Source organism: Camelus ferus, chromosome 16, assembly GCF_009834535.1.
Source record: "Camelus ferus isolate YT-003-E chromosome 16, BCGSAC_Cfer_1.0, whole genome shotgun sequence".
In the NCBI taxonomy this organism is placed as follows: domain Eukaryota; kingdom Metazoa; phylum Chordata; class Mammalia; order Artiodactyla; family Camelidae; genus Camelus; species Camelus ferus.
In genome coordinates this window covers 14,171,615-14,399,484 of record NC_045711.1, presented here as the reverse complement: position 1 = coordinate 14,399,484, position 227,870 = coordinate 14,171,615, and the positions used below count along the sequence as shown (strand labels likewise).

At 48.0% G+C, this 227,870-nt stretch overlaps 5 protein-coding genes and 1 long non-coding RNA gene across 13 annotated transcripts; 5 read left to right on the top strand and 1 right to left on the bottom strand.

The window, feature by feature from the left end:
• The first annotated feature begins 49,117 nt into the window (after positions 1-49,117).
• On the top strand, positions 49,118-60,293 carry PIRT (phosphoinositide interacting regulator of transient receptor potential channels). Its single transcript, XM_032498817.1, has 2 exons — positions 49,118-49,299; positions 59,074-60,293. Exon 2 carries the CDS (start codon positions 59,213-59,215, stop codon positions 59,618-59,620), a length of 408 nt encoding a protein of 135 aa, XP_032354708.1. The 5' UTR covers positions 49,118-49,299; positions 59,074-59,212; the 3' UTR covers positions 59,621-60,293.
• Positions 51,594-158,650, bottom strand: ADPRM (ADP-ribose/CDP-alcohol diphosphatase, manganese dependent). Of its 6 annotated transcripts, XM_032498809.1 has the most exons (5): positions 158,545-158,599; positions 157,568-157,728; positions 151,849-152,461; positions 150,885-151,001; positions 139,783-147,941 (listed from the first exon to the last, which is right to left on the bottom strand). In XM_032498809.1, exons 2-5 carry the CDS (start codon positions 157,568-157,570, stop codon positions 147,631-147,633), a joined length of 1,044 nt encoding a protein of 347 aa, XP_032354700.1. In that variant the 5' UTR covers positions 157,571-157,728; positions 158,545-158,599; the 3' UTR covers positions 139,783-147,630. The 6 variants fall into 6 exon arrangements, with proteins under 6 accessions (XP_032354703.1, XP_032354705.1, XP_032354700.1 ...); XM_032498812.1 differs by lacking the exons at positions 139,783-147,941; positions 157,568-157,728; positions 158,545-158,599 and adding exons at positions 51,594-52,403; positions 157,296-157,317 and having other exon boundaries at positions 150,889-151,001; XM_032498814.1 differs by lacking the exons at positions 139,783-147,941; positions 157,568-157,728; positions 158,545-158,599 and adding exons at positions 52,267-52,403; positions 157,296-157,316.
• TMEM220 (transmembrane protein 220) lies at positions 132,105-143,847 on the top strand. Of its 3 annotated transcripts, XM_032498815.1 has the most exons (7): positions 132,105-132,270; positions 132,903-132,932; positions 135,344-135,404; positions 137,423-137,546; positions 138,850-138,909; positions 140,509-140,558; positions 143,649-143,847. In XM_032498815.1, exons 1-7 carry the CDS (start codon positions 132,178-132,180, stop codon positions 143,708-143,710), a joined length of 480 nt encoding a protein of 159 aa, XP_032354706.1. In that variant the 5' UTR covers positions 132,105-132,177; the 3' UTR covers positions 143,711-143,847. The 3 variants fall into 3 exon arrangements, with proteins under 3 accessions (XP_032354706.1, XP_032354707.1, XP_014411933.2); XM_014556447.2 differs by lacking the exon at positions 140,509-140,558 and having other exon boundaries at positions 132,114-132,270; XM_032498816.1 differs by lacking the exons at positions 138,850-138,909; positions 140,509-140,558 and having other exon boundaries at positions 132,106-132,270.
• Positions 158,651-158,660: 10 nt separating the features above from the next.
• On the top strand, positions 158,661-173,370 carry LOC102511874 (protein SCO1 homolog, mitochondrial). The gene is made up of 6 exons (XM_014556439.2): positions 158,661-158,989; positions 160,620-160,710; positions 162,637-162,834; positions 163,706-163,798; positions 167,465-167,580; positions 172,460-173,370. Exons 1-6 carry the CDS (start codon positions 158,705-158,707, stop codon positions 172,592-172,594), a joined length of 918 nt encoding a protein of 305 aa, XP_014411925.2. The 5' UTR covers positions 158,661-158,704; the 3' UTR covers positions 172,595-173,370.
• Positions 173,371-179,109: 5,739 nt separating this feature from the next.
• LOC116669322 lies at positions 179,110-186,791 on the top strand. Its single transcript, XR_004326689.1, has 3 exons — positions 179,110-179,579; positions 184,430-185,463; positions 186,073-186,791. It is a non-coding gene; the product is annotated as an uncharacterized LOC116669322 (long non-coding RNA).
• Positions 186,792-197,844: 11,053 nt separating this feature from the next.
• Positions 197,845-218,842, top strand: LOC102510919 (myosin-3). Its single transcript, XM_032498790.1, is given in 44 exon segments — positions 197,845-197,966; positions 198,821-198,876; positions 199,457-199,668; positions 201,357-201,386; positions 201,388-201,501; positions 201,911-202,067; positions 202,526-202,553; positions 202,879-202,987; positions 203,541-203,633; positions 204,133-204,196; positions 204,279-204,377; positions 205,130-205,233; positions 205,311-205,449; positions 205,879-205,997; positions 206,083-206,232; positions 206,892-207,062; positions 207,189-207,495; positions 207,613-207,683; positions 208,298-208,385; positions 208,470-208,587; positions 208,936-209,059; positions 209,148-209,284; positions 209,368-209,536; positions 209,538-209,588; positions 209,590-209,625; positions 209,829-210,071; positions 210,157-210,333; positions 210,435-210,580; positions 210,658-210,748; positions 211,139-211,528; positions 211,615-211,741; positions 212,782-212,900; positions 213,060-213,256; positions 213,637-213,820; positions 214,499-214,664; positions 214,948-215,072; positions 215,680-215,988; positions 216,105-216,308; positions 216,390-216,515; positions 217,324-217,494; positions 217,589-217,693; positions 217,854-217,949; positions 218,053-218,190; positions 218,698-218,842. Coding segments are annotated over 42 exon segments (5,823 nt in total). The 5' UTR covers positions 197,845-197,966; positions 198,821-198,876; positions 199,457-199,464; the 3' UTR covers positions 218,725-218,842.
• Positions 218,843-227,870: the final 9,028 nt, after the last annotated feature.

Here is a 227,870-nt window from a genome sequence, read left to right as displayed (position 1 = left end):
GATGGTTCTCCTTCCTCCCAATCATGACTGCATCAAGAAAAAATGTGCTATTTATTGACGTAAGAGTAATGTTTAGTGAGGACAATGCACAGATAAGTGGGGCCTGTGCTCAATGCCTACTTTTTCTAGGTATGCATTTGGAAAGCCTAACAGCTGGCCTCCATCCACAGGCTACTGTTCTCCAAATGGAAGCTAATCAAAGTGCCTGGGAGGAATTAATCAGTCTCTGTAGGACGGGTTAGGAACCCACACTTTCTAAGTGACATAAATCCCAACTGGTGGCTTTCTAAATCTTGTTGATTGATTGGGAAGCCAGTGAGGGGCCAGAGCCTGGCTGATGGCTCTGTATTGATCGTGGCTCTTAGCCAAGTTATTAAGTGTTTGGAGATAGGGGTTGTGTGGCAGAATCCCACATTCCCCCTCCCCCCTCTCCTTCCCCGGCATTTCAGCTGAAATCACAGCATTTCCCAAAAGGGTATTCGCTCTTGCAGACAAAGGGGCCGACTGCATTAAGCAAGACAGTCTTTAGTGCCAGATCAAATTTTCATGTGCTGCATGGGGTGCCTGGTCTCGTACTCAGAGCAGCTCCCCCCTCACTTAGAAATTCGAGAGCCGTGCAGGAGCCTGTGTGTCTTGGGCATTTTGAGGAAGAGCAAAGAAGTCACCTTCAGAAAGGACTCAGTGACTCTCTAGCCTCCGGGAGTGGAGAAATTAGGATGTACAAAATGCTGCACCCAAAAGTCCCTCTTTCTGGGTCAGGAGGAAATAAATGTATCTATGGGATTTCCCCCTGAACAGAGCCAGCTTCTGTCTACTTAGCATTGATAAAAATCAGTATGTCTATCGGGAAATAAACGAAGGGACCAATATGCTTGAGTGGGAACAACGGCTCTGGATTGGCTTGGACATTTTCACACACAGTCTATCGGGTCTGGCCTCTGCACCCGTCTGTACAGCTAGCAGAGTCTCACATTTCTCCTCCTGATAAACCCCGCGAGCTTGTCATCTCGTCTCGTCAGATCTTTCTGGTTTATCTGGACAGAGGAGGCCAGACCCAGAGCCTCTTCCATAATTGCAGTGGGCCTGATGCCGAGACTAGCAGCGCTGTAGATGTGTCTTGCCCACGGGGTCTCCTCTTGGAGAGTGAGAACTACCCTGCAAGAAGACTCCTCTTTTCCTGAGTGTCAGTATGTGGGGGAAAGGTGAATGTGGGGCACACAGAGGGCTATGGATGGGACGCTGCCTCTTTGTTCCAGCTGGAAGACTCTTGACCTTCACATGAAGAGTGGTCACTTCTAGGTAAATCCCAACTCCTCTCTTCTCATGCTATGAGTCCAGCCCTTGGAGACACTTCACAGGCCCAGAGGACAGAGTGAGAGGGAGGCGAAATATACTCAGGAAAATTCAGACTGAATAAGATGCAGGAGTTGAGACTTACAGAGGGTGGGATGTGGTGATAAAGCCTTAGCTATTTCAACTGTGCAGTCTGCCCTCTTGCTTCCTTTCTGCAGAATTCCCAGGTATTTATAGCCTCACAAGGCACAGGAATTAAGGGTCCTGGGGACAAAAATTCAGAAGGATTAAGTAACTGAGCCCAGAAGGGAAGAGAAGGCAACAAAAGCTTTCAGGACAGACAGCATTGAGCAGTGGATGCTCACTGTTGAGCGAATGCCCACCCAACTTTCTCTCATGGTGGGTGGCCTAATTTCTGTTCTTATAAGAGAGTAAGGATTAAAAGAACAAAGATCTCCAGAGTGTCCACCTGCTGACAGGAGAGAGCCTTTCAGCAGGCAGAGGAGGGATACAGGAAGGTGTGGCAGAGCTGTGCCCTGTCAGGAGGGGTTGTCGGAGGGCGTGGCACAGCTGTGCCCTATCAGGAGGGGTTGTCGGAGGGCGTGGCAGAGCTATGCCCTATCAGGAAGGGTTGATACCAAAGCCCTGAACAGCCTGAGTCTCCATGGGCCTGGTGCCTGCCAAGCCAGAACAACACCAAGGCAACCAGCCTGAGCACCTTGTCACCCAGGAAGGCATGGATGATGGTGCAGCTTAGAGGTTGCAGAGTGCTCCCTGCACCTGCCGGCCCAGCCCAAGCAGAGAGGAAAATGAGTAGAGCCCAGGCAAGAAGGCTCAGTGGAGGATGCAAAGGGAAAGAACCATGTCCTTCATTTGTATTTTCTATATCCTCAGTGCTTATTAGCACACAACAGGCCTAATCCAATAGATGTAGTTAATCCCTAGCTCTGATGCTCTTTCTCTGTGTGTGTGTGAATGTGGGTAAGTCTTTAAACATCTGAGACCCAGTTTTTCCACCTATGCAATGGGGTTGGTATTTTCCGTATGTGGTTAAAGGCACATGACATAATATTCGCCATTTTAACCATTTCAGTGTACAATTCAATGGCATGTAGCACATTTACAGTACTGTACAATTGCCACCACCGTTTAGTTCCAGAACATTTCGTGGAAACCCCACACTTATTAAAAAGTCCTTCCCCATCCCTGCCCCCGCCAAGTCCCTGCAACGTCTAATGTGCCTTCTCTCTGGGGACTTGCCTATTCCTGATATTTCATGCAGATTAAGTCATACGATATGTGGCCATTGGAGTCTGGCTTCTTTTCACTTGGAGATGGTCTCTGTTCATCAGTACCCTTTGTCACACCCTCACAATAAACTGGTAAACGGAAGTAGGTGTCTCGCTGAGTTCTGTGACCCATTCCAGCAAATTATCGAACCTGACGAGAAGGTCTTGGGAAGCCCTGATTTATAGCAGGTTGAGCAGAAGTATGAGAGATGAGCTGGGACTTGCAGTTGGTGTCCGACGCAGGGACAGTCTTGAGGGACTGAGCCCTGTGGAGTCTGCACTAACTCTGGGTGGTCGGTGTCAAGATTGTTTAACGTGAGGGAAGAACCAACCTAGTTGGTGTCAGAAATCTTTTGTGGGAAGGCACAGGGTTTTCCTTTTAAGCAGTATCTCACAATAAAAAAAAAATAGTGTGGGCTAGGACCCAGCAATATAGAGAACAAACTACTAATGTGCATGATGACATGGGTGCGCCAAAGAAGCCGGGCACAAAGGGATGGGCGGGGTCTGCTTACACGGACGGTTGCATTTATGTGACATTCTAGTGCCAATGATGTGGATCTCTGGTGACAGAAATCAGAGCGGCGATAGCTTGTGAGGCAAGGATTGACCGGATGGGGCACCAAGAATGCTCTGGCATGAAGGAAATGTTCTCTGTCTTGCTGGGGTGTTGGTTAAATGAGTAGATACTGTCATCCAAACTCATCAAAGTAGGAGGCTAAGATCTACCTGTGCATTCACTCTGCAGATTTCATCTGAGGAAAAGATAAAATGCAAAGAAAAAGAAAGAATTGGGGAGAAGCACATGATGGGGAGACATTTGACGTTTCCTTGAAGAAATGTCAGATTGCTAGTTGGTTACAAAGGATGAAGCCGCAGAGACACCGTCAAAAGTTTTCCTGCCTGTCTGCATAGTTTGTTTCCTTCCATTCTGTGTACGTGTCTAAGGCCATTCGACCTCTGTCGGTTTAATAACTGCTCCCAGCCATCGCAGGCCCTGGTGACCCGCTTCCACTCATTAGCAGAGGCCACAGAGGCTTATGCAAATCTGGTTCACAGCACATCAACCAGTTCCTGAAACACATCCGCCAGCACCACTCCGCAGTGATGGCAGATGGCATTCTGCTGATAAAAGCGCAAGACGTCAAGAAAGAAGCCGCCGAATTTTACATCACCCATCTAGGGATGTGTTAAATAAATAAGTGAATAACAATAACATCAACGGAAGGGAAACTTAAGTAGACAGGCCTTGATTTCCTATAAATTCCCCAGCAGTGGGAAAGGGAGATCAGGAAGAACGTCGTTTAAAAGCCAGTGCAAATGCACCTCCGACCCCGCACATCACGCCGAGGCCATGTGGGGAATGGCGATGCCTCCCTCCTGTCCTCTGAAGCAGCCCAGGGAAAGGCTGGAACAAACACCAGCTGCTTAGGCTCTGCTCCCCATCCTGTCCTCATCCTTGTGCTTTGCTCAAAAGCTGGAATCAAGATAATACCATGACCCTGTCTGTGAGAAAGGCTCAAATGGAAGTTGTTCTTATTAAAAAAAAAAAAAAAAAGACCATTTAAAATGAAAATGCAAACGTGAACTTTTTCACATGAAACCTACTAAACTGGCAGGCTTGCCTGGCTAAAAGGGCCAGAGCAGAGCGCCTGAGGACAGAAGACAACACGGGTGGAGGCTGGTCCTGAGTGAGAATCCCAGCCTCTTGGAGGTGAATTCCCACCCAGCGCCCTGTCTCCCGAGCCCACCTGCATGTCCTGGAGGCGTCTCCATGACACTCCAAGATGGAGCCATCATTGGCTTATTCCTGAACTAGCTAACCAGTTACATCAGTAGCTGATGCTTATAAAATATGACCTCTACTTCCAGGGATGACTGAAAATATATATATATATATATTAGAGGAATTTCCAAGAATCAAGGCAACTTGAGCCCAGATATGTAACTGTACAGCTCTCTCCCACTCCATCCCATCCCTGGCCTCCCAAATTGCAATGACAGTTCTCAAAGAAATACCAAAGTATGGGGAGGTTACACCAGGAAGCTGAGAGAGAATGTCACCCACAGGCCATTCACTCAGTAAGTCGCAGGCACTGAACGGGGTGCCGTGCTGTATATCGTGAATGTTCAGATATTTCTGCCAAATGTAGAGCGAGCCTGGGCCTCATGGATGTGCCTTTGAATGGAGAGATGCTCTTCCTGAGATCATCTAATGAACAGTGATCCTGACACCCTGTCGTCTGCCATGAGCCTCCTGACAAGGAGCACGCAAACTTACACACGGAGTCTCTAACGGTTTTTGACTGTTTCACTTTAAAAAAATACATGAAAATAATTGAAAGCCCGGACTCAAACATGTATGTGTATACCCATGTTCACAGCAGTGTTATTCCAAAAAAAGTTTGTAAGGAATATCGGTTTGGAGGAGGGCCAATTAGCTCTGGGGTGCCCCCACAGCACCATCTGGTCCTGCTGCCAGACACGTGAACAGGAACACGCAAATATGTGTGTTATATGTTTGTTTTCGCTAATCTTGTCCAAACATGCATTTTACATTTTACATAGGAAGAATCTGAAGCCCAGATGTACTGAGCCATTTATCTACAAATATACAACTCGTTAATGGTGGAACTAGGGTAAGAATCCATTCCTCCTCCATTCCTCCCGCTTGCTGGCTTAGCTCTGTTCACCCCAAAGTGCTTTGTCCCACATGTAAATGACTCCCTGGGCCATTTCCCTCATCACCTGGTCACCGCACATAAGCATAAGCGTAAGTGGCACAGAATTAAAAAGGCACAACCTTGGGCAGCATAGGGATGCTCACAGTGGATGGGAGGCTGCTCGTGCAAACCAAGGACTGCAGAGGGCTGCCCACCTTCCTGAGGAATGCATCCGGAGAGCTCTGAAAATCCTCAAACTTGCCTGTACCATCCCTTTTTTTTTTTTTTTTTAAGTACAGTTGATTTACAATCTTGTGTTAGTTTCAGGTGTACAGCAAAGTGATTCAGTTATAAATATATATTTGTATATATATTCTTTTTCAGATTCTTTTCCATTATAGGTTATTACAAGATATTGAATATAGTTCCCTGTGCTGCACAGTGGGTCCTTGTCGTTTACCTCTCACACATAGTAGTGTATCTGCTAATCCCAAATGCCCAATTTATCCCTCCCCGACTCTTCTTCCTCCTCTGGCAACATAAGTTTGTTTTCTATATCTGTGCATCTGTTTCTGTTTTGTAAATTAGTTCATTTGTATCATTTTTTTTAGATTCCACATATAAGTGATATCTCACTTTCCATCACATCACCCTGTTTTATTTTCTTCAGAGAATATACCACCACATGAAACTGTTTGTTTTCTTTATTTTTCCCCTCCCCTCATCCCCTTCCCAAAAGTACAATCCACGGAAACAGAACTTTTCCACTCACCACTTTATCTCCAACCTAGCATCGGGGCTATCATGTAGTAGATGCTCAAAAAATATTTGCTGAATGAATGAATTAAAAAGCAATCCTGAAATGCAGAGGCTGGGCAGGTGACCAGACTCACTAACTTGCTAACTCATTCCTGCCCTCCCGGCACAGAGCACGTCATACAGTCTCACACTTCAGCAGCCCCATCGATCGCTGCATGCCATGGCTCTTTGGGATAGGATGCATAAAGGAGGAGTCACTAGTGTTAACTCCTCAATGCCAAATATCTACTACATTATATGGTTGAACGTCGCTCTAACGGCAATGTGGGCAAAAAAAATCCAAGACACAGAAATGCCAGCGAGTGAAAAGAAGTGGGGAGAAAGAAGGAAAGAAGCTCTGTGCAGCCTTGTGCCCTGAAGAAAGGACTGCCAACGTCCCTCTCACACAAGCAGAGAATCTCACTTAGCATAATTAACCGGGGAGGCCCATGGGAAACTGGTCCAGCCTGGGAGGCTCTGGCACCATCCTTTGCTCCGGCAGCTCCCAAAGCTGTCATCTGACTGAACAGGTTGAGGCCCACACACCCTCCCCGCTTCCCACTGCTCTTTTCCCCAGGAGGTGAGGGAGAACTTCAGTTTGTGCACGTTGATCCCATTACCACTCACTACACAGCTATTTCCTGGGGCAGGGAGATAATCCAATTCTGCTCCGTCTCAGCACACAAGCATAAAACCGTAATATATAACATATTGTGTCAGACACAGGCTCTCTCCAGCTCAGCATTCTGTCCCTGACACCAGGAGCAAGGAATATTTTGTGAGCATCTCTAAGACCTGCTTCATGTGACACAGACACCAAGTCCTGCTCTCTCTCTCCAAAGTCCCTTCGCTGTGAGCGACCATAAGATCATGTATATATTTTTCCGTGTGCTATACAGTATAACCTTATTTATCTAGCAAAAAACAAGTGACAATGAATATATATATATGTTCATGTATAAATGAAAAATTGTGTTCTACACTGGAATTTGACACAACATTGTAAGATGACTATAACTCAATAAATAAATAAACAAACAAATAAATAAATAAATAAACTTTAAAAAAAAAAAAAAGTCCCATCGTGTCCTGCTTCCTGCTCGTCCTCTCTCTCTGGACCACCTGTGTATCACCCTTCCTGGTTCCACTCAGCAGATGCCCACTGGCCTCTCACAGTGTTCCAGGATGTATGTTGGGAGCCTGAGATAAAAAGATGAATGAGTCATAGCCCCCGTACGATTCCACTGGACGGCAGAGGCAAGGACCACTTGACGAGAATAAGTGGGAAGTACTTAGGCGGTGGGGAGACAGGGACCCAGGGGACAGACCTTGAAAGAGGAGCAAAGCAGAGAGAAAAGGGAAAAGGATGAGGAAGAGGAGATATGGACACACTTGAGTATCAGGGAGGGAAGCCTGGGGGAGGCGAGGGAGAGAGAGAGAGCATATATGAGAGGGAATTACATTTTTCCTAGAGGAAAAAAACAGGGAGCGAAGGAGTCAGCGGTACTGCTAGAGAGGTTGACTTTGGCAATGAGAAATAACTCCTTCAAATAGAACCATGAAGGAAGCAAATATAGGTAAAAATATAGACAAATTTAGAAGAACAAGGGGCACCCATGAGCTAGATTGTCTCTGCTGGGCTCCACTTTCTCTGCAGAGCTCCAGCCGCCCCACGAGCTGGGAACGGGGAGGGTGACGGCAGGTTGGGCGGAGTGAGTGGAGGTCAGGGGCAGCCACTGAAGGGAAAGTTGGAGAAGGTCAACTAGAGATCATTAGAAGAGGACGGAGCAGTAGTGGCTGGCCAGCAAAGGCTGAGAAGCTCATGAATGTGTAATGGAACCAGTTCAGCATGGTTCTGTGATTCTTCCCTAGGACTGTCCAGCAGCCCTGGGCCAGGGAGAGGGAAAACAAGCAATCGGATTGACACAGCACTGGGGACAGAGAAGCAGCTGTGGAAGGAGGATGAGGAGGTGGGGGTGAGGAAGGCTTGGACGACAGTGCCCTCGAAGGGATGGGTGATTAAATCTAGCCAAAGAGGCAGAGACGGGCAAGGCCACGAGAGGTCTGATACCCTGCAAAGCCAGGTGTCAAATCTATACAGCACATATGTAGGCATAAGGCTTTGCATTAGCCAAGGTTTTCTAGAGAAACAGAACCAATTCCTTATAATAAGTCTCAATAGAAGGGATTGACTCATGCAATTATGGAACCCATGACCTTTCATCTTCAAGCTGGAGACCCAGGAAAACTGGTGCTGTGGTTCCATTCCAGGCCCCAAAGCCTGAGAACCAGGAGAGCCAGTGTGGTAAGTCCCAGCCCATCGCCAGGAGAAGACCAATGTCTCAGTTTAAGCAGCCATGCAGAGAGAAAAAAGGCAACCTTCCTCCACCTCTTTGTTCTTTTCAGGCCCATGACTCAATGGCCACCCACACTGGGGAGGGCCATCTGCTTTCCTGGGCCCACAGAATCAAATGCTAATCCCTTCTGGAAACACCCTCACAGGTAGAAATGATGTTTAACCAGACAGCCGGGCATCCCCATGGCCCGGTCAAGCTGGCACATGAGATTAAGCACCGCAGCTTGACAATACTGGCTCTTCTTGTAATCTCCGGCATGCGCGCACCAGGCATTAGCTACGGGCCTTACGTGCATGGTTTTATCTGCTCCTCTCTCACTTTACAGGGGAGTAACTACAGTTCTAAGAAGTTAGGTCACCCTGGACTTCATTAACCCCAAAGCTCATGCTCTTAACCATCTGGCCCAAGGCGGGTTGCAGTGCTGGATTTCTGAGCATGTGATTTTGCAGGCCGAGCCTTCCCAAGTGATGGACGAGGTCTAAGAGGCAGCAGTGGGTGTGGACTGCTGAAGTGGATGAAGTTGAGTCACTGAGGAAGGAAGAGCAATCTGTGACGGGACAGCTGAGTGGTTCTACAACAAGGATGCTGAAGTCATGCTGGGGACCAGAGTCAGGGACCACAGAGTCACAGGGAGGTTTAACTGCCCAGAAGGGCTCACATGAGGAAGAGCCAGCCTGAAGTCAATTGGAAAAAATTTTGCAAGGGCTGTGGAAACTCAGGAACTTGGCAAGAAGTGGCTCTCTCCCTCTGAAGTGTTCTCAGTGGGATCGGGGCCCCCAAGACCACCCTTAGGTTCAGTGATTCACCAGATGGACTCATGGAATTCAGGAAAGCTCTCATACTTACGGTGATGGTTGATGACAGTGAAAGGAGACAGAATTAAATCTGCAAAGGAAAGAGGTGCATAGGGCAGAGTCCAGGAGAAATCACACGTGACCTTCCAGCTGTCCCCTCTCAGTAGAGAAGCGCAGACAGGATGCAATTCTCCCCCATAATGATGTATGATAGCACATATGAAGTATTGCCAGCCAGGGAAGCTTTCCTGGACCTTCGTGTCCAGGGTTTCCCCTAGGGGTCACACAGGCATAAAATACCTGCGTGACTGACCTTAGCTACTCTGTCTCCAATGCTTCCGGAAGTCAAGCTGATCCAGCATGGCTCAGGACCCCAGGCAAACAAAGGCAGACATTCACTATAAATCACATTGTGGCCATAAACTATTTGGGGTGGCCCAAGGCCCCAGGTATACAAAAACACTTATCAAGCAGAATACTCCAAGAACTAAGATCAGCTCTCTGGTCAAGAGCCAGTCCTTTCTTTGGAATGTTCCAGACTGAAGCCCGCTGAGTTAACCCTTTACAGCACACCAGAACCAGAGATCGACAAATCAGATTTGTACTGCAAGAGACCCATTCAGGCCCAGAACACTTCAGAGACCTCCAGGAATCAAGGATGGCCCAGTCACTGGACAGAGAGCCTTTCATTTAAGCTAGAATGGAACCCTTTGAGTTTGGGGTTCTTGATGAGCTCAGTCTCTGAGGCTGATCCAAGGACTTTCCAACTCTAGATCCTTCTACGCTCTTTCTGAGCAAGGCTCAACTCTCTCAGTTAACATTAAAAGAAGTAAGCAAACAAGTAAACAGATCTCTCTAATTCCCAACCTTGGAAAACAAGTGAAAAAGAAGTCCCTGAGATCCATGAGGCCTCTGCAAACACACTGCAATGAGGACCAGGAGATATCCTCCCTACACTGCGTGCTGGGGTCGTGTTCCTGGGAGCTCTGTGGATGGGACTCTCCCAGATCCAAACGCCAGGCCGAGGAAGCAACCAGGAAGCAGCCGTTGTGCTTTGGGCTAACTTTTCAGTGGGTTCACCAGACACAGCTGGGAAGGCCCTCCCTGTGGTCCTCGAGGGCACAGGAAGCAGCGACTATCACATTCTCCTGAGTGCACAGGCTTGTAAAGACATGAAATAGAGATGGAGACAGAGATACGGACAGAGAAAGAAACAGAGATAGAGATTAGAGTTGCTGTTTTTGTTAGCATAGCATTTCTACCATTTACTCGCATTCTGAAATGCCAGTTTTTTCACTTATGTGAAATTTTATTCTTTTTTTAATTGTAGTTGATTCACAATATTGTGTTAGTTTCAGGTGTACAACATGGTGATTCCGGTTTTTTTGGCAGATTATATTCCAATATAGGTTATTAAAAGATACTGGGTGTGCTTCTCTGTGCTGTCCAGCACATCCTTGTTGCGTACCTGTTTTATGCGTGGTGGTTTGAGTGGGGAAGCAAGCAAACGGATCCTTTATTGCTGGCTTTCTAGACCATGGACAGCACTCAGCTCATCCTCTTCCTGCTGTGGTCCCCCGACCCCCTTCAGATCTTAAATCAGATCAGTGCTCCCTGTTTATTACAATGGGTGGCCCTTTTGTGGAAAGACACCCCGTTATGGAGGAGGTCCATGAGAGTTCTCTGGTTACTCCGTTATTTCTACCTTCTGGGTGACAGACAGGCCAACAGTGAGGCTGTTCTATCCCAAATATCCTTGAGGAAGGTTGTTACAACAGTTAAGGACAAAATAAATAAATCCCCGCTCAGCATTCATGTTTCAAAGTAAACATTTGAACCCAAGGCAGAGGCGAATGCTTGAGAGAGAGGGATAGGGGAGTTCCAAAGCAGAGCCCATGAAGACCCAGGGCAGAAAGCTGATTTCCAAAGAAACAGGCGAAAAGGATTCATGATCAGTTACAGCCAGTTCTTACGATCATTCTTATTATATTAAAATCCCCTAGGGTAGAAAAAGGGGGAAATTATGAGTGGCCCTGAGTGGGGCTCCTGTCCTGCCCCTTTGAGGTCAAGTCTATGGATGGAGAAAAAACTTAAGGAACCACAGCTCACCTGCTGAGTGGGGTTTAGGAAGTGAACAGGGTCTAGGGATCCTCCACCCCCATCCTTCCACAGAGCCACAGTGATAAAGAAATTGACCCCAGGGTCTAGGGAAATGGGCCTGACCTCTCAGGCCCCACATAGTAAGGTAAGAGGCTGAATGCTTGTCATTCAGTCTTTGGGGCTGGTGGGCCCGAGTTGCTCCTGCTCAGCCTGTGGACATACAGAGTGACCTTTATGGACCAACCCCCAGGGAAAAGATGAGGGCTCAGACATCCCAAAGGAGGCCTACAAGGATGGGCAGTGACAAGCAGGGCCAATGAGAGTGAGGCCATATTGGCAGATGCGGAAGAGAAGCTGTGATGGCCCAGAACCAGACGCCACTCCCAATGCCTGGCCAACCCTCAGGTCTCCTGGAAAGGAGGTGCAATCATGGAGGAAAGAGGAAAGCAGGGAACTGTGAACTAACCAAGAAAACCTTGAATTGGTTACGTTTGTCCTGGAATGACTACAGTTGAATTTCTACAGATAGTGGCGTGAAGCTGGAGATAGAAACCAAATTTGATTATAGAAAAACAAAGAGCCTTATGCTTTATTTTGCAAACCTGAGTTGGAAGTCTACAGAATGAACACTTAACAATATTTTAAACTCCTGAGAGCTCAGAGATGTGAGGACAGGTACAGCGGTGGTAACAGCAGGAACAGCGGGCCATGTATAAATTTTTGTATATAAACATACAAATTTTTAATGCTGTGGACATAAATTCTAGTTTTTCCAAACCAAAACTGGGGGGGGGGGGTGCATTGTTCTGACCATGGAACATGTGTGAAAGGGGCTTCCCCCGAAAGTGTGTGAAATGTGTGTGTGTCTAGATCATCCTCTGTCTGTATCAGGAGTGCAGCCACTCCTGGCAGGTGACAGACAGAGCAACTGTACGTTTCACAAGAGGAGCTATGTGTGCCACTTCTGGGTATGTGAAGTAGACTGGGCCCCAAAATGTTGTGATGGCTGGAACAATTCAAGGATCAAGTTCAAAGTGCTTAGTACGACAAAGATTTTTGCACGGGGCCGTGCCTCCCTGACCAGCCCCTTGGGACTTCCGAGCTGCACTAGGGTCATGAGGACCACCAGCAGGCCTCGAAACCTGCCATGTTGTCTTGCCCCTGGGCCTTTGTACAAGCTACTCCCTTTGACTGAATGGACCTGGGTATCCCTATGCATCCTTCATGTCTCAGCTTGAACTTACCTCTTCCAGAAAGGCTTTCTGAATTTCCCCAAATCAGTTTCATTGCCCATGCCATGAAGTCCCAACGGCATCAGGAGCTTAGCCCAGGGGTAACACTTCACACGCTGTATTTAATTGCCTATTTACTTATCCATCTCCTCCACTAGACTGTCAGCTATTTAAGGACAAAGGCATGTCTTGGTCATTACCGTATCCCCAGAACCTAAAGCAGTGCCCAGCAATTACAAGGTGCTCTGTAAATACTCGCTGTTTGGACAGGGTTGATGACTAACGGGAAAGGGGTGATCTGGGCTATTTCAGACAATCTAAGCTGATTGGCCCACCTCCATTGGGGAAATGGCCCTAAGCAAATAAACATCAGAGTCGGAGAGTCGTGGCCAAAGAATTTTTCTTCACTTGTTCCCCAGGAGAAATGACTGCTTTGAGCAGCAGTGTTATAAACCTGGTTCTTAAAGGAAGAGAAACCTCTTGAGGCTGATAACTCAAATCAGCAGCTGAACAGCCACCCTCTCTCCAGTCTGTCTGTGCTTCTCCGATGAGGCAGAACCTCGGCCTCCCATCCCCAAGACAACTGTCCTCTCTGAGACTGGGTTTTTCGGGGTTCACTGTGTCAACACCCTCTGGGGTTCCCACTCTGCTCAGGGTCTTTTCTAGCGAGTGCCCTGAACAGAAAGGCTCATTTAGAATCTTCTCAGTGGGAGGCTCCATGCCAGGCCCTTCCACATAGGATTTAATCCTCACAAAACCGTTGTGAAATAAAACCGTTACCCTCAGATTTATGGAGGTGAAAACTCAGGTTCAGGGAGGCTGAATAACTTGCTCAAGACTTGCTTCCAGCTAGTCAGGGGCTGAGTTGTTCTTGGAGGGGGAAAAATAGCCTCTGCTACAAGACTTCAATTTTTACACTGCTGTCGCAAAAAATGCAAAACTCCACCCCCTGTTTCCGAAAGCTCTGGGTGACAATACACACACACACACACACACACACACACACACACACACACACAGCATGCAGAGTCCAGCAGGTGATAATTGGTGTTGTTACAGCACAGAAGAATGACAGGAGCTGTGAAATTCTCCACTATCCTGGGAAAGAACCAGGCATCTTTCTACTTTGATAACCACGGTATTCTCAAGCCAGTACCTCAAATAAGGTAAGAATTTAAGCAATAGTTTCCCATGCTTCTGATTTGAGTTTAAATTTTCCAGGAAGAGCAGAATATGTCAATTAGTTAGTTCTTTGGGTTTTTTTTTTTTTCAGAGATTATGTAAGTTGTTTACTCTCACAAATAGCCAGAAAGAGTCCAAGTGCTGCTCACTGGCCCGCACATCAATATTCCATGCACTCATTAATCATTCACAGATTACTTTATACTCTGCACATGCCCTCAAATGTCCCTTTACCCAGGTTGGGTAGATCAAGTTATAAACGCCAGAGCCCGAGTGAGAAGCAGACCCACACACATGGCCGAGCCCCAAGGAGCACGCCTGGAGGGGTGTCTGGTGACTCGGAGAGCATGTGCTCTGTCTGCAGGGGGCGCCATGACTCAACTCCAGCCAACGGCTGCCATGTGGGATCCTGGAGTCCTTGTGGCTGGGTCTTCTGATTTTCCAAAACAAACAAACCCATAAGTCTGGAATTCTACATGAAATTTCCTGATCTGTAAAACACTATGAGAGCCAAACAGCATATGCCTGTGGGTAATTTTCCATCCAGTCTGTGACCCCTGGATTCAGTCTACCCAGGACTGGACGAGCTCATCACAGTGGGACAGCACAGCCCATACACTCAAAGCAGACGCCGCGGCAGGTAAGGACAGGCAGCGTCGGGGACGACCCCAGGCGGGCTTTGTGTCTGATAAAGTCTTGAGCCTTGAGCCAAGGAGAAAAGGAACTATCTGTCCCTGAAGAAAATGACAACGCTTAACAAGTCCTCATGGTCTCAATTTTAACGTCTTTGGTAATTCTGCCGCAGTAGCATCCTTCCTGCTCGGGCAGTAAGAGACCTGGCTTTGGGAGCACTGGATGACACCTTTGTCCCCACTTGGGTGAGCTGAGCTACAAGCACAACTATTTACAAGCAGACAGTCACAGGGACAGAGCTGTGCCATGATGCCTGGTGCGATTCCGAGGAAATCTGACCGAGGGATTAAACAGGCTTCCAAAACGGAGTGTGAGGTGTTAGAAGAGGCTGGGCTGATGGGAAACTCACGTGTTGATCTCCGGAAGCACCTCTCGCTTCCTCAACAAGGATGCAGTGGGGCTGTCCGTGCACCAAGCACTACGCCAGACAGCAAGGGCACAGCCGTGCGCCACGCCAAGTGTCCACTGGCAGAAGCGAAGAGAGAGCCCCTGAGCTCGGTGCTGTTAAGGCAACACTGCCCTTAGCCCAGCCTCGCCCTTCCAGCAGCAGACCTGCAGGGAACCCCAGGGCTCCCTGCCCCTGACAACACCGCCCCTCCCGCCCTTCCGACCTGAGACACCAACAAGACGGATTCCATCCTCCTTTTTGTCTCTGCTGACATCTGCATAGGAAGTCCTAAGGCTTCGTAAACTCATCCCTCATCACCCTGCCGCTCATCCCTTAGACCTCTGTCCACCCCTAACCTGACTACCCCTGGCTCCCAAGTCCTCTCACTGGGTCCTCTGGAACTTGGGGTCCTTTATCAACAAAATCTTCAGTTGCATCTCTAAACATTTTCTCCACCTTTGTGTCCTAACAGAACCAGGAGCCTGTTCCTGAACAAGAAACGGAGTAGAGAATTAGTTTTCAAGATCGTAATATTGTTAGCAAAAACCAGCATGCACATTTACCATGTTCTAGGCACTGTTCCAAGCACCGTACGTGTATCGATTCCATTAATCTTCACCACAACCCCATAATTAAGCCCATTAGTGCCCCCATTTTCTGATGAGGAAACGTAGGCACAGAAAGGTTACTCAATTAGCCTGAGTTCACAGAGTTAACAAGCAGTGGAGCAGGAACACAGGATTTGAATCAAGGCAGTGGGACTCCAAAGCCCGCGCGTGGATCTGCTGCGACACACTGCATCACAGAATGGTCTTTGGTCAAAGAGGAGACAACTCCTAAAAGGGGTGGACAGGCCGCATGGGAGGCAGCGCTAGGAGGGGTCCAGGTCAGCTTGGGTCTAGAACTTGCCCCTGAGAAAATCTCAAAACTCCTGCTAAGGACACAGCTTCCTCTGCTGTCCTCTCAAGACGTGGCTTTTTTTTTTTTTTTTTTCATTCCCATACGCCTTGTTCCCCTGGGCCCGAAGGCAGGGCAGGGACCCTCCTCGCTCTTCACTGGCCAGTCTTCTGTACCACTGCCCCCAGCAGTCCTGGTTCATGAAGGTCATGCTGCCGGACCCAGCGGTCCACTGCCCCTCCTGGCTGCAGTCGCCCACAGACCCCGGGGTGTTCCCTTCACTCGACGAGATCTGAGCGCCTGGCCCATCGTCGCTGACCTCTCCAACTACTTCAGCTCAGTAATGTCACTTTCCGTAGAGAGAACCCTTGCAACGCCCTGGACTTTCCGTTCCACGACCTCCTTCCTCTCTTTCCTTCTAACTCGTCCTAACTCAGTCACCCCCTCCGTTGGCCAGACCCGAGACCCTTCCATGCAGGTAACTCACTCCCCCACTGTCTTGATTCTAAGGAGCCTACTTTCCAACCACTATCACTTATCTTTAGTTCGCCAGTTCCAGGCATGACTGACCCCTCTACGCTGATCATTACCTAAACATCACAACCGAAATACGTTGACCATTACCACCTTTTTACTACCTCGCAGTTCCTTCATAGCCTCACATTTTTTCTTATGCTGCTCATGTTCAAATATGCATCATTGTCACTGCCCTCTAGCACATACACGAAATCCTTTCTTCCTCTCTCCCTAATACTTACCTGAAAAAAAAAACAACCCTTATAAAATTTCATTGTAACTAATCTTCATCTAAGCAACTGAACGTGCTCTGAAGAGACTTTCCCAGCCTCCCAGCCGCGGGGCATCTGGCCCATACACCCTGCCCTCCCTTGAGTTCCCATGAATGAATGGGAAAGCTCCTCTCTCTAAGGCCAGCCTCTCTGAATCCTGTAGCTTCACTCTCTTTTCAACACCAAAGTCACTCATCAGTCATTCGCTTCCCTGGGTGGCTGGATTTTCCCTCTCCCCTTGCTCATTCCCACCAGCTGTATTTATACATGTGTAAACCCTTCTTCCAGCCCCAACCCCATTTCTCTGATCTCCTTAGTAAGGCTGTTTCCGCTCTGAGATCCTCCCCTTTTCTCTCGAACCTGACCTTGCCCGACTTACTTCCCCATCACTCCACCAAAACAGTTCCGACCCAGGTCATCAATAACTTCTAGGTTACCAGATCTGACGATCAATTCTCAGTCCTCACCTAAGGTAACCTCAGAAACACTTGACAAAGGTCGCCCCTCCCTCCTCTCTGAAACCCTTTCATGACTTGCTTCCAGGATGCTCCTCTCTCTGGGTTTTCCTTTGGCATCACTGACTACGCCCTCTTGCTCTTCTCTCCTGTTGTCTGCTCATACCAGACCTCTGAACTTCCGAGGCCCTGGCCCGGCCCTCAGCTTTCTTTTATCCATCTACCTTCCTGTCTAGGGACCTCATCCAGGCTCATGGCATTTACACTGATGGCTTCCAGGTTTCTATCTCCTGCTGGACCTCTCCCCTGAATTCCAGATAGCTCAACTCAACTGTGTCTCAGTTGGATTTCTAACAGGCTCCTCAAGCTTTACATGAACAGAACCCAACTCCTGAGTCACCCTCAACACACACACACACACACACACGCACCCACCCGCACCCGCACACACACAAGCGTCCTGCACAATCTCCAGTAACCAGTACCTCAAGCCTTCCATCCGAAACCTTGAAGTCATTCTTTCTATTTCTCTTTTCCTTACTCCCAACAGTCAAACAGCAAATCCCATAGACTGTGTTGGAAAAGGAAGTCTCATACACATAGTCTTTTAACCTCCATGTGGTCACGTAAGAATGAGCCTTGAGCCTGGAATACTTCCTTACCGAGAGATGGAGCCACACAGCCTGTGGCAGGCTTATCACCTTGAGTGGGAACATCTCTTCCTGTTTATGAACAATGACTGTTCTTTTGTTCCACTTAAGCGTATAAGTCAGTGGCCCTCAGGCACACCCTCTGCTGTCAGTATTTCCAACCACATGGGGGAGAGGTTAGGGTCCTTCCACTGTGGCACTCGATGGGTGTGTGACACAACTGCCCTGTGTCAGCTGCTTGGGAGGGAACCTGATCGCCGTGAGGGACTGACATACACAACTGGAGCTGATCTTGCTCTGTCTCTTCTCTATGTAAGTGAAGCTTTATTCCATCCAGTGCTTGACTGTGCTGTGTTTTCCTTGGTGACTCCAATACCAAGGTACACTGGGAAGAAGTGTTTGGAGTCCTCCCCTGGGAATGATAACTGGTGCCTGGGACTCTGCCCAACACTCTTACCTTCACCATATGCAGAGCATCTGCTTCTTATCACCTTAGTCTAAGCCACTCTTACCTGCATTGTGCCATAGCAGGTCCCTGCCTCCACCTCTGCCCCCATGCCCCTCTGTTCACAAGGCAACCCGGAGAACCCTTGAGATGATCAGATCATCCCACCATTCTGCTCAAGAGTAGCTTCCTGCTGCACTCAGAATAATAGCCCGGGCCACCTGCTACCTCTCTGATTTCATTTTCCATCACTTTAGAGCTGGATCATTCTGAATCAGCAACAGTGGTCTCCTTACTGTTTCTTGGATCTACCAAGCATGTTCCAGCCTCACGTCCTTTCCATCCCCTCTTCCCAAAATGCTCTTCCTCCAGATCTTCATGAAGGATTCCTCATTTTTTTTTTTCAGGCCTCTGCTTGAATGCCAGCCAACCACCCTATTAAATAGTAGTAGTACCCTTTATCCCCATCCCTGGAACAAGAATGGAAGTTCTAGGAGACAGACCGTGTGTGCAGGACTCAGAATAGTGCCCGCAATGCGTACAGGCGAGTTATAACTGCATGTGGTACGAATGATTCCTGTCCTCAAGGAGCTTACACCCTAGTAACGCAGACAAATTTTGAACAATGGATGACATATAATTAATCACACTGCTGATAAGTGTTGCAAAGGGTAAGTACAGAATGAATTAAGGGTATATAACTAGCATGTTCAAAGTCCTGAGGTAAAAAGGAGACCCAAGTTATGTTAACTCCTTAAGGACCAGATTTGTGCCTTACTTACTTCTGTTTAAAAAAAAAAACAGTATGGCATAGACATGCCCACAATAATTCGTCCTAGGAGTTTCCGTATTCTCAATCATTCACTTAACCAGATGGCTCAGCCTCGGGGAAGGTGGTAAAGGAAAGAGGAGACCCATGTGTCCAGCCCTGTGGTAGCACCGCATTTTCAGTGCTCCCAGATGTAACCATGTCCCCGTGGTATGCTCAGGCCCAGGAAATGTTAGACAAGAAGGCCTCCAGCCTCCTGCGTCTGGAATAAGCCTCCTCTATGTCAGCTCGAACATACAAGCAGACACAAGGGAGAAGAGGAATGGTCCCATTCCATCTGCAATATCAAAACCTCAAAGAGTAGGAAGTATGGACCTTGTACAATAAAGCACCTAGTGAGAGCTTGATCAAGGATGGATGGATGGAAAAATGGACAGGTAGATGGGAGGAAGGATAGCAAATGGGAAAGTGTCGGATGGTCTGCTTTTTCCCCCACTCTGGTTCCCTGCCATGCCCTGTGGAACAAGAAGGAGGATTCAAGAAGAATGTACGTCAGCCTAGTGATCAGAGTCTCAGTTCCCACGTCTTGGAGTAGGAAAACTAAGGAAAAGGACCTTATCTGCTCGCTCCAACCAGCATCATTTCTGCCTCTCCTTGAACCTCAGCTGGGGCATCATCTTGGGTTGACCTCCCAGAGGTTCCGGAGCTCAAAACTAGCTCATTATGCCACTGGTTGTCACATCCCTTGGACGAAATAAGGGAGCATGTGGGGAGCACTTACTCTGTGCCCCACAGGCTGGTGTGTGTGATGCAGATCATCTCCTTTCATCTCACCCTCCTCACACCGTATAAAATAAAAATGTATCATGTCTAATTACAGATTAGGAAACAGAGAGTCACCAAAGATAAGCAACTTGCCCAAGGTCACAGCTACAATTTGACAAGACCAAGATTCAAACCCAGACCTGACCCTGGCTCGTTCCAGGTCAACACACCATGGCCCCAACAAGCAGCATCTCTGTGCCTGACAGTGTGTTACACACTGAATACATTATCCCAGGTGACCTAGTCCTCACGTCAACTCTCAGCCACTTTTCCAGATTAAAAAAAGCGGAGTCTCAGAGAAGTACCTCGGAGTCACCTGCTCAAGGTCATGCTGTAAGTGAGTGGCACAGGTGGGTCTCACCGAGGGCTGTCTGCCATGTCAGACTTCCTCATTTTATAAAAGAAGAAGAAAAGAAAACCCCCTTCAAAGGTAAAGTGAATTGCTGATGGTCCACATCATTCATGAGTGAGAAACGTGGGGCCTGAATCCATGTTGCCACCCTCACAAGCGCATCGCGATGCCCTCCGAGAAGTGTGTCCCATGTCCCGCTCCCAACCCCCGCACCCTGAGGGCAGAGCAGTTCAGGGACGCTTCCCTTGTTGATGCTGCCTGAGGCTGAGCCAGGCTCCCCCTGGGCAACCACCCTGGGCCAGTCCTCCCCCAGGACTGGGCCCAAGTCAGGCAGACATGGAGCCAGGAGAAGGTGGGGATTCCACTCTGCTTCTGGGTCACGCTCGTTTCCGATGAGACTGTGCAAAGGCACCACCCAAGGCAGCACCATCGGCCGAGCACTCGACCCGGCAGGCGTGCTGGCCGGGGAGGGCCGAGTGTAAAATATCTGCTGGACGTGCCCCGCATTTATCTTGTTCTCTGCGCCCCAGAGGGTGCTATTTACTTTCTCACTGGAAGTGCAATTATTTAACGAGGTGCCGAAGCCTGGGGAAGATTGCACATTTTAATCAAAGCACCAAAGGAGCGAGTCTAGATGACTTTACAAAATGTTTCTGAGGCGAGTTTTGCACAGCAATGTCTGGGTATCAGGTAATTAAGTGAAAAGGGAAATAACTTCCCAAGGGGTGTAAACAAACACACCAAGTCAGTCTCATTTCAGTGTTATGCTGAGTGGGGAAAATGGATTTCTGAGTGGACTGCAACCCATGGCTCCTTTCTTCAATGTCAAGTCCGGCTTTGGGGTGCGGTGAGGTGGGAGGAGAGCCCGCGGGCTGGGCTGTGGGGCCACAGCACCTCCTGCAGGTTGAGGGAGGAAAAACAACCCTTGGAGAGAACTTTGTCACACGCCCTCCAGTTAAAGGAGACTGGGAAGCTTGCAGCCCTGAGAGGCAAAGTAACTTTCTCAAGGTCACATGGCACCCAGGGGCAGAGGGCTTTCTGATCCCCAGTCCTGTGTTACTTCTGGTCCACTGGGCCAGGGCTACCGAGATGTCAGCTATCAATAACAAAAAGAGTAATAATAACCATAGCTAACAGTGATAGCTGATGTGTATGCATGTGTGTGCCCCGTGCTATGCTTCGTGACTTGACTGTTAACTCACTAAACTCTCCCAAGGGCCTCATGGAGACACCACTGGTATCCCCAGCTTAGAGGTGAGAAAGCAGAGGCAGAAAGAATTTAAGAAACCAGGCCAAAGTTACACGAGTAGAGAGTGTCGTAGGCACAGATCCCTCGACACACCATCTAGCTGAGCCTGGGCCAGGCCTGGGGTCCACCTCTCTGGGCGTCCAAATCCTTCCCCAGGTTCCTAAGCTGAGCCTAGGCCCCTCTGCGTCCAGGGCCCTGCTTCCAAATCTGCTGTCTCTGTTTGGGACCACACAGATCCTGGTGAGAAATTCGTCTTTTTCTCAGTCCCCACAAAGACAAACAACAAAATCAGAACAAACAAGATGCAGGAGGCATCTGCGTGCACGCTGCAGACACCAGGGTCACAGCGTGGAACGCCTCCCTGCAACCCACCGAAACCACTCATCAGACAGTCTCTGCAAAGGCCCAGGGGTTTTGGTTTTTTTTACACCGGTTTCTGACAGGGATTTCTTGCTCTTTTCTCCAACGTGTGTCTCAGCTGTGGTTTGCTGCCCCAGGTCTTACATCCTCCTCTTATTCCCCTCTCTTCTCTCCTTTTTCTCTCTCCTTCCACATGGAACAAAAACAAACAATTCCTTTCCTGGGACATCCACACCCTCGGGGTCTCACCTTCTGCCCTGAGTAGCTTATCAAGATATTTTCTTGGACAGAAGCAATTTCCTTCTCCGAGAGGGATTCTGGAACTAGCTGCTAAGAAAATTCATTATTCACTTTGTGACACCAATAAACATGAGGTTCTCCACTTGCATTTTTTAAGCTCACATATATATTTATTTGCACAGCATATGATTTCTATGTGATAACCCACCCTGGGAACCAGAGGAGTCAAGCTTACTCATCTATTGTGTCTTCCCTGAAGCTTATCCTTCGTTGACTTTCACCCCCAAGATCTCATCATGATGGAAATTTTATTTTGGCTGAGGCTGAAGGCTGTCCCCTCACCTACTGACCCCAACCTCTGAGGGTCACCTCTCTCGGACAGCACACACAGCAGCAGCCCCTCGAGGGTAGACACCTCTTCTGTTCAATTCTGCATCCTCAGAATCTAGAAGAGACTGCATCCAGAAGGCACTCATTCATTCATTCACTCATTCATCAAACATTTGTTCAGTATCTGCTATGCACCAAGGTCCTAATCTAGACTTTATAAATAGAGAATAAAGAATATGTAGTCCCTGAACTCAAGGGTGAGTATATATTGGAGGTTCTTAAAATTGGGGGTTAATGGGTTGCAGTGAGAAATTGGCCTGAGATCACCTTTCTAGAAAGTATGTGCATTTTTGCATACAGTCTTTGGTAGGTAGCTGCACTGGCCCCGACTCTTCACTTTTTTCTATATTATGCCTTTGGCCGTGTAACTTGGCAGGACCTTCCACCATGGATGGGGTGGGGTGACTTGCCCCACTACTTGGCTTTGAGCTCATCCTGAGACCCTGCTTTGACCCATGGGATGTTAGTGAGACTGACACAGCAGAAGCTTGAGGTGGGCTTACACTCTGGGGCGTGTTACTCTGCACACCCACCACCACCACAAGAAGGACAAGCCTGGACCAGCTTTCTGGTCCAGAAGGGAGATGAGAAACACGTGAGCAGAGCCCAGCTGCCCCAGCAAAGGCAACAGCTAGGTATCCCCCAGAGATTTAAACAAGCTCACTCAAGATGTGCTTTTCCCCCTGGGAGGTTTGCTAAACCCCTGGGAGAACCCTAGTTGACTCCAGACACTTCAGTAAGAGTCACTTATTGGAGGAAACCACTGAGATGTTGTGGTTGTTTGTATCCTGTATTGTTGTGGCAGTTGATGGATAATTCAAGATTCTAAGGATTTTATGAACAGCCTAAAGGTTGGTAGATCCAAACAACCCAAGTTGAGAACCCTGGGTCTTCTAAGGGACAAGGTGAAGGACATGGGAATTACAGCACAGCGCATGAAACACCACAAAAGGGTACATCTAGGTGCTTGACGAGCCCCTGCCAAGGACCTGCTTTCACTAAGAGCTGATGTCCAATCTCAGATCTGAAGAGCAGGCAGCAGTTAGTCACTGAAGGGGACAGAAAGGGTCCCAGGGTCCCAGGAGTGGGAATTAGCACAAAAACCATGAGATGAGACAAAGCACGACCAGTTACTCATCTTGGTGGGACTGCAAACATTTAGTTGAGGTTCTTCAAAAATTGAGAGAGAAACCCTGAACACTTTCAATTTTTGAGGATGCTGATATATTAAAAGACAAAGATATGCTAAAGAAGAGTACAAAAATAGTGATATAATTTAAGTATTCTTCATGGAGCAAAGGAACAGTTTTAACATTGGGAGGAGCAAAGCACCGCTGTGTGAGCCTTATCTGGATGTACCACTAAATGCCTAAACACGCCTTCCATGAATGTGAGAGCTGGGCCTCACGGCCTTCCTGCCGCACCCCCACCCGACCCCAACCTCATCTAAAATAGAGGGTGTGAAGACAAAGGGGGAGTTAGTGAGAGTTGAGATTCAATATTTAAAGTGAATTAAAATGAAGTGAATAGTTTTCAGATGTCAACAAGAAGAAAATTCATCCTGGCTTAGTGAGGGTCCTCTCAAAAGGCCCCCTCATGGCTATAAACTGGAAAGCCCTCAACCCCAACTACAGGGCGTGGTGCATGGGCCCCATCTTGGCCATCTTGGTCACCAAGAGGCCCCAACCATCCTGCCGAGCCCTTCAGAATTGGTCCAAGCTGCTCACTTACCCCACCGCAAAGTAGAGTGACGGCGGTGTCGCACTGCCACCTAGTGGCCATGCCTGACAAGCCATGTTCTCCACCCCTGGGATGGATTGATAAGACCAGCCCAGAGGAGTCTTCTCCTTGGGCTTCGACTGACAGCGCTTAGAGTTTATATATATAAGAGTCAGTATAAGTACCTGGCCCAGAGCCAGCTTATCACATAGTAACAGCAATTATTAATATCCTCATTATTATTGCCATGATGAGGCAGAAATATCTGAGTCTCTTTGAAATTAACTGGGCTGTGGGACCATGAAATTTCTGAAGACAGTTAAGAATCTAACTAGTGGTTACCAGTGGGCAGAGGGAGGGGTAGGGGATTATGAGGCAAAAGCTACTATGTATAAAATAAATAAGCTACAAGGCCATCTTGTACAACACAGGGAATATAGCCAATATTTTATAACTATACATGGAGTATGACCTCTAAAATTGTGAGTCACTATGTTGTACACTTGAAACTTATATAATATTGTACATCAACCATAACTCAAAAAAAAAAGATCCATTCCCCCTTTAATCATTCTGTAAACATGTACTAGACTTTTAATATATGCCAGTTCTGTGCCGTGTAACTGGGACAGCATGAAGAAGATATGAAATGATGACAATATGGTCCCTACTGCAACACGTTTGCAGTCCTGGAGGAGAGGTAGGCGCGTAAACAGCCAGCTCTGCCATGCTGAGTAGAGATGCAGCCGAGAGCTGGCTATGGCAGCCAGAAGGGGCTGTGATTCATTGAGACGCCTGTGGTTTCCCCTGACTCTCACAATAAAATAGCGGTCCTTATCACAATCCTGGCCGCGGCTGCCTGTCGGTGCTGCGTCTGAGCCTCTCTCCAGCACCTTGGAGAGCTCCCAGCCTCGCATGGTTAATGGGAAACCTCTTGTCCTTGTGCAGCAGATGGAAGGCAGAGAGGTCTGAGGGCATCGTTTCTGGAGTCAAGGTTCAAGCCGGATGTCCTGGGCCAAGTTACTTAACCCCTCATCAGTGAAAAAGAGGCTGTTAATAGTAGCACCTGCCTCTCGGGATCGTTGTGAGAGCTGAATGAGTTGATAAAAGGCACTTAGTTTTTACATGCTTTTATTACCAACTGAGGTCTGCACAAATCCTCTTGACTCTTCATGAGATCTGGGTCCAATTTTGTAGTCTTTTGGGCATCTTCCATATTAAAGCTGGGTCCGACCCCATTTAACACTTAACTCTCATAGATGATCCAGCTCCCCACATCCAACCATTTAGGGCCGTAGGAATGAGGGGTGTAAAGAGAGGCGCCTGGTCCCCTCCCTTCTTTCTCCTCTCCTTGAATTTTCTCCTCCATCATTCTGTGTGACCTGAATCCTAAATGGGCCTCTCACCAGCCTGTGCCCTGGAAGAAAGGAGAGGAGGAAGGAAGATTCCACTCACGTTACTCACACTTGACCCCAGGTGTGATGAGACAGGAGGAGAGGAACTGTGTCTGATTCATTTGATGCTGGTGGCCTCTGTGAGGGGAGGATCTTGGCAGAGCTGGTGTCTGTGGCTACTGTGGAAAGCTGTTCGGCCTCAGGCTGCCCATCGCAACTCCTTCTCAGAGGAAGTCTCTGAAGGCAAACCACGCAGCCCTCCGGCCCCAGTTCCTGCCTCCCCTCCCCCCACCTGCTCTACTGGGCATAAGCTCCCTTCAGGCAGGGGTCGTCCTGGTCACCGCCGTTCTGGCTATATGAGCCTCAGAGTCCTTGTCCTATTTTACGCTTCTCAGGAACAGGAAACAGGTGGCGTTAATGTCTCTGGGACAAAGTAACAAAAGGGACCTGCACATCTTCCGAAAGGAGCACGTGTGGCTTCTGGGAGGAGCGCACACCACCTGCAAGATCTTGCTTAAGGCTTCGGTGCTCAGAGAGGCTGCTTGCCTGCTCTTCCAATAAATATGCCTCTAAAAATGTGTTGGGGAGAAATTGATTTCTTTGTACCCCAATGAAGCAAAGTGAAGGGGAACAATTTATTAAAATGAGACTTTCTCTGTCTCAGGGTTGTGGCCAAGGCCCCCAAAGCTGAGAGCACTGGGTGCAGGGTAGGCCCACAGGTGCTGGGTCATCTCTTCAGGCCTGGCAAAGGGCATCACTGCCAAAAGCTACTTCTTCTGTCATCAGGCCACCATCCATCTTCAGGCCACGTGAGAGGAAGCCAGAAAAGGAGAGGAAGGCGATGAGGGCTTTGCAGAGAGTGCTGGTGAGCTGTGTGGGCTGCTCTCCACACACGGGTGAGGCAAAGGAGAAAGGTGCTTCGTGGCTTCCTCGAGACAGACAAAGGTTTTGGAAGAACTACTCGGGGTGCTGGATACATGCTTCCTTAAGCAGGGACACGAGGCAGTCTCAGGCTGTAAGTGTCTATAGTTAAGAGGTTAAGACTGACCAAAGGGGGCTGCCATGGGAACAAAGTGCACTTCCATGGAGGGTGGGACAAAAAGCCCATGCTTAATGGTCCAGATGGAGGCCTGAAGGAAGGAGCCAGCCATGAATCTTCTAGAAAGAGACCTTGTCTGAAGATGGCAAGAATTTTTTAACAGGCAAAGTCTTTCTACGTCTAGTCTCATCACCAAATGTTCTATGGAAGCTCGAGACTGTTCAAGCCATGGAGAAAGGATGCAGATCAAGCCTAAACCAGGACAAAACGGTGGACGAAGAGCCTGGAGTTTTTATTTTAGACTGGGTTGGATTTTGCACGTGACAGGCTCTCAATATATGATGGAACAAAAGGTCCACACTTTATCACTGTTCCCGATCTGATGGTCCCTCTCAATGCACATGCCGATCACAGCTACTTTCCTCCTGGCAAGTCCTATGAAGTCTTCCATTTTACAGATGGAGAAACTGTTGTTCAGGAAGGTTCAATTACATGCCCAAGTTCATACAGATAAAAAGTAGCAGAGATGGAATCAAACCCAAGTCTGTTTGACTCCAAATCCCAGAATCTTTCCACCATGTAAACATTGCCACTGTGGGCTGCTACGGAGATGGGGAGTATAGTCAGTGTCTGAAATTTGAAATGCTCTCTCTTCTGAAATGCCAGATGGCTGCACCAAGAAGAAAGGCCAGCAGACTGTCTACTAAGATGTCTCATAAACTGCTATTCCTTACCTTTGGGAATTTTCCATGATCCTAGGTCTGATACAGACACCTGGACACTACAAATCTAAAGAGGGATCCATCTCTCAATAGAGACACCTTAACCAAGCACAGAGCACTCATGTATAAAACCCAAATGCTTATTTCTTCACTCACCGTGAGAAATTACTGAACCTAAGACCTAAAAACTAAAATTCTGTAGGATTAGCCCATTCTTTCCCCAAAACCTGATGCCAAGAGAAGCCAAATCACAATCTGAGACTTGCTGGAATACCTGGAGCAGAATGAGGGGAATCTGATCGTCCAGCAGTGATCACTAGCTTTCTCCATCTCGCAAGAGGGATGGTCTTGCCAATGGGACCTGAGACACTGCAAGTGTGTGCGCTCCACTCCACCCCCACTGCATGAGGACTTCCAGTCGCTGGTGAAGGCTCCCTCTTCCCTGGAGTGTGCTGGGATGAAAACTGGATATTTGCCTCCTGTACTCCCACATCTTTTTGCTTTCAGAGTTGGCCAGCGCTTCCTTTGATGGACACAACCTTTCTGATGGTAATGCATTCAGTCTGGTGACTGTGGAGCCTGCCTATCTGGGAGCTGTGCCTTCTTCAGCTGACTTTGCATATCTTTACTGTGCTCCATTGTGTTATCCAAAGCTTAACTCCCAAAGGGCAGTCTTACTCCCTTCATTTCCAAATCCGGAAAGACAGACGTCTACTGCACCCCAGAATGACTGAGGGAAAGGTGGGTACAGTCTTTGTCTGAGGACCTTCTGTACCTGAATATTAGATTTTTTAAAGAAGGAAATAGCTTTAATTAAGGGACATACAAGCACTGGGTGCAGAGGACCCAAAAGGAAAGGATGAGTATTAACTCCCAAAAGCTTCATAAGGGCCTGCCTGGTTCTATGCTCAGGGCTTTGAATCAGCACAACAAGCTCAGGAAATAACTAGCAGTGCACCCATTTTACGGCTGAGAAAACAGAAAGTGAAGTGACTGCTAGTTTCGGGAGAGCTGGGATTTCTCCCCTGGCCTGTCTGACTCTGAGATTCCACTGGAAACACAAGAGTCAAAAAAAATAAACAAACTGCTAATGTATGTGAAGATGTTTTGGGAGCTGCCGATGAGGTTACACAGGGAAAGGAAAAGAAAACGAACCACACTTCCCTATCAGCAGGCTGCTTTTCCAGCGGAAACAGGAGTAATTTTCTAGAACGTTTTGCGAAGAGTCTCTGATATCTGAACTGGCTGCATGTCCACAGGGGCGTCACTGAAACCTAGCCAGATGGGGTCTTCCTGCTACAAACAAGCTTAGCAGCTCCTTCACTTAATCCCACCCTGAATCACTAGCGAGATGAGGTGAAGGGTTCCAAGCTCTTCAAACAGAAAAGAAAAAATGAATGTTTCCATCAGAGGCCCTGGGCTGTGGTCACCACCAGGCAGAGAGCTCAGCCACCCCTGTAGACAGAGAGTCTTTTAAAGGAGTCACGAGCCACTCAGGGGGCAGAGACAAAGCCTGTGGCAGGTCATGGCCAAGACGAAACCCACTGGGCATTCTCCCATTGCTCCCATCACTCAGGCCCTGGAAGCCGCTGTCCCGGCAGCTCCTCTTGGCAGCCCCCAACACATCCTGTATTTGGCTCCCTGACCCTGACCATTGTGAGAAAAGACAAACAAAAAGAAACCCTGGGGCGGCTCCCGCTTTAAGAGACAAAAAGACCCAAAACATGGGGGAAAAGAAGCAAGGAGAGATTATACACTGTCATCATGACATAATGCTCATTTCTGATTCCTGGCAGGAAGTCACTTCTGCCATCAAGACAGAGTAAACCCTCCCTCACTTGGAAGCGTTTCTGGTGTATTCGCTTTGTGGTTCCAGCCTATCAAGATCTAGAAGGAGTGGGGAGGGTAAAAGCTCAGTGGTAGAGCACATGCTTAGCATGCACAAGGTCCTGGGTTCCATCCCCAGTACCTCCATTAAAAAAGAAATGAATTTAAAAAAAAAAAAGAAAGATCTGGAAGGAAAGGAAAAGAAAAAGAGGAGAAGTAAGGAGGCAAAGTAGGCATTTATCAAGTTTAAAAAAAATCTACATATTTGATTTCACTTAATCCTCTAAAGAATACTATGATTATCTGTATTTATGGAGAAGGAAACTGAAGCACAGAGAAATTAAACATGCACCCCCGGTCACAGACCTGGTAGGACTGGAACACAAGCCTGGAGGGGTGGGAAGTCCATACTCTTTTCACTGAAGCATAGATTTGGAAGATCTTTCTATGTCCATCAGAGGAAGAAAAATTTACAAGGTTCTCATTTAGCACCAAAGTTTTCTAAGCCAAAATGAGCATTTTTAAAGAATGTCAGTATTTTGTTTCTATTTCATCAAGTTACATCTGGAAGGTGGAACGATGGCCACTCTGATATGTCCATGCCCTGCTCCCTGGAACCTGTGAGTCTTTAGGTTCCGTGGAAAAGAGGAATCAAGGTTGCAGAAGGAATTAAGGTTGCTAGTCGGTTGGCCTTGGGATGGGGAGAGTAGCCTGACTTATCCAGGTGGGCCCAATGTAATCACAAGAGACCTTAAAAGTGGCAGAGGGAGCAGACGAGAGAGTCGGGGGCAGAGAGGTGAGAACAGAAGCCTTGCTGCCTTTGAAAAGGGGGAAAGAAGCCGGGAGACAAGGAATGTGGGCAGCGGCCTCTGGAAGTTAGACAAGGAGGTGGATTCTTTCCTGGGGCCACCAGGAGGAACGCAGCCCAGCCCATCCCTTGATTCTAGCTCAGCGACGCCAATGTCGACTTGAATTTCTAACCTTTAGAACCACAGGTAACAAAATCATACTGTTTTATGCCCCCACTTGCGGTGATTTGCTTCAGCAGCAATAGACAACTAACACAGCACGAGGAAACCAAATCATCATGCAAGAGGGTGCCGGCCCTCGTGGTGCAGGCCGGGAATCTTAGAAGCCGCCCTGGGCTCGAATCCCCGCCTGACCGCGGCTGCCCGGGACAGCCTGATACCTCCCTCTCACTCATAGCAGGATGTTCTTGCCAAGGAAAACTGAAATAGTCAAGTCTGTTGGCTAAAATTCCATCTTAGTTAGGGATGGTTTGGTTGCATGGAACATATCCCTACTCACTGAAGCTTAAGTTAAAAAGGAATGTTATTTAGAAGCAGAGTGAGACTTACAGAACCAGAAAAATCAGTGGGTCTCACTCTCCCCTCCCTCATTCCCCCCCCCCCCCACCCAGCCTTTCTATGCATATCTTATTTATTCTTCTTCTCTTCTCGCGGACACATTTGCTTACTTCCCTGTTGGTACCAGGCTTCGGCGTGGCCATTCCAAGTCAGTGGTCTCTGTCCCAGGGAACCTTCCAACTTTCCAGCTTGGTCCCCCCCACAGCCAACTGATTCAGTCTCCCCCAGCCCTTGCCCGAATGCTCAGAACACAGAGAAAGTGATAAGCCCAGCTCTAATCTGATATTGGACTGTATTCAGTCCAGTTGGTATTCAATTGGAAGATCAATCTGGTATTTACTCCTGACTCAGCCGTGGTCAGCAGGGACGGGCTGGGAGCAAAGGCACTTGCTACAAAGGCCTGTCACCTAAGAAGGCATCGGGGAGTAGGGAGGAAATGATTGGCATCTTCCGTATGTGTGTCTGCTAATTCTGGGGACAGCCTTATCTCTGGAAACAGAAATGCATCATTTCTGCAGCCTGAGCTGCCCTCCTCCCTGCCCAGGCCAAGCTGGGCCCCCATTTGAAATCGTGACAACTTTTCCTGTCCCTCTGTTCTCTGATTGACATACTGTCTTTTAATATATTAATCTATTCGACAGAGTTACATTCAAATGTTGCTGGTCTGGGAACAATTCTGTATCTTTCCAGTGACTTTGCATATTTCATAATTTAACTCTCAAAGGAAAAGAATGATTGCCCGGTTCTTGAAAGAAGGGGGACCTCACGGTGGGCCCTAAGTTCTGATGATTATAATCATTAATAATAATGATATGAATAATAACAAATACGTTTGAGGTTTCAGAGTTCAGAAAATGCAGCCCTTACAATAATACAGTACAGTAGAGAAGACACGCGGTAAGACAGATTGTGAAAATGAGGCTCAGAGTGCTGAGACGTTCCAGCAGGGCCCCAGAGCTTTGTGGGATGATTTGAGCTCAAGAAAATAAGAATGAAGTAGCACCAGTTGCTCTACATTTGCTATTTCTCATCCTCACACGGGCCCTTCCAGGTAAGACTTTACTAAAAGTCCCACAATTATGGGAGCCTCTGACTTGAAAGCCCAGCGTGGTAGTCAAGGACCCCATCTGTGTCCATACATGACAGCCGAGCATACAACTTGGAATAAACCATACACGATTCCTGCCCTCAGGAAGCTGCGGTGTGGTAGGAGAGAGAAACGTAGGGAGTTTAAGTACAGGGCGCCAAGGGGGTGATCCTAGGAGCAGAAGCCCGGCCTGGGCCGCCAAGACAGCTGGCCTCCCCAGGAACTGGCGTTCACGTTGAGACCTGGAGGGAGGGCACAGCACGTGTAGGCGGAGAGAGGGTTAAGGGGCATCCCAGCCAGGGGCAGGGCCCAAAGACAGGATGGCATGTCCGGGAACTGGAAGTTTCCCAGGGTGACTGGAACACAGAAAGCAAAGGCGTGAGAAGCCAAAAGTAGGCTAGAAAATTAGTCAGGGCCTTCGGGCTGGCTTAGGAATTTGGGGTTGTATCCTAAAGTCAAGGGGAACCAGGGGGTGGGGGTTAACATGATACAAGACTGGAAGATTTGTGGGACATGAGGTCTAAGGGAGAAGAATGTCAGGTGACCATCAGGTTTATGGTTTGACCAACTGGGTGGACAGTAAAGCCACTAATAAAACATGGAGGGCACTGGAAGAGAAGCAGTTTGGGGAGGGTGCAGTGCGGGGAACAATGAATTCTGTCTGGGACACGTGGAGTCCGAGGTGGCCTGTGAGATGTCCAAGTGGAGGTGGCTAGTGGGCTGTTGGATACCTGGGTCTGGAAGAGAGGGTGGTAATTAAAGCAACGGAAGTGAAAGAAATGGCCTGGGGAAACCATGGGGCGTGAGGAGGGAAACGGGCTCAGGACAGCGGAGGGTTCCCTGAAGGGGATTCCAACGTCTCATGGTCGGGGGAGAGAGAAAGAAGCCCCCGTGAGACTGAGAAGGACCAGCCTGAGAGACGGGAGGGAAGCCAGGAGAGTCACGGCAAGGGGGTGGCTCAGAAAGAACAGAAATACTGTCTTTGACAAGCACCACCAAGGGGCCAGGGGAAATGGCTGACCAGAGTCCATTCAGACAATTTTTTTTATTGTGTTATATTTTTCATTAGTGTGTCTATTTCTCTATGACTGGAAGCTCCTTTGGTAAAGGTGTTTTCAAGCCTTTATTCCCAGCAATTAGCCCAGGAGCCTGGCATAAATTCTCAGCGACTGTTCGTTGAGTGAATCAATCAATATGTCAGGGGCATTCAAAAATACTAAAAACTGCATCTGGATGAGAGAGACAACGAATCATGAGTCTTTAGTGATTTACAATAAATGGACAGGGAAGCAGACAGGACCTTTGGAAAGAAGAGCCATCTCACCGTTGTCCTTCCTGTGAGTGACTCAAGGATGGCTGACAGGGACTGCCCCACTTTAATTGCCATCACTTCTGTGACCACCATCTAAAGAGCAACTTGGTTGCTTGAAAACAATTTTATTTATGTGCTCTTAGTATTCAAATTGTATTTGCATAATTAAATCAAATTATCTCCAAAGTCAAGGTCATCTTCAGTCTAATCCTTGCCTGAATTATCCGAAGACTCAGCCATTAATGGGATTTTTTCCTGTTTATGAAACCCAAGTGCCACTGTGTGTATCAGTAGACACAGCCGGGGATCAATGCTGGATCCCAGCTGGCTAACCACTAAGATAGAGGTGGAAAACTCTAAATATCATTTTGCTTTTTGTTTGTTGGAAATGTAAACAGACAGCAATTCATAGCAAACGGGATGGGGATGGTCTTCTCTAAGTGCATGGTACCATCAGGGTTAGTACTTATACTGTGTAGCCATGGGCAAGTCAGAGGTACGGATGACTCAAAATGAAGGCCCTGGCAGTGATCCTATGACAGAGGCCCCTGCTGGACCAGACGTCAAGCCTTGGTTGATGAATGATGGGGGGTCCCGGTGAGGGAAACTGCAGCCAGAGCAACAGAGCAGCACTGGGCAAAGGGTGTGGGGGCGGCGGCGCAGGTGTGTTTTGCCAGTCGGTATGGGAGTATTTCAACATCTCAATAGCTGCAGTGGGTGTACCTCCTTGTACTTGCCGGCTACGAGCTGTAGGCAGCAGCCGAGGGTAAACCAGCTCGGGGTTTCACAGTCCTACCTATTTCACCGAAAAAGAAACTGAGGTTTAATGAGACAAAGTTTGGATCAAAGCCCATAAGCCAGCGTCAGGAGAACGGGCACTAAGAACTCAAATCTCTTAATGCAAATTAAAACCACAGTGAGGTATCACCTCACACCAGTCAGAATGGCCATCATTAAAAAGTCCACAGATGATAAATGCTGGAGAGGGTGTGGAGAAAAGGGAACCCTCCTACACTGCTGGTAGAAATGTAATTTGGTGCAACCATTATGGAAAACAGTATGAAGATTCCTCAAAATACTAAAAATAGGCTTACCACATAATCCAGCAATCCCACTCCTGGGCATATCCAGAGGAAACTCTAATTCAAAAAAAAAAAATATGCACCCCAATGTTCATAGCAGCACTATTTACAATAGCCAAGACATGGAAACAACCTAAATATCCATTGACAGATGGCTGGATAAAGAAGTTGTGGTAAATTTATACAATGGAATACTACTTAGCCATAAAAAAGAATAAAATAATGCCATTTGCAGCAACATGGATGACCCTGGAGATCGTCATTCTAAGTGAAGTAAGCCAGAAAGAGAAAGAAAAATACCATATGATATCACTTATATGTGGAATCTAAAAAAAAGAGAAACTTATTTACAAAACAGAAACAGACTCACAGACACAGAAAACAATCTTATGGTTACCAGAGGGGAAGGGGGCGGGAAGGGATAAATTGGGAATTCAAGATTTGCAGATACTAACTACTGTATATAAAATAGATAAACAACAAGTTTATATTGTTCAGCACAGGGAACTATATTCAATACCTTGTAGTAACCTATAATGAAAAAGAATATAAAAACGAATATATGTATGTATCTGCATGACTAAAACATGATGCTGTACACCAGAAACTGACACAACATCATAAACTGATTACACTTCAATTTAAAAAAAAGAACTCAAATCTCTTTTTTCCCAAACCTGATTTCGATTCTATGTTATCACCCCTAAATTTTCCCTAGAATTGTTATGAGACACAAATACTCATTACGAATGAGTATACAAAACCTGGATTTGTTCAGCAACAGTACTGGTACAGCGACAGCCGTAAGGTTAGAAAGAGGTGCCTGCCTCCGTGGAAAAGCCGTAATATTTTATTACGGAATTATGCATTCTCATGAAGGCTGTTTCAAGGTTCTCCCCGCAGACAAACTCTGAAATGTTCTCCCAGACAAACCCCACTGTGAGTGATCTGTTTCAATGCAAGGAGGACAGGAGGACCCATCTCCATGACTTTTTCACACACTTAATATTCTAGGCATGAGACACGATCACTAATCGCATGTTCTCACAAACTGGGTGGCAATTACTGCAGAGGTTGTCAGGCAGTCCTGAGGACGCTCACCTTATAAGATGTAGTTTTCATATTCTGTGGCAGCGGCTAGGAAAAGCAGCACATAATGACACCTTGTGGATGAGGCCCCTGCTAGTTATGTTTTAATTATTAACCCAACTCTACAGGCGAAGCAATAGGTGGTAATTTCGGTTCTTCACCGCCGCTTAATTCTTGTTCCCTCAGCCACCAGGCTGGGGGACGCTTCAGAATATTTAAGGAGTTTGTTCTAGAATACATCCAGCTCCAATAGGCTCCCCTCTCCTGTGTGAGGCCTCCTTTCCCTGACACTCTGAGGCAGGGATGGGTTGGAGGGTGGTCAGGAAAAGGAGCGATGCGTCCTGGGAAAATGTCGTGATTAAGATGCACGTGAGAGACAGCAGTGGGCAGAAGTGGCCCAGGTGGGTCCGGCTCCGCAGGTGAGGCTGGTAGTGTGCCAAGCACCGTCTTCACACGATGTGGTTACCTCATTCTCAGTCTTCTCAATTCCAGAAACTTGGGGGGAGGATGGAAAGGGTGGATCATCTGCTTGGATTGGGGGGATCTTCCTGGACGCCCCACTTAAGAAACAGGGATGTGGGTTCAAGGCTTCTGTGCTGAATATTTCTTCCCCTATTGCCTTTCCAGAGCTTTACTGGCCCTACAGAGCCACCCCATTCCCCTTAGAAAGCAAGTGGGATCTATTTAACTCTGATATGTCTCTGCCTCACCAGCCGTAGACCTAGTGGGGAGGATAAAACACGGTGGCGGAAGGAAAGAAGGGAGAGGTTGGGGAGATAGGGGCCCTACACTCCAAGACTTTTCCCAGAACCGCATGGTTGGGAAGGCAATCAACTTCAAAGGTGATTCAGGAAGCTGTGTAGAAGCCCAGTCTTCAAGGCTAGACGCCCCAGCCAGGATGGGGAGGTAAGGCTTAATTCTAAACCCAAATCAGTGGAGGTGCTGAGCTGCTGACGCTACAGTTAGTATTCAGTCAAAGTTGTTCTAAAAAGTGGGACAGGAGAGACATTTGCATTTGTGACCTTTGTGTATGTAAATATACACAAATGTGTATGTATTTAGCAAATGTGGTTCATTCTATACTTCTTACCATTTTGTAAACTACAGAGATTTTTTTTAATTTAATGATACATCATGAACCTCTCTATATATCTATATTTATTTTGTTATTTTGTCATTTTGCAATTTAGTGTATGCATAGTCTTAAAATGTATTTCAATATATGCCTATTGTGGGACATTTATTTCAACTTTTCACTATAATACACCGGGGGGTTGAACATCCATCTCCTCCAACTGCCCTGATACGCTGTTGCAGTAACAGGACAGTCCCATATATACAGGGGTTTGTTCTAGACTCTTCTGGGCCATTCATCCCTCAGCCTGCTAACACAGCATATTGTTTTCACTATGAGAACTTTGTGACGTATTTCTCCACCCCTCCAAACCCATGACTCTAATTTTAAAATTTCCAGGCTGTTTTTGTAACTTTTCTATTCCAGATGCATCTTTTTTTCTTTAGTTTGAAAAATTCCATGAAAAGTCCTGAGGATTCTTATTGGAATTTCTTTGTATGTATTGATTAAGTTGTTTAGGATCAACTTATAAACAGTATTGGGACGTCCCACCAGGAACACTGCATATTGCTGTTTATTCATGGCTCCCTTTGTGCCCTGAACTATTTTACATATTTTTCTTCATATCCACAGCCTGACATTTTCTAACTGGTTAGCTCTGATATATTAGAATGCTTTTGAATTTTTGAATTTTTGCTATTTTTATCCTCCTGGTTTTTTCTATTGGAGTGTTTATCTCTTTCATATTGGTTCATGTGTGAATTAGGCTTCCCCAGGTTCCAAAGAAGCAATGACTTCGGGTGATGGGGGTGAGACCATAAGAAACATAGAAACAGCCAAAGAGTTGGATCTTGTGGAGGAAAAGGAATGGACAGAGATTTCAAAATTCAAGGTCACTCAAATGACCCGATTAAATGCCCTTCCCGCAACTGTAGGTTCCAGTAATCACAGCCCACACACCACCAGTGTGGTGACTCAGACCCTCCCGACACCACCAGCCTTCCTTCCTCCTGGCTTTTTCCAACTTCCACCCGCCCACTATCAACTACTAAGTCTCTCTGTGTGTTTTACATCCATATTCTCCAAGAGAGAGGGCTAAGTGCTTTGTTTAATCATGAGCGTCCCTGCTGAGGACATGAGACCCAGCTCCAAGTTGGTTCTCAGCCTACGGATGGGCTGCCCCAAAGCCAGCACTGGGACCGCAGCACAGGCTCCTGGTGCAGACCAGGGCTTCTCAGAGAGAAAGCACACACGGGTCATCAGGGTCGCTTCTTTAAATGCACAGTCTGATTCAGTAGGTGTGGGATGGGGCCTGAGACCCTGTAATTCTGACCAGTTCCCAGGCGGTGCTGTGATGCTGGCCCACGGCCCAGGGCTTAGAGCAGTTTCCCAGCCTGAGCAGCACTGACACTTGGGGCCAGACAATTCTTTGTTGTGGGGGCCGCCCTGTGCGTTGTAGGACGTTTAGCAGCACCCTGGGCTCTGCCCACTAGATGCGTGAAGTGCCTCCACCCCAACTGAAATAGCTCCTGAAACTGACAAATATTCACTGGGGAGCAAAACCGCCCACGCTGAGAGCACAGCGGACCAGGAGCAAGACACACCACAGGAAGGGGGCGTGTGCGACAGCGTCCTCAAGGGACGGCACGACATCCAGCTCGCAACTTGCTTGGCCGGTCCAAAGCATTTAACGAGAGCTTTTCACGTGTGAGGTGTTTTAACTCTGCTTGGCATATGCATTTCAAATATTTGCCCCTTTTTAATGGTCTGCCTTCTGCTTAAATGATACATTAGTCAAAAGGTTGGTATTTCCTTCTATTTAATCCTGTGACGTCTTAGCCATGAACTCTCAGCTATTTGGGAATATAGACTAGACCAGTATCCTCTAATAGGAAAAACAAAACAAACCCCTGCCAGTGTCTCCATTCAAGTCGCTTGAAAGTTACACCCCTTGCAGTAGCCCAACTGCAGAACTATTTTAAGGAAGCGTAGGAAGGGCCTTCTGCAGCACGCATCTTAGAGCGCACACTGTGATGACCGCCTGCTCCACCTGCACAGGTGAGCCCGGGGATACCACTTCACTGTCCATTAAATGCTACCTTTTCCCATCCCTCGCTCAGAAGAGCTGCAGAGATCAGATAAGCAGGGACCTTCTTAACCTACGTTGTCCAGTGCGGTGGACATTCGTGTTAGGCCGCTATTTAAAGTTAAATTAACTAAAATCAAACAAAATCAAAATTTTAGTTCTTCAGTCAGATTAGCCACCTTCTGTATACTCATAACCACACATGCTTAGTGGGTATGTGGTGGACAGCACACATAGAGGGCTTTCCCATTATTGTAAGTCCCACGCCATCCCTGTTCTCAGTGATACAGCTTCGTGCAAATAAGCAACAAGTTATATCATGATGGCCGCCATCCACACGTGGGTGGTTGGGCTCGTCACGCCACCATCCACACGTGGCCACACACCAGCGAGCACCAGCGTCCGGGACTGCCTAAGCACTCGCATTTCACCTGTGCACTGGAAGCAGTCACAAAAGCAATGAAAACAGTAATTAAAATCTTGAAAAATAGCAGCAAGGGTCAAATAATTACGGGCTCACTGCTTTCAATAAATGACACCGCCTGGACCACAAACAGACAGCTTCGTGAACCTTTTAATTACAACGGCAGAAAAAGATGCATATTATTTTCCTATAAAACTACTAGTTCAGATTAGCCATTTATAAAAAGTCATATCATCTTCTGGATTCTGACATCCTTTACTCATGTTCTGCAAGACTGGGACACAAGGCTGTGAGCTTCAGGAGAGCTGCCGCAGCTGGAACCCGGCTCAAGGTGCCGGTGCTCTGCGGTGATGTAAGGGAAGGACGGTCATGAATAACATGTCAGTCCCCAGGGAGTTAGGAAAACAGTAACTGATGACAACAACAAGAATAATAATATCCAACATTTATTATGCATCAAGGCTTATGCTAAATGCTTAATATGCATTATTGCATTTACTCTTGCCAAAAAAGCAATAAGGTAGGTATTTGGCATCATTTGTAGATCTTATAGATTCAGAGACTAGGCTCAGAGAGGTTAAGTAACTTGCCTGAGGTCACTCAGCAAATAAATATCAGAGTCGAGGAGCCAACCCAAGTATGACTGAACTCCAGAGCCCAGGCTTCAAACTGGTCATGCCTCTTGTCCCCGATCAGCATGGTCGCAGATGGAGGAAGCCATTCCACCTGCTCCTGTGGGGAAGGACTGTTTGGGCCAGGGGTCTCACCCTCCCATTCTTCCCATCCTTGGCTATGTCCTGAGCTCATGAGGGCCTCACACAGTGTGTCAGTTCCCCAGCCTATACCTCCAACTCCATCCACTCGCTTTTCCATTCCATGTGAAAATATCCCATGCAGGCCCTGGAAGCTGGCTCAAGGCTGCTTCAGCCCAAAATTCTGGGATCTCAAGTACCCAGAGTTTGATCTAGGAACAGAGAGGATGGGCCCTTGGCCCCACAGACATCCTCCCTTTCGGGGAGGGGCACAGCTAGAACAGGGCCATGGAAGGATCCTCATAACAGTTGTTTCTCAGAGCGGGGTCCAGCAGCGACACCGTCCCCGGGGAGCTTTTGAGAAATGCAAATTACCAGAACCCATCCCAGACCAACTGAATCACAACTCTGGGCATGACCTGTGTTTTAACAAGCCCTCCAGTGATTCCAATGCTCCAATCAGAATTCTCGGAGCTTCTCCGAGGCCTGAGGACCCCGACCTAGGACGACTCTCGCTCTTGCGTGGCCCAGGGACCAGAAGCATCAGGACCACCTGGCAGCTTGTTGGCAATGCGAAGTCTGGACCCCACCTGCTGCAGACCTGCTGAACCGGAGTGGACGGCGCCCAGCGATATTTGTTTCAACATCGTCTCCAGGTGACTCTTATCACAGGGAAGTTTGAGAAGCAAGGTTCTAAGGCAGGGCCTCTTCGTTTTCCCCCTCTTCACTGTTGTACTGTTAACATTTGCTTCTAGTCCGAAAGATAGAAACTCATCTCACATGGGCTTAAGGGAGAAAAGGGAATGTATTAGCTTCTGCAGCTGAAAAAACTTGTGAGAATGTAGACCTGGCACCACTGGATCTAGCAGCAAACTACAGCCCGTGGGCCAAGCAGCCCACCGCCGGTTTGGGTAAATAACAGCTTTGTGGGGACACAGGCACACCATCCACGTGCACGTTGTCCAGGTCCGCTTTGCGCTACAACAGCACACCTGAGTAGCTGTGACAAATACTACATATTATTAAATGTACATAGAAAGCATCCCTTTATGTTCAATTAGTGAATTTCCTAGGGCAGATTTTTATAGCAATATTTGAAGCACTTTGCCCACCACCCTGGAGTATAGATTCCTAATTAGGGAGTATGGCATAAGAAGACATATACATTTTGTCTCTGTCCACAGTTCCTGACTCACAGCTCCTAAAAGCCTTGGGACTGGTAAGAGTGTCTTTTGCATGCTAATAAGATGACCAGTGGCTGGGGCCCCCGGGGTCTCCAGAAAGATCGCCATGATTAGAAGGTTGGAAGTCTAGTGCCGCTCCCTGACCTCCACGGAGGGGACAAGGGCTGGAGACTGAGTTTAACCACCAAGGGCCGGTGGCGATCTAAGCAATCATACCTACGAAATGGAACCTCCATAAAAACCCGGAAGTGCAGAGGTTCAGAGAGCTTCTGGGCTGGGGAACACACTGAGGTGCTGGGAAGGTGGGCGCCTGAGAGGGCAGGCAGACTCCGCCTGCCCCCCAGCAAGTCCCTGTTCCTCGCCCACGCGTCTCTGCCCCCGGCTGTGCCTGAATTGTATCCTTTGCAGTGAGCCACTAAACAGACGTACAGGCCTTCTGGGAGCTCTGGGAGCCATTCTAGCCAATTATTGAGCCTAAGGACGGAGTCATGGGTGACTAGTATCAGAATTACCTTGCACTGTCAGGACACCCAGGTGGGTACCCAGGGATCTGGAAAACATCTCAGAGAGCGCCCCAAACATTAATCTACGTTATTCCAGGAGTAATTACTTTGTAACTTATCTACATCTCACTGTTAATTCAGAAGTACTTGTTACAGACACTACAACAGCAGCCAAAGAACTTGTAATAATGATCCAAAGGTGCTGACACTGTTGAAGTCCATGTGAAGTCACGGGCACTGTTCTTATGTTAAACTTCTCCTCTGCATCTCCAAACCTACACTTTGGCAGGGGGTGATTTGTGGACATCGAGGGGAGAGCCAGATTTCACAGCAGAGTTGTGCAGGGAGGATCAGAGAGACCCCCCCCCCCCACCAGACAACCACTAGATTCAGCATTATTTCAGGTACAGAAGTTTCTGGAGCCGGGGGGCCCCACGGGATTACAAGCCATGCCCACAGCAGAAACTCGGCAAGAGCAGAAATCATAGGAAGGACTTCGAATTTCTTCAGGATTCTAGAAAACTCTAACCCAGATTTCAAGAAGCCGGGAGATCCAAGGTCATTTTAGGACTCTCAAAGGCAGTACCTACCTTTACATTTGGAGACTCCCAAGCTTACATCATATTAAACGAATTAAACTATACCCACATTGAACAGAATTTATACTGTAATGATGTAAGTGTTGGATTGTGTTTTAGTAAACTCGGTGACATCATGTCACCTTGGCAAAGATTTAATTCATATTTTCTTTCTGTGTTTTGAAGATTTTTTTTTAAACCTCAGTTCTTTCTGCAGGCAGGCCCCAGCAAATCCCGCAGAGCCCTGCCACAGGGGAAGGCCTGGCATGCGTCCATCCCACAAGGCAGCCCCCATCTGTCTGGACTGGATGGAAAGAGACGGTGTGTGAAAGTCACCAGCTTGGTGAAGGCAGGGGTCAGACTCCAAAGTTATGTCCCCTGTAACATTAGGGGGCACAAAGCGGGACATTGTAGCTACTTAATGTCATCATTATCCTTAGGCCAGGGGTTCAGGAGGCTACAAACACTGGCTGAAATTGTGTAGTTCATTTTGAGAACCTCACCAGGGACACTGGCTTGAGTCAAACAGGTCCACAGAGAAAATCAGTGGAAAGGACAAGAGAATGTCAATTAAAACCAGCCACTGGCTTTGCCGCACTGGATGGGGACTTTATGGGCTAAAGAGAAAATGTCCATCCTTTGGGGTTATAGTCCATTGCACAGTCCTCCTCAAAGTCCTTGGTGACATTACCAGCAAAACAAGTGACCTTGTTAATTAAATGGGTTAATACTCTCTCCACGCTTCCCTTAATGGCTATTCTGAGTTCCGGGAGAGGCATTCTCAAGCCAAACTGGGCACCCAGAGCCCCCAGTAATCCATGCCACCGTGAGCCCTGTATGCACAGGACGTGCTGCCCAGGCTTGCTTCCACCTCCAGAGGCCCCCACGTGAGCCCAGCCCCTAAGGACCCGGTCCCATTGCCTCTGTCCTCCAGCCCAGCCACAAATCCAGGAACGCCTTTACCATCATCTCCCTAGAGAAGATATTTAATTTTAATTTGAGCACATGCTCCACTTCCATTTTATTCACTGAGTACATATTATTTGAATACCTTTGATTCTGTTCCAAGAGCAAGAAACAAGCAGTAAACACGACAGACCAAAATCACGGCTCTGGGGGCCTTACGTTCACCATTTGGTGACTTTCTTCTACAACTTTGTTTGGCTGTGGTTTGTTTGTAAGAGAAAGTGTCCCCTTTTCTGTCATGTGCTACCCAGCATTTACCCCTGTTGAACTTAAAAATAGGGACCTTTCATCATTCAAATCTTTCTCCAGTGCCTAGGACAGTGGCTGACACAGAGAAGTTGCATCAATTAGGGACTGTATTCAGCTGTAACAGGGACCCGTCTCTCCAAAACACCCCGGTTTAAATCAGATGATTCTTTTTTGTTGTTGCTGTTCAGTTATTTAGCACAGCGGTGGGACGTGCAGGGTTGTCTCAGTGCCTCCACCGTCAAGGTCTGAGCCACCCTGCAGAACAGCCCAGCACTCATACGGTCAGTTACACATCTACCAGGGGACTCAGGAGTCCCGCTTCCAGGAAACAGAAACCTCTGGTTAACGCGAAAGCCCAGAAACCACTGCTTCTAGCAGTGCTACTCCTATTTGCCGAACACTGGGAACAGCGCAGACGCTCTTGCGCAGGTGAACGGTAACAACGTGGGGCATCCACACGACGGACGAAGACTCAGCAATGAAAACGACAACATGACTGACACGTGGGACAAGCCTGAGGAGCCCTGGGGACATCACGCTGAGTGGAGGAAGCCAGTTTACACTGTGTGATTCTGTTCGTATGACAGCCTGGAAAAGGCAAAGTTACAGGGATGGAAAACCAGTCAGGGCCTGCCAGAGGAAAGGAAGGGTGGAGGAGGAAATGTTCTCCACCCTGATTATGCTGGTGGTTACACAAATCTACACAAGTGCTCTACGTTCTAAAACTGGGCATCAAGAGGAAAGACAAAAGCCCTTCTATCATGGAATCCCTTTTAAAACGCAGATATCCCTGGGAAGGGTTTCTGTGTCACCCAGATTGCATTCTGTAAGTGTTTTGAATTAGAAGAAAAAAAAAGTTAAGTGGTTCCCGACCTGGAAATCCTGTGTTCCCTCAAACGGGGAGTATTTACCTATAACACACACACGCCCTGTGTTGGTGGAGTTTTGAGGGGTGACCGGCAGCAGACTGGAGGCCTGGGGCGGACCCGGGCTGGACACAGGGAGGTGGAGGCAGCCAGCAGCAAAGGGGGAAGGAACCAGGGACTAGCCAAGCCGGGAGCCCCTCTCTCCAAGTAGGTCAGAGGGAAATGACTCCTGACAGAGGAGAGTAAAGGACTAGATCCTTCTGTTACCTGGGTCCGGGAGGAAGGGGCTGCCTTTTGACAGTTGTTTCTACCCATTTACCTGTCTCTCTCTCTCTCTCCCCCCTATGAGACTGTCAGCCCCAGAGGGCAGGGACAGATCTCATTCATCTTTGAATCACCCACATGCCCAGCCTGGCACATAGCAGGTAGTCACCAGTTTGTTGTATTAAAAAAGAAGAAGGAAGGAAGGAAGGGAGGTAGAGAGGGAGGAAAGGAAGAAGGAAGAAAGGAAGGGAAGGAAGAAATACACCTGATTCTTCCTGTGATGATGAAACCACACATTACAGAAAGAAGCAAGATTTTCAGGGAACAGGGGGAAAGCCTGGGTCAGAGCCAACCCACATTCTGAAAACCGGGAGCCAGGGGAAAGAGGTGCTGGTTTCTGCTGGCAAGCCTGGGGGTGGCTGAAACGCAGTGCCCAACACTGAGAGCTCTCTAGCGCTGACTCCGTTCCTGCGATGGGGAAGGGTCTCTGGAGAACCTGCTCCTGGGGCCTGGCAGGATCTGTGCCGTCCAGAGGAAGGGGCTCTTACCCCCAGATGAGGGAACTGACCAAGGCAGGGAGGCCCTTGGGCAGGCTATTACACAAGTCCACGCTAGACTTCACAAGACCCCATCCTAATTGCTGAATGCACGGGAAGAGCCTGCCATTTTAGCAGGAGAAACCAGGACACAGTCTACATATTAAGAGAAGAGCTGTTAAACACACTAGATATGATTTCTTTGGGATCCTTTCCAGTTCCAAAAATTCTATAATACTAGTATAAGAAATAAAACACTTGGTTAGAACACATTCTACACATTTTAGACTGATTTCCTTATATACGTAACTGAATGCTCGGGGAATTCACAAAAGGAGAAACAGAAAACTTTATGCCTTCCTATGGTCTGTTCCCTCTGTCTCCTGCCCATCACCACCTCCGGCTCCACCCCCTCCATCATTCCTCCTTCTGGCTCCTAAATGCCCTTCAAGGCTCATCTTAGCCAGCACCTCCTTCAAGAAGCCTCTCCCTTCCTTCCAGCTGCCACTCCAGCCCAGTCTGTTTAAGATGGTCCTCCTCCGTATTCTCAAAGCGTAGCCCCGACACGCCTGTACTGAGGAGCTTTTCCTTCTGGATTGGAATTGTTGGTGTAGTTGCCCTTCTTCTGTCACATAAGTTGTACAGTTCATCGAGGCCACCTCTTAATTTCCGGGCCTAGCCTAGAACACACCTGGCATATCATAATATCCAGACCCACAATAAATATTTGATGAAGCAATGGATACATGAATGTTTCAAATGATTCAAAAGCTAGAAAGTCATCACTCTTTCAAATTTTGAAACTGCGGTGGCCATTTTTGAGAGACTGTATTTATCGGCACACGTTGTGATGTTGACTTTTCCAGCATCAAGTCCAGTGTTAATTACCCAACCAGAGACAGAGACTCACTGAACTTCGGGTAGCAACACTACCTAAGTCTCACCGCTAGATGGCAGCCGCACCCAAGGAGCAGGCGGCTCCTGCCCTCTGACCACACCTCGCCCGGGCCCTCCAACCCAGTCCTGCTCCTTCCAGGGACGCAAACCACCTGAGGAGGAGGGCAGGTCCTGGCAGATATTGATGGCCCTGGGAACCACATCCCAGAAAGATGCTCCTTCCTACTCTGCTCCATTCACTTGTTCTTGTAAAGGCCACTGCTCACTTCCTCCTTCATGTCCCCGGCTCGCCAACCCCCCAACCCCCCAAACCACACATCACATAAGTCTCATTGTTTACATGGGATTCCCCACGCAGGAATGGACCCACACCATCGGCTCAATTAATATGTTCTGACAAAGAAAAGGGCAGTTATCTCCTTGAGTTTCCTCCAAGGAAATAGGACGTGTTGAGGACTGTCATGCATGAGAAATAGAAGCAGACAAGGAGGAAGACTGACAGATGGACAAGGAAAAAGAGCATCTCAAGAGTCAAGAAGAGAAAAGCAGAGATGGAGGTGCCGGAGGAAACAGCTTTAAGAACACAGCTCTGGGCCCCATGTGGCTTAGAGAAGAGGGTGTTTGACCAGAGAGACAGGTGAGGGAGATGCTGGACTTCACCGAATTTCTCAAGAGGACCAAGGGGCCAGACTAGAAGAAAGACAGGGCTAGAGTCCTGTTTCCTTGGCCATGGCACCCAGGTGAGAAAGGAAGGGAGGCCAAGATTAACATGGGAGGGGTGGGGGCGGAAGGTGAGGGCCCTGTAAAACTAAAGGGCTTCTCCTGTCTTGGCGACCTGCCCCAAGATTAACATGGGAGGGGTGGGGGCGGAAGGTGAGGGCCCTGTAAAACTAAAGGGCTTCTCCTGTCTTGGCGACCTGCCCCAAGATTAACATGGGAGGGGTGGGGGCGGAAGGTGAGGGCCCTGTAAAACTAAAGGGCTTCTCCTGTCTTGGCGACCTGCCCCAGCAGGACGGCTAAGAGGCGCACACAAAGTGAGGCCCCGCCTGTGTCACGGGGCCACTGCGAGAGCCCGATGGCACACAGGCAAAAGGCTTCTATAAGTTGCAAGGTGCCTTGTAACGTTCACTCGGCCATTTGTTCCACTTTGACCAGCGCCTCTGCCAAGGTCCTGTCCTGGGATTCCAGGCTACAGCAGAAGTCAAGACCCAGCCCTCACAGAAAAGAGGAAAATGTTAAATGACACCATTTACGATCGGCACTTGAGTCTAGGTCCCAATTCCCATTTCTCTAACAGGAAGCAGCCAGCCAGGTGCAGAACGTGGGTTCCCCAGGTCAGACGACCTGCCGTCTTCAGTAACTGAACCGCGTGAGCAGAGTCAGGGCGAGTGGCCGCTACACGGGAGATGAAGCTTGGGACACTTAGTGACTAAGGAAGAGTAGGGCTGGCACCTGTTAGGACCCTGCTTTGTGGAGACCTGACTGTCCAGCGATGTTTCCGAGGGATCAGGGATCTGTGAGTGTGGAGTGGGTGTTAACGTTCAGGACCATTTACATTTCAAGTAAGATTATGATGCCACTGTGGTTATTCTTTTAAAAAAGAGGAAGAGAAGAAGGAATTGCTTATCTGTTACAGAGATACACATCTCCACTTGCAAGGATTCCATAAAGAGACAGGATTTGCTCTAAAATACTTTAAAAATGTAGAAGGGTGACAAATGAAAAAGAATGAGCTTGGTCACCCTGTACACCGCCGGTGCGTGGACCAGCCGGGTACGGGGCGCAGAGCTGAGCCGGCGCAGCTGCGAGCCACAGGACGGGGAATTAGGGCGCTCTGATGGGGCGGGCCGGGAGCCATCCCCCAGCCGGGCCCAGGCCTGCCTTCTGCCCCCTCAATACAGCTGCAGCAGCAGCCCTGCCTCCTGGGACATTTGGAGCCTACTGTCCAGGGACCAAGCGGACTTCTCATGCCTCCTTCTCTGCCCTGCTGAGGAGGAGCCTGCAGACAGCGCAGCTTCTGCCCTGGACACTTTCTCCTGGACCCAGATCACCCCCACCCCCCAATTTGTATATATGTTTATATATGTTCATATATACACATATGTGTACATATATACGTGGATATTATATACATACATACACCATACATTATATATACGTTCTATTTAATGTAATCTATTAATTATATAATTATTATGCATTGTGATTCTGTAACATGTGAATTATATATTCGTATACAATATACGAATACATTATATGAATACGTGCGCATACTCACTAAGCACTTGCTATGTGCATTTTCTTATTCCAGCCTCACAAAAACTCTAAGGTAGCAGTTATCACATCCCCTTAGCAAATGAAGAAACTAAGGCTCAGAGAAGTTAAGTAATTTGTGCAAAGCCAGATGTGAGGATGGCAATACAGCTCACATCCCTGCCCGGTAGGGTTACGTCAGGGAATGAATGAAACTGTTATAAAGTACTTAGACTTGGGCCTGACTTGGAGGAAACGCTAAACACGGCTTTGTCTTACTGATGGCTGCAGCTACACCACGTGCCGCGCCCTGCAGAGGAAGCACGGGAATCTGAATGATGATCTGATAATTCGCGTCGCAAAATAACTCTCCCCAGGGCTTCTTCCCAGGCCAGGCCATTTGGTTTAACAAACCGATTTGATATGAAGGCAGAGGCGTCTACACCAGAGCAAGGAACGTCCTCAGAAGCCTCCAGTCAAGTTCCCTCAGACACTGACCCCTGAGCAGAGGGCAGAGGAAGAGCCCCTCGGCTCCACCTGCTCTCGGCAGCTCCGAGGACGGGCTGGCCCCTGGCTCTCCGTTCCTCTACCTTTTATCACCCGTCAACCTCTGCAGAGGCTTCCCAGCCGGGAAACCTCATGTTCATCTCACAAGATGCCAGAGCTGGACGAGCCCCTCTCCTGCCTTGGCCTTCCGCTGCCTGGGATCACTCCTGGGGGAGCCTCCTCGGTGGGCCACAGAGGAAGCCCCTCATGTACTGTTACCATGGCAAGGACCCTTCCTCACCCCGGGGCCACAGCCAGTGAGAAGGTGTGAGGAGGGCAGGGTCCGCCTGGCTTTCAGGATCTTAGGCAGTCTTGTTGGCTTCAGGGTACACACACCCCCAGCATCCTGAGAATGGGCAACTCACCACCTGACACCGAGTCCACAAGCACAATGCCGTCACTGTTCACAGAGGTGGAAACCCTGCCCCACCACTGCACGGACGTTCCACATTCTCTTCTTATCCCCATAAGTGACGTGAAAATGCACAGGGGCACAGTCAGGAGGCGGGAGAAGCAAGGGTGGACATGCTGCTTTGCCCCCAGTTCAGAGATGTCTGGGCCAGGGCTGGGAGGACCCAATGTGCTCGGCTGACTTTCGGCTGTGGGTTCCTGGCATGCAGTCGCATGGGGTGCCCACCCGGAGGCATTGGAGTTCCCAGAGGTACTCCTGCCATGTTGGAGCCCAGGATGTTAAATAAGTCTACGCCCGCCCTCTCCAATGTCCAGAGCAGACGGGGCTCCCAGACCTCCTCGCCAAGGCCTGCACTGGACACAGCCAGCACGGTCTCTGAGTAATCCAGTTTTTGGCAACCCATCACCACCGCCATCACGAACACACACTCCACCAACCCAGGACCTCCAGGTCTCCTGATTTCTGAGGCTGGATCAGGAAAAGCAGCCCCGCCCGACACCAGCTTCATGCACATCTCACCAAAACTTGAAGACAGACCACAGAGAAGCTTTATTAATTTTTCACAAGATTCATCTAATAGAGGCTGAGCGGAGCTGAGCAAAAGCCACATGACATGAGATGAAGCTGCCTGTGCCAGAGGCCGGCAAAGGGTTAACCCATTAGCCCACATCCTGGTGAGCTCATCCCTCCGGAGCCTGCTCAGTGGCTGGGACTCGTTGCACACCGGCTCCTGGATGGGGCCAGGGAGGCCTCCTCCAGCCGGGATGAGGAACTGGAAAGGAAACTCATTGCCGGCTTCCTCCCGCTGCAAGCTGTGTGCGATTCCCAGGTCCCCCAACTTCCCTGGGGACGTCGAGGACAGTAAGTAAGGAGGGAATCATCCCTTGGTCCTTCCTCCCATTTTCTTGTAGGAACGAGCTGGTTTTAACTTCGCTTTAGAGTGTGTTGAGTCTTTGAACTCGAGTTGGGAGACAAATGTGCACGGCCACAGGCAAAGGGGAGGGGGCTGTGCCTGGGGAGGGGAAGGGGTGAGCCAGCTGCCAGCGGGCCAGAGGGGACAGCCCAGTGAGAGTCGTGGCAGAGAGCGGCGGCGGGGAGGAGGGGGCTGCCCCGGCTCTGCACCTGCACGAGGGAAGCTGTGTGCAGGCGGCTGCCTCGGTAGAGCATCGAGGCTTCATCCTGCCCAGCCACTGATGGAAGGGGCTGGGCAGGGACCACCCTCCCAAACGTTGACAGAGGCAGGAATGAAATGCAAGGCCACCTTCAGATGCCAGAGTGCGTGGGCGGGACCTCAGTCCCAGACTGTCCTCCCGAGCATCCCAGACCAGACCTCAGCGTCTGCAGAGCCATCCCTCCCAGCGGCAGGTGTGGCAGGCGCCCGGGGCAGGTGCCAGGAAAACAAGTCGCAGCAGGCGGGCTGCGGCAGGCTCCATCTCGGAAAGGGGGAACAAGGCAGGCGCGTGTGAACCTGGACAAAACACGGAGGGCACACGTGTGCCACGGGGACCCCACATCCGGTAAAAGCAGACATTATCACCTGAGCTGTGTTTCCACCCTGTGACTGGGCAGGGCCTGGACGCCGGCTGCGCGGCGTGAAGGGGGAGGTGAGGGGCACTGTCTCGGTGGAGTATGACCTTTGGAGAACTTCCTTTCCTAGAAGCACTGTGAGCAGGTGACAGACGGTGGCCGTGCCCCGGTGACAGCGGCAGCAGATTCAGAAACGCTCTGGCCTCTGCTTTATCAGCTCAGGCACCAGGCACTCAGCTTATCAGAGGGACGGGGTCACCAACGGAGTGTCTTGTTGTGGGGAGGGTCACGACAAGCAGTGACACTGAGTGGGGCACTGTGGGGACTCCAGTGGGGTGAGAGCAAGACCCTCCATGTCTCAGGAGTTCCACATACAAACCCACGCTGGGGTCTTTTGCAGGAGTCATCAATCCTATTTCCATCATTTGCATTTTGCACCTGCCCTTTCCTTTTCTCCCACCAGATGACCCTTCACCCGGGTCCACCCCCCCAGCCGTGGGACAATGGGTTTCACTGCTTGCAATTCCCAGAATAGTCCAGCTCCTATCAGGGGGGAAGCCTGAGAAGGGACAGATAACTCCAGGCCCAAGCACAGCAGGCCTCTTATAGTATCAGGGTTGCCAGATAGATTATAAGGATGCTAGTTAGATTGGAATTTCTCATAAACAACAAAGACATTTTTAGTATAAGGATGTCCTGGGCAATATTTGTAACATTCTTGTAAGACAAAAGCATTTGTTGTTTATTTGAAGCAAATTTAACTGGGCATCTTGTCATTTTATTGGCTAAATCTGGTGGTCTATTAATATTGATGGTGTTAAGTGAAGGGGAAAAGGCGGGCTCCATCCTCGAGCAAGCACAGTGCAGTAGAAAGACCAGGATTCGGGTCAGGCCGCTCTGAGCCTCGGGTTCCTCATCTGTAAAATGGGGATGATAAAGAGGGTCCCACCCAGGATTAAGAGATGCTCCACATGAGGAAGGTGGCAGGTGCCTGGCACTTGTGCTCCATTTGGATAACAGTGGTAGTGGCTCTGTGGCCACCCTGTCACAGGCCTCTTGCTGCTCTGCTGGCTGCTCAGGGCCCCCAGCTTCAGCCCCCATGTCCTCAGCAGCCCTGCCCAGCAGTACTAGGCCTCCCCCCTCACTCAAAGCAGCCACCACTGCAATTCTGTTCATGGCCAGTGTCCCCACTTCAAATGCTCTCTCTGCTTACTGTGCCTTCAGTTGAAAAAAACTCAAAACCTCAAAACCATCCCAAAGGGGAGCAGGACTGACTCAAACTCAGGCTCTGGAGCCAGACAGGCCCCAAAACTCCCCCTTGCTACCTTGGTTCTCTACTTGCCTGCTGAATAACTCTGGGCAAGTCACTTAACTCCTCTGATCCTCAGTTTCCTCACCTTCGAAATGGGGTAATAATCGTCTCCTCCTCAGCAACTTGTCGGGAGGATTAAATGAGGTGACGCAGGTAAAGTGCTCAGCACGGTTCCCAGCCCATAACAAGAGTCCGAGAAATGCAGTTATTATTATTGTACAGAAAATGTCACCCCTCCCCAAATGCACTCTCTGCCTCTTCCACTTTGAGTACCTTGGAGACTTCGGAAATGCCAGCCAGCAGGAGGCAACTAGTCTGGGTGAGGTGTCCGTCCATCAGAGACCAAGGAGTGGAGGGGAAGGGGAGAGGGTCAGAGGGTCCCCCGGCCCCTCACAGCTGCCTCCCGTGCCCCTGGGTAGCTACTCTCATCCCACTGCCCTTGCTCTAGGAGCAACGGGCCCGGTTGACAGTTGGATGGGAAGGAACGGCGGTGACGACATTACAACACTGAGCCTTCCTGCCCCAGCTCCCGTTTATTGAATCACTTAACACGTTTGGCGGCTCCTGAGCCCCAGCAAGGGGCTGAGCTACCGGCTGGAAAGCATGGGAAGAAGCCCCAGGCCCAGCCCTGCGAGGACTTGGAGGGAACAAAGAGCTTCCAGCTCTATTAAGACAGATGTGCATCTGGTCACCTCCAGGGCGATGGCTCATTTATTTCACTTTCAACCACCATCCCGTTAAGTGGTGCATTTCAGACATTCAAAAATCTACTGGCGGGAAAAGTCTGGTCCTTATTATCAAGTACACTCGCTGCTCGCCAGCTTGCACGATCCACACACCCCACCCAACCATTGTTGTGGGGTGAATCTGTGAGTGTGTGAGAAAAAGCCAAAATGTTCCTGCCCGTCTGCACATCCTCTCCCTCTCATTCGAGACACCGGTTTACCTCATTTGTCAGAGATGCCACTGAGTGGGGAAATGCAGGCACCTGGAGCTCCTCCTTGGAGAGGGTTGTGGTCTTAGTCACGTCTGTAACTCTGCGTCTGGCAGAGGCTGCACGTAGGGGCCGCTCGGAGACTTCGCCGTGGTGTTGGTGAGCGCTGGCAGCTGAGCTCTGTTTAGCAATCTGGGGAGCACAAAGCCACAGCCAAACACTGAAAAATCTGCAGGCAGGGTCTCCAGTACCAATTACAAATACATGACAGATACGGAGGCCAGCTCCAACATGATTAAGAGACAGTCTCTTCTGGATAGAGTTGTTTGGCCAAGCAAACCCAGTCTTTGCTCTGTCCAGGGCCTCCTGGCTCCCGGAAAGTCTGTTTTCCTTCAAGGGAGGGTATCTTTCCAGAGACAAGACGAAAGTCTTGTTCTCTCTTTCCACTCTCTCTCCCGCCATCCCTCACTCCATCTCTCATCTCCACCTCCATCTCCACCTCTATCTGCACCTCCAACTCCATCTCCACCTCTATCTGCACCTCCAACTCCATCTCCACATCCATCTCCACCTCCACCTCCTGTCCCTAAATCCCAGTTTCTCCAAGAAGCACCTCCTCTTTCTTTCAGGATCTCTTCTTACTCAGGATCAGTACTCAGTGTTTGCAGGCGACTTAGTGAGCCAGGGGACTCATCCCTCAGATTTCCCTTTAACACCTCTGCCCTGCCCTGGGGTCACCGTACCTCTGTCCACACCGCTACTTTCCTTTTCTGGGGTAAAGCGTTTCCTGCTTACAGCCCCACCCTGGACCCCCATGTTCCACCACACGGCTTCAACCGTTATCAACGCTCTCTTATTCTCAGTTTCACTCTACTTCCACCTGCTCCTCAGCCTGACCTACTTGATTATTATTATTATTATTATTATTATTAAGATTTTTATAGTTCTTTTTTTGCAGGGTATAATTCAAGCACATTGCAATGAACAAATCTTAGTTTACCACATTAACAAATCCATCTCCCATATAATCCACACTGATATCAAGAACAGAACATGTCCATCTGCCCCAGAAAATCCCAGTTAGTTCCTTCCCACCCAACAACCACTGTTTTGAGATTTGCACCTCAGATTAGTTCTCAGAAGGTTCTAGAATGTCAAATACATGGAACCATACACTATAGGTACTCACATCTGACTTCTTTTCACCCACCACATCTGTGAGACATCCATGCTGTGTATGTGTCAGAAATTTGCTCCCTTCTATTGCTTAGTGGTATCTCATTGTGTGAATGTACAGAATTTGTCTTTCCTTCTGGTCGGGGACATTTGGGCTGTTTTCTGGCTTGGGCTTCGGCTGCTATGAACAAAGCTGCTACGAATATTCTTAAACAAGTGTTTTGCGGATGGAGGTTGTCGCTTCTCTTGGACAAATAAATGTCTAGGAGCAGAACTGCCTTCAAAGGGTAGGTGTGTGCTTAACTACACAAGAAACTACCCAACCTTCTTCCAAAGCGGCGGTACCATTTCACGTCAGTGCACATCAGTGCACGAGAGCCCCGGTGTTTCCCCCTTCTCACCAACATTTGTGAGATGTTTAAATTTCAGCTGTTCTAGTGAGTGTGTGGCTGTATCTCCATGTGGCTTTAATTTGCATTTCCTATTGAATAAGCCCTTTTTCATGGGTTTCTTGCTCTTCCTTTGTAACAAGTCTGTCTAAATCTTGCTATTTTTTAAAATTGTGCTATTTGTATTGTTATTAATCACATGTAATAGTTCTCCATATATTTCAGATGCAAATCTTTTGATAAATATGTATTTTGTTAAAAATTTTCTCCCAGTCCACAGGTTGCCTATTCATTTTCTTCCGAGTAGCTTTTAATGATCAGGCAGTTTAATTTATGATGAAATCTAATTTATTGATTTTATTTTCTTCCTTGGTTATTGCCTTTCCTGTCCTGTCTAAGAAATTTTGCCAACCTCCAAATCACAAAAATATTCTCCCATGTTTTCTCCTAAAAGCTTTAAGATTTTAGCTTTTATGTTCAGGTTATGTCCATGATCCACCTTGAATTAATTTTCTGTTGTGGTTTTAATTTGCATTTCCTATTAAATACTGATCTCAAGCCCCTTTTCATGGGTTTCTTGTTAATTTATTTGTCTTCCTTTGTAATGGGGATGAGTTTTAATTTTTTCCATATGAATACTCAGTTGTTCCAGCACCATTGATTGAAATGACTCTCTCTCCTTTCCCGGTGGGATTGTTTTGGTGTGTCTGTCAAAAATCAGCTGTCCTTGATTACTGTTTGGCTTGCTGGACTGGTTGCTTGGGACAGTGATCTGACTTCCAAAAAGTCTGACTTACAGACAGCAGAGCAGGCTGGCTTCCTGGGCTGGCTGCTGCCAGTTGTGGGTCGAAGTTCTGTTTTTATACATGTCTGGCCATTGTCTATTTGTGTATTCAGTTTCTCATTTATTACAAACATTTGCAAACATATGCAAAAGTAGAGACCATAATATAATGAACTTCCACACATCCATCACCTGGATTTAGTGATTTTTAACATTTTGCCGTATTTTATCTGGAGTTTGATGTTTTTGTGTGAATCATGGCATCAGGACATTTCATCCCTAAACGTTGTTTCAAGATGTATCTCTGCCTATAAAGACATTTTCTTCTGTGTCCACAATATTATAATCATACCAAACACAAATTTTAAATCCTTAGTGTCATCTAACTTTCAATCCAAATTCAAACTTCCCTGAAAGTATCCCAAAATGCCTTTCTACAATTGGTTCCTCCTAGTCAGAATCCAAAACAGGGACACACTGCGTTTAGTTATATTTTCAAATTAGCTTTATTTAGACTTTGTTTGCTCTTTTACAGTAGGCACAGAAACGTGGTCGTATCATAGTTTTACAGCTCGAATAGTACATACCCACGAGCCGGCTGGAGCCAGACGGAGAGTCAGAACACGACAGCACCCCAAAAGTCTCCACCACGCCCCCTTTCCAGCCACTGCCCCCGCTGAAGGCATCCACTGTCCGAACCCCTAATAGCTTAGGTTGTCTTGCATGTTCTCGAATCTTACGGACGTGGAAGATGTATCTGGTTTCTTGGTCAGTGTGGGTTTGGGGTTCTCTCCTCGTTGCTGCGTGGCCCCAGACCAGGGCTCCCTCACGGTACCAGCCTGCGGCCTGCCCGTCCCGGGTCTGTGCTGCAGACACGTCTCCCCCGGCTACGTCTGCCTCCTGACACTCCAAACATGGCCTCCGGGGGAGAAGGACCCAGTCTCCCCTCTCATGTGGCTGCCCTGGGGCTGGGCCAACACTCAAATCCGTGGTCAGCCCGGGAAGCCAGGCGCCGCAGGCCATCCGCTGTCTCCTCCGGCCCAACCGCCCGGGGCCTCAGCCCTCGTCCTCCTCTGCATGTTGAGGGCAATAAAGGAAGGTGAATGTGTTCACCTTTTAGGGCCACTACCACAAATTTAGTCACGTAAAATAGTAGCAGTTTGTCCTCTCACAAGTTAAACAAATCAGGAGTCCGTCAGAGTCGGCTCCTTACGGGGTCAGTGTTCTGAGAAGAAGCCGTTCGGGGCCTCCCTCTCTCCTTGCTTCCTTGCCTTGTAGAGGTGTCACCCCCACATCTGCCTCCGTCTTCCCGTGGCCTTCCCCTCTGTGTGTCAAGCTTCCTTCTCCTTTCTCTTACAAGGACACTTGTCCCTGGACTCTTCTATCTGAGGATGAGCTTGGCTGGAGAGCCTCACCTTAATTACATCTGCAGAAACCCTTATTCCAAAGAAGGTCACATTCTCAGGTTCTGAGTGGACGATTCAGGGGCCCGCAGGCAGTGGGATCCTCTGAGGCATTCAAACCAAACCCCCGGGAACTGAGGGCCTGGAGGTATGTGCTTCTCTCTGGGCCAGCTCCCCAGGCATCATCCGGTCCCTCTCAGAACTGCAGCATCAGGGCCAAGTCCTTTGAGCACCTGCTGAGTGCTGGGGGTGTGCCGGGTGGAGGGTGAGCAAACCCAGCCTGGGCCAGGAAGGGGGAGAGTCGCAGAGGGCAGAGGTCCTCCACTGGGTCAAGTCTGCCCCCAGGAGACACTAGGCAAGGTCTGGAGACATTTCTGATTATCGTGACTGGAGGGGGTTTGCTGCTGGCACACCGTGGGCAGGGGCAGGGATATCACTAAATGCCTGGCAGTGCTCTGGATGGCTCCCTGTAACGGAGAATTATTGGGCCCAGAATGTCCATAGTGCTGCTGTTGAGAAACCCTGGTATCAGAAGAAGAAAACAGGATCTTTTAGAATTTTAATAAAATGTGATAAAACTCATACTGCCCTCAACTGGTGATTTTCAGGAAACCTGGATTCTCAGAATTCAAGTTTGATTCACCACCTGTGGATTTATCTAAAATAGTTTTAGAAGCCCCTCAGCCCGACTCCCTCATGCTACAAATGAGAAAACAGGGACCGAGAAAAAATAATTATAACAGCATCCGGGGCCATTTCTTAAACGCCCACAACGTGTCACACAACAAGGGAGGGTCTTGCGAAATTCAATAGTCGCCACAGCCCTGGGAGGCGGGCAGTGCTGTCACCCTCATTTCATAGGTGTGACTAGGAGGTCTCAGGGCTTGAACAACCTGTCAAGGGCCCACAGCTTACAGGAGGCCAACTGGGTTCTCCTGGATCTTTCCGTCACACCAGACGCTGCAAGCAAGCTCAGTGACTTGCTGGAGCTGCGAAGCTTCGGTCATGGTGCCCATAGTGCTCCTGCCTCCTGCCGGGTGGGGCGGGGGCGGGGGAAGCACAGTGTTCAGCCTTGTTCAAGGGAGGAGAGGTGCTTCTCCTTCGGTTGCTGCCTAGAAAATGAACCCCCGCCCCAACCATCCACCAGCCCAAGGGCTCACCGCTTCCTAAGTAAGTCAACTAAATGGAAGGCTCCCACTCTTCGGGATTTTGTGAGCTATTACAATTTACATAGATCGACAGATGATAGACAGAGAGTTAGATATAAAGATAGATAAATAGAGAGAAAGAGAAAGGGGGGGAGAATAAATAGACAGGCGTCTACATAGGATCACCAACTCTTTATCTCCACACGTACAGTTACAAACAAAACCAATGATCATCTTCCCTCATGATCATTTCATAAAATGAATATCCCAATGCCCCCCAAAGAGAAGGAAGGATATAATCTTGGAGTAAAAACAGTTTTTTTTAAAAAAATAAATGTAATGTTATGAAAAGCTGAAGTGTTCTTATTTCCCTATTGTAGACCAAATCACTATATAACTCCTTATCTACGCCATTCCAGACTCAGTGAGAGGTTACTGTGCTGCAGGATGAAGCCCCAAAGTGAAAAACTCAGGCATTCTCAGAGTTGAAGGGCCTTCAGGTCATCCTGACAAGCTGTGGTCCAGTGCAATGAGCTTTGAGTCCAAAGACCTCAGCCTGGATCCCAACACAGCCACCTATGACATTGGGGGTGGCTTTGGCCACAATCCTTAACCTCACTGGGTCTCAGTCTCTACCCTTGTAAAGGGGAATGAACGAGTGACCTCCTTGCGGGGCCAAAGAGATTGTGTTAGGTGCGTCCAGCAAGGCGCAGCTGGTCCCATTTCTCTCCCGCAGTCCAGGAAGCCATCACTCCTGCCTCCGTCGTGGCCGCCCCACACCTAGATGGCAGCTCTCCCAGGAGCTGGTCCTTCCCCACACGCCCAGTTCTCCTGGGGCACAGCTGAGAATGTGCCTTCCTACTTCTCCATCACAACATCTCCAACATCTGAAGGCAGCAGGCACTTCTGCCCTCGGCCTCGCTGCCAAGTGGTGGCAACGGCCACTCAGAGAGACCACCCTGCTGAAGATGTCAAACCCCACACACGAGAAACCAGGTTGCAATAACCAATACAAGCTGCCCGGCTAGGATTTCACAGCACATGTTAGGATGCCTTCCCTACCCGCAGCCGGCCAGGGAAAAGGAAACATCACTTTAAAAATGACGACTTATGCAAATGCACCACGGGATCCACAGGCAAGCAGGGAGCACCTGTGAGCCTGTATTTACAAAAGCATGTCCTCATATTTTCCAAAGTCTTTGGAAACAGGAATCCAAATGTCCTCTGTCTGGATGAGTGTAGGTGAATGGAAATACCCACAGCCTGAAGGTGTGGTGATTTTACAATTCCTATTTCCTCCCTGGGAAACAGGGGAGGGGTCTGTAACTGCTGGTTCTGGAAAGTGGCATAGGGAGGGTGCAAGCGCTGGTCCAGTGGTCCAGGCCTGAGCTGCCGTGATACGGTGCTTCACTTCACAGAGCCTCAGCCTTCTCATCTGTGAGATGGGACTAGTGCACTACTGTGAGGTTCAATATGATGGAGGAAGTGTTAAGTGCAGAGCCTGGCACGCTCACTGACACACACATATGCACACAGGCATGCTTGTGGACAACGTATCACCACTCTAACAGGCAAATGATACCACTTAAGGGGAGCTTGCAGTATGCTAGACATGGTTACAGCATTTTATATGTCTTAACTCATTTAACCCTTTTGAAACTCCTATAAGATAAGGAGTATTATTATCCCCATTTTATAGATAATAAAACTGCAGCACAGAGACGTCAAGTAACTCATTCAAGATCACACAGCTAGAAAGTGGTTGAGTCAGAAAATCTGATGCCATTTAATAAACTGTAGCTTTTATTTGTTTTTTTTTAAGGGCATGACTGTTCTTTGTTTTAAATATTAAAAGCAGTTAATTAGAGTGATATAATATTTCTCTCTCACAAGGAAAAAAAATACCAGCTTGAGTGGTTTCTTTTTTGTGTGGATCTCATCTGATTTTCCTTTTGGCTTCAGCACAAAAACCCTGTATTGCCTGCCACTGAGAGCCAGGACGGATGGATGCTGAGAACAGGAAGGGCGTGTGAGGATTCCTCCGGCTTCGCCCTTGCTTCTGTTGCTGGTACCAGGTGCCCAGTCCCAAGGAGCCGTGACGATGGAGGTGCTCCCCAAGGCCCTGGAGGTCGATGAGAAGTCTCCAGAATCCAAGGACCTGCTGCCCAGCCAGACTGCCAGCTCCCTGTGCATCAGCTCCAGGAGTGAGTCTGTCTGGACCGCTGGCCCCCGGAGTAACTGGGAAATCTACCGCAAGCCCATCGTCATCATGTCCGTGGGTGGCGCCATCCTCCTCTTCGGTGTGGTCATCACCTGCCTGGCCTACACCCTGAAACTGGGTGAAAAGAGCCTTAACGTCCTAAAGATGATCGGGCCTGCCTTCCTGTCTCTGGGCCTCATGATGATGGTGTGCGGGCTGGTGTGGGTGCCCATCATCAAAAAGAAACAGAAGCAGAGACAGAAGTCAGTTTTCTTCCAGAACCTCAAGTCCTTCTTCCTGAACCGCTGATGGCAGCCTCACCCTCTGTCCTCCCCATCAACCTGCCACCTTGACCAGGAGGAGACCTGATGACCAACGTCGAACATCCCCAGCTCCTGAGGTGGTGAGGTTTGCCATTAAACTGACGCAGACAAACCCTTTTCTTCACTCCATGGGAAAGAGCGAGGTCAAGGCTGCGTCCGCTGCGAGGCTGGGGGCACTGCTGGATGAGCTCATTCAGTCTCTGTTATCACCGATGCTTCTCTTAGATCCTGACTGCAGTCATCGACTTTCACAGCTCTCATCCTGGCATGCTCGCTGGTGCATCCTGGTGTCACTCATCCAACTCTCTCTGCCAAGCGCTGTGCATGTTGGGAAATTCCTTGGGGTGGGCTATGCCCCAAGGACCTCCTGTTTACATATCTGAGTGCCTGAACTGGATTTGCTTCCTTCTGTAACCCAAACTGACCAATGGAGGTCCTTCAAGGAGGGGAGGGAAGTTCTGACCATTGGGTTTGCCTGCCCCGGCTCTCCCTGTGGGCAAGATACTGACCTGCATTTCAAAAGACCAGATGAGTCACAAGTATCAAACATTCCAAAGAGTGGGCAGTGAAGGGCGGCCGGGGGAAAACACTTTCCAAGAAGGCACATTTTCCCCTGGAAATGGCTCTGGGAGTCAGCCAGTGAGGTACAGTATTTACACCAGAGGCAGTGGGGTGCACTATGGTGCCCAGTCCCCCCTTGACCTTCCAAGTCCTTCTGCATGGCTACTGTCCCGTCTGAACTTGACACTTCGCCAAACACAGGTGCACATTGCCCTGACTTCTTTCCTCCACCCCTTCTTCTACCCCACGATTCTAGAACAGCTTAGATGGAGCAGCTATGGAGGGATACTGTAAGATTTTTCTCTCCTTCACCTCCACCGAGGATCAAAACCAAGATGAAATTCCACATTTGAGTGCAACAAGTCTCTGTAGATTTCCAGAGATGGAATTTACTTTAGAAAACCCCAGCTTCTGCTCTCTCTGCCCCCTCCCACCAACACTCAGACATGTACTGAGGGCCCTGCTCGGGCCAGGCCCTGGGACGAGAGCAGGACAGACACGGCCCCTGCTCACCAGGTCACGGTCTCACCGTCCTTCTGCAGTGAGAGGCACAGCCAGGCCGACACGCAGTGGAACACCCCGTGCTGAGTACTTGCTGGGGAAATGAGGGTGGGGGTGGGAACGCGGAGGGGCATCTGCCCCAGACCTGGGAGAGGACAGAGGGAGTGCTGGAGGCTGGGCTGTCCAAACAGAACCAAAGGGGAAAGGAGAGCCAGCAAAGAGGGAAGGGCACGCCCCGCCTGTGCAGAGCTGGGAGGGAGGGGAGTGTGATAGTCAGGACACTGCGGAGCACCCTCCCTCCCTCCCGTGTTCCCTTGAGCCCCTCCCTAGGCCTGCCTTCCCCCTGCTTCCCCAAGTGCCTTAGTGCAGTTTCTTGGGGCTCGTCAAGGGCCTACTGGGGCCTGTGGCAGAGACTGTTAAGGGGTTTCCCAAGGGCCCACCACGCAGAGAGCACCTGTGAGGTACGTGCTCCCCAAGCCTGGGCTTCCTTCCTGCAGCCGCCAGAAGCCTTTAGGTGACAGACCAGAGGGTCCCCACCTGTCTGATAACAAGGGGAAAGGAAGTGTCCGCATCACGCTGGCTTGAGCTGACCCCCATCACTCCTCAGCCTTCTGCCCCGGCACCCCCTCACCACAGCAAGCCCTCTCTCTCTAACAGGCCTCCAGGCATCTCCATCCTTCATGGTGGTTCCATGTGCAGAGTCAGAGCCCCACCTTGTTCCCTCTGCATCAGGGGAAATTCTCATGGGACACCCCCTTCCCCATCCACCTAAGGAGCCAGCGCTTGGGGACCCTGAGGCTTTTGAGCTTCACCCGGAATGACCATATCTCTCACTCGGACAGCATGGCTGGGTCCTCTAGCCCGCCTGTCCCCTGCACACAGGTGGCCAGGACCAATCATGGGGACGCTGCAAATACTACATCGCTAACGGTGGCTCGAGGGCCTCAAGTCACTGGGCCTGCCGATCGTTTTCTCTCCTCTGACATGAATGCAGATTCCATATCGGCCCTACAGTGTCACTCACATTCCTCGAGGCTTTCTTACCCAGGAGCAAATGGAGAGGACTCCCAGCTGGCTCACTGGGAATCCACAGTTTCCACGTCTCATTTCCTCTGCCCCGAAGCTTGCCGTCTGGGCACAGCTATGGGAGGAGGGCCCAGGTGGACGCTGCTCCTGTGTGTGTCGTGGAGCAGGGAAGTTTGGGGACGACATGACTGCAGGTGTGGAGGTCTGGAGTCACCTTGGAGTCTCCGGCAATCTCGCCCACAATCCCCACTCCTTAAGCTAGTTTCTCAGCAAGAAAAAAAGGAAAGCTCCCCAAGCCTCCTTCAGCCCCACTGGGATCTCCCAAATGAATGTGGACCAAGGAACACGCCAGCGTTACGCTGAGGGGCTTTTGCCAAAGACCATCGCCACAGGGAAGCCTGAGAAATGGATGCAGCCCAGGATCAGATTCCAGGTAAAACCATGTTTCTGGATAAAAGCTTCCCCACCATGCCCCCTCTCATGCCTGTGGATGGGAGGTCAGGACCAGCATTCATGTGTCCAGCCAGCTGCATTGTATTATCCCACCCATCGCTGTTCTGTTTAGGAGAGCTCAATTTAATCTGAATGCTGAAAGAATTGACGGGATGTTGAATTATATTCTATTTAACAGTGTCTGCTGTGTTTTCATTCTGTTCCATCAGGAATTCCAGGCGGTACCACTAACTCATTCCTCTAAGAGGATGCCTCGGCACACCCCGTTCCATCACCACATGCCCTTCCCCTCAACGTGCTGTCTGGGAGGAAGACGACAGTGCGGGTGCCTCACAGGAGCTATGGCTCTAATCTGAGATGCTGACGGGGCAGACCGAGCAGAAGCTCCTGACTCTTTCCCTCCCCACAATTCTAGTATTGAGAGATGGAAAAAGAGCCTTCCTGAATGAATCAGTGGTCCAGGGTGAGGCAGGCAGGTACTCCGGGGTCAGCCAATATCCTTAGGAACTCCGGAGAACAGGCCCAAGATGGGGTGTCAGTCCAGCCCCCAGGACCTCTGTGGTCTCCTCTTTCCTTCTAAACCCTTCTTCTTGTCTCCTGGTCCAGCCTCTCTGCACCTCTAAGTCTTTAATCCTGACCCTCTCCCACCTGGCTCCCACCAGACTCACTGTGTCCTTGACTTTGCTCTAGCTTGCTCTGTTCTCAAAGGAAAAAGGGAGGATGGTTCTGGGTCTGGACAAGTGAGCAGTATTTTACTCAATCCCGGATTTCTGCAGCATTGCAGAGTCATGACACCCCATTCCCTCCTGTCCCCTAGACTCAGCCCGCCTTCATTGCTATCTCCAACCCTTAGAGACCAGAAATCCCTGGAAACTAAAACTCAGAGCCCCAGGTATGTCTGATATTAAGTGGTGCCAGGGAACTGCCTGATCACGCACCTGGCGAAGCTTCTGGGTAGCACCAACCGAGGCCATGGGGGCTTTGGGGTGGGGGGGGGGTGCGGGAGGGCTGTGAGAAGGGGTCGGGAGGAGAGGGGACAAGTGGCAGTTGGCAAGGACATGCTGGAGTGGTGTCTGAAGAGCAGAGGAAGCACCCGGGCTGAAAATAATGACGCTTTCTTGGGTGCTTACCGCACGTCAGGAACTGATCCAGGCACCTGAGGCACTAACTCACTTAATCCTTTGCAGAACCCAGTCTGAGGTACTATTATTACCATTTCACAGATGAGATAAGTGAGACATGGGGACACTGAGCTGGGACATCAGCCACAGTGAAAATCTAGGCGATCTGACCCCGGAGGCCACACCCATGACCCCCGCCCAATTCACTCTCTGAAGTCTCTGAGGGGCAGCGGAAGCCACCAGGGTCACCGTGCTGGGCTCCAGGCTGCAGGGCAGGGAAAGCAGGAGTGGAGCTAGGGTCAGTGGACAGGCAGGGAGAACAAAACAAGCAGGAACCTAGAATGCCAACCGGGAAAGCAGCCAGGAAAGAAGTCAGGTTCTGAGCGCCTCCTCAGTGCCAGGCACCATGCTCGGGGCCATCTGCATAGTCAGTGGTCAGAGGCGGGAACTCCCCCAGCACAAGGTGGCTCTGTCAGAGCAGGGTGGCCTTGGTACCCAGCACTGGGTGGCTCTGTCAGAGTAGGGTGGCCTCAGTAGAGTGAGCCTTCATCCCACATCTCACATCCCAGGCTCCTCTGCTGACCAGTGGGAGGATCTGGAACCAGCTGCCACTGGACTTGGACTGATCTTAAGAATAGAAGCCACAGCCAAGGACAGCAGAGCAGAAAGCTAGACGATTCCAACAGCACCGATGCCACCCAGGGAGCCACTGGGCTACCTAACCCCACCTCTTCCAGGAGACAAAAATAAAATCCTATCTTATTTAAGTCACCATTTGGGGGGTCTCTTGCCTGCAGCCAGATAGATTTCCTGTTTACCCAAGTGACAAGTCTGGGGAGAGAAAGAGTTCTCTTTGTCCTATAAGCCCAAACACTGTTCGATGAGATCCAGAAGTGACAGACTTAGAGCAAGGATGATCATCAGTAAGCTCCAAACCAAAGCAGTGTATTTGTCTTCAACCTCAAAGCATTCTCTACATCTCTAAGAAGAAGGGAGAAGGAGGGTAACATAGTAGCAGAATGACCACGATGGTCCCAGACTTCCTGCCCTCCTGTCCCAGAGGCAGCAGGGACCTTCCTCGGACTGGGCATCCGGTGGTGGGTGGGGGAAAGAGTGGGGTTCACACAGGGCACCTGTCAGGCTCTGTGACCTATCAGGCCATCCCACCTATTCTAAGAGCTGAGGCTGGGATTGGTGGGAGAGGGTGATAAGAAAAGACTGAGTCTGGTGGAGGGCAGGGGGGCGCAGTCTAGCTCAGTCGTAGAGCGCGTGCCTAGCATGCACAAGGCCCTGGGTTCAATCCCAGTACCTTCTAAAACTAAAACCATTAAGGAGAGGAGACACCTGGATACTCGGTTCTCTTTCTCCCAGGTTTCAATCTCTACATTTGTCAAAATTAAAGTAACCTAAATTCACAAACACATAGGATTCTGTATTGGTTGGGGGCACAGACTCTGGAGACGGCCCACCTGGGCTCCCATCCCATCCGGGTCTTGCCAGGACTTTGACCCTGCTCAACTTACTTCACTACTGCATGTCTCCATCTGTGTTTGGGTCGGGGTGGGGGGGGGGAGGCCTAATTTATTTATTAAAATTTTTATTGACATAACACTGATTTATAATATTATATAAGTTCCATGTGTACAATCTTATATTTCTACCTCTGTACACCCTACAGCGTGCTTACCACCAAAAATTTAGTTCCCATTCATCACCCTACAGTTAATCCCCTGTACCCATTTCACCCTCCCCCCTGCCCCTTCCCCTCTGGTAACCATTACTCTGTTCTCTGTATCTACATGTTTGTTTTTGTTTATTCATTTATTTTGTTTTTGTTTGCTTATTTGTGTATGAGTTTTTTATGTTTCACATATGGATGAAATCATATAGTATTTCTCTTTCTCCAGCTGACTAATTTCACTTAGCACAAAACCCTTAAGGTCCATCTGTGTTGTTGCAAATGGCAGGACTTCATTTTTTATGTCTGGGTAGTATTCCATGGCACACATACCACATTTTCTTTACCCATCCATCTGCTGATGGGCACTCAGGGTGCTCCTGTATCTTGGCTGTTGTAAATAGTGCCATGATGAGCATGGGGTGTAGATACCTTTTGGATTAGTGTTTTCATCCATACCCCCGTCCTCACAACTGCCAAAGGGGTTAATGAAAGTGCCTACTTTCCCCTGAGCACGAACTGGGATAATCCACACAAGGCTTTCCTGTACTGTCCTGAGCATTAGTTATTACGAATGTTAATGGACTGCACAAGGCAGTATATTCTCCCAAGCGGTTTGACACAAGGCAAGAAGGCAAGCCTGCACAACTAAGTGCGAGCTGGTTGGAAAAGGAGACTTTGGGGGCTGGGGGACTCGCTATGTATTGTGGCATCTGGCGAATGAGGCCCTGATGCCAGCCAACAGTATCATTCCCACATTTTTGACTCCTCCCTCCCCCTCTGCCTCACGATCAGTCTCAATCAATCATCAAAGCTTATAATTTCTACTTCCTTAATATCTGTCAGGGATGGCCACTCCTTCTGGGCCAGGGCAGCTCACTGTCCGGGAAAATTCATGTTTTCCTCCCATAGTGAGGAGTGAAGTGGCTGTCCCACCAGCTCCACATGTCCCAGGACCCCTGGTGTCCAGGTGTCAGCATGTGACAGGCTCACAGGAGCAGAAGCGGCACGTGACTCTGCTGGGCTGGGCCTGCCCTCCTCCTAGCTCTGTGCGGAGCCACCGTGTGCCAGGAGCCTGGGTCGGAGCCATCCAGGTAAGCGTCAGGGACTGAACGTTTGTGTCTCTCCAAAATTCATGTGTTGAAGCTATAACCCCCACTGTGACGGTCTGAGGGTCTTTGGCAGGTAACTAGGTTCAGATGAGGTCATGAGGGTGGAGCCCTGGTGATTGGATTAGCACGTTATAAAAGGAGGAAGAAACAGGAGACCCCTCCCTCCCCACGCCCACGTACCCAGGCAAGGCCATATGAGCACACGGCGAGAACCGAACCTGCCGGCACCTAGGCCTTGGACCTCTCTGCCTCCAGAACCGTGAGAGACGAATGTCCGTCGCTCAGGCCACCCTGTCTGTGGAGTCTTGCTCCAGCCGCTCTAACTACTGCGACAGCAAGGAAAGCCCCAGGAAGACCACGGGCACCGCATTGGACTGGTCGACAAGCTCGAAATAAACTTCTGTTTGGTTTCACTAATGAAATGGTGGGGTTTGCCTGTCACAGCAGCGAGCACTGCCCCACTCACATGCCCTCTACTGTCACTGTCACTGGCTCCAGCGGTAAGCCGTCGTTCTGAGCACTTGACCAGCGAGCCAGTCTCCCCCTCTTCTCATTCTCCTCTAATCCATTCAGCACCCTTCACCAGGATGACCTTCTCCCCAAATGCAAAATCTCTGCAAGCCTTTTCCTTCCATATCATCATCTTTGCAAAGTCTGAGCTCCCCACCTGCCCTGTGAGGCCTCATCTCCCGCCACCCCCTCCCCAAGCCGAGCTCGAGGCCTGCGGAACGTCTGTCAGACCCTCATCCCCACCTTGCTCCCTGCAGCTCTGCTCTCCACCCAGCATGTTCTCCCCGCTGGGAACATCCTCCCTCTCCGCCCTGGTCTCAGCCTGTCTGACGCCCTGTCACTCCCTCTTCTCTTGTTTCCCATCACACTCTCTCCTTCCTCCAAACCGCTTAGGAGCCTGAATCACAACTGCCCAAGTTATCCAGCTCAAAAACTAACCACCTATTAACACGAAGCACTTACAGTCAGGAAAATCAGAGGCTTTGGCACTAAACAGACCTGAGTTTGAAATCTGACTCCACAAGCTAATTTCTAAACCATGTAACTTACTGCATTTCCATTTCAGACTTCCAGTTATGTGTGAGGATGATAATTACCCTCTTAGGTCCTTGTCTGGATTAAATAAGGAAACTGGAAGTGCTAATGGGGTGCAGTCACGTAGCAGGTGTTCAGTAAGAGGCAGGTAGTTATTATCTTTGTCACAGGAAGAGAGAATTTCAGGCTACAGCACAATGGAGGAATTCCCAAATCCTTGGCTAGACTAGACTTCTGCCTGAGTTTGTAAAACCATATAGAGTCTTCCAGGTGGGGTCGAGGTATCTGACCTCAAACAAACAAACACAGCATTTTTGCAACTGAGGGCAGGGCTCTCCCTGTAGCATTACTGTAGTTCATAGAGAACTTCTTTCCAGAATAACTCACATGTGCACATTTTCACTTTGAATCCAGGTAAGAACCTCATAAAATCCAGGTAAGAACCCCAAGTGAATAACTGAGAAGAGCTGCCAAACACTCCACTGGTGCCCGTTCACTGGGAGAGGGAAGAAAATCTCCACGTCATTGCCCTTCCTGAGGGAGAGAGTGTGTTCCCTTCCAGGGACTGTTCAGAGGAACCAGACTGAGTGGCGCCCTGTGTGCGTGTGACCTGCAGTCAAGGCCAGGGCAACAGCTTTCAGGTCCAGCCCAACAAAAGGATGAAAGGGAGTGAGGCAGGTCCTGGGTAAGAAGAGACAGGCTGTGGTGCGTGTGGCCAGACGGGCTGTGGGAGCCCGAGCTGGGAGGAGGAAGGGGAGGCTGGACCAGGGAAGGGCATGGGATGGCTCACAAAGCCTTTTCCCATTTGGCCCGTGAAAGACAACATTGTCCCAGTCATCCATCCAACAAACAGCTAGTGAGCACCTCGGGAGTGCTGCCTGGGCGCTGGGGAGAAGGAAGGGAAGAAAACAGACACACACTCCTGTTTTCTGGCGCTTTCCCCTAGAGAGGCAGACAGGCCATAACAAGGACATCATCCAATGCAGAAGATGGTGCTGGAGGGTGAGGGCTACAAAAGCAAGACACAGGGGAGGGGACGGTGTGGTCACAGCAGGCCCCTCGCAGTGGGGGTGGGTCAGGGTTGTGTTGAGATCTGAAGGAAGAGGAGGAAGTTCACAGCCCCAGTGCAGGTCTGGGGCTGAACATTCCCGCAGAGGGAGGAGGTGCAGGTGGTGGAGATGCCTTCACTCGTCCTCCCTATCTCCCCCCTCTCCCCACGGTGGTGGGGCTTCCACACCAACCCCGTCCTGAAGAGGACCTGGTGGGGACACCATGCCGCCTGACCCATAGCCTTGTTGGGCAGTGGCTTCCATTCTGCTTGTCCCCTGCTACTCTGGCTGCCCCTTCATCACATGGCCTCTCTGGCATCCTCTGCCTCCACCTGCCCATTCAGGCCCCCAACCCTCTGTGCTAGTCACCCCCTCCCCCAACCACCCCACGGCCCTTTCAAGAGACGGATGGTGTCATCCAATATGATAGCCACATCTGGCTACTTACACCTAAATTAAATAAAATTAAATATAACTAAACATTCAGTTCTTCAGCCACACTAGCCACATTTCAGATGCCCAATAATCACACGGGCCTAATTGCTACCATACCAGACAACACAGATTACACAGCATTTCCATCACTGCGGAAATTTCCACTGGACAGTGCTCCTCCATACTGACACAGCTGAGAATCCACTAAAGAACAGAATTCTTTAGACTGACTTACTCCCATATTATACATACAGGACACTATCTACCATAACACTACGTACTATATACTAGGTATTCTATTATATACATAGTTCCTATACTATATTCTTCTCATTGTCTTCCTGAACTTGGAAAAAAATTCTCCATTCTATTTTTTTTTCACTTTCAGTGTTTATCTTTACTTAGCTTTTCCTTTGTCCTACTTTCTTTGGTTCATATTGATTTTTTTTGTAATTTCTTATGATAGTAGCTTTTAAATAAAGCCTGTAAATTAAAATATTATAAAGTCTCAGTTATGCAAGATGAAAATGTTCCAGAGATCGTCTGTACAACCCTGTGCCTACAGTTAACAAGACTGTGTTGTACACGTAAACATCTGCTAAGAGTGGAGATCTCATGTTGTGTTCTTACCACAATAAAAAATGTCATTAATTTTTAGAATTAATAATTTATCATTTTAATTAATTAAACTATTATTTTGTCCTTCTAAGTCCTTAAATAACTATGCTTTGGCTATCACATCTGAAGTTCTGACATTTCAGTGGGATTTTAAATATCTCACTGTAAGGGCATTTTTTTTTCAAATCCTCCAAGCAAAGGCATTGCCCACCTGTTAGGTTTGCCCCCAGCTCTTCAGGGACCTGCCCTCAAGGCCGGCATCTCAGATCTGTGAGTCAGGCTCATCTCGAGGTCCCTGGAGTTCTGATTCTTGCTCCAGACTCCCTTATCTTTTTCTCCCTGCTCTCATTCATCCTACAGGTAAGAAATTCCCACACCATTTTCCTCTGGCCAGGCTCGGCCCCTCTGGGCCCACCTGCCCACAGCCCCAGCAGCCACAGGCTCAGGAAGACAAACAGCAGGTGCCCTGCAGAAGGTTGTGGGAAGACAAGGACATTCTCTCAGAGACACCCCCTCCACACCACCCAACTACACTTCAACTAAAAAAAAAAAAGAAAAGAAAGAGAAGAAAAAGATAAGTGGTGACAGAAGATTCTAGCATCTAACCCAGCAGATCACGTGGTGGTGATGCCTTAGGATTTACAGCTCTGACGCGTCTTACTATGTGCCCAGCACTTAACTCAGAGCTGAATGCCAGCGGAAATAGATGGTGAAACTAAAAGGTGTGGGAAGCAAAAACTAGAAGCCCAGCAGACCACTTCCCCTGTGAGGTCAGACTTCAAGGTATTATCATGGAGGCATTTTGCTTTGGAGGGAGTCGCGGGAGCACTACTTCCGCAGAAACGGGGGGGAAGTAGGAGATGAAAGCTACGAAGGGACACTGAATGGGTCTGGGCAGAGCTGGAGGAGCTCTGGTGAAACACTCGCAGCTTTCCCAGTAGCTGGGAGTGGCTGGGAGTTGTAAAATGAATCGAGTCAACAAACAGTGGGTGCTGGGCTACAGAAGACGGCAGAGCTGCTGCCCGACTGAAATGGGTGCCCAGCCTAGTGAGAGAGATGCAAAACTCAACAAGTTACCTCCACAAATGTATCAGGTACTTTTAGAAAAGTCACTGTCCACTTCTTACCCACTTCTTACCCATTAGGATGGCTAAAGTTTTACTGGAACACAGCCACACCTCCTATATATATATATATGAAATATATGTATATATTTCCTATGGCCCCTTTGTTACAATGACAGAATGGAATGGTCGGAACAGAGACCTTAAGGCCCACAAAGGCTAAAATGTTTCATATCTGGCCCATTACAGAAAAGGTCTGAGAACCTCTGGGCTAGTTTAATTATACTGTTTCTTTTCAGTGTATATATTCTTAAATACTCGTGGTCTATTATAAAACCGTGGTCAGTTTTCCACTCACAGTGGCAATGATTAATTGAGGTAAAAAGTTCATTTAAAGAAAAAATTAACAGAATAGTATAATATTAACAAACTAGTATAATAACACATTAACAAATTCATATAATATTCTGTAACAAATAATAGAAGTAGACCGCAGTGGTGGCAAAATCCAGGGGGTAGCACAAATGTAAGGTTTGATAAACACTGGATTCTGAGAGTAGGGGAAGTGGAGAGATTTGAGAATGACGAAGATAAAGAGCAGCTTCAGGAGAGATGAGAGACTGAGGACTGGACAAGCATTTCATGAGACTAAGGGTGGCACTGTAGCCATCAGGGTGGGCTCAGTACATCCTAATTGGACCTGGTGGGGTTCGGCAGGGCAGGGAGACAGGGAGCTGCAACCAGGTGAAGGCAAGACTGATAAAGAGGAGAGAATGATGGTGCAGGAGAGTCAGTGATGGGTCTCTTTCAATCTGGGGTTTTCCCTACAGAAGCATCATGGCAGAAAGAATGTAACAGGAGATGTTTGGTGACAACCACTCGGTGACTCCTATGTCACAGTGTTCAAGTTCTAAGCACTTTACACCTATGAACTCACTTAACCCTCACAGTAACCCTGTGAAATAAGGGATTGTTTTACCATGAGGCAATTGAGGCACAGAGAGGGCAAGTGACTTTCCCAAGGTCACACAGCTAATGAGAGGCACAGGCTGGTGTGGTTAGACCCGCTCAACATCTGACCCCTGCCACTCAGGCGGTGACTGAGCCTTGGTCATTCAAATAGTCAGGCCTGGAACTGTGACTCTGGGTCAGCTGAGCACTGGCTGGCCTGTTCCTGTCTCGGTCTTGCCTGGTCTTTAGGATTCAAGTCATGGAGAGGCTGTCATACTTGTGACATCACAGGGAGGTGACAGAGCGTGATGACTCTGCCAAGGGAGTGACAAGGTCTCACTTGCCAAGAGGAGGCTGAGCTGTAAGGGAGCAGCAGAAGCACAGACCTCTGAGCCACAGGGGTGGCGGCAGCCTGAGGAGCCTCAGAAGTGTTGGGGTCACTCAGGGCTCCCCACTTGTGGAGGAGGATGAGCACCTTGGGGGGCAGCCAGAGCCCCGGCAGCAAGAAGGCCCTGCACCTCAGCTTCTCCCCCTGTGACACAGGGAACGACCAAGGGCACTCGGTGTCCCTGGGGCTGAAGCCCCCTTCCAGGTGCCGGGTGGAATGGGGGGAGGTGGCGTTTAATAAGGTGCGGAGTTCATAATTATGTTTCGGAAAGCTTGGTTTGACAGTCTAAATTTTCTTTCTATCCACACTACAGCTAAAGCCAAAGGTGCTCCTGAAGCAAACAACTCCTTTAGCTACAGTTACAGGCTGAGTTGTGTTCCCCAAAACTCATATGTCGAAACCCTAACCCCTGCTTCCTCAGAATGAGACCTCGTTTGGAAATAGGGTCACTACAGATGCAAACAGTTATGATGAGGTCTTACTGGAGTAGCAGGGGCCCTATTCCAATATAATTGGTGCCCTTGGAAAGAGGGGACATGCCCACGGGGAGAATGACACTTGAACATGAAGCGATGCATCTACAAGCCAGGGAATGACACAGACGGCCAGGAAACCGCCAGAAGCAGAAAGACGCACGGAACAGATCCTCCCCCGCGGCCCTCAGAGGGAACCCACCCTGCTGACACCCGGGTCTCCGACCTGTGGCCTCCAGAACTGGGGGGCAATCAATTTCTGTTGCTCAGGGCACCCAGTGTGGGGTTTTTCCTGCATTTTTCTCAGCTGATAGTCACCCTGTACACCCTAGAAGTGGCCTGTTGATATGACCACCCTGTTTCATACATAACGAGTCAGGACTGGATACAGTGTGCTGGAGACAGAAGGCAAACTGGAGCTAGTCAGTCTGGAAAACACACAGCCGGAGAAGCAGGTAAACATTTCCTGACTTTTCCCTGGAGTTGCCTTTTGGTCCACACCCAGCCTACCGCAGACAGAGGCCACAAGTCCCCTCCCTCCCTGCTGTCCCCTCTCTGTCCTCTCAGTTTTTTTCATCGCTGCCCCTTTCCAGAGTCTGCCTTTATCCCGAAGGGCTGTGCTGAGCCTCACTGTAGGAAGCTCGGGTCCTGAGGTCTTCAGAGTGGAGAACCTACAAGACACACAAACCTTTACCTGCTGACACTGACCACAGCACCACTCCACAATCTACGTCAACAAATTCTCTTCCATATCTTTTACATAAAACCCCCCGTCCCCACCCGCAAGAGTCAGGCAGAAGCAGGTAGGGGAGGAAACCCCCACCACACCACACGTCTCAGGAGCCTGGTAGGACTTGCCCAGGACTCGAGAGGCAGAACAAGGGCAGGACAGCCCCTCTGTGGGACCCACAGGCTCCTAGTCCTCTGACACGGCAAGTCCATCCAAGGGCGTCCTGACTCCTCCCCCCCGGGTCATCTGGTTGGCCCTAGCGACGACCTGTCCCGCTAGCAGTGATGTCACTATTTTGGTCAGGATCATTCCTGAGCCATGAAACAGTTAAGAAATATCCTGCCCCACTGGCTGCCGTGCTCATAAAGGGAGATCCACGTGTACTTCCGTGTGGCTCCAAACAGACGGGCAGCTCACTCATTTGTTCACACCCAGCTGGGAGAGAAGGAGGCAGCCAGCAGGACTGCCACCTTCCTGTGCTCATCAGCCCCGGGAGAGCGGCTGGGCCCTCCTGCTCCTGCCTCCTGGGCAATGCTCCTGGGGAGGCCCTGGGGAAGATGCCACCCCGGGCGCTGCGCACTCTTCCTCGGCCTGGCCCTCCTGCTGGACACACTGGGCCTGGCCCTGCTGCTCGTGGGCATCTTCGCCCCCCTCGATTACTGGGACTTCCTGGTCTACACAGGGTCCGTGATCCTGGCTTTCAGCCTGCTGTTGTGGGTCATCTGGTATTCCCTCAACATCGAGGTGTCTCTTGAGAAACTGGACTTGTAGCCTGGTCATGGGCAGAGGAGGAGGGACGCAGGCTTCCTGGGCAGTTGGAGGAGAAGGAGCATGCGGCCGCTCCCACCCAAAATGCCCCACCAGGGACCAGGTGAGTGCACGTGAAACCTGCCTGGAGGCACGGCCCGGGAGGCTGGAACTCAGTGACGGCTAAATGGGCCAGCAGCCCTAAAGACTGCGCCCCAGCTGGGGGTCCTGAGAACCTGGGCTCCAGCTGGCCAGGAGAACGTGGGGCACATGTTTCTCCCCTGGGGACCCTTTTCCTTAAGGCAACTGGAAAGAGGGTCTCCACAGATCCTCTCACTTTTCTAGTCCACTACCAAGGGTCCTGCCGTGCAGAACAGGAAGTTATTCCCTTCAGGTTAAAACCTGGAGAAAAGAGCCCATCTGATTTTCTGCTGGGGAGAATCCTTGCTGAGGAGGAAAGACTTTAGCACTAGGAGAGGATGGAAAGTTCCCCAATGACTGCTTACACCCTTGCCTGCGAGCTGGCTGCTGCAGGAGGAAACAGAGCAGAACCACCCAGGATGGCCTTTCTCATTTGCTTCCTCCCTGCACCTGCCCAGGTGGGACATACTGGGGGGAGGTGGGGGTTGGTTCAGGACCTGCCTCCACCTCCACTCTCGGCGCCCCTGCCCCACCCTCCTCACGCACCCTCCCATGCAGCAGCAGCGCCCCAGGCTGGCCTGGGGGACCCAGAAGTCAAGAGACCACAGCTGACCATTTCATCCCGGCTGGGCCAATATGCAGCTGACTGCATGTAGCCAAGAAGGCAGATAATTGGAAGATATTCACATGGACATGGAACACAAAAGACAGAGTGGGTCTGGCCCTCACAGCCCTGAATGAGAGACGGGCAGCTCTCCCCAGGGGACTGAAACCAGAGTCCTGGTTGGTTTGGTCGTCACCCCCCTACCCGGTGGGCAGGGACCTGCTCTTTGGCACAGCCAGGCACTCCGTTTTGAGGGTGAAAAGCAAAGGTCAATGCTGAGTTGAAAGGAGGAAATAATAATCGTGTATTTTCTCCGGGATTCCACCTGATCCTTGGAAGTGAGAGACAAGAGCAGCAATTTGAAGAGGTTTCAGTAGGGGAGGCAAAACCTGTCCCTGGCAGGTGACTAGGGCACCTGGGTCCGGCTCAAAGCAGCACCACTTGTTTGCCAGTGACACTGCACAGGTTGTATCATGCTCTGGGCCTCGGTTTTCCCATCTGTAAAATGAGGATAGTATTACCTGCTCCTTCTGTTGCAATGGTCAAAAAGAGGTAAGGCAGAAAAAGGCTCTTTGCCCATAACGTGCTTCTTACACATGCCAGGTGTTGTTACAAACATACCAAGGAGGGGGATAAACTGACCCAGAGTCCCAATTAGCTTGGTGTGCCTCAGATTGGTAGTGGTGGGGGTCAGTTTACACGTTGCAACATGAAACTTCAAAGCAAGAAGGGACCCCGTATTTGTTTGCTTATTCACGAAGACATGTCAGGCACTGTGCGAGGCACTGGGGACGCCTCAAAGAATAAGACACATGCAGTCTCTGTGCTCAGGGAGTTCCCATCAGGTGAGGGACAGACGTTGGCCGAATAGTTTGACTAAGAATGTAGGACAGCACTCAGGTAATGACTAGGAAGAAAAGGAACCTCGCTCCATGAGAAATGAATTCAGAAGGTGGAGTCTTAGAGACAGAGAGAGGCAATGGCTTGAGCAAAGGTCCTGGGGTAGCAGGAAATAAAATACAGCAGGGCAACTGAAAGGCAGAGGGCAAGTGCAGGAGAGGGTTAGGGCCCTGCAGCTGGGGGAGGCCAGACCAGGCAGGCCCTAAAAAACCCTCTTAAGGATTTTAGTCATTATTTTCAGAATAGTAAGAATCATTAAAGAGATGTAAGCAGGAGTGGGGACTTGACATAGTTTGATCTCTGTTTCCAAAAGACCACCTTGGCCAAGGCATGGGTGATGATGGGCATGGTCATGAGTTCAAGCCCATTTTGGGAGCTAAGGTACAAGGGGTTCCCAGGTCAGCCTCCCTGTCCTGCGCACCCTCCCTCATCAAACAGAAAGTAGGTCAACAGCCCAGAGCTGAAGAGCATAGGCCAAGACCCCGGCTGTCTGGTTTGAATCCAGTTTTGTCCTCCAGTGGCTATGGCCCCGGGGCAAGCGATGGCCTAGCCATGTCTCATGCCCTGGTTTCGAAATCTATAAAATGGAGAGGGGACCGATTACAGCCTCGGTTTTAAAGCTGAGGCTAAAATAGCCCCTACCTCATAAGGGTGTTGCAGAGACTAAGTTAATATGCTTACAGCACCCTTTGAGTGATGACCAGCAAAACACTGCATCAGCCCCGCCCAGCCGGTGGCTGGTCCACGACAGAGGGATGAGACCTTCCCCACACAGACTCCCTGAAGCATTACAAGCAGTGAGACTTCAAGCAAGTACAGCGTCGGGGCTTCTCAGTGAGTATGAGGGGCGGAGCCGGCCCAGAACACCAGACTTCCGTCTGGCTTGTGAGGACTTCAAAAGCGGTGGGTCCTTTGTAGTCTCCACTGAAAACAGTCATGCAATTATCACCTTCACCTTTTCAGTCCCCAGACTCCAAGTTCTACAGGACCCTACAGCCAGCAGGCCCTTTCATCCAGCTTTCACTCAGTCCCCGCATCCCTCACAATGTCTGGGGCTGGCCCGAGTGACACGTTACGGTGGGCTGGGACCTCCTCTTACAGGGGCTGCCTGTCACCCCCTGGGTGGCCCGAGGCAAGCCGTTTGAATTCTCCTTAGAGGAGGAGGTCTGGTCTCCAGGAGAGGTTTCAAACTGCTCTGAGAAGGCCGCTGGGGGCTGGGGCTGAGGGAGGGAGTGAGCAGGCAGGAGGCCAGCAGCCCCACCCGCCCCACCACACACACACACACACACACACACACACACACACACACACACACACACACACACCCACCCAGAGCCACTGGGTTTTCAGTATTAAAGTTTATACTGAATTTACACGTACGGCTTCATGTGAACACAAATGCTGATGCCAAAAGATATTTCTGAAACGACTAGACTCGACCCCCTTCCTTTCTATGACCTGGATCATATCTGTGATTTATGGGCAGTTTGTAACTGGCTCTGCCAGTTCCCTAAGTCTCGGAGTGGAGGGAAAGGAAGAGCCCCGCTCCCTGACCTCCGAGCCTCATGCTGCCGTTCCCAGCTAGCCCTCCAGAGTTCCGGGGGATGGGTTCGCTAGGAGCCCCCACCCCGCCCACCCCACCCACACCGGGGATCAGCACGTCACATCCCTGGCAAGAGTCAGGACGGGGCAGAGCCACCCGGTCACTAACCCTCCAAGGTCCCCCAGGAGTTTCAGGTCGAGTGGCTTGTTTTTACCGCTCAACCATGTACCAAGCGATTTTATCGCTCAGTCACTGTTTTCTGAAGCTCTGTTTGCTCCAGGTTCTACTTGCCGGGCACGTCTTGCCGATGGAGGTAAGTCCTTGCAAAGGCAGGTGAGGACTCCTGTCCTTTTACAGGAGGGTGTGAGGCTCCCCTCCCCCAGCAGACACACACTTGCACACACATCCCTCCACGTACACACACCAGACTCCCTCGTCTGCACCTCATCAGCACTCCCAAAGCACACACACCCTACCTGCACGCCCACCTCTCCCGCTGCCCCCCCCACAGCCCACACACCCAACACGTCCACAATCCATCACAGATACCCTCTCCCCACACCCCTCACATACCCAGATTCCCCTCACCTACACCCCCACACATGCACATAAAAACCTCACACTCTTGTGGCTCCCCACCCCATCCACACTACTGACACACACACACACCCTCACAACCTGCCATGCACCTACCAGAAACACACACCCCTGGAGGCAAATACACACAAACATTCCCACGCCACCACAGTGAACGCCAAGGGGCACGGAAGGCCCCCAGCCCCCAGCCCTGGAGAGTTAACTTTCTCCAACACACGGGCTCTCCTCTCTGCCTCGGAGGGGCCAATCAGAGCAGAGCCAGGCAGATCGGCCCTGGGTCTGCGTGGACGGCCAAATGTTCTTCTAATCCCAGGAGGAGTTTTTAATCTAGAGGGAGCGATACAGCAAGTACACAATGCCTCCCAAAGTACACAGAACATGCATTCCACGAGGGAGGCACAGCCTCACACGGGGCTCTGAAAGCCCAGATAAGGAAGAGGTCCTCTGGCTTGGTGCCGGGGGCAGGGGGCCGGGGGGAGGGGCGTCAGATGTCTGGCCTGGGTCCTGAGCGACAGGTGAGACAGGCAGAGCTGGCCCCTGGCAAGAGCCGGCGGGAAGGACTGCGGAAAGGGAAGACAGAGAGTGGCCTGGAAAGGGTGGGCAGACAGACACGTGGGACCAGGTTGGCCGTGCTCATTGCTGAACTTGGAGGATGTTGAAAGCCAGATGAGGATTCTGACACTTGGAAAGCAAGGAGGAACTTTCAATGACTTTTTGGACCAGAGAGCAACAGAGCACGGCCCTGCTTGAGGAAGAGGAACCGGGGCTCACATGCAGAATGGGTTGGGAGGAGAGGCCCGGAGACAGGGAGCCCATTTGAAAGTAGATGGCACGTGATAAGAGATCGAGCCAAAAGGAGGGCCACAGGGAGGAGGGAGAGGGACAGAGACAGCGTGAATGGAGGACAGACGGGCCGGCAGACATCCTGGTCCCTGGCGGGGGATGGCAGAGCCAAAGGCTTCAGAAAGCACTGCCTCCCATGGAACAAGGGCGGTCCGGAGAAGGCACGGGTTTGCTTAAAATGAGGTGTTTTCCTTTGCACACACAGAGCTGGAGGTGCAAAAGGTATCTATGAGCAGAACTACCCAGCTGGTGTTGCATGGGCAGACTTTAAACTCAGAAGGGAGATCAGACGTGGAGGTGGAGGTAGAGCCTGGAGACTTGATGGGGGACGAGATTGTAGAGGGTGGGACGGTGAAGGGAAAACAGAAGAAAATGGGGCGTGGGGATGGGGAATGGCAGGAAGGCAAAAATTTACTGAAGGAGGCACTGCCCGTTATCCCACTGTACACCGTCAGCAATGCCGTGAGGAGAGCGTGATTATCACCACTACCATCATCATCATCATCATCATTATTATTATCGTTAGCACAATTCCCTTTCCACAGATAAGGAGATTACGTAACTTGCCCAGCATGGTGGAACTAGTGAGTAATGGAGCCGGGTTGTGAAACTAGGTGTATCCGCCCTGATTGCTCATCCCCCCTCCACCAGACCAGGGGCCGCCATGGCCCTTCCTGTCTTTCTGTAAGTCAGGCCTTGCTGGCTTGCTCCCTGGCGTCTACCTGCGCTGCCCTGAGCTGGGACGACAGGCTTGAGCGACTGCGGTGGAGGCTAGGTGGCTGGCAGGGCCCACAATATCTACTGTCAGGCCTCGTACAGAAGCAGTGCGCTGACCCCTGGCCTCGCCATGCTGGCCCCCCCGCAGGGGCCCAAGCTGGAACCTCGAGCCATGCCAGCTTTGGGGGCACCAGGAGGAGAAAAGCGGGCTGGGAGCCCACAGAGCATTTTGGCAGGAGGCGAAGAGGACAAGGAGGACGCCGTCCCAATAGTGGGGGGGACCAACCTTCAAACGCTTCGGAGTCGTACGGAAGGTTGCAGCCCAGGAAAGGTGATGGGACTTGGCAATGAGCCTGTCAGGGAGCAGGGGGAACAAAAACAGGACTTGGGCGACTTGTGGAGTGGCTGCTGAGATGCGTAAAAGGGCGCGTGCAGGTTAGTTCTCAGAATCAGTAGCCCGATGGCATGGCTGGTCTCAAGTGTGATTTCTCCAGAGGAGCAGATGCAGAAAACTAGGCAGAACGGCAAGTGGAGGGAAGGAAGCTGACAAGAAAAGAGGATGTTGAAATTACAGGTGGAGAAGTATATCTGGATCCACCCAGGGTGCAGGTTGGGGGCGGAGTCCAGAGCCCAGAGAGCAATAAGCTCTGCCTGCAAGGAAGGGTGGGGAACGGGAACGAAGATGTGCCGAGTGCCTCAGTATCTACTGGGCCAACCACTTATTTTCCTGACCTCATTCGATGCTTACAACTCCGTGGGGTAAGGGTTTGGATCCCCATTTACAGGTGAGGAAACTGAGTCTCACAGAGGTTTCATGGCTAGCCGACCGTCCCATGCTGTTGAACGGCAGCAACAGAATTCAAACTTGAGTCCAGCGGACTCCAAGAACCAAGCAGGCCTGGGTTAACGCATTCGAATCCTGGCTGATTCATTCTGTCTTCCTGTATTCAGCACAGGTCCTGACTGATAGAGAAGCATCAGAGCAAGCAGGTGCCCTCTCTTGGCAGCACAGCCTGTAGCAGAACCCAGGAGGAATCAGCGGCTGTGAGGGAGGCTTTCAAAGCACCCACTGGGATGCCCAGGAACGGTCATGAGGGCCAGGCTTCTGGCGGATTCCAAGCTCCATCCAGACACCAGCATCCCTGCCCTGGGCCACGGACACCACTGCTGGCACCCAGCTGTTTGTGAGGGCCTGTTTATGAACAGCCCCTAATGTCCTCGCAGTGGGGCTCTGATGGCCATCACCCTGCTGTGGACTTGGGTGCCCAGCAAGAAGTCCCGTCTATCGCTGCTCCTCTTGTCAATGTCCCTGTAAAAATCTATTAGAACCAAGCACAAGAGTCCAAATGGGACCTCCCGCGAGCACATAGCAGCTGAACGGCTGCTCCTTCCGCTCTTCCGCTCTTTGGAGAGACTGTGTGAGCCCCTAGAGGCTCCGCCTCATCCATGCAGTATCATCCACGCGGCACGTGGTAGCGTTATTTGTACAGGCCGGCTGCAAACGCCAACGCTGAGCCAACGCGGGGCGCCGGAGGGCCCCCTCCCCGGGCCGCATGCACGGACCACCAATGCCGCCCACTGCTTGCTCAGCCGGGCCACGCTGAGGGACGGCTCAAAGGAGCTTTTAGTCAAATGAAACCCTCCAGGCATTTTCCTGACGAGCAAGCGAGGCTCCGCTGCGCAGTCCTCGTGTCTTTCATTCCTTGATCATAAGAGCAGGACTCTATTTTTATCTTAACTGCAAGTGGTCAAGTGCAGCCTGAACCCTCCCGGGCTCATCATATGCGCCGGCGACCGTCACCTGTGCGTGGGCTGCTCTGCTCCTTTCTGTTTCCCCTGGCCTAATTTTGTACTTTTTATTTATATTTCACCCTGTTCGTATGTGTTTCTTATAAGCTGACTCAGATCTTTCACAGTGTGAGGTAGTTGCCTAAATTAAAAAAAAAAAGTTGATTGGCCTTTTGTCTTAAGATGACATAACCGATTTCTGAGTCTGCGTGGTTTCACAACTCCTTAACTCCCTGTTTCAGGGCATCTTCTCATCCGTTTAACCTGCCTCTGTGCAAGCCCTGGAATTCTGAATTCATTACAGCACCTCCTGGGAAGAAAGGCACAGAGCCTGGTGGACTGGAGACAGTACATGGGTTAGCCTGACACTATGGAATCTTCTAGAAGGAAGCTCTGTGCTCAGCCACTGGCCTGGCTTCTCAGAATTAGGCTGGACTCAGAAACCTGATGAGATATCACGAAAGAACATTCTAGAGAAGGCATTAGGAAGATGAACAATTCCTTAGGAAAACACCTGTTGGAGGCCACAGAACTTCTCTTCATGAGATCAACAGAGCTGGTGTTTTCATTCTAGAAATAAAACAGGTTTCTGTTTCCTAGGCTGGAGACTAAACAGAATTATTGGCTTTCCCCCGCAAAGCAGCCATGTAATTCAGAATATGCAAATCTTGAAAAACTAGGATCACGCTCAGCCCAGAGCGGATGCTCACATCTGCGAGAGGCTGGAGGAGCTGAGGCTGGCAGAACAGCAGATTCCGACCTCCAACATCACACTGACTCCAGGCAATCTTCCTCGTCACGTACGTCCCCCTCCTTTACTCTTTCTTCTGGTGGTTCTCGTGCAATGTAAATGCGTGTATGAGATGGTTCTCCATGCAGAGTACTTGCTCCAGTCCTGAAATGTCTTCTGAATTAGAGGGCACGCTCCTGCAGGGTGGGCATCTAACCACTGCTCTGGAGAGTGTGTGCAGGGTAATTCTGTGATAGAGTAGGGGTGAAGTGAATGCAGTTTCAGCTGACTGCCTGCTGGCCTTTGCATTAACCCTCTGGAATAAAAAGGAGGTCCACATGGGAGGGCCTCTCAGAATTTACCTTCCACCATCTGGGGACCCTGGTTAGGAGTCAGAGCTGAGAAGGCATACCCAGGCAATGCATGTGCTAAGTAGGGATGTTCCCTCGGGGCAAGGCTTGGTTTGCAACTGAGTGTCTGCTAGCGCGGTGCTCAGGGAGCCTGGATTGCACAGACTTAGAGGCTACAAGCTCAGACTCAACCTCAGAGATGGTGAGAGCAGCACGCTTCAAACTGTATGCAGACCACCTGGGGATCTTGTTACATGCAGATTATGGTTCAGTCATCCTGGGAGGGGTGAGACTCTGCACTTTCAACAAGCACCCAGGTGCTACCACTGCTGCTTAAAAAAAACCCCAAACTGTCCCTAAGACACTTCGAAGAATGGGATCTCAAACAACCCTGACATTTTAGAGATGAGGACCTGGAGCCTGCTGGGGAAGTGAGCTTCCCAAGTTCAAGCAGCTGAAGCAGATCCAGGACGGGTGCCCGGGCTCCAGGCTGCTGGTCAAGCCCCTGTTCCCCTCCAGCAGCTGCTGACTGGCTTGCCCTGAGCCCTGCTGAGCCTCAGGCAGAGCAAGCAAGCAAGCAGGGCAGCACCCGGGCAGATGAGGCACGCTCACACCGCAGGTGAGTCACGGACCAGCACGCCTCAGGCTTCAACCCGGCTGTGAGTGGTGCCTAGGAATGTGGTCCTGACCTGGCTTCCACGCTGCTCTGTGTTGCTGCAGACGCCAGAGCCATGAGCCCACAAGCACCCATCACGTGAGGCAAGCGGGTTGAGGAGGGAGGAGGAAACAGGAGGGGCTGTGTTTCCACAGGCAGGGCTGCACAGGGCTGGGCTAGGTCTGATCCGGGCTGTCCTCCCAGAAAGTTCTCTCAACCAACCAGAGATGGGGAGCCTCCCACCGCTCTGCAGGACCATCTCCATGGCCCACCCCCGTATCTGTTCCCTTAAGAGACAGCTGGTCTTTTTCAGTGACCTGACTCAGATGACTCTGCTACATACAAGCTAAGTGACCTTGCAGCTGATCCCCGCCTATTAGGGGATAATAATAATGACACCACAATATTGAGGACAAAATGAGACTCAGCACTGGCCTTCTGAGACTCATTCTCTACTGCCTGGCCAGTACCTTCCAGTGTGCTGTTTCTCCTTTGTAGAAGTCAAAACATAGAGCTGTAAAGTTTAGGTCATCTCCTCAGATGTCTAACGATTCCAAACAGGACCTGTCATTTACAAGGCTCTTTACAGTCCAGTCTGTCACTATAATCAAGTCTACACTTCACACAACCTCGTCCCCAAGGTTTACTGCAGAGGGACCCACAGGGACCCACACAGCCCAGGGAGACGGGCATTCCAGTGGGAAGGGTAGGGCCATGTACCTGCAGCCCATCCCCCATCCATAGCCTTAAAGCCCCTCAGATTCAACTCATCTCTCCGTGAAATTACAGTGGAGTGGAGGAGGTAGGTCAGAAGCCAAGCCCACCAAGGTTGAGGCCAGCTCAGAAATGGATTTGCATGAGGGACTAAAGACCAGCCCTAAGGGGAAGAGAGGCAGACAGACAAGTGTGGCCCGGGAACAAACACTTAACACAGCCACACTCGCTTACTCCATCTCACAACTACTCCTATTTGTTCTCAGGGGAGAAGGGCTGTAGGAAGGATGAGGCAAGTTTGGGGGGAACACTGCATGAGACATTGGGTCCATACGTGATCACTTGCAAGCACCCAGCACAGGGTTGGGTTGTGTTAGTTCCCAGGGAGACACAGTGGGATCTGGCAGAAAAGTGACACAGGAGGTGCAAATAGCTGATGGGACTTGTTTACCAGCTGAACTGGCCCTTCCAAGACTCCCAGATATTTCTTGGCAGGGCAGGCACAGAAGGGGGAGAGGGGCCAGCCAGGAAAACTCGGACAACGGTAAATCACTCCTTGTCAGGGACATTTGGGTGAAAGGTTCAGACAGCTAGAAACTGACGACCAGCCTGGGAATGGCAGGGTTTCACTGGGTGAGAGGTGCGTGTACGAGTCCCAGTCTAAACATGGAAGGCCTTCACCGCAGCCACACACCTCATCCCTTCCTTCCTTCCTTTAATCAACCGATACTCACCTCTGGCCCCACTCATCCTGGATCCCAAAGGCTGCCCCTCCTGAGAGATGACTCTTAGGAAAGGGGGCTGGAGGGGAGGTAGAGATCCCACACCCTCCCCACCCCCCATCACTGCACTGACCACACCGTGCTGGGCTGCGTGCCCCAAACTCCCTGAGAGAATCTACATACGGACTCTATGTTACAGGGCAACAACCTGGATGCTGAATTTGGCCAGAATCTGCTTCCATACCGAGGCAAGAAGCTCCTTGTCTTTCCTTCCTGCCTCTCCTTCGTCAAGCCCACCACTTCTGCATTAGCCCAGCCACTAAGCAGCCATTTCCTCCTCCCCGGCTTCACCTCCAAGCCACAGGCCTCGCCCAAGCGAGGAGGGCAAGGCCCTCTGGATTCTGTTCCCGGGAGTGGGTGGCCAGCACACACAGCCTCAGCTGGGATGTCCTCTCACCCTGACCCCATCCTTTTGACCGGCCCTCCTCGCTATCAGTCTGGGACCCTGGGGCCAAAGTTTCCAGAGTCCACATCCACCTCCCAACGGCAGCTCTCCAGCCCCTGCCCAGGGCCTTTCCTCCTGAAGAGTCCCAGCTCTGGCACTCAGCAGCCCCAGGCTTCTGCAGTCGCCAGGGACAATGAAGCAGGAATTCTCAACATGCAGCCCTGGGACCAGCAGGTCAGCCTCATCTGGGACTTCTTAGAAAGACAGATCCCAAGCCCTGGCTGGGTGACCAGCTCCTCCCAGCTTGCCTGCCTCCGTCCCGGGGATTTCTATCCCAGACCTGAAATGAGAGGCTCTGCAGGCGGGGCCCAGCAATCCTGCTCGCCAGGCCCTCGGCGGGGGGTGGGGTGGGGGCGTTCTGATAGACTCTCAAGTCTGAGAACTTCTACGGGAAAGGAGCTTTGAAGCCGAACTTGTGCTTAGAGGCTGCCCTCCGGGTGCCCCATCTCCTCCACTGTCGCCCTGGGCACAGGACTGCAAACCCTGTCCACTGTCACATGGAGTCCTGGCCCGGCTGTGCCAGCCCCGGCGGCTCTGTCAGCTGTGAGGAACTCCTCATCCTGGCCAGCCCACGCTGTCCTGAATCACCTGCCATCCCTGTCCCTGGCTGGCAAGGGACTAGTTTTCCTCCTGTTTCTTCTGCATTTCGAAGAAAGTTAAGAGGGGGAGGCTACTGCAGCTGATGGACGAAAAAGGAGGGAAGAGGCAGGGGAAAAGTCCGGGGGAAAAAGAGTGGGAGGCATTGGGGGAGCGAGATGGTGGAGGAAGATTAAAGGAAGGCTGGGATGGGGCAGGGTGATGGAAAGTCACGGGAGAGAGAAACTCAGATGGGAGCAAATGCGAAAAAAGACTGTGGTTCTTGGACCAGCAGTAGCGGCCTCACCCGGAACCATGTTCTGCATGCAAATTCTTGATCTCACCCTATTCCTTCCCAACCAGAAACTCTGGGAGCTGAACCCATTTGCCTGCATTCTTGAATGTCTTCCCAGTAACTGGTGCGCTCTACAGCTTGAGAACCCCTGGGCTGAATTTCTCTGTAATTTAAGCAGGCACACTGCTCCTTGATCCCAGGTTCCGAGGTTTTCTGAATCTCTGCCTGGGGCATAGTGACTCAGAGGAGAGACTGGGATCCCCCAAGTGTAACTCACATCTACCACCTCTTGCTCTTGGCTTAATGACTCCCTGACTCTGCAGAGATGGGAAAACAGGGCTGTGACATCCCTTTCTCCTCTGTCACTCCCCCCTCTACCATGGGTACCACCAGCCTCTTGCAGCCTTTTCCTGGAAAGAGCCCTAAGGAGCCTCCGAACCTGTGTTACTGCTTCCCAGCCTATTCAATACCAAGACCCTCCTGTATCATTTTTCTCCCATTTCTCCCATACTGTTTTAAAATATGTTGTCTGCCAAAGAGACTAATCATTAAGGAATAATTAATTCATTTCCCCATGATTTATTTATCAAACACGTCCATAACTGGATATGCGGAATGCAGAAAACAGACGTATTATGGTTTCCATTAGAGTTTTTGAAACATTTACAGCACTCCATTACAACCACCATGAACCCCTGGGGATCTTCTGGGGAAGAATAGATGAAACCAGAGATTCCAGATCTCAACTGCCAGGGTGAACAAAGGCAGAACCAGGAAACAGTAAAACAATAAACTGAGTGCTTGCAGGCTCTTAGCCCACTCAGGACTTTGCCCTTCTGTGGACGCCACCCTCCCTCCGTTTCTGGGTTTCCCCAAAGGGGATCTCATAGACTCCCAAACAAGCCTGGGACTAACCCAGTGAGGACTGCGGGCCCGCGGCGGCTGCTGCTGCTCCCTCCTGCCCCCACTTCCCCAGTGTGACCCCATCTCCTGCAAATACCAGAGCCGGTCTTCAGTCTGCACTATTAAATACACCAGAGCCCCGACAAGATGCCAGGCTAACAGGGTCTGTGGCCGAGTAGGAGAGTCAGCCCCAGACCCCTCGGTCAGAGCAGCCTCAAAGCCAAGCTGCTTGGGCCACAGTGCAATTCTAGCTGCTAGAGAATTGATTTCTCCCATTTTGGCCCATGGAGCACCTGCTCAGACAGAGATTCACGGCAGAGTGGAGCTGGGGGCAGGTCAAGTGATGGGTCCCTCTTCCCTTCCAATGACTAAGGCTTGGCTGCTGCTCCAGGCTGATGGGCCTGCCTCTTGTTTTCAGGACACTTGTCAACCAAGGCATCTCAAGGCCGAGGAGAGAAGGGACAGGACCGGGGATGGAGCCGGGATTTTCCTACTGAAATGAGAAATTTCTGGAAAACTTTTTATCTTTCAAATCAGTAGGAACGTTGCCATTTTATTCCACAGTAACTCTGTGCTTGTTCACTACTTTAAAACACGTTCCCAGATCTCCAAATAAAATGGGCAATGTTTGACCCGTGGGTTTGCTTTCCCCAGCACGATGACACAGCCCCTGGGGAGCCACGTAGCACGGGTGGGAAGGATCTCACTGTCCCGGGAGGCTCCTCCTCCAATCCCAGGTGCACGTCTGCCAGACAGCCAGGCCAGGCCAGCCGCGTCCAAAGGTCTCCACTGCAGATCAGGAAGCACCACGCTTGTCCAGGCCCGTGTTTCCATGGGAGAAAGATGAGGCCCCAGGTTGCTAAATGACTCAGCCAAGGCCACACCATCTGTAACTGACAGAGCCTGGACCGGAGCCCACGTCTTCTGACTCCCAACCCACGGCTCTTTCTGCCGTCCCATCTCCCTCCCTGGGTGAGGGCAAAGGACGGGCAGTGAAACAGGACCATCTCAAGGACTGAGCACCTGGTCAGCAAGCCAGGTAGCTCAGACTGTGTTCTGTGCCTCTTCTGGAAAATGGGAACATGACTGCAGCACTCTACACTCCAGAGGACTGTTTGAGATGGACTTTGGGGAACACTCAGAGGGGCTCTGGAAAGGTATGAACAAACTGGGGGGTGGCTCTTCCTGTGCTGGGAAAGCTTGGGTGAGGCTCCACTCACCTGTTTCCACACCCCAGTACACACGTGGGGTGAAGTGTGGGGCACACTGACCTGGCACAGGAACCACGTCCCCTCAGGCCGCGCCTCCAAAGCAAACAGAAGGCATCACGCAAGGCTCATGTGACCGCGCGGCTGGGCACGCCGTGGTCTTCGCCCGGGACTGCAGGAGCCACCACCCACCATGGAAACTGGTTCCTGAGATGATACCCTCTTATCATCCTTATCATCTACAGTCGATCTAAGCCAACTGCCAGGGGTCAGTTATTCAGGTGACCTTAAAGCAGCTGCCACAAGGGGTGGACGCTGACAACTCACCCGCCCGTGCCCTGTGCCACCAGTGATTCAAACAGGAAAGAGCCCTGATGAATGACAAACTTACTAATCAATGTTGTCCTGCATTAAATCTGTAATATTTTTATTTCCACTGTCCCTCGTCCCAAATTCCGCTTGGCCTGCTTGACGCGGTGGAGGTCTTGATGTTTTTTATGTATAACTTTTTTAATGAGTTTGGTAGAGCTGGTAGTGAACAGAAAAACAAAAAACAAAAACCTGTTTCCCCATAAACCGAGGAAGCTGACAGAACTCAGAGAAGGTCCGGAGATGGAATTAAAGTGTGAAAGCAAGAAAGGGTAACTGAAGAGGTGGATTGCTTGGAAGGGGTAGTGAAATGCTTCAGACCTGAGCCAAACAAGCCAGCTGAGTGGCCTGAGGCTGTGTGCTTGTCACTTACCTTATCCACACACAGATCCAACCCTGCCTTATAAATAGCTTTACACTTGAAGAGGTTTTGAATGTGTAGGAGGCGAGCAGATGGGAGGGGGTGGAGCTGAGGGAGGTAGAAAAGGAACCAAGTCATAAATCCAGAGTCCTCCCCCCGCCACTTCCAATTCCCTGGATCTTGGAGGCAGGGTGAGACTCACACAAGAGACATCCACAAACGGAACTTCAGTGATGGGGCTTTAATCTGGAGTGTAGTCCAGGAGTAAGCAAAATATAAAACACCACGGTATGGTGGCAACCCCTCCAAAGTAGAAAGTTAATAACTGATTTCACCCTCATGCAAAGTATAGTGCAGTTTCCCCTCTTCGCTGCAGACACACACACACTCACTTGTGGTCCCTCTCCTCTTGCTGGGGACCCTCCACCTGTCTCTACTTTCAACTGAGGTAGAGAGAGCTTTGTACTAGAAATCAGACCTGGGTTCTAGTTTTAACTCTGCAACTTGCTGGCCAAATGACTTTGTCATTACAGCTCCCCTGGAGATTCCAATTTCATCCGTGAAATGGGCTCTTGTAACCATCAAGTGAGATAATATAGACCGTAATAGCTAACATGGCGTGTTTGCCAGGTGCTAGCACTTTACATGGTTTCTCTCTGTAATAGTTATTATAACCCTGCAAGTTTGTTGTGATAGGTGATCCAGAGTGGTTGAGTCACGTATCCAAGATTATAGTTAGTAACAAGTAGTTGTCAGGCTGGAACCAAGCAATCTGACCTCAGAGCACTTTGAGGTCTACAGAGAACCCTGCAGCTGCAGGCGGGAGGTGGAAGGAGGTCTAAAGTCAGTGCTTCTGAAACTGTGGTCAGGGTCCTGCACTAGAAGGCAGGTTCTGTGATCCCTCCCCAGATCCCAGTATTACTGGCAGGAGCATCTGCATTTTAATAAGGTCCACTAGGTGGTTCTTACATACCCCGAAGTTTGAGACCCTCTGAGTTAAGAGTAAATCATCAAGTTGCACTTCTGGCCAAGATGGAATCGCAGAGACTAGATGTACCCTACTATGTGAGACAACCAAAAACAAACAGAACAAGTGAAGTGACAGTTTTCAAGATGGTAGGCATCAGGCAATGAAAGGCAGTGATATACAAAAGATGGGAAACAGATGAGGTTAATCCAACAACTGTCCCATCTTGCTGTCTTAAGAGAGTTTACAGGCCCTGGTGCAGCAAGGAGAAATTCAAGTGAAGGCTGGCAGACTCCCAAAGTTAAGGAGAGGAAGGTGACAGTCCAAGGAGAACAAGACAACTAGACTTCAAAGAAAAGATCAGAGAGCTGCCCAGAGAGAGATTCGCAGAGGGTTCCAGCTGAGATCTCGGCAGAGTACTGATTGGCGTGTGTGTGTGTGTGTGTGTGTGTGTGTGTAGAAACTACCCAAGGCTGGGGGAGGAATCATCTAAGGAGATGAGAGGATACAATGCAAGGTATTCAACAGGGCTGAAGGGGGCCAGTCCCAACATGCCACTTTGAAAACTCAAAAAATTCATGCGCGAAGTAAAGTACTCAGAAGGGTTTTGCCTCAGTAGTGGAGGACAATAGTTCTAGACTAAGTGCTACTTTGATCTTGCATAATAAATTTACAAGCAAAACCCAGTAGGATCAAGTTATTTCCAAGTAATTAAACTGTGTCCCACAGCTCCAAAATATTTATAGGAATGCAAAAATATTCAGCACCAAACAAGTTAAAATTCATAATGCCTGGCATCCAGTAACAGATTACCAGGTATGCAAAGAAACAGGAAAATATGACCCATGAGGAGGAGAAATACCATCCACAAGGAAAAAAAAAACTATATTAAGGTACATCATAATGAACTTACTTAATACCAAGTGACAAAGAGAAAAACTTAAAACACCAGAGTAAAAAGATATGTAACAGAGAAACAAAGATACAGATGACAACAGATTTCTCATCAAAAACGATACAAATGAGAAGACAGTGTAGCAACATCTTTAAAGGACTGAAGAAAAGAACCTGGAAGCCAAGACTTCTATACCCAGCAAAAATATCTTCTAAAACCAAAGACAAAGTAAAGATGTTTTCAGATACTCAAAAGCTGAAACACTCATCACAGGCAGCCCCATAATACAGGATATGATAAAAGTCCCTCAGGCAGAAGGAAAATTACACCAGATGGAAATACAGAGCCACACAAGGAACAAAGAAAATCAAAAAGGGGTAACTCTGTAGGGTTTTTTGGGTAAGATTTTTAACTTATTATTTAAATCTCCTTAAAAGATAATTAAGTGTTCATACAAAAATAATAATGTAAATAATACACATGAAAAATATGACAAAAATTGCACCAAGGCCAGAAGGAGACAAATCAAAGTACAATTATACTATACATGAAGTGGTATGACACAACTCCAAAGTAGATCTTTATAATGGACTTACAGTTAATAAGCCAGAGAAGAGATCAATGGAGTAATAAAATTATTCAATATTCCAAATATAAAGCAGAACAAAATAAAGCCAAAGAGAACAAAGAACAGATGGATCAAATAGAAAACAAATCATAAGGTGAAAAACTGAACCACATCAATAATTAAATTAATTGTAAATGGTTGAAACATTCCCAAGGCAGAAATTGTCAGATTTGATAAAAAACAAAACAAAACAAGATCCAAACATGCTGCCTACAAGAAATGTATTTTAAACATAAGGACACAAATATGTTAAAAGTAAAAGGAGGGGAAGATATTCCATGCTAATCCTATTCAAAGAGCAAACAATATGACCAGAGATAAAGAAGGTCATTTCATAGTGATAAAAGGATGAATTTATCAAGAAAATATAACAGTCCTAAACATTTATCACCTGATAACAAAGCTTCAAAAACTAATAGAACTGCAATGTTAAACAGACAAATGCACAGTGACAGTTCCAAGTTTCGACACAGTAACTGATAAAACAGGCAGCCAGGAAAATCCGCGAGGATATCCAACACCTGAGCAACATCACCTTTCTATTGGACCTTATCGGCGTTTACAGAACACTCCGCCTAACAACAATACACATTCTTCCCAAGTAAACGTGGAACATTTACTAAGACAAGCCATGTTCTGGGCCATGAAACAAGTGTCAGTAAATTTTAGATGGTTCCAGTTATACAAAGCATATTCTCTCTCCACAGTGGAATTAAATTAGAAACCAATTACACAAAGATGTCTAGAAAAATCTCCCAAAATTTGGAAACTAAATAATATACCTGTAAATAGTCCATGATTCAAAGGAAAAAATTAGAAACTGTTTTGAATTGAATAAAAATGACAGACACCATAGCAAAATTCGTGAGATGCAGCTAACGCAGAGCTTAGAGGGAACTTAGTTCTCAGTTCTTATATTAGAAAAGAAGTTTTCAAATTAATATCCCAAACTCCCATCTTTTAAAAACCCAGCAAAATAAACCCAAATCAAGAAGAAGAGAAAAACTAAAGATCAGAGTAAAAGGATCACTGAAATATCAATTTTTTTAAAACGAAGAGATCAATGAAATCAAAAGCTGGTCCTTTGATAAATAAAATTCATAAACCTCTAACCACAGGGTTCAGGGGAAAATGAAATAGACAAATTATCAATATTGTAAGCTATAAAGGTGACATACTTAAATTTTACAGATGTCAAAAGAATATGAAAGGAGTAATATGAACAATTTTATGCCAATAGATTTGACAAATTAAATGAAATGGACAAATTCCCTGAAAGACACTACAGCTACAAATGCTTCCTCAGGAAACAACAGATACCAGAATAGCCTTCTATCTACTAAAGAAATTGTATTTGTAGTTAAAAACCTTCCAAGAAAGAAAATTCCTTTGCACTGAAAACCACAAAACATTGCTGAGAGAAATTACAGGAAGCCCAAGTAAATGGAAACATATGCCATATTTAAGGATCAGAAGATTTAATATTGTTAACATGTCAGTTTTCCCCAAACTAATCTATAGATTCAAACAATCCTAATCAAAATCCCAACAGGTATGTTTTTAATTGACAAATACACTCTAAAATTCACATGGAAATGGAAAAGACTTAGCATTACCTGATTTCCTGACTTGTTATAAAGCTATAATAATCAAGACCATGTGGTGTGGGCATCAAAAAAGATAATTAGATCAATACAACAGAACAGGGTCCAGAAATAGATCCACAAACATATTAAAACCTATTTTTTGTAAAGATACAAAGGCAATTCAGCCAGGAAAGGGTAGTCATTTCAATAAACGCTATTGGAATAACCAGATACCCACATCCAAAAAAAACGAACTTTGATCCATATCCCACACCTTATATAAAAATTAACTCAAATGGATCACAGATCTAAATATTATACCAAAAATTCTAAAATTTCTAAAAAAATGGAGAAAATCTTTGTGAACTTGGATTAGGCAAAAAGTTATTGAACACAGCAAAAGCACAACCCAAAGAGAAAAAACTTAATGAAAATTGGGTTTCTTCAAAATTTAAAACTTCTGCTCTGCCAAAGACATTGTTAAGAGAATTAAAAGATAAGACAAGGAGAAAATTTTGCAAATTATTTATCACATAAAGGACTTGCATCTAAAATATATAAAATACTCTCAAAACTTAACAAGAAGCAAGTAAACAACCCAAAATAGGCAAAAGACAGATACTTCACCACAGAGGAAGGAAAATAAGTGCATGAAAAATGTTCAACATCATTATCCATTAATAGGTAAATTAAACGAAATATTCCTAAAAAACACTAAGATAACTAAAATTAAAAAGACTGGCTTTGCCAAATGTTACCAAGGATGTGAAGTAACTGTAACTCTCACGCATTGTTGATGGGAATGTAAAATGGTACAACCACTTCGGAAAACAGTTTGGCTGCTTCTTAAGTTAAACACACACCTATAATATGATCCGGCCATTCTAGTCCTAGGTTTTACCCAAGGGAGAAGAATGTATACATCCATACAAAGACTGGTACACAGATATTTATGGCATCTTTATTTGTAATAGCCAAAAACTGGGAACAGCTGAGATACCCATCATCCTTCAACAGGTGAATAGATACTGCTGCATATCCATACAATGGAATAGTACTCTTCAGCAATAACGGATCACTGACACCGCCAGCAAGGATGCATCCCCAAATGATGATGCTGAGTGAAAGAAGCCTGATGTAAAAAAGTGCACATCATATGATTCCCTCCATAGAAAACTCAAGAAAATTGAAACTAAGTTAAAGGGAGCAGAAAACAGATCCCTGGAGGCAGGGCAGGAGGGAAGGGAGTTGGACAGGGAGAGAGAGATTTCAGAATTTAGCACAGGGATAAAGAGGTGAACTGCTAATACTTTACTCCCCAGTCCCGATTCCGTGGCAGCTGCTGCCAACTGATCATGATGCCTTCCTACACATACAGGCGTGGACAGCCCCGACCAACGCTCGTCTTGAGTCTTTCTCCTCGGGTCTTCCATCAGATAACTGAGCACTTGGGGTCGTCTGCGCTTCTGGCCCTCATTTCTTCATCCTCTCTGCCAAAACGTCAGACATGTCTGCCCAAGGGCCCAGCTCATCCCAGGTCTAGCTTGAGGTGGTCTGGGAAATGTCTGGGAAGTAGATCACTTCCCCCATCTTGCCCACCTCCCCTTGCTGTAGTTCCCAGCCTCCTAGAACAAGGGGGTTGCAGGAGGGACATGCTGGTAACAGCTGACTACTGGGATACACAACTGACGGGTGGGCGAAGTGAACTGTGGGGGCTCTCTGGGGAGATGCAATACGACTGCTTCAGTAAGCCCCACGACGGCAGGGATCATTGTCTGCTCGGTTCTTTGATCTATTCCACATACCTAGAACAATATTTGGCACATAGTAGATACTCAATAAATACTCACTGAAGGAATGAATGACAAACACTCTAAATTCTCCTTGTCTTTGTCCCTTCAAAACACCACTTGTTTTTTCCATTATTTTGTAGCTCTGTTTTTCCACTGAGAGCAGAGCTCAATCTAATATTTGTCCACAGCCTACTGTTGCATTCTAAGTGATTTCAAATCAGAGAAAATCTGGGGCCACTAGAGGCATCCTACTTGAAACATGAGGTCATGGCAGTGTGGAGTCTGGGGGAGACTGGGACAGCCTGAACAGCAAGTGCCAGTCATCTGAGTCCCAGGCTGGTCCAGGATGCTGCACATTGGATTTTGGGGAGTAGGACCCACAGATCTTTGAGTTTTGTTAGCGTATCAGTGACGTGTTTTTGTGATTATGGTTAAACTACATTAATGTTGTTTATAGATTTTAGAGAACTAAGGCAGAATGTTTTATGAAAATGCATCTTAGCTGCATAATGCTAATCACCTATTTATATGAGCTTCTTTACCTTTAACGTGGAATTACTATATACACAAAGAAACAGCACATACATTACATCTGTGTCAGGTGGATTCCAGGACTTTATTTGATTAGGAAACACTGTGAAGGATTTGGTCTCCTAAATGGCTTAAGCACTTGTCCATGACTTTAAGAGGCTTTGCCTAGAGCATTTCAAATCCCAGCCGACATTAGAATCACTTGGGGAGGTTTAAAAAATAGCCAGTGAAAAATGACATGATATCTGGGATTTGCTTAAAATGATCCAACACAAAAGAGTGGGGCAGGAAAGATGAAAGAGGGTCAATGAAACGCTGATAATCATTGGACCTGAGTGATGGAGGTTCATTTATACGATCATCTCTACTTATGTATGTTGGAAAATTACCTCCATAGAAAGATGTGTGGGAAGTTTCTTGGCATGGCTGTGAGAGTACTGGCTCCACTCAAGCAGACCTGGGGATGTGGACGTTTCAGTTACTGGACAATTTTATCTCTGCTTGCACACCTGCATTCCCTGCCGCCAAAACAGTTCTCAGTTGTTCTGTCTGTCTGTCTATCTATCTCTCCTTAGACCAACTGAATCAGAACCTCTGATGGAGGGGGGCCAGACAATCTAAGGTATCCAGGTGACTCTAAGGTGTAGCCTCTGTTGAGACCCACCAAGAAGGGAAAGTTTCTGAGGATGAACCTCAGGTCTATTTTTTTTTAGAATAAAACACGCTGCTTTGACATGTCTGTTGGGCACAGACTACATACAGGGAGGCCCGGGTGGCAATACTAATCACCACCACGTATGAGGGTTCTCATACGTGCCGCTGGGTGAGTTCCGTTATATACATAAACTCACGTACTCTTCACAGCTATCTTATGAAGAACTGAGGCTGGAAAAGGAGAAGTAGTTCTCCCAGGGTCAAAGGCTCCCAAGTGGCTGAGCTGGGATTCAATCCCTATGATCCAAAAGTCTCTCCACTCCAGCTTCTCTGAGTGTTGAGACAGAGGAATTCGGAGGTCCGTGGCTCTGAGACCATCGGCCATCTGTCCAGCCATTCTCTGTTTACTCAGCTCCTCAGTCGCCCTGGGATAACTCACGTCCTCACTCTTCTCCACTTTAGCCAGCGTGATTCCTTTCCCTCTGCTTCTCCAGGTTTCCCCATTCCTGCTTACAAATGTCCAAGACCAGTTACAAAAGGGTAGCATTCTGTTGCCCACACCCGCTTCAGGCACAGCTGTAAGAATCTGTCCTAGAAATGTTTTTCCTTTATTTAAACAACTTGTTCACCACATTCCACATGTCATGTTTATAGCCACGTATTTGGTCAGGTCTCAGAGCAATGTGATAACAATCAAACAGAGGTGAGTAACCGAAATTAATTCCGAAATAAGTCCTTGATGTCTAACATCCGCAGGTGTAAGATGTAAGATGACTACGGGGGAGGGTATAGCTCAGTGGCAGAGCACGTGCTCAGCATGCACAAGGTCCTGGGTTCAATCCCCAGCGCCTCCATTAAAAAAAAAAGTAAGATGACTACAACATAAGGGCGAAGGGCAAAGGCATCTGATCGTGAGAAGGTGCCTGCGTTCCAGTGGACGTGGTGCCACACTTATTCCAAGTAAACTGAGAAAAGGTAAGCATGGTATATATATATTATTATCCCTAGAAGCAACCACTAAGAACTATTTTAAAAGATGTAGTCAGAAACACAAAAGAAAAATTAAAATGGAGTATTAAAAAAATACAAAAAGGCAGAAAAATGGAAAATGAGGAACAAAAAATAAAAGAGAACAAATAGACAATAAAATGGTAGACCTAAATCTAGTACACAAATCAAAAGAGATGGTGCCAATGGATTTTTAAAAATTATCCAACTGTATGCCACCTACAAGAAAGTCACTTCAAAGTTGACCCCGGCACATTAAAAGTGAATAAATGGAGAAAGACGTACCATGCAGACATCACCAAATGAAAGCTGGAGAGGTACAGCGATGACAGACAAGGCAGCCTTCAGAGCAAAGACAAGCACCAGAGATGAGGAGGGACGGCACATCCTTGTAAGAGCGTCAGTTCACCAGAAGGCAGAGCAATCATAAGCGTATACACGCCTAATAACAGAGCTTCAGAAATAGGATTTGGGACTTCAGCAAAATTAAATACCCCCTCACTCCCAGTCTTCAGCTGCGCCCGCCTGGAGGCCCGCCACTCCCCTTACTTGTTTCCAGGTGAAAGAATGCCTTCCAGACCCACGGCAACCATAAGGAGGCCCTCCCTCCGGGACAGGGAGCACTGGGGGCAGCTGGGACCAGGTTGGAAAAGGGAGTAGAGGTGAGGTGAGGTGGGGGAAGAGCCAGGAGACCCGGGCATCATGGGGTCCCAGCATTAAGATGTATTAAAAGCTCTCCAGGGTGATCTTCACGTGCAGTCAGGGTTAAGAAGCTTCCCTAGGTCAGAGGTCAGCGAACTTTTCCCACAAAAGGCCAGATATTAAACATACTAGGCTTTGCAGGCCACGTATAGTCTCTTTCATTTCCCCCTTCCCCTCCCCTCTCCTCCTCTTCTCTCCTTCTCCTCTTTCAACCTCTACAGTCCTTTAAAAATGTGAAAACTCTCCTGGCCCGTGGGCAGTACAAAAGCGGGCTGTGGCTGGCTGACCCCATCCTAGGTCAACAATTGTCAAACATCAGTCCTTGGACCAGAGAAAAGCAGGGTCAGTGCCGTGCTGGAAAACTGGCTCTCGTAAACCCAAACCCTCATCTGCAGCGTTTGCCAATGTCCACGGTGTAAATGCTCCCACCGCGCCGTTTCAAGCCACCAATGCGATGTCCCTGAACCAGAGTCGTGAAGAGACGTGGGGAGTCGGTTCTCGCCAGCCGGGACCAGGCAGCTCCAGCACATCACCTAATGGGAGCCATCTCGGAAGCTGCTTAGCCAAGCGCCCCGGGAATTCTGGTGCTGCCAAGTCTGGGAGACACCGCTCTCGTTCTATGAGAAAACAACTTGCTGATTCATCCATTCAACAAACGTTTCTACAAGGCACTGTGCTAAACTCTGGGACCTGCAGGTGAGTAACACAGGTCCCCACCCTCAAGGAGGCCATAGTCTAGAGGGGACTTTCCAAGCGGGCACTTATAATATGCAGACAGACCAGGTGGTAAGTGTGTCCAGGTGCCATGACGGCACAAAGGAGGGGCACCTAACCTGGACTCCCGGGTCAGGGAAATGTCTGTTTGGGAAAATTATCCAAGACTTGGAAATAAGACAAAAAGATGACTGTGTGACCATTTAGAATGTTTTCTAAAAAGCCCACTGGAGGGTCACCATCATCCTCTATGGGAATGTACCTTTGACAAATTCTTGATTAGTGCTCAGGCAGAAAATGAGAAGTTGACTTGCATAAAACTGATGAAAGAGATGATTCTTTTTTTCTGTACAGTAAATTAGAGATAAAAATTGACACTGAGACTTCCTAATTCCAGTATGATTAAGTCCTTTATACACCGCAGCTAGGAAGAACAACAGAGTGAAAGGAGCTGATCACCTTCTCTCCCTCTCACCCCTGACAGCATAAGACCTTGGCCATTTCCCGTGAACCTGCACCCCCAACAACACCCACATACCCTTGACTTTTGTTCTGCTGACATCTGAAGGTATGCGTGACCTTTGGGTTATGATAATGGTCTGAGAAAGCTGATGGTTTTCACCATGGAAAGGCTAACATAAACCTGGTAACCTTGGTGATCTTGCAATTTTTTCTTCAATTGTTCACAGTATTCTATATTTGGCAAGCCAGCCCTTCTGAAGTCTAACTCCCTGACACCTTTGAAGGTAAACTTTTTCTTTCAAGTCCTAAACACTATCCTCTCTGAGTCTTTGACAGAAGATAACTCAAGGGATTACTTTTTAATTGCCCTGTTGGATATTAACCAGTTTTTTGCTGAATGGGCCCTTTGATGTCAGCATTCTTTTTTCCAATTGAGTGCATAAATCCCAATTTCTCATATTGCTAGTGAACCAGCTATTTTTCTTTCTGCTGATTCCTTCATGTATTATGTAGCTTCAGCTGTGTAACAAAACCCCAAACTGAGTGACTTCAAACAAGGGCCATTTATTTCACTCATGATTCTGAGTGTTGGTGGGGCAGTTCTTCTGGTCTGGGATGGCGTGAGTGATCTCTACTAGACATGATTATGCACCTGGGGTTAGCTGGCAGAACACCTGGCACCTGAGGGATTCAGTGGCCTCAATGACATGTCAGGCAGGTCAGGGGATTAGCCAGCTACTGACCAGAGCAAGAGAGACACCTGGAACTGTGTCTCCCGTCACCCAGCAGGCCAGCCCAAGCTTTTTATATAGTAGCTGCTAGATTCCAAGAAAAGCAAGTGAGGGCCAGCATCAATATGCAAGTGCTTTTTGAGTCTCTACTTATATCACATTTGCTATCGTGTCATCGGTCAAAGCACATCACAGAGCGGGAAGGCACAGGTCCAGGGAGGTGTGGGTAAACTAGAGACCTTACTGTAACAGCCTATTGCACCTCACTCGTGAGCTGTATGCAAGTTAGGCGCATGCTAACAAACAACTCTGCTAGAGAATGGCACTTTACAGGGTGGAGAGATGGCCCAGGAGAACCCTGCAAAAAACCGGGGTCAGAGAAGTGAAGAGGCAGTGAAAGGAAGTGTGCTCCAGGCAGATGGAAGGGTACATGCAAAGTTGTAGAGGTGAGACAGCAAAGCCTGCTCCAGCCAGCAAGCTGCTCGCTGTGGCTGGGACAAAAAGCAAAGCTAGTGCATTGTGATCTGAAACATCTGTTTCATTCAGACGTACTTTTATTTAAACACAAAGAGGTAGGCTATCAGTGGCCAGACCACTGTAAGATGAAACTTTAACTTTTTGTTTTTGCTACTCCTCTCTGCCTTCTGAAAAGACCCGCGTGCCCTGGAGGAAGGGAGATCTGGTCTTTGGTGGGTTGAAGATCAGGTCTAAAGGGCCATCGTGGTCTACAATGAAAGAACTAGTACAGAGAAGGTCTTGCTTCTAGGGAAAGGAAGGATTGCTCAGAGACTTAAAAGGAGGGTTGAGGAAGAAGCGAAGAGAGGAAGGTGTTATAAGAGGGGACTGGCAGGAAGCTGGCTGTGATCCTGGAGAATCTGCCCAGGAAGGGGGAGAGCGTGCACCCGGGAAGAGGTAGGGATGGGGGAACCTGGCAAAGGACCACTGTGAAGGGCCTTGTTGTAGAGTCCAGAGCTGCACAGGCTCCCTGCCTCCACCCAGTCTCCACTCAAGCCATTGGGGCCAAGCAATTTCCCAGTGACCCTCGCCTTAGTCCCGGTCTGAGTGCCTCATCTGGAAAATCCACTCTCTACGCCCACCCCACCCCACCCCACCAAGTTCCCATAAGCCTAAGAAAAGGACCACTGGGGACCTGGACTGCTAGAGAGACAGTGGATTAAGGGGCATCCCTTTCCTTCTGTATTTATTGTTTAGGGTCCAATGGAGTGAAGTAAGACTGCACAGAATGAGCCAAAGAATCCCCAGGCCTTTCCTATCATGGAAGATTTTACAGAGCATGGACCAGCTCAAACCCCTAGTCCCCTCCCTAGAGGCAATCATTGTAAACTGTTTCATGTGTGTTGTTCCAAAAGCTTTGTGTGTATTTACACCCACGGAGCCATAACATCCACAACTTTGTATTTCAGACATGTTTTCAAACAGTTAAAGAAACAGCAGAGGGAAAGACCAAACAGCCTAGGTTCTTATAAGAAAACCTATGAAAGCTGATGGCTGGGCTCTCTGAAAGGACTGAGTGGTTTTATGCAAAGTGACTGGTACCCAGGGGTTAGGTTCAAAGACAGCGGGGCTGAGTGATGTAGCTTCATCTCCAAAGTCGCTCTGCCTTAACTGAAGACGTGTCAGCCAGCTCCTACAATTACCGCCTTGACACCTCCATCTCGCTCTCCTGATCACAGAGAGGAAAGGAAGCTAAAGTAACTTGCCAGGAATGGGCCCCTGGGAGAAGAAAATGAGATTCTCCCCCTTACATGCCAGGAATGGGGGGTGGGGGGAGGGTGCTGCAGAGAAGCCCAGATTGACAGAAGAGGCATTCAAGAGCTAATTAAGTCTGCACAGGAGCCAAGCGGGCCTCTTCCTGGTTCACTGCCAGCAAGCAAAGCCTTTTGAATGTTGCTCTGAAATCTGAGAGGGCAGAGCCAATCTGAGGCCCAGGCACGCAGGTTGATGTTACCAATGCCGGGACGGCCGGGAGAGGAGGAAGTTAAGGGACCTCTGGGCAGAATGAAAACCACCGTCCAGTTGTGCAAAGGCAGCTGTGAGGGCATTTAAACTCTTATCTTGATACGGAAATGATAATGTCAGCAAATAATTTCACTGTAATCAAAGGGGGCCAAACGTCCCCAAATGAGACCCTGGAGGTCCACGCCATGGATCAGACACCACCTAGTGTCCGCTCCCGGAATTACAAGCACAGGTGTTACTGGATTTGGCTACTTCAGCAAATCTTAATCACAGAGAAGCAACGGTCCATGCCCGCAGCTTTTTTTCACTACAGCCTTGCTGTAATCATACATTCACCTCTGGCCTCACTCTTTTGGTCTCTACAAATGGAAAATACAAATAATGCTAATAATATTTCCTTGCATTGGATAACCTTTCAGAATCTACAAAGCCCTTTCACATAACTGGCCTCAAGCCACCGGCAGGAGGTGGGCAGGAAGGTGTGTAATGATCCTCATCTTACCAGGGAAGGAAATGAAGGACCAGAAAGATACAGTAACCTGCTCAAGGTCAAAGATGATTTAACGAACCAGTGCGGCCACCCCTAAGTTCGGAGTGGTTTCCTCTGGTCGTCACTGAAGCCTCACGATGCACAGCTCACAGGAGAGTACGGGGGATAACACCTGGGCATCGGTACTCCATAAAGCTCCCCAGGGGAGGTGACGTGCAGCCAGGACTGAAAACCACTGTGTCCGCAGGAGATAAAGCCAATCTGCTTCAGTCTCAAGAGAGCTGTCCGGCCACCAGGACACCGGACACATCAGATCTCAACTATCACAGAGGCAGAACCCAGAACTGCCTTTCTGATGCCTGTCTCCTCAACACGCAGACAGATCTGGACACACACACACAACACACATGGACACACAGGCACACACACACACGTATGACAACCTGACAATATGTAAGGGACACATTACGCTTTTCTGGATTAGGACTCGTCCTCTTTTCTAAATAATTCACACCTAAACCTAAACGGGGATGCCAGGTTTCTACAGCCCCTCCAGGATTGTGGCCCCCTTTTGCATTTACTGGACACTGTTCATCACAGAAATGAGAAATCAGAAAACCTCCCAAGCTCCAGCCCAACCCTGCTTTCTCTGCTCAGAGGACCACAACATCCAGAAAGGTCTCAGGTCAGCCTGTTCACCCCACCAGGAAGAGGCCACCCCCTAGAGCTGCCAACACAGAAAACTGGAACAACGGGATTTCCTGAACTGTGAGTGTCCCTTTGAGTAAGTCACGCAATGTTTTCCTTGCCTGGTGAAGACTGGGTTAAAGTCAAGTCTACAGTCAGATACCTGCCACCCTCCTCACCTGTCGGGCCACCCTGCACACCTGAATAGAAGCCAGTGATGCTGGCGTTGGGGTAGCTGTGTGTTCAAGTCTGGTCTCAACTCCATACCTGGGGCTAGGAGACAGCACCCCCACTGAGGCTTCAGGTCCCCTGGGCATAACTGCAGAGCATTCGTTCACTCATTCATTCAACAAATATTTACCAAGCCCTTGCTCTTTGCCAGGCTCTGGTATATATAACAGTGAACCAAACAGACAAAAATCCCTGTCCTGGTGGAGGCTGCATTCTAGTTGGATGGACAGACCGAAGACAAGATAAGAAAGAATATATGCACATATTAGCTAAGCATTGATGCTAACGGGAAAATAAGGTAAGAAAGGGGCAGGATGAAGTGTTGGAATTTAAGATGGATGGGAGAGACGGTGACATCCCAGGAAGGCATGAAGGCAGTGAGAGGGCAGCATGTGGGTACCTGGGAGAAGACGGGAACGGGCGACGCAAAGGTCCCGACGTGGCAGCAGGCTCGGGGAGCTCAACAAACAGCAAGGAGCTGAGTTCAGAAGGAGGAGAGAAAGTAGATTAGGGCCATGTCTACCTCGCAAGAGCTTTGGCTTTTACTCTGAGTGAGATGGGAGCCCTACCGAGGAGAAAGGGGACATGGAAAGGAAAGAAAAACAAATGGAAGATGAGAAATATAAAAGAGGTCTGTCTCTGAGCGCAAAGCAAAGGCGACAGGACATTAACACCCCCGATGGGCTTGCTCTTCCCTCCACAGCCTCCGTCTCCTCTGCTTGTCCTTCCTGGTTGACCAGGTGCCTCAGAAGGGCTGCGCAGGCGCTGCCTGTCACTCACTGTTGCAATGTTCCTAACTCCCCAGAAGGCAGCTGGTTCCTTCTGAAGCTGGGCGTGTCCCACGGGCTCAACCTTTCTCCTGGGGGCTGATTGCTGCTGGATGTTGGAAAGAAAAAGTCCCAGAAAGTAAGGGGGCTAAAGTATCTTTGCTGACGCAGCTGGAGTTCCAGGGTTTCACTATGCCTTGGAAGTTGGGTGTGGGAGACCAGGGAGGACCTCGCCCACACCAGCCTCTCATCAGGGCCTCGCCCAAGCCCCACAGCTGAGTGCCAATGTACCCGCTGGCCCCATCTCAGGGCCAAGAGAGAATCTGAGATCAGAAGGATAGCTCTGGGGCCTGACCCTCCTGACAGTGTCCCAGGTCCACTGACCCTTAATGTCCAGACCTAAACAGTTCTGAGGTCACCGGGCAGAAGGCAGGCAGGTGGGACCAACCACTGACCGAGGCCAGTACATCCGAATGGACCAGGGGGAGAGATAGATGCTTCCTCTCAAACTGCCCCACAAACTCTGGGTACCCCAGCTTGCCCCCACTCTTCCCATAGCCTGGCTCTGCGGGGGGCCAGAGCCCTGCTAAATTACTCAATACTATGAGACTCTTCTGTCCTATGGGGAGCAGGGCTTCAAGTCTCCAGCAACCCCCTGACACTCACTGTAAGTTCTAACTCGGAAGAATGGACACTTTGCAAGGACTTGTTAATCAATGCACCTTGATACCTCTGCAACTATTCCAAAAGTATGGGCTTTGGAGTTAGTCTCAAATGGGACCAAATTCAGTACTGCTGCTGTGTGTCTTTGGGAAAGCTGCCTAACTACTCTGAGCTCAGTTTCCCTAGCCTGCAAAGTATGGAAGGTACAGAACTATTGAGGATGAAATGATATGTTCTGTATGTACAGTGCCTAGCGACAGAGCCCGGATGTGGCCGAGCCATGCGTGACGCTGAGACTAGTGCAGGCGGTGGGACTCCGCAGACAGGGAGGCTGGGACCACCTGGGCATGCAGCTCTCTCACTGGCCTTCCCTAGATTCAGCCACGACAACTTCTGAGCCACCCAGTCCTGCCATGGCCAGGCCACACCTGCACCATGCCCAAGGTGCAGCTCGCCCAGGTGTGGCATCCCTGGACGAGGAGCCCTCTGTTCCAGAAGGTCACCATTCCATAGCATCCTGCAGCTGAGCTAGGGGAGCGGAGGAGTCTAACGGGATTAGGTTAATGAGGTCGTGGCCAGGGTGGCCGCCTGTCTCTTAGGTGGCTGCATTTTCCAGCTGGTGATTAAGAGGCAGGCTCTGCAGGACTCAGGCTCATTACCATGTAATTGAATCGCCTCCCAGGCGCCAGCTGAGGCATGGAGAGGTTAAGTACATCTCCCCAGATCAGGGAGCCAGTCAGGCTGCCATCAGAGCTCCTTGGGGACAGTTCCGGGATGCTGGGAAGTGTCAGGCCCACTGGGGACAGTGCCTGAGCAAAAACCTCTTTCTGTCAACTGGTGGCAGCCCCAGCAGCTGCTCTGACAAGGACTACAGATGAAACGCCAGCCCCTTCTCTCAGCATCCACCCCACACTCAGCGCTGCCCCTGGGCCTCAGGCTCAAAGTGCAGGGCCCTGGAGGAGCCACGGGAAGAACCCTGGAGGTGGGGCAGCTGGACTGGGGTCCTTCAGCTGAGTTGCCGGGGACCAGGGCTGAGAGGAGTGAGAGGCAGCGTGACTAACTGGTTAGGGGCCAGGCTCTAAAACCCAACTCTAGCATTTACTAGCTGAGTGACCATGGGCAGGGTATTAACCTCTCTGTGCCTCAGTTTCCTCATCTGCAAAATGGCAATAATAGAATTACATATCTTACAGGTTTGCAGCAAACACTTGAAAAGTAACTGGCATAAAACTCTGTGCAGGTGCTTGTGGCTGGTCTCTCCCGGCTTCCGGGCTCCCGGGGGCTATGCCAGAGCAACAGCTCACAAGAATCCAGGTGGCTTTCCATGCCTTTCTCAGAACTGAGCAGGCAGAGATCAGCAGCTTTAGCTGAACACACCCGGGACTCCATGCGGATGTGTAACAGGCACTTACTGTGTTCTAGACCCTGAGCTAGGTGTTTACTCATGAAGTCCAGCACACACTTCACGGCGTCCCAGGGGACGTGTTACATGGGAACAGGCTCAGAGACTCCAGGAGGAAAGGACCTTGCCCGGGTTCTCACACCCACAGCCAGCAAGGGAAGGGCCAGGGTTAGGACCCAGGGCTTCATGACTCCACCGCTCCTGCTCTTGCAGAGCACATCTCGTGACGCTTTAACTGACGAAGGTCTTGAGTTCCAGGAGAGAATCAATAGGCGGGCAGTGGAGGAGGCTCTTGTTCCTCCTGGTCGGGGGAGCACAGAGGTCTCGGGACAGGCACAGGGGCACTAGACACTGCTCATGTGCCATCTGTGGCTGCGCTGCTTTTCTTCCTTTCTTCTCTATTCAATTCTGACCCAGGCGGCTATGTCCTTTATCACACTGTCTGCATCGCTCTGTCTCTGGGTCGAGACTAAATCTGAAAAGGCATTCCAGAGGGATCATGACAGAGACATTAAGGCAAGCTGTCTTTAACGAGTGAAACCCTGGTTTGCAATGTGGTAAGTACGAAAAGCAAAAGGGATTTTTAAATTCCACAATTATTTAACACAAAGTTAAACCTTGCGCACTAACCTCCACACTACTGACATCTTGGGCCAGGAATTCTTTGTTCTGAGAAAGCCCTGTGCACTGCAGAATGTTTAGCAGCATCCCTGGTCTCTAGCTGCCAGGTGCCAGTAGCACACACCTCCCTTCCCACCACAAGCTGTAACAACCAAAAATGTTTTCACACACTGTCTAGTGTCCCCTGGGGGGCAACACCACCCAAGGCTGAGAACCACCATGCTAAACTGTAACTCTGCCATTTACAGTTTATATGAGATAATGCAATTTACATAGTAGAACCCTGTAGGTTGTAAATTGTAACCCACTGCAACAAGATAAGAAAATTAAAGTGAGTTAGTTACATAAGGAAGTTAGTTCACTTCCTTGTGTAATATGACAAATTAGGTTTCAGATGGATTAAAGAACTCAAGTTTAAATAAACCAAAAAATTAAAAGATACGGATATTTATATCTGACCATGTGGTCTAAAAATTAACACCTTTAAATCAAAAACAGCATAAGTAGAAGATAAAATTCAATGTGGCATATTCTTAATGACCCATAATGTATATGAATATATAACAGTCTATATTCTATATGACTCAAGGGATTAATAATCCTACAATAAAAGTAAATGTTACAAATGGGTAATAAAAGATACTGCCTTGGGAGAGGCAAAATAAAACGCAAAGAGCATGATGAACTGGATATGCACAAAAGAAGGAAGGCGAGTAGTTGACAAACTTTAAGATGTCTGCTATTTTTTGTATCCAAAAAATGTAAATTAAAGCAATTGCAATGTACCTTTGTCTATACAATTGACAAAAACTGGTTTTAAATAGCAACATCCGGTTATGAGGAGAGTATGCAGAACCTGGCTCTGCAGATGGGAATACACATGGTTTTATCTTCCCAAAGTGGAGTTTGGTTTTAAACTTGGCACATTTTTGACCCAAACATTTCACTTCCAGAAATTATCCAGAAAAAAAAAATCATGATTGTGCACAAGATGTTTCATCAAGATTGCTTTTCACAGCAGAGGCAGTTGGGTGCATCAGTGACGCTATATCCATAAAGATGAATGCTGTAAGTCTGTTAAGAGGATGTGCAGACAGTGTTTTCCAAACTGGCCTTTGCCAGTTCCAAGGGGTTGCCTGAGCTGCTTCAGCAGCTGCCTCTGGTTTGGGGGCGGGGTGGGGTGGAGTGCAGGGAGGGAGACTATAAGAGGGGAAGGGGGCCAGGGGACTGGGAAAGTCCCACTCTTATTCCAACCACTCCAGCTCCACTTCTGTCTGCTTCACGTATTAGGTTTATAGAAAAAGTCCCTTAAAGAACGCACCCCAGAGCTAAAAGGGTTTGCCTGGCGTTGTTGGAGAAGAGTGTGTGGGTTTGGGGGTCAGATAGATCTTACAGTCCTTGTTCTGCCCCCTAAACCAGCTGTGTGACCCTGGGCAAGATACTTTATCCCTCTGTGCTTCGGTTTCCTTATCTGTAAAGTGAGAATAATAATGGTACCTCTCTCACTGTTGCTGTTGTGAGAACTGAGATAATAAATGTGAAGTGCACAGACCTAGCCCATGATAAACAACGATGAAGCGGAGCTATTGTTTTTGTCTAATGAGATGTGGAAATGTTTACAGACACGCTGAACAAGGATCACACATACAAAGAAGAAATAATCACAGGCATGCCAATGTATAATGGATTGTACGTGAGAAAATACGCACACTAGTGCTAAGGTTTGCTGGGCGTAGAATTACGGGTGGTTTAGAGTTACATGTTTTTGCTTCCTCTCCTAGAAAGTGCTTTTTTGGACTCCCAAGACCCCGCGTCGCTTTACGTGTAGGAGGGTCATCTGACGTGGACTCATATTTCTTCTCACAATGTTCCGACTGTCTAGACAGAGCTCGACTTCATCTTTAGCCTATTTGATAGGTAGGATTTATACCATCATCAGGACTCCTCTCATCTGCTAATTCTGGGCATTTGGGAGCTGATATATTGGTGTCAGGATGTGGGGATCATTAAATCCAGCTGAGAACTGGCTCATGGGAGCTGGTGGAGGATGCTGCGTATCGCAGGCAGCCAGCATCTCATAAGCCCCGAGGACAAATATCTCTGAAGTGGGGCACAGATGAGACAACCATCTCTCCTGCCTCTTTTGATATAAATGCTGCTGCTTATTATGGGATGTCCTGGATAATGCAACAGGAGAGGGCAGAACAGGAAGGAAATTTTAGCATGTGAGAAAGGGCACAGCCTACATAAAACTATCTCAGATTTATCTCTTTTGAGCTGTGCTGAGGCCAGGTTATCTGGCAGTCATCGAGAGGGCAGCGAAATGTCCAAAGACTCTCCAAATGGGTCTGACCCCTGTCATCGCCACCCCAGAAACACCACAGCTACTGATGGGAGTGCCTTTGTGTGTTTTGCAAGGAATTAGGGGGCTGAAAGGGCCTAGGTCACAGTGTCCGGGGGTTTGGCTGAGCTCTCCCGCAGAACTCTGATAGGATGGACACGTTCTGTATCTGTGCTGTCCAGAATGGTAGCAACTGGTGGTACGTGGGTAATGAGCATTTAAAGTGTGGCTCGTGGGACTTTGTGAATTTTTAATGTTATTTAAGTTCGATTAATTTATATTTAAATAGCCGTGTACATCTGTGTGGCTTACTGTACAGGAACCATACCACAATAAAGGTGTTAAAATAAATAAATAAAAAAAATAGCCAGGTGAACCTCGGGGCTACTTCACTGGAAGGCTCAGCATAACGGCGAACAACACAAAGCCTGGACTCAGACCGCCTGGGTCTCAACTGCAGCTGCTCTCGCACCGACTTTGGACAAGCTGTCTAACCTCACTTTACTCATTCGTAAAATGGCATGATGCTAGTGCCTAAGCTGCTTCTGAGAATCCCAGGAGTTGCTGTACGTGCTGAGTGCTCGCAGTAGCTCACAGGAAGTGTTACGGAAGTTCCTGGGCTGCATTTCCTCCACCTGCCCCTCCTGACCCGCTCTCTGCTCTTTACGTCCACCTCGGTCCTCCGGGAGGTTGGCCTTCATGGACCATGTCAGTGGCTCCCTTGCCCTCTGTGTTCCAGCTGGGTTCAGCCAGTGAGAAGGGCTGAGAGGAAGCCAGAGGGCGGGAGGAGAGAGAGGTCATGTTGTTGATCCCCTGCCCCTCCCTGCGCGGTCACCATGCTGCGTCCCTCCGCTGAAGGCTGCGGCCGCTGTAGGGCCTCTCCCACAACGACCCTCTCCCGTTTCCAGTTTCAGCTCCATCTCCTGCCCCTCGGGCTCAGAGGCGGTAGGGATTTGCTCCTGGCTGCTTCACCAACTCTCTTAACTGGTTTTTCTTCATGCTGCCCCTGCCTTGGGAAACAGTCCCTGTAGTAAGCGCCTCTCAGTGCCTTCCACTTCCACCGGCGGTGCCTTCCACTTCCGGCCAGGCCTGCGGGTACCATTCTTGTTCCTACTGCTAGCATCTCGCTACCCCCACCACTACCTCGGGTGGTCTGCAGGTGCCCCTAGGCTGCCCCTGCTGATGGGCTTTCTCTCTCTGATGGACGCCTAAACCTTACTTGCTGGTTCCAGCTGGTTGGATGGTGGTCTCTAGAAGTGGGAAGACGATCGTCAGGGAAGGGGCGATGTGCTTTCTCCACAAGAATCCCCTCCCCCAGAGGACAAACAGATGCACTCTGCTAGCAAGCAAAGCCAGAGAACACTCTAATTGCTGCTGTTCAGTTCTGTGCATGGCAGTCGTGAAAGCCTGAATCCATTACCGTGTTCCAGTGGGAGCAGTATTCTCTCCACCCCACCAGCCTGCCTACTTGTCACACCCTTAACCACAGCCCTCACTGAGGACAGGCTGAGATTAACTCTGTCTCCCTAAGGAAGAAACACAAAATATGTCTCTGACGACCTCAGGACTCATTGGCTGGAAAGATGGCCAAGGTTGAGGGTTGGCCACTGGATGCTCAGGGTGAAGACCAAGGATGGACTTGAAAGAGGTGAGGATGAAGGCTGGAGTTGATCCACCGTATCAGCAAACATTTGATATTTGAGAGGCGCTGGTGTGTCTATGAGGGTTTGTACATGTAAGTCACAAAATAAATCAACTCTGGTTGATTTAAAGAGAAAAGTAATTAACTGAGAGGACATTGAGTGGGTGCCAGGATGGCCACAAACCAAGGAGAGCCAGGTTCTGGAAGTGGGCAGCTAAGAGGGAGGCTGGGCCAAAATCACACCAAAGATCAGGTCATGTGGCTTCTGCACCCGCATCCCGGCTTCCCCAGCTTGCTCTGCTGTGCTGCTGCCCCTGGGAACTGGATCTTGCAGGTGCCACCACCCAAACACATTCTCCCCTGTCCCTGCTTCTTTGGGTCACCAGCTCCTGGGTGAGGCTGCTTGGCTGAGTCTAAGCCACATGCCTGTGTCCCCCATGCCAGGCAGCTGGAAGGGCAGTACCGAGACCTTTTGGCTTCTGTGGGCAAGTAGGTTTTGTCTCCTATCAGGACAAGATGGCTGGGAATCCCCCAAACACAGGAAGGAGGTGGGATGCTGGGCAACCCTTCCCACTGGCAGTCCGTGAATGAATGTCACAGCCTGCAGCTTGGAGGAGCCAACGATGTCCAGACCAGAAAGTGTCAAACATTAACACCAATGTGCATAACACAATGTGCTGGTGTGGATGCTAAGCAGATGCCGGAGACGTGACCAAGGTGCTCTGAGGGCACAGGGAGGCTCTGACCTAACACATCCAACACACGGGATGAGCTGAGTCTTGAAGAATGAGGGGAGGGGAGGCGGAGACGGGGGGGCTGGAGGGGAGGACAATTTGGGCAGAGGGAATGAGGTGAGAAAAAGCCCCAAAGTGGGAAGAAGGGATGCCGGGGAGGCAGGCAGGGCCCGGGTTGAAGGAGCCTTCCGTGCTGTTCCCAGGGAGTTCCGCCTGTTCCTTTCACCTGGTACTTTTCAAACAAATCATGACTCAGTGGAGAACAGTGAAGTCAGTTCCCTGGGTCCTGGCCAGAAGTTTTAAAAGTGATATAGAATAGAAACTCAGGTAAGCATCAACTCTTGAAATTTTTGTTTCGGTTTTATAATAAGCACATTATAAAAGCAGTCACAGTATAAGGTAACTTTCTTCCTGTGAGTCAAGGTCACAGAAGTCTGAAAGCCGTGCTTACAGGCAGAAAGGTGCTGTTTGAAGCTTTTTAAGGAGAGGAATGGTACGATCAGATCTGCAGTATACAGAGATCCCTCTGCTGCTGGTTGGGTGTGGGCAAGACAGAGGACAGAGCCTTCAGGAAAAGGAAAGATGCTAAGGGCCTGAACCTCAGCAGTGCTCCTAGGAACGGGGGGAACAGCTACAGGCAAAGCAGAAGTTGGCACCGATTAGCTGGGGGCGTGGAGAAGGGGAGGGCTCCCCCGTGCCCAGTGTGGGTGACCAGGAGAAAGATCATGACATTACATTACCTGAACTGGGGAAGGGGCGGGGGTGGGCTCTCCCTGTGGGGTTGTTACCACACCGAACTTGGGTCCTCTCCCCCTGAAGCACAGCAAAACCAATCTACTGATACCAGGTTGTAGTGAAGGAAACAAAGCATTTATTGCAAGGTGCCAAGCAAGGAGTATGGGCAGCTACTGCTCAAAAGACCCCACCTCCCTGATGGCTCTCAGGGAAGGATTTTTAAAGGCAAGGTGACCCTTGATCAGCTCGTGGACAGTGTTCTGATTGGTTGGTGGTGAGGTAACTGGGTGGTAATTCGGGAGTCAACATCATTCTGCCGACCTCCCGGGCCCCCACCCTCGCTCCACCTTTTCCACTCTTCTCCCATCAGCCTTCTGGTTCCAGCCAGTCTGGGGTCTGTGTGCTGGTGGTCAGCACGCAGTTAACTTTTTTCACCAGGTGGGGTTTTAGTTTCTGCAAAACAACTCAAGGACATGGCTCGGGATAGTATCAACAGCCCTTGAGGATGAACTAAAAGTCCTTGACTTTGTGTTGTGGCTAAACTACTACTGTTTTGTCTTATTTGACTGCTTTCCTTTGTTTCTGCATTTTCTCACTTCTCTAATTATATTTGCTCTTTGGAACTCAGGGAAGGCCTAGGAGGCTAAAGCTTTTCTACAAACAAGAGGCAGAGCAGACAGTGGGCTTGTAGAGGGCTGGAATTGGTGAGGGGCCATTCAGGACTGCTCTTCCCAAGAGGCACAAAACTGGGCTCTGTACCCGCTCCCTCCCGGAGCCCTGGCATCTCTCTGCAACTGGACCTGGGCTCACTTCTGTCCTCTGGTGAGGCCATTTCAGTTTTGCCATGACAAATGCTGCCCTGGGTGATGAAGCCAAAGGGGTGACCAGAAGCCCTTCCCGGTTTGCAAAGCAATCTCATTCTGCCTCCAGAAGGCCTCCAACACGCCATGTTCTGTGCTCAGACAGGGGTTGTTTGGGGATCCGCCTTCCAGTGTGAGAGATGGGAATGTAAAGAGAGAAAACCACACTGCGAACAAAGGTTGGACCAAGGTGTAATCGAAGGGCACAGATCGTCAGGGAGAGGTGCCATCCAGAGTGCACCCTGTCTCAGGGGGCTGCTGGGAGGGAAAGCAGAGCCTCAGATGGAAGAAGAGGACGAAGGGGAAGAAGGGCATCTTGGACAGTCTTATTTACTCCTCACGGCAACCCTGAAAGGTAGTGTTGACGATCATCTCTGTTTACTAGATGAGGAAACTGAGGCTCAGAGAAGTTTCAGTAACTTACCCAAGGTCACACAGCAAAGACATGGCAAAGCGGAGGCTCAAAGTCCTCAGGAAGGAACCCATGCCCTGGCTGGGAGCATGGAAGTGACTAGACATCAGAGGGGGACTTTCACTACTGGGGTCTGCAGCAGAAGAGCTGACAGCCCTCTATTTACAGCAGCAACCATAATATCTTCACCCCTTCCCCATCTTAATTCCTATAATTTCTCCTTTACAGTAGGATCAGCCAACTGAGACAAACAATCATTCTGAGTTTCAAATAAGCACAACCCTGGTAGGTGAGAATTCTTTCCTAAGGCTTTTCTCAGTGCAAGACTTAGCCAGGGACACAAAGATAACCGCTCCTGTCCTCGTCCCCACCCCATCGCCCCCAAGATGTTCGAAACTACAAAGTGCTTCTTCCTTGGTAAATTTTCCTCTCTGCCATACTTTCTGCTGGATTGCAAGAGTGACCCAGAAATTTTTATCTTTGTGATTTAATTAAAAGGTGTTTGCTTGATGGTTAAGAAAGACAAGCTTCACCACTGTTCACACTTCTTCAGGTGTTCTTTTCCAGCCCTTTGAGGGATCCCCCTGCTGCCCAGGGCTGCCCAGCCCCAATGTGTGGGGACTGTGGGCTCTTCCAGAAAGGCAGCTGCAGAGCCCCCGACTGCCTGAATCAGGTCAGTACAACTTCCCGCTCCTGCGTTAAAAGAGCAAATGAGATGCAAATACCACTTGCTCTCTGGGGGGAAGGAAACTGCCTAAGCAGCAATGGTTTCCTTAATGGGTGGCTTTGAGCTCATGGGAGATGAAATAAGTGGAAAGAGTAAGCAGCAACTGTCTCCAGGGCGGTCCTTCCCCGCTAAGCCTTCAGTAGACAACCACAAACTCCTGGAAGTCGCCAAAGATCAGGGCTGTGGGCAGCTGCCCGAAACAGAGTCAGAAAGGAGGTTACCAGGCAGCGTCCTAAACAGACCGCTCCTGGATTATTCTTTGTCCGGGGTGATTCACACACCCTCACCCAGCTGCACACAGCCCCACCCAGCTGCAAATCAGCAGGTGCTGGAGGTGGGGAGATACAGCACGTCAGCTGGCCTGAACGGTCAAGGTCGAGCAAGTCCCAATTCCCAAGTCCCTGCTTCAGGCCTGGCGCTCAGGAGAGCACGTTGTTTAGAGAAGTGAAGGAGGGGTTTTGAGGACGTGCTGAGGCCAGCCACTTGGACCCGGTCAGAGAGCGCCTGGAGCCAGCCACTTGGGCTGTGACAGAAAGGGAGACAAAGCCTCGCCCCATCCAAGCCCTCTTTGCCTTTAGCAGTGGAAATGTGCTTGGGCATGTTCTTTGATTTCCTGAGCTCCACCTGAGACAGTCGCAGCTCTTCACGGGACTGAACTGTGCTAAGCGTCCCCCACACCTGAGGTCCCCCATGCCCCACCCGCACCATCACAGACCGCCCACTCATTTCTCCTGCGTGTTTATATTGTTCTATAGCTTTCCTGGGAGTGAGTGGTTTTCCCAGCCAAATAAAAAACGTCCTGGAGGTCAAGATCCATGTTTTAAACTCCACCCTCACACAGCATCTTAGACCAATGTCTCAGCAAATTTCATATTTCCAGAGATGTACACATATTAGTGTCCTGTTTAATATACATGGTAGAGGCACAACATATACGTGTTGAATGAATGAATGAATTTAGCCTCCGTGTGGCTCTTCCTGAGAAGGCAGACCCAGAACACCTCCTCCCCAAGGTCTTTTCTCAGGGCCTTTGCAGCTCAGAGCTCTGACAGACCCACTGAAGAGGGCAGAGGCCAGTCTGCTGGCCCCCAGCAAAGACAGCCCACAGGGTGGCCAGGAGCTCCCAGGGCAAACACTCACACAATGTCCCACAATGAGCACGCAAGACCCTTTGTATCCTGTGCGCTTTGTCCACACCCAGTGCTGCCCCGGAGCTGCCGCAGGCCTGTGCCGTTGCCAGGGAAACGTCTCACTGAGCTTCCAGGGGACAGAGGACCTGTGGCCACCAGGGCTGAGAAGCCCGTGCCTGCTCCTCACCTGGACCATCACCTCTACTGAGGGCTTTCACCTGGTCCCACCAAGCTCTGGATCGGGGAAGGTCAGGTGCCCACGTCCTCCCGGAAGGAAATGACGGCTGCCGTTCCCTTCCCCACGAGGAGAGAGCGGCGGGCACTCCGTCCTGTCCAGAGGGGAAAGGTGGCGGTGGAGGTGGTGGAGGTGAGATCACAGCCTCGGAGAGTCTGGGAGATGGTGGGTGGTGTTTGTCCCTTGGTGTGAAATCTCCAAGGGAAGCAGAGAAGTTCTTTTATTTTCCCTCTCTCCTTTCAGAGTCACCGAAGTCAGAGGTTCCCAACCAGGAGTAATCTCTGCCTCTCCGCCCCCTTGCAGACATTTGGTTGTGTCTAGAGACATTTTTGATTGTCATGACTGGGGGCTGCTACTGACGTCCAGTGAGTAAATACCTGGAATGGTGCTTAAATATCCCACAGCGCACAGGACAGCCCCACAACAAAGAATCAACCAATCCAAAATGTCAGCAGTGCCGAGAATGAGAAACTCTGAACTGAATGAATGAATGGACGCATGCAACTAACATCTGATTGCGATACAAGTTGTAGGCATCTGTCCCTGGAGGTATCCTCTGTACTGTCTTGTGTGTCTCTCTCTCTGGGCATACACAGACACACACATATCACCACAGTGAGGTGGGGCAGAGGTGAGGATGAGGTGGAGAAAGGGAGGAGAAGAGAACATTTACTGAGCGCCTACTCTGTGCCGGGAGCCACACCAGAGGGTAGGAATTCCTTAGAAAGCATAAAAATTCAAGAATGTGGGACTGCATTCCTACTCCTCAGGGTGAGAAAAGTTCAACCTCAGCCGTGTGAGAAGACCCTTTTCCCCTAAGTGACTTCATACAAGGATCCAAGGAGGCAGAGGGGTTCCACGGTGCTGCGTCTGCAGTCTGCCGTTTGACACACCGTCTGTCAGCAAACCCCACACCTTCGTCTGGCTGGCAAGCCCCGATTCTCCAGGATGGCTCAGAGGTGGCCTTCCGGGGAAAGGAGCCCCAACCATGGAGGTGCCCCTGCTGCCCCCCAACCTCCATGGGCACAGGTAGACAACACCCCCATCTGGGGGTTGCATGGCAGAGGTTCCTCCGCTTGCCCAAAGAGAAAACCTCAAGCCTCTCCCAGACATGGAGAAGAAAATAGTCTTTCCAACCGTCCTCCCCCTGCCAACGAGTCTCCACCTCTCAGACGAAACCTGGGAAACGTCTGCTTTCCTCCCTGAAGCACAAAACGTATTGCAGCCCGCTGAGGGGAAGCAGCCTCCGCTCAGAGCAGACGACCCACCATCCCTCTCACACGGGCACCAGACACTGCAGCCCTCAGGAAAGGACAGAACACAGAAAAAGATCTTCGCAGATCATCCCACCGCCGGGAATTTGATAACTATTAGTTCCTTCAATCCTCATGACAACCTACGGTGTGGGTATTATTATTCCCATTTACAGATGAGGAAACTGAGGCTGAAAGCATTGAGTGGACTTGCCTCTGGGTACTGTTGCAGGTTGGGTTCCCAGGAAGCAGACTCAGAGACCAGTTCTGTGTGCAGGATGTATACTAGGGACGGGAGCAGGACTGGGCAGCGGGAAAAGCTGAGCTGGCCCTCTGATGATGTTCCAAGGTTCACAGATGGAGCCAGGCCCAGGTGCACGTCGCAGCATCCTCCCCACCCTGGTCACCTGGCTCATGAAGGGGAGAGCTGGAACCGGGTGCCACATCCTTTCCCCTGCCATCACATCTACCTGCACTGCCCTGATTACATGGGGGCTGAGGGGCTCCAGGAAAAGGACTCACATCCCCTCCCTGATTGGATTCTGCATTCTGTCTAATGCATTCTGGTGCAACGGGAACTGAAGGGTGAGAGAGGAGCTCAGCTGCTGGGGGTGGGTGACAGGGCTGCAGGCCTGAGGAGGAGGCACAGCAGGGCCACTCTTCACACCCTCGGCCCCCCTCGGCCCCACTGGCCTCACTGCACTGTCACCCCACCATCCTTGCAGACCCCCGCCAGCCCCATCTCACCCCTGCAGGGCCCAGAACCTAGAACTTACAGAATCACAGGATTTCAGCACTGGGCAGAACCTCAGCAACCTACAGGGTTTTCTGCTGAGGAATTGAGACCCAGCGAGACCCCAGTGCACACAGCGGGTGCCAACGAAGTGTGAGTAACTCATCTGGGGACGCACAGCGAGTAGAAGCAGAGGTGTGACTGGAACCCAGGTCTCCCCACCCCCCGGTCCTCCATCGGGCCCCGCACTACACCCACCACCTGCGGCGCGAGACAGCCCGAGTGGGCACCACGCCTGTGCCGTCCTGTGTTTAGACTCCCATGCTCTCCAGACAGTCCCGATTCTTTCCCCGCCTGCAAGTCTCTTCCTCCTCTTTGCTCTGAGAGTTCCCGTTCGTTTTTCAGACTTCCTCCTCCCCAGGAAGCTTTCCTGGACCCCCCAGGCCAGGGCAGTTCCCACCTCAGCCGCTTTTACTCTCTCCTGGCACTCTGGACTCCTCCGTCACACAAATCACTGCCGTTGTTAAGTCAGTCGATGGGCGATTGCTGATTCAATGTCTGTCTCATTAGAATATAAGCTCTATGACAGCAGGGGCCGGAGCTGTCTTGTTCGCAGTGCACCCCTAGCACCAGAATGAATAAATCAACAAGTATGTTCAGTGCTTCTCTGTGCTCTTCTCCAAGTCCTCCACTTCTTAGCACAGCTTGTCCTAATGCCTTCGACAAATGCCTGATGCCTCAAAGGTACACAGTGAGACTTAATAAGCATCACCCTCCCCACCTGGTACCCACTACCACTCCCACCCCCACCCCGGGCACCTAGTCCAAAGTCAAGCACAGGCGTGGACAAGCAACAGCAGTCTGCTGACTGATGGGGGCCTGCCGACCACCTGGCCTCCAGCACACCCCTGCTAGGAAAAGCCGTGGAGGATTCCCCTGCTTCCACAGAGACAGAGGGCAGGAGCCTGCGGCGGCTCTGGACCAGGGCCCCACACAGCAAGGAGGGGATGAGCTCAAATCACATTAACATGGCTCTCAGGAAACGCAGCTGAATTAAGGGTACAGTCACAGCGGCTGCCTCCCTTTAATAGGACACTAATGCTCATTCTGAGCAATTACTCTGTGTGCAATGGTTTCTTAATGTTCAGCTTCCGGAGCCCTGGGAGGAAAGGGCCCTGTGTTTCCAGTAACCAGTTCTCCACTGGCAAGGCAGCATGAGCTGGGGAAATGCCCTTCCTGGCCGGACCTGGGGACCCGTCCCAGAGAGCCTGGGGAAGGGGCTAGCGGCTGGCTTCCCTGACAAGGGGCCCTGCAAAGGGTGGGCCTATCCAGGCCAAGGGCTGAGGCAGGAAGGTCTCTGTGCCCCAGAGCCCCCTGAGGCCTTCTCTACTGCTCCCTGACGGCTACCCAGCGCCCCAGAGCAGGGCCCTGTAAGTGTTCCTAACAGCATCCCGTGCTTCGCCTGGCATAGCACTCATCGTGCTTATTGTTTTGATTTTAATAGCATTTCCCCTTGTGATTATTAGAGCAATGTCTGTTCATTGCCAAAATAGGGCAAAGCATAAAAGAAGAAAACAGATCACACTGCGCGGCACCCAGAGATCAGAGCGCTCTACCACATGTTGTTCTATGCACAGGCAAATATAAAGATCCATCAACACCATTTTTGAAAAACAGGGCCGATCATACCATCCACCTGCTTTCTAACAATAGGATGAACATATTTCATTGTCATCACTTATGTAGTTGTCTGCCTTTCCCGATGAGTTTTAGCCTCAGTGTGGGCAGGCCTTCCCATTTAGTTATCCTTAATAATAAAGGCGACTCTGCATCAAGCAGGTCAGTCTCCAGGCCTACCCCGCCCTTGGCCTGTCTAAGGACAAGTGCCCCAGCCACAGTCCTGAGGACGGGGTAGCTCTACTCCAGCATGTTGGGTTCAGCTGACCTCCCACCTCCAGGGAAAGGTGCACACCCATCTCAACTTTGCCAAGGCTGATTGGACAAGGGTGGTCAGGTGACCCGTGAGCAGCCAATCCCAGGCTGGCAAGCGACCCGCGGCATGGCCTGGTACAGTAAGGGGAGCTGGACCAATCAAATGTTTTCTCTCAGGACTTTGATCAGATGATGATGCTCCTAGTGATGGGAGAAGAGCGGAATAGGTGGAGAGAGGCGGGGGGCCGGGAGGTAGGCAGAATGATATAGAAGAGAAGAAACAGAGCAGTGGGGCGAGGAAGCCAGACAGGGGTATGGGAGGAGTGGACGGTGAAGTAGCTGAGTCACTGTTAATGATGGACAGTTGCTGCGAAGCCCCAGCAATTCCTGCTTCTGCTGGAATCCCAGACCCACACTCCGCCCCCAAGCTCTGGGAATCACACCACACTGGGTCCTGGGATCAAGGACCCACCCCAGCCCTGTTCTGGGATTCTTGTCTTCTGCTTCTGCCTGTGGCATTCTTACAACAACCACTCCCCTCTCATCTCGTCTTACTCGTTTCTTGAGCTGTCCAGAGTGCTCTTTCTCCCAACCAAGCTCAGCGAACTGAATAAAATGTCTCACGTGGACTGAGCATCAGTACTAAAAACAAAGTTATGGGGCTGACAGAACTGCTTATTGAAGGGAATTCTGATCCTTCACTAGATTAGCTGTTTGCAACAGCTGCTTCATCTAACCTGGGTTTCCCACTCAGAGTTAAGGGCAGACACATGTATTGAGTGCCCACCATGGAATGTTCCTTTTCTACATGTTTTACAGATATCTATTCCTTTAACACTCTCAACCCTATGAGCTAGTACTGTTTTCATATGGCTGCTTGCAGATGAAAAAATAAAAATGGTAGGAGGCATAGCTGGGATTTGAACCCATGCAGTCCAGTTCCAGAATCTGTGTTCTTAGGTGCTACATTTTACAGCATCTCAGTAAGGACTACCCTTTCTAATGTACCCTAAATCTGTAGTCGTTTCAAATCTTTTTCTGGTTAATATACGACACAGATCCATAATATAAAAATGAACCACAGAGGAAAGGTATAGCTTAAGTGGTAGAGCGCATGCTTAGCACGCAGGAGGTCCTGGGTTCAATCCCCAGTACCTCCTCCAAATGTAAATAAATAAATAAACCTAATTACCTCCCCCTCATAAGAAAAAGAGAGAGAGAGAGAGAGAAAATGAACCATGGTGGAGCTGCTTCAGTTGAAAATGGGGTGGTTCCCTCTGTTGTAAGCATCAGATCCCCTTCTGTACCTCCGCAGTGGCCCTTGGAGAATCACCACCTCCCTCCTCCACGACAGGGAGTGTGGTCTGGAAATCTCCAGTGTGTGTGTTCGGGGTAGGGGAGGTGGGGGGAGAGAGGCTGAGCATCTGGACTGAGGGCTTGCAGGGGAGCTCTGCCCCCAACTCATTCTGTGATCCAGCAAGTCACGTCACCTCTCAGAGTTCAAGGTAACCACCACCAAGGGACCAAACTGTCTCTGCCCATCCCAGGATGCTACCAAACCTCTCTGGCAAATCATCTTCTGCTCAGGTAGTTCAGAATCTAATAAAGGAAAATGAAAGGAAGGAAGAAGCAAGCCTCACTCGGCCCTCTAGCTCCCAGCTCACCAACTAAATGCAGAAGCAAAATAAAGTGACACCCACATCAGCTTGAACATCAGTCATCAGCTTGAACCCCTGGGATTATGTTCCTCAGATAGGAAGGGTTTCTTTCTCTCTCTCTCTCTCTCTCCCTCCCTTCCTCTCTCCTTCCCTCCCCCCATCTCTCTTCGTGCAGGTGTGTTTTCCTCAGTCTCCTCTGTCTTGCTGCTCTCTTTCAGGCATTTAAATTTTATCAGTCACAGTGATGACATTATCAACCAAGTCGGCGCTCAATATTTGTTGTATGATTGTACAACTTAAAACCCCCTTCCTAAATGAATCCTGATTCTTTCCAGAGACTATGATGTCTTAAAACACACTTAGAATGTAATTTGATTTTTAAAAGAGCAACAAGGCTGGTCTCCTCGCAGAGATCAAAGGCCTTACTTCCTGCAGGTGGTACAAAAGGCTGAATCTGTCTGCAGAGATAAGAAGGGCCGATATCCAAGCTGAACTAATTTCAGAGCGTGCCCAGTGGACTTCTGGTAAGTCTTTTAGCTGACTGTTGAAATGTATAATTGCCACCACTGGAAAGCTCTGTGCTCTGGGTGATGGTATGTGACGGTCATTTCAAAGAAATGCTCCCCAGACAGAAACAGGGAATCAGGAGCCAGTGAGGAAGGGGCATTAGGCAGGAGGACAGACTACTGACCGGGAAGTGGGGGCAGGCATTTCCGGGTCATGTGACACTCCAGCTTCCAGGTTGGCAAAGCAAGCCTCTGACCCACACCCACAGGGAACCTGCCCAAGGGATTAAGGCTTTTTCCCCACTCTGACTCTCCAGTCTTTGGGACCAGAGTCGGGTCCTCCTTCACTAGTTCTGTCCTTTTTCTCCATCAGGGACCATCATCATGACCATGGAAATCATTCTGTGGGTGCACTTCCCAGGCCAGCCCTTGGCTAGATGTCACTCCACTTGTTCTTTGATCCTTGAAATCTTTATTGGCAAACTCTTGTTCCAGACTCTGTTTTAGGTGTTGGGGATACAGTGATGGGTAAAATATATAAAGTCTGTGTCCTCGTGGGGCTCACATTCAAGTAGGAAGAGAGATAATTTTAAAATGAGGAGATAAATACACAAGATCAAGTAATGAGAAGTGCTTAGAAGAAAAATAAAGCAGAGTAAAGGGACAGAAAGTGAAGATGGACAGAGGAGTGCAGTCTTTAGGAGAGGGTGCGATTTGAGAGACACCCAAAGGAAGTGAGAGATCAAACCACTGGAGGGGGAAGAACAGTCCAAGTAGAGGAAATAGCACGGGGAAAGGTGAGCGCTGCTCGGTTTGTTGGAGGAAGAGCTAGGAAGCCAGCAGGGATAGTGTGAAACAAGCAGGGGGCGAGAGGCAGGACACACAACCAGAGAGGCCATGGGCTGTGTAGGAAGGTCACAGACATGGGGCTTTATTCTGGCACTACTGGAGAGTTCAGAGATGGGGAGAATCTTGATCTGTTTTCTTTTCAAAGAATGGCTCTGGCTACTGTGGGGAGAACAGTTTAGGACAAGAGTGGCAGCTGAGGTACCAGGTGGGAAACGTTAGTGCCAGCCATGAGGGTGCAGAGGAGGGGCCCCACTGTGGATAGATCTCAAGAGTGGAAGCAACAGGATTTGTTGCCAAAGTAAGTATCAAAGAGAAAAATAAGTTGAGGATGATTCCAAGGATTTTAGCTCGAACAATGGAGAGGATCAGCACTATTTACAAACTGAAGACTCAGAGGAGGAGCCAGTGGGGAGGGATCAAGGGTTTGGCTTTGGACGGGTTTTCACACATGGGAGCTGGGTGTAGGGAGAGCAGAGAAGGCTGAAGACGGAGCCCAGGGGGTAGTTAAAAGTGCGACTGGGAAGAGGAGGAGGACTGGGCGAAGGAGGCTGAGGACTGGCCGGGGAGGCTGGGAGTGACTTAAAGGAGACTGGTGTTCCGTGCCTGAGGAAAGTAAGTGTTTCCAGGAGGTTCTGATCAGCTGTGTCAAAAGCCGCTGGTAAATGGGACAACAGAAAACGGGGATCGACCTTGGAATTGACAAGACAGGCCAGGAGAGGCATGCAGGGCTACATAACCAGGGAGTGGTGGGGACAGGACTGGAACGTGTATCTATTCAACCGTCAAAGTCATCACACCCCAGTCTTCCAGCCTCCTCACTCCTGAGGCTCCTGAGAAGGCAGCCTTGAATTTACTGCAGACGGGGTAGTGTCAGCATGCCGTCCTTCTAGAAAGTGGCTTGATCCAGTTCAAAATATGAGCCTGGCATTTCATTTCCAGTGTTCTTACTCCTAAAACTTACTAGGCTTTTTTTCTTGGCTTAGCTTTAAGATGACATCTTGAAAATGTCATCGTTTCTAACTGGACTGTAGGTGAGCAAGTTTTGAAGGCTAAGTCTGCCACCCTTGATGCCTGGTAGGGGAGTGGCTGCTGTCTATTGTTCAGTCTCACATTCTTTTTTTGGGGGGAGGGGAAGTAATTAGGTTTACTTTTAATGGAGGTACTGGGGATTGAACCTAGGACCTTGGACATGCTAAGCATGTGCTCTACCGCTGAGCTATACACTCCCCACTCTATTGTTCAGTCTCAAATTCTATAACCACTCTAGGAGAGGAGCCAGCCATCTCCTCTCCGAGGTTCTGCCAAGATTTAGTTCCAACCTTCCCCGCCCCTTCTCTGTGCCTATCATCCCCTTGAAATTAATGCAAAACAACGAGTAATTTTCTATTCCTGCATCTTTGGATTTTCTTATCTATTACATCAAACATTAGCTACTTTTGAAATAACTTTTTCAGCTTGTAATATTTTATTTAACATCTTGTTATGAACATTTTCAAACATAGAGCAAAGTTGAAAGTACTGTGCAGTCAACACCCATATACCACCACCTAGAGTCTCCATTTACCTTTTTCTGCTTGCTTGATCCCACATCTCTCCACCCCTCTGTCCTTTATCAATTCGTCTTCTTTTTGATGCATTTTGAAGTCAGAGGCAGACGTTAGTACACTTCACCTCCAAACACTTTGATGTGTATATCATTAACTAGAGTTCAACATTGGCTTTTGAGTTTCTTTTTTGAGATAAAGTTTGCAAACAGAGCAATGAACACATCTCAGGCATACATATGCCAAATTTGGACAAATACATACAAACCTGGGTAAGTGAAACCACTATCATAATACGGAACATCGTCCTCACCCCCAGAAAGTTCCCTCCCCAGTTGGTTCCCGCCCCCACCCCAGAGGCAATCGCTGATCTGATGTTTTTCACCATAGACGACTTTGCGTATTCTAGAATTTCACATAAATAGAATCCGGGAGCATGTACTCTCTGGGTCTGGCTTGTTAGGCTCAGCATGAGGGTTCTGCAATTCACCGATGGAACAGCGTGTTATTGGTAGCCTGCTTCCCTTTCTAGCTACTCGTATCCCACTGACTGTATCACAGACTGTTTCTCCATCCTCCTGCTTACTGCAGTGGTTATTTTAATAAAGGAAATTATTCTTCAATGAATTTCTAGTTAGGATGCTTCCCCCTTTCTGTTAAGCATTCACTCGTCATCTGGAGCAAACTGGAGCTGAGTCATGGCTGTTAAGAGCCTCGCCTGTGAAATCAGAACGTTCTGGGTTCCTAGTTCTGTTCCAGCTGTTCTGGAAGCCCTCGGGCCGATTACCTGGCCACACTGCACCTTACTTCTCACACCTGAACACTGGGAATGAAATTAAAGGGTGTGAGATGCTTATTGGTTTTAGAGCCCTGAGTTCATTCCTTTGCTCGCTCATGTCCGGCAGTTAACAGGTGCTTGCTATTCTGACTTTGCAAAGTGCTGGGAAAGCAGCGGGGAACAAAAACAGGTCCAGATCTCATGGGGCTTTCCATCCTGTGGGCTACAGACACCAAGCAATAATGGCACAGTTAACTTTAATTGCCATCACTATCAGTGCTGCAAGCGGAGCTCTGACGGCTGCTAGGGGCACGTAACAGAGTCGCTGGAGGAGCTGAGAGCGGTAGTGTGAGCAGAGTGAGGTCGGCAGAGGGGAGCCTTCCAGGCAGGAGTCCCCCGCGGAAGGGCCAGAAGGTGCTGTGCGCAGCAGGGGTTGGGGAAGGAAGGGGGCAGGGCATAAGTGGAGGTGGACAGGCTTTGCTTCACGGACAGTGTTCAAAATGTGGGGCTTTAACCTCAGAGCTGTTGGCAGCCAGGGTGGCTGCGCTAAGTTTCACGCCAGACTGTCAGGCCTGAGTCGTCTGTTTTGTTCACTGTTCATCCCTAAGTGCTCAGAATCCCCCGTGGCTGGATCAGTTTGAGGATGGCGGGGGAGGGAGTAAGAGGGGGACAGAGAAAGGGGGAGGGGGAGGGCGGAGTGCCTACAGCAGAGGGTTGAGGTGTGTGTCCTGCACAGGTCACAGGCTGTGATGCGGAGGTGGGAGGGAGGAAGCTCAGAGTCTGTTCGTGCCACCGTGACCAAATACCACAGGCCTGGTGTCTGGAGCAGCAGGAACACACTTTCTCACAGCCCTGGCCACGGCGAGTCCAAGAGGGAGGTGCCGCCAGGGTTGGTCTCTGGTGAAACCTCCCTTACTGGATTGTCAACGGCCAGCCTTCCGCCGGGTCCTCACATGGCCTTCCCACTGTGCGTGCACGGAGAGAGACCTGACACCTCTTCCTCTTCTTAAAGAACCCCAGCCCCATCACTCTTATGACTTCATTTGACTGTATTGACCTCCTTAAAGGCCCGTCTCCCAGGATAGTCACACTAGGGGTTAGAGCCACACTACAAGAGTGGGGTGGGGGTTGGGGGGACGTAGGGAAACCAGCGGGAGGTTAGGGCAGAAATGCCGATGGCCCGGACTCAGTGTCGGCAATGACGGTGAAAGGACACTGGGCAGCGGAGTCTACCAGCCTCAGCCGTGGATGTAACGAGGAGTGAGGAGGGAGAAAGGTGTCAGGGTAAGTCCTGGGTTCCTGCAATGAGTGCAGTGAGTTGAATGGTGGCCCCTGAAAAGATGTGTCCATGTCCCAAGCCCTGGAACCTGTGAACGTGGCCTTGTTCAGACAGAGGGTCCTGCAGATATAATTAAGTTGAGGCTCTCGTGGTGAGATGACCCTGCATTTCCCGGGGGGCTCTAAGTCCAATGACAAGTCTCCTTATAAGAGCCAGAGAGGAGAAGACACAGACACCGAGAAGGCCATGTGGTGGGACAGAGACTGCAGTGATGTGGCCACAAGGAGCCCCCAGAGCTGGGCGAGGCAAGAGAGGGTCCTCCCCAGAACCCTCAGCAGGGACACGCTGATTTTGAACTTCTGGTCTCAGAATGGTGCGAGAATAAATTTCTGTTGGTTTAAGTCACCCGTTCGGTGATCCTTTGCTAAGGCAGCCCAAAGCAACTAACACAAAGAGTCAATGAATAGGTGTCACTGCCGCTCTCGGAGGGAGGGGAGCTTGCAGGGGAGGTCCTGTGGGATTTAGAAATGCAGACTCTGAGATGACTTTAAGATGCCAAGGAGTGAAAGGGGCAGCAGCCGGGCTGCTCGGTAACTGAGAGCTATTATCGCCACACTTGTGGAGCGCTCCCACAGAAGTCATTGCTCCTCTTAAGCACGGCTGATTTTCCTGGAATCTCAGGACGGACACAGCAAAGCTCAGCTCTACCTCTGCAGCACCCCTGCTTGGACACAAATATTTCCTGGTACAAAGTTCTGTTTGTGCCACTTCACCTCAGGCTGATGGCAACTTCATACCCACCCAGAAAGTCCACATCACAACCACCCCGGGCGCCCAGGGCCGCAGGGCCCCTCTCGCCCTCCCTCCTCACAGGGCCTTTGGTAGTGAAAGTCCGCCATCTCATGGACACCCTCGGTTCTCAGACTGGTCCTAAATCAGAGTCAGGATTGGAGAGACAGAGACGGCAAAGTCATTTACCTTTTCCTACCTCTGACTACAGCTTCATCTAATCAAAAGTCAAGGTTTGGGTGGAAGAATCTTTCTGGTCTTAAAAATAGTAAGAAATAAGCATGATGGCATCAAAGCAGGCCCTGAAGGACTGCCTCTTCAGCCTCTGGTCTACGGATGACCCCTGAGGTCCTCCCTCTCCAGGCTATGGGGCAGGAGCAGCTGTTGAGTGAAATACTTCACTTTCACGGGTGGGACAGCTTTGGGCCTACCTCGCTCACTGCTGTCATAAACCCACAGGAAGCCTCTCTCCATGGGCTTGGAGAAGTTCAATTCAGACTCACGGGTCAGAGAGCTGGGGGTCTTTCTCAACCAATGTATGTAAAAAGCTAGTCTATGCTTCAGTTTCTTCATCCATTAAATGGGGGTAGCATCTAAAAACTGATCCGTTGTGGCCATGAAATGAGTTAATCTATACAAAGTGCTTAGAATACTGACTGACCCAGCAGGCTCAATACATGTCAACTATTACAGCCCCACCCAACAGCCAACCCAACTTCTAGCAATATGCTTACAACACTTCAGTGCCTCCCCACTCACTGTTGGATACCAGTGGTATTCAGGTGTGCCAGGTACTGTGGGAGAGGAATAAAAATAGGTAAGTCATAGTCCTGTCCCCCTGCAATCTGCACGATAGCCCTGGAGCATGAACAGCAGGGACACACGAAACAATCAGTGCAAGGTGGACACTGAAAAGCACTATTAACACAACAAAAGCCAAGCGTGAGGAGAAGCAGGAGAAGAGGGCTCCCATCCCCACCTGAGGAGATAAGGGAGCCAGGCCACGTGAATGACTAAGCCCTGACCCTCCCTCGAGGGAAACCGCGTAGAGCAAAGGCAGCGTGGAGGAGGGTCCCCACACGGGCAGATTTCCTCGATGAGTTCACCTGCCTCCTGCGGCCAGTTCTCAGCCACAAGGCCCAAACACTTAACTGTGTCATCATGTGGAGGGTACACTCGGTTTTTATTCCCCAAGCACAGCCTTGTTGGTTTTATCCCCTCAACGTGGCTCACTGGTGCTGCATCTTCCTGGTCTCCTGCAAGGACCTCAGAGCCAATCCTCGCTTCTTCTCTGGGCTCTCCCAGCCACGGCCCAAACACACCTTCCATCCTGTGAGCCCCCTGCTCTTCATCACACTCCGGAGAAAACCAGCCTCATCTGTCTCCACTCACTCCGGCCCTGGAGAGCTCAGGGCCTTCGCACACGCTCCTCTCTCCACCGTAAGCACAGTCCAGCCTGCTTCACCGCCCTTAGCCTGCACCCTTCAGGCCACACCTGAAAGTCACCTCCTCAGGAACTTTCTCAAAGCCCCTGGAAGAGGTCCAATTCCTCTCGTTTCATCCCCCTAGCAGTCCTGGCATTTCCTTCACAGCTGGAACCACAGTTACCTGTGGGGACCACGTGCCTGTCTGAGTGACTCCTGCGTGATCTCTGTCATAGGGCAAAGGCTGTGTTTCTGCTGCACACATGTCCTCAGGTACTGGCTCAGTGTCCAACACCCAGTGAGGCCTGGATGAGTGTTCAGTGAACGAATGAAATAAATGCTCGATGAGCATTTCTCCCTGACAAGGAGCACAGTGATGGAGAGACACACATGGAGGGTGCCTTGAACCCGTGAGTATTTCCCTACTGGGGCTGGAAGGGACAGCCAGGATTTTGAGGAACACTGCACCAGGTACCTTTCAGTGTCAGTTGTCAGAATGAGCTTTAGGGCTTTCATGATATGGTCTAAGTTTTGCTAACAGAAGAAACCTGAGTCCTTCATGGAGACCAGATGAGTTTGGCGGAAATCAATCCCGTGGCGGTGAGGTGTGTATCTGATTCCAGAGGCCTCAGCCACAGGCTGTGCAGCCCAGGGAGAGTCCCTCTACTGTCTAGTCCAAACTCCTCCCCACCCCAGTGCTTCCTGGACACAGACCAGCAGACGGAGAGGCGGGAACCTCTGCTGACCCGAGGAGTGGACAGAGGAAGGTGGATGGGGCAACGTCCAGCACAGGGCAGGATTCTGATAAAAGAAAGTTTCATACATTGAGATGTAGGGAAGTCATTACACATATACTAGAGTTAACTTGAATTTTATGCTAACTAAAGTAGCCTATTTGTGGCCTATCAAACGTACATTGTACATCTGCTTTAATTATTAAAGAAAAGGGCACATTGAATGCCCACGTTAAAAATAAAGATTAAAAGCCCCTCTTCCTGGGGCACCAGTGCTGGTCCTCCTTTGATAAGACTCCCTTCCCAGGTGCCAAGGCCGTGCTGACTTACCATGTTTGTGCTGATGTGGGTGTTTTTCAAAACCTTGAAGAAATATAACCTTGACTTGTTTAATGTTCTTTGTTCTGACAAGATATAAAACTGTGCTGAACACCCTGCTTCTCCAGAGCAGTTTCTCCGAGTCGTCTGGGAAGCAGGCTTCCAGGCTAGTCCTCAGTTCAGCTCAAATAAAATTCTTTTCTGTTCTGATTATTGATTGTTTAGTGATTATTTTCATCCACAATTCTTATGCTGTCATCCCTGTCCCCAAACACTTCATCAGGTGGCCATCACCAACACCCAGGCTGGGGACACTGCCCAGAGAAGGTCCACTCACTGGTGACGACCCTCTGCAGACTGTCCACCGCTGCTCCCCGCCCAGGGCAGAGAGCACACCTGGCAGGCCAGCGTGGAGAGGGCTCCAAGCTAAGAGTCCACTGCAGAGAATGGCATTCTATCCATGTGTTCTCAGAAATATGCCCGGCTCCCTGACCAGGCTGCCGGTGCCAGCAGGTCAGCACGTGCTCCGCTCGGTCGGCAAGCCGGGTATGAGTTCCCGGGTCACAGCAAAGAAGGGGACTGAGCTGAAGCGCCTCCCAGCCATATCAGCCCCAGTGAGGATGGCCTGACCAGGGAAAGTGAGGGTCCTCATCCACCGGGGCAGAGCACCCCTGGGGCCTGGGCTGGGCTAGGCGGCCCTGCCCTTGCCTCCTGGGTGGACGTGACTGTGTGGGCTTTCCCGTCCCATCAATCCCCCTCTGCCAATGCTCTTCTTTTTGATAAGTTCACATCTTCATCAGCTCTCTCAGCCCTGTGGCCATGAGAGGCCACCTGAATCTTCATGTGAGCTGTGTTGGTCTCCGTTCCATCTCTCAGCACTGGATGTATGACCCCACTCACAGGGAACAAGCAGGCACCTCTACTTCCAAGCTCTCGGAGGACACACGTCTGCACGCCGCCAGGCACTGTCAGGCTCTGGCAGAGACGTGAGTCCCCCTCGCCTGGCACCGGTGGCTCCAACTGCTTACACAACACTGTCACCGACCTGACCGCCTGGGGGTAGCCCAGCATGAGGAAGGCCCTTCGTGCCGCCCTTTCAGCAGCTGCAGCTTACGTCCCACAATCTCAACACATTCAGCCGAAAGGAAGCTTCTCTTCAATGGTCCGGCTAGTGTTAGCAGATCTAGCAATGATTTGGTACACACGTATCCTAAAATACTAATCCTTGTCGATCTGAAATTCCAGTGTAACTAGCATCCTGTATTTTGTCTGGTAACCTCACTCCAGCACAGGGCCTAGGACTGACTCTGGGAAATGGGGGTCACATACTATCCCAGACCCATTGCTGTGGTCAGGAGGATGGGTGAGGCCAACGGGCAGGCCAGGGTCACCAGCCTGTCTCTGGAAAGGGGGCAACATGTCAGCCCTCCTAGTATGCAGGCCCTGATGGGGAATTAATAAAATGGCCACATTTAGGCTAACAGATTGCTTATTCTTATGCTTGTCCTTAAAACGGTCAACTGACCTGACTGGCCAGTTGCTACTCACAGCTCCAGGCCTGTTGTTAAAATAAAACTATTAATTTTACTGTTTCTGCTTTATTCCAGTAATCAAAAGTAATAATCATACTTGGTTTCTGAGTTGTTCTCCAGGGAGAAGGTCACAGAACTGTAACCTTACAAGATAGGCTAAGTACCAAGAAGACCACGCCTTGGGCGCTTACGAGATAAAGAGACCAAAAAGGGGACAACCGCTAGCCTCTACAGAATTGGTCACCTGAGGCATCATGACGCCACTCTAAGTCTTATGATGAGAAAATGATTCTGTTGAATGTTTATTATTTGAGCTATGGCTATATAATCACCCTGCCCTATCCCCAGGAGGGTTCACAGTTGTGAAGGCACTAGTGTGCTGTGAGTCCCCTCTGCACGGCAAAGTAATAAAGCTGCCTCTTTTCATCTAAGCTCAAAGACCCTGTCTGTGAGTTTCAATTTGGCTCTTCTGGGAGGGAGGCCGATCTTTCAGCAACACTGACAGTGGGAGATGGGATCCTTCCCCAATAGCTAGGATGCTGACTCTACAAGAGAAATGAACTGTGCACCAGCAAAAACAGCACCTGTCCACACAGTGACCAGGAATGTCCCAGACAATGCTGAAAAATCTAATACTCCAGGGCGGTTGGATGGCACACAAGTTTCCAGAGCACTTTCACACCACCCCTTCCCTGCCGGCCATACCAGGGCTGGGTTGGCAGAGCAGGCATTATGAGCACTTCCTGTTCTACTTTGCTAGGGAGGCCATGATGAAGTTCCACAGACCGGGGGCCTTAAGTAACACATGCCCATTTTCTGACTGTAGTTCTGGAGGCTGGAAGGGCAAGATCAGGGTGTCAGCAGGGTTGGTCCCTCCTGAGGCCTCTCTCCTTGGCTAGCAGGTGGCCTTCCTCTCGCTGTCCTCACATGGTCTTTCCTCTGTGTCTAAATCTCCTTTGGGACACCAGTCTAACTGGCCAACAGCCCACCTACAGCACCTCATTTTAACCTAATTGCCTCTTTAAAGAACCTATCTCCAAAGCAAATACAGCTCCATTCTGAGGTCCTGGGTTTAAGGCACCAACATATGAATTTGGGGAGAAACAACTCAGACCAACACACCCTTCCCTCTCCCCCACGTCCCCAGATAAGACACAGGACAGTGAGGGTGGTGACGGCATGTCCCCAGGCTCAGGGTGGATCTGGTGGTGGAACTCAGTGTGGAGCCTTATCCAACTCCACGCAGTGGCAGCCCCGGCTGAGCCTGCTGAACCCCGGTGGCCTTCACCCCCAGTGTGGCCGTGTTCACATGTGTGCCCGCTGGCCCGCTGCCAGCCAGCAAGCCCACCTTCATGGTCCCTGCACTGAGCACTGGGCCAGGCAATCAGGCAGAGGATGTTCTTGAAGTAAGCATTCTTTGAAAGGCATGAAACAGAGACAGAAAAAAAAAATTCCTGAAGAGTTTTAGGAGATTTAGCTAAAAGGAGAGGAGCTCAGGAGGAGCACAGGCTCCTGATCTGAAGTGATAAAGACTCTTTAGAACAGCAAAAGTGATGAGGCCTGTGGATGTGTAAATGAGCCTGGGGAAGAACTAATCAGGAGGGTAAATTACAAAACGGAAAAAGACTGTGAAACAAGTGGGGAGAATGGTGAGTATTTCAACCGCCTTTAGTTCATAAGAAATTCATGAGCAACGCGTGTGATTTTGTTGGTTTTGGTGGTGGGAAAGAATTATAAATATGTATAATATGTAAATACCTTTGATAATAAAAGCCCATGAAAATAAACGAGCCTGTCTACAGAAAAGCTGTGAGCTGTATGAGATGCTAATATAACTGCCGTCACTCTAAGAAATTACCATAATGCTTACAGGGCTTCCAAAGTTCCAGCGCTTTGTAAAGAAATGCATAAACACCAACCAGAAAGCTAGCGAGCGCGCGCACACGCACAGGCACGGCTTTATTTTCCTCTTATTTCCTTCCTCCTTCCCTCCCTCCCTTTAATTTTCTCTAATTTGTTTAAAATGTGAGGTCAGTTGTCTTAGTGAAAACAGGTATTGGAGTTGCGCCTCTGCGGGTTCAAACACGGCTTCCCGCCCCCACGGACGAGCTGTGCGATGCTGGGCGCGCCATCCCCGCGCTCCGGGACTCGCTCTCCCCGTCGTGCAGTGGGGATACGGACGCTTTCACCTCGCCACGTTTGGGGAGGGGGAGGGGGGTCCCACAGTCAGGACCCGTGTTTCCCTCCCGGCGTGAGCTGGCCAGCGGCCGCCGGATGGGCGAGGGCCTTCCGGGGGGCGGGGCGGGGCGGCGGCGGCGGGAGGAGGGACCGCGGCGTGAATCGGAGCCACCGGCGGACCCGCGCCCCGCCCGTCCCTTCCTGTCCCGTCCCGTCCGGTCCGCGCCGACCAAGCCATGGCGCCTGCGGCGGGGAGCTGGGCGCCGGGCCTGTGGCGCGCCTGCAACTGGCTCATGGGTGCCTTCTTCGCGCTGGCGGCCTACGTGCAGGTCAGCGCCCGGGCCGGGCGGCGGGAGTGGGGCCCCAGGCTCCCTCGGGCGTCGGGCTCCGAGCTCTGCCCCCAGGCGGAGGAGCGGTGTAGGCTAACCCGCCGGCGGGGTCGTAGGGCGGGCCACATAGGGCGAGGGCGGGAATTAGAGTTGATGCTTCCGGAACCCCCGCTCCGTCCCCAGCTGGGACACACGTGTGTTCACATGACCCCTTTTGCTCATATGCTGGAAGGAGCTTGTTCAGCGAGAGACGCTTCGCAGGGACCTGGACAGAAAGAGCCCTGGCACCTTCCTAAACAGGCAGCCTGGGGACGAGGCTGAGCATGGCTCTCCTTATTCCTTGAGACAGGAGGGCCCTTATAAAAGCACCCATTCCAGGTTTGGCTCACCCTTTTCGGAGTCCCCGTGCAGTTCTTTACGAATAAATGTGGCTGTGTGTTCGAACCATATGCTGGGCTCAGCCAGACGCCCCTTCTCCCATCACCGTCACTAAACTATGTCTTACTCCTGCTGGTACCCTCTGTGCCTGTTGCAGCGTCTGGCAGTAACAAGTGACCGAAATGAGTAAAGAGCAGACTGGATACTGGAAGGGAACAGAACAGCCTGTCTACTAATTCTGTTTTGCATTCCAGGTGAATGATCCAGATGCAGAACTGTGGATGGTGAGTATGAGCTGCCTGCTGACATCTGAAAGAACTGTGGAACTGCACGAAACAGTTTTATCTATCTGCTTACCTCCCTACTTTGTGTACTTAAAAACTTAGAAATCAAATCCTTTGTAAGCTCTCTTTCCTCCAATATTAGGAGAGGAAGGATCATACTGATAATGTAGTGTGTGTGAGAGAGAGAATTCAGAATTTTCCATAGACATGGGGGCCTTTCAGCAGTATTCCCTCGGAATAAATGAGTCAACCAAGGACACTTTTCTCAAGACAGACTAGACCTTTGAGGTCAAGTGAACCAATCCTCTTGAATTTCTACCCAGAAACTCCAACATTTGACCAGAAAATGGCAGGCTTAATGTCTGTGGTTCTGCTAATTCAGTAAGCTATATTCATAAAAAGTAACTGAAGTCCATAAGACCTACAGCATACATTGAACCAATGATGACTGAACCATTTAGAGGAGGAGGAGATTGTTTCACACATTTTCTAAAATACCTGGATTTTGTTTCTGTCAATACAGATACATGAGACTGTAACAATATCACCAATTAGATGATTTAGGCTTTGGAATAATGTTGACTGTGTACAGAGTAGCAACAAGTGAAAGCATTTGGAATTATATTGTGAAATTCTAGTCATTTTTTTTAGTGCAGTAGAACCACATTCTGATAGTCTTATTGTCCATATTCACAAGCCCCTACATCAAATCAAACTGCCTCTTCCTCAGCACTCTGGTCCATACCCGACGCTCTAAATGTTATTTCCCTGAAGACAGGTCTCAAATATCCACCTTAATGTTGAATTTTCAAATGACTGCTAGATCTCTTGGCCTGTACATCACACTGGCTCCTCAAATACGCACCAGGTCTTATCCAGCATCTTCCCCTCGGAAACCCCCTCCTGCTCTTGACTCACCATTTCCATTATCAGTAGATTCATTCTAACTAGCATCAGGTTATAAAAATACAGAGCACCTCACAAGAAGTCCAGAGGCAGCTGCTTCATGGTCAGCAGTGTCATCAAGGACCTGGGCTTTCTGACTTCCTTCTCTGCCAGTCCTCAATGTGTAGGTGATATAGCTTCTCATGTTTACAGAATAGCTGCTGCAGCTCCGAACATCTCATTCCCAGACAAGAGCACATCAAGTAGGAAGAAATAGTTTAAAGGTTTGCTTTGTTCATGTGTTTAAAATACACTGAAATAAGATTTTAGACTCCTTAATCTATTGTTCACAGATATCTGATATATTTAAATGCACATTTAAAAATCTCTGCCAAACATTTCTGATGGAAAGCACAATTAAATATTGTATGGTGTGTAAGTGTTTAACTTCTCTCTTTCTCTCTTTCTTTCTCTCCGTAAGTAGCTAAGTCATGTAGTTTTTTGCTAGGGGAAAACCACCCCTTACTGTTCTAAGTGTGGTCCTTGGACCAACAGCAGCAGTGTCCCCTGGGTGCTTGTTAAAAAAGCAGAATCTTGGGCCCTACCCCAGACCTCCGGAATCAGATCTGCATTTTAATAAGAACTCCAGGTAATTCACATACACGTTAAAGTACCAGGACAGTCCTTGCAAATGTTGATATGATACTGGCTGATATTCCCATCATCATTAGGGACAGGGTGGGAAAGAGGAACAGAGTCTGTAATCCAGATGCTTTCTCCCCCCAAGGTCAAGACAGCCATGTTTTCATAGTGACAGCAAATCACTTAAAATGTTCAGCTCTGACAACTTCCAAATAAACTAAAGGTTTCTAATTAAGCATCACAGCTGGTGTGGTTAAGCAGCTAAATTTCTGGGGAAGCCCTAAGGCTTCTTAACACCTCCTACTTGCCCCCTGCCCACGACACATAAGCAATCTTCCCAATTCCAAACCAACTTAGCAACAGTTTCCAAGATGAAGAGCCTGATCTTATTGGGCACACCTGAGCCACACATTTTTAGTAAACTTCCTGTGGTCCCACTCGTAGAGACGGAATGTTGGGCTGGATGGTCCATGGGGATGGACCCAGCAGGGCCATCTAGCTAATGAAGGCTGCTCCTGCCCTACTCTTCAAAGAGCATTTTTTGAAAAGTAGGGAAAGGCCATTTAGGCATGGATGTTGCTTGGGAGAGATTAGGAGGTAGTGTCTTGAGATCAAAACTCTGCTCAATGCCAGAGCTGAAGATGAGTTAAGTCTTTCCTGGAAGAGCCTACAGTCTAGGAGGAAGGCAGATAAAATTACAACCAGACACGCTAAGTACCAAAAAAAGCAAAGGTTACCACTTCCTCCACTGTTACTGAAACATAATAGGTAAATCAGGGAGTGTGGCAGCCACTGATGTCATTTCTCTTTACTTCCTAAATACCTCTGAACATCTTCTGCATTGGGCATGCTCATAACCCACGTAATCTCCTTTCTGCTAACAGGTTGTGTATACGATTCCTGCAGTGCTCACCCTGCTTGTTGGACTTAACCCTCTTGTCACAGGTATGAACCTTGGATTCTGAGTGGAGATACAGCAAATCAGATTTCCTTAGAATAATGAGAGTCTATCTGCCCAACTCCCAGGAGAAAAATGGAACACCCCATGCCTTTCTTCTCATTTCTGATAAAAGGCAGTGAATTCTAATCCAGATCATCCTCATCCATCTTCAGGAACACGTGATAAGGACTTGCCATACTGAGACAGTCTTCATAAACTTGGACCCCAGGGTCTCTCATGCTGACGTGGAACAGCAGTTATGCACTTTAGCCCATGAGAGAGAAGGGCTTCAGTCACCGCACTGATTTTTTAACCCACCAAGCTAATGAAGAATCAGCAATCAAACTGTTAACCTTGCGTCTCCATACTCAGTGGTGATCAACGTCTATGTATTTTCTCTATACAAATCCTCTCAATACCACTCCCATCAGTCATTTCCTGATTTTGAATTCATTCAGCACCTATGTATATGAACTGCTGCTTCTGTATAATAACTGTCCATAATGTCTGTAACAAACCTCTAGATTTTTCATTGATACATGTTGCTCTCTTTAATCTCCCTGTGTACTGTCACAGAAACTCCAACAATCTCTTGCATGTTTTTATTTATTTTTTTTAAATTATTTTTTTTCTTGCTTTTTTTGGGGGGGGTAATTAGGTTTCTTTCTTTCTTTTAGGGAGGTACTGGGGATTGAACTCATGACCTTGTGCATGCTAAGCATGCACTCTACCACTTGAGCTATACCTACCACCCCCCTTGCATGCTTTTATATGTTTCCTCCTCCTAGGTTGTAAGCCCCTGAAAAAGCAGGGTCATGTGTAACCCACCTTTGCCCAAGCCTAGCTTAAACATGGCCAGGAATATGGTGGGTACCCAGTGCTTGCTGAGTGACTGAATGGCTGTAAAACAGAGGCTTTATCATATATTTGTTTTGTAACCTGCTCCACAGACTCCTTACATATAAATCCCAGGTGAGTATACATATAAAAAATTCATTTAAAATAGCTTGTTTGTATTGTCCACAAGCCACCTACCTCAATTAGGGGCAAAATGTAGCTGCTTCACCTTTTATGGCCCTAAAAACTCAATAAACCTTGGTTGGACAGTTTTATTCCATGAAATAATGTCTTATAACTGAAAAAAAAACCCCAAACATTTTACATTGTTTACTAATATTCTCTTACTAATGGGGGCTCTTAGTCCTATAGGTTATTTTTCACTTTCTTTAAAACTGCTCCTCCTAGTGGGGCTTGAAAGCTCTCAGGGCTTTAAAACAAAGATAATGATTCCCACTTGGGTGAGGGAAACTCATGCCCTAGATGCATGGGCTCCTTGTACAGGCGCCTAGAACTCTGTTTACATGTTCAAGGTGTATCACTTAGGGCCCTGTTAGTTGCAAGCAAGGAAGAAACTCAATCAAGGGGCCTATAAGCTAAAAGGAGATATACTGGGATCCCTCACTTTTAAGGCTCGGGGTGGTGCTGGCTTCAGGCACTGGTGGCAGCTCAGAACTTAAACCATCTACTGCACTTCAGTCCTGGGCTCCACGCGGAACTCTGCTGCTCAGAGGTCACATCTTCACCACGCTAGTTCCAACAGAATCTAGAATCAGCTTCCCCAATAGCTCCACAAAAGCTCACAATGCAGCTGTTGGCCCTGATTCATCATCTGTTCATCCTGAGACAAATCACTGTCACCGAGGAGATAGAATACATTGATTGACGTCACTAAGGCCCACTTGTCTGGGATACATGGACTGGGAGTGTGGGATTGGTGGATTTCCAGAGAAAATAAGGGTAGTTGTCATAGGGATGGGAGATGCTGACAAATGAAATAACGGATGTCCTCTTAAGTTTAAAAATACTGTTTTAACCTCTATGATGTCCCTCAAAACAAAACCCCCACCCCAGCCTTTTCTGAATGCTTTATCTGAAGGCAGATTACGGCAAAGCAAATGCAAAGAGATCATTTTTCTCTGGGATGTGATTCCACGGTTAACAGCACCAGGATATCTATTTTTAGGTAACTTCATTTGGAAGAGTGTCTCTGCAATACACATATTCTTTTGTATCGTGTGGACTGTCGGCTTGGCATACAACCTCTCACTTCATACAAAACAGAGCATCTTACACGAGGAAGAAGGCAGGTGAGCAGTGACTTCTGCTCTTTGGAAGGGGTGGGGAAGGAGTGAGAAAATTTGTTCCTTTACAATAGCTCATCTGTGCATGATGATGATTTTATTCCCCCAATGACGCCATGAGGAGGAAGATATTATCTTCTTTATAAGCTGAAGAAGCTGAGGAAGCGATGGAGCCAGGATTCAAACCCTGCACTGCCTACCACACTCCATGATCACTACTGCACATCACATATAAACGTCAGGCAGTTGGACCTTGGCCCCCTTGTAATGAGCAAGGATAGCATACAGTAACACTCAGTCCAGTCTAATGAGGTAAAAACTCCATCAGCATTTGGATTCAGTCCCATTCAAGCCAAAATCTTATCTACAAGAGTGATCAGCCACCTCAGAGGTCAACCTCTGCCAGCCTTGCCCTTGTGTGTCTCATGTCCTCTCCTCCCTTTGTCACGACCACTGGCTCTTGTTTTATCACCTCTTCCCTTGCTTCTTCCTACCCATGACTCCCTGGCCTCATGAACAGCCCTGTTCCTTTCCTTTCTGTCCCACTGCTAACATCTGTCAACACTGAGATTCAGAGACCTGTAGGTTAAGCACCACTGGTGAGGTGCTCCTATGTTACAGGCTCTAATCCTTGGAAAACTAGATCAGGTTAGCTCAGATGATGGGAGTGGAGACTAAAGGGTCTGAATCCCCTCCACCAACCTGAAGCCCATCAGGTGTGGTGAAATCAAAGTGGGGTTCCCAGTGGTACTTGGCCAAGTATGATTGTTTTCTACTCTACGGAAAAGATATGTCTTTTTAAGACACATTTCTAGCAGCATATACCTACCCCAAGATCATTAGACTGACTCATATTCCAAGTCACTCCTCTCCATCAAGACCCAGCCTCCTGCAGTATCTACTTAAATTACTGACTTGAGCTCAACCTGCCTAACACTGAGCCCTCTAAAACAATGTAGGGTGCCTGGTCAAATCTGGGGTTCTCTTCTCAGTCATAGTATTCCTCCCCGTGACGTGAAGTAGGTGATTTATCGATGTTTTTGTTGCTTTTCTGTTCACCTGTAAGTTGAGGAGCAGCCATGAAGTTCATATCAGCCTCATAAGATATAATTTATGTTCATATAGGGCTTTATTAAAGTGTCTGAAAAAGTAATTTATGAGGCATGGCCAGATTGAAAATATTCTGTAGATGCCGTGTATCTTGGAGGAAGTCATCTGAAAATCAGCAGAAGCAAGTGTCAGGCAGAGAATGGAATGATGTGCAGTCCCTTGCAGCCAGTTCAAATATGAAATTTACGCTATTTCACAGGGAGCTGTTGGGGCTGGTGATTATCACAGCATGGATGAGCCTCTGCCAGACTGCATCAAAGTAAGTTTCCAACTTATCAGTTAAAATCAGATTGTGTTCAGGGTCGGTCAGATCAAGCAGGTGAGAATACTGACACACAAGTGTAAACAGAACTCTTTTCAAAGAAATCTTTCCTGTTACTAAGGCTTACAATAGGTGATTCAGTGTTTCATGATCACGCATACTTTTATGAATACCATAGTTTTCTGTGTGGCCCAGGGTAATCATAGGGAGTTGCCAGTCTAAAGGGTGTTCTTTAGGGAGCAGGAAAGTGATCTCAAAAGGAAGCTTGACGATTTAGGAAAGAGTGAACAGCCAACAAAATATAAAACTGTGGGGACATGTAAGTGACTGTTAACTTTATAAAACAATAATAGGTTTAAACATATAAAAATAAAAATACATGACAACTGTAGCATATACGTTGGAAGGGGATAAATGAAGCTCAAGTGTTCTAAGGTCCTTGAGTTATCTGGGAAGGGTAAAAGTACCAGTTTATATTAGACTTTGGTAAGTCAAGGATTCATGTGTGATCCTTACAGAGTAACCATTAAAAGGAAAGAAAATGAGTACAAGAAAGGAGAAGGGAAAAGGACATAGAACAGATGGGGAAAATAGGAAGATGTTAAGAAAAAGAATTAAATGCAAATAGATGAGAAATTACATTAAATGTAAATGTTCCAAATATTCCAATAAAGATTCAAAGATTTTTCAAAATGAATAAAAAGATTAAAAACCCAAGTAAATACCTGCTTACAAAAGGGAACCCTTAAATATACAGAAACAAAGACTGAAAGCCAAAAGACGGAGAAACCATACTATACAAACACCAACCAAACAAAAGCTGGTATAGATAAAGTAGACTTCAAGGTCAGCATTAGAGAAAAGGAGGACTTTTTTAGGTAATTAAAAAAATTATTGTTTTAATATTTTATTTTGAAATATTCAAACATATACAAAAGCAGAGAGACTAATATAATGAATCAGATGTACTCATCACCCAGCTTCAAGTTACCATTATATATCCAATCTCCCTTCATCTATCACTGTCCTCTCCACACTTAGATTACTTTGAAATAAACCCCAGAAGTATTGTTTTATATGTAAATATTTCAGTATGTATCTCTAAAAGATAAGCACTTAAAAAATAACCATCCTACCATCATCACACACAAAAAAATAAAACAACAGTAATTCTTCAGTATTAAGAGTTTTTCAGCCAGTGTTTACATTTCCACTGTTGTCTTATAAATGCTTGTTCCTCTGTGCTCTATATTTCATATAAATTGGTGGTAAGATCTAGAGGCTTGGCCAGATTCTGGTATTACCATCATCATCACTAAGCAAGACTACTTCATTGGTGGTGCTATGTACTTCCATCACAATGTACATAACACCTAGTAGCTACTTCTCTGTAATGTTAATATAAAATCTTTGATGATCATTGCCTAAATCCACTAAGTCATTTGAGTTGCAAAGTGGTGATACTCTAATTATATGATTCCTTGATTATTATCTAGAAAACTTCAATAAAGAGAAACTTCTACTTATTTGTTCTTCGACTATTCAGATAAAGATCGTAAGAGGAAAAGGAGTTGATTCTCTCCCTTCATTTGTCAGTTTTCAGAATAATGAGTTCTTCTTGCCGAGGCATCTTCCAAAAGTGACCAGTGAGTTTTGCTTATCTGCTGTTTTAATAGTACCATTATAAAGTCATAGGTTTCAACAAATTTGATGTTTTTCAGTTCATGGCAGCTATTGTCTTTACTGATGCTTAAACTGTCCCATCTTTGACCAGTAGCACTTATTCAGGCTGGCTCCAGAATTCTGTCTGATATGACCCTAGTAAACTTTGATTGATTCCTTGCTTTCTGGGATAACAAAATGTTCCAAGCTAAGGCTGTACATTTTATGGCCCAGACCTTGAATCAACCATTTTTCCTAAAGCCTTCATTACTTTTGGTAGGTAATGGTATTTAGAGGTCACATTCGGGGCACAAATGGTGCTCACTGCTATTGGGTTGGGTTCTTTTTAGTGAACAGAACTAAGAAATTCACATGTATGTGCATATGTATGTATATATGTGTGTATCATAAGTATATATGCACATAGGTATATATATTTGTATATGCCTATGTATTACATATACACTTAAAGATAAATATATATATTTAAAAAACATGTATATATATATTTAAGGATAAAATACCTTATGAGTTCATGTTAATCCTAGCAATTCAAATTTAGAAACACAAGTTTCAACCTTACCAGCAATCTTAAATCTGTATTTCCTTTTAATCATGTCAAAAAACTCTAGTCTCAGTGACCTCAGCATAACAACTCATTTGACCTATTCTACAATACAAACACAGTATCAGAATAACAAAAATATTACTGAAAACAGGTATTTTGTTTGTGTTGTTGTTAAGGAACATCTAAGAGATGTACATTAAAATTATTTGGAATTTGTTTACTCTGCTAATTCCACCAAGTGAATACACAGTTAAGTTCATTTATTTCATTTTACTTTCAATTTCTCAGGATATCTTTATTAATAATATAGTAATTTTGTTTTATAATTATGTAAAATGTCTACACAGTTCTAAAGTCAAATCTACAAAACAAAGTACATTCAAAGAACTCTAGCTTCTCTATCCTCCAGCCCTACGTCCTCCCTTTCTATGTAGGTGAAACTTTTTTTGAATTTCATGGTTTATCCTTCCATGGTTTCTTAACGGAGTGAATATATGCACTTACTATTATTCCTGCTTGTCTTAGATAAGCGGCAGCACATTAGTCACAACTGTATCCCTGATTTTCCCCTTACTACATCCTAGAGATCGTTCTGTGGTATATAAAGACTTTCCTTATTTCCTTATTTCACTGGTAGGTCCACAGCATATTCATCCAGTCCTCTACCATTCAGACTGTATCCAATCTTTTGCTATTAAAAATAGTGCCAACAGAGTGTATTGTCAAAATTTAAAATTTTTACTAATCAGATAGTTGAGAAATGGTAGTTTTCATTTGCATTTCTCTTATTAGGAGTAAAGGTGAGCATATTTTTCTATGATTGAGCCATTTTCATTTCTTTTTCTATAAATGTGGTTCACCTCTGAGAAAGCTTTAACCAATTTCTAAGATTGTTGGTCTTCTGTGTTTTTAGAAGCTCTTTACATGCTATGGCTATTAACCCTTTGTCTGTGATATTAGCTGAAAAATTTTTTTGCAGTTTCTTACTGTCCTTTTACTTTGCTTATGCAAAGTATACTTTGCCATGAAAAAAAAATTTCTTTAATGTAACCGAACTTATCAATCTTTTCCCTAGCTTTTGGATCTGGAGTCATAGTTAGAGGGGAAAAAAGAAATTACACAGCAGTCTCACTCATGACCACAGATGGAAAAACTCTAAACAAAACATTAGCAAACCAATTCCTGCAACATATGACCTAACTACCAAGACGGGTTTATTCTAGGAATAGTTAGTTTAACATTCAAAAACCAACCAATGTTTTATACCACATTAACAGAATAAGAGAAAATAAACTATTTTCTCAAGCTATACAGAAAGAGCACTTGATAAAATTCAACATCCATTCATGATAAAAGCTTGTAGAAAACAGATATACAAAGGAATTTACCCTGATAAACGATATCTACACCAAAGCATACTTAATGGTGAGCAGCTGAAAACCTTCCCTCTGAGATCAGGAATGAGATGAGGTTAGCCACTGTTGCCACTTCTACTCAATGCTGTTCTGGCTCTTGTCAGTATAGTAACGCAAGAAAAAGAAATACAAGGCCCAAGGATTGGAAAGGAATAAGTAAGTTTTCCTTATTCACGATGACATGATTGCATATGTAAAAATCAAAAAGAATCTAAAAAGTTATTCACATAAGCATGATTGTTGGATACCAGGTCAGTATACTAAAATCAACTACATTTTTATTAGCAAGTAACAGAAAACGAAAAAACAAAAAGTTAACCATTTACCATAACATCAAAAAATCAATTCCCTAGGAATAAATCTAGCAGAGATATGCAAAATCTCTACACACAAAACTAGAAGACATTCTGGGAAAAATTGAAGACCTAAATATTAAAGAACACCTAAATAATTATCCTATAGCAGTACAGGATAAACCCATACTGACAAAAGGATTCATAAACTAATGAAACATAAAGTCTAGAAACAGATCCTTACATACGTAGACCCTTGCTTTACGACAATGGTGGCACTTCAGGATAGCAAAGAAAGGCAATCTTTTCAATAAATAGTGCTGGGTCAACTCAGTATCCACAGGGGAAAAAGTGAGACCACCCCTACACCTTACAACTTTCATAAAAATCAATTCTAGGTGGATTATAGCTCTAATGTGAAAGCAAAACAAGAAAACTTTTTAGAGAAAATTTAGTATCTTTAAGACCGTGGGAAGGAAAAGTTTTCTTAAATAGGACACAAAAAGCATTGGGAAAAGATCCATTTTAACATTGCTTAATCAACGACTTCAGTTCCTCCAAAGACATTGTTAATAAGTGAGTGGGAAAAGTGCAACACACATAAAAAACAAGGATTTGCAGTAAGAACATACAAAGACCTACAAGTAAGAGTTAGATTTCAGTTTTTAAAAATTCAGGAAAAAGGGCTATACAAAAATGTAATGATGTGTTTTACCAAATGCAATCTTTATATTTGTTTCCAAAGTAATTAATAATTTTATTGGGTTTTTATGTATAATACTTTTTGTATCTTTGTAGGAACCCAGTTGGTGGAAGGATTCAGTTGGCTATTGCTGTGGCAGTTGCTCTCTTCCCACTGATCTCGTGGGTCTACATATACTTAAACAAGGAGATGCGGTCCTCCTGGCCAACTCACTGCAAGACAGTAATTTAAACACAGTGAAGAATCCTGTTCTTAAAATGAGTTTTCAATTTTTTATAAACATGGTTGTAACAAGCCAGTTTCCCTGGACTTTATTTCAGGTAATCTGAGTTAATACTAGAGATGATTTAAAAAAAAAATCCTAAGAACTTTTTAAGGCTGCCTACAACCCAGGACTGGATGGGACCAGTAAGAGAGACAGGCTATGACATCCTGCTGTGTCACAGTGCAGTGGGAAGGGCAGTAGAGCAAAAGTTAAGAAGTATGAATTGTAACTCAGCTTCATCACGATCCATGTGACTCTGGCAAATATATAAACCTCATGTAGATAATTCTTTATCTATAAAACATGATGGATATGAGACAGCTTACTTACACAGCTGCAAGGATTAAACTAGATGATATGAGACGCCTCTGAAGATATGAAGTGCTTACAAAGGGCTGCATGCAATAACATAGAGGGAAGCAGGGTTTGAGTAACACGACAGAAACAGCAGTGTTAAGAGAGGGCTGTACCCCGAAAGTAGGCTCATCATACTGAACTGGTACCCAGCCGTGAATTAAACGAGGACTCCAGGTGAACCAAATGAACAAGCATGTCTTGGAAAGAAAGAAAAGTTAGCTAGAATATAGGAATTTGGGGACAAAAAGAAGGAAATAGAAAATATTAATTACTTTGTAAATGAAAAAGACCAAAAGCTAGACACATATTTTGTAATGAATGTCAGAAGTAACCCTGGAGAGATTGTTCAGAGCTGTACAATCTGGTAGCCATCAGCCACTGCTGCATTAAGCACGTGAACCGTGCTTACTGAAGAAGTAGTTTTTACTTTCTTCCTTTTAATTTAAAAACATCAATTATTAGAAAACTTATGTGTGTCTGGAACACTTGTTTTAAGTCTGTTTGTAACATCTTGGATATGTGAATCTGCTTCTTCAAATGCAAATTTTATATCTAAATACAGACCAAGTATTTCCAATGAAAATTTAATGTCCAAATGGATGGATTATAAATATAAAATACATACTAGATTTTAAAGACTTAGTATAAAAAGAATGTAAAATATTTTTATATTGATTACACTTTGAAATAACATTTTAGATGTACTGGGGTAAATAAAATGTATTAAAATTAACTTTATCTGTTTCTATTTAGTTTTTAACATGTAACTGCAAAAATATTTCAAATTACTTATGAGGCTAACGTATTTCTGTTGGTCAGTGCTGTTTTAGAGTATCTGGATGGCAACTCTTTTACATATGCCAGCATCAAACTCCATAGTGAAGATAGTTTTGTGAGATTTAGGAAATATTCCACTCAAGAAGTATTAGTACCAACCATACATGAGAAGAGTGAAAATGAGTCTGGTAGTCTGTCTCTTTCTTTCTGTAGCCTTTAACATGATAGAGTATTCTCTCAGTAGTTGTTAAAGGAGGTATGTGTGTTTTTTGTTTTATACAGTGGCCACTGGACAGTCAGAAATTCTCAAGATTTGGATGAGGGTAAAGCGGAAAAAATCTAGTTGATATTTAAGCAATGAAAGTGAGATTTATTTTAAGGGTCAGTGAAATGCATATAAAGGATTTCAGTGTCCTGGTGTACGTTTAGCTTGCGTATTTGTGGTCTTTACACCTCCTTCAGCATAACTGTGAGTCAGACATGAAGACACAGACTCATCTGCAAAGTCAACACGGGAGCTAGACATCTTCCAAGCAATGATTGATTCTGTGCTTAAAAGACTGTACTGCAATTAAAAAAAAAAAAAGTAATGTTCAAGATATTCTCGCAGCCTATCTGCACCTCCCGTATCACACTGAATTCTGTAAATATACACAGTTCCTTTTTTATCGCCATCAGCACATCAAATGCACTAATTTGGTAATGTACCACCTTTCATAAAGAATATTACTGAAATTGCTTTCAAACTCTATTTTCCCATTGAATTTAAGTATTCACAGTAAGTTTAATAGTTCTATTGTGAAAACCTCTATCTTCCCAGGCCAGGAATCTTTTTCCTCCCCATTGTCACTCTTCCTCATCTGCCACTCATTATGCACTACCTGGACTGAAGCTCAAATTTCACCTTATATTTCCCAGCCCAGAAACCTGAGGGTTCCTCACTGTCTGACAAATTAAGTTCTGAGTTTGGACTTGTCATTCAAGGCTCTTCCTTTTTCTGCTTTATTTCTTACTGTTCCACCAGCACCGTTTGGTGAATCCTCATAGTTGTTACTTACAACTTCTAAACTCGCATATCCTATGATAGTGTGCTATTCTGTCTACTTGAAATGCACCTGCACACCTATTTAAACCATTTTCCTTCCTCTTCAAGACATCCCTAGTCCCTTCAAACAAAATTAAAGTCCTCCACCATGTACCTACAATTCTTTCCTCACACATTTTTATCTAGGGTTGATTCTCTCTCACTCATGTAAAGTCAGTGAATGCAGGGAGTGCATTATAGTCGCCTCTGTGGTGGGCTGAATAATGGTCCCCAAAGATATCCAAGTCCTAATCCTCAGAACCTATGAAGATATAGGGTGACCTTCATATATCATGATATGGACCTTCCAGGTGTGATTAAGGATCCTGAGATGGGGAGATTATCCCGTCTTATCTGGGTGGGCCCTCATGTAATCACAAGTTAAGGAAGGCAAAGGGGGATGTGACTACAAAGACAGAAGAGGAGAAAGGGATGTGACAACAAAGAAGAGATTTGAAAATGCTATATCGTTGGCTTTGCGGATGGAGGAAGGGGGCCATGAGCCAAAGAATGGAAGACGCAGCTCCAGAAGCTGGAAAAGGCAAGGAAACAGGTTCTCCCCTCCAGCCCCCTGAGAGAGCATAGCACTGACAGCACCTTGATCTCAGCCCAGTGAGAACGAACTGTGAGAGAACAAATATATGCTGTGTCAAGCTACCAAGTTTGTGGTAATTTGTTACAGCAGCCAGAGGAAGCTAATACACCTCTATACTCCACAGTGCCCTGCTACTCAGCAGGCACGCTCATGTTGACCAGTACTGGTTTTTTATGTCTTCCTGTTTTTTAGGCCCTGAATCAAACTCTTCCTACATTTGAACAGTCTCCACTCACCACTGAGTGTTTCTGCAAATAAGCCTTAGGACATATGACAGCTGAGTTAAACATGTCCCATTTGTCTTTAAAGGAAGTCATAAATTCATTTATCTACTAGTGTCATATAGCACCAACTGGGAGCCCAGAGGGAAAGCTAGCAGGCACCCAACTGTACTGGCACTTGGTCCTGTGTTGGTTGGAATCACAAGAGGTCTGCATGGGAGACCACACGTTCACATTTGTGAAGGGGCGGGGGGGGATTTGTTCACCTGTGAAGTAATTGGCGATATTTTTCATTTACAAAATAGGACTATAAACCTATAAAAGTAAAAATATGATGGGTACTCTGAGCAAAAAACATCCAAAGCTCATTCACACAGCTGGGTAAATGGAAAAGTTTACCTGAGCTTATTTTTTTATTATGTATATTAAGTTACATAACTAATACATTGAATGAATAAACTATTTGTAAAAAGTAAAAAAATCTCAGGTAAAGCTAAATACTGTCTATTTTGAGGACTATATCCCCCCCACCTCAGTCTCCCTGGTTTATTCATGCTACTTTCATTCATTTTCTTTCCAATTTTCAGCACAGGATATCCTATCTAAAAATGACATTTCAGAATATCTTATCAGCTAACACACACTGAAGCCAGTTATGGTTGTTTCTTATGCAAACAGAATACTAAACAATGAGACTGAGGATTCGGGGAGGGGAGTGGAACAAAACCACAAAGCTTAGTCATTCTCTTTCTATAAAAGTCAACAAAATAAAATCTGACTAAAAATGGAAAGCTTTCTCCTTCTTGTAATTCATAATTCTGTCTGGAACTCTGCCCTTCCCTTTCAACACCATTCTATCAGGATAGACATGAACTGTGCCAAAAGCCTGGCTGTCCGGAGCTGTTTCAATAACCCCTTCTATGTTGACGTGGTGCACACCAAAGGGATCCTCAGAGTAGCCACCATCATGCGTGTGACCGGCGAAGAAACACACCACACACTCGTGAGACCAAATGACTGCCAGGACGTCTCTGTAATTCCAGGCCAGGCACACACTGTCAGAGGCCGCGGGGTAAATGGGAAGATGGCCTGTTAGTTAAAGAGAAGAAGAGTTATGAGCCAATTAAGAAATAACTCTTTCACCAAAAAAAAAAAAGAAAGAAAGAAAGAAAAAGGGTAAAAAATAGTACTCAGGAAAAAGAAAATGTGTATTGCTACTCATTATGGACCGAGATCAGAAAGAATCCACACATACATGAAAAACTAGATAATCTACAGCCACGTGTCTGGAGCATAAAGAAGGATGAGACAGTTCACGTCCAAGGGGAGAGAGGACACTGTACAGGAAGAAACCCTGAGATCCACAGCCTACAGAGTCTCACGATGCACAAATGCCACGGGAGACTAAGAGCATCCTGCGCAGGGCGGTCTGCAGAGGCAGCCCGAGACCAGGCAGATGCTGCACTGGAATCTGGTCTTGCTGACTTCCCTCAGGGTAACAGTGTTACACACAAGGAAAGAGCCACTCCTAAGTAAAAGGACAGTTTAGGGATGGGCCAGCGAACTATATATCATTTATGTAGACAGTGTTTTATAAAGAACTGACTTATGCCACTTTAAACACCTCCATGAGATCAAGGCGGCCATAGCAATGTTGCAGACGTGAGAACTACGTTAAGGCCGGGAGCATTCACACTAGGTTCCACAGGGGATACGTGCAAGTGGAGCCGGGAGAATTTCAAATTCCTGATGACAAGACGCAGGTGACAAGACATCAGGCCACAGTTCCACTGTGAAGTACAGGTACGACAGCTCACTGGTCTTTCCTTCTTCCCATTAAATCACTGTCCTTTTTTCTGTCACTGTTTGTTTTTATTCTGAATATTTTTGCTCTGTTTAATATCTATTACTATATAATACAAGTAAAAAAAGGGGGATAACAGAGCACACGTATGCACACTCACACTCACATACACACTGACAACCACTCTTCAAGCTTTAAAAAGGGCTTGAATCATGAATCAAGTCCCTGTAGCATCCGACACAATTAGTCACTCCCTTCTTCTTGGAACACTTGGCTTCCAAGAACGTCACAACCCCCTTGTCTTCCCACAACCTCATTGCTTCTGATCCTCACTCTCCTTTGCGGCTTCCTCACTCCCCCAGTCCTAGCAGGAGGGCCAAATGCCTGGCACCTGGGCTTCAGTACTACTTCAGTATCGACAGCTTATGGCTTGGTGAGCTCTTAGTAATTTCCGTAGTTTTAAGTATCATCTGTATTCTTTTGACTTCCACATTTATATACCCAGCCCAGACTTCCGAATTTCAGACTCATATGTACGTACTGCTAACTCGACGTCTCTGCTGATGCAAATAAGCATCTGATATTTAACAGGCACCTGAAACTTCGTATTTTCAAAACTGAACTCCTGAACTCTTCACCCAAAATGCTAACTACTGCACTGCCCCGCGTCTCAGCGAACAGCAACTCTATGCTTCTAACTGCATGGCCAAAACTGGAGTAGGCCGAATACCTGAATTGCCAGAATGAAGGTGAAGAAGCAAACGGAAACAAAAGAACATATCTACTGGCCATCTTAAACTCTGCTAAGGAAAACCCGAGGCACTCAGTTGTTACAGGTGTATTCACCCGGTGTCTCAGCAAACAGCAAAAGGGAAGAGGTAAGAGGCTGCTAGTGCAGACAGGTGCAGGGACAGAGTGAAGGGAGACGGGAAGAACGCGGGGAAGGTGGAGGGGGGCCTGGGATACAGAACACGGACTCCAGTCCCAGTAGCTGTATGATTTGAGCTATGCAGTTTAATCTCTTTGAATTAAAATTAAAATGTCTGACTCTATGATCTATAGGTCCCTTTTAACTCCAGTATCCTTTAAAGTAACAGGTACATCCTGGCAGTGGGAACTAAAATGCCGAGATGAGAGAAGTATCCCATTTTTGAGACCACTTATTCTAGAGCCAAATAGTGTCACAAGATGCCTGTAACCCCTGAGGGCACCTTAAATTTTCCAACTTTGAATGACAGACATTTGATATTCCAATGGTAGTAGCAACATCCCCATTCCATCTCATGTCCTCACCACATCAGTGAAAGATTAATAAGGAAAAACTACATTTATAGAAATAAAATTTTACATACTCAACTATCTGACTAGCCTGTCATTTTCAAAGGGTTTTCATGTTCATAACTTGGTGCAACATGGAGAAAACTGCAGTCTGTATGTTCAACATTTGTCCAGTCTCGGAGCTCATAGAAACAGGAGCCGGAATGGAATCCAGTCCCTGTGACCCTCAGTCCCAGCCCGTCCATCATGCCACACCCATTTTAAACAAGAGAACTAATCTCAGCCCCTAAACCAAGCACAACAGCCATACTGCAAATCCAAACTCAGTTCTTCATGTGTGCATGTGTGAGTGTGTTTGTCAGCACACGCACACATCTGCACGTAAGTATATTCTGAGCAACTCCAGATTCCTGTAATATCTGAAGGCAGTATGTTTGTGAAAAATGATTCTAAACAAAAATAATAAATTTTATTTCGTTACAATCACATGGTGGACACAGTTGTAGACCTGCTGGATGGCTCACACACACTCACCTCCTGTAACATCAGTTTTTTTCCACCTGGGCAGCAGAGGCCTCTGCTTGGTGGCCACTGCACTCATAGGTAGGTCTCCTGAGGCTAGGATTTGGTCTGGGGCCTGGACGGCATTTTTCACTTAAATATTAGTACATAAATTGATCCCATTTGGGGAAATTCTACTTTGAAACGTAAAAGGCCAACTTACAGGCTCTAATATACGGCAAGATGTTTTTGTTACTTTATAATTCTTTCCTGAATCAAGCTTAAATGTTAATTTTATATTCAGATTGTTTTTCAATAAGAAATTTTAAACTAAGCATTCATTTTATAGAAAGGGGACACCACAGTATTAAATATTGGTAGTATGCTTTAAAACCTAACTAAACCTATTCTCTAAAATGCTAGTGTAACCAAATAATGTAAATACTTACTCACAATCACCACCTTTTCTTGGTTTCTGTCAGAGAATGTAAGAACTTCATTTAACCAGTTCAGCTGTTCTTGGCTGAATCCGCCATTAAACTGGACAAACTGGGGCTCAGAAAGTCCTGAAATGAATTCAGTATTTTAGACCCATCAAATGTCAGTTTTTCCCTCATTTGGGCATTCAAACTTAGCTACTCTGGGGACACATATATTTCTTTAGCAATATTTGGCAGCAATTGACTTAAAATAGGAGACCACAAGAATTTAGAGCAACATCAAGCACACTTTATCTTACTCCTAATCCTGACGCTCCTCTGCTACTTCCCTAGCCTTCCATTACGTTGAAAATAAAACAGACTGTTTACTATGTCCCCTGACTCACTACAAAATCACCTTTTACCCCATGGGCTCTTCTGTGTCCTTCAACAATGTCTCACTCTGCTTTGTGCCTCTGTATTTCCGTCTTGAATACTCTGCCCCACCCGCTCTTCTCAAGGATGACTATCACTTAGGTTTCAGCTTCAATGCTTTTCTCCTTACAGAAGCTCTTTCTGGCCACCTAACTAAAATGGTACCCTTAGTCCTCTTCTATAATATTATTATTATTACTTTATTTTCTTGGTGGCATTAATCACTTATTTGTTTCATTTATCATCTGTCCTGCCCACTTTCTTCTCATTTCCCCGACTCCATCCATAAAAAAAGTGGTAGTCAGTACTGCCTACAGCTCTGAAGAAGCTGCCCTAGAAAAAGCGCCCAGCCCAGAACAGGCACTCAGGTATCTGTTAGATAAAGGAATCTTGAACCAACTGCCACCAATCCATGTGCCATGAGGCTTGTGAGAAATTCTGACCCTGAACAACACGACAATATACTTTTACCTTAATTGTCCATCTTCCTGCTGAATAAAAGGTAGCTGAAGAATTTAAAGACAATGTATTAGATTCTCAGCTCAAAGGAATAATTCACCTTGAGGACTATTCAATTCCGTATTTGGATTGTGCTCCCTCAGTATCTTCAGACACTGCTGGAATTTTGGAGAAGACTGGTCCACACCCAACACACTCATGTCATAAGCATCAAGTAAAATGAACCGGAATTTAGGGAACGGCACAAAATGATAAGCGTAATAACTCTCTGAAGGCATAGTCTCAGGATGACGGGCAATCTGGTCTTCTAGAAACCTTGTGTTAAGTTTGGAGTTTGTTAAGTAGTCTCTGCTGAAGTTATAGAATTCATGATTTCCCCACGTGTGATGAACTGGGACTTTCAGCGTTTGGAATGTGTTCAGAACAAGTTCCAGTGACTTTTCTGATGCTTTATACTGTGCATTATATCCATCGATGATGTCTCCAAGCTGAAGTACACAACAGGGTGGGCTGCTTTCTTTATTCCAGTGTTCGATAGCACACTGTAAGTGAAGAAGACTGTGCCTGTAGTACCTCCGTCTGCTCCCCTGGAAATTATAGCCGTCTTCTAAATCAGCATACTGAATGTCTGCTATAACGCCAAAGGAGAAGAGTTCTGAACTCTCACTTAGCGGTCCAGGATCAGGCTTATCATCCATAACCTCCAAAGTTTTCTAAATAAAGTAAAAAAGATAACTAAGTTATAAACATCTTAATTTTCTAACTGGACTGGAGAAAATGGCTAAATGAATATTAAACTCAACAGTCAATCCACTAGGTAGCTTGGTATAGAGAAAAGTGTATGGACTTTAGAGTCTGATGGTCTTAGGTCCAAATTGCCAAGTCCTAAAAATGCTTCAATTTTCTCATCTGTGAAATAGATGATAACCTCTGTTCTCAGAAGAGCAACAATTTACAAAAGGGTAATTTATTGATGAACAGCCCTTCTAATTTTAGTAAAGTCAAATACAAGTCTGATGTAATTTATAATTTTTAATAAATATACACCAGTTTTAAACACACACACACACATATGCACATCTTCCACAAACACCAAAATAATTCTATCAAAAGTTCAACATTTTGCAGGGGGTGGGCTGGAACTGAATATTACATGCATCTACTCTACTTTATACATCAGTTCCTGCTATGGGTATATTGTGTCGGGCTGGATCTTTTCTCTTTGCTGATGGGTAGGTCACCTGAAATAATTTTCTCATATTTTATATCTGAAATGACAGTGAGAGGCAAAAAATATACCATTTTACAATTTTAAACAAACAAAAAGTCCAACACAAAAACTATGATGTTGAGGTGACTATTTTCATTTCTGTGAGTAGTGGTTCCTGGTTCTTTAACAGGTGGATTCAAATTTGAATCAGCTCTTTAAATACCAAATATACACTCCCCTTCTCTGTAACCCAAACAGGAAATATGTAGTCTTTTTCCCTTATACAGGATCTCTGCCCTGCCTCAGTGGCCGACAAGTAAGTACACACAATTTAGACTTGAAAAAGCTATTATTTTATTAGATTGTTAACAATCTAAATTTATAATCATTTGTAATCTCTTAAAAGAGCCAAGAACATTAAAGACTAAAGTCAAAATCAAAGGCCAAGATCCTAATTTATCAACCATTCATGTTAGAAAGGCTACAGTAATAAACTGTGCAGTGGTGTCTAGGTTTATTAAAACCTAGTTGTTTTTAAAAATTCATTTGGAATTTCTGAAATTACTTTCGACTCCTGTTCTCCAGTCGTGTGCCCAGTATTCCTACTGAGTTCATGTTAACCCTCTACGGACACGTGAAATCCCGCCACGGTGTGCGTATCAGAGGTGGAGGGGACAATTCTACGACTGGCCCTTAGGGCCAGACTTTGACATTTTTTGTGAATTAGGGGCCTCTTTTCACTCTAAAACTGTTGTCATTAATGACACACTTTCTATCTGATCTACCCAGTTATAAACTTAATTTCTCCCTTAATCTGGTTGGGTATAATTAGCCCTAAATAAACAGGTAAAAAAGCACCAGAAAAAGATGGAAATGCTGAAAAATGGCTTAGTATTCTTATACTGTTTTCCCCCCCAATTTGTTCATTTCTTCCTGCAGTCCCCACCTGAAAACCCCACTAAATACCAAGTCAGTTATTATGTATGAGGGTTAGCATAGATGAGATTATCTGATTTGAATGGTGAACTGAGATACAACTACATAAATACAAAACTCATCTAAGCTGAAAATCTCTCGTCTTACTAGGTTTCAATATTTGGAATTTCAAGTTTAAGTAAGGAGAATCAAACCAGAAGATAATTTCGCAAGTGTCTCACTGGAACACTATTACCAATGCTTAAGAGAAAACAGCTTCTGGGAACGGCTTTTATCCCCTGCCAGATAAGCTTGTTTTTCTCTCTAAACTCGGAGACTTTATACTGAAAGTATGTACTGTGGATCCCCTAGAGGGCATTTAGTCCCAATTAATTTGATCTTGTCCAGGAGACAGCTGTCATTCACTTCCTGTTCTGGTAACAGCACTCCAAGTCTCCCAATTCCTCACTCTCAGTTTGTGTGGTTTGACCTCAACCCCCAGCGCTGGCCTATAAAAGCCCAGTTTCCCTCGGGTCAGTTCGAGGTCAATAAGCGTCAGCTCTGGGACTTTTGTGGGAACTACTAGCAAAACTACAGGAACAACTCCTGCTAAACAGATAACTGTGTAGAGGTGCCGGGGGAAAAGTTAACTGAAAGAAACCCAACCCAGAAGAAACGAATATGCATGATGGAAGGAAACCAAGTCCTGGAAACATTAGGTGAAAACCTGGAATCGCCTGTCCCTGCCAGAACTTGTTCACTTAGTTCTGTAAGACAATAAAATCTCCTTTGAGTAAAGCCAAACTGAATCGGCTTTAAGATTTCTGTCACATGATTCCCAAAGCCCTGTCAGATAAACCTTCTGCTGAAACAGTTTAATTTAGGAAAACTCCAGGACATATGAAGATTTGCCAACTTTTTTTTAAAGTTAGGCAATGTGCAGGGGCCACATGCTTCAAAGCAGTAACGTGTTCCAGAGTAGGAAAGAGATCCAAAATGCTCAATACATATAGCTTTTAAAGATAAGGTCAAGAATACAAAGTATGCAATTTTATTAAACAAAGAAATTATTTTGAAAAAACAGGGACATATTTATACTGTGATCTGTTAAAGGAAAGATAAAAGGCATGGGAGGAGAACAAGGCCATGTTCAAGGAAAGATAATTGGGATCAGGAATGAGTGAGTCAGGGCAAAAAGAACCAAGTGGGCAGGGAACCGACTCTCCTGACTAGTTCAGAGTCCTTTATGATACAGGGAAATGCCAGAGAGACTGACTGTGGTGGACAGAGAGATCAAAAACTCAAAGACACCTCCAATGGCAAGATTAGAACAAGCATTCCAATGCCACAGAACTTTTTCAAAATACTCCCCATCCTTCACCAAGTACACACAAGAAAGGAGATGAGTACAGGATAACTGTTGAAGCTCCTAATGGGTACATGAGGTCTATTATCTCTACTTCAAAGCATGTTTTTAAATGTCTATAATATAAAGTTTTTAAAAAGCATTCTGAAGTTTAGGGAAAATAAAGTCTAGAAGAATTAGAAGACCTAACGAAACAATCTGCTTTTGAAAAGAAAGCAAAATAGCAATTTTGAGAGAGTTTCGCCTGCACTACTTACAGATGCTAAGTTAGCCTAAGTCTCAGTGCAGAGGTATTATGATGAACTGCTGAAAGCTGTGAAACTAAAGGCCTGGAACTGATTGGAGTCCCAGTTTTTTCTAGAGCAAAACAACCCCCATCGCTTGTGAGATTTGACTGAGTTATAACACAGTGATCTACTTTGCATATCATAAAGCACTATATGCATGTTAAGAAAATTATTTTTAATTATATATCTGAAAATATATCTGCCTGTTGAACCTCAAGATGAACAAAACTACCATAATTTTTATAGACCAGGAAAATGTGGAAAACTTTACAAGACTTCCTCAAAAAATTCCTACAAAAGGTCATGGTGCAGGATAAACCGACAGCATTCTGTGAAAACCACATTAGGCATTAATGATTTTCAAGAAGGGAAAGAAGTACCCAGAGATGCTTACTTGCAGAAAACTTGCTACAAGATGATACAATAACACTTCTATAATAATTAAGACTGGCAGAAGGCTGAAGGTTCTTGTAGTAAGCCCTTAAGAATCTATGACGAACTTGTGAAGACAGACAGTCCTTCACACTACTGTCAAAGGAAAAAACTGTGACAGTCTAGACATTAGTAAGGAGAGACTTTGTTAAGAGGAACTATTGTAATAAATGCTCAAAACCTGAGACAAAAGTATCTCAGGGAAGGGATTGGTGAGCCAAGTTTTTATACACTGACCCCAAGGGACAGGTGGCTGTGGAAAGAGGAAGGGGCAGCCTTGAAACTCACTTGTACTAAATACTGTAGTAACAGGAAGGGTGAGGCAGGAAATATTTGGGGATAGGCACACTGTTGGGGGAAAGGGCCGGGAAGGTCCCACAAAGTCAGACCGAGCTGTCCTAGTCAAAACAGCCTAAAGTTATGTCAAGAACAAAATCTGATCAGCCTTGTCACTACTGATAGAACATCAGATATTATCTAAATTGGAAAATCAAAACAAAACTCGGGTGACCTTAGCGGTTTAAGAGTAGTAATAAAAGTGTGCCAACCCCAAAACAATGCAGGAGACTACAAATAAAGAGTTTATTTGGGATCTTAAGAACTGCATTCGGGAGAGACAGACTCAGGTAAAACTGAGTGTTCTGGGGAAGAGAAAGAGTCAGGGGCTCTTAAATACAAAAAGCCAGAGTTGCCTAGTGGGAACTGACTCTGATGTGAGTCAGGAAGTATCTCTCCTTAAAGAATCACGAATTATTCTAAGATAGGGGTCCAAGAAGTATCGAGTTTCTGGCACATTTCTGGAGAACTTCATTAGGACAGTAAGTGGTCAAAAGCTCAGATTCCATCCAGGCTGAGACGTGCATCCTGCGTAAGTCACACGTCTTCAAGGGCCTCCCAGCCCCATTTCAGAGCTCTCTTAGCAATGCCAACACCATTCTGATTTTCCTTTCATAAGTGATAGGTTTACACCAGTGTTTTAGGTATCCTTTAACACTAAAGTTTTATGGGTCTATGATGTCAGGCTCAGATGTGCTGTTAGCAATTCATCCAATGTCTAGTTATAAAATACCTACTTTCAGTAAGGAACTGTTTTAGATGATAGTATTTTATTTAATATTATAAATTTAATATGAAAGAGCTGTATAAAAGTGCTCTGGTAAATAAAGGGTCAACCTATTTAAAGAAAAAAATCACTCTGGGAAATAAAACTTAACAGACCTGAAAACAACACTGAATTCAGTTTTAATTTTGTATGATGTGTGTCTGATCGGTTAACCTACAACTGAGCAATGATGAGTGATAATTTTATATGTTCACTGCCTGACTAAGCAACTTACTTTTGTGTCTTTTTTGTCCATTTAAGGAATAACTTCCCCCTGGGGAAACAAATGCACAGAAATAAGAGGGTACAAAAAAATCTTAACCATAGAAACTTCGTTTGATTAAAAACGATTCCAAATGCCGAGCGAGCATTTACTTTGAGCAGATATTCCAGAGAATTCCAACTCAATCAGGGCATCAAGAAACATGGGTAGTGACAGACTACAACCTTACTGCGTTAGAAAGCAGAGCAGCACACTGGCTAATTCTGCCAGTTCACAGAAAATACCATGTTCCAGCGCCACCATCACGGGGCACCAGTTGCTTCTGCCTGTCGGAGCACGCAGGAGTGGGATCCGAAGTTAAGGAAGAGCATCAGAAGGCGATTTTTTTTTCCTTTTTCTGTATTTTGCAACTCCACCAAGGAGGCAGGGAGGGAAAAGGCTAAGACTGCAGATGTTGAGACAGAAACAAGGCAAGACAGTATGAACACGAGTTAAACTTTCACAAGGAATGAAAAATAAACCGACGAATGTTCTCTGCCTCGTTAATAGAGAGGGCTTCTATAAATACAGGCATATATAGCTCATGCAGTTTACCCAAACAAGATAAGCAGCCCCGGACAGAGAACCCATCAGCAAACTTTCAACCACCAAACTGAAGGGGTCAGGGGCGTTGGGGGGCGGGGGGCATTTTAAGGAACTGGGGCCCAGGGACAGCAAGTGAAGGCTTGGGACATGACGGAGCAGAGACACTACTTCGTACAGCGTTGTTTATAATTATGTTCCTTATAACCTGGGAATTAACTGGAAGTTCAGGCAGTTCAGTCATACAAGCCCTTGTCACCCTAACACTCAGATCCTGGTCAGAAATGTTTTTATAAGTCAAACATTTCAAGCGCGAGGGGTCTGCTTCTTCGTTAGGGGTGAAGAGCGGTCAACGACCCAGCAACGCCCCTTGGCCGACCTCCAGCCTGGCCTGGCCGAGGGCGCCTGAGAAGGTGGGAACGCGGGCTGCCGCGTCCCGCCCGTCTCCAGGCGCTCTCTTCTGAGGCGGGGGGAGCCCTGTGGGGAAGGAGCGGCTGCAGTCGCCGAAGCCCTGGGCCCCCCGAGCGGCGCTCAGGCCCGCCGGGCCCAGGCCCCGCCACTCAGCCCGGCCCCGGAGGCTACCTCCTCCTGCGAGCCCTGCTGCCCACTCTGCCGCCCGCCCGCGCAGCTCCCGCCCAGCCCGGGCCGGGCCCGCCTCCCGCCGCGAGGACCCACCTACCGCGCGCCAGCTCCTCGGCGAACGGCTCTTGACTACCGGCTAGGGTACCGCGTCACCAAGGAGCGGAGCGGAAAGAACGGCTCTCCCTCACTTCCGGAGGAAGCGGAAACGGCGCCGGAAGCCGAGGGGCGGGTCAGAGGAGGCGCGGTCTCACAAGCTGATGGCGGGGCTGTTGCAGGCTCCCGGCCGGGTCATGCAGCTTCCGAGTCGACAACTTTGGCGTCTCTTGCCTCGGGGACTCGGGGTTTGGGACCCGGGGGAGGGGACCGCGAGGGTTTTCCTGAGGCGACTCTGCGCGCGGCCACAGGAGCCGTGGCGGGCCTCGGGGCTCGCTGGCCGCTACCTGAGGAGCCGGCCCCTCAGCACGGCGATGCCGCCACCGCCGGGGTCGTCGGGACCTGAGGCGAAGGGCAGCAGAGACCCCACACGCCCCTCGCAGCCCGGGGTGAGTGCACACCTGGAGCCCTGCCTTTGCTTGTCGGGTCTGTCAGTCAGCCCTGTGGCCTTCCCATCTCTTCCGGTAGTAACCTCAGAAACCGCTCGACCTGGCCTGAAGTTGTCCTCAATTCCTGTGTCCTCCTGGGTCACAGAATCTCATCCCACGTCTCCCTGGGTTTTAGTTAGCATTGCGCCGAGAAAATAAGTTTCAGGTGTTCTTAAGGACCTCCACCATGAGTTTTCCGTGACTGAGTCAGAGCTTTTTTTTTTTTTTTTGGTGTCAATTGACTCTCCCTTCAGAGGCTTAGTAAATATGTTGCAACTGAGCACAATGTGGGTTGTAGTTCGTGCTGGGCATGCTTTTCCTCTTTAGTTCTAGTTCTGACCTCAAAAGAACTTAGAGCCACTACCCTCTAGTACTAGGTAAGAGAGTTGGTTTTTGGAGCTGGAGGAAAGTTAATGAGGTAAGCCTAGGTAGCGGGCATTTTACTTACCGTGGGATTTGGAAGAGTACAAAGAAGTTGTTGACTGGGGAGGGGGAAGGCCCAGCCTAAAAGTTGAGAGTTATGCTTTATTTGGCAGACTTTCTGAGGACTTCAAGCCGGGGAGGCAGCCTCAGATAACTCTGAGGGACTGCTCCGAAGAGGTAAGGGAGGAGCCACGACATATAGGGAGTTTTGCAACAAAGACCAGGTAGTCAGAACATCAAAAGATTACTGTTAATTAAAACCACTGGCAGGGAGGGTATAGCTCAGTGGTAGAGTGCATGCTCATGTGTGAGGTCCTGGGTTCAATCCCCAGTACCTCTGTTTGAAGAAGAAAAAAAAAAAAAAAAACAATTACCTCCCCCACCAAAAACACAAAGTAGTTAAAGGAAATCAGAGAGCCCTAGTTAATGAACTTAGCACTTTTCTAAGTATGGGAAGATACAAAAGTATGGGCTCATTGAAAGCATTCCATTGATATGCACTTTAGCTATCTATGGCCAGTATCCTGTTCTTTCCCATTCTGAGTCCCCTCAGGGTGCACCATTGCGGGTGGCAGCAGTGGTTGAGGGCTTGGCAGTGGGCAGCCCACTGTCTCCATCTTGAGGTCCCCTGGGCTCACTGTCTCGGGAGGCTGGAGTGGCTGATGTCTTTGCTGATACGGCAAGCAGCATTTTTCATTCACAAAGTAATGATGCAATTTGCAAAAGGTTCCACTTTTAGATCGCTTCTACTTTGGCTTTGTTACTTCCTGAAGCCTAGTTGGGTTAACCTCTCAAATTTATTTGGTTTATTTCTACGTAGTCTCAATATCAGCACAAGCAAGTAATTAACTGGTTTTAAATCAGCCATTCGGATCAGGGTCACACATACTAACAGTCACCGTACTTGAGCTTTGGGTCATTTTTCACTTGAAAAGAAATTGACTTAGGGAACATTTCCTTGGAAATAAGTGCCTTCATGATTGTGTTAGGAGCCCAGATGCCACTGCAGCCACAGAAACTCTCAGTGTTTTCTCATCTCAAACATGAAACATTCTGCCCATTTAACGAGATCAGGGCCTGTGTATGGCTATATTTTAAACTAATGTAATAAATTTAGTATGACTAAATGTTTGCATCATTTTTATTTTTGAAATCTCTGCCCCAGTAGCCTGTTTCCTGGAAGTCTTTAGCCGTCACATTTGCTATTGGAGGAGCTTTACTGGCTGGAATGAAGTACTTCAAGAAAGAAAAGACAGAGAGTAAGTACATATCATCTGGTCAGCTCTGAATCAAATCCTTCCTGCCTATGGACTAGCATCTTTCTGTTGTTGTTCTTAAGCTTTTTAATCTTGAAATAATTTTAGATTTACAGGAGAGTTGTTAAAATGACAGAATTCTCATATATCTTTCTCTTACGTTCCCCTGATGTTAACATCTTATGTAACCACGGCTCATTTATCAAACTTCGAAATTAAAACTCATACAATACTATTCACTAAACTACTAACTTGACTTGGATGTCACCTGTTTTTCCATTGTCTTTTATTTGTTCAGGACAATACTGTCTAACATGAAAAGACGTAGCGTGGACAGATTTGACTGTGGGTAGTGAGAAGTCCAGGGAGTACAAAGATGACTAAGGTGCAGTCCAGCCATTGACGTGCACATGACAGTGAAACAGACACCGAAGTAAAGGATTTCACTCGATGAAGTTCTGCCAGGCCAGAGGGAAATTCACAGTCCTCAGAGGGCCAAAGGAAGGCTCAACGTACTGCAAACCACTGAGTATTAGCGAGGGACAGGCCAGAGGCTGTCCACGGATGATAGAGAGAGATGGGAGAACCTGGCTGGGATGCCAGGAACTGCTCTGGATTACCACTTGAAGTGTTTAGAAATTGTTTACAAGAACTTTATATTTTAGAGACTATTTCAGGACTTCTAAGATTTGTTTTAGAAGTTTCTAGTAAGTCTTTACAAAGTAGAACTTAATGTTTTGAGTCTTTAGAGAGTCTCTTTTGATGCCATTATACAAAAGACAATGTTTAAGTCTAGGGGTGAGAATTCATAGGCTTTAGAACCTTAGGAATATAAGATCCGTATTGATATATAGACGTATTTCTTTTGCGTAACAAGCAGTTCCACAATGAAACAAAACTGACAAACTAGGAAAGTAGTGGTACGGTTCTAGAAAACGCAAGCTTCTTTTGACTTTAGTTTGGGATTTCATCTTCAATTAATAACATTTTGTTGTGTAAGAAATTGTATTATGAAGTAGTATTTAAAAAGTGTACCCAAAGTGCTTCATCATCTCCAAATACTTTATTGTGTGTTTCAGTCATTTCCCTAAAAAGTCTTAGATCCTTTTAGTGGAGGATGGTATTTAGAAGTTAGGATATGAGCTCATTGCTATTGGAGTGTGTCTGCTCCTGGGTCCTTTCAGTGGACAGAGGTAGGAGTCTTCTCCTCGGTCCTCTCAGTGGACAGAGGTAGGAAAGAGATGTCCATTTACAGCTACACTTATTTCTGTTTCTATATATATTGAAGCTGTAAGTTCATACTGTACCTCCCATTTTCCCCAATACCTCATGGTTCATCCTAGTTTTCTCTCTTTCCATTTTTCTAACTCCTTTTCCACTTGTAACTCTCTTATCTCAGTGTATTTATTTATTTGATCAGTCCCCTGTATGTAACTAAGTTTCCATCGCTGCTGTCCTCCCCGGTGCAGCTGCCCTCAGCACACTCAGGCTCAGGCACCCACTGCCAGGCCGCCCGCCTCGCCCACTTGGGCTCAGACATTCTGCTCTGCCGTTCGTTCCCCCTCCCTCCCTCATCGTGGCCACGCCTAATGGCTAAGGACTGAATTGTTCTGGAAGAGGAAGAAATATTTTTACCACTTTCTTTTCTTATAGTCCTTAATATATACAATAGAATTTTATTTTATTTTATTTTATTTTATTTATTTTATTTATTTTATTTTATTATTTTATTTTATTTTAATTTTATTTTATTTTATTGTTGTATACTTATTTTTTTTAAAGGTTTTTTAAGCTTCTTGAAAACTGAAGCTATTTCTTTCACATTTTGTGCCCTCAGTCATTAGTATAGTATGAACCATAGATCAGTCATTTGCATATTGGTGGTTAGATTCACTTTTTTTTTTTTTTTTTGGTGTTTGTCTGTTTAAGAGCTGGAGAAGGAACGGCGGCGAAGCATTGGAAAGCCTTTACTTGGGGGCCCATTTTCCCTCACAACTCATACTGGAGAGCCCAAAACCAATAAGGACTACCTGGGTCAATGGGTATTGATTTATTTTGGTTTCACTCATTGCCCTGATATCTGTCCAGAAGAACTAGAAAAAATGATTCAAGTCGTGGATGAAATAGGTAAGAAAGCCATCTCTTACTATAAAAAGTACATGTTGACTTGATGTCCTTAATGTTACTATGCTTTTCATATTCTTACACTACTGTTAGTTGGAGGGTTGTAATTATTTTGTTTGTGAAAACGTAAGATCTCAGTATTAGATTTGTTAGCTGCTATGATTCCCTGGACTTTATTCTTCGCCAAAGGAAGCTTGGTTTTTGTGTGTGTGGTTTGTTTTTGTTTTTTGTTTTTAGTTATTTATTTATTTATTTATTGGAGGTACTGGGGATTGAACCCAGGACCTCATGCATGTTAAGCATGTGCTCTACCACTGAGTTATATCCCTCCCCACAAAGGAAGGTTGCTTTGATGCTAAATGTTTAAAAACGTCAGTGTGGTCTGGGTCTCCCTTAACTCTGCTTTGTGTCCCTTCCTTTTTGTAGCCTTCCATCACAGACACTGCCATTGCCTTTTCCCCGGTGACTGATGGTTAGACTAGGAAATCTGTGGTATGGTCTATGATGTACATCCTTCCTAAAATGAATTGCTCCAGGAAATTCAGTCCTTAATAGTTTACCTCTCCTTTGAGAAATGGTGGGAGGGAATCCTGCAAACATTGGATTGGATTAGGAGACAAGATATGCGCCTGATATGATTTGAGTAATGCATGTATGCACCGGTGCAGGGATTTGGTAGAATATTTGTCTAATCGCACCACAGATGTGTATGGATCTGCTTTTCCCAGAGGCTGTCCCCTCCCCTGTCATCTGACATCAGTGTTAGATGTCCCTCTGTGTTGCTGTAGGGCACTCCCTCCCTACATGCTACCATAATTGCTATTTGTCTTTTCCCTTGGAATGTGAATGCTGACTAATGAGAGTTTTCTTTCAGATAGTATTCCAACTTTGCCAAACTTAACTCCTCTTTTCATCACAATCGACCCAGAGAGGGACACAAAAGAAGCCATCGCAAATTATGTGAAAGGTGTGTTCGATTAATAATGCTTCACATCTGTTTAGCTCTTAGAGTTTTTGAAAGATCAGCTCATTTGAACCTTGCAATGCCTTGTGAGATAGAGAGAACATGGTACGGTCACCAGTTTTACAGGTGGAGGGTAAGATAAGGCTCAGAATTGTGACTACGGCTGGTAAGTAAATAAATAAGAGGTCTCTCAATTCCTGGTGCAGGGCTCTTTTTAATTTTGTCACAGAGAAAGGGTTGAACTTGGCCTTCATGTATAACAAAGTAAAAGAGCCTTGACTTGAGAAGATGCATTTCTTCTGCCTCCAGCTTAGTACCTCATTCTCTCCTTTGTAAAATTAGGACAGACAGACATATGCCATGAGGGTATGTTCATTGGGAGATTAAAGAAAAATTATTAAATATAAACATATTTTGAACTCAGCACATATATTGCAAATCAGAAATAATAATGATAAACATAATTATTAATGGAAGAATTTCATTTCCTCTCAATGTGCAGTTTAAAACCTTTTAGAAGTTACTTTTAAAAACTAAGTTATGGTCGAATTAAAGGGTGAATATGTAAGTTCTTATGAGCTTGGGCAAGTTGCTTAAATTTCTGTGGATTCAGGTTTCTTCAGCTGAAAAACGTGACAAGAATACAATCTGATCAGACAGGTTTTATACTAGTGTGGGGAGCATGGGTGCTTAAAATTCGGGAGTTTGAATTTTAGTTGTGGCGAAATTGATTTGAGCTACTGGTCAGAAGGACTAATGAATAGTTTTCTATTTATTTTTATTATATGACACCTTCTGATTGCATATCCTCCAAAATTTTGAGTTATTTTAAAATGTGTTTTGAGTAGGACCTGCTGTATCTTTTAATTATTTAACACATGTTGAGAAAGAGTTGACATACAGTAGAGGACATATTTAAAGCGCAGTTTGTTACCTTTTAACACGTGTGTGCACTTGTGAGATGGTCACCACGGTCAGAGAGTGAACATATCCATCACCCCCAGCCAGCTCCTTGTGCCCTTGCTAATCCCTCCCTCATGTCCCTGTCCCGCACCCACCTCCTGTCTCCAGACAGCCACTGGTCTGCTTTCTTTCTATGTAGATTAGTTTGCATTCTCTAGAAGTTTATGTAAATGGAATTATATGATATGTTCCCTTTTTTTTAACGTCTTCCTTCAGCATAATTATGTTGAGATTCACCCATGTTACAGTGTGTCAATAATTCATTCATTTTTACTGCTGAGTAGTATCCCATTGGTGGACGTTGGAGTTATTCCCAGTCTTTGACTATTACCAATAAAGCTACTAAGAGCATATGTACAAGTCTTTGTGTGGACACAGGCTTTCCTTTCTCTTGAGTAAATACGTAGGGGTGGAGTGGCTGAGTCATGTGATAGGTGAATGTTTAACTTTTTAGGAAGCTGACAGACTTTCCCAAAGTGGTCATACATTTTTACGTTCCCACTGGCAGTGTATGAGAGCTCCCACTCCTCCACATTCTTGCCACATTTGATAGGGTCAGCCTTTAATTTCAGCCACTTCAGCAGGTGTTTGGTGGGATCTCATTGTGGTTTTGATACGCATTTCCCTAACGACTTTTAATGTTAAGCATCCTTTCATGCCATTATTTGCCATCTGTTTGTCTTCTTTGGTAAATTGTCTTTTCACATCTTTTGCCCATTTTTATGGGGCTGTTTATTTCATTTTCACTTAACTTATTTGCTTCTTATTTATATTCTTTTTAACATTTTTTATTGATTTATAATAATTTTACAATGTTGTGTCAAATTCCAGTGTAAAATATTTTTATTTATTATTGTATTATTTAATTATCTTGCTTTGGCAGTGAGGGGGGAGGTAATTAGGTTTATTTAGTTTTAGAGGAGATACTGGGGATCTAACACTCATGCATGCTAAACATGCGCTCTACCACTTGAGCTATAACCCCCCCCCCCCGCTTCTTATTTATATTCTTGATACAGTCTTTTATCAGGTGTCTGATTTGCAATATTTCCTCCCAGTCTTTGGCTGGTCATGTCAACCACGTCTCTTGAAGAGCAGTTTCCCGTTGTGATGAAGTTCAGTTTATGAGCTTGTTCTTTTGCGGAAAATTCTTTTGTTTTGTATGTAAAAAATCTTCAACAGGAAAACAGTACCTCACCTGAGGTTACAACAGTTGGTTTTCTCATTGAAGTTGTAGTTTTTAGTATATATGAGCAGAATTTATATCCATGGTTTGCAGGCTTGTCAGAAATTTGGGCAGTAGCATAGTTACTTTTGAAAGCACTAAAAAACAGGTATAACCCATTGGGTGATAAGTGAATTGCAATTTAAATGCATGTCACTGGCAGTTACTTATTATCACACATTAACCAAACCGTAAACACCCGCAAATCCGTACCTGACAGAAATACCACAGCCTTACTGTAGTAATGTTATTTAACAGTGCATACCTGCATGGCTTGATGATGCGATCATTTCTAGTTGTATTTGGAGGGGAGGGAGATTTTAAAATACTCAGTTTTAGAAGAATCACTGCAGTTTCAACAGTGTTTTTAAAAGGTTTGGATGTGCAACTAATGCAGGCTTCATTCGCCTACCCTTCATTTACTCACAGTGGAAAAGAAAGACAAGCTATCTTGCTTTTCCAGTATCTGAGCAGTTTTTCAATTTAGAATGAATTAGTCCAAGGGAATGAAAATAGTCTTTATCTACCCTTGGAAGAAGGTTCTGCTGTTAAATACTGGACTCTCAGCTCGCTAGTCTGATGAACCCAGGTATTCTAAGAGGCTTTCCCCGGCTTACTTACATAAATTCAAAAACTTAGCAGTAAATGCACACTGTGAGATTATTTGCTGGAAAACGAGATACAGGTATTTTGACCTGGTATGAACTAATTGTGAGCAGACTTTTTTCTCCTATGATACAATGGAAAGCTGTACTGCTTAATTCATAATAATATTTTTAAACTTAAGCATATCTCAGAACTACATCTAAGTATTTAAAAACAACTAAATTAACAAAAAATGTGATTTAAATAATTGGAATATATTCCCTCCAGCTCTTCACTAAATAGTCATGAGAGAATTTGATTTACACGTTACAAAGAACTAGCTTTTGGTTTCATTTCCCTTCTCTATTGATGTCGTTTTCAGTTTCATTGATTTCTGCTGTAATTCTTTCCTTCTGTGTACTTCAGATGTTAATTTGCTCTTTTTCTAGATTCACTGATTTTAGATCTTATCTACTATATGCATTCAGTGCTATAAATTTCCCTCTTAAGCACTGTTTTTGCTGCTGTCCACAAATTTTGATAAGGTGTATTTACACTTTTGTTTTATTCAAAATATTTTTAAATTTCTCCTGAGATTCCTTTGACCTGTGTTTACTTAGAAATGTGTTTGATCTCTGTGTGTTTGGGGATCTTCCAGCTATCTTCCTGCTGTTGGTTTCTAACTTACTTCCAGTGTGATCTGTCTTGGTGGATGTGACATGTATTACATGGGAGAATTTTCATTTGTTGTATGTGAATTTCTTCCTTTGAAATGAAGAAATGTTTAGGAAGAAAGTGGAAATAGGGCTGCTTTATAACTGATACTGTTCTTTGAAGTAGGGATGGTTGTTTTGCTTGCTTCTTCTTTTTCACTGTGTTTCTCGTTTTTTATTTAGAGTTTTCTCCCAAACTGATTGGCTTGACTGGCACAAAAGAAGAGATCGATCAAGTGGCCAGAGCATTCAGGGTGTATTACAGCCCTGGCCCCAAGGACGAAGATGAGGACTACATAGTGAGTAAATGCTCAGCTTTCAGCCCCTGGTCCCAGACATTCATGTCTCTTTAAGTGATGACTGGCTTTAAAAATGAAATGAAAATGAAGGATAACCTGAGATTATGGCAAATTCTGTAGGAATTAGGAATGTTTAAAAGAATAGTAGAAGTATATATTTTTTAAAGGGTGATTGTTTAATTTCTATTCACTCTTCCCATGATTTAATTGCCTGTTTTTCTTTTCTGGTGACATGTAAAATTACAGGGCAATATGAAATCAGTGATACATTAGATTTAATAGAATATAGTAAAATCATTTGGGGGCAAAGCTTATTTTAGTTTATAAACATTGTATTGGTTCTGTCTGTCCCAGTGAAGAGGCATAAAAAATATGCTCCCTTTGAGAAGCAGTGTTAGGCCATGAGGAGCTGCATTTTTGTGTTGAATGAGTAAGAATTCTGAAAAGCAAGGGGAAAGAAAGCTATAGGCACATAGACTTTCTATAAGGTTTGTTTTCACATCAGCTGCATGCATTTGCATGATTTTTGTATTCAGTTGCATTTGTAACTGTTATGCTCCGCATAATTCATCATTTAATACATGCTTTTTAATGATGAGGAACAAATTCTGTGAGGTTGAACTTCTGCAGCTCTCATATTAAAGAACCATCTTTACATTCATCAGCACTGCTCTGGAGCCCTGAGCTCCTGCCCAAGCCATCTTGTTCCTCCTCTGGTCAGCAGTTTCACAGTGAAGCACCAACAAAGTGCGTAAGCACCGCCCCTGCCCGCCCCATTTCCTTCTCAGTATGGACGTTTTCTCCTGTCACATGAAGAGGTGACAGTGTGTTTTAGTGTTATTTCAGGTCTTTTCCTCACTGGTGCTCTAGTTTCTGTATAATATTGGTTGGACACAGTGATTAACCATCAGAGCCTTTTCAGCCCCAGAGCTGGTTTTGCAGAAAGAAAGATAGTCAGGACCCTGAGTCGTTGATCCACCGGCTGCTCCCAACCAAGAGTGATGTGCAGAGGGGCGTCTCACAGTGGTGCTTTGTCTCTATGGCCCAGTGTGGTTTCACCATCACCTTTGAACCTGGAGTACACTGTGTGTCCCTATAGCCTTTGGCCTAAATTAAAAGCTAGTTTCTGGTCCCTTTGCCTTAAGCCCATATGGTAATCTTAGTTTCTAGTTCTGGTGCCTCATAGACCTAGGGAAACTTGAATTCATGGGAGAAAAAGATGAGAAAAGTTGGCATTTTTCCTTATGCCCTAAGTTTAAGTAAGTCACTTAAACCCGACTGTCAAAGCAGCAGCTTGAGGAGGAGGGGGACAGAGCAGGGGGGAGCGGTGGCCGAGGGGACAACGTGGGCAAAAAGAGCTTTGCAGACTTTACTCTCTGTATGAAAGAGCGCTGCATTGACTGGTTTTGAGTTTAACTTAGGATACTAGTTACAGCGGTTGGGTTAGTCAGTCTGACCTCCAGTGTTGAATTGTTTACATCCGTGCAGTGGTAAACTAGTAACAGTCCTTAGTCTTATGCTTGTATAGCTCATAATTCTTAATTCAAATTTTACAGATTAGACCAAACAGCCTACAGAACTCAAAGCATTCAGTTAATGTTACAAGAGATACTTTGCTGAAACCAAAGCACTGCTCACCACAGGAATGTGATTTGGGTCAGACTGCTGTCAGATACCCAGCTCTTCAACTGCCCCTCATGGTTTTTTATTTGAAATACTTGGAAACCTTTGATTGTGTAGCCTGCCTGGACTGGTTGGTCCTGACTTAGTAAGAGTATATCATTTTCTCGTCTGACCATAACCAGTAAAGTATAGATAGGTGCCAGTGAGCTCATTAACATAAATCACAGGTTTGGGTGCTGGGATTTGTACTGAAAGGTAGTCATGCAGATAATCCAGAATATGGATATTAATTTTTTTAATCTTAAAAATTAAAATGCAAATACTTAAGTCTTATGGAGACTTCTTAGACCCTCTAGAACACATCCCAGGCCCCATTTTGAGAAATTACTGGTCTACTGCTATGACAATGTGTTGTTTCGATAAGAATCAGTGAGTTCATTCCTATACATTTCCTAAATCAACCAATAGAGGGAGACACTCTCCAGCTTCTTGGGTTTTTCAGTAGTATGACTTATGTCCCTCTAGGTCACAGATTTTCATCCACAAGATGGTATGGAAACTTAAGATTTAAGGACACGTAGGGAATGAAGGAGTGCCTTAAAGACTGAGATGTAAAGGAATGAGGTTTTCTCAATCTCAAACAAAAGCAACGAAGATGAGCATCTAGCCTTGAATGCTAGTGGAATCCACAGACCAGCGTGTGGGTAACCCGGGCGTGCCAGACTGTTAGGATTCTGCTGAAAGTTAACTGTGCACATCATTGCATTATATGTATAATATTACAGTTTTGTGTTAATAAGGAAATACTTTTGCAAAAGAGTACAAATAGTTCTGAAACCTACAAAAAGATGTTCAGTTTTAGTCATAAAAGAAATGTGAATTGTATAATGTGATGGCCAATTTTTTCACCTGTTAGATCAGAAAGGCCAAAAGTTAGAAATACATTGTCAAAATCAAATTTGGGAAAAGAGAAAACTCTACAGCATTGGAGTGAATTTGGGACAGCTGGCACTTTCACGCACTGTGGTGGGAGTTAAACTGATAGGCCTTCTTCAGAGGGCGGCTTGTCAGCATCATCGATATTTAGAGTGGAATGCTTTTTAGGTTGGAGACCCCGCTTTTTAGAATTTATCCTACAGATATAACCTGCAGCATTGTTTGTAAAAAGACTGAAAACCAAGCAACCATTTTTTTAAAGGCCGCTGTATATGTACTGATAGAGAACAATGCCTAGTGTGTTGCTAAGTGAGAAAACAAGTATGGTGTGTTGTTCCTTCTGTGTAAAAAGAAGTAGGTGCAGGGTGCAGGGTGCAGACATGCTGATATATGTGGGAGCGGGGTTCTTTGGAGGAATACAGAAGGGACTGGTAGCAGTGGTTCCCTTTGAGAACTGGGGGACTCGGAGTCCGGAAGGAGTGGAAGACTCATCGTCTGTGTACCCTGGATGTTCCTCTGTTCTTAGTTATGTGCATACATTACCTTCCCCAAAGGCAAAAATTACATCTGGATGTATGTGTACAAACTTGCACGGTAGAAACAGTGTCTCATGGCTCTCCAGCGTTCCTGACAGAGATGGTGGCAATGCGGTGATGTGAAAAGTTTGTGGACTTTGCAGTGGGGCAGGTCTAGGGTCGGAGCTTGCTCTGGCACTGACTAATTACATAACTTGCCCTTGAGCCTGTTTTGTCATTTGAAGGGGAGTACAGTACCCGTGTCCTGGGTTAAGGTAACACGTGAAAGAGCTTGTCAGCCCACGCTAGTTTCCCTTTCCTGTTCCGGGGATTGCTAGAACTTTGCATTAGAAACAGGTGGTGGTCTGCTCTGCCCACAACCCAAGTGGACACTGAGACATGACCACTGACTAGGCTGACAGATACAGGTAGAACAGTATTATGTATTAGAAAGTAATTTATACGAAGAACACTCATAAGTCCAGCACACACTGAAATTCTGGGTTTTGAAGGGGAGAGAGAACAGATAATAGAAAGAATAGAAAAAGGAAGAAATTGGGAGAGAGGAAGGTGTAAGCTACGAAGTAAGTCTTGATGAGACATCTGGAGACCTGATTCCAACTCTGTGTCAGACGACTGCAGAAATGCAGGTCCCCGTCCTCCTCCCTCAGTGAATTATTCTAAGACATGCGAAATCCCCAGCTGTCTGAGCCCTTTGGGTACACATTCTTTCCTTATGTGAGGAGGCAAGTGGCTCTTTGCATTTGCTGCCTCTTCGTGAATGGGTGTATAAAAGCACGATAACCTCACAGACATATCAAGTGTATTCGAGTATGCTTGGGGATGTCTCCAGTTTGGTATGTGTGATCACATTCCTGTCTCTCTGTCTTGCCAAGTAGCAATCAAGCCTGGAATGAATTCCAAGGATTCCAAGTGCCAAGTCTTCTGCTCATTTAAAATTGGATTTGTAGAAGCTTGTAACTAAAAAAAGTCAATGTCTGATCTAAACTTTAGGTAGAGCTAGCAACATTTTAAGAACTTTGCCAGGAAAATGGTTAATGGATTTAAGGTGACTCCTAGGAGGTGGAGCGTTTATGACTTCTGAGGAACTTCCGTGTGATTTGCTTCAGGTTCGACTTTTCAAAGTAGTTTAAATATTCCCCAGGGAGAACACTCATTTCCGTGTTTCCATTTGATATCAGGACTAAGTACTGTATTAGAAGATATATATATAGTGGTTAGTTTTCTGGCTTCCTTCTCATAAAACATGGTAAGCAGAATTTAGTCAGTAATGATTGATAACCAGTTCTTCTTAAAACATTAAAGAATATACCCAAGAACTTAATTAAAGTAATTTCTCACCAGCACTTTTAGTTCCATGTGATATCGCTATCTCTCTGTAACACGGTTAAGGGGTCAGATGAAATGTTCCACTCCTTCCCAAGCAGGCATTGCTGTTCCACGGGCACTGGCGGTTCTGTGAAGACCAGCCCCAGCCGTTTCTTAGACGTGTGTTCTTTTCTCAGAAATTGTGTGAATGAGTATGTTAAGGGTCGAACCAAAAGAATTCCAGGTTCTAGCTAACGTGTCAAGCAAGAGTTAGGGGCAGATTTTGGTAACACCGAAGGTAACGTGTCACTGTGAATTTACTGTAAAAGGCTTAGGCCCATTCGGTAAATTGATGCTACAGAGGTTACTTCCCCATTCACATGAAGCCTCTTATCCTGCAGCGTTTCTTCAGTAAAATAAGCAACTTGTTCTGGTGATCTTTTTATCATCCCCCCTCCCCCACCTTTTCTCTGCAGGTGGATCATACAATCATCATGTACTTGATTGGACCAGACGGTGAGTTTCTAGATTATTTCGGCCAGAACAAGAAGAATGCAGAGATCGCTGGTTCAATTGCTGCGTGCATGAGGGAACACAGGAGAAAGAGCTAGTGGCCAGGGCGGTGCGGCTGCGCAGGGTTCTCCTGCTAACGAGGAAGGAAGCTCTGTCTCCATCCCGGAGCCGGTATATACACACTTACACATGCAGCCTATTGAGTGGCCTTCGTACCACGAGAACAGCTGAGTTTTGGACAGGGTGTGTTACCCTTGGGTTCAGCCAGGATGGATTCTTAGAACTGTAAAGATTAGAACCAAAAGTCTCCCAAAAAGTCACCTTGAGACCAGAGGACCAAGTTACCATGAAGCCAGTGGAATGGACCTCGGGGAAGGACCCAGCCAGAAAAGGCACAGCCAGCACGTTTCCCCATGAGAACAGAGCCCTCTGATCGGCGTAGCTTCCTCTCCCGTGTCTTGGACCCTTGCTCAGAAAGGCTGTACTGCGTTCCCAGGAAGAGCATCACTTCCACAGCGCCCTTGCTTTCCTTTTTGAGTTCCTGGTGGTTGATAACAATCAGTTTAGGCTTTCTGACATTCGTAACCAATCTTTGCACTTGAAAGCACAAGTATGGTCTTCCCTGTTAATGAATCATTGTGTTCCCCTGTCAGCAGGTGCTGATTTTACTAGTGGAGAGGATGTTGTTGGGCTGAACCATTAAATAAGTTTCCTTAGGGATCTTTCATTTGATTTTTATCTAAATCCTGTGCCAGGCTTTCAGGGACCTGCCAGTGGACATGAGAGGATGTTGATCATGTGATACAGGGTACTTTCCTGCCTATGCAGGATTGCGTTGGGTCTGAAATAAAAATGTGCTCAGTTTTGCAGCTTGGACGAGTGTGACCTTTCTCTTGGGTGCAAAAATGGCAGTACACGGCTTTCAGGGGCTGAGACCCCCAGACTTGAGGGGACAGGTAGGTGGGTGCTTGTTAAAGTGCAGGTTCCCAGGCCCTGAGATGGAGAAGGACACAGAGACCTGACTCACACCTGACGCCCCAGGGGCCTCTGTTGCAGCGGCCTGGGGACCGGGGTCAGGAAGTTGTTTTGTGGGGGACAGGTTTCAGTTAGGGTGAGTGGGGACCCAGCTCATTTTCCAGCACATGGATCCGTAAAGTGCTGGGCACACAGCCATTCAGGAAGACGCTGGCTTTTGTTTCTGAACTTAACTTCCCTGGTGTCTGGGCTTGATGCGGATCACCGTTCTCCTTAAAGCTGCTGCAGAGCCCTCTGGAAGTGTCGGCACATCCTGACAGGTGTGGCCCCCCCCAGCAGACAACAGGCGTGTCAGCTGTGTTCTCCAGACTCATGACACAGGGCTGTCTTTTGGGTTTTAAATTCTCTTTTCAATATTTATGTTAAACCGACTATAGATATTTATGTCGAAGTATGTGAAAAAGAACCATCTTAAACTAGTGTTTATGGGCTGAGTTATATCCCCTGAGTGTCTAAGTCCTAGCTCCCAGCGCCTCAGAAAGTGACTGCGTTTGGGGATAGGGTCTCTAAAAAGGTGAGGAAGTTAAAATGAGGCCTTTAGCGTGGGCCCTGATCTTAGGAGGAAAGATTGGGACACAGGCAGAGGGAAGAGCATGTGAAGACAAGGGCCTGCAGAAGAAACAAGCCCTGCCCACACCTCGATCTCGGACTGGGAGACAATAAACATCTGTCACTGAAGCCCCGGGGCTGTGGTGCTTGGTTCCAGCGCCCCAGCAAGCTCATCCAGTGCTGTTCTCCTTTTGGATTCCTTAATAAAAAACTCCAAGATTTAGTTTATATTAACTTCAACTCAGAAGTAGTTGGCTTGGAATGACTTTTCTAGGAACCTTGTCAAGAAGGTGAGGGACTTAGTGGTAAGACTAGTCTCATATAACAAAGAAGATCCTCAGTATCTAAAATGCCAGACATTTAAAAAGATGGTCTGTTTTAAGCCACAGGACGTTTGTGTGGATCACTGCTGCAGCTTGCTCCAGAGCAGATTCTGTCTTCATTCTCAGCTGTCGCAGGTTGGAGCTTGTGTAATGGTCCAGAAAAGGAACAGAAGCTTTTGAAGGATCCTTTTGTTCTTCATTCCAGTGTCAAGTTTAAAGGCGTAGAAGTATGGAAAATGACCTCAGAGATGATGTCCAAATATGTTTACTCAAGAGGGGACAATCCCAGAGATTAAGATGTTGGCCTTACTTCTGAACCTACATTAGAACTCAGGCCCCCATTCTAGTCATGTCCCTGCTTGTCCCACTGCTGCGGGGGCGTTCATCATGACCTCGTAAGTCCAGACAAAATGGGGGGCACCATGTGGGGCATGGGGCAACCTTTCAGCTGTGAATCTTGGGAAATTAAAATCAAGGCTGCCTCTCCACAATGTATCACTTGCAGACCTTGACCTGGGTGGGTTACAGTGTTTTCACTGGACTCTTCACTGGAACTAATATGTTAAGAAATGGCATTTATTTGAAAATTAGCTGTCTGTGCAATATGCCCAGAAGTACTTCCTGCCTCTGGCTGTCTGTGAGTTGTAGGAGTCGAGAGTCACTGAGCACCAGTAAAGTGCCCGTGTGGACTGGATGGCTACTGTGAACCTATTCAGTGATTTGAAATTGTGAATGCAACCTGCATAAGGTATTTTAAAATATCTTTTACTGTTTTTAAGTACAAAGTTAAAAAATTAAATTTTTCCAATTACCCACTATAAGTAATTGTTTTCTCGATTTTTGCATATAGCCCAGTTTAAGTTTGTGTGTGTGTGAGCTACCCTTTCAAAGAACAGTCACACACAAGCATTTTTTCATTCTTTCAGCTTATACATTCTACTCATAGGTGTGAGTTACATGACTCTGTAAAGATATGAGTAGTTATTCCTATTTATTAACAAGGTGCTATTAATAACCTCCTTGGCTATGTATTCCTTAATAACCCCTTTAGAACTTAGGAGGTAATTTTTTTTGGCTTTTGTGTGTGTGTGTGTATATATGTATATATATATATTTTTTTTTCTATTTTATTGAGTTATAGTTTACAGTGTGTCAGTTTCTGGTGTACAACCTAATGCTTCAGTCATCCATGAACATACATACATTCATTTTCATATTTTTCACCATAAATTACTATAAGATACTGAATATAGTTCCCTGTGCTATACAGTATGAACTTGTTTATTTTATATATGTTAGTATCTGCAAATCTCCAACTCTTAATTTATCCCTTCACCCCCTTTCCCCCCTGCCCCACCTTGGTAACCATAAGTTTGTTTTCTATGTCTGTGAATCTATTTCTGTTTTATAAACAAGTTTGTCTTTTTTTTTTTTTTAGATTCCACGTATAAGTGATATGTGGTATTTTTCTTTCTCTTTCTGGCTTGCTTCACTTAGAATGACAGTCTCCAGGTCCATCCATGTTGCTGCAGATGGCATTATTTTATTCTTTTTTATGGCTGAGTAGTATTCCACTGTATAAATATACCACAACTTCTTTATCCAGTCCTCTGTCAATGGATATTTAGTTTGTTTCCATGTTTTGGCCGTTGTATATAGTGCTGCTATGAACACTGGGGTACATGTGTCTTTTTGAATTCAGATTCCCTCTGGATATATGCCCAGGAGTGGGATTGCTGGATCATATGGTAAGTCTGTTTTTCGTCTTTTGAGGAATCTCCATACTGTTAGATTGTCGAGGTTTATCTCATTGTTCGTTCTTTCAGGGGACTTCTCTTGTTCTTTTAATTGGGAGTGGTTCCTCTGTATCATTTTACTTATATTTCTCTGGCTCTGGATTTAGGAGTATCAGTTATTACTGTGGTCTTGAAGGGCTGTTCTCTTTGTTTTTATTTAAAGTGGGGCTGTTCCTTTGTAGACTGTGTGTCTAATAGTTTTGTTGCGAGGGCTGTTCTTAGTGTGGATGGTTGCCACGGCTGTCTTCGTGAGTGTTGGCTGTCATCTCTTTGACTGGGGATGTGGCTGGTGGTGTGATCAGAGCCCGCCCTGATTGCTGCTGTTGAGTGGGGCCTCCTGTTTTGTTCTGTGCTTGTCACAGCCTTGACAGAGGCTGGGTCTGCCCCCCTGTTGCTGGAATAGAGGGTTCTAGACTCATTTCTGAGCTGTGGAGTGTGGTAGGCGGGGTTAGAGCGCTTCAGCTGGGAGGAAGAGTTGCTGAGTGTACGTCCGCAGGAGATGTCCACTGGGAAGTGCCCTCTGTGGTGTTGTCTGTCACTTGTTATACGGGCTTACAAAGTACTCTGTTGACACTGCATTCGTCCCTGCCTTAACTGCTGGAATGTCAGCCACCCTCTGGTGTCCCCCAGGTTCTGGGCCCCCAGAACCACCAGAACAGATCCGCCAGTGTCAGGTTCTAGGATCTACCGTAGCATGAAGTCACACACCTGAATCTGTGGTGTGCCACAGGGTCAGCACAGACCCCAGGCCTGCCTCCGCGCACAGGATGGTAGGCCGGCCTGCTGTAAATCCCGCCATGCGCCGAAACCCTGCTCACTACCTGTCCCAGAGACATAGGTTCACAAAGGCACCAGCAGAGCAAATCCACCTGCTCTGCCAGAGGTTGTAAACAAATCTCAGTGCCACCTGTGAAGCTGCCTGGCCCCTGCATTTGGATTCAGCTTTCAACCCCGCCTCCAGGCAGCATGGCCCAGCCCCACCTCTCTTCTCGAAAGAACAGAGCAACAGTGGAGCCACATGCAGACAGCAGCTATGGTGAGGAGGTAATTATTTTATATTCATTTTTAGAATGTTATTTTAAAGTTAATTCGTCCTTCCATGATGATAACAAAAAAATTTGGAATATATGGAAAACTTGAATTCTCGAATCACCATTGTTCCACCACCAGGGAACCGTTTGGATACATGTCTTTTGAATCTTCAACTTTAATCTTTTCTTATACCAGAAATCCACCAATGTGTTCCTTTAAAAAATCAGCCATGACAGCTCAAGCTCAAGTCTCTTTAACCACCACTCCCCTCCTTCCTCACAGTCACCTGCTGTTTAGTGTTGGGTGGGCATCATCCCAACGTATAAGGGGTCTGCTTGGGCTGTGTCCAGGCTTAGGGTATGAACACTCAATTAAACGTGTCACCACGTGACTAGCACAGTTACTGCTCAGTCTTTATGTGACTTATTTTTGTTACATTTCTGTATAGTTAATATTCTTGAATTTGGTAAATATTGAAGACAGCCCAAAATAGCTCCCTCTTGCCAATGTTAGGTAGTGGATTAACTTGAGAAAAAATTAGTTTTCAGGGCAAACTTCTGCTGTCCCCTCACTGCTCAGCACAGACACAGCCACACCCATTACTGAGTGGCGTCGTGGACCACAAGGCCAGCAGCCCTCAGAACCGCAGGAGAACCGCAGGCCTCGGGCTTCCCTGCAGTGCTGGCGGGTGTGCGGCGTGTGCACACGGCCTGGCTCCACTGTGGTGCGTTGCTCCTCAGGAGTTCATCGCATAGAAACTAGCCTGGTTTCCATCCTGACCGTGCTGGCTCAGCCAGCCTCTCGAAGCCTCACTTTTCTTACCTGTAACCTAGACATAACAGCACAGGTGTCACAGGGTGGGTGTGAGGGTTAAATAACAGCACATGCTCATTGACGGCTGCCGTTAATTTTGGTCCTGATGAGGGCGGTGATTGGGGCTTGCTTGAGAGGTGTCAACAGGGCGTTTGTTACGAGTGTTCTCCACCCTCCCTGTGTCCCCCCCCCCACTTCAGCCTGCCTCGCGGATCCTGATTCCTGAAACTCCCGCATCTTCCGTTCCCTAGTCCCCCCAGGTCCTCCACCCTGATACACTTATCTCATAAGCCTGCAGCTGTTTCGTCACCTTGTCTTCATGAACTGTTCATACCTGCTTTCTTAAAGGGTATTCAGATTTAGAGAAAAGCTTCTTGGAAAAACCATGAGGTTCAAAGCAGAAAGTTTGGGGCGCTTGGTCCTGACACAGGAACAGCGGGGCGTGAGTGTATCTGTGGTGAGAGCAGGCTGCTCGGCGGGGTCCTTCCTCTGGGGCCTGGTGATCCATCCTCCTGGCACCAGCTGTGACTGTGGCTTTGATTCACTTAGGAGTCTGAGGGGGTCATAAAAGTCACTCACCCTGTGTCCTATTTCAGGAGAACATCTCTGAGGATATTTAACTGAAAGAAACCTTGAGTTTTCTTTTTTCTTTTTATTGTGGGAAAATTTAAAATACTCAAAGAGTGGAATAGTTCAGTGGACCCAATGTGCCCGTCACCAGACTTCGGTAGTTACCACCGTGGCTAGTCCTGCTTCACCTCCGCCTGGTCCCGCACGTGTGCCCATCAAAGAAGACCACCTGTTTTTTGAAGACAATTTCACTGTCACACCAAAAGAGGTTTATTTATTTGGGCTTGATATCAACTGTCCTGTTAGTGAAAAGTTTATAATTGGGTCCTTTGCTTTCAGGGAGCCAGGACACCTCATTGTGGAGAGATGTCCTGTCCACACTGCACGTGTGGCTCTGGGTTTGTACCCAATCAAAGAGGACACGAGGGGCTTCCCACCACTCCCACTCACGGGGGGGCGGCATTCGAGCCGGATGGTTACTGAACCAAACTGGGGTCCCGGCAAGTTCCCGTAGGGTCTTGCTCGGTTACAGGACCAGGTTAGAAAGCCCAAACCAGTAGTCTTGGTTTTTTAATTTGTGGAACAGGGATAACTGATGAGCTGCGATGCTGTGAAAACAGGGAAAGCTAATCTACAGTCGTAGTCAGAACAGTGCTCACCTGTGGCAGGAGGTGGGCGGTTACTAGTTGAAAAGCACAGGGAGACCTTCCGGAGCCATAGAAATGCGCCGTAGCTTGATCTGGGCAATGACTCATGCAGCTAAAAATGTTTTAAGTATAAACTTAAAAAGATGAATGCGTCTGATTGTATGTGATCTGTAACTCAAAAAAAAAAAAAAAAACGGAGGAAGGGGAGAAGAGTTCCTGTGAAGGGTACCCTGCGAGGTGGAGAAGGCATCGGCCGTCACTCAGCAACTCGCTGCAGCTCCGGCGGGGACACAAGCTCAAAGCTCCGCCAGGTTGCAGGTAAGAGGGGACTGAACAGAGACTCTGCGGGCTTTGACAGAGCAGTGGCGGGATGCTGGCCAGAGCGGTCGGGCTGGGTGTGATGTGGGCGCTCTGGAGAGGGTGACCCCTCATCCCCGCTCAGCCGGAGGATGCGGCTAAAGCTGGCACAGCCCTGAGAGGCGGGGTTTGGTCAGAGTTTTGTTGGGGGGTGGGCTTGCGGGGACCACAGCGAGGAGGGGGAGCAGGCATGGTCTCGTGGGCTGTGAGAGATGCATGTACAGGGCTGAGGCCAAGTCCCTTTATATGGAAAGGCCAGAATGCCGCCCCATAACTGAGCCCCGGGAAGCATTCTCGGGCGAGTCCGCGGCTGGTGGCCCCCTGTCCACGCTCCACTCAGGCCGACACAAAGGTACAGGGCAAAGCCCGACTCTAGACGTGTGGAGAGCCTCCCAGTCTCGAGGTTGTGCTAAGTGGCTCGGCCTCTACATCTGCTGGGCACCCAGGTTTCTGCCGTGACCTTGAGGGTGTGGCGGTGTCAGACGTGGCCCTGACCACCTAGGACGTCCTCACCATGTAGGAGAGGGCGGGCCCGAGCAGGACTGCCTGCAAGTTTGGAGCAGAGCTAGTCTCGTCCTAGAACTCCCTCTGCAGCCTTGCTGCCCACGCGTGGTCCCTGCACGGCCAGGATCATGTCACCAGGAGCTTAACAGGGACGCCGAGTCAGGCTCCATCCAGGCCTCCTGAATCAGAATCTGGTCTAACGAGACCTCACGTGATGCTCATGCACATTAAGGTTCGACAGCCACTGCTCTACAGCACATCAACTCCCCACCGCACTTCCGCAGCGCCCACTAATCCTCCCCTCATAGAGAGGAGAAGAGAAAAAGAATACAGTAATTCATCGTCCCCCGACCAGGAAGCTCTTTAATTAATTCTGCTTCCATGAAACATAATTTGAAAGCCTCTCAAGTAAGCAAATTCCATTTTCTGGTAATTATTTGATCACACTCCATTTAAAACTTTTAATCAAAGACACGTTCCCCAGCAGAACTTCTGCTCAGCCTAGGTTACCAAGGGTTTCTCTACTGAGTTACTATAATTCCAGCAGAAAGCAGAGAGAGGCTGTTGGGCTAGCCTGCGAGGCCTTCTCAGGGCTAACTGCAGTCTTTCCATTTGAGCGTTTTCACATTTTGAATTGAAACCAGCTGGAGGGCCATTTGACCCGCAGTCCTCCCTCCAGCAGTCAGGCTGATGAGAATGGCTGACAATGAAAAGAAGCTGGGAGAGGCTCAGCCTGCCCGCCCCCTGGTCAGCTCAGGCTCGGGGAAGACTCTTAGTTACAGAAGAGAGTGGGGCCATGGAGCCCTGCAAGAATCAACTTCCACGCTTAACACGGACAGCACACAGTGCCTAATTTAGTACGCACAACGTATACCTCAATCAACTTTAAAAAATTTGCAGTGGCCTTTTTTGGAGGCTCCACAAAAGGATTCTGAAATTAATCTGGAAAAATGAACGTGAAAAATAGTTCAAGGAAAGATACAGGAAAGGAAAGGCAGGAAAAATCAGAGCAAGGAGAAAAGACTTGCCTCACCAATATTAAAATGTTACTAAGCTATAATGATGTTTTGAAGTGCAGTGCTCACTCAGCATTTAACAGACAGATCAAGTCACAAACAGAAGTGTAGACAGACGGGTGTTTCATAAAATTTTACTGTGTAACCGACATAGTGTGTTTTACTGGTGGAGATGACTAACAATAAGTATTGGACCTTAGTGAACTTCAGAGAATGAAAACAAGGGGTTCTAATGCTCTATTCTCCTTTAAAATGACCATGCCCCCCCCCACGTGGGATGCTGAGGGGCCGCATGGTCGGCCAGCTCACAGCCGGGCTGGCCAGAGCTGTGCTCTAGAACGGGAGCAGAGGAAGGTTTGCTGATCAGCAACGGGAGCTGAAGCAAGAAGGGCATGATGAACAGGGGCCAGAGGTGGCCCCTATGAGCCACGTGCCAACTGCAAGGATGAGTACAGACCAGTCAGCAGAGGAGGCCTGCGGGGAGAGCAGGGAGCAGGTGCACGGAGATTAGTGAGGGCGTCAAAGTCAAAGGTCTCACGTGCAGCATCCAGTATACGTGCATCTGGTTACTGGGAAGTTGTACCCGTGCCCCTGCACAAACATGTTTGGCAGGGGGTGCCAGGGACTGCATATGGGGGGGGAGCCAAAATTTGAAAGGATGAGATAGCAAATAAATGGTATTATTAGCACAGGTGATAGATGCAGGTATTTGTCTTACTGTTCTATAAACTGAATGTATATTTTTTATATCTTACGTATGTTTGTTCTATTTTCCTATAAAGACTTAAAACATATATGAACATAAGTAGAAAGGCAAATACTTTCTGCCCACACTCCAACGCTGTGTGTGCTCCTGGGTCTGGAGGCCAGTGCTTTAGAGTTCCTGGGCATCTGGGTTTAGATCTAGCCTACATCTCCTCTGACAATATCTCCCCACACCACTTCCTTTCCCCGGAGGTTCAGAATGAGCTTTGTTGTTTGTTTTGGGGTTTTTTTTGTGACAGTAAGAGGGCAACTAAAATGGTAGCGAAAGCTTCCGTAACCATGATGTAAGGCAGGAAGCACAGAATAAATAAGTCATTGCTAGGCTTGATCACAATCAGACATAACAGAGTTACCATCACTGACGTGTAAAGAATATTCACGAATCCATAAGGAAACCGAAGAGGAACACACCAAGATAGAGCTAGGCACGGGACATAAAAAGTTCAGAAAAGAATATCAAATAGATCACAGCTGTACATACGTCTCCCCTCCCTGAAGAAAAGCATTACTAGTGATGAAATAATGCAAATTAAAACAGTGGGATCTTTCTCTCTTGGGTTGACAAAATGCTAAAAAGAACGTTGCCCATTAAGGATGAGGGTTTGGAGAAACAGCCTCATGTAGAACTGGTGGAATTTAAAGTGTGGCAGCCTCTCCGGGTGGCAGTTTGTCAACGTACAGCAAGTCCACTGTTCCATCTCTATTCCTGTTTTCCACAAAAAGAACCATAGGTTTGCCCAAAGATCTGTTAACTGCAACATTTTTGTAATAGTAGAAAGTGGGAAGCAGCCTACTTGCCCAGCTATCGGGGAGCTTTCAGATAACCCAGCTACAGGGGATAAATAAACCTTGGTACATTCATCAGTGAAGTGCCACAGAATCATGAAATGGAGCTGTTGTTTCATGTTTAACGGTAAGGAAAGTTATCCACCATATGCTTCAGTAAGTAAGCTGCAAAAGTTTCATCTTTTTTTTTTTTTGTATAAACACAAAAAATAAATACCAAAATGTTTTCAGTAATGATGGTATGTTTATGAATGACTCTTATTTTCTAATTTTTTTATCCACTTTATTTTTAAATGTTTTTCATTTTTCAGTTTTATTAGGTAGAATTGTTATAATTTGACTGCACATGTACAACATATTGCATGTAAATACATATATACAATATACTGCACATTTTTTTAGTTTACATATATGTACTGTTCATTGTTTCTAAGAACAGTTTAGAACTTTAGCTTTTTAAATTTACATAGTTATCAAAGGAATAAAGCCAACCACAAAATAAAAATCAGCAGAATGCAGTAATCCAATCATAAAGGACAGTTAAATGTGCTTACACACATTCAGTAAATCAGTCATCTAAGTTATAAATAGCAAGTAGTTCGTGTCCTTTTTTTTTTAAGAGTCCACATATAAGTGATATCATGTGGCATTTTTCTTTCTCTTTCTGGCTGCCTTCACTTAGAATGACAACGTCTAGGGTGTCATCCATGTTGCTGCAAATGGCATTATTTTATTCTTTTTCATGGCTGAGTAGTATTCCATTTTATATATTTATATATATATACACACAGACATATATACCACATCTTCATTATCCAGTCATCTGTTGATGGACATTTGAGTTGTTTCCTTGTCTCGGCTATTGTAAATAGTGCTGCTGTGAACATTGGGGTGCATGTGTCTTTTTGAAGTATATTTTTCTCTGGATGTGTGAGTGGGATTGCTGGATTACATGTTAAGTCTATTTTTAGTTTTTAAGGAACCTCCATATTGTCCTCTATAGTGGCTGCACCAGTTTACATTCCCAGCAACAGTGTAGGAGGGCTCCCTTTTCTCCCCCTCATCTCCAGCATTTATCGTCTGTGGACTTTTTAATGATGGCCATTCTGGCCGGTCTGAAGTGATACCTCATTTCGTTTTGATCTGCATTTCTCTGACAATTAGTGATGCTGAACATTTTTTCATGTGCCTATTGGCCATTTGTATGTCTTCATTGGAGAATTGCTTGTTTAGGTCTTCTGCCCATTTTTGGATTAGGTTGCTTTTTTTTTTTTTTTTTTTTGATATTAAGTTGTATGAGCTGTTTGTTTGTATATTTTGGAAATTAGTCCCTTGTTGTTTCTCCCAGTCTGTAGGCTTTCTTTTCATTTTGTTGATGGTGTCCTTAGCTGTGCAAAAGCTTTTAAGTTTAATTAGATCCCATTTGTTTATTTTTGCTTTTATTTCCATTACTCCACGAGCTGGTTCAAAAAATATATTGTTGTGATTTATGTCCGAGAGTGTTTTGCCTATGTTTTCCTCTAGGAGTTTTATAGTATCTGGTCTTACATTTAAGTCCTTTATCCATTTTGAATTTATTTTTGTATATGGTGTTTATTTTCTAATTTTTGAGGATCTCTTTTCTAAACCTGCCTAAATGAACATATGTTAACTCTGTAATAAGAAAGAGGCGTTATTAGAAAAAATAACCTCATAGCAGGAAGACAGATACTTCCCCCCATGTCGGTTTTGCTCCCACAGTAGTTGCTCCCTGTGGTCCAGTGTTCAGGAGGAGGTTGAAGCTGTGACCAGTCTCTGACAGTGTGTGCCCTGATCCACTGACGACTTCTGCAGGGATCGTGGGATGAGGCAGTAGCTGCCGTGGTCTAGTGCCCTCCAGCCATGACGTGGAGATGCTGGGGTTCATCACTGTTGCCCTGTGTGTTTAGTGATCTGACAGGGAGAGACACGGCCAGACGCAAGCTACCGGGTCCAGCCTGGGGAAGTCTGGTGAGGAGAGGCTCTTGGTGACGTGCTGTCGTGGACGCTCACCCTGCACTTCTCACGTGGAGAAGGGCAGCCCAGCCACCTCCCCTGGCCCACGTACATGCTTGGAGGATGAAGACAGTGCTTTCATGCAGGTGGACCTCTCTTCGGCCTTAAATCATAGAATCAGAAGACAGTCGAGCTGAAGACGCAAAGGATCATTTGGTTCAACTCTTTTTTTTTTTTTTAACAGAAGAGGAAACTGAGGCCCAAATACTTGAGACATTTTAATTTGTAGAGGGGAAACATTTCCCCATAATCCTGAAGGATGCCATCGGGGCCCTGGTGGAGCAGTAGGACAGCGGGGCGCACCAGACCCGGAGCTGGGAAACCAGTCTTCCACGGCCCTCTCGCCATCGGCCAGAATTCCTCACTGAGTCACAGTTTCCACGTCGATTAAGTGGGGATAATTCCACCTGCTCCGCCAACCCCTGGGGTTGTTAGGAGGCCACACGAGATGGGGAACAAATGGGGAGAACGTTTGCAATAGACAGGAGAGATTTCCAAAATCTCCAGTATATGAAAGCTCTTAAAATAGACTTAACATCTCAAGAGAAAAAGGACAAAGGACACGAAGACCAGTCACAGAACCGCAAGTGACCGGCAGCAACAAGATGAGGTTCAGCCTCACCTCACTCATAATAGAAGCAAAGTAAAGCATCAGTGAGTGACCTTGTTCACCTATAAAACTGGCATAAGTGAGCGATACCCAGAGACGGCAAAGACGTGGGGAAACTAACCCTTACACGGTAGGAGGTGGGGCTGTAAATGGATAATCCTTCAGGAGATTAATGTGATTGTAGCAAAAGCATTAGATTCTGTAATCCTATTTCTGGATATTTATCCTAAGGAAATAATTGGATAAATGTTCAAAGAGACGAGGATGTTCCTCACTAGGATATTTTTAAAGGTGGGATTTATTCAATTATGGCACTGCTGCATAATGGAATCATGTGGCCCTTTTAAAAATAAGGATGTAAATCTAAAGTCCCTGATGTGGACGTCCACAGTCCATCAAGTAAATTGCATTTCTGCATAATAGGATTTTGCTTTTATAGTGAGCATGTGCTGCTTTAATAAAAGTATGTAAAAATCACCCCTTTTATTTTGAAAAGACAAATATGAATAAGCATATAAAAATATTTGGAAGTAATGTATGGTAGTGATTGTTAGCTCTGAGTGGGAGATTATGATCTGCCTTTATCTTAAATTGTTACATGAATGTAATTGTATCATCAGAAGAAAACCTTGGGAACGGGACCATTTCCCCACAAGGTCTGGTGGCTAAATAATTTCTAAATTAACTTGTCACTGATTGTTATTCTGTTTCCTGAAGAACCCTCAATTTGCTTTTCTAGAACTGACTGTCCTGCTAGAGGCATGGATGGGTCCCGTCCTGGACTCGTGCTTTCGGCAGAGCCCCTGGCCCCAGCCCAGCGACGGGAAAGCGATGGTGCCTCGCACTTGGGGAAGAGGAGTGTGGTGGGGGAGAGGGCCATCTTACTCCATGTGGAACGTGCCCAGCACAGACGACCCCTGAAACGGAGCATGTGAAGTCACGTGGTGGGAGACGGGGAGGTTACTGACCAGCTGACAAGTGCTGTGGTGACAGGAGGGTCGTGGCAGGAAGAGCTGGCATCTGAGGCCCCCCGGTGCCATTGGCTCTGGAGGGCAGGGCGGTGGCCCTTACGGTGCTACCTGGAGAATGAAGGGCAGATTGGGCGTGGGGGTTGGAGGGCCATGAGATGGAGAGGGTGCTATCTGGGGAGGCAGCTGGGGTGAGACATCTAAAGAATTGTCTTGTAAGGAAATGTGTACTAACCCTGCCTAGGGGACAGCTAGGCACCCCCAGGTCTGAGATGGTGAGAAAGCTCCTCAGCATGGCCAAGAGGAGAGGAATTTAGGCTCCCTGAGTGGAGGGCAGTCAGTGGACTCTGGAAGGAGGGCGAGTAAAGTGGAGAAAGGGTGTCCCGGCCTTCCCCTCACATCTCTGTAAGGTTCACGCAGCTGTGGAGCGCTCACAGTGGCTGGATTTCTTGTGGCAAGCAGGCAAGGAGGGCGGTTTTGCATTTAAGCTGACGGGGGTAACTAAGGGGACACTGATGTGCCGGGACGAGGAGGCCTCCTGCCTCCCTGCTCCTTCCTGAGCTCCCTGCTTGTCCCCTTTGTAGTACAAGAGTCAAAGATCTGGAATTCATCAGTCAGTTGCACAATCTATGTTTCACATCCGTCTTGTTCGCCACTTGGCTTCGTGGCCTGACACAGGCCTGAGCACATGTGTAGGGGCTTCTGTTTCAGGGTGGAGGGGTGAAGAGGGGTGACCTGGGGTCTGGAGGCCATGGTGACGGGACAGGTGGGGACAGGGCCACCTCTCTGCAGAGACCGCTGCAGGCAGAAGGCAATTTTCCACCAGCGTTTCCTCTCCCAACCCCCAAGATGAAACATAGGGCATCTCCTCCCTGAATCTAGAGCACGTTGTGGAGACAGAAAGGAGAAAGGGCAACAGGCAGCATCCTGAGCTGACTATTTACCAAACTAAGCAAATTCTGTAAGCCACTCAGTTTTAAGAGTATAGACACAACACTGGGAACTCCAGAGGAGGACCGCCTTGCCACCTGCTTGTCCCCAAGGCCTCTGGGCTCCAGCTGGGGGAGGGGGTCTCATCTCCTAGGGAAGGGGCTGCTCAGCTAGCGGCGAGGCTGCCCAGCCCTAGACTGGGGAACAGGCCTGTAAGTGTGGGGTCACGTAGTGCCAGGGTGGGAAGGACCAGAAGAGGTCACCTGGCCGTTGTTCCTAATCTGGGGTCTCCGCCAGCTACCTGGGGGGCCTTGGAAAGCCCCACACTCCTGATCTAGCCCCCGGAGAGTCTGACTGAATGGGGTTTGGGTTAAGAAGCCTCCTCTAGTTCCACTACAGTTTACAAGAGGATGTGAGCATCCCTGGGCCCGTCGCTTTGGTTCCAGTCCCTGCTGTTTGAGACGCTCCTTGACGCTCCCTCCCACCCCCCCACACCTGCTGACTCGGGGTCTTCTTGCCTTTTCCAGTCACTATTTGGGGAAGTATCTGTGCTCTCAAGTCCACCTCCTCACTTCAGAATCCTATTTGTTTTCCGCCTCTGCCCCCCGGAACTCTGAATGGTGAGTTCTCAGCCGCGGGTGTACATCAGAACCTGGGGTGCCCGAGACGGGGGAGCTTCACCCATCACACCCAAGCCTAGAGATTGCGGGGGCGGGGGCGGGGCTAGGGCTTTTTTAAAAGATTTGTTTTTACATTCTCCCCTCAACTTTGAACTGTTTTCAAACCTTTAGGACACAGATTTACCCTTTCCCTAGCGTCACCTACTGTTAATTTTGTCATATTTGCTTTGTGTGTGCACATTTTTCTTTTTTTTTTTTTTTTGGCTGAACCTTTGAAGTTCGTTGTATAAGATGCTATCTCCCTAAATACCACAGTATGAAACTTCTAGAAATAAGGTCATTTTCCTACACAGCTGCGATCCCATTTTCACAGGTAAGAAAAGTAACAGTAATTCCATGAGTATCATCTAACATTCCATTTACATTCGAATGGCCTCAGCTTGTCCCCTTTTCAGATTATTCTTTCTTCTTTTCCTCCTTTCCTTTCTTTTTTCCAATCTAGAATCCAACCGAGGTTCATATGTTACATTTGGTTCTGTCGTCTCTTTTAACCAAAATAGATTTTCTGAAAAAAAAAAATAACATTGATTCACCCTGAACTGTCCCAGCCAGTCTTCTTACATGATGCCCTACCTTTTGGATTTGACTGATAGTCTCTTCATGGCATCACTTACTTGTTTGTCTATGTGCTTCAGGAAGTTGTGAGCCAGAGGCCTGAACAGACACAGGTTGAACATCTGGCAGGACCCCCACAGGGTCCCTGTGATTGCATCCTGTATCACCTTGTTAGGATGGGCAGGTGTTGCTGTTGGGGTGCTGTGTCCTCCCCTGGTTAGTGGATATCCTTCTCCCCAGAACCCTTTCACCCAGTGCTTTTAGCGTCATTGATGATCCTTGCCTAGATCAGTTGCTGTCATCAGGGGTGGCGAAATAATCTTCATTTTCTCATTCTGTCTGCATTTATTAGCAGCATTCTTCCATAAAGAGGAAGAGCTTTCCTTCCCGCTGCCCCCACCCCCTTCCTGTCTCACCACAGAACTCACAGATTTTTTTCCTGCTCATTGTGTTGATATTTAAATACAATCATTCTTTCAGGGGCTCAAGTTGATTCAGATGAACAGGTCCAGTTCATTTTTACGGGGTTGTTCTTACCTTCTTTTATTTTATATTTGTGTATTTTTTTCTCTTAGAATAAAAATCTTGGTCCCTGTAAGATGAATGTATTTATTTAGTTTAGTGCGTTATCTAAAAACATATAAGTTGTTTCCACTTTTAATCTAGGTTTCAACCAATAATAACCTACTGAGAAAAGTTCCCAGTTTCTTTGCAGTTCTTTTTATGCTTTGAATACATCTCACGAAGAATATTCAGAGCACTTTTCAAAACTGACAGAAATTAAGTCTTTTCTGTGTGGTGATGTTATTAATTTGATATACATTGTTTATTTGTGCTTTCTGTATTCAATTTTAGGAATTGATTTTTTCCCTTTTTTAAAATTTATTTTTGAATAAGCCATTTACATGGTTCAGAAGTCAAAACCATGTAAGAAGGCATAGCTCCCATGGTTCCCTCTGCGGGGAACCGTTTTCATCAGTTTCTGGTTTACCTTACATTTCTTTTTGCAAAAATGAGCAAACATGTATAGATATTTTTATACCTTCTTTCTTACACAAGTTATCATTCTGTATACACTGTTCTGGTCCTTTCTTTTTTCACTAACAGTATATCCTGGAAATTCCTCCATCTCTGTTTATAGAGAGCATTCTATCGAATTCTTTTTCACAGCTGCCTGGCCATAGAGCCACATACTCCGTCATGTGGGTACAGCACAGTGTATTCAGTAAGCTACCTATGGATAAATCCCTGGGCTACTTTGAATCTTTTGCTGTTATGATAGTGCAGCGTCTTAGTACTTGTGGACATAAATATCTTAGGGGCTGATTGCTAGAAGTAGCTTTGCTGGGTCAAAGGGAAATTGCATACTTAGTTAATTTTTTCTGAACTCCCCTCCAGAGCAGTTCTGCAATTTTTCACCCAGTAGAAAAGTATGAGTGGTTGTGTTTCATCACAGCTTGCCAGCAGAATGTCTTGCTCAGCGTTTGGATTTGTTCCATTCTAATTAGTGAGAGAGCGTGGTTTTAATATGCATTTCTCTTAACATAAGGATGAGCATTTTTTCACATGTTTGAAGACCAACTGTATATCTTTTGGTGTGAGTTTTCTGCTCGTTTGCCATTTGTCTCCATCTGAGGTTTTTCTTAAATCCTTTTCTTCTCAACTTTTAAGAATTATTTCTATAGTAAAGCTCTTTGTGATGCAAATTGCAAATATTTTCTCCCAATTTGTAATTTGTCTTTTACTCTAATTTTTTTGCCATAAATTTTTTTAATGATTTTTTTTTTTTTTTTTTTTTTTTTTACTGCTTGAATTTTGAGTCATAGTTGGCCTCTCCCACTCCCAAACTGGAAAGGAATTCACTCATGCTTTCTTTTAGTACTTGTTTCATCTCTTTACATTTGGATCTGATACATTTGTTATTTAATCTAGGGTGTGGTATGAAGTACGGATCCAAATTTATCCTTTTCCAAGTGCCCATCCACTTGTCCCTCCACCGCTTATTAAAGAGTCTATCTTCGCTCCAGTGGCTTGAGATGCCCCCTTCATCCTGAATCAAATTTTTCCTGGCCTTTCTAGGATGTTCCTTTGGTCAGTCTGTCTCTTCAGGGTGACATTCTTCCATTATGTAGACTTTATTGTGTATGTTTTAATAGCTGTTAGAATGTCCTGCCTGTGACTTTTCTTTTTTCAGGGTTTTCTGTACTGTGCATGCATGAAATTTAGAATTAACTATTTAGCTCTAGAAAAAAAAGCTGGTATTTTTATTGAGATTGCACTAAATTCGTATATTAATTTGGGTATAATTGGCATCTTTAGGATTTTGAATCATCCTATCGAACAGCAAGGAAAACCTACGTTTTTGTCTTTCAGTACTTCCTTAAGGTTTTGCACGTATCTCTTTAAGTTTCTTCTGTGGTGCTTTATCTTATTTGTTGCTGGTGGTCTTTTCTTCCATAGGAAGTCATAGCTTCTAATTGGTTATGTAAAGTTGTTTTTTTTTTTTAAGCAGTTCTTCAGGTGATTCTAAGATAGAGCCAGATTTGAAAAACACAATTTTTAAAATTTTTTTAAATTGAAGTATAGTTGATTTACAATGTTGTGTTAGTTTCAGGTATACAATAAAGTGATTCAATTTATGTACATATTCTTTTTCAGATTCCTTTCCATTATAGGTTATTATAAGATATTGAATATAGTTCCCTGTGAGTTACAGTAAATCTTTATTTATCTATTTTATATATAGTGGCTTATACCTTTCTAATCCCAAACTCCTAATTTATCCCTCCCCCACCCTTTCCCCTTTGGTAACTGTAAGTTTGTCTTCTAAATAAGTTCATTTGTATCATTTTTTAGATTCCACATATAAGTGATAACCTATGATATTTGTCTTTCTCTGTTTGACTTACTTCACTTAGAATGACAGTCTCTAGTTCCATCCATGTTGCTGCAAATGGCATTATTTCATTCTTTTTTATGGCTGAGTAATATTCCATTGTATAAATACACCACATCTTCTTTTTCCAGTCATCTGTCAGTGGACATTTAGGTTGCTTCCATGTCTTGGCTGTGGTAAATAGTGCTCCTATGAACATTGGGGTGCATGTATCTTTTCTAATTAGAGGTTTCATGTTTTCCAGATATATGCCCAGGAGTGGGATTACTGGATCATATGGCAGCTCTATTTTTAGTTTTTTAAGGAACCTCTGTACTGTTTTCCATAGTGGCTGCACCAGTTTACATTCCCACCAAGAGTATAGCAGGGTTCCCTTTTCTCCACATGCTCTCCAGCATTTATTATCTGTAGACTTTTTGATGATGTCCATTCTGACTGGTGTGAGGTGATACCTCATTGTAGTTCTGATTTAGATTTCTCTAATAATTAACGATGTTGAGTATCTTTTCATGTGCCTATTAGCCATCTGCATGTCTTCTTCAGAGAAATGTCTACTTAGGTCCATTTTTTTATTGAGTTGTTTGTTTTTGATATTGAGTTGTATGAGCTGTTTGTATATTTTGGAAATTAAGCCCTTGTCAGTTGCATCAGTTGCAGATATTTTCTCCCAGTCTGTAGGTTGCTTTTCGTTTTGTTTATGATTTTCTTTGCCATACAAAAGCTTTTAAGTTTTATTAGGTCCCATTTGTTTATTTTTGCCTTTATTTCTATTGTTTTGGGAGACCTAGGAAAACACTGCTATGATTTATGTCAGAGAATGTTTTGCCTATAGTCTCTTTTAGAAGTTTAATGGTGTCATATCTTATATTTAAGTCTATAAACTATTTTGAGTTTATTTGTGTGTGTGGTATGAGAGAGTGTCCTGACTTCACTGATTTATATATGGCTGTCCAGCTTTCCCAACACCACTTGCTGAAGAGTCCGTCTTCTCCATTGTATATTCTTGCTTCCTTTGTCAAAGATTAAGTGGCCATAGGTCTATGGGTTTATTCCTGGACTCTTTATTCTGTTCCATTGATCGATATGTCTGTTTTTGTGCCAATACCATGCTGTTTTGATGACTGTAGCTCTGCAGTATTGTCTGAAGTCTGGGAGAGTTATTCCTCCAGCTTTGTTCTTTTTCTTCAGTATTGCTTTGGCAATTCTGGATCTTTTGTGATTCCATATAAATTTTAGGACTATTTTTTCATGTCTGTGAAAAATGTCCTGGGTAATTTGATAGGAATCACAAAAAAAAAATCTGTAGATTGCTTTGGTTAGTATGGCCATTTTAACAATATTCTTCCAGTCCGAGAACATGGGATATCTTTCCATTTCTTTAAACCATCTTGAGTTCCCTTTATCAGTGTTCTGTAGTTCTCAGCATATAAGCCTTCCACCCCCTTGGTCAGGTTTGACTGTAGGCTTTTTTTGGACACAATTTTAAAAGGGATTTTTTTTTTTTTTTTTTTACTTTCTCTTTCCGATGCTTCAATGTTAAATGTGAAGAAGTGCAACAGCTTTCTGTTTGCTAATCTTGATTCCTGCTACCTTGCCTGAGTTCACTTACCAGCTCTAATAGTTTTTGTGTGGTCTTTACAGTTTTCTATATGGAGTATCATGTCATCTGCATGTAGTAGCAGTTTTGCCTCTTTCTTTCCAGTTTGGGTAACTTTTATTTCTTTTTCTTGCCTGATTGCTGTGGCTAGGACTTCCAATACTGTGTTAAATAGAAGTGGTCAGAATGGCCATCCTTCTCTTTTTCCAGAGTTTAGCAGGAAAAGCTTTCAGCTTTTCACTGTTGAGTATTACGTTGGCTGTGGGTTTGTTGTAAGTAGCTTTTATTACATTGACACACGTTTCCTCTGTACACACTTCGGTGAGTGTTTTTATCATGAATGGATGTTGAACTTTGTCACATGCTTTTTCTGCCTCTGTTGAGATGATCACATGGTTTTTGTCTTTTCTTTTGTTGGTGTGGTGTGCAACATTGATCTGCATATGTTGAACCACCCTTGTGACCCTGGAGTGAATCCAACTTGATCACAGTGTATGATTCTTTTTATGCATTGTTGGATTTGGTTTGCTAATATTTTGTTGAGAATTTTTGCATCTATGGTCATCAAAGATATTTGCCTGTAATTTAATCTTTTGGTAGTGTCTTTGCCTGGTTTTGGTATCAGTGTGATGGTGGCTTCATAGAATGACTTTGGGAGTGTTCCCTCCTCTTCAGTCTTTTGGAAGAGTTTGAGAAGGATTGGTATAAATTTTTCTTTGTGTGTTTGGTAGAATTCCCCAGCGAAGCCATCTGGTCCTGGACTTTTGTTTGAAGGGAGCTTTGGTTTTGTTTTGTTTTATTATGGATTTTCCTTTATTTCGAGTGATGTATTTGTTCTAATTGTCTATTTCTTCTTGATTCAGTTTTGGGCTTATGTTTCTAGAAACTTGTCCGTTTCTTCTGGGCTGTGCAGTTTGTTGGCCTGTAACTTCACAGTGTTCTCTAATGATTCTTTGTATATCTGTGGTATCGGCAGTTATTTCTCCTGTTTCATTTCCTATTTTGTTTATTTGGGTCCTCTCTCTTGAAGAGCACAACCTTAATGAAAATTCAGTGTTATCCTTCAATTTAAAGATTATGCCTTACATCTTAATCGACCATCAGGCCTCAAATTGGTCACCTTTCTTCCAAGTTCTCTACTATCACAGAGCCATTTATTCTCCGTTTCCTCCCAGTGGTGACCTCCCGGTGATCTCTGATCTTTACCTTCCAAGCCACATACACCTAGCGGGCCAGTCTGTGCGACGCCATCTCTGTGCCGTTGTTCAGACACAAGCATTACTCTTCATTCCCATCCCCAAATCCCCTGGCAGGGCCCCGGGCCACGCCTGCTCTTTATAACCTCCTTTCCCTCGGAATGCCTGTCTCCCCCTGTCCCTCTCACAGCATTCTTCCCCGGCTCAGTCATGTCACCCCAGGCTCCCAAGCACAGGGCGTCTTCTCAGTCACGTGCTGACTTGTGACAGCAGAGCACCTGTCCCACCTCAGGTATGGGACTCATCTCCCCACTGCCGGCGACTGTCTCTGAGACCTCCTGTCACCCTCATCCTTGGTCCTCTCCTTCCGTCTTTCAGTGTGTGTGTGGAATCCTCGCTTTACCTGGTCACCTTTCAGCACCAGCTGTCCCTTCCACGTAGAGGCTGAGGTCTGACATTTTTCCAGAACCATCCATTCCCCGAACTCCTCTCGTACAGTCAGTGAGGTGGTTCGTGACATGGCTCTGACATCAAGTCCAACTACACTGTACCCCTGGATGTTCGGTGCCATGCTTTGTGCTTATGTGCACGTTTGACGTTGCTCATAATAGAAAGCTGGGGAAAGTGGATGTTTGTTGAACTGAATTAAAGGAGATTTACAGGCCATCTCTGCTTGAATTTCCACCTGGGGCTCTGGGCACTGGCTTAAGACCCCCATCCGCACCTCAGTGGCAGGGAATGGTCCTGGCTCAGAATAACTGAATTCCCTGCTCCCAGTGACACCTAATCCCCCTCACGTGGCCATGAAGAAGGCACCTGATCCTGGAGGCATCTGCTCCTGAGGTGACTTCATGCTCTGGCAGAAAGCAGTCCTGAGCAGCCCCGTGTCCACATGGGAGCAGACATCAAACAGAAGTGGAGGAAAATAGCTCAGGGGAAGCCGCCGGCTCCAGGAAGGGGGCTCAGCTGCTCTCCAATTAGCGCCTCCCGAGCTGCCCACATTCCCGAGACATAATACATGTTTTTCCAGCGCATCCAGAAATAAATGCAGTTCTGTGTCCTGGCGGTGAGGATTAGCTCTAGCCGAGTGATGGCTGAAGGAACGAGGACTCCTCCTGTTCCCATAAAGCTGGCTAATAATATACAAAGTCATCTGTCCCCCGCTGATGGGGGAGGGGTTCCACAGCAGCCCAGGACCCGGTTGCCCCCAAAAGCTGCCTATTTGAGCACCAAGAGTTCCTCTCCTTTAAGATTTCTCCCTCTCTGGATGGAAACCTCTTTAAAAAACACACGTATGTGTCCCTCTCTCCCTCCTCATCTCAATAAAACAAATCCCTTATGATGTCCTCAGGGTCATCAAGACAACCAGTCCCACCATACTGTAACACGTGGAAACCTCCAGATGCAGAGGAAAACTTAACATCTACAGCGTGCAGCCCACAGCCCCAGGCATGCGCGCCTGGCATTTTAATATCCTACGGACGCGTGTAACTCGTCTGCGAGGCAGCTGCATCACCCCCATGTTGCAGAGGAGAACACGGAGGCCCAGGGAAGTCGGGCGCGGGGCTCGCCATCACACAGGTGAATGGTGAGCGGTGGGATTCAGGCCCAGGCCGTCTGGACGTGCAGTGCTTCCCTTCCCTACGGAGAACTGCCCAAACGGCAGTCCTTGTTCATTCCTGATCTCTGGTTTTAAAATGGCTCTGGAGAGCGGTGTCTCCACCCTCCTCACCAACTCTGACCCTCTTCCTGTAGCCTCGGGCAGGCTTCCCACCCTCCCACCCTCCATTTCCTCATGTGCAGGAGCAGGTTGCCCAGCAAAGGACCCGAAGATTCCCCGCTGGATGCTCCACGACTGCCCAAGGAGGGAGCTGACGGCAGCAGGATGGGGTGGTGATTCGGGGAAAGCCGGCGTGGGAGGCGCCAGCCTTTCAGAGCTCGAACTGGGCTCAGTAGCGGGACCTGTGATGTTTTACGAGGAACTCAAAGGAATCCCGTATGGGAAACGTCCTCGCAGTTTCCTGGAGGTGGGTATGAATATGGTTGTACAGGAGGCGGGTAAACTGGTGATGACAAAAGCTAAAAGCTAACTGGGCCTTATTTTGTGGCCCACAAAACCCCACCCAGCAACAACTCTGGGTGTTTAAGAAGGAACTGCCAGCACCCCTCCCCCTGCCATGGCAGCCCTGCATGTGTCACCACCTGAGATGCAGCCCGGGCCCCTCACACTGCCCCTCGGCCCCACGGGGCCTGCCACAGGCCCTGCTCCCACAGGTGACACGAACCTGTCCTGACGGGCCTCCCAGGGAGATGGCCGGCCGGTGGCACAAAGACTTGGACTGACGGGTCACTGGGCAGGTGGGGCAGGACCTCAAGGAGACCAGTCCCTCTCAGAACACGGTGGACCCTTTCGGAGGAACGGGCTCTCTTCTTGGAGGAGGAGGGGCTGCAGGGAAGGGGCTGTCGGTCCCAGCTGGAGGAGGGGTGGTGAGGTGCAGCAAGCCCACAGCGGGCAGGTTTCGGGCTTTCTGACTCTCCCCCTGGTGGCCACTCGCCTGCCTGGCCTTCACAGAGCAGGCACTTCATAAATGTGTGCTTTGAGCTAAAATCACCTAACTCTCAAAAATGATTCACCCACCCTGTGTCCTAGAACGTGTTAAGGAGAAAGGCTACATTTCCCATTTCTTTATGTTCTCAACGTGCTCTGCATTAGGGCCAGCATACAGCGGGTGTTTAATTAATGTCCCTGCATCTCGGGGACAAAAGCCCTGCTCCGCCTGCCCACCCACGCCTCTTCCAGTGGCCTCTGTGTCCGCGCTTGGTGTGGGTCCGTCGGGAGGGGCAGTTTTCATTCTCAAGTGGGGACTGCTGACATGACTCAGAATGAAGCACGGGATGCCCACCTAAAGATCTGTCAGCAAGAAGGGGAAAAACTAACAAACATAAAGGAGAACTGGGGCCGGCAGAGCCTCAGTCGCACCCTCACTCCTCTCCTGAGGCTTTGTGTCTCCCGCCCTGACTTAGAAACAACCACGCTTGCTAGACACCCCTCGCCCCCCTTTCTCTGCGGGGCACCCCCTCCCCTGCCCCCCCTCAGGCAGCAGCTGGTCCTTCCTAAGCGGTGATGTAGCTTAATAGCAGCAGGTCCTTAAGCAGCTGCTCTTGTGGATTCTGGCTGGTGGGATAGCTCCCTGTCATTAATTTGCTTGTTGGTCCTGCTGGCGCTTAGGGAAGGATCAAGTTAACAATGACACTAATGAGACAGCGTCACACAGTGAGAGGAGGAGATTATTATTGTTGTTGTAGTTATTGTTGTTCTTGTTCCTGGCACAAGTTTTACAGGCACAGTCCTGTCACAACCCTGTGCTGTGACAAGAAGTCTTGCTCAAAACTCCAAGAGGATTTTTAACTTTTGTGTCCTCAGTTTCATCCCTTTTCCCACAGATAAAGATTTTTAAGCCCCCGCTGTCCCCAGGGCGCACACTGATTTCCGAGCGCGGCACGCACAGGATGGAGTCAGGCGGGACCCCCCAGAGCCTGTCCCATCGCACTGCGCGAAGACACACCAGCCCCAAGTCCAGAGAAAGGCATCTCAGACCTCCAGCCTTCTACAGCTGGGCGGCTGCCGACCCTGCCTATTTCTATATATACCTCTCCCTTGGCAGTGACCAAAAGTGAGGAAGGCGCTGCGGCTCAGCTTGTGGCGTCGGTCACCCTCTTTCCAAATATAGAGAAGGGCTGAGCGGCGGGGCTTCGGGGGGGCTATAAAAGCCCCGGGAGCTGCCCCTCTGTAGCTGCGCCGTGGGCAGAGGTAAGTCCCTGCGCCCCTCACGCGACTCCCAGACTCCACCGCGTGCGGCCCTGCCCGGCTTCGGTGAGGATGAGTTAGATGTGGAGCTAGTGCTCCGGCCCAAACGCCCCCTCTAGCCCCTGCTTTCTCCTCCCACCCTCCCCCGACCCCGTCTTCGAGTGCCTGCTGGGCAGGGCCGCTTCGATGCTCCCTGACCACGGCCCGTCCACCACGGCCCAGCGATCCCCTTGGCCTCTCTGGTCTGTGCGAGGCCAGGGGGACTCACCTTCCCGACCTGGGCTGTGTGCCCTGCAGGTGTCTGTCCTCGAGGCCATGCTGGCTGTGTGTCAGTTGGTCAGTTTGAGATTTCTCCCCATTCACGGAGACGGGGCCTGACCATGGCTTGGTCCAAAAGCTTTTTAAACAGTGTTCTGTCCTTGCTGCCCTGAATGGGAGGCATCTGCAGAGTGAGGACAGAGCCGTAGTGGGCTGGGAGGAGCCAGGTGTGGGGCGGATGGGGGCTTTTACTGCCTTAATGGCTCCGCGGTGGGTCGAGTCCCACCTGCTCCTGCAGCCTGCCTCTGAGGTCAGGCTCTTTTCAAGTTATCAGTCCTTACCCTTTTTTAAAAAAACGTCTTTTTTGGGGGGAGGTCATTAGGTCTGTTTATTTATTATTAGTGTTTTGTTTGTTGTTTTAATGGAGGCACTGGGGATTGAACCCAGGACTTCGTGCGTGCTAAGCACACACTCTGCCGCTGAGCTATACCCTCCCCTCCAGTCCTTGTCCTTATTTAGTGAATCCATCAAGACCCAATTCAGAACCGAACCAGACACTCCCACGTGTCCTGAGCTTGCTTTTTGCGTTTTTATTGCAGATCCGATTTCCCACGGCTGCTGTTGTCCGCTGTCCTGCTGTGGCTGTGACTTTCAGGTGAGAAAGCAGGTCAGGTCCCTTGGCTTGGAAGTCTCCTGGGGACCAGTCCCTCCCACGTCCAGTGCCTGGAGCACAAGTCCTGTAGAGCGTTGAGCAGGACAACCTAGGCTGGAGAGGAGGAGAGGAGGGAGCACTTGGGGAGACTTTCCAAACAGACGCTGAGGTCAGATGCTACTGCTGTTCTTAGGACAGAACCGAAGGAAGCAGAGCCACTTTCCTTGTGCAGAGAGGTAGCTGCCTTGAATCAAAATGGTTCCAAAGTTCCTTAGCTGGTTACCATCGAGCACACTGTCTGAAAAATGGCGTTTATTTGTGATGGTGTTTATTTTTAAATCTGCCCTCGGCAGCACCTGGGTTTACAGAAGAGGAAAGTGAAGTCCCAAGAGCTGCGCCCAGCTCTAGGGTCCCCGCGCCGCGCCGAGCCCCAGCGAGTGCGAGAGCTGGGGCTGCGCGTGCTCCGTGCCCCCTGCGCAGGAACTGCGCCTGTTTGATTCCCCGTGGGTGGGGCTCCACTAGGGAGGCTCCTGGGGGGCAGGGCTGGCGCCTCCGGGGCTCACCGGGAGGGCTCACCTTCCAGCTGACGCCATGAGCAGCGACACTGAAATGGAAGTGTTCGGCATAGCCGCTCCCTTCCTCCGCAAGTCGGAAAAGGAGAGGATTGAGGCTCAGAACCAGCCCTTTGATGCCAAAACCTACTGCTTCGTGGTCGACTCAAAGGAAGAATACGCCAAGGGGAAAATTAAGAGTACCCAGGATGGGAAGGTCACGGTGGAAACGGAAGACAACAGGGTAAGCCTCGTCCGCGCCCCCTGCAGGCTGGCCGCCCCTGTCTGTTCCTCCCAGTTGCCCAGTCTGCATGTCGGCCCCACACCCAGCCATTCCCGGATGTGGCTCTGGCTCCGGAATGCCTCACCTGCCGTCACTGCCTTAGCTTCCCAGGTGTCCTTGGAGAGAGCAGAGCGAACACTGGCCTCAGGTTACAGGGTGGGAGAAGAACCTGGCTGTGGCTGCTCAAAGCAATTCACATTCAGGTGCCTTTGTCAATGTTCATGTCACTCTAGGTCAGAGGAGGCCAGCTCTGTGCATCCCAAGGGTGTGGGGTTGGGAGGCCCCAGGAGGAGGACCTCTTTTAGAACACCCTACTTTGGTGGCCTGTGTTTTTCCTAACTGATCTAGCAATAGCTATCTGACTGAGGAGGTTAAGGAAAGCGGGTGAGGGACCCTAGCGCCCACAAGCGCAGTGTGAAATAGCGGCCCTCCCATCTCACAAAGGCGATAAGCAGTGTAGCCCACGACATTCTGGCCCAGGCTACTGTGGGAGTGCTCAGAGGATTTCTGGACTTCACTACTTTCTGGAATCTAGACCAGGAGAATCTGGAAATGCTCTAAGAAAAGTTTTAAAAAAAAAGGGGGGGGGGTGGAATCCACAAGAGAGAAATAAAGGAAGTAGTGTCATTGGGTTGGGCATGAAGGGAAATTGCCCTGCGGCACTGCAGGCACTGAGCTCCGGAGGGTGGCAGGTGGCACATTTCAGATGACGGAGCTGAGAGCAGGCTCACAAAGCCTGGGGGAGACAGAACAGACGTAATGAAGATGATCTAAGATACTCTGGACCCTCACGGGGAGGGCTGGTGGGCATGGTAGCTTAAGTGAACCCCTGCTTGAAGGCACATTTCACGCCACCTTGCCCAGAGGCAGGACCAGGAAACCAACCATCTTCCAAGTGGTCTCAGAGAGGAGGTGGTGAGGGCCAGACAGGGACAGAAGCCCGGCTCCCAGGCCTCCAGTGCGGGGAGCCTGAGGGCGCTGGGGTGGGGGCTTCTCCTCTAGAGGGGAGCACGAAGGTGCCCACCAGTGCCCAGGACCCCTGCTCTGCCCCGTGGTTCCCTCTCCTGGCTTGTGACGCTCCAGCCCCAGAAGGGGAGGGGGCTGGGTTCTCTCTCTCAAGCATTGAGGGGGGTGGTTCTGAACAGGACAAGATGTGGGCTTAGGGGCTGGGAGCTCAGAGCTGCTTTCAGGGAGCCAGACCAGAGATCCAAGCCACCTGCCTCCTTCTCTGTCCCTGCCCCAGGGACACCAGTGGACCCGCCGTGCTCGCTGAGTAGACAGCAAAGACCCATCAGCTGCCAGAGCTGGGTTTCGGCCCGGCTGGCACTGCTGGGCTGAGGGTCCCGCTGGCTCCCATGCCTGCGTCATCCCCGCATCTGCCCAGAGACCCCCCCGTCTCATTTCTGTCATCCTCCCCTCGCTTCAGGCTCGCTGGAGACAGGGAAAAACAAAAGCCCTGAGTGATGGAAACAATATCACACCCTGCCACCACCACGCAAGCCGCCCCCCAGCCCTGTCTCCCGGGCTGTCAAACAGGCATTTCCTCCCACGCGTTCTCCCTCTCATCTGGGCACAGGACACAGATACCCACGGCTGCAGGCAAGACGCACAGAGAACCCTAGATGCGCACTGCACCCCTTCCCTTTCAGACCCTGGTGGTGAAGCCAGAGGACGTGTACTGCAATGAACCCCCCCAAGTTCGACCGGATCGAGGACATGGCCATGCTGACGCACCTGAACGAGCCGGCCGTGCTGTACAACCTCAAGGACCGGTACACCTCCTGGATGATCTACGTGAGTGCTCACGTCTGCGGGGTTCCTGGGACGTCCGGGGTGGGGGTGGACACGCTTGTGGGGGGCATGGGCTTTTGAAGGATGAGTGTCTGGCTAAGCTGCTCCACAAAAGAGGGGGATGGAAAAAGAAGAGGAAGAAAGGGGGGCGGGTGATGGAAGAGGAGACAGCAGAGATGAATGGGGCAGGGGCAGAGGGCTGGAAGGAGGAGGCTGGAGTTGGGGGACGAGCCGGGCCAAGGTGGGGTCCCGGCCTCGTCACTTACCAGCTGTGCAAGGTCGGCTGCACCCTCGTCTGTAACGAGAAATTGTATCCTGCCTCCTTTACAAGTTTCTTGTAAAGAAGAGTGAGATGACAAAAGGCGTGGGCTTTGTGCACACGTGCACACATGTGTCTTTCACTCTCCCACAGACCTACTCGGGCCTGTTCTGCGTCACCGTCAACCCCTACAAGTGGCTGCCAGTGTACAACCCCGAGGTGGTGGCGGCCTACCGAGGCAAAAAGCGCCAGGAGGCCCCGCCCCACATCTTCTCCATCTCTGACAACGCCTATCAGTTCATGCTCACAGGTAGGTTTCCAAGGAGGAAGCCTGGGAGGGCAGGGCTCCGGGAGGGGCCCGCCCCCTCCCCCTCCCGCTCCCATGTGCAGCTGCCACACAAAGGACAGAGGGTAAAAGTGCTTAAAGAAGGAAAAAGAGGCCAGACGTTTTAGGGCCTTTTAGGCCCTGGTGAGGAGTTTGGATTTAATACAATGTGGGTTATACCATATGAAACTGACATCTTTGTGAACCAAAAACAGAGGTCAACTGTTTCCCACTTCTAATAGCTGGGAAGCTGCTGGCTGGTTGTAAGCGGGGCCTTAACCTCTGAGCCTGTCTCAGTCTCTCCGTGCTCCCACGTGGGACTAAACAGAATGGCAGTGGGAAAGGGGCTTGCGCGGCAAACTCTGACTGCTCGAGACGTGGAGGAGGACTGGGGGCTCTTTCTACGCTGCCAGCAATGCTGTTTTCTTGTTTTCCTTTGGCAGATCGTGAAAACCAGTCCATTCTGATCACGTAAGTGTCCAAGGCGCAGAGCGGTTCTATAGCTGTGGCTCTGTCCCCAGCGCAGGAGGGAGGGCTACCCCTCGCTGTGTTCTGATAACGACGCAGACTGTGATGAGGAGGTGGACGGGGCGGGCAGGAGGCGTGCGAGGCCTCGGAAAGGGAGCTCCCCGTCCGGGCCAGCTCCGCTTGCCGGTCTCCCCTGGGCCCCTGCCTCTCCGCGGGGTCTCACGTTGGTCTGGTAGGTGTGTGTGTGATGTGGCTCAGGTGACATCTCAGGGGGCCCGTTTACACTAACAGGACTTGTTTCTTTTTCTCTTTCATTGAACCCGAACAGCGGAGAATCCGGGGCAGGGAAGACGGTGAACACAAAGCGTGTCATCCAGTACTTTGCAACAATTGCAGCTACTGGAGACCTTGCCAAGAAGAAGGACTCCAAAATGAAGGTGTGGAGAGAGGAAGGCTTTGCTTCCGCTGCTAAGCTCTGTCTTAACTTCAGAATGAGGGGGCGTGGGGAGGCGGCATCCCACCTCTTCAAGGAAGGGAGCGCAGGCCAGGATTTAAAATCTTGAAGGACGGCCGGTATGTGGCTGACCTTACTAAAGGACCAGATCCTGTGACTGCCTGGAACGTAAGCCTGCAGGCTCCACTCAGAAAGGCCAGTTTGGGAGCAGCTCACACACACCAATTTGAGAGAGCTGTAGCGTCTACTTGCCTTTGAAACGAATATATAACAACAGTATGAAATGAACACAGATGACTGGAGAATCAAGGAATGGAAGAGTTAAAGGGGTTTTAATCAAGACACCCCACTAGAGGCAAACACAGTAGTGGTCAGAGTGGTCTGAGTGAGATGAGCTGGTGACCTGGTTGAGCCTCAGGTTGGAAAGTCAGGGAGGGAGGGACTGGCGTCACCCGGGGCTGGAGCCACCAGGGTGCGAGGAGGACGGAGCCCACAGTCACGGTGTGGCTTCTTCCTGCCTTGACTCCTTGCGCCAGGGGACTCTGGAGGACCAGATCATCAGCGCCAACCCGCTGCTGGAGGCCTTCGGGAACGCCAAGACCGTGAGGAACGACAACTCGTCCCGCTTTGTGAGTCTGCGTTCAGTCAGGCTGGGATTTCCTCTGAGGCCTGCAAGTAGGCGAGAGAGCCTGCGGGCCTGGGGGTGGACAGCAGAAAGGAAACAAGTCAACAGGACAGCTGGGACAACGATACCTTCGTAGACAGCTCAGGAACGAGGGCGTGTGCTAGGGTTACTGGGAAGGGGCCTGGAGCATGCGAGCGTGGAGGCCAGGAGAAGGGCTGTGGGTTTCATTCAGGAAGCTACTGAAGGACCCTGTAAGAGGGATGGTTTGATTTGCATCTTGGTCAGACTCACTGTTAACTTTGTTGACTGGACGGGGAGGGGTGGGGGGGAGGCAGTGCAGAACAAGGGGGTGGACGGAGGAGGCCCAGCAAACTGGGAAGAGCAAGGAGAGAGGACGACATACTTAACCGCAAATTCCCGGAGAACAAGGCCCCCAGTCATGCTACCCAGGAGGCTGGTAAGACGACGCGGAGTCCGGGCACACCCCCTCCCTTCCCCCACAGGGCAAGTTCATCCGGATCCATTTTGGTACCACCGGGAAGCTGGCCTCTGCAGACATTGAAACGTGTAAGTAGGTTCCTGGGATCGGACGATGTCTCAGGACATCAGGGGAGCAACTGGGAAAACAGTCCCGTGTTTGTGTCCCTAGATCTGCTGGAAAAATCGAGAGTGACCTTCCAGCTGAAGGCTGAGAGAAGCTACCACATCTTCTACCAGATTCTTTCCAACAAGAAGCCTGAGCTCATAGGTGAGGACCTCCCCAGAGGGGCAGGTCTTGGGCACTGCAGCCCTTCGATGACCAGAGAGTAGTTGTGTCTATGCAGAGGTGACCCGACGGCCAGCAGAGGAAGTTTGTTTTAGGGACGGGATGTGGCTGCTTTAACGGTGACGTGCCAATGTGAAAAACAGATGCCAATGGCCAGTAAAAGACTAAGCCACCGCTGCCTGCGCGCTGGTTTATGGAGCCGGTCTGAACAGCTGTTTAGTTGTCCTCTAGCGCCCCCTTGTGTTCTGGCACAGAAACCACCTTTCACCAAACACTGAGGCCAACGCAAAACCGGCTGAGCTTGTGGATGTCCACCCTGCCCGCTGCTCCACACCTAACGGGCCATGTACACGGTCTTCTGGGCCCACCCAGAAACGGGCCTGCAGCCTTCCAAGAGGTTTTAGAAAAGACTGTGGTTTACCAAACGACCAGCACTTCCCTCAACGTGGGCTCTGTCCTGGCTCACACTCGGCCAGCCTTTCCCTAGTAGTCTTTGCCAGCCTACATTGCTACGTGCTGTCTGCATTTAAATATTCTCCCAGGGGTTCTTAGCCTGTGTTGCATGGACAGGCTTTATATTCAGCCACAGCCACAGCCTGAGTACGAGGGCTGTTTAAAGGAGATTCTAATTCTGCACTTAGCAAAGTCTCAGCCCAGAATACAGGAGCTCAGAGCCTCCAGGGAGATGTTTTCTTTGCGTCCTTGTGACCTCCTCTAACTGTTCATCATTGCAGAGCTGCTGCTGATCACAACCAACCCTTATGACTACCCATTCATCAGCCAGGGTGAGATCCTGGTGGCCAGCATCGACGATGCCGAGGAGCTGTTGGCCACAGATGTGAGTAGGACCTGGAGGGAGGTGGGGGGACTCCCCCACTGCTGGCAGCCAGCTGACGTGCCGTCCTCCAATGCCAGAGCGCCATCGACATCCTGGGCTTCACCCCTGAGGAGAAGTCTGGGCTCTACAAGCTGACGGGGGCCGTGATGCACTACGGGACCATGAAGTTCAAGCAGAAGCAGCGGGAGGAGCAGGCAGAGCCGGACGGCACCGAAGGTACAAACCCACCGCGGCGGGGCCGGGTGCCAGAGCTGGGGGGGGGCCGTTCAGCCGAGATCACTCGGTGCCTCTTCTGACAGTGATTAATCCTGCTTCTGCCTGGAGAGGCGACCTCTCCAGGGCTAAGGTGCCTACAGGCTCAGTTCCCGCCCCATTTGCTGAGTCACTAGAATGATCCTGTTTCAGATACAAAGACAAGTGACCAGGATTTTCTGGAACCCAATGCTGCCTTTTTATAAAATCTATCCTATCCTGAGTGACTTAGCTCCCACCGGCCACCGATAAGTAGTTTAGAGACACAGAATGGAGATTGCACGGAGACGAGCTGGCCAAGCGCTGAAACACCTGGATGACTTTCAGAGTGGGTCTTCCACTTGGCCAGCCATCAGAGGTTTTCTCTTGTATTCAACCTTCTTTTCCTGCCAGTGGCTGACAAGACAGCCTATCTGATGGGCCTAAACTCGTCGGACCTCCTGAAAGCTTTGTGCTTCCCCAGAGTGAAAGTCGGGAATGAGTATGTTACCAAAGGCCAGACAGTGGATCAGGTAAGTGACTCCCACGAGGCTGGAAAGGGACAGGGGCACCCGATGGCCACTGCCTGGGACTCGCTGGCTGACCCATCCCTAATAGGTTCACCATGCTGTGAACGCGCTCTCCAAATCCGTCTATGAGAAGCTGTTCCTGTGGATGGTCACACGCATCAACCAGCAGCTGGACACCAAGCTACCAAGGCAGCACTTCATTGGCGTCCTGGACATCGCAGGCTTTGAGATCTTTGAGGTTTGAGTTACTTATATCCATGTTTTCATGTGGCTTTGTACAGGCGGTTGGTTTTCATTTCAAGATGTCAAGGCAGTCCACATGTCACAGCATCACATCTTGGAGAAAAACTGGATGGAGGGTGGATCATGTAGAAGAGGATGTGGGAGGGTTTGTATTAAGGGGGAAGGCTTGTGTCAAGCGGAATTTTAAAGACATCATCAAACAGATAAAAGGAAAAAAAAACCGCAGTTACTGATGTAGGGAGACCAGAAACACAGAGAAGAAGTTGATAATAAGCCAGTCCTGCAATATTTCATAAATACTCTACTGGCTCTGGGTTAGAAGCATATAGCCATTCATCAAAGTATACATTTGACGTCTAGCAGGTATAAGACGTGCCGGTGAATATAAAGATGCGCTTGCAAGTTTGTAGAGGAAAGGAGACGTAAGGCACACAGAGGACGAGCTACACACAGGGCAGCGGCGGTCAGTGCCCGGGAGGGGCTCGGGCCTTGGGACTCAGAGGAGGGAGAGACACCTTCCAGCAGGAAGTTCGGAGAACACTCCACGGAGGAGATGGGATCCGAACGCATAAATATGTTAGCTCGAGAAGGCTGATGGGTCTTTGACTTGAAAAGAAGCCTAACTTTCATGTGAACATTGTGTTTTGGCGTCAGTATAACAGCCTGGAGCAGCTATGCATCAACTTCACCAACGAGAAACTGCAACAGTTTTTCAACCACCACATGTTCGTGCTGGAGCAGGAGGAGTACAAGAAGGAGGGCATCGAGTGGACGTTCATCGACTTCGGGATGGACCTGGCTGCCTGCATTGAGCTCATCGAGAAGGTCTGTCTCATGTTGCAGAAATCAAGCTCTGTGACAGCTCGATTATTCACTGCATCTTGTTTAATTACACAGACAGAGAAAAATGCTTAAATAGAATTGTAACTCTGTGTTGTGGTCTGCTTTCAGCCAATGGGCATCTTCTCCATCCTGGAAGAGGAATGCATGTTCCCCAAGGCCACGGACACCTCCTTCAAGAACAAGCTGTATGACCAGCACCTGGGCAAGTCCAGCAACTTCCAGAAGCCCAAGGTGGTCAAGGGCCGGGCCGAGGCCCACTTCTCCCTGATCCACTACGCGGGCACCGTGGACTACAGCGTCTTGGGCTGGCTGGAGAAGAACAAGGACCCCCTGAACGAGACGGTGGTCGGGCTGTACCAGAAGTCATCCAACAGGCTCCTGGCGCACCTCTACGCCACCTTCGCTACGGCGGACGGTAACAGACTCCGCAGAGGGAGGGCCTCGTATCCATATTCTCCCTTCAGTCCGTCCGCAGGACTGAAACATCTCAGTAGGTCTGCTAACAGCAGACACCATCTTTTCTTTCTTTCAGCTGACAGTGGAAAGAAGAAAGTTGCCAAGAAAAAGGGTTCTTCCTTCCAAACTGTCTCTGCCCTTTTCAGGGTAAGAAAAATACAAATTTATTTGCTTGTAATTGGCTTGCAATTATCAGTCGTCTCAAAATGAGTAGTGCAGAGATGTAAACTTGGCTTGGCCAAGAATAGTGATGTGGTCTTCATCTGGTTTCTGTCACTTAGAGGGGGCGGGCGGCAGTGACAGCACACGGATGAAGTCTAACAAATGGAGCGCCAGAATTCAGCTTAATGATCACTTTACACTGCACCTGGCTGGCTGGCCAGCCTGGGAGGCCTCCGTGCAAACCTTCTGACTTGCCCGAAGGTCACAGGCAGCAGCATCTCACGCTCCTGGTGCAGCCTGATCCTTCTCTCCAGTTACTTCTGGAGGAGGGCTGTTTCGTGTTGCAGAAACCACTGCTCTGTACTTGGTTAGTTTGTGCTTGGTTCGTTTCTGGCTCACTGTGAAGCAAAAGACGGCTGTAGCGGTTATTTGTCTACACCTCAAGCCACAGGACTATTAACAGAAAGAGTTAAATGATATCATTATTCCTTAGAATTATGATGCATTTAAAATATATTTCTTATTTTTCACCACAGTGTGTCTCTGTGTTTGTAAAAGCCTACAGTATAGGCTTACTGTCAAATTTAATCTTCTCTTAGGAAAACCTGAACAAGCTGATGTCAAATTTAAGAACGACTCACCCTCACTTTGTGCGCTGTATAATTCCCAACGAAACCAAAACCCCGGGTAAGGCATGGGCTGGCTCTGTAGCCAGCGCACAGGTTTTAAGAAATTCCGTGTGAGGCTGACGTTTCTTGCTTCTCTTCTCAGGGGCCATGGAACACAGCCTCGTCCTGCACCAGCTGCGCTGCAACGGAGTGCTGGAGGGCATCCGCATCTGCAGGAAGGGCTTCCCAAACAGGATCCTCTACGGGGACTTTAAACAAAGGTGTGTCGTAAGAAGTGTTCCACATGTTTCTTAATGAGATGTGCAAATGCTGGAATTTGAGAGGGAGAAATACACCTGTTTCAACAGAACAGTTACAGACCTCCATGTAAAATGATTGACTTACCACTTGGCCAAGGGAGACATGCTTCCTTCCCCCCATTTTCTCAGGGGCTTAGCTGATAGGCCAGGTCTTTCTCTGCCATGTTGTCTAAGAGTAGGCCTAGATTCCAGGCCACTATCCAGCCGTATGGCCAAGGGCAACGTTCCTTCCCTCTCTGGACTGTGGCCTTCTTGCCTGAACCAGTTGGTCTCCAAAGTTTGTCTTTGTCTCTGTGTCGACAACGGCAGATACCGAGTGCTGAATGCCAGTGCCATCCCTGAGGGGCAGTTCATCGACAGCAAGAAGGCGTGTGAAAAGCTGCTGGCCTCCATTGACATTGACCACACTCAGTACAAATTTGGACACACCAAGGTACTGCATCAGCTCCGACAGATGCTGGCCTACAGTCCCTGACTGCCTTCTGCAGAACACCGACCCGAATCCTCCTCCTCTCCTCCAGGTGTTCTTCAAGGCCGGCTTGCTGGGAACCCTGGAGGAGATGCGGGATGACCGCCTGGCCAAGCTGATCACGCGGACACAAGCTGTGTGCAGAGGGTTCCTCATGCGTGTGGAGTTCCAGAAGATGGTGCAGAGAAGGTGGCGTGGGGTCTGTGCTCAAACCCGAGCTCTTCGGGAGAAGTGGGGAGTCTCTCCAGAAATCACTGATGCTTTGTTTTCAGGGAGTCCATCTTCTGCATCCAGTACAACATTCGCTCATTCATGAACGTCAAGCACTGGCCCTGGATGAAACTCTTCTTCAAGATCAAGCCCCTCCTCAAGAGTGCGGAGACCGAGAAGGAGATGGCCACCATGAAGGAAGAGTTCCAGAAAACCAAGGATGAACTTCGCCAAGTCAGAGGCAAAAAGGAAGGAACTGGAGGAAAAATTGGTGACCCTAGCTGCAAGAGAAGAATGACCTACAGCTCCAAGTACAAGCTGTATGTGTTTAGGAACCTTTTTTATTTTTTTTAACTTTCCTTATAGATTTGATTGTTTAAGAAAACTGGATTTTTGGTAGGATTTTTGCTTTTTAGTTGGGGTGCTTCATAAAGGACTTCATATATGATAAAGTATTGAAATGTTACAAACCTTATCTTTAAACCATTCAAGGAAATCTTGGTTCTTTTTTTTTTTTTTAAAGGAAAGTGAAAACTTGTTGGATGCAGAGGAAAGATGTGATCAGTTGATCAAAGCCAAGTTCCAGCTGGAGGCCAAGATCAAGGAGGTGACTGAGAGAGCTGAGGATGAGGAAGAGATCAACGCTGAGCTGACGGCCAAGAAGAGGAAGCTGGAGGACGAATGCTCAGAGCTGAAGAAAGACATAGATGACCTTGAGCTGACACTGGCCAAGGTTGAAAAGGAGAAACACGCCACAGAGAACAAGGTACGCTCTCCGAGGGTCAGCTTGACGTGGTCATTGCAAGTGCAACTTGATCTCTTCTTAATCATGGCCTGTGGCTGCTTCTTAGGTTAAAAACCTTACTGAGGAACTTGCTGGGCTGGATGAAACCATTGCAAAGTTAACCAGGGAGAAGAAGGCCCTCCAGGAGGCCCACCAGCAGACCCTGGATGACCTCCAAGCTGAAGAAGACAAAGTCAGTTCTCTGAGCAAAATCAAGAGCAAGCTGGAGCAGCAGGTCGACGATGTAAGTAAATAATGCTCATCAGGAATCCTGGACCTGGGGCTGGAAGAGGAATCCTCTGGTTCAAAGCATTTGTTCTCAAAAGGAAATGGTGCCTCTTGCAGCTGGAAAGCTCCCTGGAACAAGAAAAGAAGCTCCGCGTGGACCTGGAAAGGAACAAGAGGAAGCTGGAGGGAGACCTGAAGCTTGCCCAGGAGTCCATACTGGATCTGGAGAACGACAAGCAGCAGCTGGATGAGAGGCTCAAGAAGTAGGCCCCGCAGCCCCCGAGCTCAGTGCGAGGTCCCGGCCGTTTCACCCTCACGTGTTCTGCGTTTCCCTCCACAGGAAGGATTTTGAGTACGGTCAACTGCAAAGCAAAGTGGAAGATGAGCAGACTCTGGGCCTCCAGTTTCAGAAGAAAATCAAAGAGCTTCAGGTAGGAGGCGCTTGGGGTTCTTCTTTTACACGAGGTCACGCACAGTGGGCGGCTGTGTCTGTCGTACAGGAGTTAGAGCTGGCGGGCGGGACCACAGGTCGGCCTGCATCACTGGTCTCCTTTCTGCTAGGCTGATGCAGTAGTGGTGACCAATGTTTCCATAAATTTAAACAAAATATATAATTGAAGTATTTCCAACATGTACTTGGAATGGATGATATCTTAGGTGCTGACCAGGTTGAGGGAGGAAAAATTTGTATCAAAGGAAATTAGCAACATCTGCATTTCTTCAGGAGAAGCCCAAGAGTGGGTTTGTCTAATGGGAATGGAAACTAGCCCGTCCTGGACATTCAAAGTCAAGAGTCCCCTGGGGCCCGTCTGCCCTCACAGGCTCGCATCGAGGAGCTGGAAGAAGAGATTGAGGCAGAGAGGGCGACCCGCGCCAAGACGGAGAAACAGCGCAGCGACTACGCCCGGGAGCTGGAGGAGCTGAGCGAGCGACTGGAGGAGGCGGGCGGCGTCACCTCCACCCAGATCGAGCTCAACAAGAAGCGGGAGGCCGAGTTCCTGAAGCTGCGCCGGGACCTGGAGGAGGCCACCCTGCAGCACGAGGCCACGGCGGCCGCGCTGAGGAAGAAGCACGCGGACAGCGTGGCCGAGCTGGGGGAGCAGATCGACAACCTGCAGAGGGTCAAGCAGAAGCTGGAGAAGGAGAAGAGCGAGTTCAAGCTGGAGCTCGACGACCTCACCAGCAACGTGGAGACCGTCTCCAAATCCAAGGTGCCGGGGCTGCAGGGCGCCGGATCCCCTGGGGTCCTTCCCATCTAAGTACTGACTTAATCCCCTCCCCCTTCTCAACCCTTCAGGCAAATCTGGAAAAAATATGCCGCACTCTGGAGGATCAGTTAAGCGAGGCCAGGGGCAAGAACGAGGAAACTCAGAGGAGCATGAGCGAGCTGACGACGCAGAAGTCTCGTCTGCAGACGGAGGCTGGTGAGCGCCAGGCCGCGGGCAGGGCCGCACCTCCCAGACAGCGGACAGGGCAGCCGGTCAGCAGGGAAGGCGGTGTTTGGGGGAGGATTTCTAGGGAAGCATGTTTTCAAGAGAGGCAGCTGGAGTAACCCACGGCAGGGCCATTCAGAAGCACTGCGAGACCAGGAGAACGAGAGAGGAGGAGGGACGGCTCACACTACCGTCTGGTTTGTGCTCTTTCAAAGTGCATACAGCCTTGCCTCAGAAAGACTGGAAGGGGCAGAAACAGGGCTAGAAACCCAGTCCCACGGCTTTTCTACGTCTTGCTGTCACCCAACTCAGACTTGTCTGCAGGGGAGCATTTTAGACAAGGAAGAAGCATGGGCGCTTTGCACAGGCCCTCGGCGCGTGATAAAAACACACGGGACGACCCCGGGGCTTTGGCTCCCCAGCACCGGTCCTCCAGCCCGTCAGCACGGCCGCACCGCTGCGCTGCCAGCGGCCCAGCCAAGACAAGGACGGAAAGACATTTAGTTGCCACTTGCACCGTGATCTTGGGATCCACCTCTGGAGTTCTAAGGCCTCTCCCCCACCCTTCTTCCCCACTCTTACCTCTACATAAGCATATAGGCCAGAACTTACATACCGTATATACTTAATACCATAGCCACCCAGGAGTCCAACCTCAAGGCGCTAAAGATAGAACGTCCTAAGGAACGCGGCCGAGGGATGCAGGACTCCCCCAATGACAAATCGACAAACAGCTGGAAACACCAGGCACTGAAAGGGCTGACGGGACTTTTCGGGGGTTAATGTTTAAATTTACAATTATTCTCAACAAGGTTTACTGACAGAGTCACTCCACACTTCTAGAAGTTTCTAACACTGTCTTCTCAGGGTGTGTTTCAGTTTCTTTTTCATGAACATGTCCCTTCACCCCCAGGAAAGGACCACACCTTACAGTTTACTCTCCCTAGATCTCAGCACAGTGCCTCACACACAATAGAAACTTGGTGACTTGACGAATGAGTAAAATTAAATCATTTTCCTCCTGGACACAGGTGAGCTGAGTCGACAACTGGAAGAAAAGGAGAGCATAGTGTCGCAGCTTTCCAGAAGCAAGCAAGTGTTTACGCAGCAGATAGAAGAGCTCAAGAGGCAGTTGGAGGAAGAGAGCAAGGTAGATCACCTGTCAGCCTGGTCCTCTGACCCAGTTTTCAAGTGACACATGCAGAAACAAAGCGCAGCTTTGTTCAGTAGGCTGCCACTGGATTGTGTCACGCACATGACACTAAAATACAAGTCCACTGGGTGCTGTCCTCTTTCTTGGCTTCTGCAGGCCAAGAACGCCCTGGCCCACGCCCTGCAGTCCTCCCGCCACGACTGCGACCTGCTGCGGGAACAGTACGAGGAGGAGCAGGAAGCCAAGGCCGAGCTGCAGAGGGCGATGTCCAAGGCCAACAGCGAGGTGGCCCAGTGGAGGACCAAATACGAGACGGACGCCATCCAGCGCACGGAGGAGCTGGAGGAGGCCAAGTACGCAACTCGATTTGTCTTTAGGAGAACTGGAACCCCTAACTGATAAAATGACACAGGGCACACTGCCTTTAGAACTGCTTGGGAACAAATCTGTTCTGTTACCAGATGTTTCCCCATCTCTTCTGTGTTTTAATGCAGCGCGGTGCCATTAGAGGGACCGGGTGTCCGCACATTTCATCAGGACAAACCACTGTGATCTTGGTTAGAAATAAGGCGGTTATCGATCACTGATTTTTAGCAGATGGGAAGTTCTCCTGGGCTTGGAAAAGCAAATGGGTGTTTGAATCACATAGATTGCTGTTCATCAAGCAGGAATCACCAGTGTTCAAGAGGACTGAAACGTAAACAGCATTTGCTTTTCTTTCACGTTCTTTAAGGAAAAAACTTGCTCAGCGCCTTCAAGATTCTGAGGAGCAGGTTGAGGCGGTGAATGCTAAATGTGCTTCCTTGGAGAAGACCAAGCAGAGGCTGCAGGCAGAGGTGGAGGATCTGATGGTTGATGTAGAAAGAGCCAACTCCCTGGCCGCCGCCCTGGACAAGAAGCAGAGGAACTTTGACAAGGTGGGGGGTCAGCCCCCTGCAGGTGGGATGCGGTGATGTGGGAGTTCCCGGTAGGTAGTCATGCAAGCAGGAAGAGGGGTACCAGCCCTGACGCTGCCCCGGGAGCAGTGTGACCTAGGGCAAGTCCCTGAACTCCACTGGGCTGTAGTTTCCTCATCTGTAAATGAAATGGGAGCGGGACAGGGGGAGGGCCCTTCCCAGCACTGTCCGTGGAGATAGACCACTTTCTGCCATGTTGTCCAGCCCCCAGCATTTTTGCTCCCCATATGGCTGGTCTGTCTGGGTGGCCAATGTGGGACTCTGACTCGGGTCCCACTGAGAGGCCTTCTGGGAGCCTCCTCTTTAGTATGACAGGTAGGGTTGATTTGAACCGAAGTTTTAATGAAGTGTTCAGAAGCACAGGGCCATTCTCACATTAGGAAAAGGGCAATTATGCCCGGCTAATTCCCTCTCAGAGGACCCACTGCTTTGGGGTGATGGCAGTTGTTACTGACCAATTACCAATCTGGAGTAAATCTGTGGGACAAAATCTTGGTTAGTCAACAGTGAGGAACAAGGAGCCAGACAAGAGACACAGCCGAGGGTGGCCCCAGTTCTGTGTTTACCTTCACTGGTTATACTTAGAAGCCTGGAGGACAAGAGCTAATTAACAGAGGTGCCGTCCACCCCACGCCCCAGGTGCTGGCAGAATGGAAGACGAAGTGCGAGGAGAGCCAGGCGGAGCTGGAGGCATCGCTGAAGGAGTCCCGCTCCTTGAGCACCGAGCTCTTCAAACTGAAAAATGCCTACGAAGAAGCCTTAGATCAACTTGAAACTGTGAAACGAGAAAATAAGAATTTAGAGCGTAAGCAGTTTGTCTGAAACCTCTTTTCACACAGCTGCCAGAGCGTGGGACGGTGGTGGGCGCGACGTGGGGCTTGCAGCCCTGCGCTGGTGGCTGGTGCACACGCACAGGAGTGTCGCCAGCTGAGGGGCTATTTCTGAGTCTCTGTGTGCTGTACCTTATCTCTGAGAAACCGCATCCTTAGAACTGTGATGAACTCATTACAAGCACTTAGCTGGTGCTCACTCCACCTGGAAACCTGAGCAGAGGCACTCAAATGCTATCGGAACGTCTTTCTTTGCAGAGGAGATAGCGGATCTCACAGAACAAATTGCTGAGAATGGTAAAACCATCCATGAACTGGAGAAATCAAGAAAGCAGATCGAGCTGGAAAAGGCTGATATCCAGCTGGCTCTCGAGGAAGCGGAGGTGAGCGGATGTGGGGAGGCAGCGGTGGGAACAGACACGGGGATGGCGGAGCTCCCACCTGGGAGGCCAGCGGGCCCCTCTCTGTGTCTTAATTCTTGCCTCCGTAAAGTCACAGCCCTAATGCCGGCTCCTTTCCTATCAAATCGCATGAAATAATACCTGTGAATTATTTTGAACCTACTGGAGAAAATCATTACATTAAGATAGGTCTGAAAAATGAGATTTCACAAAAATTTCAGATGAATTTAAAAAAATCTTTAAAGTACCTTAAGTATGATGATATAAATATTGTTGTTAGTATAATAAAAATGGTAATAAAACAGGTATTATTTCTGCACTAAAGGTGAGTGAGTTTGGTGGGGGAGGGTACAGCTCTGTAGCAGAGCATATGCTGTGCACGAGGTCCCAGGTTCAACCCCCAGGACCTCCATTAAAAACAAATACTCCTAATTACCTCCCACACAAACAATCGTTTTAGAAGATAGTTTTGAATATTGTAGAGTTAGAGTCATGAATGTTCCACTGAAGCCTTACAACCCTGGAGGGTGCTACAGGGGGCTCTGTCCCATCACTGGCACCATTTCTCTTCTCTTTTTGATCTTCAAAGGCTGCCCTTGAGCATGAAGAGGCCAAGATCCTCCGAATCCAGCTTGAACTGACCCAAGTGAAATCAGAAATCGACAGGAAGATGGCGGAGAAAGACGAGGAGGTGGAGCAGCTGAAGAGGAACTACCAGAGAGCAGTGGAGACGATGCAGAGTGCCCTGGACGCCGAGGTGCGGAGCCGGAACGAGGCCGTCAGGATCAAGAAGAAGATGGAGGGGGACCTGAATGAAATTGAGATCCAGCTGAGCCACACCAACCGCCAGGCCGCAGAGACCCTCAGACACCTCAGGAGCGTCCAGGGACAGCTGAAGGTGTGAGCGCTCCCTGCTAGGAAGCCTCTCCTGCCCTCAGAGATGCAGAGCTGTGGGCTGGGCTCATGGTCCTGATGCTCCACTTCAACCAGACGTTGCCTTTACTCTCTGGCCAGGACACCCAGCTACACCTGGACGACGCTCTCCGGGGCCAGGAGGACCTGAAGGAGCAGCTGGCGATCGTGGAGCGCAGAGCCAACCTGCTGCAGGCGGAGGTGGAGGAGCTGCGGGCCTCCCTGGAGCAGACGGAGAGGAGCAGGAAAATCGCAGAACAGGAGCTCCTGGACGCCAGTGAGCGCGTCCAGCTGCTGCACACCCAGGTGAGGGGAGGGGGATGGGGCAGGGGAGGGGAGAGTCCAGCCTCAGACACGCCTGCATAACCCCCCCTTCTCTTGCCCTAGAACACCAGCCTCATCCACACCAAGAAGAAGCTGGAGACAGACATCACGCAGCTCCAGAGCGAGGTTGAGGATGCCAGCAGGGACGCAAGGAACACTGAAGAGAAAGCGAAGAAGGCCATCACAGACGTGAGGCTCCCTGCTGCTCTGTATGGCTGCCACCAACTGTTATCTCACCAAAGCCCCCCCCCCCCACCGCCTCGAGAAAGTTCCCATTAGACAGGTGGGGCCTCCCTGGGGCACAAGGGGTGTGAAGTCTGTCCCCACTCCCCCTCAGCGTGTCCCCTCCCACACACTTAAACAGTGGACATGAGACAGATGGAGTACGGATAAAAAAGACCGGAAGGGATTAGATTAGATTCTTACGCCCGCAGAGAGGAATGCTCTTCTTTCCTTCCATGGATGACTGATTCCAGATAAGACCCGGAGATGTCAGGATCTCACCAAGTGTCACCTCCCACCAGCCCCTGACCTCCCTGCTCTGAGGCCTTGGCCCTGTGCCCTGGCTCCCACAGCGCCGCCTGCTGCCTGATGGAGAACACGACCCCGTGACTAATTTGCTCTGTTTACCCACAGCCCGGTTCTAACCTCACTACCCCAGGCCCATGACGTTAGGCAGCAACCCAGTCTCCTCCAGGTCCCGGGTTCCTCTGGAAACACATATTGGTGATAATGAAAGGAGGAATTTCCTTGGGGTGGGGGACAGTCCCTAGGAGGCCTAAACTTTTTTTTAAACTAAAAAGGGAAGAAATCATTTCCATCAGCCCTTGGTTTCATTTCTTATTTTACATACCGGGTGTAGCTCTTCACAGATTCCAATCATCACACTGCCTACTGTCCTTTGTCTTTAGCGTGGCTCCGGTCCTCTGGGTACCCAGACTTGGGCAGCTCCAGGCACTTGACCTCTGTCCACAGCTTGGTGTGATTTGTTTTTCAGGCGGCCATGATGGCCGAGGAGCTGAAGAAGGAGCAGGACACCAGCGCCCACCTGGAGCGGATGAAGAAGAACCTGGAGCAGACGGTGAAGGACCTGCAGCACCGCCTGGACGAGGCTGAGCAGCTGGCCCTGAAGGGCGGGAAGAAGCAGATCCAGAAGCTGGAGACGCGGGTACTTGCGGGATGGACTCCAGCAAAGAGGACAGCCCTCCCGCCTCTCCCGCTCATGCTCCAGCCCCAGGCTAACTTCCTAACCCTTTCCCCAGATCCGAGAGCTGGAGTTCGAGCTTGAGGCAGAGCAGAAGAAGAACACAGAGTCTGTCAAGGGCCTGAGGAAATATGAGCGGCGGGTCAAGGAGTTAACTTACCAGGTAAGTGGAAACCCCACGGCACTTTCTCTGTCAAATGCAAACACCACCCTGGGTCCTCGCTCCAAGAAACAGGAAGAAACTCTTTAGCCCCAGAAGACTGGCGGGACCTCGTGCCCGTCTGCCCCCTCCTGTCTCAGTACCTTCCCATGGCCTCTTTCAGAGCGAAGAGGACAGGAAGAATGTGCTGAGGTTACAGGACCTGGTAGACAAACTCCAAGTGAAGGTCAAGTCCTACAAGAGGCAGGCTGAGGAGGCCGTAAGTCAGACAGAACGATCCTAGCATGGCGCCTGGTCTGTTCCTCTCCACTAGCTCTAGGAGAGGCCACGCTGCTCTTACCCGCCCGGCTCTTTGCTTTTAGGATGAACAAGCCAATGCCCATCTCACCAAGTTCCGAAAAGCTCAGCATGAGCTGGAGGAGGCCGAAGAACGGGCCGATATTGCAGAATCTCAAGTCAATAAGCTTCGCGCCAAGACCCGCGACCTCACCTCCAGCCGGGTAGGTGTTCCGAAGCCCTGGGTAGGGAGCCGCGGATGCGGCTCCAGGGGCGGAACCCGTGGTGATGGAAACACTTTTGAGCTGGAAAGGACCTTAGAGAACCCTCGACTTTAGAGCTGGTCAGTCTCCGGCTCAGGAAAGGAAAGCATTTGCATAAAGCCACTGAGCTAAGAGCCGGGCTAAACCCAGGTCTGTAAGTTGCCATAAAACAAGCACCACTAGCATCGTCCTCAAGAGGAACCGGCGGGGTGCTTTCGCGCGCCCTCTGCGGGCCAGTCCCCGTCACTGCACGTGTAGGTTCCTAGACACCTGGGCTCCTTCTCTGAGGGCCCGTCTCAGGTGGGGTGACTGCTCCACGTGAGCAGTTGTGCGTTCTGAAATCCAGAGAACATCCCCTGTCCCACTGAGATACGCAAGCAAGCCCGCCCCAGATGCTCACTGGGGGAGGGAGCAGGCAGAAATGCCTCTCTGCCACCTGACAGAACTAAGAATGCCCACTTCCCCCAGATGGTGGTCCACGAGAGTGAAGAGTGAGCCATCCGCTTCCGGAACAGGACAGGAAATATGCAGAATGTATGTTTTCATTGTTCCTGGCCCTTATTAATTTCCATGTGACTGCTTTTCACATGCAATAAACGTTGCTTTGTTTCCATTTTCTTTTGGTGGTATTTATACCCAATGTGGAAATCTCAGTGAGCAGCTGCCTTGATAAATTCAACTGGTGTGTGTATGTGGGGAAAAGGAGAGGTTGCTTTTGGTTTAAATTTGAGATTAGGTCAGAAATAAGATGTATTCCTAGGTTAACCAAGGCTTTAGCGGGGGAAGAGGGAGGAAGGCGAGTCTGTCCAAGAGTCGTCTCCCAACTTGTCACGAAGGTTTGGTTCAGGAAAAGCCCGTCTCAAGGAGATACGGCTGTAAGTCGAGGCCAGGGTCCCCCCCACATCCTGTCAGGGAACTACGCTGGAATCTAGTAAAAGTTGGTCAGGCACTGCTCCACACAAGCGTTAAAACTAACTGCTAGCAATACACGAACGAATGAAATAGCGTCTGGTCCCTCCAGGGGCTCGGTCTGAATCCCCCACTGACTTCTTGGCTCAGTCTGCACTATTTCAAAGCCACACAACAAAAAATCTCACCCCTTATCCAGGGTAACCCTGTCTTTGCTGAAAGAGAGAAACAGGTCAGGAAGGCAGACTAACTATCTGGCCGAGCTGCTACTGGAAACAGCGTCTTCAGAGCTGGAGGCACTTGTTCATTGTCGTAGGTGTCAAGCTCCCTCCTTCTTCCGACCGCAGACCGGCAGGAGATGGCCCAGCTCCATTCGTGGGAGTTAAAGACCCAGGGGAGTTCAGTGCCTCCTGGGGTTTGTCATTCTGTAGGAAGAAGACCACTGCGGGTGGCAGAGCTGGCCTACCAGTGATTTCAGATAATCTTACCTCAAACACATCTCTTGACTTGCTTTCAAGACTTTATGGCAACACTGCGACACAAGGCGGCCCGTCCGCCTGGCGGTGGCTGTGGCTGAGGGGCAGTCACAGCCGTGAGGACGCGTCGGCCCAGGCCCCGGCCCCAGGCTGGGCCGGGAGGGCTGCCACTGCTCAGGGCCCCTCAGTACTTACAAGGACGGCCCGACACTGCCTTCTGTCCAAGTGGGGGACAGACAAGCAAACGCAGCTTCTCCTCATGGATGTGTTCGAACTGGCAGGTGAGGAATGGAAGGCCGGGAACGTCGCCGTCTTTATATGAGTGATGAACCCCCGATGAATTACAGCTGCTCGTATCACAGAATAAGACAACCGGACACGAGACGCCTCCTGACAGAAGCTTGCACGTCGCTGCCTGTGAGGAATGCCCGCCCCACAGTCCAGCTCGGGTCTGATCAAGACTCCAACTGTGCCACCGACTTACAGGAAAAGCAGAACCAGAGACCCCTGGGACCACTGACAAACTCCAGGATTTGTGCTCAAGTGAACAAAACACTTCATTTCTTCAATAAATAAATTGCAAGGAAAAATACATTTATGGATCAACAGAACAGAATAGAGAGCCCAGAAATAAACCTACAGACCTATGGTCAATTCATCTTCGACAAAGGAGGCAAGAATATACAATTGAGAAAAGACAGTCTCTTCAGGAAGTGGTTTTGGGATAACTGGACAGCAGCGTGTAAATCAATGAAGCTAGAACACTCCCTCACACCATACACAAAAATAAACTCAAAGTGGCTTAAAGACTTAAACGTAAGATAAGATACTATAAATCTCTTAGAAGAAAACATAGGCAAAACATTCCTTGACATAAATCTCAGCAATGTTCTCCTAGGGCAGTCTACCCAGGCAATAAAAATAAGAGCAAAAATAAATAAATGAGACCTAATTAAATTTATAAGCTTTTGCACAGAAAAGGAAACCATAAGCAAAACAAAACAACCACCTATGGAATGGGAGAAAATATTTGCAAATGATGTGACTGATAAAGGCTTAATTTCTGGAATATATAAACAGCTCATATCATTTAATAACAAAGAAACAAACAACCCAATCCTAAAATGGGCAGAAGACCTAAACAAGCAATTCTCCAATGAAGACATACAAATGGCCAATAGGCACATGAAAAAATGCTCAGTATCACTAATTAGCAGAGAAATGAAAATCAAAACTACAATGAGGTATCACCTCACACTAGTCAGAATGGCCATCATTCAAAAGTCCATGAACAATAAATGCTGGAGAGGCTGTGGAGAAAAGGGAACCCTTCTACACTGCTGGTGGGAATGTAGTTTGGTGCAGCCATTATGGAAAACAGTATGGAGGTTCCTCAAAAGACGAAAAATAGATTTACCATATGATCCAGCAATCCCATGTCTAGGTATATATCCGGAGGGAACTCTAATTTGAAAAGATGCACGCACCCTAATGTTCATAGCAGCACTATAGACATAGCCAAGACATGGAAACCTAAATGTCCATCAACAGATGACTGGATAAAGAAGTTGTGGTACATTTATACAATGGACTACTACTCAGCCATAAAAAAGAATAAAATAATGCCATTTGCAGCAACATGGGTGGACCTGAAGGTCGTCATTCTAAGTGAAGTAAGCCAGAAAGAGAAAGAAAAATACCATATGATATTACTTATGTGTGGAATCTAAAAAAGAAAAAAAGGACACTATGAACTCATCTACAAAACAAAAACAGACTTGCAGACATAGTAAACAATCTTACGGTTACTGGGGAAAGGGGGTGGGAAGGGATAAATTTGGGAGTTTGAGATTTACAAACGTTAGCCACTATATATAAAAACAGATTTTTGAAAAGTTTCTGCTGTATAGCACAGAGAACTATGTTCAATATCTTGTCATATCCTTTAATGGAAAAAATATGAAAATGAATATATGTACATATACACATGACCGGGACTTTGTGCTGTACACCAGAAACCGACACGTTGGAACTGACATGTAATTTACATACTTTCACACACTGTGACATTCCGTGTTCCGAACACGCTACATGCATCATGGATTGGACACACATTCAGGTCTGAGATGTGAGCGTGTGGATTGCCGTACTTTCATCCAAAGCAAAGGGCAAATTTTCACATAGTAACAATTAATCTGATTTCTCAGCTGATTCCTTGAGCCAGTTTTGAAATACAAGCAGTTTGTGCAGAAAAATTCTCATGGAGCGAGTTTTTGAAAATAGACATGTAATTTACATGGTTTCACTCACCTTGATATTCTGTGTCTCGAACACGCTATATTAAAAGAAAGAAAATACATTCAAAAAGTGGAAGGGGGAGCTAGAGATGAAAAGAGACAGACCTACCTACCCAGTGCAGAGCCTGGACGTGTTAGGGCACACACACACGTGTGCTCCATTTGGTAAAATTTGAATATTGACTGGATATTTGATGATGTTATAGGATTACTGTTCATTTTCAAGGTATAATGTAATGTTGTGATTATGTTTTCTAAAATAGTCCATATCTTTCAAAAATATGCAGAAGAATACTTAGAGATAAGAAAGGAAGAGAGAATGAAAAAAGAAAGTAGGCAGGCAGGGCCATCTTTAAAGTTATTTTATAGAATTTCAGAAAAAGAACTGACAAGAGGTTCCTGATGCATTTTATGCAGAACTGAGCCACAAACTGGAAAACCTCTGAAGTGTGGGACCTGACGTGTCCTCATATTGGCAAAGTGCAATATTTCACACAAAAGGAGGCAGTGAGGAGATGGGTCTGGAAGCGATCCATAGCTATCTCTATTAGGCTCTGATTTAGTGAAGGATAAAATGGAAAAATTATTCTTGTGAGTTAATATTACGGGCAACTTTGCCATAAAGCAAAGTTGTTCCATTTATTCCGTGAAGCAAAGGATGCCCACGACTATAGGAAACATAGGCCCTGTTACTGCAGAGAGAAAAATGCAATCACAGATCTCATTCCCCACAAGGCCCCGCCGTGCCCCGCGGGCGGGAGCAGAGAAGGACGAGGGCATGAGGCACTGCTCGCTGAGCCTCTCCCTGGGCGCGCACCGCCTCATGTCACCTGCTGACAGGACGGGCCTCTTGCCCTTGCACTGCAGATGAAGAAGCCTCATGTCACCTGCTGAGTAGCTCAGCCGCGACAGGACGGGCCTCTTGCCCTTGCACTGCAGATGAAGAAGAAACCGAAACAGAGTCACCTGCTCAAGGTCAAGATGGCAGAACCGGGATTCTCTCCAGATCCCAGACTCCTCTGCACTACAACGCGCTGCCTACCCCAGCAGCTGGGAAGCAGGCACGAGACACACCCGAGGTCTGTCAGAACAGGGTGGACAAGCCCAAAGCGTCCGTGTTTCCTCTTCCTGTCACCTTCGTCCAAGCATTCCTGTATAACCTTTCTCTTGCCCACCCACTCAGGCCACCCTGTCTGCAGAGAGTCTCCCCTCACACAGGCCATTTGACCATTTGGTAGCAACTGAGGTCACCTTTAGCTCATTTTCACTATCTCCTGGTTCTTTTGCACATGAGCCCCAAAACAGGATGGCAAAAAAAGGGTGAAGGTCCCCCCTTTTGGCTAACTTCATTGGGTGGAACCCCACTACCTCCAGATTAAGGGCCATTTCAAGTTACTTTTTCTCTTTCTAAATAGCCTCACTTTTCTCTTTTATTATTTTTTCCTGGTTTTGGGCAAAGAATTTAATTTTCCCCCTGTAATTTTCATACGATCTAGAAAACTCTACTAAGCCTCAAATTTCCTAGCAGTAGACATCTTTTTTTTTTATTACCTTTTATAATGTTTTAATTACAGAAGAAATGCATTCTCAACACAGGATTTTAAAAAGTATGCCATCTCTAAAGGAACCATCAGCCGGGATGGCCGATTCCTTCTTTATTTGGAACAGATGAGATCTTGATTTATGATTAGCAGATGGCTCCCTTCTTAAGCGCACCGTGTCCTCACAGGGGGCGAGGGGGCACTGTGCAGTGCGCAGCCTCCTGCGGGGGAGGGCAGCTCTCCTGTCCCCGCACCGGGTCCCCGTGACAGCTGAGGCTTTAATAAAGCAAAGTGTGCCTAGGAATGTCGGCTGAGAAACCGCCCAGAGCACAGAGGTCTTTTCCACCCCTCCTACTAGTCTCAACCAAAGCTGAAAACAGCTGCGGTGAGAGGTCCTGGGGCTGCCTGCTGAGGCGGAGCGGCGATCCGGTTACCCTGAGACATGCGAGATATTCCCGAGGCTCTCCTGCCCCTGGGCGGCAGCTGGGGCCCGGGATAGTACTGATTATTTTTAGCCAAGATGTTTCAGGCTTTCCAGCAGTGATGAGCAAGAACCCCGAAGCCTGGGCATTTGGGGGCCTTCTCCACGCTTTATCAACAGAGAGGTGGCCCTGAAGAACCCAAGGAGGTCCAGGGCAGCAGGTTACAGGCACCCTTAGGCCACCTTCATCAAGAACCCTGACACCAGCTTGAGGAGAGAAGGGGCATCTTAGACAAAGAAAATGGACCATTGTTATCGACAGAGGGTTACCCAGCGACCCAAACATACAAAAATAAATGAGACAGAACCTTGAACCTCAAGGACAGTCAAGGAAATATAAGTACTCAAATAATGATGATGGCAAACAAAACACAGAGGTAATGGGAAACTGAGGAAGGTGGCAGGGTGACTTGCTTCTATAGTTAGAGACCAAGAGAAAGTCAATCCCTTTCGCAGTGATCAGAGTGCTCTGTACACAGCAGGTGCTCAATGCATGTGCTGAACTGAATTCCCAGCAGGAAGGGAAGGAGGGGTGGAATCTGTGTGTCCTTGGGGAAGACAGGTTCTTCTGACTTTCTGCCTCTGCGGATCACTACTAAAGACCCGATAATGGCCCAGAAGCTGTTCTTTACAAATCTGTGAGCGATCCTAGCCATGAACTTGAATTTCTTGGCTTCAAGTGGGGGCACGGCTGTTTGCAAATCACACTGGCTCATGAGCCCAAAGAGCCAGGCAGGCTCCCCTGCCGTGGGAAGACCTGCGCCCGGTGCCGGAGCCTTCACCTCCCCGACGCTTTGCTGCTACAAGTCTCGGGTTTGTGTTTCTTTACATTGATTCATTCGCCTATCATCTACCGACTGCCTACTACGTGCCCAGATACAGGAAACAGCGAACAGAAGTCCCCAAGGAAGCCAGACCAGGAAAAGGGAGTGAGAACTCCTGCCTTGAGGTCCCCAGGCAGAGTGGGGAGGGCGGACAGGCGGGCAGAGGGACACACATTTCCAAATACGGCTCAGCCTCAGCGGAGGGCAGGCTGGCGTCTGAGGCAGCTGCGCCTGTTTTGGGCCTGGGGTCTTGGTCCCCTTGGCAACAGGTGTTGTGAGGTGAAGAACAAGGCATTTACGTGAGTGTTTATTTTGGGGTCATCCTGGCCTCATGCCCAGGGACCAAAGCCAGCCTTTCACAGAACGGTCCTCAGCCATAAACCTACCATCTCCTCCTCCATCTCCTAGGGGCCCGCCAGCCTGGGGCCATCTGGGCCTGCTTTACCTCCACCCTCGGGCCTGCTCGGGGGACCTGCAGGTTCCTGCGAAGCGGGGTTGGGGCGCGCACCCCGCTCTGGGTCTTCTCCCCATAACCTGCACCCGCTCCATGAGAAGTGCCGCTGAGCGGAGTCAGGACAGGGCAGCAGGGCGGCCAGCCCCTTCTCACGCCCATCCCAGGGCCCACGCCAGGCCGTGGTGATGCGGGGACGAGGCCCGCCTGTCAGGACAAACTGCCTGTGGCTGCTGGACACCATCCAGGCGCTGTTCTAAACTACGCTCTCCAGACCATTCCCCACATCCCACGAGGCAGCGAAGACGTGATGGTCCCTTTTGGAAAGTGGATTAAAAGGACACGAGCTTTTTCCTGTGTAAGTTTTGCCTTCAGTCCCACAGTAACTCCAGACCACAGGAGGGTCTTAGGTGCGGTGCAGTGAGTGACCAATAGAGACAGAAGCCGGGGTTTGAATTCCTGACACAGTTAACCCCCTCGACCTGCGTTCCTGCCCATCCCCCGTCCACCCTCCCTCCTCTACGTCCTATCCTGCCTTGTCATCCTGAGCAACCTGCTGCCTCTGTTTCATTGTCTGAAATACAGGATGGAAGAGGAACACGGGCTTTTCTGTGGTTGAACCCTCTCCATAAGGAAATATTAACAGCAGTTCCATGTCTTAAATTACCCTGAGTTCCTGAGATAGAAAGACAGTTTGAATATTAATCATTATAGCAAAAGGAAGAGGCAACTTTGACAGGTCTCTTCCTGCCTTTCATGTTTTCACTGGAACCCCTCTTTGATTTTAAAGGCTGAAAGTGTGAAGACGTGGGACCTGAGGTCACAAGCCATCCGGGCAAGAGTATAGGGTTCAAGGCAACCAAAGTCACAGCCAAGTCCATTCAAATGACTTCATACGGCTTCGCCCTCCTGAGTCCTCCTACGTGAAACATAACTCGAATCTGTCACTGCTCCTCCCAGACTCCATCAACAGTCCAGCTGCCTATCAGCTGAGTGCACTCGCCAGAGACTGACACCCACATACACCCCGCTCGCCCACAAACGCGGCCATCCTCTGCTCCTCCTGCCCGCCACCTCCATGTGTCGAAGTCCGAGCACATCTCGGGCCCACCTGTCCTCTGCACCCACCGGCGGTCAGGGCCCGAGATCTGCACACACTTCCAGGGGCGGGTTTTCATTCCCTCTAGTCTCCTGAAGTCGGAGTTGTTGTGACTTACTGCTGTCTTCCTTATCTTTGCATCACAGTTCTTACCCCCATACCTGGTATTTCAAACACAAACACAGAATTTAGTCACTGGCAGAACTAGCATGAGAACTAAGAATAGGAAAATTCGAGTTCCGGGGGGAGGGTGTACATAGCTCAGTGGCAGAGCATATGCTTAGCACGCACGAGGTCCTGGGTTCCGTCCCCAGCACCTCCATTAAATTAAATAAATAAATACAAACCAATTACTCCCCACCAACACCCCCCGCCAAACTTAAAATTGCTTCCAGTTTCTTTCCTAATCTTGGACAGCTCACTCTGGGAAACGAGAGATTTGAACTATTCCAAGGTTCCTAACCAAGCTAGACATCAGGCAGCGTGGCATACTTCTAAAACACAGAAGAGAGCTCTGCCCCGGAGTCCGATTTAGCAGGTTGGGCTGGAGCCTGGGGAAGCTCCTCTGGTGATTCTAATGATGTCCCTACAGGTAAACTCTTAGAGCAGCTATTCTAAAACTGGGACTCCTGGTTACCATTCCTGTCGCTGTGAGATGGGAATCCCCGCCCTGGGCACCCAGCCCGGAGAGCCAGCAGCGTCTCAGCATCACCGCTCACACTTCCCCACCTCCGTGTCCCTCTGTTCACCTGTCCCTGGCTGCCCCACCTCCACTGCCGCCTGTGCGAATCCCCAAGTCGTGTCTCCCACGCACGTGACAACCCCTGTCCTGGACAGCATCTGGGCATTTCTGCCCTCTGCCTGGCATCACCTTCCACTCCTCGGCGCCAGAGTCCCCCGCAAGGTGGCTCCACTGCTCCGCCAGCTGCCACAGTCCCCGGCAGGGACTAAAGCACTCAGGTTCTCCAGGTGCCAGTGCGAGGGGTGGCTCTGGCAGAGGGCAGGTGGGAAGTGGGAGAAGGGCTGTGCTGTGGGGCAGAAGTGCAGAGCAGCGCAGAGCCGCGCCACACTGGAGCCGAGACGAGGGAAACCCACCAACCCTGTCCCGTCTCAGTTTGAAATGCTGATATTTTGTTCATCGTGCATTCTTTTACATATACTTTTGGTTTTTAAATTATTGCACTAAAATACTATTACTCTTATTAACGACCGAGTTTTTTGTTGCCTCCTTAAATCCTGCACTGACTCACCTCTCCCTAGTCCCAACCTGGCCAGAGCAGCGTGTTTTACTTAGGCCCCGTGTCCTGAGGCATTACAGCGCCGCTGCTGGTGTGAATGGGCCCCCCGCCGTGCACTCCTGGCACCGGGCTGGGGTGGACAGAGGGCAGCCGCCACGCCGAGGTCAGTGCACTGCTATGGCTAGGGCCCAGCTCCCCTCAGGCGGCCCCTCATCCTCCCTGTGTGCACCCATGTCCGCCAGGTCCCCAGAAAGGCCTGAATCCCAGAACTGCCACCGCCTGGCCACAAGCCAAAGTCCCTGCTGTTGGAGGAGACCAGCGCATC

Bases quoted from the DNA above. Each gene is read 5' to 3' on its own strand.
- PIRT (XM_032498817.1), top strand. From the start codon at position 59,213: ATGGAGGTGCTCCCCAAGGCCCTGGAGGTCGATGAGAAGTCTCCAGAA.
- TMEM220 (XM_014556447.2), top strand. From the start codon at position 132,178: ATGGCGCCTGCGGCGGGGAGCTGGGCGCCGGGCCTGTGGCGCGCCTGC. The intron at 132,933-135,343 runs GTGAGTATGAGC...TTCTGCTAACAG, and splicing joins CAGATGCAGAACTGTGGATG to GTTGTGTATACGATTCCTGC. The intron at 135,405-137,422 runs GTATGAACCTTG...ATCTATTTTTAG, and splicing joins ACTTAACCCTCTTGTCACAG to GTAACTTCATTTGGAAGAGT.
- ADPRM (XM_032498809.1), bottom strand. The intron at 151,002-151,848 runs GTGAATTATTCC...AATTCATTTCAG, and splicing joins GGAATTGAATAGTCCTCAAG to GACTTTCTGAGCCCCAGTTT. The intron at 147,942-150,884 runs GTAAGTATTTAC...TTTAACTAACAG, and splicing joins AGAAAAGGTGGTGATTGTGA to GCCATCTTCCCATTTACCCC.
- LOC102511874 (XM_014556439.2), top strand. From the start codon at position 158,705: ATGGCGGGGCTGTTGCAGGCTCCCGGCCGGGTCATGCAGCTTCCGAGT. The intron at 162,835-163,705 runs GTAAGAAAGCCA...GTTTTCTTTCAG, and splicing joins TCAAGTCGTGGATGAAATAG to ATAGTATTCCAACTTTGCCA. The intron at 167,581-172,459 runs GTGAGTAAATGC...TTTTCTCTGCAG, and splicing joins ACGAAGATGAGGACTACATA to GTGGATCATACAATCATCAT.